At 42.2% G+C, this 213,447-nt stretch overlaps 26 protein-coding genes and 1 long non-coding RNA gene across 38 annotated transcripts; 13 read left to right on the plus strand and 14 right to left on the minus strand.

Moving 5' to 3' along the window:
* Positions 1-5,764: 5,764 nt before the first annotated feature.
* Lztr1 (Leucine zipper like transcription regulator 1) lies at positions 5,765-11,760 on the minus strand. The gene is made up of 6 exons (XM_002059009.4): positions 10,900-11,760; positions 10,525-10,833; positions 9,326-10,435; positions 9,077-9,252; positions 8,196-8,374; positions 5,765-8,136 (listed from the first exon to the last, which is right to left on the minus strand). Exons 1-6 carry the CDS (start codon positions 11,619-11,621, stop codon positions 7,732-7,734), a joined length of 2,901 nt encoding a protein of 966 aa, XP_002059045.3. The 5' UTR covers positions 11,622-11,760; the 3' UTR covers positions 5,765-7,731.
* A 366-nt stretch (positions 11,761-12,126) lies between these two features.
* MED22 (Mediator complex subunit 22) lies at positions 12,127-14,316 on the plus strand. The gene is made up of 3 exons (XM_002059007.4): positions 12,127-12,381; positions 13,341-13,442; positions 13,978-14,316. The coding sequence occupies exons 1-3, from the start codon at positions 12,270-12,272 to the stop codon at positions 14,193-14,195; spliced, it is 432 nt and encodes a 143-aa protein (XP_002059043.1). The 5' UTR covers positions 12,127-12,269; the 3' UTR covers positions 14,196-14,316.
* LOC116652165 (uncharacterized) lies at positions 12,380-13,181 on the minus strand. Its single transcript, XM_032440134.2, has one exon. It carries the CDS (start codon positions 13,117-13,119, stop codon positions 12,475-12,477), a length of 645 nt encoding a protein of 214 aa, XP_032296025.1. The 5' UTR covers positions 13,120-13,181; the 3' UTR covers positions 12,380-12,474.
* LOC6635502 (nucleosome assembly protein 1-like 4) lies at positions 14,307-15,527 on the minus strand. The gene has a single exon (XM_002059006.4). The coding sequence runs from the start codon at positions 15,525-15,527 to the stop codon at positions 14,328-14,330; it is 1,200 nt and encodes a 399-aa protein (XP_002059042.1). The 3' UTR covers positions 14,307-14,327.
* A 1,297-nt stretch (positions 15,528-16,824) lies between these two features.
* LOC6635501 (uncharacterized) lies at positions 16,825-18,378 on the minus strand. Its single transcript, XM_002059005.4, has one exon. It carries the CDS (start codon positions 18,342-18,344, stop codon positions 16,944-16,946), a length of 1,401 nt encoding a protein of 466 aa, XP_002059041.3. The 5' UTR covers positions 18,345-18,378; the 3' UTR covers positions 16,825-16,943.
* Positions 18,379-19,281: 903 nt separating this feature from the next.
* Positions 19,282-27,274, plus strand: LOC6635500 (uncharacterized). Its single transcript, XM_002059004.4, is given in 5 exon segments — positions 19,282-20,399; positions 20,401-20,443; positions 20,446-20,697; positions 20,765-20,905; positions 25,268-27,274. Coding segments are annotated over 5 exon segments (1,161 nt in total). The 5' UTR covers positions 19,282-19,746; the 3' UTR covers positions 25,340-27,274.
* On the plus strand, positions 22,072-24,602 carry TRAM (translocating chain-associated membrane protein 1). The gene is made up of 2 exons (XM_032440133.2): positions 22,072-22,670; positions 23,071-24,602. Exon 2 carries the CDS (start codon positions 23,126-23,128, stop codon positions 24,239-24,241), a length of 1,116 nt encoding a protein of 371 aa, XP_032296024.1. The 5' UTR covers positions 22,072-22,670; positions 23,071-23,125; the 3' UTR covers positions 24,242-24,602.
* A 5-nt stretch (positions 27,275-27,279) lies between the features above and the next one.
* On the minus strand, positions 27,280-28,777 carry LOC6635498 (GPN-loop GTPase 1). Its single transcript, XM_002059002.4, has 3 exons — positions 28,080-28,777; positions 27,662-28,015; positions 27,280-27,600 (listed from the first exon to the last, which is right to left on the minus strand). The coding sequence occupies exons 1-3, from the start codon at positions 28,713-28,715 to the stop codon at positions 27,391-27,393; spliced, it is 1,200 nt and encodes a 399-aa protein (XP_002059038.1). The 5' UTR covers positions 28,716-28,777; the 3' UTR covers positions 27,280-27,390.
* Positions 28,778-29,363: 586 nt separating this feature from the next.
* mus81 (mus81 structure-specific endonuclease subunit) lies at positions 29,364-32,498 on the plus strand. Of its 2 annotated transcripts, none has more exons than XM_002059001.4 (2): positions 29,364-29,911; positions 30,291-32,498. In XM_002059001.4, the coding sequence occupies exon 2, from the start codon at positions 30,323-30,325 to the stop codon at positions 31,616-31,618; it is 1,296 nt and encodes a 431-aa protein (XP_002059037.1). In that variant the 5' UTR covers positions 29,364-29,911; positions 30,291-30,322; the 3' UTR covers positions 31,619-32,498. The 2 variants fall into 2 exon arrangements, with proteins under 2 accessions (XP_002059037.1, XP_015024581.1); XM_015169095.3 differs by having other exon boundaries at positions 29,364-29,663.
* LOC6635562 (RUN domain-containing protein 1) lies at positions 31,624-36,941 on the minus strand. Of its 3 annotated transcripts, none has more exons than XM_002059000.4 (5): positions 36,678-36,928; positions 35,601-35,755; positions 33,816-35,536; positions 32,677-33,486; positions 31,624-32,001 (listed from the first exon to the last, which is right to left on the minus strand). In XM_002059000.4, exons 3-5 carry the CDS (start codon positions 35,150-35,152, stop codon positions 31,812-31,814), a joined length of 2,337 nt encoding a protein of 778 aa, XP_002059036.2. In that variant the 5' UTR covers positions 35,153-35,536; positions 35,601-35,755; positions 36,678-36,928; the 3' UTR covers positions 31,624-31,811. The 3 variants fall into 3 exon arrangements, with proteins under 3 accessions (XP_002059036.2, XP_015024638.1, XP_015024639.1); XM_015169152.3 differs by having other exon boundaries at positions 33,816-35,546; XM_015169153.3 differs by lacking the exon at positions 31,624-32,001 and having other exon boundaries at positions 33,343-33,752; positions 33,816-35,546; positions 36,678-36,941.
* A 1,023-nt stretch (positions 36,942-37,964) lies between these two features.
* LOC6635561 (3-oxoacyl-[acyl-carrier-protein] reductase FabG) lies at positions 37,965-38,894 on the minus strand. The gene has a single exon (XM_002058999.4). It carries the CDS (start codon positions 38,872-38,874, stop codon positions 38,107-38,109), a length of 768 nt encoding a protein of 255 aa, XP_002059035.1. The 5' UTR covers positions 38,875-38,894; the 3' UTR covers positions 37,965-38,106.
* A 2,262-nt stretch (positions 38,895-41,156) lies between these two features.
* On the minus strand, positions 41,157-44,958 carry LOC6635560 (synaptic vesicle glycoprotein 2C). Its single transcript, XM_002058998.4, has 8 exons — positions 44,399-44,958; positions 44,159-44,337; positions 43,084-43,265; positions 42,804-43,027; positions 42,447-42,751; positions 42,230-42,389; positions 41,436-41,563; positions 41,157-41,378 (listed from the first exon to the last, which is right to left on the minus strand). The coding sequence occupies exons 1-8, from the start codon at positions 44,830-44,832 to the stop codon at positions 41,323-41,325; spliced, it is 1,668 nt and encodes a 555-aa protein (XP_002059034.1). The 5' UTR covers positions 44,833-44,958; the 3' UTR covers positions 41,157-41,322.
* A 20,989-nt stretch (positions 44,959-65,947) lies between these two features.
* Positions 65,948-130,783, plus strand: LOC138911793 (uncharacterized). Its single transcript, XR_011417441.1, has 3 exons — positions 65,948-66,145; positions 118,158-118,595; positions 130,724-130,783. It is a non-coding gene; the product is annotated as an uncharacterized lncRNA (long non-coding RNA).
* On the minus strand, positions 100,215-106,918 carry c(3)G (crossover suppressor on 3 of Gowen). Its single transcript, XM_002058995.4, has 8 exons — positions 106,817-106,918; positions 102,418-102,782; positions 102,138-102,348; positions 101,904-102,080; positions 101,327-101,836; positions 101,168-101,263; positions 100,725-101,102; positions 100,215-100,646 (listed from the first exon to the last, which is right to left on the minus strand). The coding sequence occupies exons 2-8, from the start codon at positions 102,753-102,755 to the stop codon at positions 100,539-100,541; spliced, it is 1,818 nt and encodes a 605-aa protein (XP_002059031.2). The 5' UTR covers positions 102,756-102,782; positions 106,817-106,918; the 3' UTR covers positions 100,215-100,538.
* On the plus strand, positions 122,159-122,896 carry LOC6635556 (putative lysozyme-like protein). Its single transcript, XM_032439785.2, has one exon. The coding sequence runs from the start codon at positions 122,252-122,254 to the stop codon at positions 122,804-122,806; it is 555 nt and encodes a 184-aa protein (XP_032295676.2). The 5' UTR covers positions 122,159-122,251; the 3' UTR covers positions 122,807-122,896.
* On the minus strand, positions 126,444-151,329 carry LOC6635555 (uncharacterized). 2 transcript variants are annotated; one of them, XM_015169148.3, is made up of 7 exons: positions 151,056-151,329; positions 150,827-150,909; positions 129,784-130,093; positions 128,437-129,157; positions 128,217-128,360; positions 127,922-128,131; positions 126,444-127,582 (listed from the first exon to the last, which is right to left on the minus strand). In XM_015169148.3, exons 3-7 carry the CDS (start codon positions 129,784-129,786, stop codon positions 127,410-127,412), a joined length of 1,251 nt encoding a protein of 416 aa, XP_015024634.2. In that variant the 5' UTR covers positions 129,787-130,093; positions 150,827-150,909; positions 151,056-151,329; the 3' UTR covers positions 126,444-127,409. The 2 variants fall into 2 exon arrangements, with proteins under 2 accessions (XP_015024634.2, XP_015024635.2); XM_015169149.3 differs by having other exon boundaries at positions 150,994-151,329.
* LOC6635554 (uncharacterized) lies at positions 132,171-133,144 on the plus strand. Of its 3 annotated transcripts, none has more exons than XM_015169096.2 (2): positions 132,171-132,763; positions 132,825-133,144. In XM_015169096.2, exons 1-2 carry the CDS (start codon positions 132,292-132,294, stop codon positions 132,989-132,991), a joined length of 639 nt encoding a protein of 212 aa, XP_015024582.1. In that variant the 5' UTR covers positions 132,171-132,291; the 3' UTR covers positions 132,992-133,144. The 3 variants fall into 3 exon arrangements, with proteins under 3 accessions (XP_015024582.1, XP_015024583.1, XP_002059028.2); XM_015169097.3 differs by having other exon boundaries at positions 132,829-133,144; XM_002058992.3 differs by having other exon boundaries at positions 132,173-132,763; positions 132,860-133,144.
* On the minus strand, positions 143,471-143,933 carry LOC6635552 (mitochondrial import inner membrane translocase subunit Tim13). The gene has a single exon (XM_002058990.4). It carries the CDS (start codon positions 143,776-143,778, stop codon positions 143,527-143,529), a length of 252 nt encoding a protein of 83 aa, XP_002059026.2. The 5' UTR covers positions 143,779-143,933; the 3' UTR covers positions 143,471-143,526.
* Positions 151,330-151,974: 645 nt separating the features above from the next.
* LOC6635551 (mitochondrial tRNA-specific 2-thiouridylase 1) lies at positions 151,975-153,975 on the plus strand. Its single transcript, XM_002058989.4, has 2 exons — positions 151,975-152,700; positions 152,764-153,975. Exons 1-2 carry the CDS (start codon positions 152,041-152,043, stop codon positions 153,244-153,246), a joined length of 1,143 nt encoding a protein of 380 aa, XP_002059025.3. The 5' UTR covers positions 151,975-152,040; the 3' UTR covers positions 153,247-153,975.
* Cdc45 (cell division cycle protein 45) lies at positions 153,746-156,130 on the minus strand. Its single transcript, XM_002058988.4, has 2 exons — positions 154,925-156,130; positions 153,746-154,867 (listed from the first exon to the last, which is right to left on the minus strand). Exons 1-2 carry the CDS (start codon positions 155,839-155,841, stop codon positions 154,051-154,053), a joined length of 1,734 nt encoding a protein of 577 aa, XP_002059024.1. The 5' UTR covers positions 155,842-156,130; the 3' UTR covers positions 153,746-154,050.
* A 92-nt stretch (positions 156,131-156,222) lies between these two features.
* On the plus strand, positions 156,223-157,275 carry Rpp21 (ribonuclease P protein subunit Rpp21). The gene is made up of 2 exons (XM_002058987.4): positions 156,223-156,753; positions 156,816-157,275. The coding sequence occupies exons 1-2, from the start codon at positions 156,506-156,508 to the stop codon at positions 157,273-157,275; spliced, it is 708 nt and encodes a 235-aa protein (XP_002059023.2). The 5' UTR covers positions 156,223-156,505.
* Positions 157,276-157,318: 43 nt separating this feature from the next.
* On the plus strand, positions 157,319-158,749 carry LOC6635597 (gamma-butyrobetaine dioxygenase). The gene is made up of 2 exons (XM_002058986.4): positions 157,319-157,986; positions 158,050-158,749. Exons 1-2 carry the CDS (start codon positions 157,388-157,390, stop codon positions 158,681-158,683), a joined length of 1,233 nt encoding a protein of 410 aa, XP_002059022.3. The 5' UTR covers positions 157,319-157,387; the 3' UTR covers positions 158,684-158,749.
* A 175-nt stretch (positions 158,750-158,924) lies between these two features.
* On the plus strand, positions 158,925-164,923 carry su(w[a]) (suppressor of white-apricot). 2 transcript variants are annotated; one of them, XM_032440270.2, is made up of 7 exons: positions 158,925-159,392; positions 160,464-160,636; positions 161,458-161,669; positions 161,746-162,826; positions 162,887-163,132; positions 163,232-163,360; positions 163,921-164,923. In XM_032440270.2, the coding sequence occupies exons 1-7, from the start codon at positions 159,088-159,090 to the stop codon at positions 164,775-164,777; spliced, it is 3,003 nt and encodes a 1,000-aa protein (XP_032296161.1). In that variant the 5' UTR covers positions 158,925-159,087; the 3' UTR covers positions 164,778-164,923. The 2 variants fall into 2 exon arrangements, with proteins under 2 accessions (XP_032296161.1, XP_002059021.2); XM_002058985.4 differs by lacking the exons at positions 158,925-159,392; positions 160,464-160,636 and adding an exon at positions 160,647-161,037.
* Positions 164,924-166,454: 1,531 nt separating this feature from the next.
* Positions 166,455-167,889, minus strand: Miox (Myo-inositol oxygenase). The gene is made up of 4 exons (XM_002058984.4): positions 167,763-167,889; positions 167,514-167,688; positions 166,874-167,450; positions 166,455-166,810 (listed from the first exon to the last, which is right to left on the minus strand). Exons 1-4 carry the CDS (start codon positions 167,778-167,780, stop codon positions 166,702-166,704), a joined length of 879 nt encoding a protein of 292 aa, XP_002059020.1. The 5' UTR covers positions 167,781-167,889; the 3' UTR covers positions 166,455-166,701.
* Positions 167,890-173,190: 5,301 nt separating this feature from the next.
* LOC6635594 (tetratricopeptide repeat protein 28) lies at positions 173,191-191,511 on the minus strand. Of its 5 annotated transcripts, none has more exons than XM_032439946.1 (7): positions 191,316-191,511; positions 189,872-190,068; positions 185,667-185,844; positions 177,929-181,166; positions 176,175-177,858; positions 175,317-176,044; positions 173,191-175,251 (listed from the first exon to the last, which is right to left on the minus strand). In XM_032439946.1, the coding sequence occupies exons 3-7, from the start codon at positions 185,802-185,804 to the stop codon at positions 173,489-173,491; spliced, it is 7,551 nt and encodes a 2,516-aa protein (XP_032295837.1). In that variant the 5' UTR covers positions 185,805-185,844; positions 189,872-190,068; positions 191,316-191,511; the 3' UTR covers positions 173,191-173,488. The 5 variants fall into 5 exon arrangements, with proteins under 5 accessions (XP_032295837.1, XP_032295838.1, XP_032295840.1 ...); XM_032439947.2 differs by having other exon boundaries at positions 191,451-191,498; XM_032439949.1 differs by lacking the exon at positions 189,872-190,068.
* Positions 191,512-192,582: 1,071 nt separating this feature from the next.
* LOC6635592 (chymotrypsin inhibitor) lies at positions 192,583-193,088 on the plus strand. The gene is made up of 2 exons (XM_002058981.4): positions 192,583-192,733; positions 192,795-193,088. Exons 1-2 carry the CDS (start codon positions 192,655-192,657, stop codon positions 192,998-193,000), a joined length of 285 nt encoding a protein of 94 aa, XP_002059017.1. The 5' UTR covers positions 192,583-192,654; the 3' UTR covers positions 193,001-193,088.
* Positions 193,089-203,111: 10,023 nt separating this feature from the next.
* Positions 203,112-204,225, plus strand: LOC6635591 (27 kDa glycoprotein). The gene has a single exon (XM_002058980.4). The coding sequence runs from the start codon at positions 203,127-203,129 to the stop codon at positions 204,063-204,065; it is 939 nt and encodes a 312-aa protein (XP_002059016.1). The 5' UTR covers positions 203,112-203,126; the 3' UTR covers positions 204,066-204,225.
* The last annotated feature ends 9,222 nt before the right edge of the window (positions 204,226-213,447 follow it).

Consider the following 213,447-nt stretch of genomic DNA (forward strand, 5'->3'; position numbering starts at 1 on the left):
TGTATAAAGTTGGAAGCCGAGTTGATAAAAGCATGTTACAAGTGCACATCATATATATATATATATATACGTGCCAGCCAACCGAAAGCCTACCCGAGAGCCCTACTTATTAGCAGGAGTATCTCATATATGAGTCCCAAACACACACACACACACACACACACACATGGAGATGGAAAGAGAACTCGTGTTTTTACCCTTACCTGTTAGCTGTCATCGTCATGCCGAATCCACTGAGCCCCTGAGCAGGCAATCATTTGGTCCATAAAGCACACGATGCGCCCAAATGTCATGTGCCAAACGGATTACATGTTACAACACGTGGGTGCTGAGTGGGGGGGGTGGCGGGACTTGGGGGTGGTCGAAAGGTGGCTAGATCTCATATAAAAGTTAAATGGCAGAAAAGGAAGCGTTGACGTCGCGTCCGGAAATCAGTTGAGGCATAGAGCACAAATTCAGCAACACTCTACTTCAAGCCTAGCCTAGCTGCGGTAATCGTACTTATGTGTACGTAATAGTAAAACCTTAACCCTTGACTCACTCACACACACACACACACACACGCACACACACGCCTTGTTATGTGTGCCATAAAGTAAATGAAAACTATCGCTGGCCATAAAGCTGATAGGAGCGGTTCGCACAATCCCAAACCCGAGCAGCCTGCCGCGATATATGCCAAATATCCTTCAGCGAATGTCACAGCATTTACTTAACCTGCAAATGGGCCGTTCAATGTTTTGCGCTCGACTGTACCCCGCTCGGGCATTGGGTAACGGTTAAGGCCTTGCCATGGCCGCATGCAAAACGTAATTACTTTATATTGCATTTCTCTCTGTCTGCCCAATTAAACTTCAATTGCCAGGTGTTGTTTTAATGCACCTACGCAGCTTCTGCTGGGGTAACTTAGTTGGCAGCATCAGTTTGTAACATGTTTAAGCAAACATGCCAAATGTTTGTTGACTTTCTTTCCTTCATTCATCTTTAATACTCTACTCACAAAGCAAAACAGGGCATATAGGCTTATGCAAATTTTGCTTGCCACCTTTCAAGCTAAAGATGATGGGTAAACCATGAATATATTTTAGAGCCAGCAACCAAATTATCATGAAGACTCTATTTGTATGATTGCATTTACAGCATCTACAAAGCATTGCTCAGTCTGTTGCACCCTGGCATGCTTAACAGCTGTTAAATAATTAACATACATTCGACATGCATAACATAACATGCATCGCATGTTGTTAAAATGTTCAAATATTTAAAGGTTAATATTATCAATCAGGTTTAAAATCTATTTCGCAGAACAAATTGAGATATATCTCAACAAGTCCCCAACAAAACACTTTCGTAATGCGATGGGCTCTGCGACGATTGAGTTTTGGCACCGCTTGCATTTGCTGCACTATTTATTTGACCTGGGCGACGCCGGGTAATTTTTTCGAGTACAATACACAGCTATTATGTATTTATATTATGCAGCGAGGTGCTCGCCACGAATTATTCTTTTGAAATCTCGTGTAGGGTATTTTATAGATGCTCTCATATGCACATACGATGGATGGTGGGGCGTTGGGGGGTTGGACATGTTTGGATGCCTGGGGCGCAGTTTTTTAATTAAACTTCTCTCTGGGAATACGATGCAATGGCAAATGGTAGAATTGAGTTGTGCCGGAGTTGGCCCAAAATTGATGCCTTTAATCAGGCAGCCACTTTAATGACACTTTATGAGACCCATGCCATGGGCATTGCGAGGCGCTGGTGGGGGGATGCGACAGCGCAAATCCTTATCCCAATAAATTAATCGAAGTTGGTCAGCGGAATAATGTGGAGGGGCAAAAAAAAAAGGGAAAAACTTTGAAAAATGCCACAAGTCAATTTAAGTAAAGTTCCCGCAGCCTGCTGCGGCAGCCGGCAACCATTACAAGTCAACCCTTTGTCAGCTGTGGGGATTGGGGCCTAGAGATTGGGTATTCGGCGGTCGGGGGGAGGGGGGTGGGCGTTGTTGCTGTAGTTCTTTTTGGCGTGCTTCAATTGCCATGAAATTTATGTGTTGGCGCTCAGCGTGAACTTGAAGCGCATAAATCCACATGAAACGGATATTAAAAAGCATCATGAAGCGAAAGCCGAGGCAAACCCCAAACACAAAACCCGAACCCAAAACCAAACCCAAAAGCCTCATCCGTTTCGGGCCTGTTGCCAAAATGCCTGCATATAGACATATTATATAGCTGATTGACTTCGATCGCATCGGCTTTGTTGCCTTTGAATTATGAACATAGAAATTGACAGGCGGCAAACGGAATTTCTTTTCATTTTTCTTAACTGCGTTTGCCAAGGGGAAAGTGTTCAACAACCGGACATAGCTGACTGTGCCAGGGTATTAGATAGATGCTATAAGATTGGCCGAAACTAAATGGATGTTCAAGTTGTGAGCTGCAAGGGCCGAAGTTAAGGGTGCACTTGAGCTGATTTTGTTAGTTTGCTTTTCTGATTAATTGAAATTGGAGAGCAGTTGAGTTCGTTTTCGGAATTTTTCCACTCTCAGGGGTAAAAAATGTGTGTGAAAAACTGTTGAATGCTCGCAAACAAATTACAACGTCTTTCAAAAATTCACGCACAAATGCGGAAAATGCATGAATCGTTAAAAATAACAATTGCACTAAAACGAGGCAACACTCATAAATATTTACGGGAAAAACTATCACAAAATTATGAAAGCACAGCTCAGAGATTTAAATATATAAATTTGCCCATAATCGTATCGTTGTCGGACCTCATCCTGTAGTCCCTCAATTCGGATGATAGTTTTCAAATAATTTAGCATGTTTCCCAGCCAACAAATTGAATTGAAATGCATGCACTTGTATAACTCCATCTGCATCTGTAACTGTATTTGTATCTCCATCTGTATGGCTGTATCTGTATCTGAAAGTTTGACATGCTCGCACAGAGATGAGCGCGTGTCGAGTTTATTAACACGGCGCAAGCCTTGAGTTCAATTGAGTGTTGCCTGGAGGCGGATCGCCTAGGGGACACCTTCACGTTAGTTACAAGAATTCAATGCATCTAATCAAGACATACGATAATATAATCGGCTCGAATCCACTTCCTGCCAGTTCAAATTTGCTACCTGGCTTTTTGTTGGACCTATTACAATAACATTTGTCTTTTCTCCTAGGTCAACTTCTTGCCAGTTTGCGTGCACGACTCGTATTCACGACCTGACTTTGACTCCGGTTCTTAAAGCTGGTTTTCCGCATTCATGCAACCAGGACTTGCTCCCAATCTAGGCTTCTTATATATTTTCCAAATTTCAAGTTTTAGTTAAAAAATTCAATTTTTTTTTCTCACTACTATCCTTAGTACTGATAATATTACATGCCTTACATATTTATAAATCAATTTTGATTTTAGTTCTGGTTTCGATTCGACTGTTTTTTGGTTTGGTATAAAAAGCGGCTCATGTTAAAAATCAATTGAATAACAATTGATATCTTCTAGGCTAACCTAAAGTATTGCAATTTTACACTATTAACAATAATCGTGCTAATTTATTTGCAAGCTTCACTCACGACACGCAGTCAGCTCTGCGATATTCGAAATGTTGCCAAAAAATTGTCTGCCTGCTGCGTTCAGTCAGCTCCAGGCCTGGAGGCAGCTCCGACTCTCTGGTCCTGGCATATTTGATTTTGTAATTTGCATTTGATAAGCAAGCAGCTAACTGAGCCAAGGAGAGTCAAGTCGAGTCGAGTCGAGTCGAGTCGAGGCGTAGCTCAACACGATTCGGCATTGTCCTTGGCAGCCTTTTGTTTTGTTTTAATTCCATTGAGCTATGCTATCTAACATTATCCATCTGAGAGAAGTTGCCATCATCTCTATCTCAATGTGCTGCCGCCAGTTTGTTTGTCTACAATTTTATTAGGTATTTGTATTTCCATTCTCATTCTCATTTTTGTTGTCACTTTAGCTTTGCCCCGAGCCAATGCCAACTTGCATTAGCACATTCTCTCTACTGAGTGTGTGCGTGTGCGTGTGTAGATGGGTGTTTAAGTTTCCTTTGGTAAATTTTGCAGCTTTTGAACTGGCAAAAATTAAAAATACCCAGGGGCATCGTTTGACAATTGTATCCATATTATGGTTAGGCATTCCCTGCGGGCACGTTCCGAGCCGCTAGTTGCCCGAAAATTCCAATTTATTGAAAAACATCATTTGTTTCCTCTTTTTTTTTTTTTTTTTTTTTGTTTTGGCTTTTATTCTGAATACCAATTGTAAATTTGACTTTATTATTGTATATCAACTACGCTTAATCAATATTTGTTTGGGTTAATACTTTAATTTTGGGAGCTTTCCGGATTTTTCCTTTCCATTTAAGATGCAGTTCAAGACAAGAATGAAAACGAATGAGCTTAACGAGATATTACGTAATTAAATATATGTTAAAATGCGATAGAAAAATAAGATGGGGATGAAAAAATTCAAAAATTCTCTCAACAAAAGTGAAAAGTCTAAGCAAATATTTAGAGTGTAAATAATTATTATTTTGAATCTTCAATGAAATATATATTATGGCTAAGGAAAAGAATATATAAAATCAAAAAATAATCACAAAGGGGTTATATAATACAATAAATAAGGAGTATTATAACAGAACAATAACTATGCCTGATAAATATCAATGATAGAAAGTGATTAAGATCAGGATGAGGTATTGTAAAAAAACAGGACTATTTTAGCAAATATTTAATAGTTCAAATATATGTGACACCTGTGTGGTTCTTTTAGCTTCAGCAACTGTTTAGCATAAATGTAACTAGACAGGTGTCATTTATATTTTAGCTTACGCTACTCGCTGCAAGTCGAACTTATACAAAGCTAATTTGGTGAAAAAGTAAAAGCAAAAATAATGAATGTATTTGTTAAACATGCGCTTCAATTGAATAAATTATGAATGCATTAGTCAAACAAAAGCTGCAATTGTTTGATGAGTGAATGTTGTTTGCGTTGAATGAAATACAACCACTGCAGATCGCAAAACACTGGACAACAAATTGCACGTTTTAATGCAGACAAGTGTTGTATAATCTTAGTCAACACTGGTAATCTAAAGTCTAGCTAACAACAGTATATCAATAAATAACATCTAGTTATGTTTTATTCTTAATAAATATTTGTCCAAAATGAACATAAAATTTATTTTCAATAATAAATCATAGAAATAATAGCATAATATACATAAAATAAACAAACTTATAAGTAAAATAATAATAAAATATTGCTTATTTAAGAATACATAAAACTAAAGCATAATTAGAAATTATTAATACTACATAAACATTTAAAACTAAACATTTAAACAGAAACAGCTATCACAACTCTGTTCTAATATACTTTTCTGGCAAGACTTAAGTAAATCAAATTTCTTACAATTAACAATAATACAAAAAGAAAAATTACATAAAAAAAAAAAGAATTTAATATAACGTTGCAATTTGACAGTCAAAATTTGTTATTCAATTTCTTTATAAATATTTGTAAAACGTTAACTGTTTGTTTGTTCTTCCTCATCTATTGCTTATGTTGACTTGAGTGCATTGAAAATTATTTGTTTATGGACCCAAATGAAAGCATGTTAGATCGGATCCATATCTTCATACATATGTATATATAGATAGGGTATGTGCTATATAGACGAGAGGCTGGAACTCAATGCGAACATAACTTTGTTGGTTAGTGTTAAATGGCATTTGTAAACAATTACACACACAGTTTACAAATGCTTTGTATTTAAGTTTGTTGTTGTATATATATCTTAGTATGTATTTATATTTGTTTGTTTATGTGTTAGCTTTGAGCTTGGACATTTGGTTAAAACTAGTTAAGATATTGTTAAATCGAATTGCAGCGTCAAGTAAGTATAGAAAGTAAACGATAAACCATATACCCCCATTAAACATGCATGAGGACCTTTAACGTCTAGGTACATATTGTGTGTATTGACATATATATATATATATATATATATATATATAAAGATAGATATACATATCTATATATACATATGTATAGGGGCTATAGCGTAGTGTGTATAGCATATATAGATACGTTATAAATTATATCAAACAATACTTATATTTGTATACTTATTCCGCACATACATAATACGACTATTTTCTGTAACCTTAAGCACAATTCAAACTACCAAAATAACATTTTATAGCCTTCAATTCAATGATTTCCATGGTTCACGTATTGATTCTTTCAAGAATCCAATATATATGCATCTGTTCTTTATAAATAAATTTTGGCCGTGTCAAATATATCTTTGTTTTAAACGAACTGATCATCATTTGATATCTATTTCCTAGAATAAGGAAATCTCAGATAACGTGATAGAATTATTTTGTAAATAATTCTAATCTATCAATTCATCTATGTTCCTTTCAGAATCCTCATAACATATTTTGACTCATCCTTTGACAATAGATTTTCTTTATTTTTTCGTATATTCGATTTGCCGCATTCGAAAAGTACATCAATTCAATTCACTTTGTAAATGGTCCAGATTGCATTTGAAAGATATTAAAAGATCATATTTAAAAATTAACCTTCCCGTTCTTTGGAAGATTAGGGAATGCGCACAGTTTTTAAATGATGCTATATCATCCTAATGTAGAATTTTAAATATGAAAAGGTAGACTTGTTTAGTTTCAATCGATTTTACAAATAATCTGGCCAACTCTTTGTCTTGCCAAGCATTTATATTGTCAATCGGAAATTTGGACTCAGCAATTGCTTGCTTAGAATAAGTTGAGAAAGTTCTTGAGTTTATTCCAGACTAAATCGATGACAAGGCTAATGCATATATACCGATTTTTAAAGCAATCAACACAACATAGAACGTATGAACTCTTGTCTATCAACTATCAATGCCTTTGCGACTAACTTTGTCCTGGAACCGATATCCCAACGACCCTATTCAAGCTAACTTCTGAAGGTTTCAACCGTAGTCCAACAACGATTAGTATTTAATATACGTATCAACGCATAGATATAGCGAATATGTTTTTACATATAGATATATATGGATATTTTGAGATATATATAAATAGAGATTAGACATATTGTATAGATACTTTGGTGCTATGGTATAGATACTGTGGTAATTAGAATTCTTTGTATTAGAAGATATTGACATTGAAATTGCCTTCATTTCAGTTGCTCCCAATAATATCGGAGCAAAACACTAAAGTACCTTCAGTTCCAGGAGCACAAGACGTATAGATTATATGCAGACCCATAAATCCATTCTTTTCATAGCAATTTCAATGAACAGCTACCGCTTACGGCCTACACAAAAGGAGATCTAAGATATCGAAATTTCTGACCCTCTCTCCCTCTCGTTCTGTCTCTCTCTCTCTCTCTCTGTCTCTATCTATGTTGTGCTTACATCGCTGTCTCCGTCATATTCGTTTCTTTGGATTGTTGATTATTGTGAGTATATGGGCGTGTTTGTTTGTTTTGTTTTTGTTTAAAATTATGCAAAAGCATTATAGTTTGAGATTATTGTGTCCGTTAGAGATTAGGTTAGGATTAAGGAACAGAAGGGAAGCAAGGTGTTGCTTGGGTGGATTCATTGCGCTACCAACCGCTACTGCTGCTCTACGTGCTACGTCCGATTTGCAACCAGGCGAGCAACAACTGCAAAGCCGGCTGTAGCAGCACTATTTTTCAGATATCGGCATTGATGTTGATGCGGGTCAAAAACTCGCCTTGCGAATCGGCCACAGCGCGTATTATCTCCAGTAACAGTTCGCGCGACAAACCTCCAAGTTTGGGCAGCCTGGCCACTTTGGCAAAATCTTTGACAATTAATTTTAATGCATAATCCTTTATGTCATAGATTTTTGTTATATCGGACGCCTCCAATGTTTGCAGCACATTCTCTGATGTAATATTATGCTCCAATGAGTATTTACAAAAGGCATGCAAACGATTGTTGGACAGGCCATAAAAACAGGGTGCCTGGAACAGATAGAGTGCATCCTGTGGCGGCATCTTGGTCTCCCCATAATATATATAGCGTAACAGCGAGTGGAAAGCCTCCAGCGAGGGTGAAATTTCTCCAATTTGTATCTGATGAATTAATAAATTAACAGAATGATAGACAATTGATAACAATCGATGGCATTTACATTGACGGTATTATCCGGTGGCATGAACGAGCGAAACATGCCCTGAAAATAGGTACAACGTGCTGATAACACAGACTTATGGGCCGGTATCACATGATCCTCCAGTATAAGGCTTATGTCACAAAAGTCCTTGCCCGTTGTCTCCAAGAACAAGGCCATATCCAGCTCCAACGTGGTTCCTAAATACATGCATGGATATGGATTTGTCAATATATATTCGCAAAGGTATATCTGTATTGGCGTTAGCCGGCCTTGTCCGTGCCGAGTACTTTACTTCCGTCGCGCTGGATTATCCAAATATCAGGAATCTATTTTTTGTTTTATGCGGAGCTCAATGAGCTTAAGTCCAAGCAGACGGAAAATAGCATTCAGCCATTGACCTTTTATTTGCCAAACGAAGAGCCAATTAACTTTCACGTTTTCTTAATAAGCAAGAATAACATTATAGCTATTATGAACGCCTTCTATGGTACGGCTTTGCAGATACGCTGACAGAACAGCGAGGCTTGTGATTGCTGAGTTTGGCGAAGATTTGTTGAAAAACGAAAAACTTTTCCCTGGAAAAACGCAGTTTATCAACAGTTCTTCCCGTGGAAGAGTCCATGTGGATAGCCTGGTCAAGATATCTTGAAAACCAACGAGTTTTTCATATAAGAACTAAAAATTTGACTTATTCCTACGAAATATTTGGACACATGAACTGCCTGCCATACACAGGAATAGCTTGCATTGACTCGGATACATGTTCTTTAAATAGGTTAAGGCTTTAAAAGGGTTGAAAACAGAAGAAACGGTATGCGACAATATTCCTTGGTTGTGTGTGCAGTTAATATAATATTTTAAATAATAATAATAAATGTATATATTGGTCATATACTTACCAATATTTGACTCAAAGCTGATGTCCAAGACCAATTTGCTGGGATGCAAACGCTTGCGTATAATCTCGACCAGCAATGGCTTGTCTAGATCACTGAACTCACTGGACATGACCACTTCTGTGAAGTTCTCCTCCTTGATAATGAATTGCATGCAGTGATCCTTAATGATTTTGATGCTGAGACGTAAATCAACGAAATTGAATTGAATGGAATTGAATTGAATTGAATTGAAGGCAGCCAGAAGCTCACTTGTTTTTGTCCGCATTGTAGAGCGCTTCGAGCACATTTATCTTGTTGATCTTATAGTCCAGATACTGTATGCAGCCGTGCGCCAGGCGCGGCATGGTGAACAGGCCAGCCAATTGATAGATGTCCGTGATGAGTATGATGATGTTCTTGCTGTAGGAGTCCTTCAAATCAATGCGATCCGTATAGATGTAGTTAAGTATGATCTCGAAAGCTTCGGGTGAGGCATGTGACAGTCGCACCTCTAGCATGGGCTCACGATCCGCACCGACGCCCGTATATAATACCAATGCATCCACCTGACCAACACCATAAACCTTCTCCATTTGCTGTTGACGCGCCTCGCGCGCCGACAATATCTTGTTGCGCAAATACTTGGAGCGTGCCGCCACAAAGGCAATGTGCGCCAGAATGCGTATCTCTTCAGCGCCCACCACAAACTGAATGTCACAGAATTGCTTCTCCTGAAAGAACTTGCCAAAGTCGTCGCGCAGCGTACACTTGGGATAGCTGGAGAACTGAAAGCGATACGTATCGCCACGTCGGACGCTGTTGTCGACGGTGCCGCCAAATATATACATTGCATCGCCAATTACGGCCGATGCATGGAACACACGACCGGATGGCACATCTGAGTTCTGTTCCGGATGTATTACAGACCACACCTGCGAGTCCAGATCGTAACAGTGCAAATCATTTGGCAGCGTGGAGTCTGCCGAACCACCAAACACATACAGGAAACGATCGTGATGCACCATGGTGTGACCATAGCGGCGTGATGGTGGCGCCGACGTGGCACCACGCAGCACCGGCTCATTAGAGATGCGACGCCAGGTGCGCGTCTTAAAGTGAAACTCAAACAGCGAATTTGTTATCTGCAAGCCACTCTGGCCAGAGAAGACATACATGGCATCGCGAGCAACGGCAACGGGAAAATTGCAACAAGTTGGCGGACGATCACCCTGCTGTTCCACCTCCTCCCATTGATGATTCTCACCGGTCAAATTAAGCGTCCACATATCATTGAGTCGTGCATTGCCATCGTAGCCGGCATAAATCCACATTTTGTTATCATAAACTGCAGCACCATGCGCCGAGCGTGGCACGGGTTGCCTGCCAAATTTAGAGAGAGAGAGAGAGAGAGAGAGAGAGTAGCAACTTTTAGTTGTGATTTCGGACTAACGATTGGCGATTCGTCTTACCTGCCCGAGAATTTCCATTCCACCCACATGGCGCTGAGAAATTTGTACTCAAACAAATCATTCTTATTGGTCAAATTTGAGTTGGAATGTATGTCGCCCGTATAGCCGCCAAAGATGAACATTGAGCTGCCCGCGACAACAGCTGAATGATGATAGCGCGGTGCTGGTGGTGTGCCCGTTGCGCATGCCCGTCCCCATGACTTGTCCTTGACCCCAAACCTTATCAAATCGTTGAGCATGTTCTTGCCATTATCACCGCCGAACACGAACATGGCATCCTTGTAGGCAACCACCGTATGCTTGCTACGCCTGTAAGAACAACAACAAAAACCACGATTAAACATGTTCCTGCATTGTGCAACTGGCTACACTTACTTGGCGCCCACAAACTCGGCACACTCCAGCATGCGTGTCCATTGATGCGTAGCCGTATAGGAGTTGAAGTCCACATTGAGCGCATTGCAGCTGTAGCTGCCCGGAGAGATGGCTTTACCATTGACGCTGCTGCAGCTGCCATTGCTGCTGCCATCGTATGCCAGACTGCAGCCAGCGAATGGTACCACAGCGGATGCCGTGCTGCTACTGCTGCTGCTTCCAGCGCCGTTGCCGTTGCCGCGTGTGCTTCGCATTGAGCTCGATGTGGACATCTTCAGATTGTTGCGTATATGCTGTGCGTCCAAGCAGCCAGCCGTTGATGCACTTTTGCGCGCCTTAATCCGCTTGCCCGATTTTGATTCTCGCAATTGGAACGCCTCAGCCCCAGAGGCATATGCCAACTGCTGCTGCTGCTGCTGCTGTGAGCTGTTTGCTACGCATGCGGGACAAAACACGGAGGCTGGTGTGCTACCACCGCTAGTACTCCCACTCCCACTGCCACTGCGACTCGCACTTCCACTTCCGACAAGGCCACAGACAGCACTTAGGCCACTGGATATTGAGCTGGAGCCAAGGCCGTAACTGGCTCGGCTTAGTGCTCCAGCGCTGGTGCTGCTACCACTGCCACTCCCGCCACTACTGCCGTTGGCCACGCCAACGCCTCCGCTTGGTATATCTTCCCCAGAACCATTCGTGTCCGCGCCAAGTATGGACTTTAGCATTAAAGCATTACAGTTGTAGAATCTCTTTCGTTGGCTTATCTTGATGGAAATTACGCTGCGGGCCAATGCCTTGCTCAACTCTGACGCTATTTTCGAGATCACTTTTCACAACCCCTGCAGGTCAAGAACTAGCGATGGGCAAGCAAAGAATTTCCATGTATCGATATTTAAAACGAGTTAATCGATAGCTTATATCGCCAAAATATGCAAGAAGCATCCCAGGTATGGTGTGATACAAGAGATTGCGCAAACGATTGTTTTCATATATTGTGACGTCACCACTCTCCGATTTTTCATCTAAGCAATGCTAATGTGGGTCTAAATATTTTGAATGCGTATCATCTATATGGGGTTAAATGATAAATGCAATTGCCGCATTTACCATTCTGTTCGACTTGAACTTCGTTGGTAATCATGACGTCATACCTACCAAATGAAATAAGAATTTAAAAACCGAGACGTTATCTTGTACTAGCCATAATTTTTGACACCATGCACGCATATGAGCAACCCTGCTTGGCAGCCAAAACCGCGGCAAAGACCACAAATAAATTATAAATAAAGCGAAATAATTTTAATAACAAACTGTTAACTAAAGCAAATTTATAGCCCTGCAACAGCCGTGTGGTTGATTGCTGCGCTCACCAAATGGCAAGCAGCTCACGGACCACAATACTGCCGCAATCGAAAGAGGCGCTGCTGAAGTCCTACAATGCGCGCCTCAAAGACGATGTGCGCAGCATGTTGGAAAACTTTGAAGGTAATATCATACACATTTATGCTACATATATATGTATATAAGAGCTAGGAGCTGGAAATGGCGCGAACGCTGAAACTGGAGCCGCCAATGGGGCTAGAAGAATGATTTGAAACGACGCTCGGTACGGACACGCTGACGACGCTGTCGTATCATGCGATAGAGCAGTTCCATGCCCTCGAGAACGCCGTGTCCGTTGGCGGCGCTGACGCCGTGCACCTTCCAGCGCTGTTGTAGCTCATCCAAGCGCAATCGCAAGGCTAGATCTGCCGGTGCAATGGCATGCGGCAGATCCTGCTTGTTGGCAAAAACCAGTACGACACTGTCCTTTAGTTCGTTCACGCGCAGCACCGAATGCAGCTCGGTCATGGCCTCGGGAAAACGTTCAACATCAGCGGCATCCACCACAAATATGACGCCAGCTGCATTATTATAGTAATATCGCCACATGGAACGCACACGCTTCTGTCCGCCAATATCCCAAACGGTCAGACGGAGGCGCTTGTATTCCAATATTTCCACATTGAATCCAATGGTCGGTATGTTGGTTAGAGTGGCGCCCAGCTTAAGTTGATACAGAGTTGTGGTCTTGCCGGCTGCGTCCAGTCCAATCATCAACACACGCACATCCTCCTTGGCAGCAAACCGATCGAAGAAAAATGAAAATGATGTGCCCATTCTGTATGCGGCTGCTAATTTTGTTGTATTTTTAAATTGAGAACTGAGCAAATATTTTTGCATGTAACTGTATGTAAATGACAAGATCCACACGCGTTCTGGCTCCAACTGTAGCTCTGTCCGGCTGCCACAAGGCAACCATAGCCTCTCTTTAAGCCCAAAGGCATTTGTTTATGCCACCCGATACGAGCAGAGTGTGTGTTCTGTGTGTGCTCTCTCTCTCTCTCTTTTGCACTCCGCTCTCAAACAATAACTGACTCCGTTGTTTATGCTTTTGTTTACAGAAATTCTGAAGCTGGCGCGGCGCGAAAGTCACAGTCAAATTTCAAAGACAACACAGTGCGAGCAGGATGCACTAGAGATGCAAGTGAGAGCCGCCAACATGGGTAAGCGGACCACTAAATACATATATAGACCACTGATATCAGTTAGCTTTCTGTGATGGCGAACATTAAATACCCTGCCAAACATACCATGACAGTTGTACGATATACTATTCTCTATTGATATGACTCGCTCCTATGACAGCTTTATATGATATATTAGTTAGATCTTTTATTAACGTTTTGGGCAAAGGATTTTAAGCGCGACAAACAACAAATACACAAGGATATCGATATCAACGGATAGTTCCATGGCAGCTGAATTATATAGTAATACAGTGTTGAGATAGTTTTATTTCGAATTATTTTGGATATTTTTGAAAGCAAGGAAATTACAGGATAAATCGAAGCCCAAAGCAAATATTTCTTCATCTTTACTAACAACGAATTTGTATTTAAATATGTCCATGAGGACTGATAGTATATATATCGATGACAACTACTCCTACTTCAACAAAGCGTATTTGGGGCTGCATCCACGCCCATTAAAAAATACTCTCGAGGAAAGTATATTGACAGCCCTTTCTCTGTGTTGCAGTGCGAGCTGGTGAATCGCTGATGAAGCTAGTTGCAGATCTCAAGCAATATCTAATACTCAATGACTTTCATTCGGTGAATGAGGCAATCACAAACAACTCACAGCTGTTTCGCGCTACGCAAATTGAGTGCGACAAAAAGCTGATGAAGCTGCGCGACGAGATGGCCATGGACCTGTACGATCTGGAGGAGGAGTACTACACTAGCATATTTAAATAGCTCTTAATACGAATCTAATTAGCTACACATATTTATATATGCATATGTATATGTGTATACCTTGTGGTATATGTATGTAGAGAGTATGAAGGAATGAAAATGCATGCATGATTAATGAAAATCTTAAAACTTCTATTTAGGATTAACACTGCTAATGCTGGGGCGTTCCTTTGAGTTCCTTTGATTATCTTGATCACCATGCGACAGAGAGGACAACGATGCCGATGTATTGTCCGCTGTGCAGAGCTCATCGTTGACGTTATCCACAATGTCGCCAGTATAGAAGAGTATCGCCTTGGGCACAATTTGGGTGCGCAGCAAATAGCCCACCTCAAAGTCGGCGCCAAGTACCATTTTTGTCTTCTCATCGGCCAATGATAGATCCATCGCCTGCGGCGGTGAGAAGAATCGAAAGAAGGACTCACGTGGCATCACCTTTGATATATTGCGTGCACCTTTCCGGGGACGTTTCTGTTTGACCGTCTGTAATGTCAGATTAGAGCCATCCCGCCAGTGAATGTGACAGCCCTCGCAACGTACAATTTCTGGACCCTCGAACATAAATGGATAGTCCTTGTCCGCCTCGTGACGCAATATATATTTTTTTGTTAGCTGCAGAGAGGATGTGTGCAGATACCCATTGGGACGAAACTGAAAATGAACTGTATAACTATCTGGCTCGTAACTAATGCGCACATCGAGCAGGCACTCGAGCAATGGCTCATCGTGCTCCTGCACCAGATCTGAGATGAGGGCCACATTGCGAAAGACCGTTAACCAGAAACTAGGCACGCCCACCGCATTGGATGGCAATTGATGCAGCTGTTCGGTCAGTTGCTTAAATTCCTCTGTGGTCTTAATCTCCTCGAGCAATTCATCGGGCTCCTCGCGCCAATAGCGCTCCATTACCGGCGGCTCCACATCACCGGCGACAATATCGCGCCGGACATCAAAGAGCGTACAACTCTGCAAATAGAAACGCTTCTCAAGATCGTAGACCTCGCGAAAGAATTGCTCCGATATTTTAATCTGCTGCAATTGATTGTGCTTCAGCGCCAACACACGATTGCGCACCGTCTTTGGCAAATTATCAACCATGTGCTGTAGAAAGGCTCTGCGACTGTTCGACGGCATCTCTGCCGGACTCAACTTAAAGCTGTCGGAGATGGCACCGGGACTCCGACTGCGACTGCGACTACGACTACGACTACGACTACGACTCCTTATACGATTGCAATTAGATATTGAGGCAGTTGGCGTATTCATCGCATCCTTCACATTTACAATGGTCGCCGTTGAGCTGACTTCCGAGCTGGTGCCAATGTTGAACATCTTAAAACCTATGAATTTTGATATTGAATTTTGAACGTAAGCCTGACAAAATTCTTTAATATTTCTTTTTACTTCTATATATTTTGAAAGCAAAATGAAAACTGTTTCTATAAACAACTGTTTCGAAATTCAAGTCGTAATGCAAATCATAATCATGCCAAGCCAATTAAAGTGCAGGCAATTATATATAATCAAGACGAATCAGTTGTTGATACTGATCCTAATGGGATCGCTCTAAGCGTTACCCACTTCGCGATATAATCATAATACGCTCTACAAGGGTGTTAATTGTATGCCCTAGGGTGTACAACGCAACCAAGATAGAGCTTTCGGGAATTCTACGAATAAGCACTTCAAGCGATATGCTCGCCAATCGAAATACTGCGATGATCACAGTTCTGTCATTGCTTTTGTATTCTTTCTGCCAGTTGAAATAACTACTATAATAACAAAAACCAAGCCCTAAATTTATACTTAGGGACTTTGAACTTTGTAATTATCATCCCGTGAAATGTCCAGAAGCGTACCTTAAGAATGTTATCCAATTTAATGCTAACATAGTCTGTTGGGTAATCGTGGTCGTTAGCCGATATTTGTCGTAGGTCAGTCAATCAGTCAAACAGCATGAATAGTGATTACCTTGCCCCGTCCCAGCCGCATAACCAATTATTTACAAAGGTCTTGATTGCTCTTGAGTTTTCCCTTATCGCAGGAAGACGGTTCTACACAGCTGGACTAGATCGTTACTAATCCCAGGCATAAGACCGCTACGATAACACAAATCATTGTCTTTTGCCTTCATAAATTAAGGGGTATATAAAATACGTAACCGCCTTCCTTGTTTCATTTATTGATAGAAAATCCCAAATATTTTCTTATCTTATCCCGGATTGCTTACGGCTGTGGCCCGGTAAGCTGCATTCTACGCTAACGTGCTCAAGTTGATTTATTTTTAAATATTTAAAGTGCTTGTTGGTGGTCCACATTCCAAATATCTTCGGCACACCCAATTTTTAATATATATCAAGCTTTGCCCGACTTTGTCTATTTCCATGCCGAAATAGTTGCTCAGGCTTTCAACTTAGAATAGATCCGTCTTGCGGTTGCAGGCAGGACATATAGTATATCAGAATCGGCCAGGTTCGACCTGGTTATGTCATTAAAACGATCCTTCGAAAATTCAGTTCTCCTTTCTATCGATATCTTGACCAAGCCTGGAATTTAAGTACTTCCCACATGTGAACAGTCTTATATATAAAGCTCTACAGAAGTTATCGGTCCAAACTGATCAATTACCTTTGGTGTTCAATAACTATATAATTTTATTTACTTATTTCTGTTAAAGAGTAACATTATTTATCACATAGGTATGCATCAAGTTGTATATATATATATATATATCCAATTTAGGATGTCCTAGAATATGAAATCCTCATCGCAGACCAGCTCCATGTTGCTCAGACTGCGCTCGAAGCACTTAATACGCTGATACCACTGCGGATCCTGGGCGGTGACCGACTCGGGTCGGCCCATGTTGTGCCTGTAGAGATATTCGGCATGTCCCTGGCCGCTAATCCCATTAACGGTGCAGGCCACAAACTGATTGTACACCTTGGACTCCCAGTCGCCGCCCACATAGCGTACAGCGCTGTGTTCCACACGTATTTGGATCAGATAGGCGCGCTCCGCGGTATGCACTATGAAATTCTGATGCTGGGGCGGCGTGCCCTTCTCCCCGTAGGAGTACAGCTCAAAATTGCTGGCGGTGATCGGCTGATAGACACCTTGCGGCGTGCACACATAGCCCACTTTGAGCGAGGATAGAAAGAACGAGGGCTGGCTAAGATTGCCAACGACCATGCTGCTGCCATCGTCCAGCAGTAGGGCAAAGTAGACATAGCGATTGATGGAGCTCAGGCAGCGCTCGGTGCCAAAGCTATGATCCCGAAATCCGCGCAGTTCCAGCTGCAGCCGGCTCTGGCCGAGCACAATGCTGCCGGAAAGCTGGCCATTCTGCTCATAGTGGGTACGCTTCTCCACAATGTGACCGACGCTCTTGAGCATGCCATAGAAGCTATCGTTCCAGGCCTCGCGCGCTATAGAGTCGGCAATCAACGATGAGCTAAGATCGCGATTGTAGTTGAAATGCTCCGCCGTGCTTGTGAATTTCATATCCAGCTGCACTTCCACCAGCTGCTCATCATTCGTCGCCGGTTCGTTGATCATGGAGCGTCGCAGCTGGCCCACATATTCGAGGCGCCAGACGCGCATCGATTCCTCCGGATAGATATGGAAGCCAGCACCACGAAATTCGGTGCTCTCCTCGTTGCCATCGCTGGTGAAGTGCACCATGTCCGGCAGCTTGGGCAGCGAGTACAAATGACCATCGGGCAGCCATAGATACAGGGCCGCCTTCAGCACGCCGCGTCTGCGTCGCTCCAGCGACACCATCAGCTTCTGGCCAGCTGCATTGGCAGCCATAAAGCTAACCACATCATAGCTTTTCGGATCATTGGTCAGCGGCTGCGGGCGATCCAGCGTGGCCAGATGCGCCGCCGAGCTGAGCTGCTCCTCGTTGCGTTGGTAGATGCGATAGCGCAGCTGGCGCAGCACAAGCAACGCAATGCCATACTTGATCCTGTAAAAGATGCCCTTGCATGGATATTTGCCAAAGATGAGCGCCGATTTGCGGCTGAGCAACAGCAGCGATAGGCCCAACAGCACCAACAACAAGCCAAGCAGGGGCAGCACCACCATTAAGCCAAGGCTAAGCAGCGCAGCCATTAAGCCAAGGCCAAGACAGATTATCAAGAGCATGTTGCTCGCACTCCAGTGGTGTTTACGTGACTGAGCTGTTCCAGGCAACGGACGGCCAATGCATTGAAAAATTGTCGCCGATAAGCAGTCACTTCCACGTCTCCCTGCAGCCTTCGAACGCAAACAAGCCACTTGGTCAACGCTCTTATCAATATGGGTCTTATCAGTCGGCCACATTCACGCAGCCTTTGCCAGCAGAAACGTTGGCCATTGAAACCGGTCGATTGCTCAATTAATGTTGCATTTGCTTTTGGCCATAAATCAGTTGACAATTTGTTTGTTTCATTTATGAGTCGTATCGTAAACCCAAACCGTCAGTTGATGATAAAAATTAAATTCGTTTCCCGGTTCCCATTTAATACCTGTGCATAGCATTTATCTTTTGTCAGCGCAGCCAGCTATGCTATTCATGTATACACACATTGTTTTTGTATAACAATCAGCTTTTGTCATGCGCAGCAGCATATCAGAGAGCTTGCGCGGTTTATATCACAATATCCATGCTTATGCTCGTCCACAAAACGAAATGAGCATATTCGTTCTGTTCAATGTCCATCATGCCTGGCCCCCTGTCTGCCCCTCTGTCTGGCTGAGCGCGTTTCTACGACGCAATTAATGTTAGAGACCTAAAATTTGGCAATATATATTCGTGTATACTCGTCTCAGATAATGTTCAGATTATATGGTGCCGTCCAATAGAAAGTTTCAGCGTTACTGTCACCAAATTTAGAACGCAAGCTAGTGTTATGGTGGCCTAATCATCGATCAGAACATATGTAAACTCAACGAACTTTAAGGAAATTCAAACTTTATGCATAATAATAATTCGATTGCATTCGAATCATTTTAAGTTTAAGTTCAAATTAGTTGTTATATGACTACTACTCCTTGAAGTATACACAGGAATCTATGCATGATTGCGTTTTCCAGCACTGGCAATATTTATTATTAACCGTTAAGAGTGTTGCCAACAGCAAAACCAAATGCGATTTGCGGCTGCGCCAAAAATTTTGCAGTTTTTCGAGCTGCTGTTGCCTGCGCTCGTCTCTCTTCGACTGGCAAAACAACAAAAGCGAAATCAATAAAAACATAAAATTAGTACGCAAAGAGCATGCAACAACAGCAACAGCAGCAACAACAACAACAACAACAACAATTGGCACAACAGCGTTTGGCGTGAAGCACAATTAAGCAGCAGGAAACGCGAAGCTCAACAGCAAAAGTGTCCCGTTGTGTCCTTGCTTCCCGTTATAGATTCGCAACATTTACAGTTACACACACAAAAAAAAAAAAAAAAACAAAAAAAAATAAAAATAGAAACCAGAGAGCGCAAAGCAAACAAGAAAAACAACAACAAAACAAGTCTCAAAGTAAGTTAGAAGAGCATCAGAACAAAATTAAAATGTACAAAACAATTAGGCACGGCGAGAACAGTTTGCAATATACAATTTTGCCGCAAAACGACGATTTTCGGATTGAGGGCAAACTGACAAACGCCAGCTGCAGCTTGGCAGCAAACGCTACCGCATCCGTGTCGAATACGTCCGTTACGTCCAGCACGGCCGGGCCGGGCGGCAAGCGCAGCGCGTCGACATCGCCGCGCAGACGTCGCACATTCTTTGCATATCTGGGCCTGATCTTTGTCTGTACGGTTATCATTGGCGCCGTGCTAATACCGTTTCTGGTTTCCGCCGAGTGCTTGCCCAGCCCAGCCGAATGGTTCCTCAAAACGAAGGCGGCGTTCACGCACAGTGGCGAGCGACAGTTGCCGCATATTGCAGACGGAAAAGCAGCAACAGCTGCGGCTCCAGCACCAGCTCCGCCAGTGGCGGCCATTTTGGGCCAGAATGTTGGCAAAACTGTGCAGATTGTCAAGCACGATGGCATTGAGCAGTTTGTCTTAAAGCTGGACAAAACTGCGACAACAACAACAACAACAACAATCGCAACAACAACAACAACAACACCTGGCATGCAGACAACTGAACAACAGCTTTTGGCTAGCACCGTACGATCAGCCTTGCCGGCAGCAACATATTCAACACTGGCAACAGTTGCCACCACCAACAACGCCACCACCGCCGCCACCGCCGCCGCCGTCCCACCGCTTAGCAATCGCCTGGCCGCAACCATAACCACGCGCATTATACAAGTACCGCTGCTCAAATCGGCAGCCAAGAAGCCCATCATGCCGCCCGTGCTGGCCAAGACCCAGAGCACACAGCTGCAACAGCAGCAGCAACAGCAACAACAATTGCCTGGAAACGAGGCTGTGGAGCAGAACAGAAGCAACAGCGCTTGGATGAACACACGCTGGGCGTACATAGATCCATCCACCTACGTCCAGTGGTCGGTAAGTATGGAGCCTGTGGTTTGTGCCTCTTGCCTCGGTCTGACTCCCACTCACACTTCGTTCGCAGGGCTACAAGGCTGAGGATAGCGTGCTGTTGCCCGCATTGCTTGGATTTGCACTTATTGGCATGATTTTAATTATAACGGTCTGCCTGGTGGCACGCAACAAGCGCACCATTGTGTCCTCGGTGCGCAAGCGGAATCGTAACGTGAGTACAAATGCATTTAATTACCATTTTGCATGACTGCCTTGTAATTTTACACAATTGACCAATATTTGTATTTCTAACCCATATACTAAGAAACCGGGTCGTATATCGCCTTTCCTGATCTCATCTTTGTTAGGGAGAGCTCTAGTTTACCACCTGAGTTCAAATACCTGTCTACCTTTTCAAATAATATCAGCTTAATAGATTAAAACCAACTTAAAAAAGGTCAAAGTTTAATTCACGAGCCTGGTTTGTTAAAATATATATTTGTTGCATTTCCAGGTTTGACTTTACTTACTTACTTAAACTTAAACTTTAGATCTTAAATAGTTCAAATTCCATCTAAAACCATAAGTTCGCTACAAAATTATGAAATTACGTTAAAATCAGACATGATCTAAGATAAATAATTAAAAAGAAGCTCGGTTTGGTCACGTTGTGGACAATCATAAGCATCTGACTGATTATTATTATCATTAGTATTAACGTTAGCCTTTCCACAACTAATATATTATATAATTATCTTAAAAGAGGTCCTACTGCAGTGTTAACTAATAATAATTAACTCATTATTGGCGTTAAGTGCATAGTTACAGTTTAAGTTTTAATTTACCTTTTAATTGATCAATAACCTAAGTGCGCGTTTCTTGAATTTAAAATATATTTGAATTTCAACCGTTATATTCGAGTAGTGCAATGAACGCGTATTAATGTGAATGGCAAAAATGACAGAGAGCGGTAACTCTGTTAAGCATTCGGTTCTCTGCGCATGACGTCAGCATGCAAGCGTGAATAGGTTGTGCTAAAATGTGTACTTTAAGTTACATAGATGGCGTATCTAGCATAAGCCTTGCCGTATATCCGAGTATGTGACATCACGCGTGTAACGACGCCTTGGGCGAACTTTCTTTTTCGTGCCTCTTGGCAGAGTTGCAAATGTTGCGCTGATGACGCCTATTGTGTCTATCGATAAGCCAAACATCCAACGAATTCCACGTCACTGTCGGCTGGCACACGAAGCAAACAAATATCAAAAACGGACATCGTGGCCAAACATCGTGACATCGACGATTGGGTGCCCCAACATAATATTGTGGCGCTCTGGGCGTGTGGAAGTGAGAGCGCATATCATTAGCCGGCAATACCTAAGCGTACGTACGCTGTGTGTGCGCAAGCGAGCAGGCAATAAACAACAACGTGAACAAGTGGTAGTGAGCAGAAACAACAACAACAAGACGACAGATACACTATTACCCGTTGGAGCCGAGAGTCGTTTGCGTGGCAGTTTTTTTTGTTTTTTTGTTTCTGTGTTGCTGTTGTTGTTGCTACCGCTGGCTGTATGTTTTGTTGTACTGCTGCGGCTGGTGGCAGCGCCGTTGTTGTTGCTGCTTGGCTCTGTTTGCCAGTAGGCCGCCTTGGCATTCACACACAGACACACACACACACACACAGCGTTTTCGGTGAAACGTAGCCACACATTCATTCAGTTAGTTAGTCAGTCAGTCAGTTAGTCAGTCACTCACTTACAGGTGAGCAGCAGCAGCAGCAGCAGCAGCTAAACTAAAAGCCAGAGGCAGGCAGGCAGCAGAGGCGGCTGGACCACAGGCGCACTGGAATAAAAAAAAAAGAAAAAAAAAGTAAAACTTTAATTAAAAACTAAGAGTGCTTAACAAGAATAACAAAAGGAGAAGAAGAAGGAAAATCACAAGAAATACACAACTGGAAGACGCCTACGTCAGCAAATTGCAGCACAAATTCCAATCCTGTAAGCAAACAAAAATAACAACAACAAACTCGCTTGTCTAGTGAAAAGCAAGAAAGAAATTTGCTTGCGTGTGGCGCTAGCAGCGCTGCCTCTCTCTCTTGTATGTATGTGTGTGCCAACAAGGCAAATTTGTATTGTGTGTTTTGTTACTGTGCTTGTGTGTGTGTGTGCGTGTGTGCGTGTGTGTGCGCGCTGCTGTTGCATGGGCTGCACAGGCCAATTGGCATTTGCATGCACATGGCCATAATTCCGCTGGCGATGCGATGTCAGCTGCTGCTGACGTTGCAACAGCCACGCGCACACACCCGCACCGATAGCGTGTGTGCGAGTGAGAGAGAGAGAGAGAGACAGAGAGCGTGATTGCATTCACCAAACACTAATTCAACTTGCAACATTGCAGCAACTAGCCAGAAGAAACAACAACCAGAACAACAACAACAACAAGAAGAATAACTATGGCCATCAAACCGGGACTCGGCCGCAAGACGAGCAACAAAAATCCACCGATATTGAGCCACGAGTTTGTCATACAAAACCATGCGGACATCATCTCCTGTGTGGCAATGGTATTTGTTGTTGGACTGATGAACGAATCGACGGCATCGTTTGCCAGCGCCTTCATATCGCTGCATCATAATGTTAGTGGCGAGGAGGCTAGCCGGGAGCAGCCGTATGGCAAGCCATACACATATTTGGCCGGCATTAAGGACTATTGTGCGATATTCTTTTATACGCTCACCTGCATCATAATGCACGCCATCATACAGGAGTTTGTGCTGGACAAGATTAGCAAGAAGCTGCACTTATCGAAATTCAAGCTGGCACGCTTCAATGAATCCGGCCAATTGGTTGCCTTCTATCTGCTCTCATTCGTTTGGGGCACACATGTGGCGCTGCGCGAAGGCTATCTGGGCCAAGTGGCCCAACTGTGGGAGGGCTATCCGGCGCATCCAATGAGTTTCCTGCATAAATTCTATTTTATCATCCAGTTGGCATACTATCTGCACATGCTGCCCGAACTCTATTTCCAGAAGGTGCGCGCCAAGGAGGAGCAACAGCCCAAGATAATACATTCCATAAGCGGATTCACGATCATCGTATTGGCCTATACGCTTAGCTTCCAGCGCTTGGCGCTTGTCCTGCTCACGCTGCACTACTTTAGCGAGCTGCTCGCCCACGTATTCCAGCTGATTGGCGTCTTTGATCGCGAGGAGCGTCTGGCACGCGCCAATATTGTGAACAATGTATGCTTTGTCCTGGTGCGCTTTGCCACCTCGGTGATCGGTGTGCTGACGCTCTACTATGGCATTGGCCGATCTGGCGGCAGCTATAAGGCGCGTGCGGTAATCGCCATGATTGCCCTGATCGCTCTGCAGGGCTATCTGGTCTACTCGTTTATTACCGAACAGCTGCGCGCCAAGCGGGAGGCGAAACGCGAGGCTAAGCTGCTGGCGGCGCAGACCAAGAAGGCGAAGGCGCCCAACAAGGATAAGCTGAAGCGCAAGAAGGAGAGCGATCTGCCCGAGGCCGATCAGGCCTCGCCCAGTCCCGTCAAGCAGAAGCTCAAGTGAATCAGCTAAGCAAGGCTGCGGCTCCAGCAAACAACAAAATCTTCCGCACACTTCCAGACGCTCAAGCAACAAACAACAACAACAACAACAACAACAACAAACAACAACAAGAAAACGAACACGAACAGAGCAGGCTAACAGCGAAATCCAGCATTTGCTACACTAAACAACACAACACGTCAAATATTTTTATACTGTCGCGCTGCATTTAGAATATTCTCTCAGAGCGGAAGCTATTTGTAAACCTAAATGTTTTGTTTCAATTTAAGTTTTTCTTTTTAATTTTTTTTTTTTTTTAAACATTATTATTACAAATTACAAATATTTTTTATTTGAAATAAACAAATTTTTTATTTTTATACATGACTGCGAAAAAAATCAAAATTATATGCACAAATGTGTTTTTGCTCTCTCTCTCTCTCTCTCTCTCTGTGTGTGTGTGTGTGTGTAAATGTGAACTAAAAAAGCAATGTAACATATATGTGTGCGTATGTATGTGCGCATTGCTTATATGTATGTGTGTATATGCATATGTTGTGTGTGTGTGTGTGTACTTTTAATGTTAGTTTATCATTTTGATCGTGTGGTTTTATACGTCCTAATGAATGTAACAAAAACAAATTGCTAAATATATTTTGTATAAGAAAAAATAACAAATATTTAACTTCTGTTTGTTTTTTATCCAGGCCTGGGGCTAGGGGTTGACAATTACATGAGTTAAATTTCTCGATACAATGGAACTCGGTTCCTATCAAATAAAAAAATTGGAATATTTATCCAAGAACTTAAGTTAAATGTCTCGAGACAATGGAACTCGGTTCCTATCAAATAAAAAAATTGGAATATTTATCCAAGAACTTGAGTTAAGTTTCTCGAAACAATGGAACTCGGTTTCTATCAAATAAAATACTAGAATATTTACCCAAGAACTTGAGTTAAATTTCTCGAGACAATGGAACCCGGTTTCTATCAAATAAAATACTAGAATATTTACCCTAGAACGCTTCTCTCTCCTCTCTCATGCAGGATATTGAAGAGCAAGGCGCCGAAGATAATGCCACACTGCTAACAACAACAAATCTGTCCGACGATGATTAATTTAACTGTATATTAAAAAAAGAAAAGCATCAAGTTAAAATACACATTTTCATTCGTACGTGTGCCCCTTTACTTTGGTCGCTTATTGATGGCTTTTTGTTTTGTTTCGTATTTTCATTTAACATTTGAATCTAAATATTTTTATGATATATATATATATATATATATATACATACAAGAACATACAGGCATATTAAGATAACAAATTTTTGATCAAAGCAAAAATTGTAATTATTAATGAGAAAAAAGAAAACAAATGAAAATGAAAGCTTGATACCAACACAAAACTAAAGTTATATAAAGCGTATTTTAATCAAATGTACCTTCTGCAAATATACAAATATGTGCGCAATTTATGCAGCTGAAATTCTTAAAAAACATATAGAAAATCCTTAAAATCTCCATGCTATCCATTTATATATGTCCGATGATGATATTCAAACTGTTTCAAATGCGCGCACATAGTTGTCGATTTGTATTTGGGCATATTTAGTATTTTAAGTATCACAAAAAAAAAATTAAAAAAAAAAAAAACTTAAAAAAAAAAATGCTGTCCAAGCTAAGCTATCCGTAACAAACGCAGCAAACGCATATTGAAATGCCAAGTTGACAAAATTTATTGACACTCAAGCAATTTTCAATGTTATGTTTCCAAAGTAAACAAAAAACTCCGCAAAAAAAAAAAAAAACCTAGAAGACTGTTTCTTGAAAACACATATTAAGGATTCTTTAAATAAGCTGTTAACATATATCATATTATTATTATAATTTTTTTTTTTCGCACAATTTTTGAAACAATTTTTTCCTTTTCACGTATGTCTGTGTGTGTGCGTGTGTGTGTGCCTGTTTACATAAACTATTTGCATACACTTATTAACTTATACGAATATACATGATTTTTAGCACAAATATTAAACGATTTTTAAGCTTGAAATGCATTTAAGATGTCAAATTTTGAGTATTTAAAGAAAACTTATCAAAAATCGATGGCACGCACAAGCGTCTGCAGTGCTGGGCATTTTCCAAAGGGTAAGAGGGGGTGGCTGGGTGGGGGTGTGGTGTCGAGGAAAATGCAATACACGTTATTCAGTAATCATTTTAAGTCGCAGTCTATATAAATCTTGAGCACAATATTTGTTGCAGCAAATGTTTTTGAAACATCTGTATTTAGTTAACGTCTCGGTTCGGAACAGAAATTAGATGTGGGCAGAATTAGAAATGGATTAGCTTCTAGGTCATAGTTCGATTGATAAGAAAAGTAATACTATGTACACTGTATACACTATATATATATTTATGAATATGTATGTATAACTGTATAACTTCAATGTCGATCTATATAACTGTGTATAACTATGTAAAAATCATTGAGAGCTGTAATTTGAGATGATCTGTATTTTTGTAAGCATAATATTTAACAAAAACCCAAAACAAAACAACAACAACAACAACAAAAAGGAAACCCCCCCTATGTGCCATAAGGCGGGCTGGGCGTGGCATGGCGCACTCACAATTGATTTGCTCATCATACTTATGTGCATTATGCATATACATATACATATATACATATATATATATATTTGTGTGGTACATATAAAGAGTATTTGCTATAATATAGGACAAATCGATGACGGCTTGCATTTACATATACACAAGCATTATCCAATAAATCAAATCAAAGATTCCCAAATGGATAATATATCCGTCATATATCATTGTAATTGTTACAAATAATTTGCAAAGCTAAACACTTAAGTCCATATATATTCCAGAGAACTACGCAAACATTATATACATACACACACAATTATAAATATACACACATGCATATACAAAACAAAATATATTAAAAAAAAATAAAAAAAAAAAAAAGAAACACAAACACTATATTGAATGTTTTTGCTTGTTAAAGTGAATAAAATAATAAAGAACAAACTAACTGCATAAATTATAAGGATTTCATTACGATTTTCACAGTGTATAGCTATCAATTTTTTTTTTGTTTATCTTTTAGCTTAAAACTAGATTTACTGACGAGCTTAATCTATCGCCTAAGATTTCTGTTCCTGCTGCGACCGCTGCTGTTTGTCGCGTTTGTTTTGCTGCGCCGTCAAATGATCTTGAACGAAACTCTGAAAATTTTGCTCCTCTGTTGTATTCTTGGCATCGGCCTCTGACTCCTCTGTATCTGCATCCATTTGTACCGGCACCAGGCTGGGCGCCATGAGAAATACGCTGTTGTCCGCATTGCTTGTTGGTTCCTGCAAATAGGTATATAAAAGTAATTAGGTAGGTTCTTTTCATATATTTTTTATAACTAACAGTCAGATTTAGGCCCATGGGCACCGCTGTGCCTGCCTCATCGACGACTGTTGCTGGGAATGAAATGGCCTGTTGGTCGGCCAGGCGCTGTAGACGCATCTTCTCATACACCGGCTTGTAATCGCGCTCGTACTCGTTGACACAGTCGAGAATGTGCTTTATCAAGGTGGCAAAGCCAATGCCCGTTTTGGCTGAGACACCGCATGTGATTAGATTCTCGTAAAATGTGTCCAATGTAAGCGACATAGTGCGCGTCAGATTGTTGACATAGCTGTGCTCCTGTTCCAGTGCATCTTGGAACACTTCGAAGTCGGTCATCCATTCCTGCACAAAGCTGCAGTCCTTCAGGTCAATCTGTTTCAACGAAAATAATATGAGCCCTTAAAGAATCTGTTTTACTTATATCTATTGCACTCACCTTGTTGAGCGCTATCAGAAAGGGCAGCCGCGTCTTGTACAATATGGAACAGGCGTACAGCATATTGGACATGAATGTGGTGGGGCAACTGGAGCGCACAACATCCATAACATAGACAACAATTGTGGGAAACATGGTGGCCAGACCCTCAGTGATAATGCTGCCCGATGCTGACCAAGTGAACACCTCTATTTGACCGGGTGTATCGATGATGCACCATTTGTGGCCACGTTCGCCGGCGCGACGCACCAGCTCCGCAAATTTGGGCATCTTGGTGGTGAACATATTCAGCGCAGTCACAATGCCGCCATTGGGGCCCAGCTGATATTGTTTCATCACCTCTCTGTAGTTCACCGTGTCGCGTATATCAATATGCGCCGCATACGGAACCTCCCGGCATGCGGGATCAAGGTTGACCACATACGGATTAAACTGCGCCTGGGCGTGCTGGATGAGACTGCGTGTAAACGTTGTCTTGCCGGAACCGGCCATGCCAAGCACAATAATGCAGACGGGCGAGTCCCGTATGCCTTCGCTGAGTGTCAGCGCCTCAAGATTGATGTCATCAATACCAGGATTAGCATTGCCACGACTGGTGCTGCTATTGCTGCAGCTACTGGACGGTTTTGTAGTCATTCTTAATGCAGCTTGCGGCAAAACAAAGTTGCACGTTTAAGAATTACTAAACATTCACACGGCGGCGTAGTTTTGCAACGGCTGGCAGCACTGCCAAGTATCATTTGCGTCGATGTGGTAGCTCAGAGCAACCAATCGACAATAGATGGCGGACCATTCCGTGGACATGCACATGCGCACTTAAAATATAAGTATTAGTAATAGATGGAGGTAAATTATGCACATGCGCACAAACAGATATGACCTTTTCTAAAATATCTGGCATTTGAAATTCAAGTAATGACAACAGATGGCGGCACACAAACCAAGTCTATTTTAAAAACAAAACTCAGCCTTAAAAGTCTCAACGCCAATAATATAATATGTTTTATAACAACGGCTTTACTGCACAAATTAGTTGCAGTGTCAACGAATAATAGATGGCGGCACATTGCTTGACAAGCGCATGCTCTTCTTAAATGTCTGGCACTTTAAACCTTAATATAGACTATAGATGGCGGCTGTTTTAAAGAAAAGTCAGCTCGCGCCAGATAATTAAAATTAATTTATTTAGATAAACGATATTAATTGTAACATCAGCTGTTACCACAGAGATTATCGTATTGCTTTGCCATTCACACAAAAGCCTCTCCATTGTTTCAACTATGTGGCAACCTCCATTTGCATTTTGGCGCGGTTATAGAAGCACGTTTCGCAATTAAGCAGCAAAAACTAAATTCAATTTTCACGTGCTTGCTAGAACTCAGTCTCCATAACTACAAACGGCACAATCGTAAGTCCCAGCACAAGCTGCAGCATTCGCTGAAGGCATTGTGCAACCATCCGCTGTCACTGCACAGCGATCCCGAGCATTTCGATGGGGAGCTGCGGCGGCCACGGGTGCTGGCAAGCAAAGGAGCGCTACCAATGGCTGCGATTGTAACACAGTGTGAGGAGCAGGTTCAACAGGTGATTAAAGTGATGCAAAAGCAACAAAAGCAACAAGAGCAACAGCTCATTATATGCACATGACCAAGTCACTGACAAGACGCAGCTGGAGGTTAAGTCCGACCATAGCTGCCGGTTAAGAGCGCGAGGTGGTTTGTGCAGCGGTTGTTTCAGCTGCATTCTCTCTTCATCTTGGAAAAAGTCAAAACTAGACCGAGGCACGTCTTCTGCTGGCCGGTCTGTGCTGTGGTCCGCTACTTGGCCAAAAGGTAAGCCAGTGCATCCATAAGCATTACTTTAGCAGTAGCATTCCCACCTCTGTCATGTAACATTTGCAACGATGTGGTCATCGCAATAGATGGAGGCACACAACCTAGTCAATTTTAAAGTGTGTACGCTGCACAAGATAGTTGGTGTGCAGTGTGACCAGCTGTCAATAGATGGCATGCGCATGCGTGCAATGCTGCTCAATCATTTTCAAAGAATTGTTAACAGATGGCAGCACACAAACCTAGTCAGGTTTAACAGAAGTCAGCACGCATTTTTAAAATATGCATGCAAAGAATTAATATAACATCAGCTGTTGAAGCACAAATTATCTAGTTGCCTTTGCCATTCACACTAAGACGTAAATTTTTTTTCAACTAGGTGGCATCCTCAGTTTGCATTTTGGCGGGGATATGGAAGCACGCTTAGAAATTAAGCTATTGGAACCAAATCCACTCTTTACGCGCTGGCTAGAACGTTGGCTCCATGAGGCCGAGCGCCGCAATCGCAAGTCCCAGCACAAGCTGCGGCAGGCGCTGGAGGCATTGCGCAACTATCCGCTGCCACTCTACAGCGGCCGCGAGTGCGCCGTTCTGCGTGGATTTGGCTCAACGCTCTGTCAGCTCATCGATGATGAGCTGCGGCAATACCAGGTGCTGGCAAGCAAAGGAACGCTGCCAATGGCTGCGACTGTAACACAGTACCAGGAGCAGGTTCAACAAGTGGTTAAAGTGGTGCAAAAGAAACAGCAAAAACAGCAGCAGCAGCTTCTGAAGCAACCCAAGAAATTGACCAAAAAAGCGCTGCAGGAGCTGGCAGCAGCTGAGGAACGGGAGCGCATCGTCCAGATGTGCGCGGGCAGCTATCGCATTGTGCTGCTTGTCGACACGCAAGAGACAAGCGGCAAGAATAAGCGCATATTGGATCAGACGCGCAGCTATCTGCAGACACTGAACGTGGAGCACGAAGTGCGCCGCCTAACCGTCGGCGACTTTCTGTGGATAGCACGCGATGCCGCCGGCAATGAGCTGGTGCTGCCCTACATCGTTGAGCGCAAGCGCATGGACGATTTGGCAAGCAGCATACGCGATGGCCGATTTCACGAGCAGAAGCATCGCTTGGCCCAGTGTGGTCTGCCGCACATTATCTATCTGATCGAAGACTATGGCGACAATGAGCAGCTCGGTCTGCCGCTGGACTCCTTGCTGCAGGCGCTGACCAACGCGCGCATTCAGTCCGCCAACATTCAAGTTGTACGCTCTGACAATCACTATCGCTCCATGTGCTATCTGAGAGGCGTGAGTAGCGCCTTGGAGCAGCTCTATGTGCACGCGGCCAAGTCGCTGCACAGCGTCGACAAGACGCAGCTGGAGGCACAGTCTCAGCACAGCTCTCGGAGCAGCAGCAGTCATGTGGGCTTGCTCAAGTTTCGAGCCCTCTATGAGGACTCTGCACGCAATGCGCAGCTGACGGTGCGCGAGGTGTTTGTGCAGCAGCTGCTCCAGCTGCACTCTCTCTCCATCGATCGTGCCTTAGCCATTGTGGAGCGATATGCAACGCCGCGCCAGCTGCTGGATGCCTACGGGAAGTGCCAAAGCGAGGCCGAGGCACGTCTACTGCTGGCCGGTCTGTGCTGTGGTCCGCTGCAGCGTCCACTGGGCGAAAAGGTGAGCCAGTGTATCCATCAGTTTTATATGAGCGATTTTTAGGCATTAGGTTTAGTAATTGTATTTAGTAGGTATATTAGTTAATTGGACATATCTAAAGTTATATACACATATTTATACATTAAGATTCAGGAGTTGAACTAGCTTTTAAGGGAGAACAAAAATTACGAGATGCCATAAACGAACTAACCGATCGGTCGATCGGTGGATCGGTGGATCGATCGATCCATTCAGTTTAGATATTGCGAAAATGCCGTATAGCCAAATCCACGGGCAAATCGAAATCAAACTTGGACAGCGCATCAATAGAGCGCAGCGAGTCGCGGAATCCCGTGCACGCCACATAGCTATTGGACGTATAGTATGTATCAATAAGCTCGTTGCAGCTGAGTATCAGATTAAGCCACTCCACCAGAAGATGTGCGCTGCGAACAAGAAACATAGATTATGAACTAATTTCAATAGAAGTGCATAAGTTAACTGCTTAAGCAAGGGGTTGGGTTCTGGGCGGGAGTGTCCGTCCGCATGTTATCCTGCACATGATTTCAAGTTTTGCCTTAGCAACTAGATTTTTTGGTTTATTTAAGCTAACAGGGTTAGATATTGATACTTCTCGATCTCCACTAAATATCTGAAACATACCTGATCTAGCTACCAAATCCATATATATACATATACATATATATATATATTGCCCGCACTACCATATAAATATATGTATATATATATATCGATTACCCAGAAATTGGGTTGTTATCGATTATTACACCTACACTTTATCTGCATTCCAAATTTATCTACATTCAAATTAGGTATCTATTTAATTGATTATGTTAAAAACATATTAATTCTAAGTTTTAAGCAACCCAGCGCTTATGTGCTGCGATATATAAGCCTCGAAGGCGTACGCTATCGATCGATATTTATCGATTTGGAATAATTTTGTTATCATGTGGTATGCGGTATATGGACAGACTCGCATGACTACAATCTAATCGGGTATATAAGTTTCATGGAGTGGGATGAATGCATTTGCACAACTACAATATACCCAGTTTGCAATGTCTAGAGGGTATTTAAGCATAGGATTGGGCACTCACTTAAGTCCGGCACAGATTAATGCCTTAAAATGGGCGTTGTAGCTGCGCTTGTAGGGCCGATGCATGGTCAGGATCATGCCAATGGCGCTCAGCAGGCTCTGCTTGGCCGTAACCACCTGTGCATCCACAATATCCAATTGAAAGCTTTGGGATAGCTTCCGTGCCGGCGTATTGTTGTACTCCTCGCCATGCTTCAGATTATAGTACTCGAGTATCAGCTCCCAGGCGTGCATGGCACGACCAATGCCAAGAAATTGCATCTCTGGCGCCGCACCCGCCGCCACACGCTGTGCGCCCGGGTGCAGGCAACGCATAAAGGGCACCATCAGGCTGGTAGCCGCCGATTCGGCTGGTATGCGTAGTCCGTGCTGGATGAGCTGCTGCAGTGTTCGCGCAAAATTCTTGCGCACCACACTGGTCAGTTCGCGTCCGATAGTGGCTATGGAATCGCCGCGCATATGCACAATGCGTCGGCCCATAGACTTGTCCTTGTCCCAGTCGTATCGTTCGTATATATCCTCATCCGAGTCAGATGAGGCGGCAGCCGCTGCGCTTGCGGCATACGGCGTCAGCTCGTGGCCAGCGGCGGCAGCATTGGCAACTGCACGCCTGCAGCGTGGCGGCAATGTGGTTAATGCACCATTTTGTGCATTAAACGAGCCGCTTGCGTTGTTGGCATTGGTCGCCGCCAGCTGCTGTTGCTGGCGCAGTGCGCGTTTGATATTGGCCAACTTTTGGCGATCGCAGCTTAGTGTGGCGGCCAATGCGGCTACCTCCTGGATGTCCACCTCCAGCTGTGCGCGCAGATCCCTAGAAGAAAACAAATATGTATTAGAAATATCAACACTTTAATTTTTCGTGTCAGTTAAATTTGATTTTAACATTTTATCGATCTGTGCTGCCAGCATGTCGCTCAGCGATATTGCCAGCCTTTGCAACATGGCGTTGCCACAATGATCGAACGATAAATTTTAGCATATTATTAATCGACTAGCTGTCTGTCCATCGATTTGGTATTGTTGGTGACGTTGCCACCGTGGCATGCAAACGTAACGCATTTTCAAATGTTCTCGCAACTGTTCCAATTCCCATTATAAGTATATGTATGACAATATAATTGCCCATTATTGGATACTCACCCCCAGTGGTTGCCCTTGTGCGTTTTCTTCAGCGAGTTTTGCTGAAAGTCCGCTTGACGCTTGGCGAAATGGGTTGTGGCAAACATTTGCATCAGCAGCGATGCCTTGTCAAGCAGTCCGTGCGCCTTGCTGTGCAGGCTTTCGCGTCGTGGTTCATGCTCCGCGGAGGATGTGCCTGCTGCTGCATTCATGTTGGCTGCCGCTGCTGTTGCCGACGATGTGGTTGCCATTACGGGCAGCTGGCCGGGTGTCTGACGGGCTGTCTGCTTGGCCGCATAGCTATTGTAGGCACCACTAAGTAGCTTTAGTTTGTCGCTGGCGCTAGTGGTGCCGCTGCCGCCTCCGCCAGCGCCAGCGGTATCGCACTGCAGAAAGGCAATAAAACGCTCCAGATCGGTGATTTGCGTTTTGAGCTGTGCCACCAGCTGTTCCTTCATTTTGAGCGGGCCCACAAACTCGCCAATGGCATTGTCCACCTGATGGCGCAGCTGTTCGGTGCTAAGTGCGGGCAACTGATGCTGTTCCACCTGCAAATTGAGCTTGGTGCGCAGCTCGTCCAGTATGAACTTTTGCTTCTCGAGCAGCACATGCTGCGGCAATACGCCCGGCGTGCCTGAATCATACGCCAATTGCTCCAGCTCCGTTAGCTGCGACTTCAGCTGCTCGATCAGCTGGCCATCGGGTGGTGCCGTCGTTGCCTGCATTTCATCAGTGCCATGGTCGTTATTGGGCTGCGCCACCTCCGGTATGCCCTGAAAGGCGAAATCCTCTAGGTCACGCAACAATTGATCTCGCTCATCTGTGGGCGCCTCCACAATTTGTCGCACGCGCAGCTGGACGTGCGCAAACTGTGAGGTCAATGCCAACAGTGAGCTGGTCAGCAGCTCCTGCTCCTCCTCAATGCTGCGCAAACGTGCCAATTCGCTGGCATTATCCGCACCAGCTGTGCCCACTGTCAGCAGCGGCGGCGGCGGCGGCGGCTTGTCCAGTGTCAGGCATCCAAGCAACTGCGGCTCATCTAGCTCGGCACAGTCGCCGCCGCTCGTCATCAGCTCTGAGCTGGCGCTGTTCGCATCATCATAGTTGGCGCCCAATGGTGACCAGCGTTCGCTCAATGGCTGCGCCTCATCCTCGGCATCCGCCTCCGGATCTGTTTCTGGATATGCTTGACTATCAACGTTTCCCTCGTTCACATTGACAGCGATAATTGTTGATGTTGTTGTTGTTGTTGTTGTTGATGATGTTGTTGTCGTTGTTTTTGTTGGTTGCACATTGTCACAGCTGCTGGTGCTGCTCGCTGGCTGCTGACCTTCGGCCAGCGTGTCATTCATTTCCATATGTGTGCCTGGCCAGCTCACTTGCCACACTTTCAGCACGCAACTGCAACGTTCGCCTTAAGATTCAATTGCGAAAAATCAATCGGTCGCTTCTTCAATTCCAACAGCTGTGCAATCCTCACGCTAATATGTGGGCGGGTGTGGGTGGTTCTCGAGTGCTCAGTTATGGCCACAATATGAGGCTGTTGGATATTGCAGTCACGATGCGCACGCTGCGACTGCCTTTGACGCACTGACAGTTGCCAACATTTTCCATGGCAGCGCTTTTATTAATGGGGTTGCTTTCAGCTTTAAGCTGAACACTTTTAGGGGTTGCAAGGTGCATGTCATGCCAAAAGCTCGCCACATATCGCTACCTTCGGCTACCAAGCTTTTGGAACACATCTACCATCCGCTGGGCTAGTCAGTTAAAAATAGACGCAAACTTTTAGTGCTAACTGAAACTTACCCTGTGAAAAGTTTGACAATTACTAGAATCAGAACTTGTAGATTTTCATAGCTCATCCAGAGCTGGCTATGTGTACTCTTCTTGCTCAAGATATCAGTGCTGCTCCAACAGTGCTTCTTTGTACTGGACTTTCAGCATCAGCAAAGCTGTTGAAACTAAGGAAAGTTTGTAAGGAAATTGTTGAAAAATCAAACACTTCATTTCGAGCATTGTGATGAAAATTAATGAATTGCCACAAATTTGAAAGAACAAACATTAAATTATAAAAAAAATAATATGCTTTCAATCAATTACAACATTTTAAAAAATAAACTTAAAATTATACAACAATATTTGTGTTGTGGTAAAAAATTAACTACATAAATCAAATTTCGTTTAACCACTAAAAATATTTAAAAAAATTATTAAACTAAACTAATAAACAAATAAAAAAAATGTTATAATATAACATTTTGAGTTGAAAGTTTGTGAAAAGAAACATTTCGCTATATGATAAATTAAATAATGAACTTTGAATCCATTAACTAAAGTAAAGTATTTTCGAATTTCTAACAGCAAATAACCAAATATCGTTTTAAACAAATTTAAATTCAATATCGTAAATTCGAATATCAAACATTTTGAAAAAAAAAAAAAACAAATATAACTTAATTTCGTACATCATAATGGAAGAGCAGCCCGACAGAGAATTAACCAAAAATCTTTTAATAATTATAAGTATATAACATTTAAAGATAAATGAAAAATTTATAAAAAATGCTAATTTGCACTATTAACATCTGAAGAAAAGCTTCTCAGTTAAATGCTTGCCATTAATTTAGCTCTGGTTAAACACACTCTCTGTTATGCACGAGTATATATGTTAAGATTCATTTCAAGCGTTTAACAGCTGAGGCGTTAAAATTCGCAACAAGTTTAATCTTTGAAAGAGTGGAAGTGCTTCACACCAAAGTCAGCTGCTAGAACAGGCAGGTTCTTAAATTAGCTATGCAGGAAAGCAACTCTTTTTAATGCTTATTATTGGGCTTAGATCACTTGAGCCAAGTGTCTCACCGCTCAACAGTTATAGCTATTTACCTGTATCATTTTTTCTACCAAAAAAGGAACCATATATTGCTTGAGCTCCCTGAGCTCACTTGAATATGGTGCCCCGTACAGGTTGTTTCGCACCGAAAATTTGTCGAACAATGCTATTTCGAGCATTCAGAAGCACTGTTGGAGCAGCTCTAATATCTTTAAAAAAGGCAAATTGAATTTCTTTTCTTACTCTGTTCTGTAATTTAGACACGTCAAGTGAACATTTTTCTAAAAGTTTTGGATGTTGTGTCAACAATTTAAAAGATTGCTTTGCGTTTTAGCATTTTGCATAGAATTTCTCCAGCGTTAGCCTACTTTTAAAGAAGTTCGAGTGATTTTGCCGGGAAATAATTTCCTGACTTTGGAAGAAACTTAAAATTGTAATATTCCTAGTATTGGTACAATAAATTTGGTACTCATTGAAGATGTTTTTCGGACTTTTCGGAAGAACTGAGTCTTTTTAGTCTGCGGATATCCCTACTGTTTTTCAAAGAGAATATGGTCGATGGCTTTTCTTTTGCTTACTTAGAAGCTGCTGCATCTCTTTCATCTTATTTTCAAATATCTTTTTAAATAATCACTCCACTGGGTGCAAATGGGGCTTAAAGATAGTAGGTGTGAATTTAAGCATTCTCATGGGCGGAAAATGGGTGGAAAAGTAAATAGATGGAAAAAACGTTGTCTAAGCTGTGAAGCAACCGCTTTTTTTTTAAATATTGAGCAAATAAGTTCAAATATATTTATGAAAAAAAGCAACCGATTTTATGTTATAACTTTATTTGTGCCGATGCATAAGCTAAAAGCTTTCAAGCTTGGTTCAGTGCACGGCTAAAGCTTGACGCGAGCTTTTCAAACTCTTCAATTCACCATAGCTTGGCGTAAGTGTATCCCAAAGTTGTCCCAAAGTCAAATTCCCGACATTGTTTACCCATTTCGTTAGGGGAACAATGACCGACCCATTTCGAGTTTCTCCTTCAGTGAAGAGACCCAAAAAAAAAAAAAAAACCCAATATTTGTGAGTGGCTGATAGGTGCTGGCTTAAGATTAGGAAAGCCCATACGCATGTACGCATGTGGTCTGTGATAACCAGTGTCAGCTGTATCTGGAGGCATTACATATATGATGGACATGCTCTGGTCGGCGGTTAAGTTAACTGAATTGCTTGTGTGCGGCTGCTCGTGATAAGCTGATAAGCTCGAGGCGTGTCCGAGTGTAGGGCAAACCATGACGGTCACTTTGGGGTCGTCTGGTCTGGAGACACGACGATGCACAGTTTGAAGCCACACGTTTTAAATTTCAAATAACATTCGCATTTTGCATGTATTTCCGCTTAAAAATAGAAAAGGCAAACAAAAAAAAAAAAAACAAAAAATTATAATAATAATAATGAAAGTGTGACCTCGAGGCAACTGGGAATACTTGGTGTCACTTAACGTGGCGTAAAATTATGCTTGCCACCATCGACGGGCAGCAGGGCGCCGGTGGTGAAGCTGGCCTTCGAGCTGGCCAGAAACGCAACGGCCTCGGCCACTTCAAAGACATCGCCGACGCGGCCCAATGGATGGGAATTGACGGCACGTTCGTGCACCTTTTTGTATTCCTCATCCACAATGCCAATGCGACTGTGTATATTGGTGACCACAAAACCGGGATTCACCGAATTCACACGCACACCCTGCGGCGCCAGCTCCAATGAGACAATTTTTGTAAATTGATCCAGTGCCGCCTTCGATATGCCATAGGTCAGTGCGCCAGCGAAGTGACAGATGCCGGCACAGCTGCTCACATTGACGACATTGCCCTTTGTCTTGAGCAGATGCGGCACTGTCGCCTTGGTTAGCAGCACAATGGCGCGCAGATTCGTATTGAGCACCGTGTCGAATTCGTTAATGTCCAGATCGATGAGCGAACCTGTGCTCAGGATGCCGGCATTATTGACCAGGACATCGATGCGTCCGAATTGCTTCAGTGTCTGCTGTATAATCACATCCGTATCCTTGGTAACATCAGCGACGACAGTCAGTGCCTGGATGGCCTTGTTCTGCTTCTGCAGTAAGGCGCGCGTTGCCTCCAAATTGGTCACGTTGCGTCCAACCAGCGACAGATGCGCTCCCTCACGGGCCATCACCTGTGCAATGGCCACACCAATGCCACTGCTGGCGCCCGTCACAATCACAACCTTGTCGCTGAGGCTCATCTTCTCGACTGTGCTCGTCGTGCGCTGCCCTCCACCCATTTATGGCTCAACCACTGCTTGGCTCAGCAGAGCTCTGCCATTCCTCATGCTCGCTGATAAGATTACACTGACGACGGCGAACGTGACGCAAATCGCTGCATTTTGTGCTCGAGTGCAACCTGTTGCAGTAATGCGTTCCCTGGGCTCAGCTGATGCTCACGGATTGACAGTTCTATTGGTGAACTGGTTCAACCTGCCCCCCTCCCCTTCTATCTTTAAATTACCCCTGATATTTTTAGCAAGTCAAGCGTCAAGTTTTTAATTAAAAGTTTTTTGCGGCTTCTCTGAATTCAAACATTTGTGAAATCACGATTCAAGCTGACGCCGTACCCGTCGCCAGCCAGAAGCTCATCCCGTTCCATGCAGCTGGAATCCTTAGTTTGGAGCTCGCCGCCAGACAGGGGCCTTCTAAATGCCTGCGGCCAGCTGCCAGCTCACATTAACTTAAAGCGTTTCCGTTGTCAGATAATTAACATTTCCATTTAGCTAGCGCTGGACTGGCGAGCTGGCGGGCTGACGTCCACGAATCGGCTCATATATCACCCAAACCAGCCAAGGGAGTGTGCTCAAGATATATGAGCGGGAAGAGAAAGAGAGAGAGAGAGAGAGAGACAGACAGACAGAAAAGGAGAGAGAGAGTGAGACAGCTGATGACGATAACAATAGTTGCAAATTATCGTAGCACTTATTATGTGGAATGTAGAGCAAGCGGTTGGAATCTGTTGGATTTACTAAAAATATTCCATTCGTTAACTAGCCAACTACTTATCTTTTAAGCATCTCATAAATTTTCTGCAAAAGTTACGGAGTCATTAAGGCCACCGAGCAATGGGAATCGCAGGCTCAAATCCTACTCTACTATAACAAAAGTGTATTTTCTTTGACTGACTGATTGCTTGATTGTTAATCAATTACCTAATGTGTTATATTCCATCATCGACTTCAAATCCATTTTCCAACGTTTTCATACTCAAAACTTTAGAAAAAATGATTAAAGACATTTTTCAAAGATTTTTAAATTTTGTCTATATGCGCACAAACTGTATTAAAACACATTTTTTTTTATTCTGCTCGAAGGTCTACATGAAAATTTCTTGTATTTAATATTAACGGAAAATTTAGCTACCTGATGGCAAATTGTAGGGGAAAGTAGGGGAAAAGCTGCTTAGAATTTACAGATAAAAGCTTGGCCTGTGCAGACCAAATTTCATCAACCTGTTTGATAACTTCTTTTTTGAATATAGCTCCTCTATGCGATTCTCATAAACTAAATATTTACAGATTTTGATGCGTTGATTTAAAGCAAAATAATATGTTAGGTTGGCAATCAGAGAAACTGTATTTTTGTTTCTATGTGTAAATATATGTCTACATGCATGCATATATGTTTGTAATATGCATATCTACATGCATGATATATGTAATATGCACATCTACATGCATGTATGCATGTTTCTAAATATGTGTGCATGTATGTATGTATTATATGAATGTATGTATGTATGAATGTATGTATGTATGAATGTATGAGTGTATGTATGTATGTTTGTATGTATTTATGTATGTATGTATGTATGGAAGTATGTATGCATGTATGCATGTTTGTGTGTTGGCATGTATGTCTGGATGTGTATACACATGCGTATGATGTATGTAAGTTTTCCTTTACCATACACAAACCTGTCCACTGCGCTGCCAGTAAAAATTATTATTTATACTTTACTACTTTGCGATTCTCTCGACTTTATGTAAGACTTACAGTTGTTCATGTATTGATTCTAAGTGTTACAATAAGCAGTTGTGCTGCCAATTTAAAAAACTTTATCTTTATCTCACGAATGAATTCTGTGCGAGACCGATTCGTAGCCTTGTTTGTTATTTGCTCAGATTAATGCCCTTTCATTCGTTGTATAAATTACAAATGTGCATTAATTTCTATTCAAAAAGGCACTTAAGCTAGAGAAGGATCTAAGAGATACGAGTCCAAAATATTTTCACAAAAGCTGATTAAAGTTCTTTGCTAGTCGCAGTTATCAACTCAATTACACGGCTATCGTCGTTTTTTGCCATTCCTTGAACAGCGTTGGAAAACTTTCTTTTTCCTGTTTGTTTTCCTTTCACCAGTCTCCTGGCTTGTCGCCTGTTAACACTAATGTATGCGTAGCAGAACAGGAATTAATAAGTGACTGCAATTAAGGAGTGTCAGGCACAAAGTTTATGGAAATTGACAAGCAGTTGCAAGATTCATTTTGTAATAAATTAAGTTTTAATAACAGCAGGGCCAAAAAAAAAAAAAAGAAAAAATTAGGGGAACAACTCAGGAATACAACTAAAAACTAACTATATATATAGATCAATCTGTTACCAAATTGATTGGGGGAAATTGTGTTAATGAATATGGATATCGAGTTACTTCAGTACGGCTTTGTTTTTCACTGGCAGAAATGAGGCCAAGAGGCAGGCACCTAAAAGGCAGAAACATGTGTGAGAATTAATGGAATTGATACAGGCTAACAACTTACAGAACATAAAGGCGCTGACCATAAGAAATGGCGGCAGGCAGCCCATCGACATCAATGCCGGAAAAAAGATGTTGCCCGCCAAGGAGCCCATGCGACCCACCATCATGCTCAGCGATACGATCATTGTGCTGTCGGAAGACAAATTTCAAAGTTAGAAAAGGTGGGGAAAACAAGAGGAAGAGATGGAATGAGAGGGAACGAGAAAGAGAGAGAGAGAGAGAGGAAGTGAATGAGAAAGATCAAGAGAGCACGAAAATAGGAGAGAGATCGAATGAGGAAGAGAGAGAGAAACTAAGAAGCAAGGAAAGAACCAAAGAGAGAGAAAGAGAGTTAGCGAGAGAGAATGATAGAGTATGAGACAGAAAGAAACTGAATGAGAGAGAGAATAAGAGAGAGAATGAAAGCTAGATAGAGGCAAATGAGTAAAATAGAATGAGGGGGATAGGGCATTTGAGAGAATGAGAGGAAGAATGGAAAACCATGAAAGAGAATTAGAAAGAATATGAAAAAGAGAATAAGAGTGGGAGAATGAAAGAGATAGAATGATAATGAGAGAGACTTTATTTTATTGAGAGAGAGAGAGAGAGAGAGAAATAGAATGAGAGATAGGGACAGAATGAGATAGAAATTAAAGTGAGAATGAAAAAACTTAAGAGTAAGAGAATGAACGGATATAACGGATATAAATTGAGATCGATAAATTGAGATAATGATAGAGTGAGTCAAAGAGCATAAGAGAGAAAGGGAGAATGAGCGACAGCGCGAGATTGCGAGAATCGCGGTCTTACACCTACCGCAATGAGGTGGGAAACATGCTGAGGGAGGCGCTTATAAGTGATGTGCCCGAAATGCTGCCCATACTGACAAACACAGAGGCAAGCGCCACGGTGGTCACAGATGAACTTGACCAGTACATGCCCAGGGCACAGGAGCCGGCGGCAAAAAGACACATGGCTACAAATAAATGAAGAATAAATTTCTAGGGAAACATTAAGATGATTTTCTACGCACACATGATCCGCTTGAAGCCAACCAGATTGACCAGGACACCGGCCAGGGTATAGGAAACCAAGCCAGCGGCGGCCACAATTAAATTGTTGGTATAACTGGCGGCACTTACACTGACCGTGCAGACGGCCAATGGATCATCATCAAGGGCAGCTGCCGCCAGTTGTCGCTGTGTGCGATTCACGCTGTACTCAACTATGTTGCAGATGCTTGTGCCATCGGACTCCGGCTGCTGGCTGCTGGCCAGCTGCTCGTACTCGTTGATGGAGGCAAAGAGCTGTGGGAGCCACAAGCGCATCGTGTTCTGCCTGCCAATTGGTTGGGATTAGCTAAGTTTATGTGAAATTGGCTGACGCTTACCCCAGAAGAACGCAAAAATTCAGCAGATACACCCAAAGTGAGAGACCCAAATAGGGCTTGACAAAGAGTGGTCGCAGCTGCAGTAGACCCGAGTGCAGCGAACTTCTTGGCCGATTGGCCAGTTCCACGTCCGCATCGGCGGCCACTTCCTTGGGCTGCGATTTATCTATAACGTCTAGCTTCGGCTCTGATTTAGCGGGCACTTCATTGGCAAGTTGTTTTATCTGCGAAACAGTTCTTAAGTTTTTTTTACTTGAGGTTGTCCATTCCATTCACTCACGGGAAACGCGTCGCGCGGCTGACGTGTGTTCAATGCATAGATGAACTTGAAGGCTTCCAGTGCCTCCTTGTTACGTCCACGTGACATCAGAAACTTGGGACTTTCGGGAAAGAAGGGGAACAGGGCACAGCTCAAGATGCTGGGCAATGCACTGACAGCCACAAATACCTGCCAAGCATGCACTGCATGCGCAAAATTGAAGTTCTTGTTAAATATTTAATCATGTTTGACATAGCGAGTTTTTCATTGAGAAAACAAAACAATTGTAACTTGAACCAATTTTCTTATCATTTAGTATAGGAGATAATTTAACATGAGGGCTGCTGTCCTGCTGCAATAGGGTTGACACCCAATAAAAGTGTTGCCACCTAGTTTATCACACTGAGAACAATAATCATGACTGACACATATAAATTTAACATGACAATAAGTGGATTTATTTCTAGAATATGAACCAACAATTCGTTGACAAGAGGATGACAATATCCTAGATATATTTGATCTCTACCTAAAATTGGCATTTACCAAATATGCTTAGGTAAATTCAATGATTGGGGCTGAGAATATGTAAGGCTAAGATTACTTGAAACGCTTTAAGTAAACTATTTCGAATAGAGTTCGTTGGTTTAATCGACTGCTTTTGAAATGGTTTGGTTTAAGGCTCGGCTCTGAGTAAAAATATATGAGAGTTCGGGGCTCGAAAGGGATTGATTTAAACCCGATAAACATATATTGAAGGCTATTGTAGCCAGTGTTGTCAACTGTCGTTTATTTAAAAAAAAAAGCTGTATAAATTTGTAATGAGTTTTTATTATGCTATTGTTTTATGGGATTTGTAAAGTGCGTAAACAAACCACTTGCTAACCCAAACAAACAAGCAGCTGTAGCTGTATCAGCTGTTCGGGTTATGTGCGTTCAGTTATCTCAGATAAAAGCGACTGCTTTCAGCAGCATTATCAGATTGTATATAAATACTGTATGCAATTAGCTTAGCTGACAAAACAAGGTGAAATGCCCTTAACGAATATTCGTCAAGGGCAGGCAGCTCAGCAGCTGGTGGGGTAAATGTACTTACATGACAGGCCCAAAATTTGAATATCCCAGGATTGGGGCAATATGCCCATGGCCAGGCCAGGCAGACTGAGCGTTGCTATCGAAAACATAATGCCAACTGCCATCATAATCCGTTGACGATATTGTCGTCCATGCAGCTCCGTTAAATAGGTCATCAGCACCGCAAAGGGTCCGCTCATACTATGAGGATGTACATCAAAGTACATCGTGTTTGGGGCGTATTTAGTTAATTGCCACTTACATGAAGCCGCCCAAATATTTGAAGATCATTAGCTGCACCACATTCTGGCTGATGGCACCGCCCAGCACGCAAATCGTATCCGCCAAATAGCCATAAACGAGAAGCTTTTTGCGACCCTTCGTATCGGCCACATAGCCCCAAAAGATGGCCGATGATATCATGCCCGCATATGTGATCGCATTCAGTACACCCTTATCGATGAGACTCAAATGCAGATCACACTCGGCACTGGGCAGTATATACGACATGGTAGATGTCTCATAAACTGTGCCCATGGCAGCCGGCACGGCCACCAGGAGCAGCAATATATTGAACATGCCAAAGCCAGCCGCATCGATAGCTGTCTCAAAGTCTGCTGGTTGATCTGTAGCTTTTGTGGGGGGTGTGTCTGCGGATGATTTAACACTTTCCTGCTCTGCCTCTAGCTTGGTCATTTTGTTTGCTGTTGTTATTGTTGCTGTTGTTGTTATTGTTGTTGCCACTGGCAGGCCTCCAAGCTGTCCTCCAGTTTGGCTTATACCGTGTGCTCTCGCAGTCGTTGGCCTACTAAACGTCTACGTCGCAGTTACGCCGTATCTTGTAGATGCGTTCATTTTAAATCTGTCCAAGTGAGAAAGTTTACATAGCGCCTACTTTTGTTTATCCAGTGCTTGTGGCCTCAACGCCCAACAGCTCTCCGCTTCAGCGACCATCTTGATAGACGGATAAGCTAAGCAAAGTTAAGATCACGCCTGTTCGCACGACTGGGTCTGGTCCGATCACGGCACTGATTGTACGGCCATCATAAATCCGATGACGACATGGTTGCTTTGGCGCCACATTTTGATTGATGGGAGTGTCCACAGTTGTCGACGCACCTGGCAACCCAACGAAAAGCTGACGAATTCTCTGAGCAAATAAACGCTAAGCGGACTAATTTGCCATGATTACATGCCGGTTCCCAGGGCAATTAAAACCATTTGGGATTAGTCATGGACATGGCATTACTGAATGGAGCGGCACCTGTGTGTGGCGTGTGCCTCATGTTTGTTTCGATTACCTGCTTTACAGTGGGGCAAATGCGCCAAATACTGGGCATGAAGAGGGAGAAGGGATAAGTTAGAAGGGATAAGCAACTAAAATATGCTTTCAAATTGGGCCTCTCATGCAAGCTGTCTCCAGTGAGAAGCGCTGACAGAAGTTAATGCAAAAAAAATCAAAAGTTGCTCATATGAGAAGTTAAAAATTAAAAAAAAAACAAAAAAAAAAAAAACAGTAGCTCTCGAAACGTGTCCAGAGCGAAATATGATGAGTGTGAGAGAAAAAAAAAAAAATGCTAAACATTTTCGCAAAAGCTTTCTTATGCAACTGCTTGACATGTGTCCAAAGAGAGAAGAGTTGAGGCAAGCGCAAAAAGTGCTGCAAATGTTTTCCATGTGAGAGGCGAGGCGAGAAACGCATAAAATCAAAATAGAAAGAACGAAAAATGGAATTCCTGTCGTCAGAATTTGCTTTCTTTTGTGCTTTTGAGTTGATTATATTTCTGCAGGTGTCTAGAAATTTGATTTGATTGCGACACTTTTCACCTTCCAACTTCACAGGGAGTCCGTTAGCTGTCAAAGAGTCGCGAATAATTTAATAAAAATCAGACAGAGTTCTATTAAAGGCTGCCGTTCCTTTCAAATGGGCTTAAAGACAGACACAGGCACACAATTCCCAATTCTGTGCGTGCATATTTGTCACAGGATTGTTGTTATCTAGTGGGCTAGTAATTATAATAATTTCAAGCGCTTTTATTCCTAATCTGCCCAAAAGTGGCTGGGATTAGTGATGGAGCCGCATAATTCGCCTGCTGCCGCATGCGCCACAGCTTTGTGCTTGCCGCACTGTGGCACCCTGGCAACCGAGGGGCAATTACATTTTTGCCATTCAATAAGGCTTAAAATTGTATCATTCTATGGGTTAGTTTGAATATAAAATGGCTTTCAATATTCTAGCTTGAATACCGATGTGTTGCAATCAAAATTCCAAACATTCGACAAAATGTTGTTGCATATGCGTTCGAATTTTATTTATTTTGTTGACAAACCACCAATTAAATACATATTATAAAAAACAGAAGTGCTTTAATCGGGTTTAAGCGAGTAGCAAATACCTAGCTTTAAATTGTCGTTACATACATGATTTCGTAGTACAAAGCCATCAGACTCATTGCCTGAGCTTTAGTATAACATAAAGGGTATATGTATGACAATCAAATGCGTACATTTACTTACAATTGAGCCCAAAAAGTATTTTTGGTTGGTTGGGAAAGTGTTGAAGTTCTCAATGGGCGATATATTTGAAAGTGCTTCTCTTTATTCTCGACATATGCCCTATTTAGTCAATCTCCATGGCTACAGGGTATATTAAAAGTCCGTACTCGAATAACAAATAGAAAAAAACAACATTTATTTAGTTAATTGATAGCTAACGACGGTTATATTTGCTTAATGTACTGAGCTGGTAGTTGTTATATATATATATAAATAGTTATTATTATTATTTTTTTTTTTTCTCATTTAAAATGCGTCTTAACTAGTTTCGGTTGTCGCTGTTGCTGGTTGGGCTGTTGTTTGGCCTGGCCATAAGCCAGCCATAAAATATATGACGTAGCTAAATGTTAACTGAAATTTTTCCACGCTTCAAATTTGTAAAATTTCATCAGCATCAGCAAAAATCTAGCGCCTTCCGTTATCAAAGTCAAACAGAACAGGAATGCTTAGCCAACTCTGGCGTGCCGAAGATTAAATACTCTTACGATATTGAATTTCTTGAAAAACTAAATTCTTTTTCCATATAAAATCTTAATATATGAGGTGATTTGAGTGCGATGTTGTTAACATTCGGACTCGGACATATGCGACAAAAAAATCGAGCTATTTCAAAGTTTCCTGACAAAGTTGCCCGACTGTCATATCTTTATAGACTAAGTTCCTGTCACGGATCAGGAATGTATATTCCTTATGAAGACGTTCTCTACAACGCGTTACACATTTCATGAAAATTGTATAATAGCCTTTAGAAGGGTATAACGAGCAACTGCAGAGGCAAAGACAGTGGCTAAAAGCAGAATATATATGTATGCATACATATATAGTAGTTATATAGGGATACATAGACAGTCGCTGCGTTGTTTCTTGGAAACTTTTGGCAAGCCGAAAAGTGTCAAGTTGTGGGCGCAGAAGTGGGGTGAGGGCTAAGCGCTAAAAGGCGTGGAATGCGCGAGCACTTCTGAAGGCGTTGGCCAGTTAACGGCTTTGGCATTTTGGACAGCATCGCAACTTGGCAACAAATTGGACTTTTGTTTGTGTTTGCTAAAAGGCTTAATTTGTTGTGCCACGGGCCCCAGGCAGCGCAAACATTATGAAAGAGGCTAAAACCCAAACCCAACCACTCGAGACTGCACGCACCTAAGCCAAGCATGGAAGCTGGCTTGTGCCATCTTATGATGCAAACCAGGCAAAAGTGCTTCAAATAACTTGTCGCCACCACGGCTAGCTAAATATGCTTGAGGTATATGCGTGGGTGCTTGTGTGTGTGTATAGCAAAGTATGTGCTGCTCGCCTAAATCAAGCTTAAACAATTTCAACTATTTGAATTGCCGAGCAGGCACTCTAATGTGCCACAAACGCACACACACGCACACACGCATACACACAATGACAGTGGGCTGGGTGATAGGGTGGGCTGGTGACTAGCACTTGCCACTCGGCTAACGATGTGCCAAAGTAAATGTCAAACTAATGCCAACAACCAAAGTGCCACCACAATGCGGCCACCAAATGGAGCTGGAACGGAAGTCAATGTAGGACACAATCAGGTGCAGGTTGGAGCAAATGACGGGACTGCAGACGGAGTTGGCCGGCCAGCTGCTAGTCAGCCGTCAACGGCCAGCAATGGCCCCTCATTGACGTTTAAGGTTGATTTATGCAATGCACTGTGCCGTGGGCAGCGTATTGATGACTCGCAACGACACGGCACACGGAAGCCGTCAAGTTAAACGCCATTTATTGCACTTAACTGCCCAGTGGGCGAGGGCAAAAAAAAAAAAAAAAAAAAAAAAACCCACGACAGAAACAGACGTCTGTCACATACATTTGAGCGCGAGCTGCCGCTGTTGATTATTAGTTAAAGAGTTCTAGTCAAGGGCTGGCTGTTGCATTGGCAGCTCAACGCACTAAAACGTGATCAAGCTATAAATTGGCATTAAATTGTGGCCCGCATGCATCTCAGTTATTCAGTCGATCAATCAGTCAGTCAGCCAGCCAGTCAGGCAGTCAATCAAGGCAGTCCATCAAGCCATTTATTATGCCGCTTAATGCATCAGTGTGGCGGCAGCTGATGCTACGTGATGCTGAATTATGTGTTGCAATAATATATTGACTCGAAATTCAATTAATTACACATTAGCATCGATAATAATTGCTATCGATAACAATGGACAGCAGCAGCAAAGCATCATGTGTAAGCTGAATATTTGTTGTTATTTAAATATTGTTCAAATCTCTAGAAATCTTGAGCCTGCTGCATTAGCACAAATGTGAAATAAGAGTAATGCGTTAGGGTATTATATAAATATATTTGCGAAATTTATGAATCGAGCAGAGCTTACAAAAATGTCATCAATTTCAGCGTTAATTTAAAGCAATTTCTCAATATGTGACCGCTCGCTGAGCTTCAATACGGACGCTCAATCTTGAAGGACAAATAGTTGGCCATTGCCACATGTCCTTACGTTGGCTGGCAGCTGAGATGAACGATGGCATTTGGTAAATTCGAAAATGCGCACAATTTGAAAGTAAGTGCTGTACAACGATTTCAGTAAATGCATTTAAATAACTTAAAATTCTTGAATTTAATTTATCGATTCGCCCCGTCGACTCGTCACAAAAATGAAATCAACATTTTAACATGGTGCAAAGAATTTTTGCATTTTGTTAAGAATTACGAAACACAATTTCGTTGACAGGGATTTGAGCAAACCCGGTTTACAATTTAACTTCTGGTCAACTAACATGAACTTTGACCGGAGCACCAGTAAACTGGCCTTATAGTTGAGTAATTACACTGCCTTAAAGTTTGACAAATGAGTTGCTCCTCCACCTAAACTTTCAGTCACTCTGGGTATGTGCATGTATGTGCGTATACCCTGGATTCATTAAAAATGGGTATGATAGGTTGCATGTAACAGGCAGCAAGAGGCATGCCCTCCCATTAGGTATATGCGTGTGCGAGATGAGTCGATCTAGCCGTGTCCGCCCGACTGTCTGTCTTTCTGTTCGTCTGCCCGCTCGTCTGTGCGTCCGTTCACCAAACTGTCCTGTCTGTTAAATCGAGTCGCTCTCAAAATTTATGACATGCTTTACGCAGACTGCGTTTATCACATCTCTTTTCGATGTCTTCATGCATTTTAAATATTGATTTTGAGAGTTGTTTTTTTTTTAAAGGCATATCTCTAACACTATAGGAGCTAGGTTTGTGTTTTCCTCTAAAGTATTCACTGCTTAAGAGTATATCAATTGTTGTTGTTTTCCCCATTCTCCAAAAAAGCCCATTCTTAATATATAAAGTTAAAAAAAGATTCGAATGTTTGTTAACGTTAGCTCGGCTCTGACTAGAGGGTACCTTATTATCGAGTACCCCCTAACTGCTCAACTCGTACTTGCTGTATATGTAGGTATTATCCTTGGGAGTGGCAGCCCAGCTCGTTCAGTCCATTGCCACCTTGGACTTTCGTTTAATTTTCACAGTGTGTACGCTGTCATCGCTGTTGCTTTTGTTATTGCCGCTCTGCTCGTAACTTTCCGCTTAAAGAAGCTTAGGAAATTTGCGCGCGCTTGGGATGCGAAAGCGTTTCGGACTCCCACACACACACACACACATATATATATATATATATATATATATATATATGTACACATACGTACTTCAAACGACCAAGGGGCAGATCCAGACGCATACCCAGACCCGGACCCAGATACCGCTCCATTGTAACTCTTCCGGCTAGTGCTTGTTTTTTCTCAACAACTAACGGGGTAATAGCGGGTAATGCCCGCTTTAAGTTGAATACTTGGGAGAGGCTATGCTTCGCTGTGTTGCACGCAGTTCCGGGCCTGGAACGCAATTTGCACGCATAAACAACACCAACAACGCGTCCAGAGAGCCAATTGTGAGCGGTTGGGTGCGGGTGATGTGCGATGAGGTGGGGTTAGGATAGGAGCTGGGTTGAAGCGTTGCCTGCAGGCTCAACCGCAGAGCTAAGCCATGGCACATGCTAAATCCTTTGTGCCTCTAATTTGTTATTGTATTTGCGTGCCAGAGCTTTCTCCATGTGTGTGTGTGCGTGTGTGTGTGTCTGTGTGTCTCTGTGTGTGTGCAGCACACTCAAATTTGAATGCTGTTGTTGTCGTACGGCCAACCACACGCGACAGCCAACGAACGCTGCGCTGGTCACCCATCCAAAACAAGAAACTGTGCAATTTTTTAAGGGGCAGCAAAACACAAAATGCAACAACAACAACAACAATAAAAACAACAACAACGCAAACAATAACAAACAACAAACAGAAACAAAAACAAAAACCACGCAAACTGCCAACAACAAAACAGTAATGGCTAACACACACACACACACACACACACGCACGCACGCGCTCGCGCACATACACACCACACGCAACATTTACATTTACACATGTAAGCACAAATGCATGCACAGACATACACACACACACACGCACGCATGCATTTAAATGGTTTTACGTGTATGTGTGCGTGTGTGTGTGTAGAGGACAGTTCTGGGCAGGCGACAAGCGACGGCAGCTCCCTTTTGGCGATTCAAATAAGAAAAAGCAAAAATAAAACGAAAAAGAAAAAGGCAAAAAAAAAAGATACCAACAAGATGTACAAAGGCTGCTGCAATCATGAATTTTACTTTAAGCCGAGACACACACTCATGATAATTACAAGCAGCTCTGTCCCCTGATACATATATATGTATATGCATATATGCATGTATGTATGTGTATGTGTATAAATCGTAACAATGCATCAATTCAGCTCCAAGGCAGATGTCATTTGCAGCGTTACCTTTTCCGTTTTTTGTACTTAATATGCTTGTTTTGTGCATATTCTCTTTGGTAATGTTTTAATTATAAAGAAAAAAAATGAATAAATATTTATGTTCATGGATAAATTTCCCATGCAGCATACGACCTGTTTTTATTTAACTATATTATTATTTTTTATGATTTTTTGTATGTAATAAATTACAATATTTGTATTATTATTATAAACAGTGCTGCAAGCCAAAAATGGCTTTATTTGAACTTCCTCCAAAGTTGGCTTCTGTCGAATATGTTTAGATAAATCCAAGTTATTAAAACTTTGAGGCTGAGTCTCTATCGAAAATTTGCTCTCTTTAAAGTCAACTCATTTTAGAATAAAGTCATGTAAAAGCTTCGAATCGGATAGCAATAAATACATTAGAGTGCCAAGCTCCAGTAAGATTGATTGTAAACAGCTAATCGCGTCATCTTCCTAGTCAAACGACTGTTATCAAAATGATATTAAAATCAAATCAACACATGCTTTTAGCTTATTTTCTACTTAGCTAGTGACGTGCTTATCTATAATAAAAATTAAATTAAATGTGGGAGTACCCGTATTGTGTCAGCGCAATATTACAAAAAAAGTGTGTTGTGCTCCTCTCAAACCTATTACCGTTCAGTGTTGAGTAACTTGCAAATGTCTAAATAATCATTTCATAGAATATTATCTGTAATGATATCTAAGACAAATTTAGCTCGTATTGTCAGTGCCATTTTGTTTTACTTTTTCTTCCAAATTTTGTACTAGTGCTGTGTAACTCACGAATGAGTTAAAAATCTTGCTTTTCTTTTAAATTTTATTTAATTTAAACATTCAATTGAATGAAGAAATTGACCTTTCTCAAATTAAACTGGATATTTATCTAAAATGTAAAACAGTTTAGTGTTGTGTAACACGCAAATGAGTAAATAGCCATATTATATGTGTACATTATTAAGAATTCAAATTAAAATTGGACTGCGATTTTTTTTTTATAAATCTTTTACAATTTAGTGTTGAGTAAGTTACTCACAAATGAATTGGATTTATTTTTGTCGCCTGTCCGTTGTTGTTGGCTGGCTGTTGTCCTAGCCACTCCTTTTGCTGGATGCATGTTTATCAGCTCATCTCTAATGGAACGTTATGTTTTGGCGTTGGCTTTGACGTCGGCGTTGCTCTGCTTGGCTAACTTTTGCGATGCGACGGCAGCCACAGCCACAGAAGCAGCCACAGTCGTTAACCGCCCACGCACATTTGCAGCGCTCAGCTTCATTAGATGCGCAAATGAACAGCAGCTTTTACACAAACACACACACACACACATACGAACATACAGACATACACACACACACACACACACACACGGACACAGATAGACACATGCATGCAGTGGCGGGGATGGCTAAAAAGCTGTGTGTGTGAACTTTAACAGCTGGCAGCAGTTGGGCTAACGGCTGCTCTGCTGCAGCGTTACCAACAATGTTGCTGATACCTCCCACACATCCGATGTCTCCACATCCAGCCCCGGGCGCCCGCTGCAGTCCTTCCATTTGGGCTGACAGCATTTGGTGTTTGGTGGTTTCAACGTTTTGTTTTTGTTGCAATTGCAGATGCAGCTGCACAGAGTCCGGCTGGGTTCCGTAGGAACAGGGCACAGCTCAGCGATGCTTAGCCAGTTACCACAACAAGCAGCTGGCCACGGCATGGGGTATGCGGCATGAGGCACGGACCTTGGCTAAATCGTGTGGCATGGTGTGGGCGTCAGCAGCCAAAGCTCATAGGCTTAAAAACAACTTTGCGCCATTTCGCCATTGGGCAATAAGGCTGCCGTTTTATGGTATTTTCTAGCCGGCTTACTTCCCATCAATTTTTAGCTTTTAATCTTAAAAACAAGTGCATCGAAGTTAACACTCGGCTGATTAGTTTGCCGTTGCAGTTTCTAATTGGTTTGTGCAACAGCTAGAGCCCATCGGCCAAATACCTGCTCTATACTTCATCAGGTATGCTTAGCGAACATACTTTTGTATATTCCTGCATCCTTAACGTTTAATGTGTGAAGATAGTTTAAGACGCTACTTCTTGCGTTTATATATGGCTTAGCTCCGAAACCAAAGGCTTCTTTTGTTTATACGCTTAGAAATGTGGAACCGTTTGTGCAAATCCAAATGTAAGATAGAAGGAAACTTCTCCGATTCCATAAAGTATATACTATATTTTTCACACTTCTGCTTAATATGAATCGATGTAAGTAGTTCTCCTTTTTTGCCTTCCAAAAGTAAGATAGGACGAAGCATCTCTGATTCCATAAAGTATATACTATTTTTGACTGTTGTGCTTAAGATGAATCCATCTAGTTCACCTTATGTCTTTCTCGTTTCTCATTTGGAGAACAAGCTTATCGTTTTCTTCCATATCTTTAGCCCTTCGTAAATCGATAGAAATCGATTTTGAGGTATTGCTTTTTAAGCATATCTCGAAAACTATAAGTGCTATGAATATTTCATTTTTTAGTTACGCTTGCCAAAATTTAAAAATCTCATTATGTGTACACTTCTGAATGCCATATTATGGCCTGCCTTCTTGTAGAAATTAGCTGGAATGTTTGTAAGGATTAAGGGTATCTTCTAGTCAGGCATTTCCCACTTGTTCTTTATGGTGGTCATACCCTTGCTAAGGGTAGACAAAATATAGCACAAACGTTTTCAATGTCAGTGTTGACGTCATCAAACGCAATTGTAATTTATTTTTTTTTCTTTTGTTACCTTCCGAGTGATGAATTGTTCTGCGTATTGATAAAAATATTCGCAATTTATTTCAATCAAAATTTAAATGTTCTAACATATTGTCGAATTTAGGATCTTAAACCGACATGTGAAATGTTGGGATTTGGGTTTTCTTGTGCATGTGCCAAACGCTGGCAAACGGCAAACGCCATGTGGCATCTAGCATGTGGCATTAGCCCTCACAGTGGCAGTCTGGCCATTCAAAAATTCAATGCGGATACGTTTTGTTAGCATTCTTTAAAATCTGTTGTCGAATTTTTCGCTTTTTGACCATTTGGCTAAAGCAATAAAATATTTGATTTGTTATGGTAATTGCATTTGCTACGATGCCATTTTTGCCAAATTGTTTTTTTTTTTTTTTATTTTGTCTTTGGGGTTTCACGCTCGTATGTATGTATATATGCATGCGCGTATATTTGGAATTCGCGCGCAATGCACAATGCAATCAATGTGCACAAACGTACATGGGTGCAGGGAACTGTAGCGGCATGTCCGGTCGCTGCAATGGGCAATGGGTTTCAATAAAATTACAATCCATCTGAAAAACGTAGCTTAAACATTTGCGCAGCGCATTGCAAAATGCTGTATGTTTGTTTTTGTTCAAAATGATCCATCAGAATTTTACATTTTATGCGGAATAATTTCATGAAAACGCAACCGAAACTACAAAAAAAAAAACTCTATGCCAAAAGTTTCTTTACCTAGTTTTTATTAGGTGTGTTCATGGGGCAACATCATTTTAAATACTCTAAACCCATTGAAAATGGGCAGGTTGGGTACTATGAAAATTTTGGAGGTTGCTTCGAAAGATGTTTAATTTGAAATATGTAAATATTTTCGTATTCCTAACGCAGAACGAACTTGCCATTTGTTTTGCAGTATTTTCGCTTATTTCCACTTTAACAATAAATATTGATTTTTTAGCATCACTCGATAATTATAGGGATTATTTACACCAAATGTGTTGAGTAGATTTTCGAATAGTTTATATAGATTGGAAATATTTTGTTTGTTTATTCTCTCTCATTAGGTAAAATGCCCTAAATTGCAAATATCTTATTCTTTAAGGTAGACCCTTGCGCTAAGTTTTATAAGCATTCCTATTTATAAATCTGGAATGTATTTTCCAAAGTGTGGCTCAAACATAAACAGAAGAACGACGGGCTTGTGTGTGTGTGCGTATAACGACCGCTTATCGCTTGCCTCAGGGTATCTCCTAGTCGGGCACTTTCTACTTGTTTACTTTTTTTAGTGGGTCACAATATTCGATACGAATGTACACAAAGTCACGCGCGTGGCCAGCCCAAGGTGAATATTATTATACCAAAATACTAAAATAAGGATTTAAGGAGGCATTAACTCGGTAAGCTTTAAAAGGCAGCATATAATCTTGTTACTACAAAATACTGAGCACATATATCGGTAAAAATGTGATGAAAATGTTGAAAGGTCTTTTGTTTTTCTTCTTCTTCTTCCTTTTTTTTTTTTGGTTTAGCTTAGAATTGTGATTTTTTTAAGGGTCACGCACGAAACTAAATTTTTTTTCCTTTGATTAACATTGTGTTGAGGTAATGTTGTAAAAAAATAAACGACACGTGCTCACAGCTAGCTCCAACTGTGCTGTGTTTGAGTGTGTGTGTGTGTGCTTGTGTGTGTTTGTGTGTGCGTTTGTGTATGTGCGTGTTTGTGTCAGTGTGAGCAGCAATTGCATATGTTCCGTGCTGGTCAAGTTCAACATTCAATTAGAATACATTACAGGCTCGGTGACATGGGAACCCAGGCCCAGGCCCGGTACAAGGCTCAGACCCGCAACCAAGTCCGTAAATAGAAACCCCAACATGGTAACTGAAACTAAAACTGGTGTGTCCTGCCCTTGGCACATGACCTGCTGGTCGGGTGCTGCTAAAAGATTGGCCAGTAAACCTGCTGCAGTCAGTCCGTTGTTCGACCCTGTCCGACCCGCTATCTGTGCGTTTTGGGAAAGTTTTTCTCTGCTCTGCCAAATGCCCGAATAGTTTTATATTCATATGCATATTTGGTCAGCACCATATGAACGAGTGAGCAATCGCCGGATGTGGAATATGGTCAACAACAAATGTAGGCGGTCGGACGTGCAACGTGCTCGGCAATATGCAGAGGATACACTTGTTTAAAGAGCCGGCAATGCCATCCACCTATCACCTAGTTACTTGGCTTTCCATTTTTGCTTTTAGCCAGGCACTTTGCCCCAATTTTCCGGTTTCGTTTGCCGCTTGTGAAGCTTATGTACATTTTTATGGCCTATGTGGATATTGTAGTGGAGTCTGTGTATGTGTGTTTATGTGTGTGTGTGGGGTCTGAAGGGTTTTTATGACTTTGTTATGAAGTTTGTTAGGTGTAAATTTGATGTGGCGAACGGCTGTTACTCCTCCATAGCCCAGTATCAGTACCCTCGGCCTTTTTCGGCACGCTTCTGTCGAGTAGATGATGATGATGATGTCCAGTGGCCGCCCCTCCCCCCGGCTGTCAGCCAAGAGTATAGGCAAGCACGTTGCTTGCCTGGCAACATAATTTATGGCCTGACCATGACATGTTATGAAATGGAAAACGCTGCCAACGGTTGCCTGCGCAATTGAATACAAATTCGCTTGCAACTAATTAAACAGATGGCCAGAGACTGCAAGCGGCAGCATGCAGTGAGAGTGAGAGGGAGAGAGAAACAGAGCGTGTGGCGTGGGGCATGTGGCAGCAAACTCTAGTTCGCATTATATGATTTGATTTGGTTACAAACTAAGCTTCGACTCAGTTTGCAATTGCAGTTGCCGTGCATGCCGCTCAAGTTGGTAACCCCCAAAGGCACGTGGCACGCAACGCGAGTGCCACAAAGCATTGCATACATTTTGGGGCGAGTCTTGTGTTGCCTGCAATTAATGCCCTGCGTATAGTCTGTTGACGACTATTCACCGAGCCGGCAACACACTCACATCCATATTCACGTCGAACGTCCATTCCAGCTTAGACTCGGCCTTATGTACACATACATATATGTATATGCATATGCACACAGTGCCTCAATGGCAAAAACTGACAGCAATCAACTTCGTATAGCCCGCAACGTCAACTTCCAAGTTCAATTTTCAGCCCGCAACGCATGAACCAGAGATTTGGCAATGGACAATTCCGTGAAAAGGATATACATATACTTTATATTTATAACCCAGGTGTGGATTCACTTGTTTAACGAACTGTTACTTGTTTTATTTATTTTTTTTTTAATTCCTTTGCAGTTTTGATAAATTTGCATAAATTAAATATTTATTAATATGGAATACATTAGTATGAAACATTTACGAAAGCTTTCAGTAAAACAAAGATTCGCGAACTTCACCAGGGTTCAGATATTCCCTCAAATTTTCAAAAACATATATCAACTATTATGATTTTTATTATTAATTTCTCAAGCTGTTGAACAGCTGTTATTTTTTTCAAAACTAGCGTGCTTTCAAGGTTACGCCACAATAAGCCGCTTTCAATGCCAATTCGTATCAGTCACAGTCGAAATGTGGAAAATGATACCAATGCCACAATCCACAATTTTTATTGATTTCTGATGATTTCCATAAAGCCTTGTAAAGCATCCAGCGGGCCAGCTGTGTCTGTCAATGTAAAGCGGTCAATTAAAGAGGTTTTGATACCCATTGGGAATGCATAGACAAGGGTATAAACGGTGTGTGCAAATGCATGTAACACTCAGAAGGCCCAGCAAAACGAGCTGAGTCAATCTAACCCTGTCTGCCTCGAATATTTAAAGAGCTAAACAATTTATATATATATATATATATATTTAAGTATATCACACTGTGCAGGTTTCTGTGAGTTTTTGTGTGCATGTGTATGTATAGCAGGAAGCTAGAACTCTGGTTAAGATAACTTGGCGCAAGGCTTAGGGTATCTCGCCAGACACTCCCAACTGGAGAACTGTAAGGAGTTGTGACTTAAAATATGTCACTAAAGCAAACGTTTACTAAGAGATACCCTGTAAGGTTATAGAGCTCTAACTTGTGCTGAAATTTAAATGTATTTATAAAAACGCGGTCTCATTGTTAAATTTAAAGAAATGTTTTGCTGCTGGTGCGCGACCTTTATACCATCGAGTAAGCTCTTTATAGAGAACGCACTCTACCTGCCTCTTTTTTAACAGCTCTTCCTCACTCTTTCTCTCTCTCTATCTCTATATTTTTTGCCTTTGCCCGCTTTTCTCTTCGTAATTCCTTGTCAGTCATCTATTTTTTTAAAAATATTTTTGAGTTTCAGGTCCTTTAATACTCTTCCTCTTAATCTGCTTATCCTCACTCCCTCTCCATCTCTCTGCCTCTCTATCCCTCTCTCTCTCTCCCTCTCTTTCTCTCTTTCTCTCTCTTACTCTCTCTGTCTATCGATTGGGTAATCTACTATCTGCTTTTAGCATACATTATTTTTTGTCAAAATTTTCTTTTTTTTTTTTTCATTTGAAAGCCATTTTAGTGTTATAGGGTATTAAAACTCGGTGTTGCCGTGAGTGTTAAGCTCGTAAGCTGCACTATACACAGAAATAGTATGTGCTGTAAATGCGCATCTATGTGTACACATGTTGGCCACAAGCGTCGCGACATAACGTTCAATTTTTAAGCTGTTTGTAAACGTTTCGACTTTTGTGCCCCATAAGAGCGCGTGTGGCTTATCATTTGTTGTTGTTGGCAGCGTGTTGCATGCATCGCTTTTATGGCCGCTTTGCCGTGTGTCTCCAATAATAATGACAAATCGGTTCACACAGCTCCAGCGGCATGCCGGTGTCCGGGTGCTATGTAGTTGGCTGTAGCTTTCATGTCACGTTCCGGCACGGAATGGACTCCATAAAGTCAAAGGCCCAGCCACAAACGTGAATCCCGGCGAGGCTATAAAATCAACAGATTTATTGGGTCTTATCATATGCTATATATGTGCATATATATATTTCTTTATTTATATATATATATATATATATATGTTCTTATATTTATTTATATATAAGGAAATTAGGCTTATATAGTTAGCTATTGTATGTATAGAAATTGCCATGTGACAAACATTTGTTTAACTGAAAAGTGTCCATGGTTACGCCTTTGTCCGCTTCAGCATATGTTTTGGAAAACTAAGTGAAATTGCTTGATCTGTAAATATCCTGTAGATCAGTCACTTTACAATGTGGGCCCTAAAGGGTCGTAAGTGGGGCATTAAGCAGAAGATAAGACTCACATATGGCACCCTATAATTAAGTGTGAGAGCTTCCGCGGAAGGATTCAAGCTACGAGAGATATATATGTATATTGCTAACCAAATAGTTAAATTTTTGTTTGTATTGTGTGAATTGTGCAAAATTCACTTGACTGGAGACATTCTTAGAAGAGCCCACATACAACATACAAACACATACAAAATAACTTATATTCAATAACACATGACTATGGTAAATTAGCTTCTGCTTATCACTAAAGTCAAAGTTGACAGCCCCTTGCCCATTTGTTGCCGAATACAGGGTATTCTGAGACTCGTAACGTAAGCATGAGGCGCAACTATTCATGCATTTGTCGCAATGAGCAGATAACGTTTATGGCTGGCTGGACAAGCCGTGAGCGGCAAACAAAGCCGACACACACACGCATACACACACACACACACATGCACGCACACACAGCATGGAGTGGGTGTGCATGGCCGAGGCAGTCAGGCAGTCAAGCATTAGCATGTGTCTTGGGCCCTGACAATGTCAAAAACTGTTTATGCTCCAACGCCTTCACACTGTTTGCCATGTGCGTACACAATGGCCAAAAGCCGCACCCCCTGTTACCCTAGCCTACTGTCCGGGCCGCAACGCCCATGCCGAACCGATTGGCCTGGCTGTGTCGCTGTGTTATTTTCGCATCACTTTGTTTGGGTGTTGGCTTAAACACGATATTTATTGGCTCACCACATGGATGTTGCCGGGACCCGGTCGCACTTTTCACAGTTGACATCTCAATGACGCTTTTTTACGCTTGACAACAGCATCAGCAGCCACATTCTCAGTCCCAGTCCGCAGTCCGCAATTCACAGTGCCCCCTTCCGTTGTATCCAATTCGGCCCAGTCTCCTGCTACATGCTCTCACTAGACAGCACCAGTATTCGCACGATGGGAATACCAATTGACAAAAGCCACCGATTTCTTTTTTTTTTCTTTCTGTTTATATACATATACATACTCGAGCGTACACACGCATGTATGTGTATATGTATGTATGTAGCATACGAGTAGGTATTTGCAAATGGGTTCTGTGTCGCCATATTTGTATCTGACTCTGTTTTTTGGATGATGAATGCCATGCATGTAGATTGATGGCCAACACCCACCAGCTAGCACCACTAATGGCAGACCTAGCACCACTAGACCGGCTGCGACATATGTAGCAACATGCATACATACATATGTACATACTTACGTAACTACATATGTGCGTATGCCCAGGCAGCTGTCACATAGTATAGTGCAGTTTGTCATTCGCTTGATGCGCGGGCCAATCTGTATTGGCAGTCAGCTTAAATCAAGTTATCGATAAATGTGTCCAAAAAAAAAAAAATAATAAAAGAAAGCTGGAACAAATTCAATTATTAAGGCCATTGGATGCTGATCCACGATGATGGGATGTGCTTGCCTGAGCCTTGAATAATTGATGGGCTTATCATGATAATATATCGATAAGTCAATTTGATATGTCGATATCCGGCTCAAATACGGTTATTGGGAAATGTGTCAACAAATTGTTATCGATAGATGTGACTCAATTCTATTTCTGTGGTGTGCTTAGAAAAGAGATTTGCTAATCGTCGTCTTATACCGATAACTGAACTTTAATTAAATGTTTAAAAATGAAAGGGTTCTAGTATATGAATCAGTTAATCATGAAGGCGAACAATTGCAGTTAAATCTTTATAATTTTGGTATGATTGACTGATATATATCAAAAATATATAGGAGACCTATTTATTGGAATGCATTAAAAGCTATTATTTTAAATTTATGTAGACATATTAAGAGGAGTCTATTTTAAAAGCCAATCAATCATGACGGCGATAAATTGCAGTTTAATCTTTGAGCATTAGATGGGATCATATTATTCAATTGTGGTTAGCAGACTTGTGGTCTCTCCCATCGTAAGGAAACCCCTTATCCATACACGTACAAATATGTATACGCATATACCCCATTCCAGATGCCGTTCCCGTTCATCATTCCTCTTGAACTTTTGTCGCCTGCTTTTCACAGTATTTATGCGTTTTGCTCTTTAGTCATGGCTCGGAAAATATGGCGATAAACATGTCACTCGTTTGCCGTTACTTCTGACTTGTTCTGGCTGCTTGTTGTTGTTGTTGTTGTTCAGTCATGGGACTAGAAACAGAAACAGAATGGGGATTGGGGACTGGGTACTGGTAGCTGAAACTGGCAACAGGATCAGTAGAAATCAGACTGGAACAGGACCAAAACCTGGTAGCAGCCACAAGACCACAGCACGCACAACTTCGGTTGCGTTTCCACGACTGGAGGGGTAGTTATGTGATGGTGACAGGGGCTTGGTAAGAGGGGGGGGGAGAGGGGGCTGTGGACACAATATGGCGATGCTGATAATACATACTCGTAGTTACTAACATAATACATACTTGTCATACTTGCACTCGCATATCATTTGATTTACGTTTTGTGTCGCACTTGTGATATATGCGTTGGCACGCCCCCGCTCCTAAAGAGCCCCAAGCCCCTCATCATTCCTTTGCAGCTGCCCCTGTCGTGGACTAAATGGCAATGTATTCAAACATTTCAGTTTCGGGCTTGATGGCAGCCATAATTGAAAGCACAGCGCGCGCTCAGCAGGACCGGGAATCCAATAGACCCACACACACACACACACGCACACACACACAGAAACACACAAACAAAGCGACATGTGTAGCCAGCCATTTTGAGTTTAAGTGGCAATACGATTTGAATTCTTTATGTGGGCGATTGGGCGTGTGGGCGTGGCAGCGGGAGCAGTGTGGGTTAGCTGTTAGTTAGTGTGTCCTCGTGTTGAGAGCCTGGGCGCGCGCCATGTACAGCCCCAAGTTCTGCTTCTTTTTTTTTTTTTTTTATTTTTCTGGGGTCGAAGTTCGGGGGCTGACACGCCAGTCCTTTGGGTTGTATTGGATTTGCTTGTTGATTGGTTTGCATATATATATGTATATATATGTATTTTGTTATTTTTTTTATTTATTTATTTTATTTTTTGTTGGAAACGCGCTGATTATTCATGTCTTCGACCCGGCTCAGCCAGGAGCTGCTCCGCTTCGCTCCGCCCCACCCAACCCCCAATCTACGCACTTTTCAATGACACTCGTTTTGGCCAGCTGGCATTTAAGTGTAGTTTTTATTTTATTGCATATTTCGAGGAGCAGGCACATGAATGTTATGGCCATGGCTCTAATTTGTGTGTCAGGAACAGCAACAGCAGCAGTCGAGCAGCAAATTATGTAACTACATTTGAGCACAACAACACAATTCCCAGATACATATATATATCTACACTATTTGCACAAAAGTGTATGTGTTTATATGTATATGTGTGTATATCAGTTATGTGTACATTACGGCCAACAATGAATGACTCTAGTTGTGTGTGTGTGTGTGTGTGTGTGTGTGTATGTGTGTATTGCATGCACATTATATTACTTATACGCGCCTTTGCTGCTTAAACACAACAGCACAAAGCAGAAATACAAATAAAGAGTTACCTCAGGTTAACCGAAGATGAAACACACTTGCCGACAGTTGCCAATGTGCAATAAATTCTAGCAGAGAACTGCGGCTTATTAGTTTACTAAAATTAAGATATAATTATGTTTACTAAAATTAAGATATAACTAAGTGATAAGATTCCATCGACAACTTTGAAAGAGAAAACAGATGAAAAAATTTTTATTGAAACAACTAAAAAAAAACTCAAAACTGCAACACCAAAAAAAATATATTTTGGACTCAAGTTTCGTTCGGGACATCTTTTCACATATTTTTTTAGAGGTTAAGGTTTGAACCTAGATTCGCACTTTTTTTTTTGTAAGTTTCATTAAAATATCTGCATAAATTTAGTCGGTTGTGGCCCAGAAAGGTTTGTTACATCCAAATATTGGAATTAAGGACTCAAATTGAATACCAGTCTTGGATAACATAGAAACAGATGGATAGATAGACAAACGGATATGTTTCAAGCAAAGAAAAATATGATGAGGAGTAAGAAATAATCTCATATATATGTTCATCAAGTCCCAACGCATTTCGCGATTAAGGAATTGGACTGCCCGCTGATAGGGTATAAAGCAGACAAGAAATGAAACAGGAAAGAAGAAAAACCAACTGAGAGCTCTGTGAAACCCGCATATGTTTGAGTAGCACATCACAGCGTGAGTGAAGGGACGTTGTGTTGTGGTGTGGCGGGAGGTGTCAGAGTAGCGGGTAGATTGTGAGATTGAGCATTGCGGGAAAATTGGCCTGCTGGGGCAGTGGCAGGGGCAGCGCAACGCCAACAGCTTGCATAAATTTGTATATTGAGAGACTATGGAATGGAATAACTGCTTAGTTCCATTCACCACATTCGCTTTCACAAATCGCATTCGTCATTCCGCTTGCCTGATGTCTTTGTCAAATATGCGAGTAACTGTAGCTGTCGAAGGCGACTTCAATCTCAATGGGCTTTCCGGCCACGTGTAAGCTAGCGGCTGCGCCAGCGCCAGCGCCAGCCCAAACGCCCCAGTTTCAATACCAATGCCCAAAACTCAAACTCAAACCCAGTCCTAATCCCCAACTCAAGCCCCCAAACCCCCAAACCCCTACCCAATCCCAGTCGCAGCCTTTTTGTCGTTTCGAGCAATGATTTGTCGTCATGTGGCATGTGAAACGGGCGCCAAAAGTGGGCTGGGAAAACCAACGGTTAAATATGCGTAGGTATGCCACATACTCGACAGTAGCTGCCACCTGGCGAGGGCAGGTGATGGAGCGTCTACTTAAACAATTTTCTTTACTGCGCGCAAACCAGGCCAAATCACACGCCTGAGCGGCAATTTTAGTCGCTTGATTGAGTTTTTGCTCGAATTCTATATGACGGACTACCATATACATATAAAGATAAGTATATGTATACACATATATGCTTGCCAAGCATATTATAAAAATAATGCCATTTGGCATTTTGACTTGAATATGTTCACTGGGATGCCTTTATGTAAGGTTAAATGAAACAACATTAGTTATTTTATAACAAAATATTTCAAAGCGCTTATTTCTTAGTTTTTTTTTATTTTTTTTATTTAGGGGAATAGCCCTAACGAAAATGCCTTGCCACAAAAATGTTTACATTTTCGCAAAGTTGACAGTTCAGGCAGTGCAGTTGGCAAGAATTTAAGGTAACAATTTTTCCGTTTTTAAATTCAACAATTTGTCTAACTAATAAATCAAATAATTTGGAAAAAAAAAAAATAAAAAATAAAAAAAAATACGGTTTAATTATATTTTGCAAGAAACACTTTTGATATTTTATCCATGACAGTTTGACAGTCGGGTAAATGCAGTTTTATGCTTAAAAAGCGTATAAGAGTTTTGTGAGATAGTCACTTTAAATCGATAGCTCCCCACATTTTTTTTGATACTTCTCCCTGTTCGTTCCAAACTTGAAAAAATTGTGTTTTCAAAGCAAAAGCCTTGTACATTGTTTTATTATAGAACATATTATTAGAATCGAAAACTATTCTATAACTTATTTTGTTTGCTACAGCAGCTTAGTCTGTGTTCAGGGTATTTTCCAGTCGGTTTTCATATTAAAGGACTATGATTTACCATATTAAAATTGTTTTGCATTAAAGATTCAATCTTTGCATTTGCTCAAAGGCATTTCGATATTTATCTTTTACTCTGTGCATGTCAAGCTAGATGCCATCCACATGTGCATGTGCATGTGTCTGCATGCGTATGCGTATCTAATTGGTTAAAAGACTTACGGACCCATAAAGTGATACCATACGTGTGCTAATGATTACTCTGCAGCTTAGCTCGACCTTTTTGTTAGGTGAACTGAATAGCGTGTGTATCGTGTAGTATTTGCTCTGCGTGCAAAAATTTGTCGGGCACCATTGCCGACACTGGGAAAACAATGCGTGCAACTGCTGCTGCTGCTGTTGCTATTGCTGCTGCTCTAATGTCAGTATTCACATAACGCATACGCCACGTTGTATATGCTGCATGGAGCCCGCACAAATGTAATACAAACGTTGCCAGCTGCCGCATCATTATGGTTAGACAAACTGAAGGGCAAGTGGAACAGCATACTAAGATGCTTCACAAATATTGTGATTTCATTTAGGGGTCTCTGCGCTTGGCTGGGACAACGCGGCGGATGCGCTACATTTTAAAGAGCCAGGCTATAAAATTAATGCACGCATGTAAAAAATATTTAAATTATATATATTCGTTTTTTTTTTTTTATAGGATAAGTCGAGCGAATATATTTCATATTCACTTAACATGCCTAAGTACACAAAGTAAAAAAGGCGAATTTAAATCGATTGCGAATTAAATCCATTGAAATAATTTTTCATAGTTTTCAGGCCGTGAAATCCAAACAAAATGAAGCCTTCAACAACAGAGCGCGGCACGCACACAAATCAAAACTAACAAGCAGCGAGGGCTGCGGCAGAAAAATGCATAGCTAAAGCAAATACGAAAGCTCTAGTCGATAATGCTCGACCAAAAGATACCCTATAAACAATACGTTACATTTGAATATAATCAGCTATATTTACGGTAAGTACAGCCTTTTACTACTTTACTAAAAACACTTGTATGCTATATGATTTTATTTAAATGTACATGCATAAATCATGATGCATGGATATTCCTTGATGAATGTTGGCAAGTGCGCAAGTGTGCTCGCTTGCTTTTCAAAAGATTCATTTCTGTCTAATATCAAAACATTAATTGGGAAACAATTTTAACTTCAATTGATTGATTGATCAAACCATCAACCATTTATATATATATAGAGCTAATGCAGGGCTTTTGTTAATTTTATCCGCAAGTGTGAAAAATTCACGGCAATGAATTCATGGTTATATGACACTAACATCCGATTGGCCTCCAGCTCCTTTTCATAGATCTTTATTCAAATTTGTTTGGAATGTGTTTCACTCCTGTTAAAACTTATTTTCAAGGATATTTGTAACAACTCCGCCTCGTCCTTGTGTTTGTTGGGCAGAAAATTTGGATGCAAATTTGTCATTAATAAAACAGATTAAAAAATGTGTAATTAAAATCATAAAATACAACAAAGCAACAGAAAATAATTTTCAATTATAATTATTTTCAAAGTAAAATTTAAAAGCCAGCTAAGCAGCTATTTAGATAGGCAAAAAAAAATTAATAAATGTGTAGAAAAACTTCTAATTGATCTCCCTATAGGGTCAAGGCTGTCGGCTCCTTTCTTCTGGCCAAGCCCTCTTTTGACACATTTAATTGTGCGCATGGTGTGTGAATAAATGCAATTATAACTAGAAAGAGGTTCTAGTCTGGAGCTAGACTAAGGGATACCCTGAACGCTCTTATTCCTACACCAAATGCAGATAATAAAGATAAATTAAAAAAAATGGTTCGACTCGGCTTTTGATGCTGATCAACAATATATGTACTTTATGGGGTCGGAGATGCTTTCTTTTTCCTGTTACATACATTGCACAAATATATAAAACCCTTTTTACCCATTTTTCAATGGGTTCAGGGTATAAAAAGCGGATAAAAAAACATATCAATAATACCAATTTATTTGCATAAAAAAAATAGTTTATTTCTCATAATTTAAATGCCAGTTGACCGTCAATCGATGTGCATTGTCTGCTGTATTATTATTATTGTACACTCTTGTTGTGCGAGTATGAATGTACTCGTGTGTGTCTGTATGTGAATGCGTATTAAATGTAAATGAAAATTCTCAATTGGCCATCCATGCTAAAACAATTACGCGCTTAAATGGCAGAAAATTTCTAAATAAATAAATTGCTTGCATTGGCACGAGCATTGCATAAATAAATAAGTACGCAGCTCGCGGTAAATCGTGGTGAGCGGGGGGTAGCAGCTTCTCTGATCCAAACAAGGCTAAAGCCGCATTCAATGCCAGACCAGAAGTGTTTGCCGCCAAATCGATTGGCGCCCATTCACGAGGCGCACACGCGCCCCTTTGACAGAACACCGTTCGAGTCGGAAAGGGCAGATTTTTTTTTCCAGTGCTGTAAAACTAATTTTGTGCATCATAAAGTTTTATGACAAATATTACGGTACTTTTTGACACTGTGTCAAACGCACATTCACACAGATACGCACTCACACTCTTTTACACACTCACACACACGCATACACAAGCGCATGCACATACAGTTATCAAAATTGCTGTTAAAGCGTATTTTTTGTTCGCTACCTACCCCACCCATCTACCCACCTCTCAGACGACCCTAACCAGCTATCTATCTGACTGCATGCTCGTCTTTTTGTGGCCTTATTTAAAGCGAGTGTATGTGTGTGGGAGTGCACGTGTGTGTGAGTTTGTGTATGCTTTAATAAAATAGCATTAAGCAGAGCTGACAAACCGAAATTGAAATGCGAGCCAAACAAAACCAATACGTAAAGAGAAAAAAAAATTCCAAACGAATGGCATATAAAAATAATGGCCGGAAAATGAAAATATATATTAATATTTGCTCACGCCCACTGGCAAAGTGCCAAAACCGGCTCATTAAATTTAATGCTACAATTGGTAACGCCAAATGGAGTACGCAGGAAGTGCATTCGAAATCGTATTCGCATTAATCCACACATTTTACAATATTCAATTAAGCAGCAATAACACTGGCTGAAAGTGTCAGAGGGAAAGAAGAGAGAGAGAGAGAGAGAGAGAGAGAGATATATAAAGGGAGAGGAAAAGCGGGAGCAGCGAATTAAATACATTTCGATGAGGTTTCCGTTCTAAATGAGCTTATTAATTTTTTTATTTCAAAAGCTTAAGCTTTCACGCCGTTAACTTCTGTATGGTAAAACTTGGGAAAAAAATCAAATATCATTTTTTTGGCCTACTCAACACTAGTTTTTTATAGAATTTGTTTAATATATTTGCAGCACTAACTTTTAAATAAGTTTATTAGTTTTATTTGAAGAAACTTAAGATGGCACGAAGCGATGTTCAGTGTTGTGAAACATGCAAGAACATAAAATTTTATGTTTTAATTACAGCACAACACTCACGCACCATTAAAAACTTTTATTCAATACCAATTTTTAAATGGGCTTTTTTATTCTTAATTCAGCTTGAAAAGGTTTAAGCTTTCAAACAGTTCAGTGTGGTAAAGTTTGCAAAAATATCAAATGTCATTTTTTACCTTTGCACAATATCGTTTATTGATAAAAACAACATTTTACGATTATGACCAAAAAAACGACTTTGTTAATTAACTGTTGAGGTATTTCCAAAGAAAACAGTTGATTGAAATATCATATGGAATGCTTTTTGATATTGTTAATCATAAATTGTCGCTAAAAGGTGCCTTGTTGCATTTTTCCGTTAATAACAATAGAGTTGCAGCCGCCCGGCAGTTCTTTGATGATGTTTCTGTAAATTAAATTATGCTGCATACCACAGTTATTAAAATGAAAAATTAAATTATACTTCTGAAGTTAATCAAATTTGAAAAAAATTCCAAAAATTGCAAATATGCGATGCTCGATGAACAAAATAATAAACATGGCACAAATGAAAAAAATTAAATAAAAAAAAAAGTTGTATATAAAATAAAACAATCACAATTAACAAAGTAAATAAAGAGAAAAATTGCTGATAACCGCAAAATGTTGTGGCTTGCTGATGTTGTTGTATATTTTATTTTCTGTTTCTTTTGTTCCGAGAATATTTTTTCCGGCTTATTACGCAAACACACAATATGCGTCTGCCCGAGCTTAAGGCAGGGGGCTCGCGTGATGGGCGGGTCAATTTGACTGTTCAAGTATCAATGTCTATGGGAATTTAAATGAAGCTACTTGAAGCTAGCTGCCCCCATACCCTCGGAGACCTCGTGTCTCAACTCATGCAATTTCCTGTTGCCTTAGCCCAAGTCTGAATGTCACATTTGCATCAGAACGCACAAACTTTACATTACATTTTATTCAATTTGCTGTTTTTCTTTTCAATTTATATTCATCTGCCTTTTTTTCTTGCATCTGCTTTCTGGAGCCTTGCTCTTTCAATACTTTATGGCCGTGGCGAGGGCGAGCCGGGTGTTGGGAAATTTGATGGGGACACTCGCACAGTGTTGTGCAGCGCATCTGGAGATTCGAGCTGGCTGAATGTGGCCCTTAATGAATAGCGCAAATAATTGCGAATATATGAGAGTGTCATATTTCACTTGAATAACATCAACTTTTTTTTTTATAGCCCGATATAATGTATATAATTTTGTTGTATTTTTTTTTTCACAATATCTGCATGGCATGTATACAGCAGCTGTGCGTACGCATGTGTGCATGGTTGTGTGCGTGTGTGTGTGTGTGTGTGCTTCTTGTATGTGTAAATGTAATGAGCGGATGAGCAAAAAGTTTATGGGCAGCAGGAAGCGACAGCCGCGCCGACACTCAGAAGCAGCAGCCAGCAACGGCCAACAGGGAGGGGTAGCCAGGGAGGGCGTGGCACACAGAGACTGAGAGGGAGCAAGAGTGGGAGAGATAGGCGTCGGAAGAGCTGCCGGACAGTCAAACTGGCAGCTATGTGGCAGGGTAAGCAGAACTTGGGTTGGGCGCCGACCAATGTGGTCGGTCAGTTGGTCAGTTCGTGGATGTTGCGACGCTGCAATTCATGTCCGCTAATTAAATTGTAATTATATATGTAAATGTGTGTGTGTGTGTGTGTGTGTGTGTGCATTTGAATGAGTGTGTTTATGTGTGTGTGTATGTTTTTGTGTGTGCAGCATTATATGTATGTCTGCCTTGTCGACGGCAGCGGCACGCGGTTACAAGCAATGTTCTTAATTTAATGAAAGATTTCGATTATAAATGGGATTACATTTACAGGGTCCTTAACTAAGTGTGCTCGTATGTGTGTGCTTGTGTGTGTGTGTGTGTTTGTGCTGGTGTGTATGTGTATTTGAGTAATTTTTATTTTGCGCTGGCGCCTCTAAAATCCAATTTCAACTAGAACTTTGTACCATGAAATATTTCTTGATACGTGCCGAAATTTATGGAAAATTATGTTCAAATGAACTCTTGCGCTGCATAAGAATTTGCTGGAATTATTGGGCTGACGGATTTTGGGTCAAATTAAAGCTGTTCCTGTACATGAACTTTGGTTTACAACATTTTATTTTAACTATAGCACAGTATCTAGTGCCTTTCATATCTTGCATGGCCGCATCGCCTCGGAGTATACATGTACGATAGAAACAAACATTTTTATTGTTAGAATCATGATAAAGCAAAGCCAGATATCAATGCTGCTTTATTTGATTTTGTATATTAACCTACTAGGTGCCTAGCTTAAGGCCCGACGTTCTTTTTGGCAATGTAAAATATTGGCAGAAATATTATAGAAACACCCAGCTAGAAAAGAATTCAAGCTGTGTTGCAGATACATATATTACTGAAGGAAAGTTTAAGGCAACTGTAAGGTCGATAGAAAATAAGTTTTAAATCCAGCAAAAGTCCATAACTGAATGTGTTTATTAAAGTTAACAAGAGTTCAGAGTAGCTCGTGCTGTGGGAGGCAACAAACTTGATGTATAGAAACTTAAAGTGACTGCACGTGTATAGAATAAGTTTGGCTCAAATATATTTTGTGTAACACGATACTTTATACAATTAAGGCAAAATATCAAGTTAAAGAAAATAAATAAAAACGAGAATGTGGCACGCCGAAGATTTAATACTCTTGAAGACATATGCTTCACTGTGAAGCTAGTAAATGCTGAGTTTAGTGAAAATATCTTGAAAAACAGAATATAATGTCATACAAAACTCATTTTTTGACCGATTCTTCCTATAGATCTATATAGCTTAGCTGTTTAATCTGAATAAGATTTGGCTCGTATATAAAAAGCATAGTTAAACTTATACATTTCGAGCTTGGTTAATGTATTTTGATGAGCTAAAAAGTATTTCATACAAGAAGCTACTTTTCGTCCGATCTTTCCCAAGGCGGTCATTTGATATATTGGTCCGATTCGCCCAGTTTCGACATATGTACTTTATTAACCTCGCTTTACAATTGAGAAACAATTTTGTATAGAAACAGACAGATGGACAGACGAACGGAGAGGAAGTCAACAAGAAAAAGAACATTTATCTTTGGAGCGCAGTAGATTAAATACCCTTACCTGGCGTTTGCTCCTATAGGAGTCATACAGTTAAAATGAAGTGTGTTTCAATGGCACGTATATGAGGTGTCTGTACAAAATGTTGCAAAGGGCAATTTTGCAATGACATATATTGGATCGATCAAGAATATATACGCGTTACATATTTCGCAATCAAATTATAGTACCCTCAACGAGTGTATCAGAAGCGATTTCGTGGGGCTAAGGCGCGTGGCTGCATTTAAGAGGCCACTCGAATGAGCTGTGAAGTGTCCTCTGCTCTCAGAGAGTGGGCAAGCTGAGCATCCTGCTGAGGTCTGCCTAGTCTGTACCAGTGTCCCGGTGTCCCAGTGTCCCAGTGTCCGGTGAGTGCTGGCAATGCATTGTTAATAACCGTCCAGACCGAATGCCAGTTGGTCGGCGTTGGCGTGAGAATTTTGTTCAAATTTAATTAAACTGCCTGGGCTGTGGAGCCAAAAATGTTGTGGTGCGCTGCTTAGACTTGCCGAGCACCACTTATAATTTAATGACGCTTAATAATTGATGCTGGCAGGCCGACAAAAGCGCCTTATTGAAAGCGCGCCCCGAAAAGTAGGCAATAAAAACTTTTATGACAACAGAATGGGCCACTTGACTGGATGCGCCACCATGTCGAGATGGCCTCAATTTTTGGAGCGGGTTAACGCAGTTAACTAACTTTAATGACCTGACCGACCAAAATTTGCTTCAACTGTGCCTGGCCTCAACTGTCAGTCCTTTGGGCTCTTTATAATATAGTTTCATTCGGTAGCTTATACAAAAGTCGTGTACTTTTTCTTCAATTTAGTATTTAAATTTTTTATTTCTTGTTCATGAAAAATTCTGTTATAGTTAATTGCATGTTTTGAGCAATCGTTTTGGACCATAATTACCTTGATTCGTATATAGAAAATCTTATAAAAACGCCATACGACCAAATTTCAAGAATAGTCAATTATGCCGCTAGCTAAACGGTTTCTAGCCAAGCTGGCCCGTTTTTATCGACGCCTAAAGCAGCGCCCCATTGCCAAAAAACTGAGCGTTAGCAAAAAATGTGTTAAGAAATGCCATAAGAGCTGTGGCACCATTCCGGATGAAATAGAGCTCAATGATCTCCATAATAATACGTTGGTGTATGACATGCAGGATGCAAATCCTGCCCTAGTATCGTCTGCCAAAAAGGCAATCATTGTCAAGACAAAGGCTGAAATAGTTCCAGAGCCAAGATCCCAAGCGGCAGCACATACAATTATCAAGGAACGTATGGCGGCTGGCAATGAGGCCAGCGCTGATGTCGGCACCCAGGCCGATGGTGGGCCAATATTGGAGAATGGCATCTCGAAGAGGGCATTCTGTCGCCAGCTAGATAGCTTGCTTCAACGCAGCCTGGGCGCCGATTGCAGTCGTGCACGTGTTTGGACCCGACCCGACTCTACTTTCTGTTAAAGCCAACAAAATTTCAAATAACTCCATATATAATATGCCCCATGTGGCTAATAAAAGGTAAACCCTACTACAAACCAACATGCACATGACCTTGTCAATTTTGCAGCGCCTGCTGCCAGTCGAAAGGCAACAGTTAAGGGCCATACACAGTCGCAACAGCCCTGCCCAACCATCAACAAATTGGCGGCAGCTCATTAAATAAACATAAACCGCCTGTAATTATGACAGGGTCTTGCGTCTATATTAACGTGTGTACGGGTAAGTGCAAGCCAAAGCACACAAAACGCCACCGACCGTAAACAGAAAGGCCGTACAGCAGCCAGTCAGCCTGCCAGTCAGTCAGTCAGTCAGTCAGTCAACCAGCCAGCCTTTCAGTCAGTCAGTCAGTCAGTCTGTTACTCGCTCTGTCACGTGCTTGGGTTGGGTGCGAGTACGTCAATTTATGAACAAGCGCTGCCTAAGAGCATGCAACATTTTACATTCGCTGAGGTCGCGCTCGCATGCCACAGAGGGCCAAATTGGCGCATTGTGCAGCAAAAAGTCAGATGCTGCAGCTAAATTTGGCTAAAACCTACTTAAAACTAATTGGAAAAGTGTGGCATTCAACTATTTTTTTTCATGTGCCGCATTACAAGGCTTAAGTCGGAAATAACCGACTCCGAAACTGTACAAAACCTTGCAGAAAGGTATTTATAAGTTTAACTATGCTGTTTAGATATAAACCAAATCCTTTTCAGATTGCACTGATGATATCCCTTTGGTTATATATATATTTTAAATATTTTTTCTTTCTGAAACCGTTTTTGCACAATTTCTGAGTTATTGACTTAGCGTATAGTTAGAGTGAGTGCAAAAGTAATCAATCCATTTTCTTATTAATAAGTTCTCTTGATAATTCAACAAAACCAAAGCCTAATGCGCGGCTTTGGTTTAAGCCGTGAACCGATTCGACGAATAAGTTTGTTAGGCTTGCAGCCGTGAATTTAACATAAACTGCTAAAAACTTTGTGTATTTTATGGTGTTTTAATAAATCTCAAGTTTCACAGAAAACCTAACTTAATTATTTATTAGAAGTTCCTTGAACTTTTATAGTTGGTGTTTGAAAATTAAACTTGTTCGTTTTTGTTTCTTTGTTGCAACAAAATAAAGAAAAATGATTAAAAATTCATCCAATGTTATGTTTTGTAATTGAAATGCCAACATTGGCCAGCAAATTGTAAAGAGAACAGTTGCTAGGATTTAATATTTATATTTGATGTTAATAGCTTTAAGCTTTAAGGAAAACAAATGCCGCAGCCATGTCTTTTGCGACAAATTAAATATTTCATTGATTTTTATAATAAATAGGAAACGTGCTAAGTTAATTAAACTCTGTGCAAAGGGAACATCTACGCTTCATGTGGAGGTCAGTTTGCATTCGAGCACATTTATTTTTTTTCATTTTCATTGTTCATTTTATTCACACTTTCGCTTTGAGAATTTATTTGCATTGTGGCCAATAAAATGTGGGCCGAAAATCAATTTTCGATTGCTTTAATGTGCTTATCGACTGAAAACACATGTGATTTTGCCCAGTGAAATTCTCTTCTTCTTAAATCAATGCTGTGCTCATAAACCAATTTTTATGATCTTATTTAAATAGCATAAATACTACCAAGTGACGTTGGCTTTTATATCCCTGCAGTTGGTTTTATAATTTCCCGAAGATATCTCGACATATATCTCAATCACATAGAGTATAAATATTATTTTACTAGCGGGTATAGCCCGACCTTGCACTTGGCAAGTAGGTTATAAAATCAAAAGCTTTGGATATGATTTTAAAATTCTCATACAAAAGTTTTCCACCCTTTTACCGCTGTTGTGGGTGAAATTTCCCGAATTGCTTAAAAAATTCATAGAATCGGATGCATTGATTCTCCAAAAAATGTGAAACACGTCCCACGAAAATCTTCTTTGAACAATAATTTTGTTAAAATACCCTAACCAATTCTCATATGAGGAAAACTTATGATAGCTCCATGGAAGGAAGCGATGTAAAAGTTAGTTTTTTCTTATTTCCACATATTTTACCCAATTTCTAATTTCTTGTCCTATATATCTGCAATACATTAGCAAATCGGATAAGCATTTACCAACTTATTCAGTTTTGGACCAAATTCAAAGGATCTTAAATGTTCTCCATCTGATGCAATGTGGGTGCGCTTTGAGAAACTCGAATATTTGGATATATTGGCCTAAATGCTAAATTTCATCTCAATATCTTCTACAGTTTGATTGACGCAGTTGGAAAGTCACTTCATTTGAGTTGCAGTTTGAGCAGCACTTAACTTTTAATCAAGAGCTTGTGCAAAGAGTTTAAGCTGCATTCAGTTTGGCCAATGCAGGCATTTTCTAGCTAAATGCAGCCTTTTTCATCGCTGGTAACTATGTTTGGCACAAATTGTAAGAAATAGGTCTTTTAGCATCGCATGTAACCTCCCCTTTAAAAGCTTAATTTGTACCAAAAATGATTTACTTTTTCCATGGTGCATCTTTTTATGTCTGTATGTGTGAGTGTGTGTGTGTGCGTGTGTGGAGGTATGTTTGTGGCTGTTTATATTATTCAATTTGGCGCATTGCTTTTGTTTTCTTTTTTATTTATAATTAATTGCATTGCTTACGCCTGCGTGAGCCTGAGCTGCGGGTTACGTTGACGAGTTGCGGATCCGGGACCCATTTCGTGATGTGATTATTGGATCAAATGCTGAGCCCACACTCTCGCGCACACACACACACACGCCCACACACACACACGCCCACGCCCGCAGACACGCGTACATACACTAGCACACTTGCAGGCATAAACAAGGTTATTTCGATCAAAGTGACATTTAATTAAATCACAAAAATGCAGAGCGCATTAAGGCGCGCCGTTGTTGTTGCCGACGATATTGCTGTCGAGGATGTGCAACAGTTGGCTCAGCCAGACATTTACCCAGCATGTATTCATGTATGTGTGCTCGTGAGTGTGTGTGTGTGTGTGTGTGTGTGTGTGTGTGTATGTGTGCAAATAGTTTGAGGCTCGTGCGTGCGGCTTATGCAATGGCTGGCATCATTGATTAAATGTCGTTTAAATGTGCAAGCAAATCAAGAGAAACAAACAATGCATAAGAAGCGGAGTCACGACTGCAAGTGGCATGTGAAAATCCTACACCTAATGCTGATGTCCACGATGTCGATGGCGACGGCGATGTTTATGTTGATGATAATGATGATGATGGTGACAGCGATGTGTGGTTGCATCCGTTGTTCTGGCCGTGGCGCTGGCAGTGCCCGCATGTGGCCACAGGCCCCCGAATGAGCGCTGCGGGTGCAATGGAACGTGACGTAAGCTGTGCACAGGAAGCAGCGGGCACTGGTAAAACAACAGCAACAACAATAGCAAAGCCATGGGCTGAGAAGCAATTTGAGCGCATTGAATGTGATGCGATTGATAGAATTGCTGTGCACACACGTATAGATATACCCACAGCTGGTGGCATTGGTTAAACAACAGACTGACTGGCTGGGCAAACAAAGGAACTCACAGCACAATGCGAGCGGGAAAAAATAACTGGAACCAAATAATAGAAAAATTGCATTGTCATAGCTTAAAGCGATACAGTTGTTTAGTCTATAGAAACTAAAGTTATCGATAACATATCGATATTTAGAGAAAAGGGCCAAAAATACAGCTGGTTGCATGAATGCTTAGCTTTTTTCAATGTAAGTTTTAGTTATCAATGCATACTTTTGGTTAATCGATACTATATCGATACTTCAGCTGTACTTTGTTATAGGTTTATATCTCTCAGGCGTAAGCCCAGCGAAAACATAAATCCATGCTTATCGTAAAAGTTTCTGGGTGTCTTAGTTGTTTAAGCAAGCTTTTAGTTTTTCGTTTGCTCACAATACCTGCATAAATACCACTCTTGTAAACTTTTAATCGTTAATATATCGATTCTTATTAATAACTGTCTATATTACTGTTCCCTGATTTCGTGAATGCAAACTTTTAACTAATCGATTCTTAACAGTAACTAACAAAACGCTGATCATTCATGAAGGCAATCTTTGAGTTAATCGAGAAACTGTATAACTATCAACTGTCTATTGTGTTGACTGAATTCATTAATACCGATTTATTAAAACTCTCCCGTTATCGATAATCTATTGATAATTAACGATAACTGTAAAAATTGCCGTTAATTTTGTACTTGAGTGCATAATTTATTAATTTAGCTCAGCGATTATCAATCGATTCGAGGCCGAAATGGGCAAAATAACTTTTAATTCAGTGTTACACATATATTTTATTTATGTACGCAAACTTTCAGTTGTGAATGCTTAGCGATAACTGTTTAGCTTTGTATTTTAGATATAATTGTCTTTTTTTTGTCCAAAGAAGCGCACAACTCCATAACTCTAACGCCAAGCGCCGCGTACAAGCAGTTGAAATTAGTAAAGCATACATCGTTAGCTTTGATAACAACATAATTGCCAAAGCGATAAGCAATTTCGATAATTGCAAGCGATTAGCTGAGCGCTGCGTATAACAGAGTTGAGTATGCCCCACAGGGGCACACAAAATGAGGCAGCAACGGCTGCTGCTGCTGCCGTCGCCATCGCACCTCTCGAGCGTATGGATGTCAATTAACCGATAAACGCCTTAAGGCGCTGGCTCTGACACGTGCCGCTTGCTGCTTGCTGCTTGCCGCTTGTCGCTGCCCAAAACAGTTACGCGCTGCGTGCAACAAAGTTTCAGCAATTTGTTGAATATTTTGAACCACGGTGCTCGAAACTGGTGACCAGCTGCGAGCGCTAACCAACTCGCACACATACACAGCCACTCACAAACACACACACACACACACACACACAGCAACCGCATATGTACACACACACACACACACGTACACACACATACACACACACCCACCAAATATTGGCAAATGTTCAGGAGCGCAAATTTAATTAAAGTTGGGAAAACAGTATTGACTCGAACGGTAAATTATGCAGCATGCCACACGCAGACAAAGCAAGCCAGATGAAATGTAAGAAAGAGATGGCCAAACAGTTGAAAGGGCAAACAAATCCGAAGGTGTGTGTGGCATCCCATAGACAATCGCAATAGATGTAGATAGATTGCTGCCAGCCAGGAGTGCAATCAAAGGAAGCAAAAAAAAAACAAAAAAAAATAAAAAAAAAAAAAAAATGTTGCCCCAAAACCTAAAGGAACCCCAAACATCGAAACCGAATCCGAAACCAAATATTCCATGGGCATGCACAAGCCCCGATGCCGGCAACAGGCTCTTGCAGCGGGCAAACATTTGCTCGTCTTTTGGCTCCAGCTGCCAGTTTTGTTAGCAGCAGCAGCAGCAGCGCTTGCATTGGAAATCAGTTTTGTATGATGGCGCAGCGCTCTATTGAAATGCCAAATGAATCTCAGCAACAAAAGTGGCAACAGCAACAGCAACAACAACAACAACCACCACAAGAGCAGCCACAATAAATGCCACCAAAATACAACATGGAGCAAGGTTTTATGGCCAAAACGTTGCGAGATGCCAGACGTTTTGGCAGAAGGCATTGCCAGTTGCAAGCTGGGTATTTGGCGCCAGTCCGGCCCCTCACCCACAGCAGAACAGCATTCACATTTTACGACTCCACATTCTCTATTACTTTACCCCAACTGCCGCCCCCCCCCCCCCCCCCTCGCTTGCCCTGCCATGTTGCCTCACGGACGCCCACGTGCCTCGCCTGTGCAGCTAAATTGCATCGCAAGTTGATTTCGCTTTTTATTGCATTTACGTTTTGTTCGCTGATAAAAATGAATGACTGCATCACCACTCGATGTCAACCTGGTGGCAACTGCCGGCAGCCATTGCAACAGCGTATGTATGTATGTGTGTGAGCTGAAATCAATGCGCGTGGCAACGTGGCACACACGCACACACATAAGTGCTGTCAGGCGTGGGATGACTCTTGCTCATTTGCAACGTTTAGGGGCTAAAGTGGCAGGAAGCGCGTTGCCAGATGCTGCAGGATGCTACAGGATGCTACTGCTGCTGCCCGGGACTGGTAACTCTCGAAGTCAACAAGTTGACCGGCCCCCCACACCTGGCTATGCCCTAACTGCCTGTAAATCACATGCTTAGAGAATCACATTATGCTAATATTGTAGCATTTAGTGTATGCGTGCATGTACGTGTGTGTGTGTGTGTGTGTGTGTGTGTGCCCGAAAGGGTATTCGCATCGCTGGCTCAGCATGCAGCCAAAGTGTAGGATGCCCTGGCCAAAAAGGCAGCTTGTAATTACACGCACACACGCAAAGTTAGACAAGAGAACGCCAGTTGCGAAATGTATTTGATCAGAGCAAGTGCCGAAGAGAATAACTAAAATAAAGTGGGCAGCTCTGGGCGATGTTGCCAGGCCGAGATTATTGCATCGTTGCCAAACTGTTTTGCAGTGTTTTTCCCCCTGGTGAAATAACAATGTAATATTCACAATAACTTAATTTCGTATTAGGAAGAATTGCGTTCATTTGATTTTTGCCATTTTAATCTCTTTATCAATATGCATAAATTTTGTGCAAACAATTTACCAAAATTGCAAATGCTGCAACTGTTTTGGGTCGATGTTGTTGAAACCAAAATGCTTTCATATTTTCCGCTTGATGGAAATGGTGTTTATGACAGGGAAAGTGTGTGGACACAAGTTTTTTGAAATGCCCAGCCCCTTACATACAAAGGAATAAAAACAAAAGGTGTCTCTTTACACTTGGCAGAGTTTTGCAATTTTGTTGATTTTTTGTTTTGTTTTTGAATGAAAACTTTTCATAATTGTCGTCCGAATAAAGCAAAGAATATCTGATATTGGTTAGCTGTTATGATATTAACAAAAAGAAAAGAAAATGTATATTCAACAGAATGAATATCTAGAATTTTAAATCAAATGTAAATCCAAAAAAAACTATTCTATTCTCTTGTTCAAGACTACGACTAACTGTTCACTGTAATTTTGTATTACGTTTACGTTCAATATGATTATTTTTAAATCATTTGAATATTGACTTAAGCTCAAATCCAGAAATCTTCTCTAAAACAAACAATTCTCAAACGCCTTTCCACCTCCTGCCTGATATGCAAATACATATTTATAAGCTGCTTGTAATATTTGCACTGAGTTTTTGATGGCCAAACGTTTTGTTATCGATTGCTGTTATCAACGCACCTTATCGATTTATGCGCACTCATTTAGTTCGCCATTCAGCGAATGTCTGGCCATCAATTCGTGGCCGCAGACGCCGCCGCAGCCGCATTTGGCAGTCCGCCATTTGGCAATTCCCCTGTTGAACTTTTAAGAGAAAATTCCCAACGAAATCCAACACCCACTTAACGCCATACCCCCTGCCCCCTACACTCAACACGCATTCCCTTAGGCCCGACGCGAGGCACACGTGGCAGAGATTCAATGATAACGCGCTATGAAAATCTCATGGCATATAATCAGTGCCGCATTCAAGCAAATCTCCAGGTGGCCACGCCACCCCCAACGCCCCCTTGGGCACTGCGCTCCTGTGAGTGTTAAAGCGCCATCTAGGAGCGGCCGCTTGAACCACCATCAGCATCAGCACCACCCAACGCAAGTTACGCCCCAGCAAACGCATTACATATGCCAATTTATTCATTTTATTCATATTGTGCCATCATGTGCCGCCCGCTTGCCCCTACACGCCCCCGTTTCACCCACCAGCTGCCGGCTTGGTTTTTGGGCCGCGACTTCGTCAACATCTTCCGCTTCCATGTGCGAACTTTGGCCATTTGTTTTTCCCTTCACTTTGTTTGCCAGTTTGTGTGTCGTTTGTTTGCATCTCTCTCTCTCTCTCTCTCGCTCTTACCCTCTCTTCCCCCTTTTCTGACTCCTCGTTTTTCTGTCTTTCCGTCTGGTTCTCTGTTTGTTTGCTTATTTTGTTTGCCTTGTTTGTCTTGCGCTTGACGATGGGCGTCCCGCCAAAATGAAACAAAAGTATCTCGCCTCAACTCTAAGTAGCTGTCAATTTTGATGCACACACACACACACACACACACACACACACACAAACACACACACTGGCAGACACATACATAGGCCGCCCTTTGGCACGCCCCTAACCCCAGCCAGGTGTACACAACGTGTCGATCATAAGCCCAATGAGCGGCAACCGCGTTCCAGTTGCGTCCATTTCTGTCAGTATTTTTCAATTAAGGATGTTTTATGTTCTCCAAAAGGAAATTAGCATTTATTGTTGTTCCCCAAGCACACACACACACACACACACACACACTCACGCTCACACACGCACGTCCATACAAGCAAACTCGATTATTTTTGCAGGCACTCCTCGACTGCCTTCCGACAGCGTCGACGGCATTTTCAAGAAATGGCTGCAGGAACCGCCGGCAGCCGCGGTGGCAGCTTGCGGAAATGGCATTTTGCGATTGAAACTGCCGCATGACCACACACCCCACTTAACCTAGCACAGCACCCCTCGCCCCTCGCCCCTCACCCCACGCCACCAATCTCAGTCCACACAAGAGTCCCTTACTTGAGCAAAAAGTGCATATAAAATTGCAATAAAAAGACGCAGCAGAAATCAACGCAATGCACACTTTGAATTACAAATGTCGCATGTAATCCATTCGCCGCAATGAAAACTGGCAACTGTCGTCTGGCAACTCTGACAACAGCCGTCTGGCAACTGTGCGCAGTCAATATCAAGCGAGCTGGGCCAGTGCCACGCCCATCATTTGTAAAGCGCTGCGGTAGCGGGTGTGTGTGTGTGTATATATGTGTGTTTGTGTGTAAAATGTGCTAATTTGGAATGCGAACGCGAATGCGCTTCGAAAATGTTTGTCCAATTTGGTTGGGCAACATTTAAAACATGACTTGACAATCACGCACCGGTTGGCAGTGCTTGGCTTACGGCAGGGGCGTCAGCATGGGCGCCAGGCGTGGCCATTGACAGTGCGGGCCATGGAGGAGCACGGCTCGCTCGACGTGACTACTGTGCAAAAGTTTTTAGTCATCAACTAGATAGCGTTGAGCGTTGTTTAACAGCAGGACGACAACAGCCAGCTAAAATAGTAGCGAAATAGAATTGGTGTAGTTGGGGGGAGGGGCATGGCACACAGCGAGAAACAGAACGAGAGAGATGGCGGGCGTTAGAAAGAGAAAGAGTGAGCGGTTTAAGTGCACGGCCAACTGTAGATGTTCAATCTGCGCAATACATTTAACTCAGTTGTATATCTTAATTTGTAGATCGATGGGATTTATGTAAATACAGACCAGCGCTTGCTCAATCTGGGATGCTAATCTGTAAATTTCCAAATGCATTTAATTAACTGAGTACATGATTTTAAGCCCAAACTAAATTGACGATGGTTCGGTTCACGGTTCGACTACAAATTCTTTGTCTTAAGTCTTAATACGTAAGCCAGGTGTTGCAGTTACCCTTCACCCTGGTTCGAGTACAAAGCCCTGTCTTGGCATATTTTTTCATTTTTTACTTAAGCAATTTTATTTTCAATTTATAATTCAAACTTTGGGGCCCCCTTAAAAGTGTTTAATACTGAAAAAAAATATGTTTCCGTTTTGAACCTATGTTGGGCTGTCTTTTTGGACAGCTGGGGAAAGCCCGTCGATTTATGGATACATTTTTTTTAAATATATTACTACTACTTAGTATTAAACAGCACTGCATTTCTGTAACTGCTTCCTGTAAGATTGGTAAATGTATTTGCTACTTCAACGATCTGGCAACGCTTAATATGTATATGAACATATTAAGTCGGCTGTCGCTGAACACCTTAGCTACAATGAGGTTAGCTCTGAAGTTTGCGAATTTCTAAGAGCAGAACGAGAGTCAAAGGGACTCCTTCCACTAGATATTTCCATTAAGTAAACCACACATACATATACTAGAAAACAGAGCCTTTAAAGGCTGCTTCCAAGCATCAGATGAATTAGCAACTTTTATTTGTAGCTTTAATTTAAAATTGAACTTTTTTTGCCCTTGTTTTCAATTAGCTCAAGCTGTCACTTCCTTAGTTAAGTACATACGTGTGTCTGTTTTTCTCACAGTGTAGTTTGATATAATTCTGTAACTAAAGTTGGCTTCGCGCTGCGCAGCACGTTGATATAAATTGCAACTAGCTGCGGCCCAAACGGCCCACACGGCTGCCTGAGAGACAGACAATATAAAAAGAGAAAGAATGGCTGGGACTGACAGACAGACAGACGGACGGTCGGACGGACGGAATTTACGCTTTAAAGTTTTGCTGTTCAGATATTGTTGAGGCTATAATTTTAATTAAATCTGGATGCTATTGCACAACGTTAACAATTTTTAACATAGTTTTAGTGAAGGCCTTTCTGTACACTGTAGAAAACGTTAAAAGTGTGAAGTGTATGCCCTCCTTGTTGTTGTTGTTGTTGCTGTTGTTGTTGCTGTTGTTGCCTGGCGCGCTCTGTTGTGCCAACTCATCTTAAACTTTAATTAAATGTATTGTTTTTTACCCTGAACGCATGTGAGTGCTGCATGTGGGCTGTATGCGTGTCAATGTGAGTGTACGCGCGCGTGTGTGTCTATCTGTGTGTGTGCATTCCTTCTTACGCTTCATTTGCCCTGGCAGTAGGATAGCCCAAGCACCCCTCCCCCTTCAGGCATGTATATGTAGACATATACTGGCATGCCCCAACATTGCCCAGCATTCGCAGCCAGAGATCGCCGCAAAAGTTTGTACAACTTTTGCGTTTTGTTCCACATGCTTGGCGCACACTTCTGGCCGCATAGCTGGTTGCAAGAGACACTGTATGAGAGAGTGAGCGAGAGACAGAATGAGTGAGAGAGAGAGAGAGAGAGAGATGAGTGGAAGGCAGCGGGTAAGATAGAGTGAATATGATGTGTGCGTGGCATGCATGTGTGGCAGCGAGTTTTATAGCATTCAGCATGCGATTGTGTGAGTAGCATACAAAAGAGCCTCATCTTAGTCCCTTTCTCTCTCTCTGTCTATCTCTCTCTCTCTCTCCCTCTCCACGCTCTCTCTCTCTCTAGCGCACACTCAAAGATGCCGCACTACTGATTCGAAGTGCATTTTTAAGCCGTGCGTTCCACAACGCTGGCATTCACAAGACTTTTGCCAAAGTTTTCCACTTTTCTAATGAGCAAATTCTTTTCTCCAATGCAAGTCAGTTGAGGCTTTCGGCCTTTGTTCCACTTGTGTTCATTCATCACGGGATCGTTGTTCAGCGTTCATTGATTTTATTTCGAGATTGTTGCGTTAAGCACAATGGTTTTTTTTTTTTGCCAAGGCTGCGGGCTAAATTGTGCTTAACAAGGTCTGTAAAAGGCAGAAGCAGCCACCCCCGGGTAAATTGAAGTATTAATGATCAAATGGATGACCTGACTAATTGGAACCAAATTTTATAAGTAATGTATTTTAAAGTCTATCTCTCTCTCTCTTTCTCCCTCCCTCTCGTACTCGTGATTCCAATAAATAGAAAGTTAAATTAAATAATAAAATATAAATAATACAATAAATCTAATACATTATTGATAATCAAATATATATTTAATCATATGTCAGTGTACGCATGTGTATTGGCTACAGGGTATCTGTTGGTCGAGCTAGCTCACCTAGAACCCTATTACTTGCACTCGAAGTATATATATTATTCGATATACTTCGAATTGAACTAGAAACATAAGACTTGCAAGCATTTTAACATTTAATTTATTCAATTTACCCTTTTACCATTTCTTTCATCATCTTGAACACGTTAACTTTATGAGTTATTCCCCAAAGTTTGCTCTTCAGTCCATTACGTGCATAGGGTTTAGAGCTTTGCTTTTTATTTACGCACAACGCATCCGCTTTAGCTGGAACTCTAATGTCCAAAACGGCAATGAGATCCAGTGCTCTTGTTTAAATAAAAGCGGATTAAATTTTACAGTTTGCTGCATTGAAAATGTTCTTAAATATATCTATATTTTGTTGAAACTTTGTAATCTTTATCCATCTATGTAAGGTTTTCCAAACTTTAGGTTTTATTTATATTGAACTGACAGCCATTTGGGAAATTTTTTATATTTTCGTTGCTTTTGAGCTTATTTGTTGGGCTGAGCCTTGGAGTGCTTTGTTAGACTACACTAACGATAATAATCGTAATAAAAATTCAATTCTTAATTTGTTGCTCTTTCAAATGAAACTTTGCAAAGAGGCTTGCAACTTTGCTTCCAATTATCAGAAGTTCTTAATGAGCTATGTGCTTTTGCGTCTTATACACTTGTAGGGAGTTTTAAGTTGTGGCATAGAAATGGAGGCATACGAGCCTTTAAAGCGTATATATACGCTTAATCTGTGTCAACAGCTGGGCATGATATGCAATCTATAGACTCTTCTCAATTGCAGACAGCAAATATATTTGATTTGGCGTATTCGAAGCACTGTATGACCAATCGGTCATGAAAAACTTCTTTTATTGGTTCCAAAATCATGTGTACTTGGTTTTAACAGGAGCTCTTTCTGTTGTTTTACAAAATATTTCAACAAAACCTTGTAATTGCGATCCTTACTAAGCTCCTAACAAAGCTGCCGTAGAGGCCGTAGAGAATCGAATTACGTTACCATTTGGCTCATATAGCCATTGGGCTGACTATGCTTACAAGGGCATTTAATTTTCGGCTTAACGAATATTTCCGTTTCTTACTTGTTTTTCCATCAACTTTTTTTATGAGCTCGTCTGCCTATAAGTCTTAACAGATTTTTCCAGCAAACTAGCTTCAATTTTTTATGTTTTTACTCCTCAAGAGCTGCCAACACTGTCTGCACTATCCAACATTGCCTGCCATTGTGCTGGAGCAATGGGCAAGTCTATGGCAACTGCTGTTCCTGCCGCTGCTGGTGTCTTCCTCTTTTGCGTTTGCTTTTGACTCGGCTGCTGGTTTTGCTTCTGCACTTCATGGCCTTTTATTCGCCTTCATTTCAGGCTGTCTAGCAGCAATCCACTTGAAGCAAGCCACAATTTTTGCTCGCTCTCATTCTTGGCCGCAAGCAAGAACCACAGCCACAGCCATATTCCTCTCAGCCTCTGTCTCAGTCTCCGTCGCCATTTCAGTCTCAGTTTCAGTCGTGGCATCAACATCAGCCGCACCACAACAAATTGCAAAAACATTTTCATGCGACTTACTTACATTTCTTTGTGGTGCCTCTTCAAGCTGTCGTCTGTTCGTTGCCTTCTGGCTGCAGCCCTGCCCCAGCTCTTACTATCTGGCCCACACCGCCCCCCTTTGGTGCTTGCCCACTTAATGCCTATTTATTGCCCCGTTTAATCCATGCAGAGGCATTCAGGCCCAAACCGAACCGAACAACTTATGCAGCCCAAAAAATGATACCAAATTTTCAGCCAAGCATTTACCAAAATCTCTTGCCTGCCAATTAAATAGGACATCTACGCAATTACTTAATTGATATGGAATTAGCTCGAGCGCCTTACATTAAATTCAATTTCAAATCATATTTACATTAACAATTCAAATACCACTGCCAGTTGCAGAAGGCAGCCAGTTTTAAGACCAGTATCGGATGTTGCAGCTGCAATTACAGCAACAGAAACACCTGCTGGCATAGCTCACTGATTATAGTTATTACAAAACGTGGCATTAATAAATTTATTTAAACGTTTTACTACAATTATAATGCACTTCGAGCTGCTGTTGCTGCTGCTGCTTCTGCTGCTGATGCGGATGCACACAGACAATTTCATTAAAATGTTGCACAGAGCTTATGTTGCATTTGCTGCTGTTGCTGATTCTGCTGCGACGACAGGCAAAGCAAAACCAATATCAAATATTTAAGCACTTCAAATTGCTCGTTTGCACTTACGAAAATAACTACGCAAAATTGAAGAAGGCAAAGTCGAAGGCAAAGGCAAAGGCAAAGGCAAAGGCGATGAAGTTGCTGCTACTGCCGCCAGTTGCAGTGGCAGTGACAGTGGCAGATGCTGCTGCTACTGCTTAGATAGATGGCATAGATAGAGATAGATGGGCATGCATATACTACATACATGCCACACACTTTATATATCTTACATCTAACGTATATGCATGTATTAGATAAGAGTTGCAGCTGCATTTAACCTTTTGTATTTGGCTTCTGCTTTTGCTGCTGTTGGCATAATCAAAATTTAAAGTTTGCCATCATTACTTGCACTTCCTTAAGTTGCAAATGAAATTCCCACGAGTATCGAAACTGTCGCAGTCGCTGGCTCTAGCCAAACATATATATGTACATATATATATATATATATATATATATATATTTATGTATATAAATGTACATGGTATATACTATGTATAGCAGTTGTACTGAGCATGGTTTATTTAACAAGAACAACAGACAGACGAGCACACGCACACGCAGACTGCCTTTCAACGTGCCATTGGCGACGACGGCACGTAAATTGACCCACTTTTGGTCTTTGGCATGGGCCACAAGCGCCCAATGCAGTCGCTGCTGCTGCTACTAAAAAAAGAATCAAAGAAATCAAATGGAAGAGTTGCCGCTGAAGACCAGCTAAAAAAAGCACACGCACCCACACAGACACACACAAACCAACACACACAAACAAACACACACAGACAAGCATACAAAATCGCACACACAGCAGCAAATGACCAGTTTCGCAATTGGTTCTAAGTCGCGGCTCAGGCAGCGAATTGCACTCAAAAAAAAAAAGCGCTCAAATGTAGGCAACACTTTTTGCAGCGAAAGCTTACGCCGCCCGTTGAGTGCGTTTAAGCTCGCTCTCACGCTCTTTTGCTCTCAGAGCGTAAAGCTGACAGCTTGACTGACTGCGGCAAACAACTCAAATTGAGCCAGAGGCTTGGTGGGGGGAAACGTGCAACGGGTGGGGAAACCGCTTCGACTTGAGCTTCAGCTGTGGCGCGCCAACTTGATGTCGCCTTCGTTGCGTTGCGAATGTTTTGATACGGCTTGACTGCGATTGGGATTGGACTAGGAGACTAACGATGGGTTTACGTATATGTAGGTATAGGGATTGGTTGTCTAAACTTTGGCGTATGCTCTGCCAGCGAAGTGTTATCTGAATGTCATAAACTGTGTAAAGAATTGATCCATACGGATATAATCGGTAGAAAGTAGGGGGTCTTATATAAATAAACTTTTTATTATTTTATTATTATTTTATCATTATCATTATCATTATCATTATCATTATCATTATCATTATCATTATCATTATCATTATCATTATCATTATCATTATCATTATCATTATCATTATCATTATCATTATCATTATCATTATCATTATCATTATCATTATCATTATCATTATCATTATCATTATCATTATCATATCATTATCATTATCATTATCATTATCATTATCATTATCATTATCATTATCATTATCATTATCATTATCATTACCATTATCATTATCATTATCATTACCATTACCATTATCATTATCATTATCATTATTATTATCATTATCATTATCATTATCATTATCATTATCATTATCATTATCATTATCATTATCATTATCATTATCATACTCTCTTCCTAGTTCTCCATCTATCGTTATATCTGTACTGCTCTGTAATTATTTAATCAATCTAGAGAAAGTGCAGTTCAACTTGGAGAATTGCATTAGTAAGGGTATTCATTTTTCGACCCACGGCCAGTAACTTTTCTTCCCGCTTTCTCTTTTTTGGGGTAGGTAAGGGAACATTATAATGTGTGCAAGCGTATGCGTGTGCGTGTGTGTGTGTGGCGCGTGTTTGTGTTCCTAAGTTCGTTTGCCGTCGATGCTGCTGCTGCTGCTAACAGCTCGGCGTTAAAGTTTTGCGGTAATGGCGTTCAGGGACAGCGCGACGGCTGTCAGCCGCTGATGGACTGTCCTGGAGTCAACATCGTTGTCGTCTTGCTGGTGGGCGATAGTATCTAACCCCAACCCACCACCATCACCACTCTCACAGCTTGTCCATGAGTGCAGTCCAGCCAGTGCCGGGCCATTAGGCGAAGAGTGCGTATTACTTAGATGTAAACTTGCCACTCGATGGTTGGCTTTCACAATTTTCGCTGGTCGCGCAGTTTAGCTCCATCCACCCACCGCCAACACCGCCTGACAGCCGCGCCGGATTTGTGGATGTGGCACCGCCTACCACTCTACGCGTTGTACTTACAAGCCACGCGCATGTAATGCGACTAGAATAATTTTAATTGAAATTACAAGAAGGCAAAAAAAAGAGCCGCTAAATTATATTCAGTCGGTCGCTGTGAATTGGTGTCGGTTTTGGGGCTTGCATTTTTTATGCTTCCTCTTCATGTTGCTTGTTGTTTTATTTTTAGGTTTTTGTTTTTTATTATAACTTTTGTTCTGTTTTTTTTTTTTTATTTTTTTGGTATGGGCATGTACAACGAAATTATCATTTTAAATCATTTTGTGTGCGCACACAAAAGTATGCAAATAAAAGTCGTAATACATTTGTGTTTCGCGTTTGTTGTTGTTGTAGTTGTTGGTGTATGTTGTAGTTGTGGCTGTTGTTGTTGCACTTGCTTTGTTTTAATACCCTTGCAAAAAAGTTTTTAAATTTTGTCACCATATGTGTAACCTTTTGAAGCAGACATGATTTGAATTGAGAACTTTTTATTCGATTTATCCTTTTAATATGTGTTGATAACTTCAATTTAAGTTCATTTTCGAATTTCACCATTAAATTAAATTAAGTTTTATTTAATATTTAAATAAATGTTGCATTTGAAAGGGGGTGCTTAGTTATAATATAAAATTCGCACATATACTTTCACTTTCTCTGTTGCCTTCGTATTTCATTTTATTGCTCTATTCCTTGTGCCTATTAACAAATTGAACAAGCAAACTTAAATATTGGCAATTGTCGCTGATATTTGAATCGATGCCTGTTACACTGCAAAGAATTCAAGAAGCGGAAGAAGACAATATCTTGTCAAAGAAAATATTTTCTATAGAAAAGTATTGCGATTCTGATCAAACTTTCCAAAGTTAGGTATATTAAAAATCCAGCAAAGTCAGAGCTTAGTCTTATCTCTGCATATGTTAGGGTATTTGGGTGTCAATGTAGCGTGACAGCTTTTTCCACTTGTTGTTTTATCCGTGTAAGAGTCGGGTTTTGGTGGCAGTCTATGCCGTAGTTCCGCTGTGTGTTTTTATTTTTCAGTTTTCAGTTTCGGTTTTTTATTTTAATTTTGATTATAAAAATTGTACTATGCATTTGGCCTATAAAGAAGAGCGGAGTCGTAAAACCAGCGCTTAAAATGAAAATCGCATAGCAACCGTCAAGTGGAGCAACAATAATAAAATAAAATTAAAAAAATAAAATAAAAATAAGCAACACAGAACAGAAGATGAAACAAAAATGTAGAACAAAACAGAACAACGTGGACCATAGAAAAAAACTGTATTATAAAATGAAAAGCTAAAATACAAAATAGCAAAAACAAAAATATTTTTAATAAAGTCAAAAACAGCAGGAAGCCAAGCCAGCAGAACAAGTGAGGTACACAATGGGCCTACAATTTTACAAACAACAAGATAAATTAAATGAAATTTGATAAAAATAATATTTAATGTCATTCAAATTGAAACCATGAGCTGTTATTCAATCAATTATAAATCGAAAGAAAAAATTGATACCACAGTCATTCAAACAAAAAAAAAAAAAAATGACATGCATACGATATTTATCATTCGATTGGGAGGACAAAAAATGTTCAAGCTACTAAATAATATACTTTATGTGTTGGAAGGTTGTTGAATTACTGCGGAGTGAATTCTGGTATGTTAAATTGGTTATGATTTGTAGTAAGGCAGTGTTGTAAAGGAAAATAAGTCAAGACATCGCTACGATTATTCCAATACTTATCGATTGTTTTTCAGCTATAAATCTCAAGTGGTTCCAAAAGTAAAGATGTGTCGGAAATGTGCTTATATCAGCTAATGCCAGTACAGTTCAATTGCAGTTAAATAAGTTAGGACATATATTTAGGCATTAACAGTGTTGTAAAGCAATAAAAAAAAACAGTACATTTAACAACCAACGACCTCAACATCAGCAGGTATAATTCGCAAGTGGTTTTTACATTAATTTATAGCCTGCATAGTCTAGTTACATGTGGTTTTTGATATGTTGCCTAAGTTAAGGCTTGTGGAAAATATGCTTAGCTCGGCTAATTGCCAGCATTGTCTAGTGGAGGTTGAACTATTTAACTGGTTCAATAACTGTGAAAGCTAACTTAACAATTGGCAAACGTTGGCGCATTATATGTTTGCAGCAGGCTTGCTATTAGTGGATTTGTGTATACAATATAGCATTCAATCTGTCAATTCCCATAACACTCGAATCGGCCAGACTGGACTCGAACTCTCTCGCCCCCCCCCCCCCCCTCTCTTTCTCTCTCGGTCTCTCTCTCTCTCTCTCTCTTCAATGCCTCTGCTTTGACTTTCCGACTTGAACCCAAGCGGGTTGTACTTCTGGCCAGCCACTTGTGCACATATTTGTATATAACTAACTAACTTTACATATATGGGGCATATGTGTACGAGGCTGTGTCTGTGCGTGTGTGCGTGTGTGTGTGTGTGTGTGTATATAAAGTGCTCCGCACACATGGAAGCTAACGTTGACTCTTGTTGCCTTTGTTTCTTGTTGTGGCGCTCGCTGTTGTTGTTGTTGTTGTTGTTGATTGTTTACTTAAACTATTTGCTGACTATCATGTGTGTGTGTGTGTGTGTGTGTGTGTGTATGGGAGTGTGCTTATGTCTCTGTTCGTGTGCGTGTGTGTGTGTGTGTGAGTGTGCATTGTCAATCTTTACATTTTTTTGGCATTTGTTGTCTATTGTGCAAATTGATTGGTGCCATTGGCCAAGCTCAGAATCGACCCAGTGTCACAGTACCACAGCCAGCTCCAGTTACAGCTTCAGCTTCAGCTATAGCCAAGCCCATTGCCTTTGATAGTGCCACACTTAGGGGCACTTAGGTGAGTTAGCTTAATAAGACATAACTGCTGCAACAACGACAACAAGCAACAACAGCTTTTATCAAAAGTATTCACAGTTACCCGTCAACTGTTATACCCACTTAGCCGGCAACTCCGTCCACCCACAACCACATCCACACACCCATACCCTCACATGCCACACACACACAGCCCCTTCCCCCCTTGGAGCCTTGCTCTCCTTATGCCATGCACTTGCTGTAAAACTGCATCACTGCGCTCCTCAATGGGTGCTTGGCATTTATGGGGCTTTGGCTGTTGCAAAAGTTTTGTGCAACATTTCTGCAGCCAAGGCAGCTCGGCGCTTCTTCAGTGAGCATTCTGACCATTTCGACTGCGACTGCGACTGCTGGCCTGGTTGCAACTGTTGCCGGATTTAGCACGGTTCGCTTTATGGCCCGGCAGCTGCCCAGGCGCAGGTTGCAGGTTCCGGAAGCGGTCGTGGAAGCAGCACACGATTGCGCTGAACAAGGACAACAGCTGCGATAAAAAGGATCGAATCGGATGTGTTTAAGTTGAAGCGGATATCCAACCATCCACCCACCACCCAATCCCCAATTTACCCAATTTCCAGTTTCCCTTGCACTTGCATATATATTCTTTTTTTTTTTCATAATTAAAACAATTCTTTTAAATACGAATTAAATATATATACAACATTCATATACATATATATATTCATAGCACACGCATATATTTTTATATATATAGTCACGTATATGGGCTCAAGGACTTGTGTCCTTGTGCGTTGTTACAGACCCTAAGTACAAACGGAAGACGACGCCACATAAAATATACATATCAATGCTCAAGTATTTATTTAAGGCCTCTTTCGTATTCCGTTTTGGCCTGCATACATTAAAGAACAAATAATATGATATTTCGATTTTGGGTTCATACTTGGACACAGTTTCAAATAAAACAAAAAATACATTTTCTATGGTCTGTTTGTTATATGCTTTGTCCAGAGTGTGTGAGCATTTAGACCCAATGCTAGTAATTCGTAAATATTACATGCCATTTTTATATATATACATTTTTTTTTTTGTTTTATTTATTTATTTTGCATTGTCAAACAAACTTTGTTTGCTTTCGGGGCAAAGTTTCATTCCCAGGGCTCTGCGCAGCAAATTTAATTTGTCTAGCACTTAAATAACCCGCGATAAGCCTATTGGGACTATGTTTGAACTGGTCAAGAGTTTATATGCCCCATTATTGGATTACAGCTGTTGTCTTCTGGTTTACGTCTACTTGTGCACAACTTTAGCATACCCTTTCTTGTAGCTGAGGCTATTCAAGTGAAGCCTTTTTTTGTAAGCCTTGCGATCTGTTTACTGACCAATGCATATATATTTAACTAAAATGTAAAAGTAAAGTTCAAGCGTTGCCAGCTAATTTAAATACTCTATTTACAAAGGGAAAACGAGTATATTGGTCGAGAGAGAGGGAGGGAGAGAACGAGAAGGAGAGAGTGAACAAGAGGGAGTGAGTGAACGAGAGGGAGAGAATGCAAGTGAGAAAATGCGAGAGAGATAGCGAGAGAGAGAGAGATACAGGGAGAGCAAGAGAGAGTGAGAGAGATATTGGGAGAGAGATATGTTTAGTTTTCCATCCTATTTTTGTGTCCATGTAGCTGCTTGGCATTTTCCGGCAGCCCCACAATTCTCGCTAGTTCGTATTTTTATGGGAAATTCTTTTCACAAAATGTCAACTAAGCTGATTATAGTTTTATCAGGTTAACAAGTTAGCATACTTAATAGAATATGAGCAAAGTAATAAACACTATACTAAGCGCTACCCTGTAAACAGCTGAAAATGTTGAACCGGCTCGCAGCCGGAATGTAAATTGATATTTCTATAAAGTATAAACCGAACCTTTGAAAATCGAAAACCGAAATCACAAATCGAGCCCAAAGGCTAGCTAGACTAGCTGGTGAATCCAACCAGCGACAATTTCTACTGCCGAACCGAATTAACAGCTAAGACGCTTCAGAAATGTATTATAATAATTTGCACACAATTTACAAAGCACACGAAATGTAATTCGGATTTGGTAATATATGTTAAATATGAAATAGGAAACGAATTTTGCTTCAGCTGCAGGGCGAGTTCCGGAGGGCATTTCGATGATAATATTCAAAGTTTGATATGCTCGCTTTTGCCATGTCTCACTACTATTTGGTTGATCAATTATAATTAATATATGTAGTTGCCGAACAACTAGCATAAATATTGTATTTCAATTATGTTGCACAGCTATTCAATACACATTTGGAAGCAAGAGTTGCGTCTAATTAATGTTTGCCTCAGGCATTTTAATTGCTGTATTTAGTTTATAAAAATAATTCTTACTTTTTTTTGTGTATAGCATTTGTGTGCCTTGTGTGTGCAGGTGTGTCTGTGTGTGCCACACGTTTGAGGCGCCAACTGCTAAGGGCGATTGCTCTCAACCTGCCCTCGCTGCTCAGCCATTTAAATATATTAGCACATTGTGAGACGAGCGCTAACAACAAAGAGGAGGAATGCCAATGTGCCAGGTGGCTGGTGCCGGGTGGCAGGTGGCAGGTGGCTGGTGGCAGGCTGTGTGTGGCAGCTATTGACCCTATTACGGTTACACATTGTGGCATTTAAAGCTTAATCTATTTCCGAAATACCAGAGGCAACCAACGGCGAGCAGGAAAATCAAAAGGAAAAGTGCTTACCATTTGGGTCGCTATCTCTGATCTATGAGCATCTTGGGGGCCACGAACCTTTGGGCCATTTTTTTTTTTTTTTTTTTTGTTTAGGCCATTTTGTATTGCTATTTGAACTTTGCGCCAACTCGCATTATTATAACAGCCATATAATTATGTATTTTGTGCCTGGCCAGCAGCGCAATGCAATGCGACCAGCGGCTGGGTAGGGGCAGGCAGCGGACTGGGGTCAGGGTGTCGCAGTCTTTTAAGCTAAAATGCTTATACTTATTATTTACCGTAGTTTTTAAGTGTAACAGCCACACACGCACACACACACACACACACAACGCTGGCCTGTGCTGCGCCCAGCTGCCGCCCACTTGCTACGTGCTCTGTGCAATGGAATTTTTGCCGCTTTGCCGGGCTTTTGGACGCGTATCGAAACTTTAGCTGCAATGCTGTCGAGTGCTGGGCACACACAGGATACGGGTTACGGGAGTTTAAGGAAGCCTGGCCAAATGGCCAAATGGGCAAATGGGTGCGTAGACTGCCTGGCGCTTAATGCCGCTTGTGTATATGGCTTGGCTATTAAATTTTCAGTTCAATGATTAACGAAATTTATGTTTCGGCTTAAGTTCGCATGTGTGTGTGTGTGCCAGTGTGCCAGTGTGGTTGTGTGTGTGCGTCAGTGCGTGAGTGCGTGCCGCTGCCAAGGTGGAATTGCGAGTGCGGCAAACGCTAACGATGCCGCACGCAGCCTGAAGCGCATAAGCCAGCGCCGAGCTGAGCCGGGCCAAGCAACTGAAACCAGTTGCCTCCGGGCCGCAACGATTGCTTCTTCTCTCACTCGGAGCAGCAGCAACACGGCGAGCTGTGGCTGCCTGTCGCGCAAGACGTGTCGAGGCTCATTAAATATGTATGTCTTGTGCTGAGCAGCTGGCGGCTGCTTGGGTCTGGGTCTGGGCCTGGGCCTGGACGGCGTGTGGCATTCAATTAAGGCGCATTTTGTTGCTCTCTAATCTGTTTGAAATATTGACCAAGCGCAAAATGGTGTCAGGCAGGCGCCGAAAAGTAGGCAACGCCGGCTAAAAGGCTAAAGCCAGGCCGACATGCTCAGGCATGCAAAATAATGAAGTTGAAGCGCAATTAATTTGAAGTTGAGGCAACCAACAAACCAGGCCCGTACCCGTACCCGTGCCCGTTGCCGTTCCAAAACCCAAGTCAAGTCAACAGCAACTTAAATGTAAACGTTAACGTTAACGTTAACGTCAACGTCAACGTCGACGTCGACCTGCTGCCAGGCACAAGCCGCTCAATCTCGGCTGCAGCTGCTCCGTAGGCCACACAGCTACCCGCCCCTTTGGGCCCCCTCTGCCTTTGGCAGCTTCCAACTGGCCAGCACGGCTGGGCCATTCAGAGGACCATGATGTGATGCCTTTGGCCAGTCAACTGACTTACTTTACTTTGCTCAAATGGCAAAAAGAATTTTCTTGGCAGTCTTTTGTATACCCTGCACACTGTGTAAAGGGGGTATTTTGATTTTGTGCGCCAGTATGTAACAGGCAACAGGAAGCAACCGTCGAGTCTTTATCTTCTATTAACTTATATCGATATGTACCGATCTTTAGCATAGCTCTGAGATTTTTTGAGTCAGAGACTGTGGCTTTTCTGAGTCTCCCAAAAAGCCAAACGTCGCATTTTCGTGCATGTGTATATACGATGTGTTTATTGGACTAGCTCGAATGCTTGTGTGGGCACTGGAGGGCATCTTCTAGTCGGGCACACCCCACCAAAGCACTTTTACTGGTATTCCTCTTCTTATACTGCCTATTGTTGTTTTTGTTGCTGCTGCATTGTGTGCAAAAAGCTAGGCAAAACGGAGCCGGGGACTTTATATTGAGCTGAAACCAGCTCGGGCTCACTTGGTCTATATGGAGCTTCATATAAAAACACACACATTTATATATATATATATATTTATATACAGATATAGATATGAATGTGTGTGTGTGTGTGTGTGTGTGCGTGTTTGGCCATATAAAAAGCCGTTTTTCTATGTCAGCTGCATTTTTGTGCTACGCCTCAGCTACATTTTTGTGTGTGCTATAGAAGTGAGTGTATGTTGTGTGTGTGTGTGTGTGTGTATGTGTGTGTGGGGGGCTTATCCCTGCTCCTGCTGCTTGAACCGCGCGCCTCCCCCCACCCTCCCCCATGCACAGGCTGCTGCCGGCAATGTCGCCGCTTGCAGCAGCCGCAACGCGATGGGAAAAGCTTTTTTCAATTGTTTCCGTTTCGAGGTCATGACAAATGCATTCATTTCTCTTTATTCTGCTTTTTGTGTGTGTATGGATGTGTGTGTGTGTGTGTGTGTATGGGTGTGTGTGGATTTTGGAGCAAACAAGCAACTGGCGGCAATGAACTGTTGCCCCCGTGCCGCCCATTCACAAGCCCCAACACCAACACCAACACCAACATCACCGCCAACAACAACAACAACAACACAATTTCCGTCTTGTCCCTTCGACTGCCCCTGACCCCAGCCAGCATATCCACATACTGTATGTCATTTTTGCGTTTAATGTCGAGAGCTCAACAAAGATTGCTTACCTTTGGTAGGGCGAGACGATAGCAGCGCCAAAAAAAAAATAAATAAATAAACAAACAGGAGCAAAAACAACAACAACAACAACAATATGTAATAAAAACAATAAGCAGGCCGAAAAAAAAGCAAAAACACAGCTAGCAAAAGTTAGAACACACAACAATCAGGTACTCTGCATACCCTACAAAAACTACTAAAAGCTTAATACTCGAAATTGCTCAATTAAGTTCGTGAGCAGTCAAACATTTTCGAATAAAGTACTTTAATGCTCAAAATAAGTGAAACTGATTAACGAAACAAAGGAAACAAGTCTTTCGGGCATTTTCCAGCACTGCAAATAGCTAAAAACTAAGACTCATTCTTCAAATGTTATTTGACATGTGTGATATTTGTCAATTTAAACATTTCAATTAAAAGCATTTTATACTGGTTTATTGTAACAGTATCTAGCTAGGTTTCCAGGTTCATTGGGAATTTACCAACACTTTAATTAAACTTTTAACGTACTGTACGGTAAGCGCGTTTAGTCGATGTTTACCTGTCTGCTCTTTAATTACAGAGTGTACAACAATAGCTAAGGGCACTTGTCAGCAGGTCGACAGCGACATGCTCTATAATTCCTTCTTTTTTTTTTTTATAATTAAGTGGATTACGATTTGTGAAAATATTTAGCCGCAAACAAAATTTGCAGTGAAGTGCAAAGCAAATGAACTAAATTGATCAACTGATGGGTCACACTGCCACACTGACAAAAGCAATTAGCTGCGGCTTGTCAATGACCAAAATCCTCGCACTTTCGTGCATAAGTTTGTTCAGAAAGTCGACAAGTACGCGAACTTAATGTTTAAGCAATCCGAGAGGTTCTCAATGATTGTGCGCCCAACTGCATTATACAGCTGTCATGGCCGGTTCTCCAGCCTCCTGAGATGGGGTCCCTGTAACAAAATCAGGCGACTGCTGCCGGCGACGGTGAGAACGATGACGATGACGATGACGATGAGGATGACGGTGACGGTGACGGTGACGGTGACTATTGCAAAGTGCTTTGACTTTGGCTGCTGCTGGTTGCTGTTGCTGTTGCTGCTGTTCTGGCTGTTGGCAGTCGTAAAAAATGTAGTTTATATTCAAAATAAATGAGGTTGACTTTATTTACGCGCTTATGCTTTTTATGCGCCTTGCAACAAATACTCGTAACGGCGACAACAAAAATCATCAACGTGGCTGTCGCTGCTGCTTCTGTTGTTGACTGCAACCGGTCGGACGTAGAAATCAGCAAATGCCTGCGGCACGGCCAGAGGGGGCGGTGTAAGCGCTTCAGTATTGAGCAGGATTTGGGAGGTGCTGCTGGGCGAGTGTTTTTCTCCTTTTTTTTATTTTTTTTTGATAAACGTAGCGTAAGTAAGTGATTTACCATTGTTGTTGTTGTTGTTGTTGTTGATGATGCCGCTGCTGTTGCTGTTGCTGCTGTGCACGCAAATCAGAACGCTGATAATTATTTTTGTGTGCTTTCAATGCAGAGAGACCGAACATACAAAAGTTCCACAGTCACCACAGCGACCGCAGTCATCCCCAAGAGAATAGTCAAATAATATTTGTATATGATGCTGCTGTTGCTGTTGTTGTTGTTGTTGCTGCTGTTGCTGGCAAAACAGACACAACCAAAACTTTCGCTGTTTGGTTTTTGAATATTTTTCGAAAATTAATAGCGGGCTTAAATGTGTAACGGTTTGTCATTGTCCGGATTGTGGCAGGCGTGGCAATTGTTGTTGTTGTTGTTGGGTGGGTGGGTGGGTTAGTTTGATTGGGTGACGGTGGGATGAGCTCCGCTTAATTGTTGTTGTTGTTGTTGCTGGAACTCTGTCAGTGGCCGGACGCATTTGTTTGTGATTAAACCGAGCATCAGGAGCCTGTTTAGTTTTTGCGGTGTGGGCGTGCCAGGCGGTTTTTGTCACCAAAACGTATCAATGCCGCGTTGTTGCCCAATGAATTGTTGTAACTTTAGCAGTAACAGTTACTCTTGTTGCCGTAACTGCTGCTGCTGCTGCTGTTGCTGCTGTTACTGCTGCAGCTGCCGTCGCCGCCGCTCACGCTGTTGGCTGCGGTTCTAGGCGACTGAAAGGATTGCTCTGCGCTTGTTCCTGCGTAATACAATTAGCATTGGTTGCTGTGGGCAGCGAGTGGAGAAGGAAGCAGGCCATGGCCGTGGCATGAGCTGGGCATGCTGTGTTGTGGCTTTAGCTTTATTGAATTGTGACTGGGCGTCTGCCTGTGATGGTGATGGATGGTTAAGTGGATAAGTGGACAAGCGTGCAGCCAGGCCGGCTAGATTGTCCGGGAAGAATCCAATCAATCATTCGGCTGGGTTGGGTCAACAAGAATATACACTTTGTGTCTGTCTGTGTGCTCTGCAAAATGCTAATCACAGTTAAAATTGGATTAGTAACGGAGAATCAGCATTTTATGAAGCATTCTTATCAATTGATAAGCGCCGCGCACAACCAATTGACATACATCAGTCAGCCGCAGTGAGATTAATCATTTTAATCAAGTCACGCTTCAATCATTGCATCAATCAACAGCATGCCAATGGCTGAAAGTACACAACAGTTTAATTAAACGAGCATACGTCAAGAACGAGTAATTGTTTATTTTAATGAATGTGATAAGATGTGATACGATTAAATGGCCAGTTTAAAGCCAAAGTCAAATGTTTAAAACTCCTTTGCGCAAAACAACGTTCATATTCATAATTAACATAGATGAATACAATGTATTAATTAAGGTTTTCTTTTCGAATGCTTAAGCACTGTGCATAAACATTCAAATACAAATTAAAATTGTAGGTAATAAACAGATTCGAGTGTTCAATTTAAGATACTTGTGCTGAACAAGTATTAAATGAATTATGGATTATAAGTGTATATATATATATCTGTGAGGAATACTGTCAATTAGTTGCCTGAACTCTTCAATTTATCGAAAACATTTTCAGTTTCCTGGGGCGAGGGGCGCCCACGTGAAGTGTTGGCATTTCCATAGCCGAACCGATTCTTCTTCATCTGTAAAAAGCACAAAACATAAAAGAAATATTGACAAGCGAAACATGAAGGTAGCCTATTTTCAGTAACGAAACACACCAACTTGGGCTGTGGCGGTTTCCAATCTGGCTCGTTATCGTTATCATCAGTGTCAGTGTTAAAATCAGAAGTGTAATGATTGACCAAAGGACGCTTAGCTGCTGTGCGGCGTCTTTTGGCCGCAGAAGTATTTGCATTCATTGCAGTTATTTCAGCTACGTTTTTGGCAATACTCTCTCCAGAAGTGTCAGCATCATCCGTAGCCAAGGCTGCTGGCTGCAATGGTGCTACAGTTTTGTGTACGCTTACCGATATGGTTGCTTCATTTGTCTTCTTCTGTCCAACCTGATGGTTGCTCATGGCACCGACAGTGCCCACTGGCTGCCCGAAGACGGTGCTAATTTGATTTATTTTGTATGTCAGCTCTGCTATGGTGGCCTGCACGAAAGAGAGCTTTAAATGTGACTACGCTTGTTAGTTAGCAATTCAGTGGCACAACTCACATTCTTCCGACGCTCCAGCTCGGCAAATTGCTGCTGGTCATCGATATGGGCTGCACATTTCTGATGTAGCTCCTCCTCAAGTGAATTCATCTTCGTCTGTAAAAAGTTGTGTAAGGCGTCATTTGACTTTTATTCCTCTTATTACCGATTCTCACTAACCTCATACAGTTGCTTGAGAGTCTCCAATTGTTGGGTCAGCCCGGCATTTTCAGCTGACAATGCCTTGGTTATTTTCAAATGCTCTTCCTGAAGCTCTTCCATGTTCTTTTTTAGCTTGAGCTCGTGACTTTCAACCTTGCTAAGCTCACACTTAGCTAAGGCAGCTGCTTCAGCCTTTGAACCCTCTAGCTGCTCCTTGGCCTCCTCAAGCAATTCGATTTCGTCTTGATAACGCTGCTCATCAGACTTTAACTTCCGAATCTGGCTGTTAAGTTCTTCTATCTTCAGCTTTTGCTGCTCGATTTCTGCGTTCAAGCGTTTCTCTACCTCGGACACCTCAAGCGTTAGTTGTTGATTGATTTGTTGTAGCTTCAAGCCGCGTTTCTCAACATCATTCAGCTTAGCCAATGTCGCCTGCAGGTCAGCCTCGCGCCTTTCGCTCTTCTCAATCTGCTCAGTAAGTTCAGCTGCCTGCTGTTGCAGCTCGGCCGTTAGCTTGGCTTGCACGGTCTGGAATACGCATATACTTGTTATTATTGTGTTGACTATTGGCATTATTATGTACATAAGTACAAACCTCGTGCTGCTCAACAGATTGCAGCTTGTACTGCTCAAAGGCGGCCTCCACTTCACTAATCTGCAACTGCAACTGAGCATTTTTAATTTGCAATTCGGCCATCTCGTCAGCCTTCTGCTGTGCCATGGTCTCCAGTCTGGCCACCATCTGCTGTTTCTCTAGCTGCAGTGCCTTAAGCTAAGTACATAGGATTGGATATTTGATTGTTTGTTGGTCAACTGGGCGCCTGCTTACCTCCTCCAAGAGCTTATTGTTTTGCTTTAGCTCGGCCTTTTGCTTGGCCAAAGTGGCCTTAAGAAGAGCAAACTCCTTGTCGTAGGCTGTCTCCAATGAGACATACTTCTCTTCGACAGCAGTGCACTTCTCCCTAAGGTTTCTATTTTCCTGGCCCAGCGCGTCCGACATTTTATTCAGCTCCTCAACTTTCTGCTCAATGTTCTGCAATCTAATAAATAAAAACAGAACAAATATCTCCAAATACCTAAGCCACAATATATTGTTGTTAAACTCTTACTGTTTTCTAAGTAGGGCATTCTCCTGGTTCCTCTCCGCTATGGCCATGTTGGTTTTGAGCATCTTCTCGGTGATCTCATTGGACTTCTTCTTGACTGACTCAATGGATGCCTTGTGATATTTAATATAGCACTTCAGCACATTCTCAGTACTAGTCGGATCAAAAACCGCCTTCTTCTGAGGCCCGTTGGCGTTTGACTGTCCCTCGGTGTTAGCTTTTTTTTTGCCCTGCTGCTGCAGCTGCTGCTGTTGGCCGCCATTGCCATAGGGATGGGGCTTCAGAAACAGATTCGAATCGTCCTCTTTGAGGTCCTGGTGTATTGCTTTGGGCATGTTCATAGAACGCGTATAATAGTTCTCTCTTCGCTGCAATTTGATTTAAGTACAACAATTTGATTAGTTTTGTGCAAGCAAAAACTGCGCAATAAGAACGCGTCGGTTTGCAAAATTCAACGGTAAAAGTCGCAACGTTGCCAGCACACAACAGAGATCTAATATTATTAGCTCGTTCTCTGCTTTGCACAATAGAGGGCGAAATTCAACTCGAAGGCCTAGCAAAGAAAAAGTAGGGAAACGTGAAGCTCCGATATCGATAAATATATCGTTGCAGGTGGCCGCGTTTCAATTGAGGTCAGCAATACAATAATCTGGCAGCGCTGGCCACCAAGAAGCGTTCTAATTATTATTAATTGTTCATTTATAATTGAAATGTATAAATCCAAATTTACCATCAATCTGGAGCATAAAACGCAGCAACTTCAAGCGACTACTTGACGCAAATTATTGTAAATCAATCAATTCAAAGCAAAATGATGTAATTGCGCATCTATGAAGAATCAATCACAATTGTATTTCAATTAATAACTATGCAAACTTATTTAATTGATTGCATTTTATATGCAATATGTGCATTATTAGCTTGTTTTGTTTCGTTATTATAACGATTATGCATTCAATTAGGCTGTCAATCGATCAATTAAGCTCAAGGCCATTCAGTGACTGACAAAGCAATTAAAATTAATCAACAATCAATCAAAATGTCACCGAACAAACCCGAGGTGCAGCTATTTATGTGTATGTGCCGATGTTAACAATCCTTGTCAGGCAATCAATTAGTCCCTGCACGGGCCCCACTCTCAGCCACAAATCGTCAGCATCATCAAATGTACACATACATACATACATACATATGTACATATTTCCAATATGGCGACCTCGATGTCTGGGCTGATTTGTGGCACACACTTTTTGGCCAATGCCATTGCCAATATGTGATCGTATAATCAGGGAAAACAAAAAAAAAACACACACACACACACACACAATCAGCGCCATTAGCCATATAACCTATAAGCTCATACAGCCCATAACCCGTAACCCCTAAGCTGTAACCCAGTTTCAATTGAACGCGTTTTCACATGCCAGTGCACTAGCTCCCTTCCCGCCGCATCCCCCTCCCTGACATCATCAGCAATTGGCATGCAATGTGTGACCGAGACCGAGTCTAGGCAAAATGCTTGCCGAAAGGTGGCGTTTTTTTTTTTTTTTTTTCGGGTGGGCTTGTGAATTTGTTGGGTAATTTGGTTAGGCGAAGGGACAAGTGAGGGGTTGTACTCGTTCTACTTTATGGCTATTTGGCTTATTATTTTTTGTGGCCGGCCGAGCAAGGCAATAACCCAACTAAATTGAAATCAAACCCAGACGCATACCCATACCCATTACCTACCACACACACACGTGTCACGGCTGGAACATTGAATCTGGGCTTTACGAGGCGACTTTAATTGCTGAGGTCAGAGTATAGCAATCAAAATGCGCAGCCAAAAGCGCTATCAAATCGCGCGGAAAACGCGCGTTTCAAGCGTCACTCGCCAAAAACGCCATCAACTTAAATGCTGAGTGTGCGAGGCGCGTCTGCGTGTGTATGTGCGTGTGTATGTGTGTGTGTGTGTGTGTGTGTGAGCTGGGTGGGGCGCCCCCTGTGGAGTAGGCTGAGTGTTAAGTGCGCCGCCATTGCGTTAACAAATGTTCGCTACTTTCGCTTTAACCCGCCCGCTCACGCTATTTATTCTCTTTGTGTGCGTGTGTGCTTTTTTTTGTGCGTGTGTGTATAAGCTGCACTTTGTAAAAGTGTTTTGCCCATTTACGACCCAGCGAACTTGTCGAGCGCCGGCGTTGATTTTTATGCCATGTTTGATGTTGACTGTCAAGCAAGCGCCTGCCAGCCGCCAGACGCCACCTAGCGGCAGCAGCAGTCCCTTGCTTGTCGTCCCCTCACCAACTTTCGTTTGCCTTTGTCAATCAGCGAGCGCTGTCTGTGCATGTGCATGTGAATGTGCATGTATGCATGTGTGTGCATGTATGTATGTGTCTGTTTGTATGCATTTGTGTGTGAGTGCGTGTGGGGGCTGGGCGTGGCCATGGCATAAGCGCACTTGCCACAAGCCTTGTTTGCCGTTTGTTGTTGCCACTACTGCCTCTAACTGCAACAGTGTTGCCAGAAATGTGCACGCAGCAGCAGTCTGCAGACAGCGCCACCTACACACACACACACACACACTAACACGCCTCCCACTCCCCGCCCCGCAACAAGATATATGTTGACAGCTTGTGAAAATATGAGCAGCATTTTGCTGCTGCCAGCCAAATGTGTTGAAAAATTGAAAAATATTTCGCCGTCGATGCACTAAAATATGGTCCAGAGTTCGCAGTACGGACGCAAAAGACAAGGCAAACGCCAAATCGCTGGCAAAACAACAACAACAACAACAAGAACAAGAACAACAATAATAATAACAAAAGCAAACTAATAAAAACCAACAGAGCCAAAGGCAAGAAGCAGAACGTGTTGTGTTTTCTATGCCAAAAATGTATTTGGCGGCGCGCCAGGCTATAACAAGAACGCCAACAACAACCACGCCTACATCCTAAGCCCGAGCCATAGTCCTGATCGAGTCCTGTGAATGTCTTCTGGCTGCGTCTACTCTTTTGTTATTTACATCTCCATTTTTGTTTTTTTTTTTCAAAATTTTCCTTTCCATCTTTTTTTTTTTTTTTTTTTTGGTTAGCGGGCGAGCTTTTATTTTGATTAACTGACAAGCGGCAGGCAATTGGCACAATTGCAGGCGACTCCTTGGTCCTTAGTCCTTGTTGCAGGCATTGTTGATTTAGGATAACGCCAGCCAGCTGCCAAAAGGTTAACGTTAACGAATTTATATTAAGGCCGACGCCAACAAAACGCCTCCAAAAAATACAAAATGCGCGCCTCAAAGAAATGCGATGGCTGAGCGGGAGCCTGAAAGCGGCTGTTGGCGAAGGGTAGCAGAGAGAGAGAGAGAGAGAGAGAGAGAGAGAGAGAGGTAGAGAGGGAGTGGTGTTGTAAAAAGAAAAAGATGAGCATCAAAATTTGCTCGCTCGCCATTTACCGGTGCGGCAACAAAGAGATAACAGAAATCTGCACATCGACCCATAACTCTAAAGCCACATTGAAATGTATATGGCGAGTACGCACACACACACGCACACACACAGACACACAGACACACACACACACCCAACTGTACATACTTTATGTGTTATACAAAAAAGGCAACAACTTGTTAACTTTGCTTTTTATTTTAGGGCAAATCTAAGTAAGGGCTGCCCCTGGCCTGTGAAATTCGGGTTTGCTTTCATTTGGTTTTTATACGCTGTTCGCAAAGTGTAAAAGAGCATATTCGCTTGGCGATTTGCAGCTATGGTAACTTGGTTAGAGCTCAGAATAAAGAACAAGCGCCTGCTGGTAGCCAAAAGTTCGCAAACAAATGTAGAAACAGAGTATTGCGCAGTCGGTTGCGGCCGTCTGCAGCCGGGGGGCTATAAAATTGGCGTCGCCGCCGCGTGATTAGGAGCCGCGACGCGTTTCATTTGGCTCGTCCCACCCACACACACACACACACACACACACCCACACACACAAGCACACGCATAGGCATGTTAAAGAATACACGAGTACTTACATATTGTATAAGTAACGTAAATTGTTGGGGCTCTGCGCCAAATTGAGAGGCATTCTTTAAAAGCCAATCTCAGGAGACGGCCATTTTGTGGATGTGAAACGATACCCGTCGGAATTGCTCATTGAATGGCCCTGCCTGCCCACCCGCTCGATACACTACATTTTTTTCCGCTCATTTGGCCCTAATTCTTGGAAATAGTTCACAGCGCTGTATATTAAAAATTAGTGTTTTTTTTTTTTTTTTTTTTTTTTTTCTGTGGAAACAAATTTTACTAATTTGTAAAATGGCAGCTGCTAAGGGGCCTTCTATTTCATTTATTTTGATGCCGAGTAGTTCAATTACTCTTAGTCACTACCAGTTATGAATGTTCTTTATCAACAAAAAACATGCCTTTCCACTTACCAGCCGAGTCGAGCACGTGGCCAGGAAATAGAATGAGGAGACGTTGCCAACTTTAAACAGGTATTGCCAGCCAAATGCAACTCTGCGGGAGCTTACGCAATAACGATAACAGCATAGCGATAACTTTCCTTAATAACATATTTGGCTACCCTAGCCTTAGCCCAAAAGTAGAATTGTGTTTATTTATTTCAGACCAAGTTCAATTGAACGGGTCAGTTAAATGAACTACTGAACTTGTTCAGTGATTAGTGAACTAAATCGGTTATGAACGATACACTCTTGATTGTCGTTCAGTCGTTCATGAACGATGTATGTTCTTTATAAACAAAATCTATCAATTATCAAATATATCTTTAGCAACTGAAAACATTGAAAATAACTAAACAGAAAATAAAGATCGTCTGAAACTGAAAAGCTTAGCTTAACGAATCGTTCATGTTCAGCTGTAAGACTTAAGTTTGCGAATAGTTCATGATGGACTTGAAAAAACTGAGCGAGTAAATTAAAAAGAACGATTTAGTTCACGAGCAGAAAATTAATAAGTGCACTTATTCAGCAAATTGAACTAGAAATTCCCACTCTAACCAAAAGCCTTTTAGCAATATGCAGACACACTGAAAATGTGTTTCATCACAATTATGCATAAAACATGAGCGTTCGCTGTGTAAGGTGAGGAAGGGGGCCGACTACCCTAAATGACTAAAATATTTGCTGGAAAAAAAAAAACGTCTGACAAATGTTTGATTTTATTGTTCATGTTGCCTTGGGGCAACTAAAGCTGGTAACAATACAAAAAAAAAAAAAAAAAAAAAAAACTATGTTCAAATACACGTACACGCATACATACATACGCATACATATGTACGCATGTATATTGGTGAGCTCCTGCTTAAAATTCTGCATACGCTTTGCACATGTACATATGTATGTGTGCACATACATGCATATGTACATCTATCGCGCGTATGTATTAAATATCATCACAGGATATCTAAGAATGAATTTCTTATATCTGGCTTTTCACAAATTGGGCAAACAGCCTACATACAACATGGCCACGCCCTAACGTTAGTAACCCCCTAAAATGTTGTTATAAAAACTTCGCTTGCCACAAGCCACAAACATGCATACATACATACATGTATGTATGTACATGAGTTGCCGCTACTTATCTTATTGAGGAAGTTTTATTTTCTTTGAAATTGGATAATAAACCGAAAAATGAACGCTTTGCTTTGATGTTCGAATTGTCAGTACATTATTGACGCTTTTGAATATAATATGTACATATGTATGTATGTATATATGCATAAATATATACAATAATTTATTAAGTTTCCAATCAGGTTGCCTGGCGGCACCTGTTGTCGAGCTGATTATTATGATATTATTATGATTATTATGGCCTGGCAGGATTTGCTTATTTAAGTAAATCAAAGTATCTCATCCGCTTGGGTTACCAATAAATTCATCCAACGTCTGGCTGCCGTCCTGATTGATCTGCCTGAAGCTTCATTTGTCCTGGCAGCACTTAAAGCCCTAAGTTTTGTATTAAAACATTTAAGTGTTAATGGCAAACTTGAAGCTCAACATTGGCTTAAGAGTCTCCCTTCAGGAAGCAGCTGCAGCAGCAGCTGGTGGAGGTCTCCGTTAATGGTTTGCAGTTTGTTTTTATTGATAGATTCGCATCTGGTTGGGCTGGGCTGGGCTAGGTTTGACTGAGCTGCTATGGTGACAGCTAAAATTCAAATATTAAGCTAAATATAAGCTGACTTTCGCTTGAGAGCTTCGAGATTGAGATGGAGCCTGATACGACATCTTAGCTGGCGCCTGGGAACAACAACAACAACAACAACAACAATCACAAGCAAGTCAGAATGCTTTAGACGGGACTGCGTGACTACGAGATACCTTAAGCATAGCACACAAAAAATAGCTACCACTTTGGGAAATGCATATCGTACAAAATTTCGTGTTCAGATTCGTTGAGAAATCCTCAGACCTGAATTTCGTGTGCATCTACCAAAGGACTGAAAGTGTTTTGAAGGGAAAGGGAATGGGTATTAGGAATTATCTGTGTATCCTATCTATATGCCAAGTTTTGTATGCCTAGCTCTTATAGTCTTCGAGCTATAGCCATATCTGAAAATCGATACTTATCGATATTTTGATGATCGATAAGTATATCAAAATGCGAACTGATGACATGACTGTCTCGACGCGGCTCATCAACCTGATCATGAATATATATGTATGTATATATGTATATTTGTGATGCATTTGCAGCTAAACATGACACCCGATTTAGTTACATTCAATAGGTTCAGGGTATAATGAGAGACCCGAAACTAACTAATTGCCACATTTTTGTCTCAAGTTCTTTGGTAACATTTTTGCTCCGCTGTCCGTCCACGCCTGCATGTCTGCCTGCCTGCCTGCAGCTGGCTTGTGCTGCCTTCGCTTGTGGATCGCTGCGCCTGCTGTTGGTCTTGGGGTGTCATGTGCACAAATTGCTGCTTATTAATGTCAGAAATTTCTAATTGCAACGCTGCATACAAATTGTTTTGCCGCCCAACTTCAGAATCCCCCCCCCCCCCCCCCCCCCCTTTGCTGGCCACAATCCACCCGTTTCGGTCTCCCATGAAGCTTCTATCTAAACTTGGCTGTGAAATATTTGCACTAATTTGAACAATAAATTTTGATTATTTCTGCGGTGTTGTGCGCTATGCGTGTGTATGGAGTGTGCGTGTGTGTGTGTGTGTGTGAGGTATGTATGTGAGGTATGTGGGGTATGTGTATGTTTTGCCTGGCAACCAAAGCCAAAACTCAACTAAATGCTTGCCATGACAGACTCAGATTGAGACTGACTCTGAAACGGAACACGGAGTCTCAATTTAAATTCAAGCCGTGCCAAAATTTTCAGCTCCGCCCAGCATTCAACTCAAACCGTACCCAAGCAAGTGAACCCAAAAATACTTATGTATAATCAAAGTAAAAATTTGCATAGTTTTGCACACTTTTGTCAGCCGAAATGTAAGTTATGCGCGCTTTGCTTAGATATTATGCGCCGCCCAGCCCCGCCCCGCCCCGCTCTACTCGCCTAACCACTGCCACGCCTATGTCAAAAATAAAAATGGACCAGGCTTAAAGGCATGACCAGAAGCTGTCAATGAAAGCAGATTTATTACAGTTCGGTCCAGCAAGGAAGACAATTAAAAGGCCAATTTTATGGGGCCAATTCTACCGTGTATATTTGGCCAGGTAGGCGCAGGTAGAGTAAATACAAATACACACGTGTGTGTGTATATATATATGTGTGTGTGTGTACGTTCATATAAAATATGTGAAAAAGCATAAAGCCCGTGTTACAGTCACAGCAGCGAAAATGGCAAAAATAAAATGAAATAAATAAAAAATTATATTAAGAGGGAATTGCAGGCAGGCAACGAACCAAACAACAAGCCGGCAACCAGAACCCAATTTTGTGGCCGTTGCCAATGTGAAGTTGGCGCCGGCGAGCATCATCGAGTCACAGTGGAGCCCCAAATACAACAACAGCAGCAGCAGCAGCAGCAGCAGCACACAGTAGACAAAAGTGTGGGCCACTTTTGCATAATATAACAAATATTCCATGGATACATAGTGCCTGCTCAATAGGCAATACACAAAGCTCAACAAATAGAAAAGAAAAAAAAATACATTCAATTGCCATTATATGAGATGCTGAGCATCATTTGCCATTGATGAAAGATTATGACAAATGTATTTGGATTTGTTTTTATGTGTATGCTGCATGGGCACACACACACACACACGCACACTTGCCTAAGATGATCAACTGTTTTCGTTTACATTCGAGCTTCCATTAACATCTTCAGAGACAACATTTCAGTTAACAGCTAATTGGCAATGTGTTAAATTCGTTTTTTCTGTTTTTTTTTTTTGGTGTAATTTAAGCACATTTTTCTAATTGTCGAAGGCATTAGAAAGCCGTTTCAAATTTAAAGTGTGACCGCATTAGGCATGCAAACGGATAAGAAAGCCGTTTCAAGTTTTAAGTGTGACCGCATGAGGCATGCAAATGGATAAGAAAGCCGTTTCAAGTTTGAAGTGTGACCGCATGAGGCATGCAAATGGATAAGAAAGCCGTTTCAAGTTTTAAGTGTGACCGCATTAGGCATGCAAACGGATTAGAAAACCGTTTCAAGTTTAAAGTGTGACCGCATTAGGCATGCAAACGGATTATGCTTGTTTCTGGTATTTATGCATTTTGGTTTGATCAAGCAGAAAGCATATGCATTTCTTTTTTCAGCTAATTAAAAACAATTGTTTTCAATGGCAAATCTATTGAAAATTGAGCCAACTAACATGCCACTCAATACCCATTGTGCAGTGTGCTGCCAAAATATTTTCCAGCTGCATTCTACCTGCTGATATTTTGTGCATTGGCTTTGCCTGTCGCTTCTCGTCGACATCATCCACATCCACATCCACATCCACATCCAAGTCCTGCGCCCACACCGACTACAGCTCGTTTTTGTATTTGTCGTTGTTCTGCATGTTATTGCAATTGTTGTTATTGCTGTTATTGTTGTTGTTCTTGTTGTTGGCAGCTTTGGCATTGGCTTTCGTCTTGTTGTTGTCATTTTTATTGTTGCTTTCTTTCATATATTTAACAATCTTTGTGTGTGCGCACATTTTTGTTTCTTGTTTTTTTGGTTTTTGGTTTGCCATTTGGCGTCCTCCTTACACCCTTGCCAAATGTATTAAGCTTCTGTCTCAAACTGTGTAACATATTCAAGGTAAAATTTCAATTATTATATGTGTATTTAATTGCGATTAACTTTATTCCAATTCCTTTTTGCATATATTTAAGAGAAACAATCTGATTACTTGGGTATTCATATATTTTTTGTTGTTGTGATTTTTACGAAATTGAATTAAAAATTTTTCTGTTCGTTTTCAATTTAAATTTAAACATTTTTTTTTTATAACATTTCTGCTTTGCTGTATTCGTTTAGTTTATAACAGTTACAAAATTTAAACAGAATATGTTTTTTTTATAAAAGTTCATATTGAAAAGTTCAAAGATTTTAACTTATTCATACAATCAAAGTGGATACTCATAAATTGGCTTATCGAAAACAAGTGCTTAATTTTTCAATCTTTTCCAAATGAATCTTCATTTTACAAAACTTTTTGCTTCAAGAATATTTAGTTCTTATGCCTGTTAGGGTATCCAGTGTGCGACTATTGCATTTAGCTGTTGCTTCTCGTTATTTGCTAGCTTCTGTTTTTACTGTTTGCTGTCAGTAGGTAAAAATTCCAATAAATAATTGAAACCCGTTGGTTGTTGTTGGATTTTCCCTTTTGACCGTTTTGCACGTTTTGGCTGCCATGATTATTATTTTACTTTATTTTATTTCACTTACATTTTTTGTTTTTTTTTTTCCCAGCGACGCTTTTGGCATTTGAATTGCAATGGGCCAAGCGGCTGCTGGTTAACGCCCCCTTCCACTCAACTCGTTCGGGCTGTTCATTTTTGGCATTGTCTGTATGCAACCGCAGAAAATTATGGAAATAACAGTGTGCTAGCCAGCAAATTTTATTGGCGAATTCCTTAATTTTTGCTCTTTTCATATAGTTTATTAATAATGCCAGCATTTTTGCAAATGCCCACAGCTGACACGCTTTCAACGCCTCAGCTTTAAGCTGGATATATATATATATATATATATATATATATGAACATGCATGTACACATTGTTGCCAACTGCTTCAGGCTGAATGCGTTCGTTGTACTGCTGTTTGTTAATTACGCAAAAAACTGGCCAAAGTATGGCCAACAACAACAATAACAAACAGCCTTGACGAGGTCAGGGTGGCGTGAGAGAAATGTGCAGCATTTTGTTGCCTACTTTGTGGCGTTGCAAACACCTGCGGCTGAGTCAGTACGCAAATGTGACATATCTGAATGTCAGAGCAGCGGATGACACCCCACAATTTAACATTCAACACCCGACAACACTGAACGAACTGTAAACTACAAACAGCAAACTGTAAACTGTAAACTGTAAACTGCAAACTGTAAACAACATACTTTCTATACCCTGTAGTTAGGAATGGCAAAAAACGAGTGCATCAACAAAAAAAGGAAATCGTAATGAAAAATACGAAAAGAACTATTGAAAGTATTGCATAACTAAGGTAGAACAGATAGCTTTGTATCCGTGACAATGAACTTGTTTCTGGCCTAGAGGGTATATGCCAGTCGATCAGTCTGCATTGGGGCAAACAAGCTAACAAGCTGATGCCATAAGGACAATAAGTATTTTTGATAGTCATGACCCCAAAGACTGCGTAAAGTTAAAAATGAAGAGCCATAAAATGGGGCGACCGCGTTTTTAGTGCATAACTTGCAACGGCAATGATAAGTCGAAATGAAGCGGACGAAGGCAATGGCAAAGGCGAAAGCCAAAGCAGAAGGAGAAGCAGAATCCGAAAGCAGCAGCCGTTGATTTATGATAGCATCCGTAAAAGTTTTCGACCAAAACTTGGAGTTTAGCGCCCGGCAAGTGATAAACTGCAATGTCTTCCACTCTGTTTTGCGAAATCAAGCTGAAATGCGAGTGGGTTCGTCTTCGTCGTACTGCAAGCGGGTCAAACGGTAGCCCGGGGTCGACCGAAGAGCTTGGATGCCAGGCTAAGCAGACAAAATGTATTCGCAAGTTATCCGATTTCCACAGTCGCTCAGCGACTCATCCTTAACATTCCGTTGCACTCACAGCAAAAGTGGAACGAAGAAGAAGAAGGAAAACAATTAGAGAACTTTGTGAAAAACACAACAAAATCAAAATAACCCTTTTGAAAGTTAGCTTCAAAGAGTTTTGGGAATTTCGGAATATAGCTAAAAAGGTAGTACCTCGAGAAAGTGAGTGCGATAAGCAAGGGGAAGCGCTCAAAGACTTATACGCAAATAAGTATAGAAGCAGTTGTAGGGATGCCTCAAAAATACCACAATGTATCTGTATAAAGCTCTTAACTGTAAAGATAGATGGCAAAGAGGCAGAAAGAAAATAAGCGCCAAAGATATAGCTTAACAGACAGTCAGGTATAGGATAACGAATATGAAATAGATAATCGTTTGAAAAGCAAATGCCTTAAATGAAAGTTAAGAATCGATCAATTTCTATACTCTCAATGGAAACACCTTAAAACCCTATACTTGTGTCGAATCGTACCACTATCTCACACCCTGTCATATGTCGATAAGGGTATTTAATATTCAGCGAACAGTATAACAGTATTTTCTGTTTTTTTCTTTCCTCTTTTTAATATGGTACCAGCTGATTATAGGAAACTAGAGCAAAAGAATTGACTACTTATCATGACTTCGTTTTGTTTTTATCGTTTATTTTTTTTCGTTGCTTATAATTCTCAAGTGGTTATATCCTCGGACAGGGAACAACCTGTTCGCTGTCTGTTGTTTATGCCTCGTTGTTGTTGGTCGTTATGACCAGCATTTATCTCGTGCCGGGCAGCTTAAAATTCAGATGACTTGAAATGCTGATTTCGATATAAAAATCCGATTTAAAGCTGGCCTAATGAACTTCTGCATGGAAGCAAAGCACAAAGCATACTTAAAGGATTCCAGCTGCGATTTGAGCAAAAATAAGCTACTTAAACAGCAAACGTATCGAGCTCCTTGTTGCTTTAAGCTAGCGATTCGGAGCAAGCAACTGTCGCCGTCTCGACAGTCTATGAATTTCATTAATTTAGTCGTCATTCCGGGCTGGGAGCCTGAAGCTGGCTGGGAGTGCTCTCAAAATCAAATGAGGCACGGCCGCAAAGTTAACGATGTCCCTGCCTAAAAGTGTTGCGTGGCAGCGAGTGCTACGCCAGCTCTTCGGGGACCTTTTTTTCCACATTTCCATAGTGCTGCCCAAGGGCGTTGTGAACACACACACACACACACACACACACACACACACACGCACAGGAGTGTGGCACGCAATCCTGACCCGTGCCGACCCTGAGCTTGAGTTCAATGTACTCCCGTTGCAGCTTCACTGGCTTCACTTCGCCAGTGTCAAAGTCCGAGTGGTGCGGATAGTTGTTTTAGCTGCCGTCACCCATCACCCGGCGCCCGATTCCTAGCTCCTTCTTCTCTTCAGCATTATAACAATTCTCTGCATTCCGCATGGCTGCGTTTTGGGCTGCAGCAGGGACTGCGTTGCGCCTGCTGCTCGTTTATGGCCGCTGTCAAATTAATTGGCTTTTCCGGCGCTGGGCCGCCTCCGGTCGCTTGACAACTCATTTCCCCGAATCTCGAGCCTGTCATCTAATCGTTGGCCCCGCCCCTCTGCCGCATCCTATTTCTATCTTGAATATTTAAGTTCGTATGGAGCGGCTATCAGCTGATGGCGGCTAATATCGGAAGCACTTAGTTCCAGACAAAAACTTCATAATGAGCTGGACATGCCGCCGTGCACAGCGCCCGATCGGATCAGTCCCCGCTTAAGCGTGTTACAGGCTCTTGAGCTGCTTGCGATTTTCCACTCGAATTGGACCAATAACTGAGTGAGTTTTCTCCCAAATCTAGAGTAATCTTTGTTCACTCAAAACTCGCTCGATTCCCCTAAGTTCCCCTTGCTTTGGGACATTTTGGTGAGTTTGGTGAGTCTGCACATTCTGCCAGGAGAGCTGATGCACTGCATCAGGCTCAAACTGAGCTTTTGATACGACGTTAAGCTTTCGTTTATTTTATAGCAAACTTTACGATATGATCCGTATATCGTATGGTACTTATTGCATATTTCCTTTTGGATAAGGCACAATCTACGACCTACAATTATCCATTGTGGGACTTATGGCGTATTTTCATACAAATCCCTGGGGAAATGTTTGAAACTTAGCTAAACGCATATATTTTTACGATAATCGACAGGCTCTTGAGCTGCTTGCGATTTGCCACTCGAATTGGACCAATAACTGAGTGAATTTTCTCCAAAATCTAGAGTAATGTTTGTTCACTCAAAACTCGCTCGATTCCCCTAACTTCCCCTTGCTTTGGGACGTTTTGGTGAGTTTGGTGAGTCTGCACATTCTGCCAAACTGAGCTTTTCCTGCGGCGTTATGCTTTTGTTTATTTTATAGCAAGCTTTTGACGATATGAATCGTATATCGTATGGGACTTAATATATATTTCCCTTTTGGATAAGGCACAATCTACGACCTAAAATTATCACTTGTGGGACTTATGGCGAATTTTCATACAAATCCCTGGGGAAATTTATGAAACTAAGCTAACGTATATATTTTTACGATAAGCGCAAAAAAAACCTACCCTGTTTTAAAACCCTTAGCGAAAGCAACGCCACAATTTAAGTTTTACTATACTTCAACTTATTTTTAGCTTAAGCCGAGTTTAATAGTAATATTCCTATTAATAATATCTTTTTGATAAAAATATCTAAATTTAGATGAAAACGTAATTGTTTCTGGAAATATTTGGTTATTTTATGTTGGTTTAATTAGTTTGAAGCTGTTTTTGGACTGTAAGGAAAATAATGTAGTCGGTTATGCCGGACTGTATAGTTTGTTATTTCAAGAAAAAGTACAAAGGTAGTCAAAATTTAATCCAGTTTAAGCTTGTAATGAGCATGACAGACAATTTTGACACGAAAGTTTGTTTGTCTTCAACAAAGAAAAATGCCTCAAATCGCAGCTATGAAACAAAATTTTATTTCGTTTAATTTTTGTTCACCATCTTCTGCTGAATTTAAAGAGTTTACTTGGTTCATTTTGTTGATAGTTATGCGATATTCTTTATTAATTTTAATATTTTCTTAAATATATACATATATTTTTTTTTTTCATAAATTCGCGCCGCAGTCAGCTGCATCTTGTGGCTGCATTCTCTGGTTCTGATTGCCAGTGTGCAGGCAATTATGACTGCCTCATTAGGAGCTCTTTCACTTACACACACACACTCACGCACACATGCGCATGCACATTTCCTGTTAACCACACGAAATTGTGGTAAGTGCGTTGGGCTAATTGATTATTAGACATGTGAGTTATGAAGCTGCAGCGATTTTGGCCTTTGGTTTAATTCCTATACCTAATTCCTGTAGTGATTTTGGGCTACCCCAGCCGTGCATCAATATTTCAGATGTTGCCTGCTCGCAAGTGTTAAATGCTTTGGCCTAAAATGTATTCATTTTGTTAAGCTGATTATTCCAAATGTGGTTTGCTTCAACACTTGGTAATGCTCGAATGTATCTATTTCTAACATCGTTCAGTGCTTCAATCAGTCTAGACTGACTGACTGACTGACTGAGTGAGTAAGTGATTGGTGATCAACGCACAGCCCAATCCGTAAGAGCTAACGTAAATTTTTACTCTAGTTACAGCTGTAAGCTTAATTAATTCTGACAACACCAGCGTTTGCTTTATCTAAATTCTGATTAATAAGAGGTTTTCCCCGCTCAATTTCACTGCTTTTGTGTGGGCTTTTCTTTAGTTCTCGCTGGCACTTGTGGGGTCGCCGCAAAGTAGGCAACACTTTAGGTAATTTAAGCTGCAAGTCTAGTGGCTAAGCGGCCAGACAGCACAGGCTGGTAACCTTCAAGTGCGTCTGCCTGTATGTGTGCGTATGTGTGTGTGTGTGTGTGTGTGTGTGAGCCAAACTTCCGTTGCCAGCATGCGATGTCCTGGCAAGCTTGTCCTTGCCTGAGCCTGCCTAAGCGGCTATGTAACTTAATATTTTCCGTTTGCCAACTGACAACTGCAACGGCAGCCAGTCGTGGTTTGCTATAGCTTTTGTTGCCAGCCATTTTGTTTTTTTTTTTTTTTTGTTTTTGCACGGATACGGAAACGGCATACACCCACACCCACATACACAGACACACACACAAGCACCCTGACACACATGCGCGCAACTGAGTGTGTTTGGCTGTGCATAAGTTGTGGATTAATCATTTGTATTGGCATTGAATGCGTTGCGCCAAAAACTGTTTTGTGAAAGGTGGCTTATCGCATTTTATGCGGCCTGCTTACAAATTAATTAGCAGCCCATTAACGGGCCCAAACAAAAGGCTTAATTGGCCTACGGACATAAATTAATAATCAAAACAGCATTAACATTTTCAACATGAAATACGTTTAAATTTCAAAAGTTCAGCACAAAAATAAATGTTTTGCAAAAAACCTCTAAAACCATTTGAAAGGGTTTGACATTGATTTGAATGCCATATTAATTTATAAATTTAGGTAAACTAATTCCTTATATTTCTTCAATCATAATAATAACAATATTATCATAATGCTATCGTTATAGGTCTCTACCTGGGTACGTGAGAGAAACCAGCCAGATTCAAAGCTGAGCAGGAGCTAAGCTTAAAGCTGCGAAGCAAGAACCGATACCACGGCCTGCGCAATACAATTTTGCTGCACACGTCCATCCTTAAGCAAAATTGTGCAATTTCTACAAGGATTCGAGAAACAAGTTCATCTGAGTCCAGAGGCATCTTGGAGCTAGAGCTTCAGCAGCCAGGTCTAGAGTGTCAGCGTTTATTCCTGCAACTCTCCTGCGCTGAACTTGCCTGATGATAGCCTATAAGTTAGCCGACTCTAGAGGTGACAGTGAAAAGGACCTGATCCTTAGGCCTCTCCTGGAGGCGGGCAGCGCTATTGAGAGCCACCCGACTGTCTACTTGACACTGAGCTCTAGCTACGATTAACGAAAATTAAAGGAAGCATTGGGAACAAAAAACAGGTAAGTCAAATGCTAAGCCATATCTATATATCGATGACTATTCTAAGCAAACTAGTCTGAATTGTAAAGCAATTGTGATGGAACTGTGCATAGTTCCGTCTTTCAGCAGAAAGACAGGCAGTACAAATGTGGGATCCGTCCGAACCGGCCGATAATATTATATAGCTGTTATAGGTACGATCGGTCGAAATATAGGTTTCTGAATGAACAACAATTGTAGTTTATCAAGACGAACCGAATCTTGTACTTGTCAATTTTCTCATAGGTCTATGTGTATAGAAGGGTATTAAATATTCGGCATGCCGAACATTTTTCGTGTTTAAATCTCTGTGATATTTTAAATTATAGTTAAAAATTGCATTAAACAATTACGAACGAAAGCATTTACAGTTAAATGCTTTGCCCCTGAAAAACGATTTATGTACGAAAATTGTGGAGTAGCATTTTCTTAGAGCTGGCAGCTTAATTTTATTAAATTTAAATATAGAAATTTCCTTAAATGAAATCTTGATCTAAAATTTGTTTAAGATGCTTTTGGCGTTTTCTCTTATGTATATTTGTATTTGTATTTTTTTTTCTTTTTTTTTTTTTTGCCACCGTCTCAGTTTCAGTTTCAGTGTCTGTTTTGTGTTCTCTTGTGCTGCGCTCAATTTCCATAGCATCGTGCAGCAATTTAATTTGAAATATGCAAATTGGCGCAAATGTCTTCGACTCCGGTAGCTCCTGTGCAGCGTGTAAATAATGAATAACAAGATGAGCATGATAAACACAATAAGATACACAAACAAACACATAAAACATATCTAAGAGATAGAGCATAAGCCCTGGCAGGTTGCGGCCCAAATGGAGCTACAGCTATATGTATGTAGCTTCGGTAAGATCAGATCGTATTGTTGCTCGCGCACAGCTGTCTGTCAATGTCAGCTGCTCGGCTGTTAAGTGGCTTTGTGGGCTTGGGGCCTGGCCCACACTGTCATCTCCCTGCTGGCTGCCAAGTGAGAGCCACATAATGGCAGCGCCACGCCCTGTGCCCATGCCCATGCCCATGCCTATCTGCCATCTTTATGCCATAGTCAAAGGCAAAGCCAAGCCAAGCCAGGCTAAGAGGCAACAGTCTTAAGGCGGCGGATGCGGCTCCTCTAAGTGAAATATTAAGTGTGAACGGCAAGTCAAGTGGAAGCCAGCGACACACACAGCGCAAAACTTTTTCAATTATAACGCTTTCAGATAAGCAAAGCAACAAATACATATACATATTTATATATATATATATATATATATATATGTATGTATGTATGTATGTATGTATATAGCAGCAGCAACTGCTGGAGTATCTTTTGGCCGCAATCCCTTTCCTTGGCCGCAACTAAAACTTGACGCAGTTTTATTATGTATTATATTATGTGAGCGTGGTGTTCCATTGAATATTATTGTTTACTTTTGTGCCACACACAAACACACACACACACACACACACATGCACACACGTGTGCCACATGCGGTGGCAAATTAGATTTGTTGCCTTGTTTGGTTGCCCCCGCTTGTATCCCTATCCTCTATATTCTGTTCTATTCGTGGAGCTTGTTTGTAATTAGTTCCTGTTTCACTTGCATTTAAAACTGAAATATATTGAGCTTAAAAACTAGTTCCAGTTGCATTTATTGAAACTTTTGCTACACTCAGTTTATTTGGTTTAGTGTAAAATAAAATTTGAAAATGAAATACGTTTTTCGTTTGAAGGTTGCATTTTTAAATGTACTTTTACCTACAATAATTTTGACCGATTTTTATCTAGAGGCGAAGCCATAAAAAAAAGGCCCAAATCTCGTGAAAATCGTTTGAGATTTGATCATGTTACGGGGGGGGGGGGGGGGGGGGGGGGGGGGGAGGAAACTTTGACCTATGTCCATTTAGAATATTTGATGGTACGATTTTTGCATGACTTTTGTAAACATTCTGAAAATCGGATTTCCACCGAGGAAGCTTTGATTTTGCTAAAAATGTCAAACATGTTTTAAATGATTCTCCATATAAATCCTTGGACATTAAATTGAGCGCGAAATGGCAACCAACAAATCTCGGACCTCCATTTCTTCGAAAATTGTAAAACACCCCATAAATGAATCTAACCATTAAAATGGCCGACTAATACAGATAAAAAGATTGAAATTTGCGGCTTAAGCTGGTTAATAAGTGGAAACCAGTTTGGCTGAGAGTCATATAAGAAAGAAACAAGAGACTTTGGACTTGAACATAATAATTAAAAGTATATAAAAATTGTTAAGTTCTTAAAGAATAAAAAATATTTGCAATCTCTCCAACAGCAAACATAAGTTTTTCAAAGCGAATCTTAAAGTTGCAATCGTGCCATTTATCTGTGTAGATTTATTCGGATGAGGGATGAGGAAGAGGCGGCGGAGGTGTTTTTGGGTTGGTTGCACTTGCCACTGTCGTTGCATGGCTTAAAAGTGCCTTGTCATTCAGGGGTCACACACAAATACAAACACACGCACACACACATTAAGCGCATAATACCCAGCGACAAATCAAGCAGCAGGATGCAACATGCGGCACACAGGATGCAGCATGCTGCATGCAGGAGAGCAAAAGTAGCAGGAGCGGCACGTACGTACCGCAATGGCATAGCTGCTGTGATCTATCAGCACGTACCTCCACACACACACACACACATATATACGATTATTAGTACCCGGCTTTGCCCGTATCAAGTGTTTTTGTTTTCTTCTTTAAACTGTATGCATCCCCTTTCCATTTAACTCCATGAATTTATTTATTTTACTTTGAGCTAAGCGAAGTGGATTTTCCGCAAACGATGCATCAAGTTTGAAATACTTTTACTTAGAAATTTGAAAATGAACTTTAACCACAATTGGGCATGCTACTAGAAAAAGTTGTAGTCAATAGTTTTTCATCAATTGTTTCACACCTGCATTTGGAATTTTTGAAAATCCGTTTTTATTTTTTTTTGCTAGCCAGCAGCTTTCATTATGGATAGCTACTGTTAGTTGGCATTAAGGAATTCAAATTTGCAAGTCCGCCACTGCAAAGATCTACAATTTTTCCACTCGTACGTATCACGAATATGGACAAGCAGTGTTAATAAATCAGAAATGGCAATATTTGCCAAAAGGGTTTTATTTTTCCAATCTAATAACGAATCTTGAACAAATTATAGAGTGCAAGAAGGCTAATCTTTACGTAAACGGATTGTATATTAAAAAAAAAATAATATATATTTTTGAATTTTTAAGAGATGTTCTTAATGATATGATTATATTTAGCATTGGATTAAAAAACGTTGTTTAATTTGAACTCTGGCAAAGACATCACTAAATCCATTAAATGTCTCAGAAACACAAAATGAACACCGAACACTCTGTTAATCAGTCAAACGGGCCAAGCTCTTACATATATAGAGGATATATATATACCCACATACACACACACACACAGACACACACACACACTTACTCACTCACACACTGGCAGAGTCACAGTCACAATCAGGCTGGCCTGGGTGGGCTCTGTCAATGCCGAAACTTGAAGCTGGCCGAAATGTTGGAATTGTCATTTTTTATAATTGGGTCAGCACAATAAGAATTATTTCAGAAAATACAACCCCAAAAAATACTTCCATGCCGAATCAGATGTCACGCCGCAGCAGCAGCCGCACAAGCAACATGGTCGGGCACCAGATGCGACCGGACTGCGGGCTCGTCCAGACTAATAGTGCTGGCGGAAGCAGCAGCAGCAGCAGCAGCGCAAGCAGCAGCAGCAGCGCGAGCAGCAGCAGCAGCAGCAGCAGCAGTGGCAGTGGCAGTGGCAGCGGCAGCGGCGGCGTTGATATAATCAACGGCAACAGCAGCGTGTCCAAGCTGCGACCACTGGCCAGATTGGACCGTCTGCTGCGCCGCTGGCTTCCGGGCTACAACTATTTGCGTGGTGCTGGTGGCGGCATCATCGGCAGCAGCGGTGGTAGGCAATCGCCTGGGACGGGTGCGGTGACGCCACCATTGAATGTAGTGGAACAGCAGCGGTCCGGGCGGCAGACACCGCTCACCGTTGATCCACCGCTGACGGTCAGGAGGCGACGGGATGGGGAAGTGTTATTGGATACGGGCATTGCCAAATCCGAGTTCTGCTTGAAGTTGGAAAAGCTGCTGCGGGCCAAGCTAATTGTCAAGGATTAGCGGCTAACCTCAGCAGCTGCAACAACAACAGCCAAGAGCACACACATGCAAACACACACACACACATGCACACACACATGCACACACACATACACACGCACACAACAAAAAAGAAAAAAAATCAATGATGGTGATTAAAGAAAAGAAGAATTGAACAGTGTTGCAGTCGTTGTCATAGATATGAATATATATTATATATAAAACAAAACTCTTTTCCCGATAATCACACACCATAAATTACAGTTAATAAATTTGATTTAAAAGTTTAAAACACAAACCGGACTGCCCGAACAGCCATATAACTGATTATAAGTATATATCCCATATAGGAACATTCAATTTTGATTAGCTCAGCATCCTTCCTACCGCATCGCAGTGTCCTGTTTGTGCTCAAGGAACCTGCCCACTTACTTTTCGCCCCATTTCGCACTGAAACTTATCTGATTTATGGTCGTTTAGCCAGCGACAATGCTTTTAATATTATCGTAATTATGTATTTATTATGGCAATGCATGCAGTATAAATATAATACAAAAAAAAAAAAATAAATAAAACGATAAACTAAGAATATTTTCGGCATGCGGAAGATCCAATACCCTTCTAGACATTTGTCTTACGATTATGCTTATATGTGAGAATAGCGAAGCTAGGAAGTGTTTGCTTTAATGAAAATTCCTTGGAAAATAGAAAATTGACTCATACATGAACAGCATAGTTCTGTTTAGCTAACATGTTGCCTTTACAAGAATCTGCTTTTCGACCGATCTTTCCTTTGACGTTCCTATATAGTGGACCAATTCCGCCATTACCGACGTTACCTATGCAACGTTTCAAGGCGTTAGCCTTAAAACTGAGAGACTAGTTTGCATTGAAATAGATAGACACGGAAACACTGGCAAACAGACGGACGAACGGACGGACAGATGGAGATGTACATACATATATATTTATTATATACTTTATGAGATGTCTCCCACACATTTTTTTTTTTAAAACTATAATACCCTCTATGAGGTATATGAAGGGTGCTGAAGTCGGGACTGCTTGAGGGGCAGATACCCTCCATACATTCTATGCCTTCAGTACATGCACACGAATTAGTTGCTCTCTCTGCTCCACCAAATGCATGAGACATGCGTTCTTGATTAATTTTGGTGTTTGTATTCCGATCCTTATGAAATTTTCAGAACTTAAATTGAGCATAGAAAAGTGAGCAAAGCCCAGCTCGACCTTTAATAAATACTTAATATATATTTATAATATAATATAAATGTCATAGCTCGACATTTATGGGTATTTTGGAAGGATCGACCTTCAACAATCGGTTTCTTTTCCATTTAATGGAGGAATGAGCGAGTAATCAAAAAAGTGAAATATGCTTTATCTGTATTGACCATACAAGAGCCTCTATAGCAAGCTTGGTGTTTTTTTATAACTTTTTAAATTTAATTTTCGAGTACGGGCTTAAAAAACTGTGTCTATAAATAGATACTTATCGAAACGCGACCAAAAAATGGTTCTGTAATCTTAATAACGCACTGTAATATTCATGCTTCTGTAGTCTTGTTCGATTGAGTTTTGGAGTTAAGAAAAAAGTGTGTTAAACAAAAAACCAATTCCATTTTGCAGCTAATTGTTGCAGGGCTCTAATCTAGAATTTCGCATACGAAGTGCTCTGCAAAAATGCGAAGTAACTAAACAAAGTAAGGGTATTTGAGTGGCTGCCACGAAAGGGGCAGAAATTATGTTAGCACAGTTTGTGATTTATGTGGTCTAGAGATGGGCGCGGGTCTCACGAGAACTCTCGAGGCCCGGCCTGGCGCGAGCAGAAGCAGGAAACAAGCCCGGTCGGGCACGTATTCCCAAAATCGAACTACTTATGTATTTATTTGGAATATCCTTGCCTCTTATTGGACTTTAGGTCATAGATAAGAATGGATATTTAGAGAAAGGATTGCGAAAAAAGTTCTTGGAATTTCACCGTGCTTTTTGTTTCTTTTCGTGCTTCGGCAGAAAGCACAAAAATCACGTGCCGTGCCCAAATCGAATGTGCACCACTCGCACTTGCAGCGTTTCAATATATCAATATGAAAATATAAGCAATATATCAATCAGTCCGATGACAAACACAGACACACGCACACAACCAACAAAGGGAAGCTGTGGGTGGACGACGACGGTGGCCGGGCCGCCATTTAAAGGGTGGGGCGGGGGTTTCGCTCAATTGAGGAGCTCATTAAAATTAATTAGAAATAATGGCCGTAAATGCGTAAATTTATAGACATCAAAAACAGATATTAACTGTGGCAAACATCAAAATTGTTGAGTAATAAAATAAATATATGCCTGTTTGCCAGTTAAATAGCCGCGTAAATTGCCCAAAAATGAGTTAACAAAGTGCCCCCAAAGGCCAAGTTGTTAATCAGTCAAAAGCCAACAACAAATTCAGGGCTTAATTGAAAGCAAAAGCAAACAAAAAATGAAGAAAACTTTTGCCAGCCTCTGGGGAGAGCAGCTCGCAGCTCGCAGCTCACAGCTCGGCTACAAATTGACAGCCCAGGCCCGGCCAGGCCCGGCCCGGCCAGGCCTTGAGGGGAGAATCGGTCTGACAAGTGGAAGCTATTGATTTGGCCGCTCATCAAATGTCAGCCAAGTAACTCGACACAATAACTGAAATGTGTTTTAAGAAAATGAGTGTAGCATAAAACTTAGCTATTGTTTCAGATATTGTGCTTAAATTTTGTGCGCTAGCTTGAAAACAAGAAACCATAGTCGCTCGTGACAACAATATTACGCATACGCCACGGTAGACGAAGAACCACAAAGCAGCTCGTTAAGAGGCTGCTTAACTTGTGTGTGTATGTATGTGTGTGTGTGTGGTTAACTCTGCGTGTGTGTGTGTGTGGTTAACACCCTCTCTCTGTGTGTGTATCTGAAGACCTCTTACAATTTGCTGGCTGAGCACTTGACTTGTGTCGTTTACATGAACATTAAATGTGAGTTTTGCTAGCGCAGAGTCGCTGGCGCTGCCAGAATGTGCGCCTTGGGCAGCAGCCGCTGCTGACCGCAGCACGTCCAGCTGCCAGAGCACACAGTGTGGCAAGTATTCCATAAAGGAAGCTGCTTTCACTGCCGCTGCTCCTGTTTGTCACTCTCAACGAGTGTGGCAACAAAACTGTAGCCCCACTTTTTTTTCCTTTCTTTTTTTTTTTTGGGCATGTGTCCACTCGACAGCCAAATATATGCATAAGTATATGTGTGTATATACTTATATCCATGTAGACACTCACGCAAATATATGTTAATTTATATTTTTGAATTACGACAAATTGAGGGTCACTGAAATGGGCCGCCCAAGCGGTCGGGCGAGCTGAGTTCAAAGGTTCTCGTTTACCCTGCTTCAGCATTGATTTGCTGGCAAACAATGTGCACTCGGTCTGTCAATTGTGCAGGTCATTTGACATTAGGGCCTTGGCTTCTTTCATACGAAGTGGTTATTGTGCACGCTTGGATTGTGCTGCACAGTCGGGCATTAATTGGTGCTGCACTCTGTCAAATTGGCTGCAAAACAATTCCAGAACAACACAAACTGCATTTGTTTGTATTCTGTTTATTTGGCATTTATTTTGTTTGATTTTGATTTCGTTATCGATTGAATTAAAAAGTGTACATTAAATATTAATTAAAGTTTTGTCATTTGTAGACGCTATTCATATTATTAATCTAAATAAATTTGTCGTATTACATATATATTCGTATTCGTATTCGTAATTGTATTCGTATTCGTATTCGTATTCAGTATTATTTATATGCATTTATTTAATATTGAATTTGGAAGAAAAGAATTGCTTAAATACATTATTGTAAGTCTTAGCCCAAAAAGGATAAACGTTAAATTTTTGTTGCTATTTTGAATATCTGTAAAAGCGCCGCAAAACTGGGCAACAATTTTGTTATTTTTATTACTCGTTTCTGTTTATTTTTTTTTTTTTTGCAAGTTTTCGATGTGGTTAGGTTTTTGTTTTTGGTGGGTGATTGAATGATTGGTGGTGATTGACTGAATGGCTGTTGATGTTCTTTCTGTAGTTACAGCGAAAATACCTAATCAGAGGCGATTTTGATATGTTTATGTATGTTTTTCGGTTTGAAAAATCCGTTTTCGTATGATCCAAACAACATTTTCAATATGATATTTTTAAATTTTAGTAAAAGATTCAAGTTAAGATATCATATTTGTTAAGTTTTTAAGTTGGATTCGTGCTCGATTTGTCTCGATTTATAAATACTTTTGATTCAATGTTCAATTTTAAAAGAGTGACAAAGAGAGAGGAGTCTATTAATTAATTTATTTATCGCTTTGTAATTACTATAATTAAATTTATTTGAGCTTGCTTGGCTTGCTTGTATTATATTAATATTTTTAATGCTGTGGCCCAATGCACATAAAGTAAAGTATTTTTTTTTTTTTTAGAATTTTTTCTATTAATTATTATTGAAATTACTTGCGTATTATTCATTGGAATTCGTTTAGCTGTGCATAAGGAGCAAATGGCATTTGATATCTGAAAAGTTTTTCACGCCCATATGAATATCGATGTGAAGCTCAATCGTAGCTCAGCGAGACCGTCGACTTTGGCGTGGGCAGCGGTGATGTAGTGTTCTCCTCCTCGTCATCGTTCTCCTGCGAGTCCTCCGGCTCACCCAGTGCGTGTACAAACTCATAAAAATCAATGCGTCCATCCCCATCCACATCCACCTCCTTGATCATGTCCTCAACTAGAGAAAGTAACGAAAGTAAATTAAGCTATAGACATGGCCTATATTCAGCTCGATGCTTAAGGTTCTTCAAGTTCGGAGATACCCTGCTGCCTTGAGAAACCTTCCGTCTTCCTTCTTTTACATTTTACACAGACAGACAGACGGCTAATATATACATATGTATAATAATATATAATAAAAAAAAATTCAATTTTTCCGAAATGCAAGCGGTCGGACAGACGGACAGACCGACATGAAGATTGATGACTTAGTTCGTCTATCGGAACCAAAGATGCTTCCCACTCGCATTCGTACAAAAAATTTGGTGGCCCTTTGGCTCAAAATATATATACTTACTATCTTCCTCGTCGAGATCCTCGCCCAGGCACTGCAGCACGGCACGTAGGTCGGAGGCGGTTATGTAGCCACGATTGTGCTTATCGAAGACACGAAAGGCGTCGCGAAGTTCGCGCTCCTCCTGGTCGGCCGAGGATAGGCCCGACTTGTCCTCGTAGGTCATGTTGGAGAGTATGTCGACGAACTCCTCGAAGCTGACATTGCCGTCACCTGCAAGGGTGCACGGATAGAGATAGGGATAGAGAGAAAGACAAGAAGCGCCGCAGTTGAGCGCTAGATAGTTGGGTCTACCCACCGTCCACATCAATCTCCTGCAGCATCTCCTGCAGCTCCTCGACACGCGCAAATTGCCCCAGCGAGCGCATAACTGTGCCCAGCTCTTCCTTGGTTATGCAGCCGTCGCCATCCTTGTCGAACAGACGGAATGCCTCACGGAACTCTGTATGGCATATGTGGACAACAAATTAACAGTCGGTCGGTCGGTCGGTCGAGCCCCAATATAAACTTTAACATACCACGCATTTGTCCTTTCGAGATGCAACGACGCTTGTCCAGCGCATCCGCATCCGCCTCGCCATGGCCAGCATCTACCGCATAGGAGCTGGCCCGCTGCGAGAATTGGCGTGTTTTCGCTTTGCGCTTGCTCCGCAATGTTCCAGTCTCAGTGCCCATATCTACTGCAGCCTTGCCAGCTGGTGCAGTTGCTCGCACGCTCAGCGCTGCTTTCAAGGGTGCACGCTGCGTGGCCAGCTGCTCGTAGTTGTCGTAGTCCTCGCCATCCTCCTCCCCCTCCTCCTCCTCCTCCTCCTCTTCCTCCTCCTCGTCGTAGTCATCTGCATCTTCATCGTTATACTGCTCGTAGACCACATTCTCGCCAAGATTCCGCTGCGCATAGCTGACTCGAGAGCTGTGCCGCGTTGCGCCCGAAGTCGTGCCGCCGCTGGCCGCCTCGCAAGAACTGGAGTCCGTATCCGCATCGGAGGCAGCATTGCTAGCGCCACGTGGTTGTTTTTGTTGCTGCTGCTGCTGTTGTTGTTTCTGTTGGGTTATCACTTTCTTGCGTTGTCTTTGACGACGTTGCGGTGGCTTTGCCGCTGGCTGCTGGCCATGCAGCTCGTTTTTGTGCCGTTCTGGGCCAACAGCCGGCTGCTGCTCCTGCTGCTCCTGCTCGTCGTCTGTGCCCTCCGCCAACTGCTCTTCGTCGGGTTCATCGCCACTAAGCGGCGCGTTCCTCGTCTATCGGAAAAGTGAGCAACTTTTTTATATGCAGCAGCCAAAAAATACCCTGGCAGACGTGTCACAACTGTCTGATATACCTATTTCCCTCATAGCTCTATCTGTGCTGTCCTATGCCGATATTCGCATGCCCAAATGTTATACAATATGCCAAAAAGCCAATTGATACGAAATAAGCAAGAAATTGCTTCAAATAGTCAGCTATTTAATTGCCAAACTCTCAGCACTTATGGCATGAATATGTTACCTTGTGTCTAAAAGGAAACTAACCAAATATGCTTAACAATTTCTAAGATCTTCATTTTGTCCGTTAATGGAAGCTGTTTCAGCTTGACAGAGTCTGATATTAAGCTTTGCCGAAACCTAAAATAGGGCTCATCATTTGAGAGTTTGATTGGGAAATTGCTTAAAGAGAAAAACGGATTCCGTGCTTCAATTTCATGCGATTGCTTAAACGCGAGCTATTTATATGTGTATCATTAAATGTTTAAAGTTTATATACTTAAAAGACTTGCTTGCAGAGAAATAGACAGGCGAAGCCATACAGTCATACTTCGTTCGTCTTTAAGAAATCGGGGAAAATAATATCCCTTAGAGGGTCAACGGGATGGGGCCTCACCACTTACCATTAGCTGCCTCAGCTCACGGGCAATGGTTGAACCAGTTAAAAACTTGTTAACTGCCGTGAAAAGGCGTTTTCCTTCCAATTTGACGGCCTTGGTTGCGACTGCTTTGGACTTTAAGTACTGCTCCTGCTATTGAATGTCCAGCAGCTGGGGCCAATTATGGGTTCTCTGTCCGCACTCTAGTTAGCCCGTATCACGCTCAGCGGTTGCGGCAAACATTCGATTTTGTTGATTAGACGCATTTGTGCCAGACCTCCGTTTGTCCTACTGCCCGGCGTTGCGCGTCCTGCTGCAGCCCGTTCGGAATACGCTGCAAATACAATTGAAAAGAGCAAAATGATAATTAAACAATTTACTCGTTGAATGCAGTTCAATTGGATGCGTCCAATTGGTGCCAGCCATGTGCCCCGATCGATGCCGTCAACATTCGCATTCGTATTCGCATTCACATTCAAATTGGCACGTTTCTAATTTCTAATTTCTCTGCTTCTGGCTAACGGCCCCGACGTGCCCGGCTCTGAATGGACCTGGGGCTGGGCCTGAAGGGTGGCAATGAAATGATGAAACAATAGGTGAGCACACACACAGCCTCACACACATACTAGCTGCTGCCTGTCAGCTAATCAGGCAGAAGTTGAAAATCATCATGCAAATTGTATGACAGGCCGTTTACTAGCTACCTGGGGACACGAACGGAATTAGCCATTCGGTTGGAATTGTGGCTTGGGGTTTGCGCAACTGGCAGCCACAAGCTGAATGCAACATTATGTTGCAGTTCATTCAACAGCCGATGGTTTCGCTTTAACCATTTTTATATTCATTTGCTACGCATTTACTATGTTAATATTGCATCCATGTGCAGTTTATTGCCTTATACTATAGATCATTTATTTTTGCTAATTATTGTGTTTTAAACATGGTTTCCTGTTTTCACTTTTAGCCACGCGCAACTTTTGAGACTGCAACAAATTAACCCACACGTCATCCATGGACACTTTATAACAACAATCAAAGGTATGTCTAAAGAGTTTTGAGTAGAAAAATTCGCAATATTAATAAATATTGTACCCTTAACCAATTGTCTATGCATGTACTCTTGTCCTTCATGTTCAGTTTATTGCACAACGCTATAAATACATTTTTTTTGTTTACTTTCAGGTAAGTACGACGCTCAAATTATATTACACTAGTCAAACAAATCCATACATCTTTCATGGTCATTTTATTACAATAATCAACGCAGACAATGGTACGTCAATGAATTATTAAAAGCAAATACTATACTCCATTTGTACTCCATATCACTTTACTATATATTTACATGCTATATCTATAATTTTGCTAAATGCTTCTATCTATATTTTAAATGCATACAACACTCGAGACTAAAACACCATTTAAATGACCTACACGTCCTCAATGTTCACTTTACTAAAACAATCAACCTAGCTTTATGCTTAAATATTTTGCGCTATTCTTAGTCTATACTCATATTCTTGCTTCTATTACATTTGAATACATTTAAGTAGTTATTTAATGGCAGTTCATTTGTTCATTTTGTTACAACAACTAATTGGGCCAATGGCTTGCCAACAAACTTTAAGCAAGGAACTTCCACAATATGCTTGAATATATTGTCTACTTCTATGTCTCTACTTATGCTTTTGTCCCCTTTCACATTGTGTACGTACATGCAAATGTCCTCCATGTTCACATGGCAACAATAGAAAGCCAGCAAATATATGATCAGCCTGGCTATATTCGAACTATTCGCAAGATTCACATTGAACCGCCGACCTGCATGGTCAGTTAATTACAATAGTCGATGCTTTTGCAATGTTACTGAAGGCTGGCTAGCCGGCAGAAGTCCACTTAGCTAACGCTGTGAAATGTGCATTTCATTGGCCAAATGATGATCAACATTCAAATGAAGAAATTGTGGATACTTGAGTCATCCAACAAGTTGGACGGCGATTATCTCTGGCTGTTTGATAAGCCGCGTCCGCTTAGGAGCCTTAGGCGATGACTTGGCACGTCTTGTTAATGTGTTTAATCTACGTGACACGAGAGACTCTTGTCTTGCACGCAAACGTTCCTGCACTCTGTCCTCTGGCTGTCATCGAGGCGTACAGGGCGTATGTGTAATATGCCAAGACTGACAGCCAACAAGCAGCCATAAATGTTGGCGCAGTGATTGTGATTGATGTGCTGGCAGGACAAGTCAAGACAGACAATACACAAAAAAAGGGAGCGAGAGAGAGGGAGAGAAAGAGAGAGAGAGAGAGAGAGAGAGAGAGAGAGAGAGAGAGAGAGAGAGAGAGAGGCCAACTCAGTATGCTGTCAGTGAGTCGAGCAGGCTGTGACTGACTTTTTGTTTATGGCATTTGTTGTTTAGTAGCCAAACATTTCACATATCCAATATTTAGTTTTCACATTTCGACATTTTTTTTGTTTGTTTTCTGTTTTTTTTTTTTTTGTGTGTGTGTGAGTTTTTCCTTTTTACTTGCGATGGATAAGAAGCATGCCTCCTGCATGAACATGCATACTAATCGGAACGTGAAGCTGCTCATCGAGAAATTCGAAGGTATGGGCGAGCGCAAGGTAGAGCTAGTAACGGGCAAGAAATCGGACTTGAATATACAATCGCTGACGGGACGTGTGGCCGAGACGGTAGCCAAATTTGAGCATTGCAGTTTCTTGGGGCATTCGCGGATCCAGCTAACATGTGGAGATCAAGCCACCGAGCGCTGGCTGGCCGAACTGAAACAAAAGATGCTCGGCCCAGTAGCTCAAACGTCTCAGATTGCGGTGGTGATTGAGGAGCATCAACAGGAAAATGGGCAAAAGAACCATAATGAATGCCTTGACTTGGATGTGGACAAATCCAAGCACAAGCTATCGTTGGATTGCTCAAGCACAAGCATTTTCAATCCCAACTTTGACCTATCGGCAATACCCAGCTTTAATGGCTTTGAGTTCTGTAAATATTATGTGTTCCGCAAAACTGGACTCTACTTTATGTACACTTCTCCTATATTAAGCTAGCCCATTGATGCTATGTTCCCTATCTCGTCAGGTGATGCGGAGTGTCTATTCGTGCGGCCGAGCCTTAGTTGCACTTGGTAAATGGCTCGCACACGTCTGGTGCCGCTTTCTCCCATACATTGGACGCAGCGACAGTTCTATAAAAATGCTCTATCAAAATTAGACCCTAACCACCAGTAGTTCGTAATTTAGTTAGTTTTTACGATTGGATGCCAAACCAAAGGTCACGGCTGGGACGATAACCCAATTTTCATGTACGTCTCGTGAGACCATTAAAAATTCTAGTGTATGTTGGAAAATTTTCGATGTCGTTAAATGTTGCCGTGTTTTTAAATGGGAACCGGGAGCTTGTCAACACCAGGGTGTGGGTAACGGGCGGGGGGATGGTTGTAGTAAATGAGGCGATAGCAAAAGCAAATGTTGAGAGGCATCTCTCTATCTGGGCTTGGCTTAATAGAAGCCACGATGAGATAAATGAATGGAAATTAAGAGCCAATAGGCCATCTACTCCCTGCCCATATTGGCCAAGAAAAAAAATCGGAGATGTTCAAAGTGAAATATCAAAAGCAAAGTTGAGATAAATGAAAGGAAATTAAAGGCCAATTGGATGTAATTAGCACAAATATACCAAGGGAGCCAACGAAGTATATATGGAAAGCAGAAATGAGTCGGGCATCAAACAAATCCAAGAATCAATAAAGTCATCTGCTCGCAACAATTTAAAGATACATCATCAAGAAGAAACCGAAGGAAAATCACTCGGAAATCCTACAAAATTAAAGAGGGAATAAAGTCGGAACAAGCGCAAGGCATCAAAATAAGCCCAGGAGGCAGAGGGCGAGAAAAGAGAAAAAAGGTAAAGGTGGGCTCGCGAGACAAGGGTAAGAACCATCGAGAGGTTTTGAAAGCGGGCCAAAGCGCAATTGAGTTCATTCCAAGCGAAAGATTTATTTGCCTCTTCTTCTTTTCTTCATTTGGTCAAAATTTAAATTGGATTTCAATTGCTTGTGCGCACAATGTTGCAACATATTTCATTTCGCGCGCATTTAACATTTAACCACCTCGCAAGGATGCCCCAGGACGACATCATCATCATCATCATCATCAACAACATCATCACGAGCAACATCATCACGAACAACATCAGCGGCTGCTGGGCTGGCCGCACAATAAAATGCCTGCGTGCGTCCAGTGCGGAAGGATGTGACGGACATGGCCCACATGCAGCTGCAGGCTGTCTCTCTCTCTCTCTCACTTTCTCGCGCTCTCTCTCTCTGTTCCTGGCTAGCTGACTGGCTGGCAGACCGCAAAATAAATGGCCAAAAGGAAGTGCCAAGGCGACAACAAGGACGAGGTCATTGGACAGCCAGCATGCCCAAGCATCGAATCCTTCTCTTTGCCAAGCAATTTACATCGCCCACTCGCTCCCTTTTCTTTCCCTCTTTGCCACAACATGCAAAATGGCCACGAATACTGATGGATTTACATGCCAGCAAAACCACACCCACACACACACACACACACACACACACACACACACAAACACATATGCACGCCCTCATATAATTACCGTTAACCTGGTCGTTAAGCGGTTAAAATATGCCATCAACTGAATTTCTGGGGCTTGGCATTTGCATTTAAGTAGTTCGAGTCGCTGCCTTCAAATCATCATCATCATCATCATCATCATCATTATCATCTTCATCTTCATGTGCAAAAACTTTTTACTCATTCTGCAATTCCAATTTGCATTCCACACACACACACACACACACACACTCGTGCACATGCACGCACAGGGACACCTTTGGCAAGTTTTATGACATCGCCACAAAAAACAACAAAAATGTTAACCGTCTGTTTGTCGGGGGCCATGCACACAGCCAACCCATCAAAATTGTCAGCAACTGACATGAAATAAATGAAGACACCGCTGACACGCCCACGCCGCCCACCTTGCCCCACTATGCGGCGCGTCACTAATGCGCTTTGCATAACTTTGTCAGCCGGCAGTTGATTTGTTTATTAGCAGCAGCAGCAGAAGCAGCAGCAGCAGCAGCAGCAGCAGCTCAGAAACTGAGGCGCCACCGCATCAAGTTGCAAGTTAAAAGTTGAAGCCAGCTGCTCCAGCAGTGAGTGGCAGGAAGACAAACAGAAGCTGAAAACGGGAATGGCTACTTTAAGTGATGAGCATTTGATAAATGAAATGAAGTTAATGTGCAAAGTTTTTAATAGAGCCTGAACGAACAGCAGTAACAGCTGGCAACCTGATTTGCGCTTAACGATCCTTAAAAATCGGTGGATACTGAAGCATTTACATGAAGACTTCTATAATTCGAACAATACAGCATTAATTTGCAGACGAGCTAAATCTTATCATCTCACATGGAGCTAAAATAAGTGAATGTGGCATTTTCACAGAGCATAAAGTGTGATTAAATTAATACCTCTTCGTTGAAGAATTCTCAGTTAAATGCACTGGAAGTCGACTGAAAATTGTGCAAGCTGGTAACTTTCAACAGCATTGCCAACTAAATGTATTGTCCAGTTATTACTATTTACTCAACACTCTTTCGCTTCAATCGAGCTTGGCTAACGATTATGTGAGCTGGCAACTCTAAGCAGCATTGCCAACTATGTCTTGTCTAACTATTAATGTTTACTTAACACTCTCTCGCTTCACATGCATAAAAAGGGTTCTCAGTTGAATGCATTTAGGCTGGGCTAATAATTATGCGAGCTGGCAACTCTCAACAGCATTAACTATTACTATTTTACCCAACACTGTGTCATCTCATAAGCTTATGTTGCACTTTATTTGATTTGCTTGCAGTTCTGGCTGGCTTGAGTTATTATTAACTTTAATATGCATGAGCTCAAAGCAGTTTGATTATATTTTATGCTTAATGTCAATTTTAGGATGGCAAAGTTGATTTTCTTTTAGTTTTGATAGCTAAGTTTTACCCCAAAACTTTTAACAAAACTATAAATTGCTTCGTAGTATATTTTTAGCTGTTCGCAAACTTTATGCAAGTATTGAAGCTGTTGGGTATAATAATGTTGAGCCCGCCGTCTAGCAAGGGCTTCAAATCAGTTTTAACAAGAGCTGCCCCACAAGAGGTGCTCTGTTAGCGGCGCACCACCAAAACTCGTTGACACGCCCAAAATGTGAACCCACAATCGGCATGCGGTTGACCGCACAAAGTACGTATGAACCACATGGATATTGTTCAAGCCGTAAAAGCACCAAACGAGCGGCGAAAACAACAAAAGCCGCAACTGTTTTTGGCGCCCATTTTATTGTTTAATTTGAATTGTTGCTGTCGAGCGTGGGCCAGGCGCAGGCTTAGTGCTGTGGGTGTGACCGCAAAGTAGTAAATCAGTTGTGTTTCATTTTATTTGATTACTTTTTTTTTTCTGTTATTTAACTGAGAGTCAACCTCGGACGCTGCTCTGGCTGTCAAACATGCCGTATGCGTAATATGCCAGCAAGTAGAGAGCCAAGCTGAACAGAAAGAAGACTGGCGCAAAAACAACAATGGAAATATGAACGTTGCAAAAGTTTACACATTGCCAACGCATAAATCACATGGCGCCAACCAACAAAACAAACAAATAAATGAATAAACAACAAACAAACAAACAGAAAAAAAAAAAAAACAAAACAAACAAACACACGCATACGCATACGCATACAAAATATGGGTGGCAAGTCCATGCGAGTGGCACGCCCAGCTCGCCCAAAATGTGTGTGCAACACGTACAATTTGGGACATAAAATTGTAGCAACTCAAGCGTAACGCAAAATAAAACAATGTTCACATGCCCACATGTGTTTATGTGTGCGTGTGTGCACGAGTGTGTGTGTGCGCTTGCAAAATTTGACTAGATTGTTATGAGCATGGAGAGTACTTCTCTGAAAGGGTTGCAGCCAGCAGAGAAAGCCTGGCAAAAAAAAAAAAAAAAAAAAAATTAAAAACAACGTACGAACACATCTTAGACACTGCGAAGAACGCTGATTAAAAGGGCTCGAGAAAAAGTGCTCGACTGCGAGTTACCCTGCACACATTAAAAATCAAGTCAGAGTACTTCAATCGGAAATGCCCGACTAGCGGATACCCTGAACCTTTTTCTACCAAAACTAAATGAAGAACGTGTTAGGGAGATATTGTTAGAAAATAAAAGATATTTTATCTATCTATACCATTCAAGAAGTTCAGTGTGTAAACATATGATAACTATAAATTTTGACATATTCAAAGCAGCTGCAAAAGTAGCCAAGCAAAAGTGCAGCTGAATGAAAATGATGAACTGGAAAATACCCTGTACATGTAGAAGAATTCAATCAATGACAATTGAAATCCTATTATTCACTTATATCAATTATATTTCTCGAGGGAGTGTTAAACTGCTTTGCTGTTTATCTATCTAAAATCAATAGATAATTGTATCGAACAAATTCACATCCATCAAAAAAATATGGAAATCTGAAATAGACCTGCATAACACTAATTCGCATTTAATGGGCTTATTGTATGGATTCTAAAGAACTGTAGAATATATTTCACATTATGCTCTATATACCCCTACTTCAAGCTTTTGCACAGGGCATACAAAATCATAGCCTACTTAAATGAGCTTCCAATAACAAAACAGCTAATGATAATGGTAATCGAATGCAAAGGTGTGTAGGTGTGTGTGCGTGCGTCTGTGTCAAATGGTGTTGCCATTATTGCTGGTGTCGTCTTTTATTGAGCTAATTTGCTGTAAATGCAACCAGAAACGCAGCAATGCGTTTTGCATTTATCTGTTTCTGACAGCGGCCAGCGTGACGACATTTCGCTACGGTGGGGAGCAGCTTTGTGGATAATTGAGTTTGAATGAAATTCAAATTGATTATAAATAAAATAATATGCAAATTTTTGAGTGCATAGCATTTATATGGAAATATCTCACTCTCTCTTTCTCTCTCTTTGTCTCTGTGTGCGTGAGTGTTAGAGGACTGGGCATAGCCAAAAATTCACTCAGGGCCATCAAAAGGCAGTTGACAGTCGGGGCACGCATGTGAAACCCTATTGGGCAAAGAATTTTACTCGAGCGGAATACACAAACAATTAGCCAATGGAAAAGTTTGTCCAACTTGTGACCATAACCAAGAGCATGAGCTCTACACGTTCCGAATGCAACTTGAATGTGCAATCAGCATTGGCCTTGTGCGGCACTTGCAACAGAATTCAATCACAAAGCAGCCGAAATGGGCCATTTGAGTGGACACTAGTTACACAACGTGTATTGACACTCAAGAATACGGCAAAGTTTTGAGCGAATTCTCGCAAGGGAGCAAGAGCTATTTACGTTTATCGATCGAGATCGCATACAATCGAATCGTTTATATTTATCGCTTGTCGACATATTTGGCATCATGGGATCATGAGTTCAATAATAAGACAAGTTAATGCCAATCGATAGCTAATGAAGCAGCACTTGGACTGTCCGCATCCCTCCGCATAAATCATACATCAGCCGTTTATATAACATATATATTATAGCCCAAATATATCTGATACTGAATCGATATTCGAATTGTCGATTTCTATACACAATAAGTCTTAAGTATTTCACTGGTAATTTTTATGTGGCAACACTTCATGAGCTTGTATCCAATCCCTTCGGCCGCTCGCCACCTTCTCGCTTATGTGGAATGGTCTGGGCAACGCGACGTCCGTTCACCAGCAAAGTGATTGCCTTCGCCGTTGTGGATGTTTGCTCCGGCAGTTCGGTGACACTGGCCGCCACACTCTCTGCCCGGACAACTGGTGGCGGGGCACTCTGAACGCCATATATGGTTAGCTGTTCAAACATCTGAATTAGCTGTCGCACATTGCTGGTGCGCGGTGTAGGGCTGGACTCGGCACATGGTTCGACATTAACATTTGCATTGGACATGGTTTCACTATGAAATTTTGGGCAATAATTGTTTTTTGGGAACTATGTGTAAAAAATACTTGAAAATTTCGTGTTGCACTCTTGACAGAAGTATAAAAATTTATGATAATTTTGTTACCGAATACAATTCAGTACAATGTGAACTAAATGAATAAAACGAAAACTAACCCAAAGCCCGGCCACGCGACAACAAAGGGTTCGCCTGCCCAGTTCTGTGCCCAAATCAAGAAAAGGGTCATGTGCAAGCTCTCTTGTGTAAATACAATTTAAATAGACCATTGTTAATGGGTGTGTGGCTATAGTTATGGACGTGTGTGTATGAGTGTGAGTGTGAATGGGTTTGAGTGTGTAAGTGGGTGTTGAGTTGTGCTGTAAGAAAGCCAAACTTTTAGCAAGTGGGAATGCTGGGTTGTTACGACTGTGCATATTACTTCAGATGCTTTAAGAGTGAAGTATACAAAATGTTGCCTACATTTTTGCTGGAATACCTAAAATGCAGGCTTTTCTTCCTTTTGCGTGTATGCCTTTGGCACTTCTTAAATATTTATTCAATTATTTTTAATAAGTATTCAATTAATTATTACAATTGCAATTATTGCAAATTAAATTCTTCGATATATACTTTGAAAGAACTTCTTCAATATTTAAAATCTGTTTAAAGCTAATTATTAGGGATAAGAAATGTAAGGTTAACTTTTTGATCTCGCGATAAACGATAGAAACTATTTATTACTTTTTCTCGCACATCTTAAATTTTATAAGCCCCGCAAACTATGCCAAAATAATTTCAATACACGCTATACAATAAACTTTAACTAGAACTGACATATATATATATGGATATAAAATGCACATTGTTTGTTAACATTTTTTACTCAACGTACGATTTTTTATACACAGCATAGGTATACATAAATATATATATGTTAGGTAAAAAATGTTAGCAAGCAATATGCATTTTATGCGCTTAATTTCATTTCAGCATGCCACAGAATATAATTGATAGGGAATAAAAATAAAGAAAAAAAATATATTCGGGCTGCTGTAGCTAAAAAACAAAACCCTTGCAAATATAAGCTATATGCACGCCATTTTTATATTTAAAAATGGAAAGCTCGCCAAAACCAGCTTTAAATATTTCTAATTAACTTTATGATAAGTTGTTGAGACTCGATATTTATTTTTTTTTTTGAGAAGAGACAGCGACAAAACTTCAACAAGTTTTTATATAATGAAATTTATTTAACAAAAGATACGTGTGCTAATACCTTAGAAGGCAACTTAAACTAATCAGAAATTAAACTAAAGAATAACAAAATAATTTATGATAGAACATAGCAATGAATTAAAGATAACTTACAAGGGGGAGGCTTAAGGGGTGATACTGGGGAGATCGTCTAAATTTTAGTAGGAGATATTTATGTCAAGACCCGGCTCAGGAGGTCTTGAGGGTGATGTCAACAAGTTAGTTAAAAAGCTATGCTGAGCTTTGGCTGATCAGCAATAAATATATAATATATATATATAATGGGTATGTAGATGATATTAGACTAACTAATAATGCTAACATACATCACCACGCCCTCAGCAAGGGTATAAATATGAATATTAAATAGGAAACAGAAACACGCAGAATTTGACTGGTAACAGCTTATAACAAAGTTTATTATTGAATTAAGCGACGACTCTTGACAGTTTTATTGTGCAGCCAGTGACTGGGCATAATTCAATCGAATGCAATTGAGATTAAATTAAATTTACAATTTTATCATTTCATTTAAAATGACATAAAACAGTTAATAAATGCAATAAAATCTACGGCAGTTTTCAGTTTTTTTTTTTTTTTTTTTTAAATAATTAGAAATCTACAGCCTCGTTAGGGAAGTGTGTGTGTGTGGTTTTTAAATGGTTATGATATGCAGATTTTTGGGCTCTTTCAGGCTTCTCTCAGAGTTTGTTCACAATGTTACGTCACACACAAAAAAACGTTTAAACCAAAGATAAAATGATAAAAAGCAAATAAAATAAAACCATTAACAAAGACAATTGACATAATTTCATGGTGAACACTTGCGCTACCTGCCGCCTGCGATGTGCTACTGCGATAAATAAACATGTTTGCATCCTCAAGGCCCGCACTCAGTACCATCGAAGCAAGCGGACACCCAAGCCGCGGCGCCACCAGATCGGACGGATAGAGGGGCTGAATGGGGATGCGCTTGATGATGGTTTTAGCCTTTGGGCATTGCCACTGACTTGATTATCGGACAGTCGTTTAATTGGCTGCAGCTGCGGCAGGCCGAGCATTTGGTATTGTGGCGCCACCAAATTTAGCACCCTGCCCTGTCTGCCGCCGATTTGCATTTGGGGCAACTGTTATTGACCACAGCGGATGATATTTCAGTGTCTTCCGTTGGGCATTGGCTTGCTATCGCTGTTGCGATTATTGCTGTTGCATCCACATTGGCTGCCCCGTTCAGTTTGTTGCACGCTTGGGCATATAGACGTCAATGTGGTTCAGTTCTTGCCACGGGCCAGAACTGATATATAACCGGATCAGCAGTATTCAGCTTACACTGCTGACTGAATGTATATGGCCCAAGGCATAATATCTCCAGCAACACATATGCATAAATATATTTGGACGCAGGGAGACTTGCTAGCTTACACTTTATACACCATATTTTGGATACATTCTTTTATTCGCATTGGGTATATATTTTTTTGCTACTTAAATTTACCAATGTGCCAAAAACCCACTCGCGGAACTTATGTATATTGAAATCAAGTCTCAACAAGTCCCAACAGAATTATAATTCCACACACTTGGCGCTTCAATTACTCTTCTGCCAGGCAGTCAGAAACACTTTTGTAGCCAGGCCTTAGTTTAAAATAAATTATAATTAAACGTTAACTTTAAACTGCCAACAAATGCCAGGGCTGAGGTGGGGCAGTCAAAAAACCATTTAGTACACGAATACATACGGTTGCAAGCACACACGAAAGCTGCTTAAAGGGCTTACAAAAAAAAAAAGGTAACAGAAATTGCGAAAACTAAACAAAAACTTTGTACCGCACGCTCTCACAGCCCAATGTGCTCGACTACCATATACCCTACAAAAAAAAAAAAAAACATATTTTTAAAGTGCAGTAGAATGCAGATTTTATGGAAATAGATTGTTTACATGTTTCTTAGTTTTATGGTAGCTAATAAGCTTTTGGATAACACGTCAGCGATTTGGTCTCGCCTTCGTTGCTTAAAATTCTCAAGTGGTTATGACTTGGGACTGAGCAAAAGGCCTTACATAGCAAAGTCTGCTGATGATATAGCTATACAGACACTCTTCATGTTTATATCTACATCTTGTTCGTTGTCATGACCAACATTTCGCTCGGGCAAGCCTAAGGCTTAGTTTTGGTTACAACTTGTTTGAACAGTTTTAACCCATTTTCTATATTTTATCTAAAATATTACAGTTGTAGGACTATGAAAATAACCCAAAGCTTGATCTGGAATACAAAACGAAAAAGTCCTGCATTGCAGGGTATACAAGAAAGTCAATCTATTAAAACTGTTCGTTGCTGTGAAGGTGTTTTTACATATGCCAGGATATACGTATGCATATGCCAAATTTGCCTCTGAGTGGATGTGTGTGTGTGTGTGTTTTTTTTGGAATTTAAATGTGTGTCTGTGTGTTTGTTGTGCTTGTTGTCCCTTTTATGGTTGCCTCGCGCTGCTTTAAGCCTTTTATTTGTTGACGTCATCTTGTGCCCAAGGGCTGCGTGCTCCTTACAATCTACCTTCACTACCTCTTCACACACACACACATACTCACACTTACACAGACGCACACACACAGATAAGCAGCAGTCGTCTGTAGATTTGCATTTTCCGTGCCTCATCTATTTTACGTATTTATCGCCTTTTTTGTATGCGTTTTATTTTCTGCTCGTTATTTGTTGTGCACACACACACATCTTTTGGCTCTCAGCTCATTTTATTACAAGTGGATTTGTCGCATCGCAACACCGAAAAAACTTTCAACAAATATGCATGTGCGTAAATGCTCCTGAGCTTATTTTGATGTATACTTGTTGAGGTCCCCGGTAAAACGACAAGAAAAGAAGCCCCGCGACGCCCAGAGATCAAAAGGGGCGGCTGCTGCTTGTTGGCTTTGAATGTCAACAAATTGAACATGCTAAATCTCACCGTCAGTCGATGATCTGCCATCTGCGTAGAATATTTTTTAATAAACGCATTTTGTGCTTTAATCCGCTTCAAGACTAGTTAACAAGTTAAGAACCTCTCTTAAGCTAAATATATATCATACACATTTGATACAAAATTTCAATTTTAAGCCAAGACTGCAAGTCTTGCATACATTAGTCAATTGTTCGGTTCACTGTTGGAGCCACATGCCTGCGATATAAATGCTTGATCTTATTGTTATGGAAAATATTGACAACCGACTGATTAGCCGCATAAAATCCATCGAACCTCCTTTTAACCACATTAGAACTAGCTCCGTGAGCTTTAGACTAAAATATATATATATGATCACGTTTTAACCCAGTCTGGAAGCACTCTCGAAATATGCCCTACGGTCAGCCCGAAGGAAATACTTTCGAACTAGTTCCAAATGCAATAACTTTAAGCTGACGCTTATCCCAACATTAAAAGAAAACAAAATTGTAGTCGTTTAGCACTTGAACTTTTAATATGTTAATGCGTTAATAAAAGATTTATTGGTTTTATTTCCGCTCCCGCACCAGTCGCCTGCTGTAGGTTAGGGACACCACCTTCAGGGAGTCCATAAAACGATCCATGCACTGCAGCAAGCAGCGCTCCTCGGCCCTGGCCAGTGATTTGCCCGGATTGTCGATGCATTTCCTGAAGCAGTTCACAGTTATCTTGCCCAGCATCTGTTGTGCATTGGCCAGAGCGATCTGTTGGCGCATATTCCGCAGTGTTTCGGTGCAGTTATGTGGCGTTGTTTGTTCCATACCTCATATCTCTTTACGCTCCCGTCGTCTCTCCTTCCCAATGTCTGTATGTCTCTCGCTTTCTCTCTAGTGGGAGTTCTTCAAAAATTTGCTTGATTTGTGCTGCAGCCAAAAATTGTTGTATTGTTGTGTGTATTTGAAGTGAATTCTCTGGAGAGAAGGCTAAACATTCATATAAGGCATGCCTTGAGTTTAATACAAAAATTCCACTCTGCTGTGAAAACCGAGGAAGCGTGGATAAAGGAACTGGAGCAAGCATTGTGCCATTGCGTATGGCAAATGGATTCAACAGCAGTCAAGATGCAGTTAACTGTTGCCCCATCTCAATTCCGGCCAATGTCAATCATTTTTTATGCATGCAAATCTGTAAAGCCCAAAGTGCAGGCACTTGCACAAAACCTTCGCATGCCTCCACCCACCCAAACGATTTGCTGCCAATACAGTGGCATACAGTGGGAAGGATTTGCAGATGTATAATAAATAGTGCACATTTTGAACAGGGTATTGCATAGTCGAGCATTTCAGATTCATTGGCGTCGTTTATGTTGCTGATAAATTATAGACAGAAATTTTCCATTTTCTAGACGTTAGCTGACGCCAACTGACAGCTGACTTGACATTGGACTCCCTGGCACCCAACGCAATGACACGTAAAATAACGAGTCAGGAGCGGGGACAAGTGCTTAGAAGTCATAGAACGAGTAAGAAACACAGAGAGAGAGAGAGAGAGAGAGAGAGAGCGAGGGGGGAGATAGAATAAAAGAGAGTGTGCACACTGTCACATTGACATGGATGGCCTCATTGACTCAGTGCACTGCTTTTGTTGCAATAATGGAAAATGACTTCAACTAACCCAACGATTAAATGTCAATGCTAAGTTCAACTGAGATACAACTCACACCAACTAAAGGACATGAGTCCATAGGCATACAAATGGTATTAATAATCATCTGCATACCAATATTTAATAAGGTGCTAATTATTTTGAAACGTAATGAAATTTTGTGTGATAATCGAAAAATATCACAAAGTATCGAGAGCTTAAGATCTACTTATCCGTCTGAAACTTTAATATTTTAAATATAAATAAGTTTACTGCATATATAAAGATGAGTAACTCATTTTCAACTGGAATCGATAATTGATCGATGAGTAATATCGATAAATATACACAACTTTTGAAGACAAAATTGAATGGTGTAAAAATGGTGTAGCTTAGGTGTGTGAGCTAAAGCTAGAACATCAAATATATAACTGATCGATAAATAAAACCACATAAAGAGCTGTATGGTAATTTCAATCGATTATATATCGATAGGTTGGCATACTTCAATTTATATTGAATTATCGATTAAACATGAAATATTCATCAATTTGTGTCAATATCTTTACTCATTTTGTGTTAAACAAATTAGGCCACAATTTCGTAGTCGTCCAGGAGCCAGTTCCACTTCCGCTTCCGTTAATCGAGTCATGTCCTTGCTGCATCGTAGCACGTGCTGCTACCGCTGGATGGGCTGGTTACAGGGCCAGGCGTTCGTTAGCCACTTGGATTACACTTGGCCAAAATTTTTCGTATGTTTCTCTCTCACTTTTGCTGAATGCAGTTCGTTATTGTTGCTCTTGCTGTTATTTTTATTTTTTTTTTTATACTTTTATTTGATGTTGCTGTTGCTGTTGCTGCTGTTCTTCTTGTTCCCAAACGACGCACAAACAATGGCAGGCGACATTGTGGCACACGGGGGGCGTTTGAGGATGGGTCTGGGTTGGCATGCCATACGGACATGCAAGGCCATCCCCATTTCCAGCACCCCCGCTTGACTCTTTGCCCGCAGGTCGCCATTGTGTTGCAGTTTTTGCTCTTTTGTATACGTAACTGCCTGCCGCACCAGCTGCTCACCTGGACAGACGACAGGCGACAGCCAACAGCCGACGGGCGATGGGCAATGGGCGATACGTTGTGTGGTATATGTGACTGGTGGGACGACAGTTGACAGCCACTGTATTGCATAATCAGTAGCCATAAGCCGAGCTTGGCAGCAGGGGGCACGGGATTAGCCCGAGCCCTCCTTGATCAAAAGTATATGAATATTGCTGCAGTAAAAGCTTTTAAATATTTTTTCGGGAAACTTGCTATCTTTAGCATTAGCAGATCCCAGCTATTCATATATTCCATAGCAAACATCAATGCAAAGTTGTGCACTTAATCAAGTTGATGATGCCAAAAACAGCGAAAGAGGTGGTTGGGGATTTGGGGGCAGGTGGGTGCATGCCAAATGGGTTTGTGTGTGGGGTGCGAAAGTTTCTCATGTGAAAAGTTTTTCAGTCATTTGTTGTTGCTGCTTTACAACATTTTTCATCTTTGCTGCCTTTGAGTCTTATTTGTTGCACGTCAGAGATGCCACCAGACGGCGGCTGCAAGTGTCCACATGCATATGTGTGCGTGTGTGTGCATGCGTGTGTCTTTTGCTGTGAAGAGCGCACACATGCAGACACATACACTCAACGAACTTGCTGCATGATCCAATTCATTAAATGAAAATTATATTTATGATTTAAATTACATTTTAGCCAGCTTGACAACCCAATGGCAAGCAAATTTTACCATGTGTGCTTGTGTGTGTGTGTGTGTGTGTGTGTGTGTGTGTGTGTGTGTGTGTGTGTGTGTGTGTGTGTGTGTGTGTGTGTGTTATGTCTGTGCGTGTATGTGTGCGTGCTTTTTATACCCTAAACCCATTGAAAGTGGGTAAAAAGGGTATTATGTATTTGTGCAAATGTATGTAACAGGCAAAAGGAAGCATCTCCGACCCCATAAAGTGAATATATTCCTGACCAGCATCCATAGCCATAGCGATCTAGCCATGTCCGTCTGTCTGTCTGTCTGTCTGTCTGTCTGTCTGTCTGTCTGTCCGTCTGTCCGTCCATCTGCCCGTCCGACCGTCTGTCTGTATGTATGAACGCAAGCATATCAGAACCCATAAGAGCTAGAGACTTGAAATCTTAGCTTTAGGTCCTCCTAGTGCCTGCACAGATCGAGGTTGTTTCCGATAATCGATAACTAACTCCATTTCCAAGAATCGATATCGACATCCTGTTTTTTGAGCAAATTGGGTAAATATTAAGAGTTAGACAGCAAACTTGATATGTTGCTTCTAGAATATTATATATATATATATATATATCAAGTATCTTTCGTTTTATACCTATTGCCACCTCCCCGCTACCAACGCATAGCTATAAATCAAGTTAATAACCCAACTTGTATTACCCAACTATTAAAGCCACAATTTTGATGCAATTGACTTTTTTGGAATACGCAAATGTTCTATAGTACAGTAAGATATACTGTAGAAAACTTCATTAAGATCGGTTAAGAAATACGTGTGTGGCTGTTGAGTAGAGGCAGTCGCAAGTGGTGCGGTTCAAACCCTACCGCGGAAACTCATTTTTTTTAATGTAATGCGGTCAGTTGCGAGTTCGAACCCTGCCAAGGCAACTTTTTTTTTCAAATTTTTCTTTATTACTTCAAATGAGCGCGTTGCGCGAGCCGCATTTGGTTTTGGAATAAGAGGGTTCAGGGTATTCCCGACTAGAACCTCTTACATTTGCAACAATGCAAATACTCTGAATCGTTGCATTTCGGGTTAATATTGAAGTATTCCTACGAAAAACTTTCCTTTCAGCAAAGTTTTATCTACGTTTTTTCATAAAAGAGAATACTATTAGTCATCACTGCTAGACTATTAAATACCCTGCAGTCCATTTTTATTAATATTTATATTATTATTACTAATACTAGTAGCCGAATTCAATTTGTTAAATTACTGATGATTACTGATTTTGTTAAAATGTTTACAGTTTTGCAAATACCAAAATGTTCTGTTCTGTGGTTCAAGAGGTGGTTCCTGTGTGAAAACCAGGGCTACGAATCGGGTTTAACCCAACAGTCACGAAGTTTCTTTTTATACCCCGAAAATGGGTAAACTGGGTAAATTGGGTTTGTGAAAATTAATGTTACAGGCAGAAGGAAGCATATCCAACCCCATAAAGTATTTATATATATATATATATATATATATATATATATATATATATATTCTTGGTCAGCATCAATAGCCGAAACGATCTAGCCATGCCCGTCTGTCTGTCTATCTGTCTGTCTGTCTGTCTGTCTGTCTATCTGTCTGTCTGTCTGTCCGTATGTCTGTCTGTCTCTGTCCATCCGTCTGTGTGCACGAACGCGTCGATCCTAGAACCTTTAAAGTTTTCAAAGGTTTTAAAGGCTAAAGTCATTAAATTTGACATGCAGCATCTAAAATAGTATACACAGATTAAGTATCTGTCATTTTATAGCCAACATTCATATGAAAATATCACTAGAATTATATTCAAGCCTCAAACTTTGTGGCCCCCCACAAAGACCTGGTGCGGATAATTTTAATTTCTGAATTATTTGTTCATATAAAATATATTCTAAGAGTTTTATAAGATATACCATATTTTTTAAAATACTAAAATTACGAATCGAGCGACCACTGTACTTTGATATGTTCTGTTCAAGTTAAGAACTTTCCATTATCTTAAAGGGCTGAGCCCGTCATTCGATGCCCCCGTGTCTGACAATAACCTGATGTTAGGCAATTAACCGTAATCAAAGCTAAAAAGCTTAACTGCATGCACAAGAACTTAAATGAATACAAACTCAAGAATCGAGCATGTGGCTGCCTGACAAGCGCTGAGCGAGCCTGTTTTCAGCTTGAAATCATCTGCATGGGACACAATTTCGCAACAAGATACTAACCAAAAGTTCTCGTTCGGAGTTGGAGTGGGAGTGGGAGAAGGAGCTGCTGTCTTCAGCTTTATGACAAGCAGCTCCCCTCCCAAAAAAAAAAAAAAAAAAAAAAAACGGAGCAAACAAATTTAATAAGCGTAGCCAGCTACAAACGACAACAAACAGCAACAGCAACAGCAACAAGAACAAGAGTTGCTAAAGTTTTCAAGTGCGACCACGCCCAGCGCTTTGAGTGCACAGTGCACACCCGCTACCCGCTACCCGCAACCTGAGCCGACCGCCACGTGCGTCATTTCATAAACAAAATACATTCGTAAATTTGGAGGAAATTGTTTTTGTTTTGCTTTTACACAAAAATTCGCGAATACAAAACTGCCTGCCTGACTGCCAACTGAAAAGCGACCTAGAAGCTACAAAATCAACTCAACGACGAGCAGAAAAATAAGAAATAAGGTTGCCAGGCCAAAGGATGTGCTGTGCCCAAAAGGGGCTGAGCGATACAATTTTCCATGTTCTTATGTCTGGCAAATTGCTAAATGAATCAAGCAAAGTGGCCCCAAAACCTCAAAACCCGTTTTGCTGCTGAACAGTCTGAGATGCCCCTTTTGGGGGCCAACCATGTTTCCGTTTCTGTTTCCATTCTTTTGGGTTTATGTTTTCATTTAACTGATGAAACTGGCGAGAAGGACCCCAATTGTTGTTGTAGCTTTGACTGACCTGCAGCTACGCCTATTTGTCACTTGCGTCCCCCTGCCCCGCCACCCAACCACCCATTCTGACCTCTATATCCTTGGCGTGCTCTTGATTAATGTGTCGTCCGTTTCGAGTCTCGTTTAATTGTTGTGGCCAAAGGAACTCTCTTCCACGTACATACATACACCTGTTCAGCTCTGCACACACACACACACACACACCGACATACATACACATATACATTGCCGGATTGCCCCGCCCCTTGGTCGACTGTAGCTAGTTTGCTGCTTACATTTCCGGTCGCTGTTTCTATTTCCTAATTGTTTCCGTTTCCGTTTCCCTAGCAAATCTATTTTTATGCATTTGCACCTAGCCACATCCCCCTACCCCGCACTATATCTATATATATTTAACTATTGTGCAATATTTTGGTCTATATATTTTTTCATTTCGTGCTCTTTTTTTTTTAGTTCTGCTATAAAAAAAAAAAAAACAAAAGTTCACGGCGTAAAGTGTCAATATTTCTTCATTTTCTCATGAAGGACACTTTTATATATTATGTATGAGAATATATACCATATGTATGACATGAGTACACTCAGACAGCCAAAAAAAAAAACATACATATATAAAATAAATTGCTGGACAACCTTGGCAAATGTCTCTGGCCCGCTTTCAAGCCTAGACAAAGTTCAAGCACAACTTGAATTGCACTAGAATAAACAAAAAAAAAAATAAATAAATAAAAGGGAAAGAAAACCCAGAAGCAGACCCAAAATACAGAGGCTAGAAATTTCAAAGTTGAAATGTGTTTATTTTACTTAAAGGATCTGCCCGCAGCTTATGGCTGCTTTGGTCCAATCAGGCCCACTTTTAAAAGTTAAGTTGTTGGCCAACAATTAACACGACCCCAGCTTGGATTTTGGCTCGATGTTTTTGCTTGTAATGCTTAGGTCTGCGGCAATGGGCAATTGTTTTCATTTTTTGTTATTATTGTATTTGTATTTAATTCTTAATTTAAGGGCTTTGCTTTGTGGCCATTCTTGACTGTTCTTTGACCAAGCTGCTTAAATAACCTTTTAGAAAATATTTTCTTTTGTACGCATTCGCCTTTTAGACAACGCAAGATATGTGGTTTTGACAGCTCCGTTGGGTACCGCGAGTAAAAAGTTTTCAATTAAATAAGGCTGTGTTAAACGCTGGAAATAATTAACTTTTGGCATCGATTCAAAACCTTTTCAATTGCCAAAGAATTACAAACGTTTTTTTTTTTTGCCCGAAGGCCAGCTTAAACATTTATACACATGTTATATGTACATCTATTGAGTATGTATATGTATTTATATGTTATAAATTATAGCTATGTTTACTTAGGTGCCGCTCTTTCCGCCCCGTTTTGATTCAATTTGAATTTCTAAATACGCCCGTTAAAGCTCGTGCAAACAAAACTAAATCCGCCAATCATAACCTCAAAAACCGTAAGCACAGCAAGTTGATCAACGCTGCAAACATAACCTCAATTTGCGTACAGACAATTGAACGGGAATTTAAAAATGCGCTTACCTTTTTAACTGATGCTCGACGCAGCTTATTCGTGGTCGCTTTCAATTGAACTTTATGATTCCAACAGCTGTACGAGAGGAACTCTAAAAGGAATTATAAACATTAAATAAAAGTGAACAGTTCGTAAAAACAACAAAAAAAAAAAAACAAAAAAAAAATTGACGCACAGTGCTGCAGATACTGCAATTTACTTATGTTTTTTTCACGGTTATTAAACCCATTCACATACCCAAGCACTTGAAAAAAATTATTTGACAACGTTTTTGTTTATGTACGTGTGCACGCACTTCGAAAAATCAGAAATTCGTTGAACTTCTAAAAACACAAAATCAAGCTCCACACGAAAGCTCGCATGCGAACGCGACAAAGACGACAAACGAACTAACTGTAAATACGGCATATGTAGGCAGAGGCAGCGGCCGTGTGACCAGTTGACACAAAGCGAGCAAATGCCAAAAGTAACGGTATTTTACACAAATACAAGGGGCGTTCTGAAACGAAATTTTCGTTTTTCGTCCATCACGTATACGAGGACATAAATAATTATTTGATTTTTCGATCTGTCAAGTTGGAAGTAATGTATTCAAAAATATTAAAAGCTCGTAAGTTCGTAAACTTAACTAGCCAAGTTTAAAAACTTATTGTCTTCATACCAAACTCATTGGTCCATCGTTGGTACCCGTCAGCTATATCTATAGTAACGAATAAAATAATGCTCTTTTAGTTAATGTACAATCTGTTGGAAATAAAACGATGTCCATACAATATCTAATTTTTCGACCAATAGTTTCTATGGAAACTGTTATTCTGATTAACTTCAGTCTATGTACTGGCTCCAGCCGTCAAGTTTCGTCAATATCGTAGTATATCTTCTGTATACTTAGTTCTTCATCTGAATCAATAAATAGACTAAGTACAACTTTTTTAAGAAAATGTTAGTACAATGGAGTTCAAAATCCGATTTGAAAAGTGTATAATTGTTTATTTTTGGTAAAAGACTGTGAATTCCAATCAGTATTGCTAACGAGCATTGAAAGCATTTTCAAACCCAAGCAATATTTGGGAATACCCCAAAAAATACCAGCACATATATGCATTCCATTTTGACTCCGAAAAATACAACATTGGCCAACGTGGTCACACTTAAAGCCAAAACAGTGTAATGTTAAAATACGTTTGTGATAACAGGCTGGCTAAATGTGGGCAACATTATCATGATACGAAATGTTGTGGTGGGCATGTCCGGAGGCGTGGATAGCGCTGTCAGCGCCCATCTGCTCAAGGAGCGAGGCTACAATGTGCTCGGCGTGTTTATGCGGAACTGGGATGAGCACGACGAATCCGGCCGCTGCAGCGGAGAGCAGGATTTAAAGGATGCGGAATTGGCTTGCCGGCACCTGCAAATCGAGCTACGCCAAGTGAACTATGTGAAGCAATACTGGACAGCGGTGTTTAGTCAGTTTCTAGATGACTACCAGCAGGGCCTGACGCCCAATCCGGACATATTGTGCAACAAGCATATAAAGTTCGATCTGTTCCATCGGCACGCCCTGCATACGTTGCAATATGATGCCGTCGCCACTGGCCATTATGCCCGCAACAGTCTGGGAGACTTTTTGGAGCATAGCTCCAGCCAGACACCAGAAGATGTACGCCTGCTCATACCTGCCGACACATTTAAGGATCAGACCTTCTTTCTAGCTGGCATAGCACATGCAGCACTGCAGCGCACAATGTTCCCGCTGGGTGGACTGAAGAAGACAGAGGTTAAGCAGTTAGCGCGCCGCATTGGGCTGCATCGGCTGGCCGAAAAGCGGGAAAGCACCGGCATCTGCTTTGTGGGCAAGCGTGACTTCAAGGCCTTTATACAGGAGGTAATCCAATAGACGCACAAATATGGTCAACTAACTTTGAATCGGAATTATCACCTTTGACAGTACATTAGCTCCAAACCGGGCCACTTTGTGGATGTCGATAGCGGCGTTGTAGTGGGCACACACGAGGGCATTCACCAGTGGACCGTGGGACAGCGCTGCCGGCTAAGCTCGCATTTGCAGCCGTACTTTGTGGCACGAAAAGATGCAGCCAGCAATATCATTTATGTGGCCGCTGGCCATGAACATCCCGCGCTGCACAGCAACCGCATTCACATCGGCGAACTCAACTGGCTGTGCAACCGGGCACGTCAGCAATTGGACTCAAAAGGCAGCCTGCGTTGCCGTTTTCGCTTTCAGCACACAAAACCCCTGGTCGAATGCCAACTGCGTCCCTTCGAAGTACAGCTGGATGCACCACTGCGCGCTATCACACCAGGGCAGTATGCTGTCTTCTATGACGATGCGGCGTGCTTGGGTGCTGCGCGCATATTGCATGGAGAACCATTGCAATGCCTGGAGCAACAAGTGGCCGTGGAGCGCTAGCAGTTAGTTATTTTTTTTTTTTTTTGTAGTCTGATTTTAATTACCTCCTGTTCGTAATGTATAAATCTCCATGTCTACAAAGACTGAGATGCATATGGGGCAACATTGTTAATTTGTTTCTTCAAAGGCAGGATTTATTTCAATCGCAAATTATATATAGCAGAGTCGATCTGGCCATATCCGTTTATATGAACCCGTCCAACTTAGAGAATTGAGGTCGAGGTTCCAACTAATCATTGTCTTCCAGCCAATATTCGTCTAATATAAGATTTTGGCTCATTTAAGAGCTGAGGACACTGTATCTCAAGTCGGGCAGTCTCGACTACAGTATTTTCGTTTCGCTTAAGGAATCCTATTTGTTTGAGATATCGTGCTAAAAGGCAAAATAGTTTTATACATCGTTTTTCTACCAATTTTCCGCATTTGCGCTTGGAAGTTTATCAATAGACCAAATCTTTGGCTCTAAGGTAAACACATGTATTGTATATTTAAAGTCTGCTTTACACAATTTCAAATCGAATGCAACAAACGCATGACTTAATATATTTCTAAATATTCAATTCTAAGGTCCGTTATACATAGTTTGAAGTCTTATGCTATATATATATATATTATTCTCTACTGGGAGTCCTAAGCACGCTGGCAAAAAAAAAAAAAGGCTATCTTACTAAAAACAATTGTGGTTTATAAATTAGATTATGTCAAATAAAATTGGCTGGATTAGCAGAAGTCGTTGTATGAATAAACTGTCTTAAAGGCTAAACTAGAGACTACATCTAAAAAACACAGGGGAGCGCAATGAGCTTATGTAAGGAGCACGGTCAACGCATCTAGAAATCGGGTCAGGTCGCTCTGACGCAGCTGAACGATGGACGGCTCAAAGAAGTCTTGCAGCAGGCTGGTCTTGCTCTTCTGTGCCGCCTGGTCGAACGCCTTGCCAAAAAAGTTCTTTGGCGAGTCCTCGCGCACTGGCGCTATGCCCACCAGCAGGCACATACCCTGCGTCGCATCCAGCGGGCAGGTGGCAATGAGCGGTAGATCCGGTGCCTGGCGCACTCTCGTCGTTGCTACATGACCATGCAGCACGAATTTCGCGAGCAGTGCTAGCGCATATGGATAGGAGAAGAAGGCGTGCTCCTCCTGTAGTACATAATAGAAAAAGGATCCGGTCGAATGTACCTGATGCGCCTCCAGACAGCTCTGCACCTGCCGAAAGATGGCCGCATGCAGCAGCTTGGCATTGTCGATGCCGACATTAAGTAGCTGCCTATGCTGGCGGGTCAGCGCATCCGACGCTTCCATGAAACAGTCCTCAGGTGTTTTATGCTTCTTCACCGACTGCAGTATTGCCAACAGAGCATAGACATAGTCGGCGGCAGCATAACGGCTGCGATAGCCATAGCTGAGCGTGAAGGTGCCATAGACAATATCTGGTATGCTATACTTCTCGGCTAGCTGCTCCACCATAGAATAGAACTCTTTGCGCAAAACCAGATCCATGGCGCTGTATGTTTGGCGCGCATGCACCAGTGGCAGGCCCATTTCGACGAGCAGCTCATGTAGACGCTTCTCGCCCCTCAAGGTCCACAGCTTCATCTGACAGGCGGAGTAGCGCGAATAGCTGACAACAAAAGAGACAAATAAGCCGACCAATTGGAGATTCCTTGTCTTCACTTACCGCATTGACTCGGTTACGGTCCAGTGTCTGTATAGCACTAAGTGTAGATCCTTCTCAAAGCTGATCTTCGAGGCACTCATTGTGTTTTGATCATTAGTCTTGTTGGTCAGACGCGACACGTGCGACTGTATGTGCTCCAGCTCGAGTGTATAGGCGCCGCTCTCGATCTTGCCCAGCAGCAGCTGCTCGCTGATGCCTACAATGGCCCACCACAGCAGATCCATGTTGTCCTTGGACAGCTTCCAGGCTAGCTCGAAGATGTACAAGGCCGTTGATCGGCCATAATAGCTGAATTGTGTATAGTCGAACATGATGCGATCCCGTTCCGATTCCCATTGTCGTCTTGCCCTCTGACGCATCACTCGCTGCTCGTGCCGCTGCATTCGGCTGAGCTTGGGCGCGCGCTCCCTCTCGACGCTGTCGCCATCAGCTTGACCGTCATCAGAATCGCCAGCACCGCTGTCTCCATCGTCCCCATCTTCATCGTCGTCCTCATCCTCGCCATCCGAGTCATAGAATATAGTTTCAAATGCTGGTATGTTCTCCTCTAGGGCTGGATCGCCTAAAATGCAAACCTGCCGATCGCTGTAAACATTACAAACGTCCAGCGGCCGATGAGAATCGCATATGTAAAATGTGACATCCTCCGCCGGCTGCAACAGCTCCACAATGTCCACACATCCGCCGCAATTGATCAGCAGCACATATTTAACATCGCCCTGATGCTCCGAATAGGCACGTCGCAATCCAGTTACGCCCATAATGGGCACCACAGTGTACAGCATGTGATCGTACTTAAAAAGCGACTGCAGAATTTTGCTGGCGCAGATCGCGTCGACGTCATAGTTGACAATGATCAAAATTCGTTTGCCAATTAGTTGTCTGTAAAAGTCATTCTTTAGGTCCTGTATGAACATTTTCGCTGCACGCACAGTTAATTCCGCTGCGTGAAGAGTAACAAATCGGTACAAAGACACACAAAACAATATTTCAAATACAAGTATGTGTTATATAGGTCAGGTTGAGACACTTGCGGCCCTTAAGCGTCAATTAACTTAATTGCTGTTGCGGCACTTAAATGGCCCTAGTTGCGCGTTGCATTTTGTTGTATTCGCTTTTGTTTGCACTTTCTAACAGGGCTCTCCGCTCTTTGTGGCCTGCATGCTCCACAGCTGCGGGATCGAATTAAGGCGGGAAATTGCCAGCTGTTCGGCGTGGCCGTGTGGCACAGTGAATGGCAACTGTTCAGTGTTGCCCCAGGCCCGATTGCCACATGTCGCTGGTATAGATGTACCAAAATTGGTACATTACTTAGCTACATATTGGTACATTAATTCATTAAAAAACATTTACGAACTGTACCGTATATGGAAAACATTAAAGTAATTGAGTAAACTGAAGAAAAAAAAACGAACTAAAAAAGCATGGTATATTGTCAGCGAAAATTAACCTAAACCTGCGTTCTATAATTTTTGGTACACATTATTTATGTGAAAGTGAGCTGTATCATTTCAACTATCGATTACACCATGATATCGAAATCGAAAGCGATAATTAGTTCGAATATGAAATACCGACTACATGTGTCTTACGTTTATTGCTAAATATTCAGCTAACGTATTTGGTACGCGTTTTATATACGAAAACAATCATTCATTCATGGGAAATAACAAGGGCAAGCGCAAAGCGCTTACACAGCGTCAAGTTTGCTCCAGAATGAACTTCCTTTATCAGGCGTCAAACTTAATGGCGCACAGCAACAACAACACCCTCGCCGCCTACTACGGCAAGCTCTGCCGCAACGTGGGCACAAAGGCGCTGATGCACATGTGAGCTCTGACTTGGTTCTGTGTCCTTTATTATAGCTAATTGTTGTCAATGCTTGAGGTAGGTCGCCGGCGCTGAAGCGCACACTATGCAAACGCTGCTCCTTGCCGCTGTTGCCGGGCGTTAATACTTCGCTAAAGCTGGACCAGAAGCAAGAACAGCAGCAGGCTATTCCCGTGGCAGCAGCCACTGCGACGGCAACAAGCACAACCAGCAAACGCCGTCATCGCCGTTTGCGTAGCAAGCGCAACAAGGGCCACAATCAGACTGCCGCCGCTGTCCAAAAAGATGCCGCACCCAGTGCCAGCATGGACGAACACGCTCGCCTACACTTGGAGTGTGGTTTGTGCGGGTCGAAACGTCGCTTCCAAGTTGACACACAAAACGAGTGCTGGCCAGAGCGCTCTGAGGCGATTGTGCAGGTGATAAGACTGGACGAACAAAAAAACGCAGACGCGGCTGAAGGAGGCGTAGAAGCAGCAGGAAGAGTAGAAGGAGGAGGAGGAACAGCACGAGAGCAGTGATAAGCGTACTTGGATGGCAATGACTTATCGCACGTGTGGTTACACTTGTTGATAAGCGAATTTAATTATCGGCCATCGACTGTTCTCCGTTCACAGTTCAGTATTTGAACATATGCTGAGCTGTAAACACATGATTGGCCAGCTGCTGGGCCGGCAGCTTAAGCGCCACGCCAGCCACGGCATTACGGCCAGACTGTTGGAGCAGCGTTACGTGGAGCTAACTCAGCCAGACGGACGGCAACTCAAGTACCCGAGCATCTGGCTGCGTGACAATTGCCAGTGCTCGGAGTGTTTCCATGCGGCGACTCGAGCACGCAAGAGCCACTGGGAACGCGGCCCGCTGCACGTACAAGCGGAGCGCGTCAGCTACGATGAGCAGCGTCAGCAGCTTATTATCAACTGGCAGGATGCTCACAACTCTAGCTATGATCTCGACTGGTTGCAGCAGCGCGACTTCAGCGCGGAGGCCAGGCAACGATATCTGGACGAGGTTTACAAGCAACCGGCTCAGCTTTGGGGCAAGCCGCAGTTTGGTGCAGTAACTCGCGAATTCGCCTACCAGGATGTGCTTCAGAAGGACGCAGTTCTGTGCGCCTGGCTCGAGGCGCTGGCCGTGCATGGCTTTGCGCTTCTGCGTGAGGCGCCCCACGATACCCAAGTCGTGCGCCATCTGGCCGAACGCATTGGGTACATCAAGCACACCACCTACGGGTAAACTCTAATCAGATATATGTTGAACGCATAATATGCAATCGGTTTTTCATTCGGGAGCAGGGATGTGTTTGAGGTCAAGTCGAAGCCCAACGCTGGAAACTATGCCTACCTGATGACGCCGCTGCCGCTGCACACAGACATGCCCTACTATGAGTACAAGGCGGGCATCAACATTTTGCATACGCTGGTGCAATCGGAGTCGCCGGGTGGCGCCAACACAATGACCGATGGCTTCTATATAGCCGATAAGATGCGTCGAGAGCATCCGGAATATTATGAACTGCTGCGCACCATACCTGTTAACTGGTATGACATAGGACACGATGGAGACGCCGGCAAACCGTTTCACAGTCTGTGGCGTGGCCCTGTCATTTGCCTGGACATTGATGGGCACTTCGCACGCATCAATCAGAACACCACCAAACGTGACAGTCGCTTCACCGTGCCCTTGGAGCAGGCATTAGCCTGGTATGAGGCGTACGATAAGTTCCTTCAGCTGGCCCAGGCCGAAGCGGTGGAGTTCAAGACGCGTCCTGGTGATGTGTTTGTGTTTAACAATCTTCGAATGCTGCACGGACGTACCGCATACGAGGATTCGGCGCAAAATAAGCGGCATCTGATAGGAGCCTACGTTGACTGGGATATTATCTACTCCAAGATACGCACACTAAAGTTCCCGAATTTAAAGTGTTAGCCCTTCCGTGTGCATTGAAAGTGGCATATACTTGATTATAAAAAAACTATTACAATTTACTATCTTTTTTTTTTTTTTAATTTGAAAGCAACCGCCAAAAAATGACCGACAAGCTCGATTTTGTTATCGATATCGATTTATTGTGTTCGTTTTGCTAGCGTGATCAGCATACTAGCCATATATCGGCAGAGGTACGAAATGAAAGTATCGATACGGCTGATACATCGATACGTTTCTATTCAACCCTAGTCTGGTCTTTGCACATGCATATCAACATCAACAAGAAAAACGCATTTGGCAGCAGAAAATGCGAACTGATTGCAATATATAAAAGTGCTTAAATCTAACGTAGTTTGTATGTGTGTGTGTGTGTATGTGAATTAATGCGCATTGCGAATAAATAAATGATGCCCTACAATATGCGTGCCTGCGGCAGCAACGCCATGGTACGTGAGTACGCTGGCGGCAGCCTCAACGGCATTTTGCGCAAAACAGGAGCCGCCGCAGGAGGCGCAGCAACAGCTTCCGGCATGGGCGCCAATGGGTTAGCGTATGGCGCTGCATCAACGGATCCGCGACAACCCCCACTGGAGCTGCTCGTTTTTGGCTATGCGTGCAAGATATTCCGTGACGATGAGAAGGCGCGCGAGATGGATCATGGCAAACAGCTGATACCCTGGATGGGCGATGTAAATCTCAAAATAGACAGGTTAATAATTGTTGCCTGCCACCGGCACTAAACTTAATTATACTATAATACGCTATATCCACATACATAATGTACTTGTATGTGTATACACATATGTATGTAACACCTTGGATCCCATATGTCTATGTGCCAAACGAAGAAAACCGAACAACTGGTACCTTTGCCAGTGCCATAACTATCATATTTATCCTAGAATACAGTTATGTTTTGAGGAGACCAAACTACAACCCGTACTGCACGTAGACCTCAACTGAACGAAGCTAAACTTAAACTTAAAGTCCCTACTGGAGACTCGAGTATAGTCAAAATCATATTGAAAGTTGTCCAGTATTTCATTAGGTCCAATCCTACGAACTGACTTACGTTAACTGACTTATGGACTGACCGGGCGGTAGGGGGGCAGCGAAACAGACCCAACCGAGGTTGACTCTGCAACTGTAAAAGCTATCGTTTTCTCATTGTAATAACAGCTCTTTTCAGTGCTTCGCAAACTATAATATATTTTTAAAAACAATTTTAAACTGTAATCGTAAAACAATTAACTTTTTTTTAGCAACCGGAGCGGTATGTATGAATGATTAAGACATAATAATTGATATATTTATATGCAAATATATATGTATATATACATATATATCTATATATGTATATATATATATATAAATACATATAAATACTTTTATACATAATTATAGACATTTAACTTAACAAAAATCGAATTTATTTAACAACTGTGTGAAGCTATTTGATCGAGATGCATATATTTCTTTTTGATTTGAATAGATCGAAAGATCTATTTTAATTTGATTTGATTTGTGTGTGTGTGCGAGTGTGTGCGTGCGTGAGTGTGTGTGTGTGCGTGTGTGTGTGTGTGTGTTTGTGTGCGTGGCTCTCGCAAACAGCATCTCAATATATTGATTTTGTTAACTAACAACGTTCTCTTTCCCGTTTATATTTCTCTTATTCTTTTCTTTGGAACACACACACACACACACCCACACAAACACCCACGCACACCCACCCGCACCCCCACACACACACACGCACACACACGCACACGTATTTATACAGATATGACGTGCGTGGAGCGCTGTGCGAACTTTCCACCTATGAGGCACCACCTGGTGGCTATGGAAATCGTCTTGAATATCTCAGCGCCGAGGAGCAGCGGGCGGAGCAGCTGTGCGAAGAGGAGCGCTATCTGTTCCTATACAATAACGAAGAAGAGCTACGGCTGCAGCAAGGTAAGTGCAGTTGCCGGCATGCCGTATGCACCGCCTACTCAATGCGAATTGTATGTACTACTATTTAAATTCTAAGTGCCAAGAAATACCGATTTCATAATGAAAAATCAAGCTCAAATTGAACAAAAACAAATCTAAATATCAAGGCCAATATTCAAGACAAATTATTAACGAGAACAGAAACAAGAATACAAGAAACAAGCACAAATAGAAGCGTAGAAATCAAGTCAAATGCAAGTAGCAGCAAACAAAAAAAAAAAACAAATACAAAAAAAACCAAAAAAACCACAAATAAGATCAAAAACCAACCAAAAGCCAAACCAACAACAGCAGCAACAACAACAATGATAATGAACGTAAGTTTCATCCAATGCCTTGTGGTGGGTGCCGCCGTGGTTCAGGTAAATAACAACCACTTGACATTTAACAAATTCAACAATTTTTTGCAGATGCTGCTGCTGCGGCACTTTGGGGAGTCCTTGCTCTCTGTAACTCTTCCAAAAAAAATCTCTTGAAGACTGCACATAGAACTGAGCTCCAGCGAAAGTTAAAAATGAAAAAAAAAAAAAAAAAAAAAAAGAAAAACAGAAATTGAAGCTTTTAACAAACCAAAACCCAATGTCAAGAATATTTATTCTACGATCTTTAATGTGCATTCCTTTTGTGTGCCGTGCGGCATTTGTTGCTGTTGTTTTTTGTACTAAAGTCGCGCCGTTTGTCTTGTTCTCTTATTTTTGCCAACACTACATACGCACATACTTTCACACACCCACACACACACACTCACACGCACACGCACACGCACATATATAAACGTACAGAGGAGGATCTGAAGCGTCTGCAACAGGAGACATCCGGTGGCAACTATAGCCAAGTAGATTTCCAATACGATGGCCAATCAACATGTGGTTCATCTGGTGCAGATGCTGCCACCTCACCAACGTCAGAATCATCGACGCTGGCCGAGGAATCGGAGCTACCCTATACACTGCCACCCAGTCTTCTCGTGGCGCCCGCACCGGGCATGCAGTTGGTAAGGAGGCAAATTGCACTTGCCAAAATATAATATCAAAATCGAATGCCAATTGCCGAATTTCATCATGTTGTAGCCGGAGACAATGAAGCAGCATGCAATTATTGAAAAGACGGCACGTTTCATTGCCACCCAGGGCGCCCAGATGGAGATCCTTATCAAAGCCAAGCAAGCCAACAATGCACAGTTTGATTTTCTGTCGCAGGGCAGCCAGTTACAACCATATTATCGCCATCTGCTGTCCGCCATCAAGCAGGGCAAGTTTGCGGCCTCAGTGCCGGCGGCGACAACGGACCAGGCCAATGTGACAGGCGAGAACAGCGCGTCTTCAAGCAGTCCGAAGCGGAGCCAGCAGATCATAACGGTGCCCACCATCAAGTACAAACCGTCGGCCAATTGCGCCTACACGCAGCTCATCAGCAAAATCAAAGGTGTTCCGCTGCAGACAGTATTGGACGATGAGAACGCTTCACAGCATTCCGCCGGAACCGCCTCGCCCACGCCCAGCTGCAAGTCCGAGGGCCAGAGTCAAAGCAGCATTGCCGCCCCAGCATCCAACGGCGAGTTTACGCCCGTTCTGTTGCAGTACAATGGCAGCACATTTGCCCACGAGGCGGAGGAGGACAACGCTAACGATGCACCGCCTAAGGTTGAGCTATTAAAAAACACCAGTGCCCTGGCGCTTGCCCAAAATTATAGCTCCGATAGCGATGACGAGCAGGACGCGGACGATGACAACAGTCAACAACGGACCCAAGAAGCCACACAATCTGCCGCCGCAACTGGCACTACAACCACCGCCACGAAGAAACCCACTGCGGCGCTAGCACCACCACCGCTTTTAACTTTTCCACTGCCCGAGGAGACGCTGCGCCACATTATCGACAAGACGGCCACGTATGTTATCAAGAACGGTCGCCAGTTTGAGGAGACGCTGCGCACCAAAAGCGTCGAACGTTTCAATTTTTTGCTGCCGGACCACAAATTCTATGCGTATTACATGTACAAAATAACCGGCGATGTGGACGCCGCTTCTAAGGAGGAGAAGACGCGCAAAGCGGCTGCCGTTGCCGCTGCACTGATAAGCAAAAAGGGTCTTGGTGGCGCTAATGCAACTGCTGCAGCTGGTGCAACTACAGCCAGCGCGTCTGAAAAGGGTGCGTTCAGCCAGCATACTCTGTAGAAAGCCCTGACCTCATTTCCACAATCTATTGCAGCGCACGTGTGCTTCGCCATACGCGCACGCGATGAGAACGCGACGCTGCAACCGGCACTGCCACAGGAGGCCAGCGATGATGATGAGCTCAAGGCAAAATCAACTGTAGAGCAAGCGCGTCCTGGCATGCCAGATAGCGTGCAACGCGCCATCAAGCAAGTGGAGACGCAGCTGCTGGCTAGAACTGGCGCCCCAAAAGCCACTTTGGCAACGACAGCGACTTCCCCACTCAAAGAGCAACGACAGGGTGCGTATCGATTAGAGAGAGAGAGCGAGAGAGAAAGAAAGAGAAGGCTATGGAGCAACACATCTTTTCTAACTTGTGAGTTTCTTCCATCCGCTATAGCCGAGGAGCGTGTTAAGGATAAACTGGCACAGATCGCACGTGATAAGCTAAATGGCATAATGTCGCGCGAGAAGCAATTGCAGCTGGAGCGCAAGCGCAAGGCTATGGCCTTTCTCAATCAAATCAAATGTAAGTTTTCGCCTGATGTGTTTGCACTCAACAAAAAAAAAAAGAATTCTTTCTGCTTAAATTAAGCACTAACCAAAAATGTGTCTAAAAGCAGCCAAGTTCGAAATTTCATCAGCTGAAACGGAATGCCTAAGAACTTTAATCCCTTCCGTTTATTTGTAGTTAGCAATTTTTTGTGTAATAAGTATTTCTTACTATAGACTCGGTTTCATATTAGAATTTAGATAGGCGTTTTTTTTTTTCTATTTAATATTCCATTCCCATTTGCAAAGCTCAGGCTTGTCTTCAAACGAAATAATCAATGCATATCTTACTGATATTGGAGCTCAATTCCGTGATCGGAAAATGGGCGTAAAATTGTGGAATTGAAAGGTCTGCGAACATATTTTCATAGATCTCGCCGAAGAGTCATTTTTCGTTCCGATCTGCAGTAATGGCAGAAAATATCTAGGAAAATTTATATTTTGGATTTGGAGTGTAACACACAGTCGAGAAAAGCCGCGTAAAATCTGTTTATGGCATAACATACTGAACTGAATATATTGTCTATTGGACTTAAGGTGAAGGTACGGCTATTGGCTCAACTGCTGGATCGGATGCGATAATTACAGAAACAGCTACTGCGAATGCGGATTCGGGAGCGGAGGCAGCAAACATGAATGGTGACTCAAATGATTCGGTGCGCTCCATACCCATCACTTACTTTGGACCTGATGAGGATGAGGATGACGATGATGATGACGACGAAGAGGACAATGAAGTGGGCGTGCGGACGGCATCAGCAGCTCCACCGCCGCTCAGAACGGCTAATGCAGAGGATGATGAGGATGAAGACGGCGATCTGGAAAAGTACAATTTACTTAATGATGATAGTACCAATACATTTACCAGCAAGGTGGCAGCAGCGGCAGCAGCAGCAGCAGCGCCCGTCCTGCTCTCCGATGACGACGATGTACAGTTGGTATCCACCGCTGCCGCACCACAGTCAGTGTCGTCCGCTTCAGCAGCTGTGCGCCATCGCAAGACTGGGCGTCGAAGTCGCAGTCACAGCAGCAGCAGCTGCTGCTCCATAGCGCAAGATGCTTCCGTGACCTCATCTAGCAGTAGTCCTAGTTGCCGACGCAGTCGTAGTCGGAGTCGCAGTGCCCATCGGCAGCGCCGTAAGCGCAAGTCCAGTGCCATTGCCAAGCATAGACGCCGACGTCGCAGTCGCAGTACATCGCGCAGTTCGCGTCACAAGCAGCGCAGTCGCAGTCGTAGCAGCAGCCATTCTAGCTTACGCCGTCATCGCGACCATCATCGGGATAAGGAGGAGACCTTGTCGCGCAGAAGAAATCACCAGCGCCAGCCGAGCAAAAAGAGTCACAAGCGTCACAAGCGACGTCGACGCAGCAGCGGAGGATCCGCCTCGCAATGAGCCGTGTCTTTGTATCTAAAGCATTTTAGATTTTAGGTTTAAGAATTGTACATTTCCTTCTTTTTTTTTTTTTTTAATGTTGAGCAATGTTTTGCATGCGATGCATTAAGTATGGTCGTCAGTAATAAAATTTAGGTGTACAAATATTTACGAGCTGTTCATCATATCAAGGTTGTTAACGAACCAGATAGATATAAGTGAAGAGAGAACATGTTGATTGTTGTGATTGTATTTTATTTTATTGTAATCGTGAATACAAATGTCAAACGTATAGTATGTAGAGCTCCAAGACGAACCTGATTTAACCAGTATCTCGCATCACGCAAACCGAACCCGAATCGGAGCATATATTTTTCAAAAACGATTTAGTTTTTAAAATAGGATACTTTTGAGGAGGACTCCAGGAGGAGGAGCCACACAGCATAATCCACCTCAACTCCAACCCTTGGATTATCCAATCATATTTTTGAGATGCCCATTTTAGCTAGAGATCAAATTTGGCAATTGAATTGATTCAAGGATGTGTAAGACCTGGTTCAACCACTGAACGTAAGGGCAGTAAGTTAGTTCGAACCGTAAACCGAACAGCCGACTACATTCTATCTGCTTCATAAACGCAAAGAGCTTAGTCTCTGAAACCATTTGAATGAAACTGAGCTGAGCATACAAAATATTTATTCTATTGTGGTATAAAAGAAATCGGACGCTCCATTAGGACTTTGGTATGTTGACAGTCATGGTGCAACCATCGATACACAATAAATGACACGTTGCTTGGAGGTTAACACAGCCGGAGGATGAAGCGACTCCACAAGATCGCATCTTGTGGATTAGTTTTGATTACATTTTATTTCCTTTATTTGCATTTTTTTTTCGCTTTTTATTAGCTAATTTATTGATACTATACATGAGCATCTTAACCTAGCTTGACTATAATGGGATAAACATACTTAATATTACCTATTAAGTTTTATTATTATTCAATTTATCTTATATTAACCTTTATTTGCAGTAAACACTTTTTATACCCTGAACCCATTAAAATTGGGTATATTTTATTTGTGCAAAATCCAAATGTATGTAACAGGCAGAAGGAAGCATCTCCGACCCCATAAAGTATATATATTCTTGATCATCACCAATAGCCGAGTCGATCTAGCCATGTCCGTCTGTCTGTATGTCCGTCTGTCTGTATGTCCGTATGCCTGTCTGTCCGCCTGTCCGTCCGTCCGTCTGTCCGTCCGTCCGTCCGTAGTTATGAACACAAGGACTTCAGAACCTATAAGAGCTATAGACTTGAAATTTTAGATATAGGTGCTTCTAGTGCCTGCGCAGATCAAGTTTGTTTTCGATAATCGATAACTTACTCCGTTTGCAAGCAATCGATAAAAATCGATATCTTGTTTTTTGGGCAATTTTGGTAAATAATAAGAGCTAGAGTCACCAAACTTAACATATAGCTTCTAAAATAGAATATATATATATGCATTTGATGTTGGAAGAAGAGGGTTCAGGGTATCCCCTAGTCGGGAGCTCCCTCTTACTTGTTTCTTTGGTAAATTTCTGCATTTTAGCATTTATTAATGGACTCTCCAGGCCCTAAGAATATTTGAGCAAATCGATTTTCCTAATGTCAAGAAATAACGATTTCTAAAAATAAAAAAAAAAAGGGACAAATAGTATATTAGCTACCAAGTCGTGTAGCCTAGATGTATTATATTTATTATATGCAAAATTTATATATATAAGTTTGGTTTCAAAGAAGTTTTTAGCATACAGTTGCTTTCTTATGGGCGCAGTGGGGAACAGCTATCTATGTATATAGATCAGTATAAGTTAGTAAATAATAAATATAGGTTTATGGTTAGTATATATATGTGCGTATATGGTTATATGATTTTATGCATTCTAAACTCGACTCTGTCTAGAATTCCAAGACGCCAGGCAAATATTTGTCGATAAGCGTTTGATAGTATGGCCATAGAGCATCAATATCAGGCACCACCTCGCTCTTTGTGTATAGATCGTAGCGGCTGTAAGGAGAGTTATTGTTATAGATATATATTTATAGATGTGGGCTTAACGGTTCAACTCACTTGAATATGAGTACCCATTTCTTGGTCTCAGCATCCTTAGGCGCCTCCAGGTGCTTGTAGTCGCCGCCATTATGCCAGGGATAGAACGAATGGAAGCGTATTATATTGCAGGCCACCTCGGGCAACTTGGTATTGTTGTGCTTGAGCACTGCGAACATGTACTCGTCGTGACCCCAGGACATGAGCAGATTGTCAATGCCACAGTGTGGCTTATATATGCCGTATTTGGTATTGTATTTGGGATTATCCCCATCGGGATTACCCACAAAGCTCTCGTCACGATAAACTATGCTATCGCCCCATCGACATCCCACGGCAAATGTATCGCCCACAACGGCCCATTGTGGCTCATCATAGAAGGCCATAATTTTGCCGAGATCGTGTATGAGGGCTATCAGATGTAGCCAATCATCCTCTGGAAACTCGGCGCGTGCACGCTCAGCTGCCTGGAAGGCGTGTATAATGTTGGGCAAATCCAGATCGGGATCGGACTCATCAATTAAATCGTTGAGTTTTTCCAACGCCTCGCGCACCGTCATCTTAATGGTGTTGAACTTTAGCCAGCGTTCGCGTCGACCTGTGAACGGGAGCGATTATTAAATATACGTGCAAAGGCAATTTGGCTAAGGATAGTTCTTACCGTTGACAAAGTCTACAGTTTGATTTAGGTGCATCTGGCGATAGGTGCGACGCACTCGTTCCTTTAGCGGATCTTCAACATCAACGCTGTAGTCACGAAACTTGGAAGGATTTTTATCGGCAAATGAGGGCTCCGGACGCAACAGCTCTGAAGGATCCATCAAATGGATTTGGTGCTACACAAATTATAAAAAAAAAAACACACAGTATTTAAAAAAAAGTCACTTCGGGTTTTCAATTATATTCTCACCTCCTGTAAGATTCTCATGTTGAGCGGTTTGAATTATAACAAGTATGGAAAAAGAAAAATATTGAAATTCGAATTGTTCGCCTCAACTACTGCACGGTTGGTCGGACAAGATGCTATTGAATCGCGAGCTTCTCCGGGCGCTCACTTTTATAGATCGCCGAGCAATATCACATCTAGGCTACATATAGTATTCATGTAGTATTATATTTTGATTTATAGCACTTTTGTTGTTTTATACACAGCATATAGCCACCTAATCAGTTATCAATGTGGGACCCCACTCAAGCCATTGCTCATATAGATGTAGGAAACGCGTCCGATTCGGGCCCACACAGCGGTTCGGCTACATAAAATCTTGTAAGTGCTTTATCTAAGGGCTACATCCGCGCCTCTGGAATCAAGGCGTTGCCTACACGCACGTGCTAGCCTCAGTCTATCTTTATACATATTATATATTTATATCATTGTATATTCATTTATATATATATATATATATATATATATATATATATATATATATATATTCTAAGTACATATGCAAGTAAAGGCTGCACTTGACCGATAAGGCCAGAGCATAGTGCTTTTAATTGGAGCAAGAGCAAGTCCATCGATTGCAGCGTATAACTTAATCGGATCGAGTTTGTAAGGCAGGCATCTTTAAGATGCTCTCAAATTTCTTGTTTCTTGTTGTCTTTGGAGGATTCGTTAGCGATTTGCACAAACAATAAAAACAAACAATTATTTGCACACTTATAGAATTAATCAAGGAATATTTACGTAAACACATAGATACTTACATCATTTATACTAGAAATATTAATGTGTGTTTTTTTAAATTATTTATTTTTTTATTTGTTTGTTTCCTAGTTTATGAGTCTTTGAATTGCGTCAAATTCTATAACGAAATAACGCACTGGTATTGGAATATTGTATATACTATAAGCTCGGAATTGCATAAGCCTTGACCGATTAGCTCAAGGTCGTCCTAAACGTGACGCCCGCCTTACTGTAATCACAACTTTGATCTTAAGAATAGTAATTTAATTTCATATATATTTATTCATATATTGTGTTATGAGTGGGGGTCTGTCTCTAGTCTTATATCCTAAAGCAATGAGAAATGAATAATAATAGACATAAGAAAGCTGCGCTTATCTCATAGAGCGGGAGATACATTATCCATCAGAACCTGAATCGCCTTACTTAAGTCCGCTTGTCTGTTTGTATTTACGCATCAATCTTAAAAACTACAAGACAAGGAGTTAATATAAAAAATATATCTGAATTTATTACCACATTTTTAAAATATTGATTTCGAGACACTCTTTTTTAAGACCTTTTATAAGACCTTAAAACACAAAACATCTCCCTCGCATACTATGCACCGATTATAAGTATTTCACTTTCTTTTATATTTTCCCCCATTCCTAATAAAACCTTCAATAAAATCGTATACTTTAAGGTGAATCCAGGCGTTTTTGTGTATCCAAAAACTGAACATTTCAAAAGGATCGGACTTTAAATACCGATGCTATATATGCAAAATTGCATTTTTACAGTGTGTTGCTGGAAGAAGAAAAACAGAGTGGGTAAGTCTGTCTTTTTGTGTATATACATAAATATAAATATAAATCAGTGTATCTGATAGTCGGGCATTTAATGCTGGCAGCAGGCTATTTTATATTTATCTGCTTGCGAGCCGTTGATGGTGGGTGATGGGTCACGTAAGCACAAAGTAGTACAATTAAGCAACGACTACTAAATTTCTATAAGTAGAATTCTTGATGAATTAGAATATATAGTATGTATACTTTATGCGCTGTTTTAAATACGCCTGCGTCTGTTTTGTTGGAAAGCTATGCTATGGTCTTCGATAGCGTTTGGCGTCACCTTGAACAAATTTGACGCAAGGGCAAGTGCTCCGGATTCCTGCGTACAGGCGTACAGACGTACCTCCAAAATCGCAATAATCTAAGTACATCGTCATCAAGCGCTGAATTAATGTGCCATCAAGGGGGGGATCGCCTCGAGAAAAGTTATCAGTCGGCGCGGCAGCATCGGCACATACATGACGTCGGTCCCCTTCTCCGACGCCGGACTCTGACGCCTTCGAGCATCGCACACGTTGCCAATGAGCACTGGGAATGCAATGCGCGATTGCGCCCACGAAGGGGCGGGCTGATCGGGCCGGCAGCAGGCGATATTTGGACGGCTGTTAGGCCGAGGGGTTTGCTTCTCTGCGACGCAGTACCGGTACTAGCGACGTTGTCATAATCATAAAAAAAGGTCAATTTGTAATGATCGAGTGCAGGGTGGCAATAAATCTTATCAGTTAATAGGCACGTGCCCCCAGTCCATTACATTACACTATGCCACAGAATGGGGAAAATCGATTGAATCTAATCTTCAGCAAATAAATGCTCCTAAAATCTATAAATATTATTGCGAGTCATTTTACTTTTGACATTTTTTTTAACAACACAAATTAATTTTGCTACATTGAGGAAATATCTTTATTAATTATATAGTATATTAATTTCAAAAAAAAAAAAAAAAATTGTCAACCATTTTGGGATCTCCCAATTTATGACTGTATATAGATTGTGCCATAGTAACCAGGCCATTCTCAAGTGTTTTGTTGCATAGTGCTGGAACAAACGATACGAAGTGTTCACGAGATTTTTATATATTTGGGGTGTCAAAGTCAATGGAAATGTTTTATAATATTTATATATGATGTTGTTGTCAGTTAATAGAAGGCAATGCCAGTGAAAACGGCGCTGGATGCGAATTCTAATAGCAAATGGAAAATGCCCAAGTACGGGCAATTAATACAAACGGCCGTCTGAATAATAGTATACTAATATGATTTTCCATTATAGAAATTTGCAATTAGTAGACTTTCTAGACGAAAAAGATGACACATATGGTGTGCTTATATGCAAAGTTCAAACAATTTCTCTATTACTATACATTCAGTGCAATCCTCGGTAGATAAGTTATCTAAATGACCCACTCATTTAGGCAATTGAGCAACGGGGATCCGGGTTCGAATCCCAAGCTAGTTTGTGGATGCTACATTGCCCTAGTCCAAGGCCATAATTGATCAAGATATTTATGAACCTAGGTGGACAGTTTGTTACTATAGTTTATAGCTATATAAGTATAAGCCATAGTCAAACTGTATATATATATATAAATAAAAATATATATATATATATATATATATAATAAAAATAATAATAAAAATAAAATAATAAAAGGAATAATTAAAAATAAAAATTATAAAAGGAATAATAAAAATGATAAAAATAATAATTATAAAAATAAAAAACCATAATATGGATAACAATAAAATATAAACATTTAGACCAAAAATCATTTACCAAATGAATAACAACATGTGCAAGTGTTTCGAGGCCATTCGGTGCCATAACCACCATATCAATCACTTTAATGAATACGGCCAGCTAATTAAATGATCATAAATATAATGCGCTGATATAAACGAGAGATCATACGTAAGGTTCATAGGTCAGGCTGACAGGTTACTCGCGTTTGGACTTGGTCGCAAAAGCGCAAACAAATAAGCGACAAATAAACCACAATCATGTTGTTGATGCAGCTTCAATCGTCAATCGGTTTGCCAGCACTTGGAGAAAGACACAGTCTACGCCGAAGGAGCACAGTGTGCTCTGGCTTCGATGACATTCCATAAGCTGTATACATACTTAGCATATAAGTCTGTGTTGGTTGGGTCAGGTCTACAAGCTCACGAAATACGCTAAAAACTTGTTGTTTCGTTTCTGATTTCATGTCGGAGCTTTGGTGTGTCATAGGGCCGCTTCACTGTGCTAACCGAGGCTCAATCTTATATATAATTATCAATAAATCATATTCGTCTGCTCGCATTTCGTCGGCCGCTGGTCGAACTCTTCGACTTTGTGTATTTATGTATAATGTATTTTTAATTTGTGATATTTTCTTAATAGATTTTTGCACATGTTTGCAATAATTCATGCCTTGGTCAAGTCTGACAGCTGGGGTCTCTGACTGGTCGCTGATAGTTGAATGCAATCGAAAGTTAGATCACTTTTTTGCCATTTCATTGTCTGTGCGCTAAAGATTAATATATTTCCGTTGTATAACAGCTGTATAACAGTTTTATAACAGCTATATAACAGTAGTTAAATTATATTTACGGATTTAGCTGAAAGTTAAATAAGTAACTTACCGTGCTTTCGCTGCATAAATGTTGTACGTCGGTTGTATAACATATATATAACAGTTGGGTACTTCAGCATACACTTGTATACCAGTTGTATAACAGCTATATAGCAGTTTGTAATGTTCCTAGCTACTTAACGTGTCCTTGTGTCGATCCTTTACCAAACATTCAAAAAGAAGCGGAGGTCGGGACCCTTTGATACCCTAGCTTTTCCGGGCTTGGGGTGGGGTTGCTGTGTACGAAGAACGTAATTACATACTCAAAACAAGAAATATAACCACGGCAATCTTCTTCTGCATGTGATTAACTCAGCCTCCTGCTAATATCCGCAAGTATTTATAAGCTTCCGAAGAAAAAAAGCGCATTCTTCCGGATGGCAAGTGGAGATAACGAAGTTGGGGGTGATCATTGAAAGCTCTAATGTGAAGATATATCAGTTCAAACAGTTCGACTTGCATCAAGCACATTATCTAACGCTTTATTTGGTGCATTCAAGTTAAGATACAAACGCATGCTTTTGTCCGTTACAACACAGGCGACACTTTTGTCGTAATCGATATGTGGTGAAGCTATGTTTTTATACCCTGAACCCATTAAAAATAGGTATAAGGGTATATTGTATTTGTGCAAAATCCAAATGAATGTAACAGGCAGAAGGAAGCATCTCCGACCCCATAAAGTATATATATTCTTGATCAGCACCAATAGCCGAGTCGATCCAGCCATGTCCGTCTGTCTGTCTGTCCGTCAGTCCGTCCGTCCGTCCGTCCGTCCGTCCGTCCGTATGTATGAACGCAAGGATCTCAGAACATATAAGATCTATAGACTTGAATTTTAGATATAGGTGCTCCTAGTGCCTGCGCAGATCAAGTTTCTTTCCGATAATCGATAACTTACTCTGTTTTCAAGCAATCGATAAAAATTGATATCGATATCTTGTTTTTTTGGGCAATTTTGGTAAACAATAAGAGCTAGAGTCACCAAACTTAACATATAGCTTCTAAAATAGAATATATATATGCATTTGATGTTGGAAGACGAGGGTTCAGGGTATCCCCTACTCGGGAGCTTCCAACTAGAACCTCTTACTTGTTTTTTCTTGATGGGTCTGTGCACAAGTTTCGTATAACAGCCTTAAGCAACATTTTGTTTTGTGCGAAATTCTAGATATAAACCCAAAAGAAAAATATCATACGAATGTTCACATTGAAAATGCATAAAATTTAATCAGTGGCTTCGTTTAAACATTACAAATAGACAAATGCAAGTGTAGGTGTATGTGTGTGTGTATTCTAAATTAAAGTTGCCGCAAAGTGCATAAATAAATAAATAAAATGCAAATAACTAATGCTAGGATGATCAGTACAGGGTGTCTCCGATTAAAAGACCTAAAACATGAAACTAAAACTAAATGTTTAGCGTTCTATGCTAAATGCTAATATCAATAGAAAAGCGGCAAGTGGGTGGGAAGGGGGTGAGCTGGGTGCTTGGTATCTGTCTAGACAAGCCGAGCGGCTGAGCATGTGGCTGCTGATGTGGTATTCTGCGCCTCCGATTCAGTAGCACCAATGCCAACCACCAGACTGACGGCGCCCGCGGTGGCCAGCACCCGCTTGTAGTTGCTGCTGCATTGTGAGTCGGCCACGGATCGTCCGTCGCCCTCGTCGCGGCGACATAGCTCGGCGGCGAACGGTACACTGGGGACCACAGTCTCCAGGCGGCGCTCCAGTATATCCGCGGTGGTCAGCTCGCTGGCCTGGACCAGGCTGCTGGCGGGCACATTGCTCAGCCAGGGCTTTAGTGTGGCTTTTTTCTGGATGGTGGCCGCCTTGCAGCGGCAGACGACATCCGCGTGCTCGCCGCAAATGGAGCAGATTGATTCGCTGTCGACAGGATTAGAGACTGTGTGGTTGGTTTCCGATTCACCGCCGACCACAGTTGGTATGGTGGCGCCGGAGGAGCTACCGCTGAGCTCCAGCTCGTTGACTGCATCGACGAGCGTTTTAATGGCAGCCGCATTTCCCGGTCCGGACGATGTGCTGCCCTCACCCATGGCGGTCACCTCCTGCTCCTCGTAGTTGGGACTGAGCAGCAGCTTGGAGAGCGGCGGCGCCAGACCCAGGCCAAGGCTGCGCTCATGGTACAGTTCCGAGATGCTGGGCGTCAGTTCGCGATTCATGTGCCGCAATATGCTGTCCTGTATGCACTTGGCGCTTGGCTTAACCGGCGTCTCCTCCAGCGGCTGTTTGGGCTCGCCCAACAGCTCGCTGTCCGCCGGCGAGAAGTACAGGCTGGCCGGATTGAAGGCCACACTGGCAGCCGCCTCTTCCTCCGTCAATGTCAGCGCCTTGCGTTGCCCTGCACTGGCCATTCCGGCAGCAGGGCCAGCGCCCGCTGCTGTTCCATTCGTCGATGCTGGTGCGTTTAGTTCCGTGCGCACGCTTAGTCTGTCCATGAAGAGGGCATGCTCCTTGTTGACCCGTGCAGCCAGTGAGCTCTGTGCGCTGCCCAGCTTAATCTTCGGCTTGCTGCGTCCGCCCGCCCCCAAATTGTGATAGACAGGAGGACGAGGTGGCGGCAGTGGCGGCTGTTGCTGCTGTTGCGTCTGCTGTAGTTGCTGCTGTTGAGCGCCGGCCGCTGCTCCACGTCGCAGCACAGTCGCATGGCCGGAGCCCTCCCAATCTGTTGTCGTGCTGCTGGCCGAGCTGGAGCTATCGGGCCGTCGGCCAGCGTTGGCCGTTGGCACCGCCGAGGAGGATACTGTGCCCGGCTGCGCGTAGAGGCAGCGTATGCGTGTCTGGTGGGCCAGTGCCAGCGACAGGCTGGGATCCGTAACCGGTGGACTGGGCGTAAATGCCGCATCACTCTCGCCGCCACCGCCAGGCCGGGAGACACGAACCGGGCCACGCAGGCTGGCGTAGCCTAGACGCGGAGCCGGCTGGCCGCTGCCCGCCTGTGTGGCATAGCCATCGGAGAGGGAGTGTTCGCTGTCCGTGGTGTTGGCCAAGCTGGAGTCGAGGCCGCCGCCGCCGTCGGGTTCGCCACGTCGCCGCACGTACGAGATGAAGGCGCTGCGCGGATGCAGCGCCAGCGGCGGCGATTGTGTGGAGTTTGCACCTGTGACAGCTGTGGAGTTACCGCTGCTGGCAGCTTGCTGAACGGGAGTGGCATCCAGATCGGGCTCGGCCAGGGATTCACAGCTGCTGCTGCTGCTGTGTGCCGCAGAGTCCAGGCTTAGGCTCTTGGGCGCCTCATGCGTGTCTACAATAAATTCGAAAGTAGTTTAAAAAAGGCCAACTCCATCATTTCTGTCCAGGATGCCTTACCGAAAAGCGCGAGCAGCGCTTGCAGCACAAACTGACAATGTCGGCGATTGGCCTGCTTCCCGGTGCGCAGTATCACCTGATCTGCGCCCACCTCAGTCAGATCGAAGCCAACGGAGGCCAACAGCTCATGGCAGCCGGCGACGCGCCAGAGGCGAACGCTTAATGGCATTTCGATGCAGGCCTCAGCCTCCGGCTTGGCGGGGAACTGGGCCAATATGTTGCGCACCACAGCGATGATATCGTCCGCATGCTCCGCACTGTTTACCAACTTGGCAAGCGCCTGCAGCGTGGCGGGCGTCAGTGCCAGCAGTGCCTGCAGGCTGGCCGAGCACTGTGATAGACGTTCCTCGGGATCGGTTTGCGGGAAAAACACACTGGAGGGTATACCATTCGCAGCCGGCTCAAAACGAAAGCCCACTGCCATCAGCAGATCCTTCCAGCCAGCCACAGGTCCGGCCTTATTTTCAATGCTCTGCTGGGTCGTGTACATGGCGTTCTTCTGGCCGCGATGAATCCGCTGCAGACTCTTCTCCACCAGATGCAGACACACGCGCAACGCATCCCGACAACGCTCCGGCGTCCTCAGCAGCTCGCACAGCGCATGGCCCAGAAGTGCCACCTTGTTCGATAGCCGCACATTGGCGCCGACGAGCAGGAAGCCAGCCCAGTTGGCGGGATGAGCAAAATGCTTTGTGTGTTGAACCGTTTGCATGGCCTCCGCCAGGGCGCTACAAAGGAAATCAGAGCCAACGGTTAGATTGGATTCATATGTTCCCTTAACAGAATCAGCTTAGAACAGATCTCTTGTCGGCAGTGCCAATTCCTCGCATCTTAAGATGGTTTATAATTGCTACTTACCGTGCTGCCCGTGCACCTTGCAGCAGGGCCGAGTAGAAGGCGCGCAATAGAATTTTGGCGGCCGTCTCCGGCACGGGCCACAGCGAGATGAGCACCGCGCCGGCGCCGGCTAGCAGCCAGCCGCCGGCCAGTTGGGCAACGCCACTGCCCGTTATGGGCTCCACCGAGTGATAGGAGCTAAGGACGACGAGGCGTGCGCCGAGTCGCAGCTGACGCAGCTCGGCAGCTGCCAGCGTAAAGTCGGATAGTTGTGGCTCGTGGGGTTCCTTTTGTTGTTGCTGCTCGGCGGTAACCACATCGCCTGGACTGAGCACAACGGCGCCGAGCTTCCAGCTTAGATTGGCGGCAAAGTGCACACACTCCGCGCCAGGCAGCTCTGCCAGCACCGATTCCTTGGTGGCATTACAGCCGGCCAACGCATTCGCCTGCAGCATGTCCGCTACCATGGCGGCTTCCTGCAAAGCCGCTGGCGATTCAGCGGCTGCCCAGCCCCAGCGCTCGGCGAGGGCGGCGGGCACACGCGGTCCACCGACTACCAGGGCTGTGGGCGGCCGTCCGCGATCCCGACGACTTCTGGAGCGGCCCCGCAGTGCCTGGAGCGAGGGCGCCGTCAGCAGAGCACAGCGCTCCGAGAGATATTCGCCATCGTCTCCAGCTGCGCGCAATATGGCAAATGGCACCAGATAGAGGGCACTGTCCAGCACTAGGATAAGCTCGCGTCGACCCTGCCGCGAGACGCTGGCACCGCTGGGCAGCAGATCATCGAATGGCGCCAGCAGCAGATTGTAGAGCGTGTGCAGGCAGGCGGGGCCACGCCAGGCAGGCGGAGCTGGCGCCCGGCGCGAACTGCGGCTGCCCACGGAACGTGTGGAGCCCTGCAGGCTAGCCACGGAGCCCAGTGAGAACAGCGAGCTGAGCGAGTAGTTCGATGAATTCAACAGTTGATTGCGGCTGACCATGCGCAGAAAGCCGCCGCCACCGGCGCCAGCGCCGGGCAGATCCTCCAGCAGCTGCTCGCTGCTGGCTCGCCAGCCGCTGCCATCGCCCTCGTGCAGCAGATTCTGTGAGTTGACGCCCAGATTATCGCGCACCATATTGACATAGCGCTCCAGCAGCACATGACCAGTTGGTTCAGGTTCACTCTCACACTGCTGCGACTGCGAGTGCGGCTGCTGCTCTTCCTCCTCCTCCTCGTGGCACTCGCTGAGCGACAGCGGCAGTTGCAAAGTCTGCGGATCAATGCGCGCCGCATGGAAGCGCACAATGCCCGACTGTGGCTGCAGCAGCCAGGCGTAGAGCTGCTCGCCGGCCAGACTGTAGTAGAGCACGGGCATTCGGCCACGATTCACTGCCTCGAGTATGGCCTCAATGTCGGCCAGTGTTCCGGTTGTTGTTGTTGTTCCGGTTGCTGCTGATGTTGTTCCTGTAACCTTGGAATCGCCAGCAGCCGCATCGGCGCCACTGCGCGCCTTGCAACGCTCCGCGGCGACCAACGCATCCTCGCTGCGCTGCAGAGCGACCAACAGCTGCTGGAGCAGATGATAGCAGCTCGTCTGCAGCTCATACAGAGCGAGGCGCGCCTCCGGACTGCGCTGTTCCTGGCGCACCGACTCCAGCAGCTGAGCAGCCGTTTCCAGTTGTATGCGAGCGCCCTCAGCGTCGCCAGAGGAGCGCAGAGCAAGACCTGTTTGGAGTAGTTAGAATTAGGCTGGGACCCAAATGCGAGTGTGCAGTTGCACAGCTTGGCTACATACCCAGTTGATGTCTTATCTTGGCCTCCTCCTCCGACTTGCCAATGGACTGAGCGCTGGCCAAACCCTGGCGCAAATACTCCACCGCTTGTGCGTGCTGCTCCAGCTGATGATGCACACGACCCAAGGCACCGCAGGCCAGTGCCTTGCCCAGTCGATCGGTGCTGAGCGCCAGCTGGCGTTCGTAGCATTTGAGTGCCTCTTCCTGCTGACCCAACGCCTCGTGTACGGCGCCCAGATTACCAACGGCGCGTGCTTGCAGAGCCGGCGCCGCCAGCTCCGTGCAGAGCTGCAGATCCTGTTCGTGCAGCTGCAGCGCCTCAGCATGATGGCCCATGCGCTGCTGCACCTGGCCCAGTGCACACATCGCATCCGATTCGAGAGCGCGATCCTGCAGGCCGCGTGCCAGCTCCCGCTGATGCTCCAGACAGTTGAGCGCCTGGGCGTGATTGCCCAGCGCGGCGTGTACATGACCCAAATCACCGTAGGCCATCGCCTTGACCTCGGCACTGTGCAGCTCGTGGGCGACGACCAGGCGCTTCTCCAGGCAGACCAAAGCCGCCGACAGCTGGCCCAGGGCACGTCGCGCCTGGCCCAAGCCGCGATAGGCGCGCTCCTGATCCCGATGGCTGGCTAGGCCCAGCGCCAGCTGCAGTTGCCGTTCGTGACACTTCAGTGCCTCCTCATAGTCGCCCAAGGCGGCATAGCAATCGCCCAGATGTCCCAGCGCACGGGCGCGATCCGCTTGAGTCGAGGGCAACGAGACGCGCTCCAATGTGCCCAGCTGGGCCTCCAGGCAGCCAATCGCGGCCTCGTAGTGCGCCATATTGAGCCGGGCAATGCCGAGATTACCGTGCGCCTGGGCCTCTACGGCCGCGTCTCGCTGCTCCTGGGCGCGCTCCAATTGCTCCTGATAGCATTTGACCGCATGCGTCCAGCTGCACAGCGCCATATGCACCGCGCCCAGGTGGCCATGAGCCCGACATTCGCCCGCCAGATCGCCAAGCTCCTGGCGCAACGTCAGCTCCTGTGTGTGATGCCCCAGCGCCTTGTCCCAGCGGCGCAGCAGTCGATGCGCCAAGCCCAATGCCCCACAGGCGGCCGCTTCCATGGCGCGCTCACCGGCCGCCCTGGCCAGCACCAGCTGGCGCTGATACAGCTTAATGGCCTCCTCGTGTGCGCCCGTGCGGATGAGTATGTCGCCGATGTTGCCCAGCGCCCTAAATTTGGCCGGCAGCTGGCCCGTCGCATGCGCCACGGCCAGAAAGAGCTGCTGGCACTCCAGTGCGGCGGCTGTATGGCCCAATGCCAGATGCGCCAGGCCCAGATTGCAATAGGCGCGTCCCATATGCGGCCGATGTTGTGCGTCCTTGGCCAGCGCCAGATCCTGGTCATAGTAGCGCACGGCAGCCCGGTAATTGCCCAGGCAATAGTGTGCATAGCCCAGCAAATGGCACGCCTTGCCCTCGGCGGCAACGTCGCCCAGCTCTTGGGCGAGCATTAGATAGCTCTCATAGTGCGGCACTGCTTCGCCGTACAGCTGCCGGGCGCTAAGGCAGTTGCCCAGATTGAGCAGCGCGCACGCTTCGCCCGCCGCATCCTTCAACGATCTGGCTGTTGCTAGATGGGCGCGATAGTGCGCCAGTGCTGCATCGTGGGCGCCCAGTGCCTGGTAGGCCACAGCCAGATTGCCATGTGTGGCGGCCTCGGCGCTACGATCGTTCACCGCCTGGCTGATGGCCAGCTCCTGTTTGTGATATTTGACGGCCGCCTCGTAGGCCCCAGCGGCGGCATGAGCATTGCCCATATTGCCATAGGCACGTCCCATGCCCGCCCGGTCGCCCAGGGCGCGCGCAATGCCCAAATGCGCCTGGTGCAACTTCAGGGCCGCATCGTGGGCGCCCAACAGCTGGTACACAATGCCCAGATTGGAGCAGGCGCGACCCTCGCCGAGCTTGTCGCGCGCCGCCAGCGCCATGGCCAGCTGACGTTCGTGCCAGCGCTTGGAGGCGGCCGCATCGCCGGCACAGCGCGCCGCATGACCCAGTCCAGCATAGGCGCGCGCCTCGATGCTGCGATCGCCCAGCGTCTGAGCAATGCGCAGCACCTGCTCATGACAGGCGGCCGCCTGGCCGAACTGCCGTCGCTGATGATGGGCGGAGCCTAGATTGGAATAGGCGCGCGCCTCCTCTACCTGATCGTGGAGCTTGCGCGCCAGACGCAGATGCTGCGTGTGGCAATCCAAGGCCGCCTCGCACTCACCCAAGGCCAAATAGACGGCGCCCACATTGCCAATTTCGCGGGCCTCCTGCAGCCGATCGCCGAGCTGCTTGAAAAGCTGCACGCACTGCTTGTGCGAGGCCAGGGCATTGGGATAGTCACCGCTGGCGGTGTACACATGGCCGAGCGATGTTAGCGCCGAGGCGGCTGCCTGTGTGTCCTTGCACTTCATGGCCAGCACCAGCTGGTAGCGATGCGCGGTCAGTGCCTCCTTGTAGGCTCCTTGACTGAAGTAAGCGGAGCCGAGATTACCATGGGCACGACACTCGCCGGCCGTGTCGCCCAGCGACTTGGCCACGGCCAAATCTTGCTGCATATAGCCAATCGCCTGGTCCAGCTGATTGAGCGCCCAATGCGCCGAGCTGAGCGCACTGAAGACGGAACCGCGCAGCTTTAGCGAGCAGCTGCCAATGCGCAGTGCGGCCTCTAGCACGGCGACAGCTGCCTGATACTGTGAGGCCTGCAGCAGCTCCTGCCCCACCACGGAGCTGACTACAAACGGTGACTCGTGCAGCTGCATGGCGCGCAGCTGCTGCAGCGTTGGCTCGAGAGCCGCTCGTAGCGGACTCTTCAGTGAGGCCTCGACGAGACCAGCCAGCAGTTGCTTGTGGCTGGGCTCCTGGGCCAGGCCGGCGGCAAAGGAGGCCAGCGCCTCACCGTAACGGCCCAGGCACTGCAAAGCGACGCCCTGACGAAAGTACGCCTTGGGCCACTGGGGACACAGCTCGCGTGCCTGTGTCGCATCCTGCAGCGCCGCCGCAAACTGGCCCTGCTTGAGTCGTGCCGCCGAACGATTGCTGTATAGTATGTGATTGCCCGGATCCAGTTGCAGTGCGTCCGTATAGAGCAGCACAGCAGTGGCAAAATCGCCGCTCTGGCAGGCAGCATTCGATTGACGCACTTTCTCCAGGAAGAGCGCACGATTCGCGGCGGGCAGCTCCGGCGTGCATTCCGGTTCGTTCTGCAAATAACACAACAAACAAATTTGCATTACAATCGCATATTAATGTGATGGAAAAAATAGTTTGAGAAAACTGATCTGTTGTTTTGCAAAAAAATTGAAAGTTGATTGAAACAGAGGAACACATATTTTAGACCGGAGTCCATCAAATTGAAAGACATTGAACAGATATTCAAAATAGCTAAAGTTTTGCTGTAGATGACAAATAATTTACAAGCAGCAAGCAGCACAGTAATTCTTCTTAAGGCAAAATCATAATTTGCTTTTCCCAGTCAAACACCTTTAAAAATATGCCCAGCAATATCTTGATTTGTTTAATTTCCATGAGACATCAATAACGAGACGCTTTGCCCCACTGTGGAGCCTCAGCGCTGCGCTATAATTATGTTAAATTGCCGCCGCGCTCGATGCTACAACTGCAGTCGCAGTCACAGTCCCAGTCCCAGTCCCAGTCCCAGTCCCAGTTCAAATCCATGCTACAGGTATGCGGCCACTGAGTCACGTTTCTACCGGCGAACTGCCAACTGGCAACTGGCAACTGCCTCCAATTGCTGTTCCGCCAGCAGTTCTGCTCGTCAAATGCGGAAGCAATTCCACGAATTCGTGGCCCAAGAACTGAGCCACGACGGGCAGCAGCAAACAGCCAACAGTCAACAGGAGGCAGACAGTGGCAAGGAGAAGTGTTGAAGTCTGAGCCTTTTTTGGCATAAGATACGCCATGGATGGCGAACCCGAACGAAAACGGGAACGGGAACGGGAACGGCAACGTAACCAAGGCTGAGGTTGAGGTTGAGGACGAGGACGAGGCCGTGACAAGAGCGTAGAATTTTTACATATTTTTGAGGCAATTAAATGGAATGAGTATGCAAATGCATTAGCCCCAGCTTCAAGACACAAAAGCCAAAGCCAAAAACCGAATCCAAAACCGAGACCAAAGCGATGAGCTCTTTCCTAGAAAACGTGCACAGCAAGTGCCAAATGCCAAGTTCCAAGTGCCGTTGTCAAGGAGTGAAACGAGGAGGGGTGAGCGGATGGCTGCCCAGTTGGGGCGTGGGTTACGGATAACGTGCTTAGATTAGCCCGCTGGCTCGCTGTCGTTGTTGTTTCTCTTGTTGGTTTTTTTTTTGTTTTTGGGTCCAGCCAATGCGAATAAATCAACTCGTCGATACATGCAGCACTCATACGTGCGCATAGATACTCGCACAAGTGGCAGCCACGAAATGTATCTGACAGATGCAGAACGAAATTTATGTTTTATGCAACCATTAAGCGCACCCGTGCCCCCGTCAAGCGGCCGTCCACTCGCACCCGATAAGCCAAATGAAGTGGGCGTTACAATGGCAGAAGAAGAAGTGGAATATAACAAATAATCAAAAATAAAAACAAAAGCAAATACTCACGCACACACACACACACGCAGGGCACCGTCGAACAACTTTAAAAACCACTCGAATAACTTGGCAAAATGAAATTTTTGCACAGCGTTGGCGTTGCTGGCTCAGATCACAGCGAACAGATTGGCCCAAGACAGTCAGCCAATGGTCAAAGTTAAATAAACACGCACCAAACATGCCCATGCTAACCCAAAGACAGACAGATAGACGCACCAACGGCCAGATCAACCGTCTAAGGCCAAGCCGAGCGGAAGGGAGCGGCGTTTCATATTAGCAGATATTATCGTTCCAGCTAAAAGTAATAATAACTGACAGCCACTACGAACTGCGAGCGTGCCGAAATGCCAACAGCTTGACCTTAGAGTTTAGCCAAGCCAAGCGGTAAGCCACGGATACGCCTGAATAAACTGCACCTGATATCAATTAATGCCGGATTCTATGCAGAAATTTAGCGTTCCGAGCAAAAAACTGCGCTACGGATAAGTTTGCTTAAGCTGCATATGCTGCTGATTTCAACATTTTTATACAAACACCAACTTGAGTCAAAAACTAGCTCATCAGTTAATGCAGGAATTTCACTTTGAATTGGCTAAAGCACGGATAAGTTGCAAATACTTGTGATTCATTACCATGGTTTACCAAGGCGAAGATAGCTCAAATTTAACTGTTATATCACCAGTCACGGTTTTTATTCAGGTAAATAATTTCTATGCTTAACCACGGATAAGTTTCAAGTGCTTGTGATTGCAACTTTTGCATGTCTATAAGCATTTACGTTGACGTTTATCCAATATTACATCAAAAACATTGTTCCTAGATTTAAATTTAAAAAACTTATTTGACTTTTATCCAACGCACGGGTTTTGTCGCGGATAAGCTTTAATTAGCTATAAACCTTTGCCCTATTGAGATCGTTCTATATATATATATATGTATCTAGAGATTTTCCTTGAAATAGTATAAGAGCTGCAGGCAAACGCATTTCAGCGTGTATTATTTGAATGCGCAGTATTAAGTAAGCGACAACCGACTCGGTAATTCCTGGCTCAATCGGCTTACTTGTCAGAGAGACTGTTGGGACCCTTGCGCAGCGCGTTGCATGCTTCGTGCTGTGTATCAATTTAGGGATTGGCGCCCAAATGCCACATAGAGAAGTCATGTAAGCTGATACGTCTGCTATCCCGCTTCAACAATTCCAACAAAAACAACGCCAGCCAAAGAGCTTATATTTAGAAAAATAGTCAAAGACGAGTAAGAATCTTGTAGCAAGAGGCTGGCAGCGAAAGAGGGAGAGAGAGAGAGAGAGAGAGAGCGCGGAAAAGATAGAGAGAGGAAGAGAACGCGCAGAGATCGGGGCGACCAGGAATGTGTAAGAAAAAAAAAAATCAACCAGCGATTCGAGAACTGGTCGCGCTTCGGCTGCCGCCAGCCTGTGCCTGGGCGGACAACAGTGCAAAGCCTAAAAAAGAGTAAAGAAAAAAAGTGGCACCCAAAGATGCAACCAAGCAGCAGCCGCAGCAGCAGTTGGCTTCAAGTTTTGGCCTGCCATGCCACATGCAACTTGTTGAACTGTGTGTGCGTGTGGAGTGGTGGGGCGGGGAGCGATCTGTGGCAAGTGGCAAGTGGCCAGAGCCATATGTGAGGCAGGGACACACCGCAAGCGTCCCGACGGCCCATCGATAGAGTCGCCGCATTGGAATGCTAACAATTTCACGATTGCTTGTGGCGCACATTGGCATGTTTTGTGCTTAAGTCAAGAATTTTGTTGCAATTTAACGCGTAATAAAATAATTAGCTGTTGCTTTTCGTTCACGGCCTCGTGTTTAGGTCCCCCCCACATACACATAAATTTCCGTGATTTTCTATCCGGCTGCTGCCGAATGTGCTTAGCGCAGCCGGATAACAAACACAGATATTATCCACAAGCTAAACTAAGCTGCCTAAAAATTGCACAGAGAACCAATTTGCTGGCATCTAGTTGCCCAGACGAATGCCCAAGCTCAAGCGTAAGCCCCGGCGGATCAGTCAGTCAGCCAGCTCGAGAGACAGACAGAAGGACAGACCGACAGATAGTCAGACAGCAGCAGGATGCTTCTAAACATGCGCCTGAAACTTATCCAACAACGTTGACGTTGTCGTCCTCAGACTCAGTCTTAGTCCCGGGTTCAGTCTTAGGCTCAGTCCCAGCCTCGACGTTGTCGCTGTTGTCGTCGTTGTTGCCCATGACATGACAGCGCGGAATATGATGAAAGGGCCTAGGGTGTAGTCAGAGCTGGAAAAGGGTTTGTGTGTTTGGCGTTTTTATCTCTGCGCTTTGTTTAATTTGGCGTGTGTTTCATTGTTGTTTCTGTTGTTGCTTAGCCCTTTTGTTGTCTCGCCGCTCAGTTAATCAACATTGAAATCATTTTGCCATCTTTTTGATTATTAGCGCTTGCTTCGTTGATTGTTTTTTTTTTTTTTTTTTTTTTTGTTGCTTTTCGTTTTCTTTAGCTGGTTGTAGTTGTTATCTGTCTTAATTTTCAAGCGCACTGGTTGATTAAGTTTCTGTGAAGGTCATAAATAATTGTCATGGTGTATAAATTGGGAACTTGAAATGCATGCATGATCAACAACAGCAGGCATGATCAGCGCACGGCCACTGCAAATAGAGATAAAGTCAATGCGACTTTCCATTGAGTTCAGGCTGCAGCTGTTGAGAGATCTGATTGTAGAGACAGGCGGCTATGAAAATTAAAGCCAGCGAGCATAAGTTGCACTTATGCGGGCTTATCCGCTGTTATCCGGCATTATCCGTTGTTATCCAACACTAAAATTACCCTTATCCGGCCTTATTCGTTTCATCAGACACTATTAGCAGCTTACCAAAAGTGCAGAAGTGAATTTTAAGCAACTAAAATTGGCATGTCCCAAAACAACTGCAAAATTCTGCATCTGAATAGCATAAAAATGCACACTTAAATTCTGTATACCTTTCAACAGAGTTGCCTTGCTATAATTTGCACCGCCCTGAAACCTGTTATTTCAGCATTTTCCATTTCCATTCACACTCAATCCGAGTTCCCATTGCCTTTACAATACACATTACGATTCCCATTCTCAGGCTTACCTCGGAGAAATCCCGCTGCGACATTTTGTTCAATAGCTGCTCGCCAACAGCAAGTTTGCCATTGTTCTCATTATTATTTGCATGATTATTTGCATTAAAATTTAATGGCAAATTTATAAGATTCTCATAATTCGTCATTTGTATGCAAGAACCATCAAAGCGCCTTTAGCATGCCGGTCTGTAAGAAAACAAACAAATGTATCAGAGAATTGAAAATAAATGAAACAACGATTTTGAAAGAATGTGCGAATTGAAAGACGTTGATATGATGCTGTACTAAGCCTGGCAATGGGAGAATCAAACAAAACTTTCAAATACTCCAACGAGAGAATTCTAGAGAAGTCTGCCTGCTGCTGACCAAACGACGTCAACGACGAACTGCTCTTATGCAAATTCAGGCCCTGCCGCAGTCACATAAACTTGACAATTGAATGTGGCCATAAATTTCTCGGACCTCAGACGTGTCGTCCACGCCAGCGGCACAGTGGCCATAACTGTGTGCGAATTCTGCCGCTTATTGGCCAGCGGCGCCTCAGTATCATGACCATCGGCCCATTCCCAGTCTCCGACTCTGGCATCGACTCGATCCCAATGCCAGTCTCTCATTCATTCTCAATACCAGTCGCTAAGCAGCTGAGCGGCTGCTCTGGCTTCTTGTGAAAACACATTGTATATTTAATTTGTTATCATTTAATTGGGTTTGGCGGTAGCTGTCGACGTTTTTAGAGAAAGTTCACATTAGCCAATTTAATTAAAAGCCAAATGGCCACAATGTAAAATTGGCCAAATCACTTTAATCTCCATTTCTTTAGTACCGGGAATGGTATTGACGACTCTGAAGAGTGTTAAAACTGTTTGTCTTTGGATGTACATCAAATGGGTGTTGCTGCGGTCCGCGGTCCGTGGTTCGTGGTTACTGGCTGTTGGCTTTGGTTTCATGGAAGCCGTAGCTGTGTGCATATAGTCTAGTTTTGCATGTTAATTGAAATGTTAGGCATAATGTCGCACAATGACAAAAGACTTGAGCGACAAACCTGAAATGCCGCACACTGAACAGAAGACTTAGGACACAAACTTGTTGCGGTTTATTAATGATATGCAACGCTCGATAAAGAAGGGCTTAGCAAGCATTATTTCTTGCTCTATTAACATTATAATTAAATATTATTTCATAAGATCATTCATTTGCATGCACATTCACATATTTATTCATTTCTCTTAATATTATCTAATAGTCTTTTGTTTGGGCTTTGGTGCTCGGACTATTTCCGCCAGAGAATTCATTGAGCGCCAAGCCATAAAATACATTTTGATTTTCTGTTTATTCTATTCTGATGGGATTGGCGTAAAATGCTTATCAATTGCGCCGCCGTCTCCTTTTTTTTCTTTGATTGTTTTTCGTTCCTTTGCGGCTGCCTTTTGCGCTGAGTTTTATATTTTTCATATTCATTTCTTCTTTTTTTAACGATTACGAAGCCCGGCTTCATTACAAATGAGCTAATTTAGCTACATTAATGGCTTTATAATTGTACTTTGCCCGCTCGCTTTTATGGCCGATCAAGTTCGAGGGGAAAAAACGGAAAGAGCGTCAAGCAACTGAAACTATTGTACAGCACTCTTTGATTGTGTCGGCAAAAGTTGATCAAGTTTAGTTTTTATTTTCATATATTTTTTTTTGCCCAGCTGTATATATTTTCAACTACGTTCGTGCCCCGAGTCTTTGACTGTATTTTTTTTTGCTCAACGCGCAAAAATAAAGCCATACGGGAAATGAATCCCCTTAAACACACAACTTTGCAATACGTCTCGTTTTAAAACTTAATTTGTTGTTGTTGTTGTTTTTTTTTTTTGCTAAATTGCTAAGCAAAATGAAGCAAAATCTTCTGGGGCAAACAAAGAAGATAATTATACGCCTGCTCGTCGCTAAGATCTAAGCACTTGATCCTACTTTATTGTGGCGCAAATGTAACCTTGACTTACAGACATTCTTTCCTCATCTGGCAAATCTGAAAAAAGTTTTTTACGTGTCCTGGTAAGAAAATCATGTCCAGGGCGGCCAACCCGTTCAGCCCTGACAACAGCAACAAATGGGCTTTTGGGTCTTCGTTGTTGTTGCAGCTCTACACCCTCGTATATTTTACCTTCGCCTGAGACCAAAGTGTGGCAACAGTGTTGCGCGTTGGCGACTTCGTTGGCGGTCGTTCAACGAGCACAAAACACAGCCCTGGGCATTAGCATCAGCAAAAAAATCTGTCGGACTGAGAAGAAGATACCCAAAACTTGGCAGGAGCAGAGGAGCGGACGAACTGAGTCTTTATTACAACATCTATAAATGATTTCCGCTATTAAAATAAAACACTTTTGCATAATTTTTCACTTAGAGTGGACGACGACAACAACAACAGCAACAGCAGCTCACAGCGATTGAGGCAGCAAGGAAACAGAACAGAACAGAAACGACAAAAAAGAAATTCCTCACGCTTCAGACGGCCGTGAGGCATGCCCGAAAATTCCGCAAGTCAACACGCCTACCCCGATCCATACTGAGAGCCATCATCCAGATACAGTGCCCCTGTCCAAGCTTGGGCTAAGACACATATTAACTGTCCCAGACCGCCAGTTGAGGAGGCTTGTTGTTCGTCATCGTCATCGTCATCAACCTCATCGTCGTTCGCTTTTTGATGATGCCTCCTGCTTGCAACCTGTTGAAATGTGTGACAAATTGGGCGTAAACAGCCGATGTGAAAAGGGTGCCCCTACTCCATCCCCCTCCCCCTTTTTGCCCAACTCTTGCTCATTTAGTCAGAAACGTGGGCGTGACGTGAAGCGATTTTGTTACGTTCCTTTTTTTTCTTCTCTGTACCAAACGATTTTTCAAGGCAAAAATTTGCTTAAGCATTGCCAAAAAATTGAGCCATAAATTTTAAGTTGATTAACATGCAGCCCACTTTTTATGCACCAAGGCGGGCCGAGACGAAGGCGAGCAAATTATTGATGCTGTTCAAAATGTGCTGCCATATGTGAGTGCTCAAGTATTTGGTGATATTTTTCAAAGCACTTTGTTTGATAAGCACTTCAATAAAGAAACTCTAACAAAGCAATCAATTTGTTGAGCATCAAGTGTGCGTGTGCCTGTGAGTGTGATTGTGTGTGTGTGTGTGTGTACGTGTGTGTGTGTGCTGCTCAGGGCAACTGAAAATGTAGCTCAGTTGGAGCTCATTTCGAGCTGTGTTGGTTCTGATTTTTTTAAATAGCAACGGATTCGTTCAAGTTCGTTGCCTAAGTCTTTTGTTTGCATGAAGAGTGAACCAAAATGTAATGATATGTGTGCTTGCGGTTAATGCTACGATTGGTTGCTGTGGCCTTTACTTGGCAACTTGTCTATGACTAGTAGAGACACTCGTACAATTTCATTAAAACTCATTAAAATTTTTGGCCATTTTGTTGCTGCCATGAAAAGCGAACAAACCGTGCACGAAAAGCCAATTGTGTGTGTGTGTGTGTGTGTGTTTATATATGAAAGACATGTACCAAAATGAAAAGCAATTTTAATGAAGCCAAAGTCGAAGTCGTTGCCGAGTCCGAGACACTTGTTGCTAGTTGTGGCTGCTGCTGCTGCTGCCGCTATAGCTGCTGCTGTTGGCCACATTGTTGTTGCCTTATAAGCTGACGTGCATTTGTTGTTGCCCACAATGCGAGTGGCACGATGTAATTGACATCATTAGACTAAAGCGCGAGCAGCAAGCAGCTAGCAGAGAGTTCCGACCAAGTCGACCAAAAGGAGCGCTAGAAAGTGGCCTGCCAGAGACCCGTTATCAACGTTAACCGTTCTCGTATCCCATGCCATGGCAATGACCCACCGCAGCGCAGCGGCTAGCAACGTTGCCACTCACCCCCTCACCCCCTGCTTCTCACCTTCTTTTAAGAGCACTGCAACCCACCGATTTTGAATTGTAAATTCTCCGAGCCCTTAATCTATGCAAATTGTTAAAGAAAAAAGCCCAATCGATAATGCATTATGGTAATATAATGTGTATGCTATGCTATGCCTCTGTTTTCTCTCATTTGATTTATGCACCAAATACATATGCATACATAAGCGCATATTAAACTTTTTTAATTTCCTTGGTTTTGTCTAATAAATTTCATGTTTAAGCATTTTCGGTCTACGAAATTTTCACTGAAAATTTATGGCCGCCACTTACCATGGAATGTGGCGACAGCGTCCGAACTGGAGTCGCCGACACCGCGACGCAGTCGTCGTAAATTTTGTGCGCCTTTCAGTTGTTCATACACACAAATATGTGTGTATGTGTATGTGAATGTATTTGTATTTGTATTTTTATATAATTTGTTTAGGTTTCTGTATTGCGAACGGCTTCTGATTGTACGTGAGCTTTTTCTGTTGGTAATTCAATTTTTAAAAAATTTGTTTTTTTTTTTTTTTATTTCAAACACTTGCATTGCATTGATGGATTATATGGATGGAATAGGTAGAGGAGTGTGAAGTATGGTCTGTAGTTTTGTATACTTCTGTACGCTGGCTGTTCTATAGATTTGTATGATCATAGCTGATGGTTTTTTAATGTCTCTCAGCCAGTTTTTTTGTAGTCTACTGTCTACTGTACTGAAAGTTGCCTGAGGATTAGGTTTGATACACTGCAATCGTTGCTGCATGACTTATTATCATACAAATGACTTAGGCAACGAACTTGTTGTATATACATACATACAGACGCACGCACACATAAGCACACACGCATTGAGACGCTCTTAATAGCCGCATTTATTTCACTAATTTCAAATATTTGATTGGCTTTTAAGAGTTTTGCATAATAATAAATAATTGCTCAAAATTGTTATTGTCTAGTTGTTGTTGTTGCCGTTGCCGTTGCCGTAATTTAAATTGTTTACTGTTGTTATTTGTTGGTATTTAAGTGTGTTATAAAATTATGTAAAATCGTCTGGTGGCCGCTGCAGCAGCCTTTGAGTTGGCCAGAAAGGCATTTGGGCATGCCCAGAGCCAACCGCCTTAAAGCAATGCACACACACACAGAAACTCTTTTACTCTCTCGACACACACGCACATACACACGTACACACACAATCGTGGCTGAAACAAGTCAGGCAACTTTTTTATTTTTCCTCATTTTATTGGAAGCGGCCGCTGCTTTGGATTGCCTTCCTTTTTCTCTTTACTACAACTACTACCACTATATTGTTGTTGTTGTTGCCTTTTTGTTATTAGTAGCATTTACTTTGGAATGCAACAAAGCGAGAACGTTTCGAAAAATGACGACGACGGCGACGGCGACGACGATGTTGGCAGCGCCTTTGGCCATTGACGTCTTGTTGCGAAAACAGAAAAATGCATGGCCTGGTTAGCACTCCACCGAGTGACAGAGAAGGAGTTAGCGAGAGCAAAAGAGAGGGGGAGAGAGAGCGAACAAGCGAGTGAGCGAGAGGGGGCGCGTGTGAATGAGCAGCATCAAAGAAGTGCGAGATGCAAAGAGTGGGCGACCAGAGCTCCAAACAGATGTCAAAAGCTTTCAGAGTTCAAAGGCCGCGGCCCGTTGATCGCCTCTTTAACACAATTTGCCATTTTACATGGGCCAAAATCAAAACAGAACTTGACACAAAACAACTCACGCATCAGCACAAACACAGCCAAAAAAATTAAATAAGCACTTTAATCCCCGTTGTGGTTGTTGTTGCTGGGGGCCCGTTGCGGCCAGTGAAAAAAAAATAAAATGAAAAAATAACAAAAAAAAAATAACTAAAAACCGTATCGCGTTGCGTTTTTTGCTTCGTTGTTGAACGCGCCGCATGCAAAACTCAACTAAGACAAACACGAAGAAGGAGACGAAGACGGCGGCTCGCAGCGAGAGAGCGCGACAGAGAGAAAGAAGAAAAAAAACAGGTACACAACTATAACAAGTATTGCGACCCGTTTACCTGTTTGAGCCGCTCGTCAGCGCTGCCAGATGTGCGCGATATGCCACGATCTGGCAGTATGCAATGTGGCCAGACAGCCAAACAATTGACAGACAAGCGACAATCGATAGCGTTCGATAACTTGTTATAAATGTAATGGCACAGAGACAGGGTGTTTATTCCTTTTGGTTGCTGAAGATTGATTATTCTTTCGGAAATACTCTGCTGCTGTGCGACATCAGTTTTCATTGAATTATTGTATGCCAATTCTCCTCAAGATAACATCTGAGAGGCTACTTAGCATGTAAACCTTGGCTGCACGCCCGTTTTAAAACAGAAACTTTTTCACTCGTAACCAAGGCGAAACTCGAATATTTATTTTGAATATATATGAAATTTCACCCTTACCTTGTATATAAAAATATGTACGGCTTGCCGACTTTTGAGTACAACGGGAAATTGTTAGCTTTGATTATAATTGTTTCATTAACATTTTAAAATGATGTGACCTGTTTTTAAAGATATCGATAACTAGCTACAAAATTGATGCTTCGGCGCTGGGAGCTGGGCTTGCAATCCTGATAGAATCAGGCAGAAGGAGATGTCATTATCATGACTTTAAAAAATGTGCATAGAATTAATTGGTTATGTCACGCGACAAGATAATAATTAAGTCAGATTAATTGAAACCTATTAAACAATCGAGAATGTTATTTATAGAAATTAACAATGATATATTTGTATATATATTGTTAACTTTCTCATATTAATTAATTATTACAAAAGAGCCCTATTCAGTTATCCGGCTCTGACTCTCGCGCTGTTTCTCTCGCGATCCCTCGTTTAATAATTGTACGCAATATGACGATATTTAGGGTTGTTGTAATTCCGTAACATACTTTGCGGCTGCCCGTAATATTTGATAATTGCGTGTGCAGGTGCTTCCCCAGTGATAATCGGGCACACATAAAAACACGCTTGATTCATGCAAATCAATTTAGTAGTCGACAAGTTCTACAACTGGAACCACAACTTAAATATCAAATAGTTGAAGATGTTTGCTTGCAAATTGTTTTATTTGTGGCTGTTGCTTGGCTGTCTTTTGGCCTTGGCGTCTGCCCAGCCACCCATAAGTGAGTTATTTTTGTGAATTTGCTATTCCAGCAATTGTTATCCTTTTCGAAACCCCTGCAGCGCCACGCGACTGTCCACGAAATGAGGTGTTTCTGCCGTGCGGTCCCAGCTGCCAGTCGGAGTGCGCCACCTTGGGTCAGCCCTGTCTTATAAGGCACATTCGCTGCCCCGATGGCTGCTATTGCGTCGAGGGCTATGCCCGTAACGCGGCTGGCTCGTGCATACCCAAGGCTCAGTGCCGCAGACGTGGCTCCTATTCCACTTAAGCACTGCAAATATGATGACAAAAGATTGAAAAAATACTGATAAACAGCTGTTGAGTTTTTTAAACCTCAACACATTATTATTTTAGCACATGACGAATTTTAATTATTAATCTACCCAGTAGCCAAAATACGTTTAAGTGGGGTATATGTATATTGTGGCTACACAAAGAGAGCACACAAAAGACGCTTGTCTTAAAAACTTAAATAGCTGCTGTAATGCCACATAGATTTAGGTCAAGTGCTTAAACGAAATCTTTATATTATATGCTTTGTATACTAAGCATTTTTGTTTCAATGAACTTCTGCTGAGATGGCAGCTAGTTTTGAAGGCCTGAGTGGTGTTTAAACTGCGAAGAGTACAATCGGAAACAAGTAAACACTTAAAAAAACGAAACTAATTAAATACGAAAGCTAATATCTACAGTTTGAGATGCTCTGTGTCCAGGCCTGAGTATTAGGTCATACTTCTGCTGATCAGTAAGTAGGTTTGTGTTTACAATTCGAGTGAAATGGTTCGCGTATTGGATAATATTCTGACAAGCTTTACCGATTTTCATAGTTCGAGCTATCAATTGAATAAAACTTATAGAATTTATTCTACCATTGTGGAGGATTTTAGTTTCTGTCGTCTGTCTGCCTGTCGGTATCGATGCAAATGAGTCTATTAGTTTTACAGCTTTGAAATTTTCTGTAGTCCTTTCTTATTTTTCGGGCTGTTCATATACCGGAATTGGCCGGAACTTGTCACTATATCATACAGTTGTTATATAAAAAGATCGATCAAAAATTAGTACTTGCAAGAAAAACCTCTTCACCAAATTTTGCCTTTATGAGTTAAACTATCTCATCAACTTCAACAATTTGGTTGTTTGTATAAAAGCTGTGTAGAAACACGGCTATTTAGTCTTCGTAGTGCCAAAGAGAGTTGCTCTTGTTTTAATAACTTCAAATAATCAATTAAATATTATTAGTCATAAATATATGGAAATCGGATATCGGTGTAGATAACATTAGAAGCTGATTAATATATATACTCTTTATATATGGTGTTGTTAATGTTTAATATTTAGTTAAGCTATTTGAATAGGCCCGACTAAGTATTGAGTGGAATATACGTATGCATCTATCAAATCCTATCAATTGACAGGCCAGGAAACAGAAGGTGCAAAGCAACAAAGAACTTGCTGCCAAGTAAATCCGTATTCTCAGCCACAAAGCTGCTGCGTACAAAGACGAAAGGCTTGGCTTGAGAGAAAGAGGAGGAGGGCGGAGGGGATTGAATCGAGCTCTGACAACATGCAAAATGTAAATGTTTGCTGTCATTGAGTCAAAAATGTTGGCTAGAGCCCAAACCAAACGTTAATAAACTCACGTCAACCCTGCCCTCTGATAAGGGGGGTGCTCAATTTACAGGAGCAAACAGGCTGACATTCAGTCAGTCAGTCAGTTGGTCTATCTATCTTTTTCTTTGTGAGTGCCTTTCGCTTGGCCCCTTTCTCTATTCGCATCCGTATGTAGCCTGCAATTTCGTTCGCCGTCTATGGATGGAATGAAAAGAACTGGCACGCTTGAATTTGAAATGCAAACATGGTTGTAGGAGCATGGGCTGCCCATATACCATATACCATTTACCATATAGCATTCGCGCCCAGCTCTCGCCTGGCAACGTCCATGACGGCCCGCTATTTGCTTGTTAGTCTATTTTGCTTGACTGTGTCAAAGACGCAGCCAGGCTCCGCTCTTCAGATTTGTGTATTCCTCAATTCATTTCGAAAAAAATCCCGATGAATGGCAAGCCAGCAGGGTGCATGCATGGCTCATAGCCATATCGGAACAACCAGCGGAAATTCAAACGCAATCAACATGAAAAACTCAAGGGAGTGGCAAAAAAAAAAAAAACCGAAAAACCCACACATGGGCAAAAAAACAGTGAACCGAAAACAATTCACTATTGTCAAGTGGTTCGCTATGATATACTCTGGCGCGTTTACATAACTCCTAGTCCAGTTTTTCTTATATATACTGTTAAATCAGAGGACTTCATCCTTTAAATATATGTGAGTTTTTGAGAGGTAATCGTGAATAAGTGAGTACCCTTTGAGGTTTGTTATTGGAATATCTCTTTAGAGATTCTTTTGTCGTAGTGGTATATAAGGGATCCCATTAAGTTGAAGTCACATTTGATTGTTTCACAGTTATATATTATATATATTACGGGGTAATTCAAAAATCGTACCCGCCGATACAAGCATTCCAATTCATTTTATAGATATCCATTGACGGATATCTGTGTATAAAAACACAAATTTGGTGTTCCAGCTCGAAACATCTCCGAAAAATGCCTTCAAACATTGTTTTGAAATCGATAAATATCGTTGTTAAGAAAATTGAGGTAGATATCAAGATAAGAATCAACTGATTCTGCATATGATACCCAGAAATATATTGTGAATTACAAGTCTTTACCTTTAGTAGTTTCCGAGATCAACGCGTTTACTTAGACGGACAGACGAGCATAAGCAATCAAACGAATATGGCTAGATCGCCTCACCTCGTCAAGTCGATCCAGAAAACATAAGATTTGCGGAGTCGCAGGTGCAGGTACAGGATGCAAAGCATAATAGGTTCTAGTCTACCCCATAGATATTTGGGATCTAGCTTGAAGTCCATTGCGGGTTGTTTTGCTGTCCGAATTGAGCCTCTTCCAGTCGGTTCGTTAAGAAATTTAACTGAAAATTGAAGAAATATAAAATAGAATTGCACAAAACTATTTAAAAATAAATATATTTAGATAGTGTAAGCTTACGCGTATACCAAACTGAATTTCAAGTGGGTGCTAGGTTGTGCACGCGTATTCAATATACAAACTCATTCACACAAGAAGCGCCCCTTTTGTTGATGTCGCACAGTGGGTAACTAGCTCCAAAAATGTGCTGAAAATTCCAAATGCGATAGTAGGAAACTTGAACTTCATTTTACCTTATTTCGATTACCCCTGATTCTAAGGGCTAAGAAAATTTGGTAGAACAATCTCCACAATTCTTAAATTTGGATATTTCCAATGAAAAAGGCCAGATGGCCTCACTGTGCTTCTTACCAAGCATACACAGGTATACAAAGCACACACAGCGAGATACACTCACCCACACACACATACCCGAACACATACACACACGCACACACACACACGCACATACACACATGTACGCATCAAACGTATCATATTGAATTCATCGACAGCCAGTCCTTGAGCTCTTGCGATTGCTGTGCGGCATAAAAAGCCAACATGTTCCTGTGCGAGGTGATGCCAGCTTTGAGGGGTCCGTTGAACGTTTCAATTCACAACTGAATGATTTCTGGGGTATGGCCATAAAATGCACATATTATTTGACTTTATCTGTGCGGCCGGCAGTCAAACGATTGGCATTGAAATGGGTACAAAATGTGCTTAATGCTAAGTTTTTAGTACAATGCGAAAGTTGATTTATGGCCATAAACACACACACACCCTCTCACACAAACAAAGGCCAACAGATGTTGACCCCTTTTTTGTGCCGAGTGTTGTCCCGCAGCGATATCTGCTTAAACAAATACAATGCATTTGTTAATATGTTCGGTTTCTATTCCGATTTCATTTCGTAACTCGGTATTCGGTGCGCCTAAAAGCTCTCAAGTTTTGAAGCGAGGATTTGGTGAGGGGTACATATTTATATTATTTTAGAGAATGACAAAGCTTTAAAGGTTTATATATTCCTGAATGAGCTTTACAGCATGAGAAAACATTATTACAACCTTAGCGAGGATATAAAACGCCGAAGGGTGAGTACATTTGATTTGACTGGTCAAAAATTTGAATCACTGTTGTGGGAAATGTAGGAAATGTTAAGACGGGGTTTCGGGAAATTCCATCCGCATGTCTGGCAAAATCGCGATAAACGTTTGTATGAAACTTTTTTGTGTACCATCTGATCGTCCTCACACTCATTTTCAAAGACCCGATTTTCACGAGGTTAGACTGTTTGTTCATGACTTAGCCTCTAGATCAATATGGCATCTAAATCTGGCAACAAATGCATAAAAAAAGGGTAGCCTCAACTATTCTATACCTCAGTCAAATCTTATCCGACTTTCAATATAAATTCTAAATAACTGTTTATAGGTATATTTAAATATTGAAAATGAAAACCCTCATCAAAATTTGAAAAAATATGTGAAAAGCCAAAGCTTAAAACAATACCTAGGGTAATGAATTTATGAAATCAGGTTCAGAAGTTGGTCTAAACGGCGAAGCGAACCACCGATAATATTTTAAAAATTATATTTAATGTGAATATCAGACTTATTGAGATTGAAAATCATCAAAGAGTCCATTTCGGCTTATACGCTTTTCTTTATTTTTATATTTTTCTATTTTTTTAGTCCTTAAGCCAGCTAGGTTTTCTCTTTTAGTCGGCTTGAAGTAATTATGGTTGCTCTGTGTCTCTCTCGCTTTCATTCTATATTGTGTGAAAAAATGTTTATCCAAATCTATTACCGAAAACTAACTGTTTCTGCTACTGTCTCATATGCTGAGCAGTTGTATTTCCCTGAAAGTCTGTTAGGGACTTAAAATCTGTTCGCATGTCATTTTTCTGCTTCTCTGCATAGAGCTGTTCAACTTTATCGTTTCGTCTCGCATTGCATACTTTTGGGCTGTGCCGAGGAAAAATCAATGTCATTTATGTTGATGGAACTGCACCTGGAAGTGGAATCGCAGGTGTGTAATACTGTGTTTGTGTAGCTAACGCTTTGGATGGCAGCAGCAACACCATAATCATTGATTGGGTCAATATGCTTGTGCCAAACACCTCTCGCTGGATCGACAAACTGTGTAAAACATGCGGAATCAATGTCCCAGCCATGATGATCAGCCGGCGGCGACCAAAACGTCCAACGATGTTGACAGTGACATCAAAGTGACGATGCTATCGTTATAATGATTGCCATTCACAGCAGCTTTTGCTCCACGTTATAGCCTTTTAGAGGGTATTATAACCTTGTCACGAAATGTGTAACGCATAGACGAAGGCGTCCTGTATATAATCTTAATGCTCATCGACAACTGAGTCGATAAAGTCATGTCCGTTGGTTTGATTCTGTGCGAGCTAATCTCTCAGTGTTAAAGCTTCCGTTTCCATATGTCCGAATGGGTCCGATCGAACCGCTATAAAGATATGTATATATATATATATGTACATATATGTCTGACAACGATTTGTCAAAAAAACTCCGCTTTAGTAACAATTGCTTGCAAATAAAGCAAACATATGTAAACCACATGTCTAAAAGGGTATTTAGACTTCAGCGTGAACCGAAGACAATCGTTATTACTTGTTGTTGCTGCTGCTGTTGGGAATCAGCTAAAAATCCATGCAATTTGACAGATATCAAGTTGTATGGCATTTGACACACGCGTTGCGATTGTTGCCATTGCCGCCATTGTTGCATGCTGCATGCACAGAGCACAAAGACTTGAACACGGATGCAAACACCCATATGGACAGAGAGATTGTAGCTTGAAGGTTGTGTGTGTGTGTGTGTGTGTGAGTGTGGCAGGGGGTGGGTGGTCCCCTTTGATACTCTCATATTGCGAGCGATTTTCAAGTTGCTGCCTGTCACTGAAATGCAATTGTTTTCTGCATAGCTGTTGGCACTCAGCCTCTTGACACAATGTTCGGCAGTTTATTGATTTTGATTTTGATCCCTTTTCGTGTCACGCGCACTCAACTATTGCGAGCGCAGACCCATTTTGGCCGGCCCCGCCAGCCCAATCCCCTCTCACCATGTTGCTCGACGCTGTCATCTCTGACGCGTGTTATGAATTTACTTTTCTTATTTTGTGCATCCTGTAGTCAAAGGATGCCTTCAATTGGGTATTTTACCGGCCAGTTACTATAAGTCTCTTTAAAAGAATCGATATCTTGGGCTGCAAATATCAATACTAACGAAACAATGGGATATTTAATTCCTTGATTATTTTCCGCGACTAATTTGTAAGCTTACGATCTGCTATCCGCCAAATGATCTCGATTTGCCACTACTTTTCGATCGACATGAAGCTTGTTAGTAGCAAATCAGGGGTAACCAGGGATAACATAGAAGGCCAAACGGACATTGCTCAAAGCTAGCAGAGTCTTTTCAATCTTCAAAGGAGATGCAAACATTCATTTTCCTCTACAGGGCATCTGTCTAGTCGAGTGCGCGCGACTAGAACATATTGGCTTGTTTTCCATACAAAGTGTGTTTTTTTTTTTTTATGACAAAAAGTTTGTTGCGGTTTGGTTTTAGCTATTGCACTTCGCTCCACAATGTTTTTGTTTCTGTTGCAGTCGAGGCGACGAAAGTTCCACCCGCTACTCGGCTGCAGTTGCAGCCCCTTGCTCTCACATGCGACAATTTGTGGCGAGAGCCAAGCAGATTTTCAATCCATTTGCCGAATTTGGCATTTGGCATTTGCCATTTGGAATTTGTGTTTGTGGCTTGCATTCAATTTAATTGCAATGCGTTCCTTAATGGATTTTAGCTGTACCAGTTTCCATTGGACACTGATTACTGGATTAACAAAGCCTGTCACGTCCAGGAACCAACTATTAAGAGCGAACTTTCGAAAGGCGTTCAAAAATGTCATTAAGCTTTGAACTTTGCATGTTGAAAATAAAAATTAAAGTTTTTCATTTTCTTTGAAAAATCAACTGCCAAAGCAAGGCAAAATTATCGATACTTCGCAGTGTGCCCAGCACTTCATAGAAAAACACGTGCAATATGTACTTATATAGCAGGCATATCTGTCAGGTGCATGTGAAATTGTTCTCAACTTGGGTTAATTAATTGCGCAGAGTTTGTGCTTTTGTTATTGGGCCGCAGACCTACGGCATCTCTGCTTAAGTGGACTAATATTGGGCATGTGTGAGCACATTTAATTATGTATATATAATTATAGATATATACACATATATATATATATTTATATGTATAGTGGAATTCCGGCATGCACTTCAATTTGTCGCTTAGGCGCCGTTTGATTATGAGAATGAAATATTTGCTTTGAAGTGCACACAGATACATTTAAATACGGGTGACATTTACTCGCTGCAAACACACACACACACACACACACACACAATGGCAAGTACAAGCAAACAGGCAGCTGTTGAAAATGTGTACGTAACAATAAAACAACTTCATTTGCAAAATGCTCATCAACAGCATCATCATCATCTAAATAGCATCACACGCACTGCAAAAACGGAAACGGAAACGTTGAAAAAGCAATTGGCAAATGGCGCCGCTAACGTCGTCGTCGACGTCGACGCCGACGCCGACGCCAGGCCAAACAGTTGCAATTTATTGGCAGCTGCAATTAGTTGGCCGTGCTTCCGATTTGGGCAGTCAAGGGATTTGGCAAACTTGCTTCATGCCAATTATGTTGCAAGCTGGCCATTAAAATTATGACTTTACACAAAAGCAAAGTACTTGGGGCGCCCCCAAATGTGCGTATATCGGAATTACCAGCTGTCCAAGTGGACTGCTTCATGGCTTTTATATTGCGTGATTGTAAAGGAACACAATTCAATCATTAAAATGTACTTTATTTTGACTCCATGATAAATTCACTTTCCATTTTTGGCACGAGTTAATTCCATCTTTTTCTCGAGATGCGTTTTGCAAGTTGCAATAAACTTAGTTTGTGTAAGTCGAGAGTAGTAGCCTAGGAGATACCACTTTTCGAGCGTCGAGCAGTACAACTTCTATGCATAGGCATAATTAAAAGTGAAATATTATTGATATATCTATAATAGGAGAGCATACATACCAAATTTGATGTCACTAGTTTATATATTCATTGAGTTATTCTAAAGCAAACATGTCTCAAAATCGATATTTATCGATGTTTTGAAAATTCAAGTTCGATCTGAGTCTCTTATTCTCATATATCTCTTAACTTCAACTTTAAAATTTTATTATTATCTAGTTTTTGTAGTGTCCGATGTCGAGATGGACATAGTCCCACCGACTTAGTTCATTTTTGTGATAGTATACCTTATGGGGTAACATACTTTTGCTAATTTCAATTGGTTCCGGGCATGAAGAGCGCTGAAAAATGTCACTTTTTTTTTGACAGTTTCAAAGAAGCAAATTGGGCCAAGTCTCGCTTAAAATAGCCAGGCCCACATATATATGTGGCAGCCCTTGTATTGAGCTGGACTGTTGCAATAAGTTACCAAATATGGCTAGCTTAAGGATAGTATGAAGTTAATTTTGGCAGAGACAGCTGCCAGTTGGGCAGTGAATCTGAGGCTAAGCTTTGACGAAATGCAAGGTCTGGCAAATAACAGATGCCCGATATGGCAACGCCATCGCCATTGTTGCCAACTATTGGGTGTGAGCTGTTTCAGCTTTGATAAATGCAAATTTGCGCTTTCTGTGGAAATGCAAGCGCACTAATTGCTGGCACCCAAACCGCCGGCAAACGACTCGCTGTAACCAATCCTTTGTACACTGCCACGCCCACAGCAACATCAGCAACAGAAACAGCAGCAGCACAAGCAGCAGCAGCAGCAGCAACAATTAATTGCCATCATTTTTTAGAATCCTTTAGTACGCTTCATTTCAGCTGGCCCCGCTCGCAGCCATTTTTAGTTCTTACCATTTCGTCTCGAGGCGAAGTTAGCTGTAATTTTCTGTATTATTTCCAGCCAAAAATTCTTTGTGTAATGCATCTACCCCCCTACTCCGCCCACACCCACCAGACACGCCTGCTGGTCTACGCCTCTCGTTTGCCGTGTTGTTTATTGCGTTGCAACTTCCGTTACAAACGAAGATAGATTGTTGAAATTATTTGTTTTTGTTTTGCTGTTAGTTGTTGTTAGTTGTTAGTTGTGTTGCGTTTTTTCTATTTGAGTTTCGCCAGCAGCTGTTGCTACTAAAATTTCACCTCCATTTCGCGGCCGCACAGTGGCAGTCCGCTATCAAAATGCGTATCAGAAATAGTTGCAATTGCTAAACAATTGCTGCAACCGCCTGCTGATAATCGTGCGAGCATTAAGTAAAGCACACATAATTTCCATGGGCTTATGTGGCTGGCTATCAGCTCTGAATTGAAAATGAACTGTGGATCAAATTAGATCCGAAAATAATAGAGGCTCAAAATGTCGCGTATTCGTGACAGATTGTTATCATTGTGCACAAGTAAGTTGGGCTCATAGTCTCGTTGCCTGGCTAATTACGTGAGCTACTTTATGGAACTGCATTTTAATCTGCTTTAATGACCTTTATGTAAAAGGTATATAGAGTATAGAGTATAGAGTGACAAATCTATAATATTGTTATCTCTTAATACATTTTTAATTTCATGTTTTAGGCCTTGACTGTGATTAGGTATTGAATTGTTTATTAAAAGTCGATTTATTCAAAACATCAAATAAATATCCAAAGGTATTTATATAAAACCTCAATTTGTAAAAATATATTAAATATATATATATATTTATTTAAATGGGAATAAATAAGAGGACTATACAAATTAATTTTGAAAGTCATTAAATTAGCAGCCAACATTTTGTGGCATAAAATTCCAAATATGACCGACTGTAGGTCGGTATCAATTCAGAAGTCGTATGAAAGTTGCAACTATTTCCGACCTGACGATTTATGTGAGCATCTCGCGCCCTCTCCTCTAGCCGCTTACCCCTCTCAGCAAGCCCAGTGAAAGGTCTAAGCTGAATCGTTTCAAAATTGTTGGCTTTGCGATTATGTCTGTTTTGATCAATATTTTTTTTTTTTTTGGTTACACACACACAAACAAGTACAGAGACACATGCACGCATGCATATACACACACACACACACATTTATAGAATAAAAACATATTTAATGATATGGATTATTATGGAAGTGTTATTCGAGCTGGCAGCGGTTTAATCTCGTACATTGACCGTAGCGCTTTGTTTCGAGCTAATCGCTAGACGCAGTCGCATTAGGGCGAGGCCCATAAACCGTATTGACGCTGGCTGCTGATAAGATAAGGACAGCGGATGGCTAGCCAGCGATAGCTGCAGCTGGGGCAGAATGATTGTTGCTGGCAGTCATGGAACCAACGCGGAACGGTACGTGTCAACTGGTCGCAGTTTGCATAGCACTGACTGCCTGCTGTTGCTGCCTGAGCGCAGCACAGCTGTTGGCACTTCCGTCCAAGGATCTGGATGAGCTGGGCGCCCAATATCTGCCCGCTGGCTTTGGACAGGCGAACCTTACGATGGCGGATTTGCAGCGTATTCTACAGCAGAAGTGCCAGGAGGCGATTGCGGAGAGGCCGGCCAGCGAGACAAATGCAACGAAACTAAGCGAGGATCTTCAGCTGGGCGCCAGCCGTTTGGGCGAGTGCATCGCCGATCTGGCCAATATCACCGTTGTGCTCGACGAGGTGGAGAAGGCACGGCCACGTGGCGATCTCGATGTTGTCTTCGAGAAGTACTGTCTGCGCATGCCGCAGGCTCGCGCTTGCCTCTCGGAATTCAATGATGCTCTGTTGCCCTGTCTGACGCGCGAAGAACGCCAGCACAATAGCATGGTGCAGCGCATCATTGGCAAGCTGCTGGACTTTGTGTGCTACAAGAACGGCGATCAGATAGCGCTCTTCATAGCCGAACAGGGACCTGAGTGCCTGGAGCAGCACAAGGATCATGTGAGCAGCTGCTTTCAGAAGACCTTTGGTCATTACATTCCCAGCCAGATAAACGTAACGCTGACAGATCTGCCCGAGCTGGTGCTGGGGCCCCGCCAGTGTGCCGAACTGCATGAGTTCGAGGGCTGCGTGGTTCGCCACTTGGAGACGTGCAGCAACATCACGCCCAGCAACATTGTCGAGTCCATGTTTCGCTATGTGCGCAAGGAGTCCAACTGCCAGCAGGTCATTGATCGCGTGACCAGGGAGCGCAGTGAGGCGCTGGGCCTGCGATCAAGCGCAGCGACTGTGAAGTCGGCGACGATTGCCTTGTTGCTGGGCTTAGCCGTAATTACTGTTTAGTTAGTATTTAATCTAACCACAAGCTGTACGCCTATTAGCCTATAGTGTGAGAGTATCTCAAGCTCGATGCTTTTTTTTCTGTTTTTTGTTTTTTTTTTTTTTTTGCCCTTTAGTTTTGTGTGTATTTTATAATTATGTTTAATAAAGTCCACGCTGCGTATGCGCAATGTGTTTTTAAGCCGCTTAACGGCTTCGCTTTTAATGCCCGCCAGCAAGCTGAAAGTCCCAAAGTGTTAAGTTCCAAGCTGCATAAACACAAGTCTGAAATATGGACAGCAGGCAGCCAGCAGTAGCTAGCAGCAGCCACACTGCAGCGCTTATCGGCCAGTTAGCAGGCGGGTCAGTCGTCCGTCCACCCTGCCCTGTGTCGTTCCTTGTCCGTTGAGTTTGCTGACTGGGCCGGTGTCTTATCAGCGACTCGCTAGCAAAACAATGAGAATGGGTCATAGAGGTCATAGACACGGGCAGGGATATGACTGAAACAGCAGCAGTAGCTGCAGCAGCTGCGAACAGCTTGTGATATTTGAAAAGGTTTAGCCAAGCGAGCCGCACTTTGGACTTTGACCAGCTCATCAGTCTGGCAGGCAAATTGATTTGGCAGCCAAGCCAAGCCCAAGCTAGGCGGCCCAAAGATTACCTCAAATGACGTTGTTCCGCTTCCCTTGCCACTCGTAAATCATAAAAAAATGCGTATAAGTCTAAGCGAAAGCGGCGAAAAGAAAAGAAAAGCGCAACTGTCATCGTTTCTCCAGGCGACAAAAAGACAACTGCTGTACAGAAAAGTTCAATACTTGTGGCTGGTCGATGACATCTTTGGGTCTTGGGCATTTGGAAGCAGTCGAAGCGTGAAATGAATGGAGTTTTCCTTGGCTTAGTTCAGTTTATGGACGCCCAGTTTTACTCATTTAACTGGAACGGGAATTAAATGGTTTGGTACGGCATGAAATGAAATGAAATCGAATGGGCTGCTATTGATGAGAAATTTCTGCTTTAGTTTATTGTTTGCACAACTTTTGAGCTTTAGAATGCAATAGAATGAAACGGTTTTAAATCAGATGTTTGTGTTAAAGATAAGCTTATAGAGGAAATGGAATTGTATGAACAAATGGGATACAAGTCTATTACTTCAATGTTTAATTCAACTTTTGAGCTTCATATCGTTAAAGGTTAGCATGGAATGTAATGCAATATAATTAAATAATTAATCTGCCAATTAGTTGGGGCTTATTTATTTCTACTTAGCTTACGATAGGCGCTTCTGCATGTAATCAGTTGCAATAAAATGAAATGGATTGGGCCGCTATTGCATCTTTGTTTAGCTTTAAATTAGAAAGTTTTGAGATGAGAATTGGCTTGGACTGTAAGGACACGGAATCGAAGCAAATGAATTATTTGGGAGCAACTAGTTAAGATTACAATATTTTCATTTGACTTACCATGGGTGTTATCAAGTGGTATGAAATGAAATGGAATGACTTAAAATGGAATTATTAAAAGGCAAATAATCATTTCCTTAATAGAGTGAAATGGGGTGGAATAAAATGAGTTGCGATTAATTAGTTAGAATGACAGCTTTTCCGCTTGCCTTATGATGGCTGCAAACTTTGTGACTGTAAATTGTTAGCGGGCGAAATGGAATGAAATGAAATGGAATTGTTAAAGTAACAAATTGCACTACTGAAGTGAATTCAGTTTACTTAGTCATATTCTATATATTTCATTTCCCATTAGCTTAGAGCTTGGAGCGTCAGCAATCAGCAATCGCAATCAGGAAAGGTTGGCGGAGCGGAAGTTGGGTGGGGCCAAGCTGCAACTGTTTCCTCAGTTGGTTAGTTAGTCAACTGTTTGGAGCCCAGCTAACAAGTCATAAATGTTGCAAACTTAATTAGGCTTGTCTGTGTCAGTTCTCAGTTCTCAGTTCTTAGTTCTCTTTTCCCAGCTCCCAGCTCAGAGTTCCCAGAGTTCAGCAGTTCTCTGTGGCCAGTTGGAGCAGCTGGCAGGGCCATTCATGTTATTCCAATGGCCATTGGCACTGGGTAACGGGTGCAGGCACTTTATTATTGATGTGAAAAATGCGGAAAATGAATGCGTTTCCGGTACTTTTGGCGAGTTGGCAGCTAAATTGCAGCGGCCATGAATCATTCGACTTCGACTACGACTTCAACTTCGACTTCAACTTCAACTCCGCATTCACCGAGCAGACAAACTTTGTACGTGCCACGCGAGCAGTTGCCAGCCAAAACTCAAGTAAACTGGGGAAAAAGCTGAGCAAAAGGCAGACTGTGCTGCTGTTAGCAGCTGCAAGAAGTGGGGTCAGAGGCTGAGTTGTCACAAAACTTGGCTGGGCAAATAATTGCACGTCATTGGCAAAATTATTGGGTCTGCATGGAGATGGGGCAGAAAACAAGCCGAGAACAGAGACTAAAGTGCAGCGAAAAGAAACTACATATGAATAAAATGAATAAACGAATGCAATTCTTACGGGTGTTGCCAAAATTTAATTAAATATTACACTTTGCCGGCAAAAGCAGCTGCAACTAACTCTAATTGTGCACGCATTGGAGACACCGACACAGGCAGAGCGAGCAGAGAGAGTGTAAAACTGTGGACATGAAATGGGAACGGGAGTGGGAGTGAGAATGGGAATGGGATTGGGACAGGCACTTCAACTGGGACTAAGCTGATGGCACCTGAGGCATTTGCGGCGTCTGGTGTCCCACGCTTCAACGCTCATTTGCAAATGTTTGTCTACGTGTGCGGTGTGAAATGCGCGCTGCGTTGGCTGCGGCGCCATGTTTGCGTATCAGTGTGTGTATGTGTGTGGGTGTGTGTGTGCCAGTCCAGACAGGGTGCGAAAAGGGGCAAGTCCCCGCCCGCTGGGAAATTTCAGCGAAAGCGCGACTGGCAAATTGACAGTTTCTTAACCTAGGTTTCGCACCCGACACCAGATGATGGCAACTATCTGTAATTGTTAAATGGAAAAACTTGATACCTACATAAGATAATGAAGCTGTATTCAATATGTTGTCAAGGCGTATACATACTCTAATTGAGAATATAAATATTGGAGAATATTGATTAATGGGACTGCATTGAAATGAACAATAATGAATATATGTGGTTAACTACTTATATTGCTGCAGCTTGTGTTAACTAACATATAGTTAAAATGGCAATAAAGTGGCATTTATTATTTAATGCATAAATGTACTTATGTAAGATATCAAATATTTCGTGCATGCTGTGCAGGCAAATAAAATACATAGTTGATATTAATATTGTTAAACTTATCGCATTCACTTGTGCTAGTCAATAATTGCCATAATACTCGAGTGTCTAATTATTCCAATTACAGTTATAATAATGCTTTTTTTTTTTTTAATATTATACAAATATTATTTTTGCTGCTCTAACTATAACTATTGTATTACTATTTACATCATAGTTTATAACTGTAAATAGCAGTGGCAACAATTGTCTTCGGCTTAAACAATAACACATTCATACCCTCGCCTGGGATGGGGAGACATGGAACATAAAATGCTTGTTATTTACTTGCCTAAATGACTGGGTCAATCAGAGAGCTTATTCTATATCATAAATTAAAATAAAAACTTCTATCAAAATTCATGTCTGGCTGGCATCTCAGTGCATACAATGGACACATCGAAGCTGTTAGTGATCAGAATCCAAACTCAATTTACGTATTTTATTGGTCAATTCAATTCATGCATTGCGTTCTGGGTGTCCCATGTGCCACTTGCCCCAACTTGTCTTTCGCCTCGCTGCACGTCGCACCCTTTAACTTTGTTACATTTCGAGTGTGTGTGTGTGTGTGTGTGCGTCAGCGCTTTTGTCTGTGTTCGTGTCCGTGTGAACCGACATGCGTGCACATGTTGGTTTTACACATGAGTGTGTACATTGTGTGTGTGTGTTTTGCCAGAGTGTTTGTACGTAAGCTGATGTCTTTGCGCGTGTGTGTGTGTGCGGCCATATTTGGCATCCACAAAGTACGTATACTTTGGGGTCTAATTTGCGGTTGCTGGCGCAGCTCAATTTACAAGTGAGAAATTAAGATGTCGACTAAACTTTCGCCCAAACACCTCAACAGCGACGCGGGCACAAACACACGCACCCGCCCACGTATACACATAGTTCTCGCTTGGTTTTTTCTTTCTTTTTTTTTTTTTTTGATAGCGCTTTTAGTGGAGCATAAAAACCGCAAAGTCTCAGCTTGCCACAAAGTCTCAGTGTTATTGCCACAGCAACCAATGCACTTTGCAACTTCTGCTGTTCCTCTACCGTGTTGTGGAATTGCGCTGAAACAGAAAAATGCAGACGCGGCGGGCAATCATAGCAGCGGTCAGTTGGCCGTGGTACACATACATGCACACACAGACATGCCACACATACATGTCACACATGCACGCTTACACACATGCTCACATGCATACATGCAGACACACTTTCACACATTAAAATTGCATCTGTTTGTAGTTTCAAAAAAACATTTAATTGTGCTAAGTTTACAATAGTAAGTATTTCAAAAGCAATGTTGTCTCGAATGAAATGTTGCCAGGCCAACGCGCGGTCAAGAAATCAAGGAGCCAGCCACTCAACGGCAACGTGGCAACTTCACTATGTAGGTGGATGAAGCTATCAAGTCATTACCACTGTACTTGCCATTAGAGCCCTCCACTTTAACTGTTTACTATGTTGTGCATGAACAATTAGCCATTTTTTTATAGTAATTCCACATACATCCTCATGAGTGTGTTGAATGCGATACTAAATTTCCTAATCATAATTATCTTTAACAACAATGAGGTCATTTCGTGAGATCTCGTCCGGCTTGAGTTTCTTACTCATTAAGTTAACTTTGCCATCCATTTTACATTCCTTGTCTTACGAAACACGTTTCACGCGTTTTCCGACCCTGCGAGTGAATTTTCGAAATCGCTGAAACCAGTCAGTTTTGTTCTCTGTTCACTCTGTTTTACGTATACGTTTAAGGAAAGTCTGACGGAAATGTGATTTGTACCTTGACAAGCCTTAAGCATACATTTTCCTTGCACATCTATTTTCCCAAAGATTATCGAAATGACTTCAGACTTAGATCGGATAGTGAAAGGTTTCACAAAGCGAGAAAATCGACCCACAAATTTTCCGCAACTTCAGTCAGAGTTTTGTACAAATCCTTGCACTGTTTATTCCATGTTTGCTTTCAGCTTGCGCCATTCGGTCCATGCGAGCTGCTCTTTATTTGATTAAAGCAGCATAATTAATCTGTTGACAACAGTCAGACATAGCCATTGTGAGCACCACATAGTGCAGTTAAAATAAAACAAACAACTAATAAAAAACTCGTGATGATATTAAAGTCATCCTCTTGTGGGTTGGATGGGTTGTCTAAAAATTATGCATACTAGATACTTGACGTGCCGGGTCGGAATTGGTTTGCTGTCGCATGCGGCGTATACGCAATGTCAGCAATTTTCCCACAAATTGCTAAAATTTTATACTCGAAGCGCGCCACTGCTGTTATTGTTGTTGCTTAACGCTTTTTTTTGTGTGTTTTGCTATTCCAATGGGTTTTTGTTCGACACAAACTTTATTAATTGCGACAGTGAAGTTTGCAGCCGCAAGCTTCCCTAATCCAATCCCAACAACCCTGAAAACTATTAAAACGCGCGATGTTTAATTTTCCCTTTTTTTTACATATACCCCGTACATTTTAAAATTTTTATTATAGAGGGTATAATCAAGTTGGAAGAGGCTACAGTTGCCCCAAGCGAAATTTAGATTTTTCGAGCTTTGTCTGAAACAAGCTGAACAGAGTTTTAAACTGAAGGTTTTTAGTTTTCACTTTTTAGTTAATCAAGTGAGTTAAGTTTGCGTGAAGTTTATTTATAAAATATTAGGCACATTGATTTTTTTTCAACTGTTACCTTGGAACTAGTTACACAGTATTTACTCGCTTCGACTTTATTTATTAACACCTAATTTTTTTAAAATATAAATTTTATAAATAATTTGCATATTTAATTGAATTCCTCTCACACATGATGCTGTTGATATTATTGTTGTTGTGGGCTTGTGGGTTTTAAGCCAACAGTCAACGAACTTTTCTAATTATTTGCGCGCTAAGCATAAAAGTTGACATGTGCTGGCAAATTTGCATAGTTTGCAGACTAACATTCAGCTGAAAAGAGTAGAATTTAAGGGCCTGCGAAGTCGGGTCGGTTAGCGTCGTCGCCTGCTGAGGGTGTTTGGTTTAAATAGTTGTATGAGCGCTTTTAATCTTCATAATAAATTAAACTTATCTATCTATTATCTGGTGAGAAATATGCAGTATATGCCATTTAAATATGCCAATGAATATTTTCAAATAAATAACTAAATGCCACAAGGGCAACAGCAATAATTCTCCCATCTATTCATTGTGTACAAATTTCCTTTCAAATGTCAAGTGTCAATTAATGTAAACACAATAAAAAACATTCATTGCACAAGCCAAATATTCAAAACCGAAATATGCACAACAAAAGACATGTTAATTGCGGTAAAGTTGATGGCGTAACATTTTTGGAATCATTAGTAATCATTGAATACATTGGTAATCACATCCAATCGAAACTTTGTCCAATAAAATCTCAATTGTCGTAATTGTCAATTCTGTGACAGCTGTGAGCGAACCGAACCCAACAACTCCACGGAACAGGCCGTACTACCCATTTTCTGTGGGTCTGTGGCACGTCTGTGACAGAGCGCGGCGTGGATACGTGCAGCATTTCATTTGTTTGCATTTGACAAAAATGATATATAAAACAAGTAAAAGTGTTCTAGTCGGGAGTGGCCAATATGAATATACCCTGAATCCATTCATGCACAGCCACACACATAAGGCCCACTAACTTCTCTCTAGTGCCTTTGGTCTTTATGGTCCAATCTTTAAATAATTTACATGTGCATACAAAGGCTCTACTATTGAAAATAAAAATATAAATCTTATGAAAATGGAAAGATGAGATACATGATGATATACTAGTTTTAGCAGTTTCCGAAAACAAAGAGCTCACATCTGCATGTTAGATGCATTTTCAGAAGAGCCCTATACCCTTTTTAGCCATCTTCAATGGGTTCAGGGTTAGGCAAGGCAAACGGTGTTTGGTCTGTTGAGAAGCGGGCGCTCAAAATGCGATGCTAGGCGCTGGTGGGATGAGGGCGTACGGGGTTTCGTAAATGGTCTCGGTTTTTGGCAATTGGGAACCAGGCCAAGACCTAGCCTCGTTGCATGCTCTGCATAAATTGACAAATTCGTTTTGACTTGTTGAGGATGAATTCCTTGCATGCACTTTTCTATTTCCAATTGTAGCAAGTGTGTGGCTGGCCCCACCATCACCCGCCTGACCGCCTGCCCCATTACACTGTCCCCATCTATGCTAGCGTTGTCAAACGTGCTACGAGAATTTGGCAAGAAAATAAACTAATTTGGCTTTACGAACAAAAATGCGGTTGCAATTGTTATAGCATCAGTAGCAGGACGATGAAGCGGTAAAGCTTTCCAATAGTTGCAATTAAATGCAACATTTTGGGGTTTTGTTTGCATTTGGTAACTTCGATATACGCTTCCAATACGTTCCCCCTCCCTCTCACTCTTCGACTACCTTTCCTTCTTCCTCTCCCTGTGTGTGTGTATGTGGGGGTCTTAATGGGTCTCTACTGTGGTCTCGTCCGACGCGTTTTTCCTGATAGCTTAGCTCAGAAGGCTTAGTTTTTCAATTAGTTTGATGTGTGGCAGCCTTGTAAGTGGTTGCTAAATTGTGGTTGCTTTTACTTGTTCCATCTCGTGTTGGAAAAACATAAAGGACAATATTGTATTTAAAGGGAATGCAGGGCTGGTGAGTCGTGTGAAATCCAAGCCAAGCTGCTCTAGCTGCTAACGAGTGCTGATTGAATCAATGTTTTCAGATATGTCCAGCTTATCGACAATATCAGCTTTTTAAAACAACCGTACGAACACTTCAATTATAAGTATAAACGTATTTTGAGAGCTCTGTCCAATTTTACTCATCTGATCAACTTTGAGAAAAAAGCTTTGAATTCGAAGGAGAGTTTTTTTATATTTTGTTTCGTTAACAAACCATTTTTCCCAACCTCATTCAAATATAAATAAATATGAAATATATATACAGGCATGCAAACATGGGAATTTTAAAAGCATTTGAAGTCATGACGTTTTGTTAACAATTAAATTTCTGGGGAAATAAGTATGTTAAAAAAGAATTATTAAAGCAATATTTAATATGTCAGCAGGATATAAAATACAAAATCCTTTATGTCAGGCTATATTGAGTAATATTTTATATTTACCATATATGAATTCTAAAATTATAGAGTTTATAATTCACGAAATGTTTGCTGATTGAGACATCAAGTTGTTGACTCTACAAATCGGATCAGTGTTTCAGCACTCTGCAAATGAATTCGTTAAATTCGTAAGTCATTAAATCAAATGCAAAGCCCAGCTGGACAAATGCTTACCAGCCACTGTAACCGCCAACATCACCTGAAGCAGCACCACTCGCACCTGTTTAAATCAAAAATCAAACTGCATTTGGGGTAAGAAATGAATCTTTCGACTCGGAGGCTTCCTTAGTGCTCAGTTGCAGTTTTGCTGGACTTGTCTTATTTGAATTGCTTTTCACTGTAATTGCGGTCGAGTGGCTGTCACAATGTCTCACCTCTCCACACCTCATGGAAGCACTCGCAGCTCCTGAATGGCATTATCAGGCGAAATGATTTTTGCAGCTTGAAACCCGTTTCTTACGTTTTTTTTTTTTTTTTTTTTTGACTACACTGCAAACAGTTTTCCAATTGAGTTTCGACTTTTTGCGAGTGAAGCAGGATCTTAAATGAAAAGTATTTTACTTTGACCACATATAACTATTTAATTTACTTACACACATAGGTTTTTTAATAAGGAAAATGCATTTGTGCTGCACACTCACCTTCAGAAGTGCGCCACTTGTTGGGAACTCCCCTTTCTGTCTGTCTGTCTGCCTCTTATGTCTGTGTGTCTGTCTGTCTATTTCTCTGTCTGTGCTGTGCTCTACTGTGGGATTTGGTAAAAAGCTTGAAAAGGAATAACTCACTAAAATACACGTGGCTCAAGTGCAGCGTTGACACCTAAGCAGCTGGGCAAAGAAACCAGGCAAATACTTTAAAGCCATAGACAGAGACAGCGACAACAAGTAGCAATGTTGCAATCGAGTGTAACCGACTGCGTATTACACTTGCGCGCCCAATTTACTAAGAGATTATATATTATAGAGTATAGATTTTACTTTCTTGTCACGCCCTCAGCCGGCGTATAGATAAC

The sequence above is a fragment of the Drosophila virilis genome, chromosome X (genome assembly GCF_030788295.1).
Source record: "Drosophila virilis strain 15010-1051.87 chromosome X, Dvir_AGI_RSII-ME, whole genome shotgun sequence".
Taxonomy (NCBI): domain Eukaryota; kingdom Metazoa; phylum Arthropoda; class Insecta; order Diptera; family Drosophilidae; genus Drosophila; species Drosophila virilis.

Coding starts and splice junctions, on each gene's coding strand:
- LOC6635498 (XM_002059002.4), bottom strand. CDS start 28,715: ATGACTACAAAACCGTCCAGTAGCTGCAGCAATAGCAGCACCAGTCGT. Junction 28,016..28,079: donor TTCTGATAGCGCTCAACAAG/GTGAGTGCAATA, acceptor TCGTTGAAACAG/ATTGACCTGAAGGACTGCAG. Junction 27,601..27,661: donor CCATGGGCCTAAATCTGACT/GTTAGTTATAAA, acceptor ACCTATTTGCAG/GAACCAACAAGCAATGCGGA.
- LOC6635560 (XM_002058998.4), bottom strand. CDS start 44,832: ATGACCAAGCTAGAGGCAGAGCAGGAAAGTGTTAAATCATCCGCAGAC. Junction 43,028..43,083: donor AGCCGCGCGACGCGTTTCCC/GTGAGTGAATGG, acceptor ACTGTTTCGCAG/ATAAAACAACTTGCCAATGA. Junction 41,564..42,229: donor ATGTTTCCCACCTCATTGCG/GTAGGTGTAAGA, acceptor GTCTTCCGACAG/CACAATGATCGTATCGCTGA.
- LOC6635597 (XM_002058986.4), top strand. CDS start 157,388: ATGCTGAGCTGTAAACACATGATTGGCCAGCTGCTGGGCCGGCAGCTT. Junction 157,987..158,049: donor ATCAAGCACACCACCTACGG/GTAAACTCTAAT, acceptor ATTCGGGAGCAG/GGATGTGTTTGAGGTCAAGT.
- mus81 (XM_002059001.4), top strand. CDS start 30,323: ATGGAAGCACGCTTAGAAATTAAGCTATTGGAACCAAATCCACTCTTT.
- LOC6635562 (XM_002059000.4), bottom strand. CDS start 35,152: ATGGAAATGAATGACACGCTGGCCGAAGGTCAGCAGCCAGCGAGCAGC. Junction 33,487..33,815: donor CACAAGGGCAACCACTGGGG/GTGAGTATCCAA, acceptor GTTTTCTTCTAG/GGATCTGCGCGCACAGCTGG. Junction 32,002..32,676: donor TTAATCTGTGCCGGACTTAA/GTGAGTGCCCAA, acceptor TCTTGTTCGCAG/CGCACATCTTCTGGTGGAGT.
- MED22 (XM_002059007.4), top strand. CDS start 12,270: ATGGCAAGCAGCTCACGGACCACAATACTGCCGCAATCGAAAGAGGCG. Junction 12,382..13,340: donor CATGTTGGAAAACTTTGAAG/GTAATATCATAC, acceptor TTTTGTTTACAG/AAATTCTGAAGCTGGCGCGG. Junction 13,443..13,977: donor AGTGAGAGCCGCCAACATGG/GTAAGCGGACCA, acceptor TCTGTGTTGCAG/TGCGAGCTGGTGAATCGCTG.
- LOC6635556 (XM_032439785.2), top strand. CDS start 122,252: ATGCCGAATCAGATGTCACGCCGCAGCAGCAGCCGCACAAGCAACATG.
- LOC6635592 (XM_002058981.4), top strand. CDS start 192,655: ATGTTTGCTTGCAAATTGTTTTATTTGTGGCTGTTGCTTGGCTGTCTT. Junction 192,734..192,794: donor GTCTGCCCAGCCACCCATAA/GTGAGTTATTTT, acceptor AAACCCCTGCAG/CGCCACGCGACTGTCCACGA.
- Rpp21 (XM_002058987.4), top strand. CDS start 156,506: ATGTGTCTTACGTTTATTGCTAAATATTCAGCTAACGTATTTGGTACG. Junction 156,754..156,815: donor ACAAAGGCGCTGATGCACAT/GTGAGCTCTGAC, acceptor TGCTTGAGGTAG/GTCGCCGGCGCTGAAGCGCA.
- LOC6635591 (XM_002058980.4), top strand. CDS start 203,127: ATGGAACCAACGCGGAACGGTACGTGTCAACTGGTCGCAGTTTGCATA.
- Cdc45 (XM_002058988.4), bottom strand. CDS start 155,841: ATGTTCATACAGGACCTAAAGAATGACTTTTACAGACAACTAATTGGC. Junction 154,868..154,924: donor ACCGTAACCGAGTCAATGCG/GTAAGTGAAGAC, acceptor TTTTGTTGTCAG/CTATTCGCGCTACTCCGCCT.
- TRAM (XM_032440133.2), top strand. CDS start 23,126: ATGGCCATCAAACCGGGACTCGGCCGCAAGACGAGCAACAAAAATCCA.
- LOC6635555 (XM_015169148.3), bottom strand. Junction 128,361..128,436: donor CTCGAAAGGACAAATGCGTG/GTATGTTAAAGT, acceptor TATGCCATACAG/AGTTCCGTGAGGCATTCCGT. Junction 127,583..127,921: donor GGATCTCGACGAGGAAGATA/GTAAGTATATAT, acceptor TACTTTCTCTAG/TTGAGGACATGATCAAGGAG.
- LOC116652165 (XM_032440134.2), bottom strand. CDS start 13,119: ATGCAAAAATATTTGCTCAGTTCTCAATTTAAAAATACAACAAAATTA.
- Lztr1 (XM_002059009.4), bottom strand. CDS start 11,621: ATGCTAAAGTCCATACTTGGCGCGGACACGAATGGTTCTGGGGAAGAT. Junction 10,834..10,899: donor GCCGAGTTTGTGGGCGCCAA/GTAAGTGTAGCC, acceptor TTGTTCTTACAG/GCGTAGCAAGCATACGGTGG. Junction 8,137..8,195: donor CACCGGATAATACCGTCAAT/GTAAATGCCATC, acceptor TTAATTCATCAG/ATACAAATTGGAGAAATTTC.
- LOC6635594 (XM_032439949.1), bottom strand. CDS start 185,804: ATGACGAATTATGAGAATCTTATAAATTTGCCATTAAATTTTAATGCA. Junction 181,167..185,666: donor CGCAGCGGGATTTCTCCGAG/GTAAGCCTGAGA, acceptor TGTTATTTGCAG/AACGAACCGGAATGCACGCC. Junction 175,252..175,316: donor AGCGCTGCTCGCGCTTTTCG/GTAAGGCATCCT, acceptor AATTTATTGTAG/ACACGCATGAGGCGCCCAAG.
- Miox (XM_002058984.4), bottom strand. Junction 167,451..167,513: donor AACTGTAGACTTTGTCAACG/GTAAGAACTATC, acceptor TCCCGTTCACAG/GTCGACGCGAACGCTGGCTA. Junction 166,811..166,873: donor AAATGGGTACTCATATTCAA/GTGAGTTGAACC, acceptor CTCTCCTTACAG/CCGCTACGATCTATACACAA.
- LOC6635561 (XM_002058999.4), bottom strand. CDS start 38,874: ATGAGCCTCAGCGACAAGGTTGTGATTGTGACGGGCGCCAGCAGTGGC.
- LOC6635552 (XM_002058990.4), bottom strand. CDS start 143,778: ATGGAACAAACAACGCCACATAACTGCACCGAAACACTGCGGAATATG.
- LOC6635554 (XM_015169096.2), top strand. CDS start 132,292: ATGGATAAGAAGCATGCCTCCTGCATGAACATGCATACTAATCGGAAC. Junction 132,764..132,824: donor CTTTAATGGCTTTGAGTTCT/GTAAATATTATG, acceptor TCCTATATTAAG/CTAGCCCATTGATGCTATGT.
- LOC6635501 (XM_002059005.4), bottom strand. CDS start 18,344: ATGCTCTTGATAATCTGTCTTGGCCTTGGCTTAATGGCTGCGCTGCTT.
- LOC6635502 (XM_002059006.4), bottom strand. CDS start 15,527: ATGTTCAACATTGGCACCAGCTCGGAAGTCAGCTCAACGGCGACCATT.
- LOC6635551 (XM_002058989.4), top strand. CDS start 152,041: ATGATACGAAATGTTGTGGTGGGCATGTCCGGAGGCGTGGATAGCGCT. Junction 152,701..152,763: donor TCAAGGCCTTTATACAGGAG/GTAATCCAATAG, acceptor CACCTTTGACAG/TACATTAGCTCCAAACCGGG.